Below are 233,517 nucleotides of genomic sequence, written 5' to 3'. Positions count from 1 at the left end.
CTCTTCAATCTTCATGGCAAGCCCATGAGATAAGTACTCTCTCCATTTTATAGTCAGATAAAAAAGGGGCTGAGTAGAAATAAAATCTAGTTTTAATTGACCCCAAAAGATTTCTGTTCCGACCAGGGCTGTGAAGTTTGCTTTGAGTAGGGGAAAAAAGGATCAGTGTTTCACAATTGATCTTATGACTGATTGAGAGAACTCTTTTTGCCATCTTCCCAAATCTATAACTGGGAAGAGAGTTCAAGTTATGGAATAGTGGTGGAAATCAAACAATTTCTCTTGCATCTGACATGTGCTGTGTCCAAACTAGCCTTATGAACACAAGGTATCTATATTGTCTCCAGGCTCTTTTTTCTTTCCAGTAACATCTCCTACACTATTTTGTTTTCCTTTTAGCCAGACCCTAAAGCCCATGCTTTTTTGTCCTAATTAAGCATCTGAAGATTCACCTCTTCCATTCTGGTTCTCCTCAGATCTCTATCCTGTCTATTCTCTCCCCTCAGTGATGCGCTGTGTGAGCTTGGGCAAGTTAAGAAGCCTCTCTGGATCCTTTTTCATCTTAACAAGGGGGCTAAGAATGCCTACTCTACAGGACTGTTGGAAAGAGTCGATGGAATAAAGGCTATAAAGCACTTAGCACTATGCTCAGAGCTTATTAATAACAACACCTGATTCCTTCTTACTTCTTCAAAATTACTCTGTGACCCCACCTTTAACTCCCCGACGTGGACTGCCTCACATTTCCAAGCGCCCGCGTGATGTCTTCTCCAGTTGGTCGTCTCACAGACATTTCAAAACTGCTGTCAGAACTGAATTCTAGATTCTTCCCACTAATGTTCCATAAAGAAAATCGTGCCAAGTCTGCCGCTATTCCCCAGCCAGGCAATGCCTCCCCATTGCCCATTCAATGCGCCAACTCAGAAACCGGGGAGTCACCTTTGAGGTCCCTCCCTGCCTTTGGTGTTCCCCCACAACTTTTCCAGCAGCAAGTCCTGTGGCTTCTTCATCCCCATGTTGATTCTTCCCACTTTTGTTCCTCGCTCCTGCTATCATCCCCACCTGTCAACAGCTCTCGTCCTAACTGATCTCACCTCAGCTCCTGCTCAATGAATGTGAATTCTTGACACCTCACCAATGCGACTGTCATTCTCCTCCTTCAAACCCTCCAAATCTTTCCATTCTACTTAAAATAAAATCTAGACTTCTTTTCATGGCTCCTGAGGCTCTCGTTCCTGGTGAGATTTTTATTTGGCTCTTCCTGGTGACCTTGTGCCAGTGCTGAATCTTCTCCAAGCCTCCCCCACATAATGGGCCTTTCCACATGATGCTTCTCTGTGACTCCTTCTCAATCTTGAGCTCTTGGCATCCATCCAAACTCACACCATCTCGCCCACAGCTGACTCCTGCTTGTGTTTCAAGCCTGAACTCAAATTTCACCTCCATAGTCATGCCTCCTCTATTTACCTGATGTAGGGAGATCTTAACTGTTATTCTTCATCAAAGCACCCTGCTTCCTTTAAACTCCTTATCACAATATGGTACTCATTTAAAATTTTATTTACTTATTTATTTTTGATTTAAGGTCCCCAAGAGTAGGGGCTGGGTTGGGTTAGCTCGACTATGCAGGGAGCACAGTATTCTCGCACAAAGTATTTGCTCAATAAATATTTACTAACGTGTGGCAGGACAGTTTTGCTTTTGCGTCCCTCCCTTCCCACCTCCCTTCTGAGGCCTCAGCGTTAAGGCACTTGACCAAACAAGGAAAACAGCAACTGGACTCATGGGAGAGCAAAGAGACAGGGACTCATTTAGCCTAAGCATGCTTGGAGTTGCTAAGAAATCCCACTCTCAGTGCTGGGGAAGCTTTGATTGCTTTGTAGGAGCCAGGCCCTGAGGCCAGATGGGAATGCAATGTTCCTTTCACTTTTCTTCCATCCTGCAGGGATTTCAAGTCCCCTTTCAAGGGAAGGCAGAGGAAAGTGAATGACTTCTCAGCTTGGCTAGGAGAAGAGAGGAGGGGTGGGGCTCAGGGATAGGGTTGGATCTGAGAACATTCTCAAGTTAAGGATTTGTGTCCTTGTTACAAATGCTGGTTCACAGGAGACACAGCCAACCCCTTTAGGAGAGCCCCCCAGCCCCCAAACTTCCACAGGAAGAGCCCACAGGAGGGCAACGATCTCAAACCATCTTATCAAGAGCTGCATAAACTTCAGAGCAGCCCTTTCCCTACCTGGGTTTTGGGGGAAGGTGGGCGTCACGCCACTCTTGGAGACTGAAGTTTCTTTCTTGTGGAGCAGGATGATGTCACTATCTGGTCTCCTGGGCTGTCCCTGGGGCTCTGAAAAGCCTATTTCAGAAGAAGCACACATTTATAGCCAGGGAATAGGAACTATAAAAATATTCCCTTTAGTCAAAAAGTGTTTAGGTGAGGATGAAAAAACTGTCATTAGGGTCTTATTTTCTTTAATAAATTGCTGTTTACAGTACGTCCCTTGGCCACCCTGTGCAGCTGGCGTGTTTTTCCACTGGTTGCTATTTTAAAGTTGCTCTAAGCTGTTTTCCAGAGTCTCGAATTCTAACAAACAATTCCATCCAGTCCCACGGCTCTTGTTAATATTTCAAGCTAAGCACGTTTAAAGGCCTTGGGGTCTGAGCTGTCTGGAGAGGCAAAGGCAGCATTTAGGGGAGTAACGGGGCTGAACTCAGCTGTAGCACAAGTGAGGTGGACATGCCTGGAGAAAGACTGGCCAGGCTATGTGTGCAGAGTTGTATTGTTTCCACTTAGGGCTAGTACTTGTAGCTATAACTGTTGAAACGTCAGGGAATTTGAGGAGGGGTGCAAGGAGCAGGTATTAGGGGAGATGGATAAATGCCCTCTGTTAAGCTGAGACAGCACTGAATACAGGTGAAGAGTCAGAACTCTGATAGTTTGGGGTTAAAATTCCATTTCTGTTGCGTCCTGGGTGTATAACAATGGCCAGATGCTGCCGTCTCTCTGAACTTTGGTCTTCTCGTCTACCTCGCAGAATTGTTGAGAAACCAGAGCATATGTATAAAACATGCAGTGCCAGATCTCTTCACAGTAGGTGACTGCATTTGTTTCCTGGGGCTGCCATAACAAATGACCACAAACTGGGTGGCTTAAAACAGCAGAAATTTATCTTCTCACAGTTCTAGAGGCAAGAAGTCTGCAATCGCGATATCAGCAGGGCCACATTTCCTCTGAAACCTGTAGGGGAAACTCCTTCCTTGCCTTTTCCTAGCCTCTGGTGGCTTGCAGCAATCCGGGTGTTCCTTGACGTGTAGTTGCATCACACCAATCTCTGCCTCAGCCTCACAAGGCCTTCCTCTTCTTTTTTTGTTCAATATTTTTATTGAAAAATCTTCACACAATACAGTCCATCCACAGTATACAATCGGTGGCTCACAATATAATCACACAGTTGTGTATGCATCACCATGATCATTTTTGAATATTTGCATCACTCCAGAAAAATATAAAAAGAAAAAAGAAAAAAACTCATACATCCCATACCCCCCACCCTTCCCTCTCATTGACCACAAGTATTTCGATCTACCCAATTTTTAAAAAACCTTTATCTCCCCCTTATTATTTATTTATTTTTCCTTGTTTTTTTACTCATCAGTCCATACCCAGATAAGAGGAGCATCAGGCACAAGGTTTTCACAATCAGATGGTCACATCGTAAAAGCTGTGTAGTTATACAACTGTCTTCAAGAATCCAGGCTACTGGAATACAGCTCAACAGTTTCACGTACTTCTCTCTAGCCACTCCAATACACCATAAACTAAAAAGGGATAGCCAAACAATGCATGAGAATAACCTCCAGGATAACCTCTTGACTCTATTTGAAATCTCTCAGCCACCAAAACTTTGTCTCATATCTCTCTTCCCCTTTTTGGTCAGGAAGGCTCTCTCAATCCCACGATGCTAGGTCCTGGCTCATCTGCTTAAGTCCTATTCCATGTTGCCAGTGAGATTTACACTCCTGGGAGTCATGTCCCACAGAGGGGGCAGGGCAGTGGGTTCACCTGCCTAGTTTGGCTTAGAGAGAGAAGCCAAATCTGAGCAGCAAAAGAGGTTCTTGGAGGGTGACTCTTAGGCATAATTATAAGTAATTGTAGTCTATTGTTTTAGTTTGCTAGCAGCCAGAATGCAATATACCAGAAACAGAATGGCTTTTTAAAAGGGGAATTTAGTAAGTTGTAAGTTTAAAGTTCTAAGGCCGAGAAAATGTCCCAATTGAAACAAATCTATAGAAATGTCCAATCTAAGGCATCCAATGAAAGATACGTTGGTTCAAGAAGGCTGATGAAGGTTAGGTTTCTCTCTCAAGTGGAAAGGTACATGATGAACACAGGGTTTTTCTCTCATTTAGAAAGGCATGTGGCAAGCATGGGGTCATCTGCTAGCTTTTTCTCCTGGCTTTCTGTTTCATGAAGCTGTCTATGAGGCGTTTTCCTTCTTCATCTCCAAAGGTCACTGGCTGATGGACTCTCTGATTCTCATGGCTTTGTCATTATCTGCTGTCTCAGAATCTCCTTTCTCCAAAATGTCTCCTCTTCTATAGAATTCCAATAAACTAACCAGGGCCCTTCTGGAATGGGTAGAGACATGTCTCCACCTAATCCAGCCAAACAACCACTCTTGATTGAGTCATATCTCTAGGGAGATGATCTAATTAAAGTTGCAAACATACAGTGCTGAATAGGTATTAGAAGAAATGGCTGCCTTTACAAAATGGGATTAGGATTAAAACATGGCTTTTCTAGGGTACATACATTCTTTCAAACTGGCACATCTATCCTTTGCAGGAATAAGTTTCATAGGGGTGAACCCCAAGATTGAGGGCTTAGCCTATTGAATTGGTTGTCCCCACTGCTCACAAGGCCTTCTTCCCTGTGTATCTGTGGGTCCTCTCCTCTTACAGGAACACCAGTCATTGGGTTTAGAGCCTACCCTAATCCAGTATGACCTCATCATCACTTAATTACAACAGCAAAGACTTATTTCCAAATAAGGTCACTTTTTAAGGTTTCAGGTGGACATGCAATTGGGGGCAGAGAAGGGGACACTACTCAACCCATTACAGTGATCAATCAAAGGGGCCTTCCTTCACCGTCATATAGACATTTGAAGCATCATACATGTCTCAGGCTTACCACTGCCCTGACCACCCCAACCCCACAGACTTGGTTCTATGTAGACATGGACATGGACATGGACCTGTCTCATTCTCTTCTGGTTTTCTAGACCAGCACTGTTCTATGGAGGTGCTCAAAAGCCACATGTAGGCAGTGGCTACCATAATGAATTGCTCAATTCTAGTGCCTAACAAAATGGATAATACCTAGTAGGCATTTAATAAATGTGTATTACATGATGTAGTCCAGGCAAAAAGAATTTATAGTAAAGAGAACTGGTGTTTTTAGATTCAATTATTCTTATTCCAGGCACTATGCTAGGATTTTTCACCTAACTGACAATCTTGTAAGGAAGCCACTATTATTCATTTTATGGAAGATGAGACCCAGGCTTAGAGAAGTGAAATGACTTGTCTTAGAATTTTCAACTTCTACATGGTAGCCCCAAATTGGGTCTTCTATATTAGAACACAGTTAAGGATCTGGGGCTTCATGGCTTCTTGTAGGATATCAACGTGAAAACTGGTAGGAAAGTCAGGGCTGTGGGATTAAAATAAAGGAATCTCAAGCTTAGAAAAGAACTCAGATATCAAGTTCAACTTAATACTTAAGTCCCTGATACAGTGTCCCTGGTAAATCTCTTCTTTGAATACTTCCCATGATGGAGAAATCACTACCCAACAAGACAGTCAATTCTATTGCTAGAAGCTCTGCCTTGCCCAGAAAGCATTCTTCCTTCTCTTCCATATTTTCTCCCATCTTATTATGACTAGATTTTTTTTCTGCAACTTATAGGAAAAGCGCACAGCCCCTAATTTAATTGGTGAAGGTCCCCTGTTGTCTCTGCCCCCAACTTGCCCTGTTTACACCATTGCTTTCAGTTCTTTGCTCTCTCTGACATAGTTACAAGACCTCTGCCTGTGTCACTCTGGTTATACTTTAGGCTTGTGTTAGTTACTTCTCTGAGCTCATTTGAAACATGTGATCTTGTCTTGAGCCACATCCCTTTCCTCTTGTAGGACCAAATGTTCTTTTGGCTCCATCCCACTCTGCCTTTTATGGGGCCTCTCAGACATGGTACCAAGGCCTTTTTGCCCTTGGCTCCAAACCCTCGGACACCTCACTCACCTCCATACTTCCCACAGCAGCATGTGGTAGCAGAACCTGCACAAGGGAGATTATACAAACTTGAGTTGAACCTAGACTCTGTCATTTATTTGATTTGGGGAAACTTCTTAAACTCTTTGTGCCTCACATTCCAGTACATTGAAGGTCATTGTGACAACTGGCCAGCGTTGTTGGAAAGATGACAAGGATGCCTTGAAAACAATCAATATAGTGGCTGATACAAAAGACATATTTAATAAGTGGACGTATTAATAATTTAGTTATCACTATCATCATCACAGTTACAATAAAGTGCTAGTTCTTACCTGACTTGACCACAAAGCCCATTCCTCTCCACTCACCCAGCTGTCCCCACCTGGTGATCCTCTCTGTTCCATCCTCTAAGCACCAACTGCAGTGAACAGGACCTTTTCTTTAAGGAAGGCAAACATTGAGTTGATCTGTTTTTCCTAGGTGTACCAAGGATGCAAATTTATTGTTCATTTTGCCTGGCCCTGATGCCAAGTTAGCCCAAGAGTACAAATAAATTAGTATCCACTTCCCTTCCATGGAAAGCAAGGGCAGCCCACAGTGGAAAATCCTTCACAATTCCCCTCTGTTGGGCCTCTCAAGGTCAGAGTTGGTGGAAACAGTTCGCCACCAAGAGTTTAGGTGACAATAAGGTCTTTGTTCTTCTGAGTTCAGAGGCTTGCTGACTCTGCCTGTGTTTGGAGCAAGGTGGCTGCAGGTTGAACCATGGAAGAGTTTGTCTTTCTGGGTATTAACTCATTTTCCAGCTTTAAATCCATTCCCATTTTTCTGGTGGAACTTGAGTAATGAAACTAAGGTCATGTTGTGTTTCTCCATGAACTGATTCAAATTAAATGGAGACTATTCCTTTTGGTTTAAATGGCATAAAAAGCGATTGGCTTTTGGTCACTTTTCCAGTAAGTGCCCTTTGAGACTGAATATATGAGGGGGTAAACTGAAGGAATTATCCTTAATGGGCAACCATGGAAATTGTGTCATGGTCACTGTTTTTCCCATAAAGAACAGGAAAAGGGGCGGGTGCAAGGGTAGTTCAGTGGTAGAATTCTTGCCTGCCATGCAGGAGACCCGGGTTCAATTCCTGGCCCATGCACTGCTGCCCCACCCACCATAAAAATTCAACAAATGGTACTGCAATAATGGGATACTCATAAGGAAAAAAAAAAAGAAATGTGACCCCACCATACACAAGAAAAAGAATAAGAAAAGGAACAAAACAGTTGGACGAATTGTATGTCCAAGGCCTTCCATACACTGTTTTTGAACCTGAGATTAACAAATAGAATAAGGAAGAGAAACAGTAGCTGGGAGTGGAGAGATGGAAAAAAGTTTAGTATTGGACACTTATGCCCTAAATTTCCAGGGACACTCAGCTGAATTTTCTAGTTGATGATTAGAAATAGGGTTGAATATTTGAATGGGGAAAAGAGAACTGTACTAGGGAATCAATAATATATTGATAGTTGGGCACACAGTTGATGTGGTATGAAGCCAAGATATCTGTATGGAGAAAAGAAGAGGCTCAGAGATAAATCATGGGGGACCCAGTTATTTAAAGGATGGGAAGAGAGAGAAAGAAAAGAGAAGCAGAAATGGTTTTCTGGAACGCTGGAGAGGCACTGAATGTCCCTTCATTGATTCAAGAAGGATTTTTGGAACCTATGGTAAAGATTTTCAGGGAGAAGGAGAAGCCACAACTGACAAATGAGTCGAAGTCCAACAGGGAAACGATTGAAGGAAACATTGGCCTTGGAGTTTAGAAAATGACTTAAAGCAATTTCTGTAATGCAGTGGAAGAGGAAGGCAGATTGCAGTGAGGAAAATAGCAAGTAGACATTAAAGAGTTGACGTTGAAAGTTATAAAGCTATTATATAGGAGAACACCTTTTTGATCTTGGAGTGGAAAAGATCTTTTGAAAAAGGCGTCACAAAGAGAGATCGATTTGGTCATATGAATGAAAATGTTTGTCATGACCCAAGTTGCTACAAACAAAGATAAAACAAGTAGAAAAAGCTGGGAGAAAATATTAGCAACGTGAGTAACATAACACGTATTATTTAGAATATACAAATAACTATAATCAGCACAATATTTAAAAATAAAGAAAAATAGGCAAAGGCTGTAAGCAGGCAATACACAAAAGAGAATGTAAAAATAAATATATATTTAAAAAACCCAAACAAACACAGAAAAATCCCAACGAACTATGGTAAGTTGCTCACTAACAATCAGGGAAATGCTTGTTAGAACCGTGTCTCTATAATTTATTATGCATCTTGTGGTGGGGGGAGGGGCGCACAGGGTGGGTGGGGCTTGCTAATACCAAGTACCAGCAAAGATGTAGGAAAATACTTTTCACCCAGGCTGGAGGGAATGTAAATCGGAGCAGCCAACTTTCAAGTCAGTTTGACAATAAAACTAAACATGCTTATGTTTATGCTCTACTACTTCTATCTGGGCACCTATCATAAAGAACTGCTGGCACCTGTACACATAAGGAAAGGCATGTGTAAGGACACTTATTGCAGCACTGCTTGAAATATAAAAAAGTTGGAAACATGTAAGCATCCATCAGTGGTTCAGTATGCTTTGGTATATTCATATTATAGAAAACTCTAAAGCCATCACAAAGAAGTAGGACAATCCTGATGTCCTAAAAGGGATATATCTGTCACACATATTAAAGAGTAAATACATGAAGAATAACACGTACAGTGTAATATCATCTGTGTAAAGCACACACACAAATACTCTATACTTCCTGTAGATGTCTGTCTGTCTGTGGGGGGCAGGTAGGTGGGGTATGAGTGGGAAATACACCATCCCCTAAGCATGTCCAGCTCCAGACCCTCAATCTTGCATGTACCTCACCCTCCGTGCCCAGGACTGTGCTTGACAATGTGCTACCCACACACACATGCACCAGAGGCCGGAAGGGCTGTGTGGGGTAGTGGGCAGGGCCATGGCCCTTGGAGCCAGACTCCCTGGCTCTGACTCCTGGCTTTATCGCTCCTCAGCTTGTGAGCTCATGAGTCCTTTCCCATCTCCTGTCTCACGAGAAGAGGGTGTATGAGCAGTGCGCTCAGTTGCCTAGAGCTGCTGTAACAAAGATCCACAAACTGGATGACTTAGAACAACAGAAATTGATCCTCTGACAGTTCTGAAGGCCAGAAGTCTAAATTCAAGGTGACTTCAGGGCCACGCTCTCTCTGAAGTCAGCAGGCAAGAATCTGTTCCTTGCTCTCTCCTAGCTTCTGGCTGTTTGCCTGCAATCCTTGACTCACAGAACTTCAACCTCTACCTCAGTTATCACACAGCATTTCCCGTGTGTCCGTCTGTCTGTCTATATCCAATTCTCGCCTTCCTATAAAAATGCCTATAAAGTTGCATTGGGTTAGGGCCAACCTAATCCAGTTCGGCCTCATCCAAACCAAAAAACCTTCAAAGACCCTATTTCCAAATAATGACACATTCACAGGACTTGCACATGTCTTTTTATTGGGGGAGGGCAGAAGAGGGACACAATTCAACCAATAACAAGTACCTACCTCCTTGGATTGTTACACAAAATAAATGAGCAAATACACATAAAGTGCTTAGAACAGCATCTATTCCATAGCAAAGTGCTAAGAATGTTTATTAAATACATGGCAGTGTTGAATGACAGTAATCCTGGCTTGAAAAATGTGTCTGTCTATTTGGGGCTAATTGTCCAGTTAGTGAGATCTCCTAGAACCTCTGCTGGGAACTCCACCTTCCGATTCTCCTTCAATATTATAGGGGTATAGGAAGTAGCCTAATAGCCAGAGGGATGCTGCTTTTTGTATCACATGAAAGCCTTGAGTGACTCTGTAACAGCTGTAGGTTTGCAACTGTTAGCCTCCCCACAATCCAAGTTAACACACATTATTTTAATGGATCCCTAACATCTCATTGTGCCCTACCTTGCTAAACCTTCCCCGGTTGTTGAACTTTCAACAAATTTCCAATTTGTTAAGATGCGTATCTCCATGTTTATATGCTTTTCTATATTGGGATTATTTTCTTAGGACACACAATCCTAAGTGGATTTACCGAGAGGCAGCACTGTCTGCTGTTCAAACACATTAACTGGAGCTTGGATCACCTGGGATCAAACCTTGGCTCTGCTGTGGTTTTTGGGTCAAAGGTAGTTTTCAGCCTCTCCCCACCTTAGTTTCCCCATCTATAAAATAAGAGACATTGCTAGCACTTAAGATACAAGTGTTTACATAAATTAATATTTCTAAGGCACTTAGAGTAAGCCCTGGCCTGCACCAAGAGTGAATAAAAAATATTATTGGGCAAAAGGGAATGAATATTTTAGGATTCTTGACACACATTGCTGATCATACTAGACAAGGAAGAGGAGAAGGTCTTAGCTAGTCTCTTTCCCTAGAGGATGAAATAGTAATTGGGTTGGGTCAGCTTTAAGGACACAGGTTGGGGCCTGGACTAGCAGGCAGGATCACTGATTCTTACCAGGGCTCCAGTGGGAGTGGCCTCTTGGCCTCTTCCTGCGAGCTCTCCTTCCATCTCTGTTCCTCTGTAATAGACACATGGCTAGATGACAGGAAGTTCCTGAGATGTGAGCCTGAGCTAAGAAGGATATAGCAGCTGGGAAATCTTGGGTGAGGCTCTGTGTTCCAACCCTGTTTTCCAAAGTGTTCCACAGAGGAGTTTGGGGCACAAGGTCTGCTCTAGGGCAGTGGGTCTTTGTGTCCCACCCACCAGTGTCCCTTGAGTGTGAAGGAGGAGGGTTGGGAGGGGGCTGGGGCACGTACTAATGCTTTCACCAGCAATAATACCATCTAATAACACCCCAAATGTCATCATCATACATAATTCTTTCTAAAATGGGATGTGCTAATTCAGATTTCCCCACAAAGAAAAAAAAGTAAGAGGCAGAAATGGATTTTCTGTTTATCTCAGAGGTGTGGAGAAGTCCCTCACAGCAGGAAGCAAGATGGCAGGCCTAATGAAGAACTACACTGGTGTCAGGAAACCCCGAGCTTTTTTTCAGAGGTGGAAAGCTTTCAGGGCTTTAGAATATGAATTGACTTTCCTTACCTTTCAGGAAACCACCAGCAGAGCCTTTTGAATGTCTGGTAAACAGTGAAGGAGGCAATGTTTTATTAGTGTCTAGAATCCATCTCAGCAGCTTTCTTCAGTGTCTGCTTTTCTCAGATCAGCAGAGGTGCCGTCCAATTTGCCTTGGAAGCTGTTTAGTTTGCTAAAGGATTCCTTCAAGTAGAAACCAGACAGGAAGCACTCTCAGAGCCTGGCTGTTTGGCTGTGGAGACGGCCAGTCCAGGAGACAGGCGGATGGAGCTGAAAGACCCACATTCACTGTCCCCACTTCCTTAGATGATTTATTTCTGCCTGAGGAGTCTAGGCCATCCTCCAAAATATATACCAGATAGCTGGGATTGTTGGTGAGAAACCCAGTAGTTCCTTTTGCATTTGCCTTATTGGAACTAAAGGGGCAAACATAATCTCTATCCTGGGGCTATCGACTGTGGTTTAGAAGGAGTCAGCAAAAGAATTATTCCTAACAACCAAAAATTGATAGAGAATTACTCAAAGAGGATTAGCATATTGGATTTCTAAGCCATCATTGAAATTCTGCTGTAGAAGTACACTGATTGATATAGAAAATTCCCACAGAATATTTATAAAGGGGGAAAAATGCAGTTTGCAAAACAGAACATGTAGAGTGGAGAGTGTTGGGTATAGGGATATAGGTCTGTGAGTACCTGTATGGATTAGCTTGGATCAAAATGGCAATAATGGTTACTTTTGGACGCAGAGAGAATTTTTTCTCTTTGATTTTCTAAGCTTTCTGCATAAAACAGATGTCAATGTCCTCAATGTAAACGTTTTATCAAAGCATAACATCCATACTAAAGCGTGCCCAAATTGCAAGAACGCAGCTTACTGCTTCTTCATAAAATAAATATGGCGCAGCCCCTAGTACCTATATAGAACAAGAAGAAAGTTTTCAACACCCCAGAAGCTCCCCTGTGGCCTGGCCCAGCCACTGGGGTGGCCTTACAACATGTGACCTCGCTTAGGAGGGACCTCATTTCCCAGAATCCCCTTGCCTGCACCTTGCTGGTTATGGCGAGCCACCCACTCCCGGTAAGAGGTGGCCATCATCCAAGTGGGAGGAGCCAGAGATGGATGAGGGTGACAGCTCGTGACCCATTTTTGAACGTTATATAGGTGGGAATTACACAGTGTATACTCTTATATGCCTGGCTTCTTTCATTCAAATTATGTGTGTGTGCTTCATCTATGCTGCTACAAGTAGTTTTAGTTTGTTCATTTTCATTACTCTTACATGTTTCATTACTGCTGTTTTCCATTGTATAAAGACATCACACTTTATTTATCCATTTGGCCATTGACAGATAGTTGTGCTTATTTCTAGCCTTTGACTATCATAAATAGTGCCACTATAAAAATAGTTAGCGCAAGACTTTTTAAAAAACTGTTTTCATTCTGACATACTTTCAAACTTATAGGACAGTTACAAAAATATTATGAACCCCATATAGAGAATTCCAGCATACCCTTAGCAGCACCCCCACCCTCACCCAGTACTCAGATCCACCAATTTTAACATTTGCTGTATCATTCCTTCTCTCTCTCTCCCTGTCTTTTTCTGAATACTTGATAGTTGTATACATCATGCTCCTGGAACATTTAATTCTTACATGTACAAATCCTAAGAACAAGTGACCACCTTAACTGCAATTATCGAGTTTAAGAACTTTAACATTGATAGAAAGCTTACAGTATATACGCTAATTTTTTCATATATCCCAATAATGTCCCTTTGAGCCTTTTCTCCTCCCTTGTTAGATCCTGTCCAGGATTATGCATTACATTCAGCTGTCGTCTCCTTTGTGGCTCTTTTGTTTTTTATTTTTGGGAACACAGATGCAACATAAACTTTCCCATCTCAACCACTCCCGGGCATACCATAAAGTGGGATTAATCACATTGACAACATTGCAATACCCTCACTACCTTCCGTTACTAACATTTTCCTGTCAACCCTACACTCATTTTGTATTAATTCCTCTGATCCCTGTATCCATACGTTTATGTAACCTTGTCACAAATTACGTGTTTATACATTTTGTGCCCCAAATCACTGATTTCGCATTACCTTTTATGCATTTACCTTTTAGATTCTTTAGGAAGTAAAATACAATAGTGCATACATTTATATTTACCCATGTCTATACTCACTGGAGATCTTTATTTCTTCATGCAATTTGGGAATTGAATCATGTCCCCAACAAAAGGCATGTTTAGGTCCCAGCCCCTGGTCCTCTGGGTGTAAGCCCATTTGTAAATAGGAACTTTGAAGATGTTATTAGATAAGGTATACCCAAACCAAATAAGGTTGGGTCTTAATCCAATATGGCCCAAGTCCTTAGAAGCAAAAGAAATTAGAAACATGGGCGCAGTCAGAAGCTGGAATTCAATGGAACCCAGAAGGGAAAAGAGAAAATGCTGTCATATGCATTGCCATGTGATGGAAAAGCCAAGGACCAAAGTTTTTGGTCCAGCGGCCGGCCCCAGAGCCCCAGCATCTTCAAGGAGAAAGCAGGACCTTGCTGATGCCTTGATTCTGGAATTTCTAATCTCAAAACCATGAGCCAACACACTCCCATTGTTTAAGCCAAACCACAATATGGCTTTTTTTTCCCCAGCGGTTAGGAAACTGAAACATGCATCTCTGATCTTTGTCTACTGTCCTGTTCCTTCAACCTGCCAAACTTGCTGTAGTATCTCTGATAGGGCCACGCTACTGTGACAAAGTCCCTCAGCTTTTTTTTAGCTGGATGTGTCTTAATTTCTTCTCATTTTGAAAGACAGTTTTGCCAGATATAGAATTCTTGGTTGGAATTTTTTGCCTTCAGCACCTTAAATATGTCATCCTATGGCCTTCTTGCCTCCACAGCTACTGATAAAAAATCATCATTTAATCTTTTTGAGGCTCCTTTGTATATGATATGTTGCTTCTCTCTTGTAGCTCTCAAAATTCTCTCTTTATCTTTGGCATTCAGCATTTTGATTACAATATGCTAAGGTGGGGGTCTATTTGAGTTAATAAAAATGTCTAGGTTTTAGTGAAAAATTGCAAAATATCCAAATTAACATGAAGCAATGGCCCAGGCAAAGGAGAAGATTAAAGTATCAGAAACCATCAATGAGGAGAAAGGAGAAAGGAGAAAGCAGAAAAAAAAAAGAATGAAATCTGCTAGGGGACATCTAAGAACAGGTTTCTCACTTGAATAAAATATGGCTTCTGTTAGCAAGATGTTCTAGTTTGCTAGCTGCAGGAATGCAATATACCAGAAACGGAATGGCTTTTAAAAAGGGAAAATTAATAAGTTGCAAGTTTACTGTTCTAAGGCCAAGATAATGTCCCAATTACAACAAGTCTATAGAAATGTCCAATCAAAGGTATCCAGAGAAAGATACCTTGGTTCAAGAAGGTCGATGAAGTTCAGGGTCTCTCTCTCATCTGAGAAGGCACATGGTGAACACAGTCAAGATTTCTCTCTCAGCTGGAAGGGCACATGGCGAGCAAGGCATCATCTGCTAGCTTTCTATCCTGGCTTCCTTGCCAAACTCATGATGCTCCCTGGGAGGCATTTTCCTTCTTCATCTCCAAAGGTCACTTGTGGGCTCTTGTGGCTATGTCATTCTTCTCTGGCTCTCTCTGAATCACTCCCATTCTCCAAAATGTTTCCTCTTTTATAGGACTCCAGAAACTTCTCAAGACCCACTCAAATGGGTGGAGACATGTCGTCATCTAATCCAGCTTAACAATCACTCTTGATTAAATCACATCTCCAGGGAGATGATCTGATTACAGTTTCAAACATACAGTATTGAATAGGGATTATTCTGCCTTTATGAAATGGGATTTTGATTAAAACATGGCTTTTCTAGGGTCCATACATCCTTTCAAACCAGCACACAAGGAAAAGGGCAGGGGGATGGTTTTGGATAGACAATGAATAGAATCTGCCACAAACTCTTTACTCAACCAAATCTTATTTTCAGATCTCCATCTCTTTAAGGAGGGACTTCTCTGTGTCAGAATTTTATTTTAAACTCTTAGGGCGCATATATCACTGGGTACGCTCTCTTTGGAGAACTAGTCACCATAATTTGGATAATTTGTTGTTATGCCTATATCTCTTGCTAGACTGCACATCTTATAAAGGACTGGTCTCTGACTCATGGCAAAGGATGTAGTATGTGGCACATGTGACTCCAAAACTTCATTTTCCTCTCCCCACTCTGCTTTTTTCATTTTTCCCTCTCATTCATAAGCACAATTTTCACTTAATTGTATTTATAAATCTGTCCCAGTGATGTTCAATTGATTTGTTGGGCATAACTGTTTAATGAAGCAAGATGTTGAGTGTTTAAGCAAATGAAATGTTCTACTATGAATGAGAAGTCTCATGACAGGGGAATTAAATTTCTCCTTTATTTTATATAACCAACAAGGCTTGATTAAATATTTATGAGATACTCTAGCAGACAGGGCCTGAGTGTAGTAACATAATGGTGGCTCATATTCATAATTCAGGATTTCTGCTCCTTATTGCTTTCTCTAAAATAATAATGCCATTTCTCCAAGGCTTGTCAAGTCAGGGAGAATAGATAGGAAGAAGAGAGAAGAAGATACTGTGCCAGACCTGCCTTGCTGGGCCGTGAATGGAGAAGACCAGTAGTTGGTTTTTACTGGAATATGGCCCATGTTTGCGTACCACTTTCAAATTTGTCCATTTGTTAAATATCAAGTGAGCCCTGCTATGTGCCAGAAGGTAGTCTAGGTGTAAAGATATAACAGTAAACCTCACAGACAAAATCCCTGCCCTCATGGAGCTTAAGTTCTAGTTGAATGTTTTCTGATACCTGCTATTTTGGGATCATATATTCTCAACTAATGCTCACACTTGGCTATGAGATATAATTTATTATCCCTTTGGGGTCATATATAGTTTTTTTCTGCCTAGCATGTTTTCCTCCTCCAGGCTGCAACACCTCTTTGCTGTGAGAAACAAATTCTTTGTGGTTTGGGTGGAAATGGACAGCTCCCATTCCGTTGTTTCAGAGGTGGGCAAGTGAACCAGATATGACCAATCTCCAAGCCAGGCCAGAGTCCCCTCTGAGACATAACTGCCAGAATTATCAGAAAGGCTTGATTTCCCTCTGCTGAGATAGTGATGGACACTGGCAGCTAAGGATTCACGTGTTATCTCATTCCCACAGAGAGAATGAAATGGTCTTTCTGAAACTTTTTGAGGTTATGGATTCAATTGTGCTAAACTCAAATATTTTCCAGGACTGACCTGCCTACATATTCTCTCCTGTTTTCTTCTTTTTCTACTTCCTTCTCTTAATTTCTTGGTTTTCAGCAAACATTTCTTGAATACTGTTTTAGTTTCCTATTGCTGCATAGCATATTATCACACTCTGAGTGACTTAAAACAACACATATTTATTATCTCACAGCTTCTGTAGATTAAGAGTCAGGGCCTACGTACATTGTCTGTGAAGGGTCTCATAATACTTCAATGAATGTATCAGCTGGTCTTTGTTCTCATCTGGAGGCCTTGACTGGGGAAGAATCTGCTTCTGAGCTCATTGAGTGTGTTGGAAGAATCCATTGCTCAGTGGTTGTTTTTCTTAGGAACACATTTACCTGCTGGCCATTGGCTGGCATCCCTCTCAGCTCTAGAGACTGCCTATGGTTCTGAGCCCTTCCATAACATGGGAACCTGCTTCTTCAAAACCAGTAAGGGGACTCTTGACTTCAGTCTGCTAAGATGAAGTCTCATATAATGTGATCTGATCCAAGGAGTGATACCATCGCCATAGCTGTATTCTACTGTTTAGAAGGTCACAGTTCTGCCTGTAACCAAGGGGGTGGGATTATACAAGAGTGTGACTAGTCATTGTGTTGTAACCTTAGGGTGTGTCCTGCCACAAGAACCTACTTTATGTATCAGGCATAAACACTGGGGAATAGCAAAGTCCAAGGGGCATGGTCCCTGCCCTCTTGGAGCTTACATTTTTACAAACTCAGTGCTCATTAGTTAAGTGAACCAATACATGCTCCCGATCCCCAATTTATCTATTTGGTTTTGTTTGTATTTCCTTCTTTTCCTCCTCCTCCTCTTCCTCATTCTCCTTCTTCTTTTTAACCTAACTTAGCTTGAGTTGGATTTCTGTCCTTGGAAGCAGAAAGAATCCTCACTAGCACAGCCCCATTCTGCATATGGAATAAATGTGGAGGAATAAATGTCAAGGTCCAGGATTGTCCAGGGCACTTCCCCTGGGCCCTAATCATGGCATGGAGCTAGACTTTGGAGTGAGGTTTTGGAGTGACTTGTCTTCCTTCTTGACTCCACTGTTTATAAACTATCTGATCTCAGACAGACACTTTACCTCTTTGAGTCTCAGTTTCCTTATCTTTGAAATAAAAATAGTACCTGTCCATATAAATCTCTTTCATAAGGCTCATATGTGACAATGTTCACAGAACACTTGCAGACACAGGGGTTGCTGCTCTCGGCACCTTGAGACCAGCCTCAATATCATGGCCCTGCAGGACGTTTCCAGGACAGCTTGTGGTTTATATGGACCTTCCAACAAGTGAACTTCTTGAGTGGGGACTATGCCCTTTCCTTGCCATCTCTGTTCCTCTAGTGCTGCATGTACAGAATGTGCTGGATGCCTGTTGGCCATTTCTGGATCCTGGCTGGATAACGGCTCATCAACAGTATCCATATCCTAGAGCCTCGAACCTGTGAATACGTTACCTTATAGGGCACAAGGGACTTTTTCAGTTGTGATTTTGCTAAGGATCTTGAGATGGGGAGATTGTCCTGGAATTATCTGGGTTGGCCCAATGTCATCAATCACAGGGGTCCTTATAAAGAGTAGAGTCAGTGTTAAAAAGAAAGTGGTGTGACAACAGCAGAAGAGGTTGGAGTGATAGCAATGCTAGAAAGGGGCCATAAACTAAGGGATGCCCGCAGCCTCCAAAAGCTGATAAGAAATGGGTTCATCCCTACAGTCACCAGAAGGAGCACAGCCCTCCCACACCTTGATTTTAGTCCATTACACCTGTTTTCAATCTTCCTACCTCCAGAACTGTAAGGTCAAAAATTCAGGTTGTTTCAAGCCACTAAAGTTGTGTTACTCTGTTACAGCATTCATCAGAAGTTAATGTAGTGTTAGCTTGGGAGCTCAGTGGAACTGTGTTCTACATACGCAGTGATGTGCAGGAATCAACTCCTACCATTTGCAAGGGTCAATTAAACATCTGGGAATTTCATGCTAATAATAAACTCTTAGCATGAAATTGAGCACTGGGATTATTTAGACCATAGAAATCAGCAGCTACAAATTAGGGCTTTTTCTTTTATTATTTTCCCCTTGGAGAGCTAGTTTGCCACCACAACACTGTGGGTGGGGGTTTGGGGGGACAGAGCAAGGAGGGGGATAACTGGGATGAGGTGGAGATGTATGTAATGGGCATCGCACAGGATACCCAGGACTCAGGAGGTGGGGCCATGCCCTCCTCATCTCTAAAACAAACCCTTCCCTATGCTTTCCACATTGTGAATTCTCAAGGTATTTATTATAAAAATATATAATATTATCATATAACTGGGGCAGTCCTCTAATCTTGGCCTCATGCATACTTTTGCCCAACAAACTGTCCAGGGGTAGTGCTCGATAGAGCAGAAATCTTTGGATTTGGTGTCAATCAAATTAGACCTGGATTTGAGCCTCTGCTTTGTCACAAAATTAGTTATATGACCCTGAAGAACTAATCTGACCTTTGTGAAATCCAATTGCTTTATCTGTAAAATGGAGATAACACCCACCTCACATGATGAAGGTGAAGGTCAAACATGAAAAAGGATGTGAACGCAGTTTGCAAACTGTAATATGCCAAATAAACAGACAGCACCATGTAGAAAACTGGGTGACTTTTCTACACCAGGTAAAACTGGTTTTCAACTTGATGTGTGCTGTGTGTATGTGCATTTTGGGAGAGACATGAGAAATAACTGTGGAATTTATGAAATATATTTGCCATGAGCGAACCCACCCTAGAGGTTCTTTTCTTAAAATTTTTATTGTAAAAACTTAGCATACAAGAAAAAAAAACGTAACATACAAACATTCCATACATGGTGTGCTGGTTTGAAATGATGTATGGACCCTAGAAAAGCCATGTTTTAATCCTATTTTGTAAAGGCAGCCATTTCTTCTAATCCCTATTCAGTATTATAAGTTTGGAACTGTAGTTAGATCTCCCTGGAGATGTGATTTAATCAAGAGCGGTTGTTAAACTGGATTAGGTGACAACATGTCTGCACCCATTTGAGTGGGTCTTGATACGTTTCTGGAGTCTTATAAAAGAGAAAACATTTTGGAGAATGAAGGAAGTTCAGAGAGAGCAGAGAATCCTGCAGCACCACAAAGCAGAGAGTCCACTAGCCAGCAACCTTTGGAGATGAAGAAGGAAACAGGAAGCTTCATGAAACCGGAAGCCAGGAGAGAAAGCTAGCAGATGACGCTGTGTTCACCATGTGGCCCTCCAGCTGAGAAAGAAGCCCTGACTGTGTTCACCATGTGCCTTCTCACATGAGGGAGAAACCCTGAACTTCATTGGCCTTCTTGAACCAAGGTATCTTTCCCTGGATGCCTTAGATTGGACATTTCTATAGACTTGCTTTAATTGGGACATTTTCTGGGCCTTAGAATTGTAAACTAGCAACTTATTAAATTCCCCCTTTTTTTTTTTTTAAAGGAAAGACAGAGAGAAGGAAGGAAGGATAGAAGGAAGGAAGGAAGGGAAACATTTTTAAACATTTTCTTGTTTTATTGTATTCTGTTTCTCCGTTTTTGTTACATGGGCTGGGGCCGGGAATCGAACCGAGGTCCTCCGGCATAGCAGGCAAGCACTTTGCCCGCTGAGCCACCGCGGCCCGCCCTAAATTCCCCCTTTTTAAATGCCATTCTGTTTCCGGTATATTGCTTTCCAGCAGCTAGCAAACTAGAACACATGGTATACAATCGGAGGCTCACAATATCATCACATAATTGTGTATTCCTCACTATGATCATTTTTAGAACATTTGCATCACTCCTGAAAAAGAAATAAAAAAGAAAAAGCTCATACATACCATACCCTTTACTCCTCCCTCTCATTGACCGCTAGTATTTCAACCAACTCAATTTATTTTAAATTTTGTCCCCTCTATTATGCTTTTTTAATTTATTTTTTAATGCATATTTTTTACTCATCTGCCCATACCCTAGATAAAAGGAGCATCAGACACAAGGTTTTCACAATCACACTGTCACACTGTCAAAGCTAATCCACCCTAGAGTTTCTGAATATGAAATTAAAAAGTGGGGCCCTGGACAGGTTGCTCTAAACAACAAAATCAGCTAAACAACCTTTAGGTAACTTGAATTTGCACTCGTTTTGGATAGAGGAAAGAATATTTGTAGTGAGTTTAGGTGGGAGCTTGCAAACCTCATGGCCACCGCCTGCTCCCGGACTTCATGTGACCTGCAGGCTCCTTCCAGCTCTGCAGGATAGAGAGCTTCACCTCCAGAGCTCAGCATGGTGCCCGGCTGCATGAGAGGTGCTTGGTAAAGGTTTGCTGGATGGCTGAATGGGTGTTGAGTGGCGGTTCAGAAGGGGACTTAGCAGTGTGTCCTTGATCGACCACTAGGTGGCAGGAGGCTCATGCCAAGTCCCAGCTCGGGATGCAGGAGCCTTGAAAGGGGGTGTCGTGGGTGGGGGGGGAGAGGAAGCCATTTGGCCCAGGTCTCCTTCACAAAAGGCCTCACAGACTTCTGATCTTATCTTCATTTGATAAGATCATCACAGAGACTCACAGATAGGCTAAAAAAATATCATGCAACTGCAGAACTGTATTTTTTTTTTTTTTTTGTAAATGTAACACTTCTTAATTTCTTTAAATATACGGACAGGTTCAAAACAGAACTGGCAAGTTTCCCCACTGCCCACTGCCACCTGACCTGGAGAGCCCAGTAAGGTACCGGGCCTGCTGATTTTGACATGATTTGGGAGTTGAGCCTCAGGGTTCAAACAGCTCCTAACCAGGGTTTCTCAGAATGCAGCAGAGTCACCTGGAGCTGGTGCATATAAAAATGCAGACTTCTGAGAAATCACAAGACTTCCTTACTTAGAATCCCTATAAGTGATTTGGTCTGCAATTGCATTTTATAAAAAAACTGAAGTAAAATTCATACAACATAAAATTAACCCCTTTAAAGTGAATAATTAGTCCTTAGGGAAACACAAATCTAAAGCACAATGAGATATCACTTCCCTTCATGAGGATGGCTACATGAATAATAACATGGAAAAACAGAAAAATCACAATTGTTGGTGATGATGTGAAGAAACTAGAATCCTCATGCATTGCTGGTGGGAATGTACAATGGTTCAGCCAAATGGAAAACAGCTTACCAGTTCCTCAAAAACATTGCACACAGGATTTTCATGGGATCCAGCGATTTCACGCTTAGGTATATACCCCAAAGAACTGCATTGCTCTTATCAAGCTCTGCATGATTTTCACGTACCATCGAAATTTGAGAATCACTCTCTTAGGTTTTCTAAGGAGGAAGGTTGATATGATAAGGGAATGAGGAGAGCTTGCTATTTCTGGGGCACTAATGGGTTCCCTCTGAGATCCAGCCACCTTTAGCTTCACAAACACAGAATTCATATTATTTTTTCTGGATTACCAAAAGTAATGTACGATGATGCATGGTCACTGTACAAATCCAAGGATTCTAAAAATAAACAACATAGGGAAATGAAATCCTCTGTCATGTCATAGTTCGGGGAGAGCTGCTTTCAGCAGCTGGTGTTCAACTGCCTCTGATCAACCCCCTTCCCTCACTCACATATTAAAAATAGTGGTTGATTTCCCAAAAAGATTTCATAAAAGCAAATAGGATCACCTAGTTTGACCAAGTAATTTAACTAACAAATATCTCCTGCGTCTTTATGGCCAAGTCTTCTGGCCACCACCACCACCTGCCTCCCCCCAACCCGGGAAAATACTTCTCAGTGTCGACCTGCACCACGAGGTCAAATGCTTTCCTCCTAAGCTTGGAGGTTAAGGTTCCTTTACTTCCTTAGGGCTTTCAAGAAGGTGCAGCAGAAATCTGTAACGCAGGCCATGGGGCCCAAGACAGCAGCATATGTTATCAGGAAACACTCCAGAGTCCAAGTTCAAGGAACCTGAAACATTTTTTTTGTACCCTACAGGGAGATTTAAAGTTTGTGAAATATATAGTTGTCACTGTGATCTTGTGAGATTTCTTTCTCAAGAAATGGTCTGGCTACGCTATGTCTGAGCCCTTGCAGTGAGCCCAGTGCTGAGCTGAGAGCTTTATGCTCATTACCCCATTTCATTCTCATGGCCATCTGACTAGCTGGGGATTACTGTTATCCTCATTTCACACATTAGGCAAGGAGTGGGGGTGGCACTTGAGTTTGTTGCGAGACTGGCTCAGAGACCCACTGCTAAGAAATGAGTGGTGGGCCAGGAGCTATGAAATCGAGGCAGCCTGGCCTGGAACCACACACCCTTTCCTACTGCAGCACCTGGGACATTCAATTGTCAACTAGTCAGTTAGCACATCTTACCCCCATGGAGCTCCCTTAGAACTCAGCCCAGTGTGGGCAAATAATCAGATGTTCATAAAAGGGGGCTGGGGGAAGGTTTAGCAGGAGGGGTGTGTTCTCTAGGATAAAGGTAAGTGTAGTAGTCAGGGTTCCCTAGGGAAACAGAACCAACAGGAGCTATCCGTAAATATGAGATTATATAAGAGTGTCTCGTGCAACTGTGGGATGCACAAGTTCAAATTCCACTGGGCAGGCTGTGAGCTGACAGCTTCGATGAAGGTCTTCAAGGAACCCCCCAGGAGAGGCTGACCGGCTGAAGCAGAGAGAGAGAGATTCTCTCTTCTGACTTCTCTTCTAACGCCTTGGACTGATTAGATTAAATGTCACTAATTGAGGAAGGCATGGCCCTTAGCCAACTGCAGATGTAATCAGCCATGGATGTAATCAATGTGCTGATGATTTAATAAACCAGCCTTCTGGCTTATTAACCAGCCATGAAATGTACTTACTGTAACGGTTAGGCCAGTGCCTGCTTGACCAGACAACCGGGCACCATCACCTGACCAAGTTAACACATGAACCCAACCATAACAGTAAGTATAGGAATTGCTGGGCTAACAAGTTTCTTTCTTTCTTTTAAGGACAAACTTTCTCAGAACCTTTATTCCCCTGGATTACTGTCCCATGACCTTCCGGTCAGGGTTTTATCACTCAGTTCCCATGGATCCTTTAAACAATTCTCAGGGAGCACATCTGGGGAAACCCAATATAGGATCCTCTAGTCTATTTTTTTCCTTACATTTATTTATCTATTATTATATTTTAAAATTTAGATATAATTTGCATATCATCAAATTCTCCATTTTGAAGTGTACATTTTAGTGGTTTTTAGTATTTTCACAAGGATGTGCAACCATTACCAGGATTGGGCTCCAGAACATTTTCATTATTTCCTAAAGAAACCCCACTGGGAAGCTGAACCACCCCAGGTATAACTCTATTGAGTTTATTCAAGGCCCTGTCCATATACCCTCTTTTTATCAGATCAGATTCTTTGGTTGCATGCAACAGAAATCAGCCCTGGCTAACTTATCCCTTTGGATTCACCTATTCTGGATATTTCATATAAAAGGAATCAGACACTATGCAGCCTTTTCTGTCTTAACATGAGAGATTTTCAAGGTTCATCAGTCCAACTGGTTTTAAATATCAGGATGCACCAGTATTCCTTGGAGATCTTATTAAAATGCAGTGTTCCTGGCTCTTCCCTTAAAATTTCTGATTCAGTTGGTCTGGGTTGGGAATCAAGAAGCTACAGTTTGCCAAGTTCTCTAAGTCATCTGATGCAGGCAGCCTGGGACCACACTTTGATAGCCACCACCCCAATCCCCACACACATACAAAGGTCCAGCACTCTTCTTTTGCATATGAGTGGCTTGAGGTTCAGGAGCAGAGAGTGATTTCATGGAGGTAACACAGCATTCAAAGCTGAAATATAGGGCTTGTCCCAGGTTTGTCACTTGAGGCTCAGGCTTCTTTGTCTCATTCACTGGACCTATGTTATCCTTGTTACTCTTTAAAATAACTGTCTGTGGAATTCTTTGGTATCTTTCTAGAATTCATATACCACCATTACCCTTTCCCACACACAAAAAATTCTGAAATGGCTGAAAGGCACTGTGTATATAGACTTCTGTAAAAGATACCCAGAAGGTCTTGATCCCACTGGGGTAGTGGAGCTTTGCAGCCTAACAGCGAATCCTCAGGTCTTCTGAGCCAGGGGTTAAGTGTTAGTATTGCCCATGCAATATTGGGATATACTTATACTAAAAAAAAAGTGTTCATTGTTTGTCTGAAATTCAAATTTATCTGAGCAGCTTGTATTTAACTGGCAACTCACCAGCAAGATGCCGCTTAATTTTTTATAGGGCAGCATGGCTTCATGGTTGATAGTGGTTAAGTATACGGACTCTGGAGGCAGAGGTTTTACCCGGAACTAGGGTTAGTTACATACATTTTAGCCTCAGATTTTCCACCTGTAAAATGAGAGCACAGCCTCATATGGAGAGAGAATTAAATGAAGCAATCCATGCAGAGTGCTTAGCAGGAGCCCTGCTTTGTGGTGAGATGGTGGTGATAATGACTGGGATTCTTAAGAGTCTTCTTAAGATTGGAGATTCAGCCCAAATCACCTTAGATTTGGGTGATCCTGTCCCAATTTTGAGATTGCAGGTGGTTGGCAGCTGGAAATGGACTCTATGAGTAGCCAGCAGATGGTTTCTCTTTCCATTCCGGTTTCCTGGGGTGGTGGAAACAAAACTTCTATCTTGATTCATTGTTGAAGCTGAGTTTAGCCAGCATTTAAATAGAAATGCCTGGCTGGAGAAAATATTGCCACCACCCAGAAGCAAGATCTGTTTCAAAACTGTTTTGAGCAAAATAGATTTCTTACAGATAAAACCAGGCTATGAAATTATATGCACTGGCTTGTCTTCTCAGTCAAGAACTTTGTAAGAAAGTCAGACTGTCCTGGCCCTCTGCCTTCCTCTGTTTTCAGCTGCTCGACAGATGAAAGCTTCTACCAGCCTTGTCTGCCCAGGTTTCCCCAAGGCTTGGTGTTGATATCACTGGGGCCCATACATTAAAGAACATTGGGTCATACGGAGAGAATGCTATTCCCTTTCCAATTTTCTTTAAATCAGATTATTGCATCACGGAGACATTTTTAATTTGATATTGGTAAGTCTTTTCAAATCTTTCTAAAACTTGCTAATCTCTTTTTTATTAACAAGAAACTGGCCTTAAGCTCAGAGACTTTAATAGACAACAGTTTTAAATTAGACTCTAATGACATGTTTTATTATATTACTTTTTTTTCAGTGTCCCTTTGGTAATTTTTTATTTTGATATAGTTTCTGACAGAAAATTTGCAAAAGTAGCTTAATGAACTCCTTATTACCCTATACCCAGATTCACCTACTAGTCACATTTTGCCCCGTTTGCTTTATCATTCTCATTTTCCCTCTCTATTTTTTCATTGTTTCAATCCATTTGAGGGTAAGTTGGAGACATCATCCTCTTTTCACCTCACTTCTTCAGTGCATATTTCCTAAGAGCAAAGACATTCTCTTACTTCATTGTAATAAGTGATCCAAACCAGGCAATGTAAAATTGATGCAATACTATCTAATCCACTGTCCATTCAAATTCCATCAATTGTCCTAATAATGCTTTTTATAGATCCTCCCCACCTGTTCATGCTCAGTGTGGGATCCAATCCAGGACCACACACATGCTTTCCTTTGTCACGTCTCTTATCTCCTTGAGCTCCTTTAATTTGTAATACTTTCTCAGCCTTTTTTGCCCCTCTTGATCTTGCCATTTTTGCAGAGTGCAGTCTATATAAATATATATATATATATATTTAGTAGAACATCCTTCAATTTGGGTTTGTCTGAGATTTTCTCATGAATAAACTGAAGTACACACATTTTGGCAGGAATATCACAGAAGAGCTACCGTGTCCTCCCGGGGCGCCATGCTGTGGTGTGCCATATTGTCAGTGTGCCCATGTTGGTGACATTGCCTTTGATTGTTTGGCTAAGGTATAAGGTACTGGCTGTCAGGTTTGTCAGCTGTAAAGTTATCATTTTTCACTTTGTAATGTATAAGTAATTTGTGGGGACGTATTTTGAGACTAAGCTACTTCTCATCAAACTTTCACCAACTAGTTGATTTTCTAACTCCTTTATTTATCTTATATTTATTAATTGGAATTCTACCAAAAGGAAGAGATATATTTATTTATTGTCTATTGATGGACATATGGATTTTTATTTTATTCAATGAACTATCCTCCATTTCTACTATTATTTATTTTGATGATCAAATTGTCCCAGATTTGTGCAGTGGGAGTCCTTAACCTGGCTCCATTGTACAAATGTTTATGAGTGCTTTCTATTTATGGCAGATGGTATTGATTTGTACATTTATAGTAGTAACAGAAATTGCAAAAAAAAGTTACTAAAATCAGCAAATGTGAGTTGATTTAAAGAAAAACATTAATGATTCAGATACAGGTCAGGCATGACAGAAATCACAAAGAGGCTGCTATGCAAATAACTGACATTTGGGAAGTCCTGCCCTTGTACTGTGGGTATGCTGGCTCTATTTTTCATACTTCAAATATTTGACCATTTCGTCCTAATTAAAAACTTTCAGTGTTATACAAATACCTAGATATTAGCATGTACATGTCTCTCATCTCTGATGTGCATAAAAAATCCTCTGCCAGAGTACATGTCCCTACCCTCCTTGGGGAAATCAAGGTGGCATATATATGGATATCACCAGGAAGTTAAACATCCCAGATATAACTCTACCAAGTTATTCAAGGCCCCGTTCAAATACCCTCTTTTTATCACATAGGGTTATTCGGTTGCACGCAAGGGAAATCAAGCTTGGCTAACTTAAGCTATAAGTACAACTTGCAGAATCCACGACAAATCTGAAAACTAGGTTTGGCAAAATACAGAAATGTGGCAGCTTTGGGAATTTGCGTAGCAGGGACTCACAAACGGTCTGTTTAGGGCATGCCCTCAGGATGAATGGGCTCTAAGTATTTTTCCTGTCCTTAAGCTTCAAATTACTAGGAGAGCATCCATTTGGTCTCCCCTGGGTGATACACCCCAATTTGTCTTGAGGATGGCTAGGTGTTCTCAATCACAGGTGCCGTAACACCATGGGATGGGAAATCATGCCCCCAAGGAACATCAGGTGCAAGTGATAAACAGTTCATGATCACACATGCTTATAATGTATCAGGCCCTCATTTCAAGCATTTTATACCTATTGACTCATTTAACCTGAGCCCAAGGAGGCTGGTAATGCTATCATTCCCCTTTTATAGAGGAGACACTGCAGGCTCCGAGGTTATATAACTTGTCCTCGGTCACGCACCTGGTAACTGCAAGACCCAGGATGCAAACCTGGATATCTGACTCCAGACGCCAGCTCTTAACTATCGAGCTCTAAACTAGGGGAAACACATTCTTGACAGGCAAAGCCAAGAGTGTCTACTCCACCTTCAAATATCACCAGTCTCACTTTTGCACCCCAGAACACCATGAAATTTTCTTTTAGGTCTTTTCCCAGCAATGGATATTCTGGGGTCACTCCATTTTAGAGACAGCGGGTGCTTTGCCTTCGGAGTCCAGTCTGGGTTTATCTCCTAGTCCTCCACAACAAGTAAAGCACTGCTGTGTGCTCACGGCCAAAGCTTAGTAAATTTATATAGAACTGAATGGAGTCTTCTTAATAGAGTTACCTTGGGGGTGGGGGCAGGGAAGACATAGAAAGAGAGCGCGAGCGAGCAAGAGAGAGATATCCTGGGCACAGGAGCGTTGGTGCACTGTCGTCCTGCCGCATCAGGTAATTAACCTCCAAGAATCATAGGGACACCCAGCCTTCTGACCCAAACAATGCAGGGATGAGACCATCTCAACACGAGCAGTCCAGCTGAGCATCAACCTGGGCTGAGCAAATTAGTATTTATGCTTAGTTCTGCAAAGGCTGTAGAGGCCGAACATATCGTATTTGCATGTATTGGTTTGATTCTCATCAGGGCTGCTGGGCCCTCATGGAATAGAGTTCCCCAGAATCAGGAAAATAGCAACAATTCCTTCTCACTCCTTAAGCAGGCTCTCGAAACCTGAGAAGTCATTTTAATTATGAGGCTAGGTTAGCTTTTGAATAATTTTTTCCAACTTAAGTGATTTTAGTGCGCTGAATTGGGCATCAGAGAGAGCTGAGCTTGCTTTCTTTGCCCAAATTCTGGACACTCGTTTGCTAATCGTGTTTTGGGCATTTTATTCAATGTCTCTGAGCTTCAATTTTGCAGTCCATAGAACGGGGACGGTGTCACTTTATAGGGTTCTTATGAGTATTCAGTGAGTTAAGGTATGTAAAACGCTGTCTTCATTTGGGTTCCACCCCTAAAGCAGGGCTGAGAGATTTGAGTACTGGTGATTTGTTTGGCAGGTAAACTCCCGAAACAACTGTGGGGGGAGTGAGATAAGGAAGGGAGACAAGCCCAAAAGGATGTGTTAACGAGCCAGTTCTCGTGTGGGAAACTTGGGCTCCCTCTGCGGTGAAAGGCTGTGTGGACCCTGCCTGCAAATCTTCGCACTTCATGGGGATTCTGGGGCATGTAGCCACCGGCTCCCATCCTCTGTGGGTTAAAGTTGCCTCAAGGGGTGTTATTCCTTACACACACAACCTACAGTAACTGTGGACTGCCCCTGTGTCCTGGTGTCCAATGGTGCCGGAGGAAAGATGGAGGGACGGAGGAAGGGTGGAGGTGGGAAGCTGTCAGCAGACCAGGAACCACCCACAGTACAGTGAATTCTGACGCGTGGCGACAAGGTGTGGTGCAGCACTGTCCAAGGCCGCTACAACAGCCTCCAACCCTGCCCGGCGTGCAATGCACTCTCACCGTACTTCAGCTGAAGGGGACCCAGATGCAACCGCTCAACATCCATTTCTACTAGATGCGCTTCCGGTAGGGTTGTCCATCAGATTACCCAGCTTCCTTCACGGCCAATCACAGGGGTGGCACATGACCCAGGATAGCCAATCAGAATCACTATCCTTCTGCCTCAATGATTGGCTTAAGGATGGACATATGACACAAGCTGGGCTAATCAGAACTTTCTTGAGTCCTTGACTCATACTGAAAACAGGGGCGAGGAAGTTTTTTCTCGTTGCCAGGGCCAGGAGTGTGCTTGGCCAGCCTAATGCGAGGATAAGTCGGTCTCCTGCTGCCATCATCCACACCTGCTGGGAGGAAGTCTTTCTGTCAGAGGGAGTCCGGGGTGTTAGTCGGGACTCTCCTCTACTTTCTGACCGAGGGAACATGGACAGGTCACTTAATATCTCAGAAATTTCGTGCCTTCCTCTGTACATGGAGACTCTGCCCACTTTTCAAGGCATTGTGGAGAGTCAGTGAGGGTGTGTTTATTTCGCAAAGAGCAGGCCCTCAGTAAATGTTTTGTTTTCATGGTTTGCTTTCACACTATGGATACCTACCTGAGCTGGGACAGGTTTTTGAAAATGATTTCAGTCTTCACGAGTGTGTTTTGTGAGGATACCAGGAGAGTCTTTTGTCCTGTGATAGCTTTGACTCCCAGCTTGGAGAGGTGGTGATCCATTGTCCCAGCTTCCCAAGAGAAGCCTGTACCACTCCTCGTCTCAGTACTCCTGAAACGGAGAGGTGTTCTTTCTCTCCACTCATGCCAGTTTAGTGGCTGCCTTATCGCATGGCCAAATAGATGATAGATGGACCTTGGGGAATTGTCAGAGAATGATAATTCTAATATGACTCACCCTCATTTTGCCTCCTGAATTGGCTTAAATAGAATGAAGTTCATTTGGGGAAGATTTCCCCTGGCCTTCTCTTACTTGAGACAATCTTACGTAATCCCTTGATTAATGCCTTTTAGTAGAAAACCCAGACTCCTTGAAGTGGTATCCATGGAGTTCTATAACCCTGTTAATCTCCCATCTTGTCTGCTGAAACATCCAATAGCTGTGGATCATTCCATGAGGCTCCCCTGTGCTTCATTGACGTGTCCGGAGATAGACTCTTCTCACCACCTGTTCCCAATGGACATCCCTAATCAAGTGCAGCCCTCACTACCACTCAGCTCACATAATCTCTCAATCCCGAGGCAAGCTCTAAAACAAATTGCCCTTTGCACAAGAGATAAAACTTATCACATCATTAAACTGTGAGCTCCTGCATTGCAAGGCTATTTCTTTCTTATTTTTGCTGCTAAGGCACTAAATATATTGTGCCAGGAATATGCTAGGCATTTGATCAATGTTTGTCGAAGGGGTGGGAGACTTTATCTTGAAGGCTTTTACCATCTGGCTTCCCAACTGAAACATGTGGGTCATGGTTTCAGTTGGATTATACACACGGTTTCATGTGGTCTTCATGGTAATCCTAGAATAGAGGCGATATTGTCCCCCATTTCAACAGGGGGAAGCTGAGGGTCAGATGACAAGCATCTTGCTCGCTTGATCCCTGGTCTGTAGGAATCCAAGGTCTATGCTCTCACTCACTGCATGTCCTGGATGTACATGCATGTGGTGTGATGTTTCTGTGGTTCCTGAGTCACTTCTTTGTTTGGGTGCCAATCTGAATAATTCATGAAACATATTTCCCAAAATCTTTGCTTGGCTGGTTATAGGAGCTCTGCTCATTCTGCTCAGTGGCAGAGAATACAAAATCACTTAACTTTTCCCCCACAAATAAATCTGGAAGCAAAATATTGAGATCTCTATGTTCTCTGTTAAAAAAGGAAAGACGCTATTGAGTATTTCCCAAGCATCCCATTAGTCTCGGCATTGGTAGATTGGGATAAGGAGAGGAAGCTGATGTTTATTGAGTGTCCGCTCTGTGCCAGGCACGATGCTGTGTGCTTTATGTGCATAGTTCTCATAGTTCTCATCAGCAACATCCATTCCTCTTTCAAGACTTCATTGAAGCATCACAGCCCCAAGTACACTCTCCTCACCATCCTCTTCCATTACATCTCCCTCCCCACTTTGTGCCCCTCTCTGCCCTCCAGCATTGCATCTTTGAAGCTGCATTGTATATATTTATGTCCATATCTGCTCTTCTTCTAGACTGGTCTGTCCAAAATGGTAGCTATTGAGCACTTGAAATACAGCTTGTTCAAATGAAGATGTGCTGTAACTGTAAAATACACAGCAGATTCCAAAGCCTTAGGATAAGAAATAGAATGTAAAATATCTCATTATAAGTTTTACGTTCATTACATGTTGAAGCGGTAACATTCTGCATATATAGGATTAAATAAATGCATTATTAAAATTGATTTTACCCATTTCCTTTTACTTTTTAGATGTGGCTACTAGAAAATATAACTTTGTATATGACCCACAATCCTTTTCTATGGGACAGCACAATTCTGGACTGACTTGAATTTCTTGAGGACAGGGTCTGTGTCTTATTTTCTTTCTATTTCTAGGACCCAGAACAGAGTCCTGCAGTCAGTAAAAGAACAGGGAAAATTTGTCCAACAAATGAGTGGTCTCGGATAACACAGAACCCCAGATTTTTCTGGGCCCAGGGAAGAAGAGACCTGAAATTTGGCAGGAAACTCCCAATGCAACCACACCTCCACAGTGCAATGGTAAAGCATTTTGGTTGTCCCACCCTGAGCAGAAACTACACTCTCCAAGTGCAGAGACCAATGGGGAAGAAAAACAGAACAAAAACAGGGAAAAAAAAGGGGTGTGTGGACTGATGGGATAGCTGGAACCTGGGGATGGGGGATGGTTAGTGAGACTGGAATATAGTTAGCGGGAAGCCTCAGAAGCCTCTCCCTTGACTGTGGAATAAAGAGTAAGTTCTCTAGAAGAGTTACAGTAGGGATTGCGAGCACCTGCTCCATCGCTCCACACTGCTCCACAGCCAGGGGCCCTTGTGACTCTCTCTGTAGGGCATTCTCTAGCCACAGCAATGTGCTTTGTCCCCACAAGGGGCAGGGCATTTGTCAGAGAATCAACACCCTGGTCAGGCAGGAGCAGCCCTCAAGCTCTGAAGCGTGGGAATTCAGTAAATATGACAGCGCCCTCACCCTCTGTGGGGGACAGATAGGGGCATGCCTGCTGTCTCCCCCAGTGCTAAGCTGCTCATCAACACACCCTGAACTGGCTTCTTCCCTTCCCTGTTTTGCTGCCCCACAATAGGCATCTTTGCTTCCTGGAATCACCTTCCCAGTACCCCCTTGCATGCAAATTCTTGTCTCAAGGTCTGCTTCCAGGAGACTCAAACTAGGAGGGTATTTGAGATCTGACTCCCAACCGTCTTTAGCCTCATCTCCTGCCCCTTCTCCCATCGAACCCTGCATTTACCATTAGGAATCACCTCTACCCCAGGCTTCCATGTGACCACATCTTGACAGATTCTTGTCCCTTTCCCTAGAGATCCAAGATTATCAGCTTGGCATTCATAGACCTCCAGACCTGATGTCCACTTCCCACCAGGCCTGTCTCCCACCCCAGCATATCCCTTCATAGTTGAACTAAACGGTTCAGCTCTCCATTCCTCAAACAAACCCTTCGAAATTTCTCACCTCCTTGTTGGCTTTTGACATGACATTTACCTCCATGACTGCTCTAACCTTGCCCACAATACAAAAGAGAATTTTGTTTCCAGCTCCCAGGCCCCCTTCCCACACTCAGTGTTGCAATGAAGATTTGAATTCATTTAGACTGTGTTTAAAACGTGACAGTGAACTGAGCCCAACTCTGTGAAGCCATGTGAAGGGATTTATATGCAGTACATGGGCACCAAATGAGATTATCTACAGGAAGTACAGTGCCTCTATAAAGTGAAACACTTTACTGACAATGTGACTAATTTTCCTGCTTTATCAATTTAGGCTTATGCATGTAGCATTCTACTAACATGTGGCCAACTTTTTTTTTTTTGCTTTTACTGAGAAAAATGGCAAGCCTCCTCAGCCTTGAATTCCTCTTTCATGAAACCCTCGCCCTTGAAGATTTATTTTTGTGTCTCTCTTTGGTCACCCGAGGATTTTAGATCATGAAAATGAAAACTGTAGAGACGAATGAGTTTTAAAATCAGCACTTCATCAAAAGAAACTTGGATGGAGAACCAATCACAGAAAAAAAATGCTTGATATGCATATTATTTGCTACAAAGCAAAACAAATTTACAAGCATATCCTTGAGATCAGGGGAAAAAGAATCCCTGAAATTTCTAAGGAGCAAGGGATGGTAATTTGAAATGCATTGTATTTTACCCTTATTTAAGGTGAGAGGCAGCAAGATAGGGTTAAGAGAATGGATTCTAACCAGAGTGATTTGATCAGTGAGAGGAAAAGTATTTGCAGAGTCCCCTTTGGGGAATGGTGAGAACGAGGAGAAATTCAACTTTCCCAAGTTGAATTGTTATTCTCACAAGCAGTGTGGACAACCAAAGCTATAGGCTGAGCCCCAAATCTTGGGGTTTGTTCATATGAAACTTAACCCCACAAAGGACAGATCAAGCCTACTTAAAATTAGGCCTAAGAGTCACCCCCAAGAGAACCTCTTGTTGCTCAGATGTGGCCTCTCTCTCCAGCCAACACAGCAAGCAGACTCACCACCCTCCCCTTGTCTACGTGGGACATGACTCCCAGGGGTGTGGACCTTCCTGGCAATGTGGGACAGAAATCCTAGAATGAGCTGAGACTCAGCATCAAGGGATTGAGAAAAACCCTAGAATGAGCTGAGACCCAGAATCAAGGGATTGAGAAAACCTTCTGGACCAAAAGGGGGAAGAGTGAAATGAGACAAAGTGTCAATGGCTGAGAGATTCCAAACAGAGTCAAGAGGTTATCCTGGAGGTTATTCTTATGCATTAAGTAGATATCACCTTGTTATTCAAGATGTAATAGAAAGGCTGGAGGGAACTGTCTGAAAATGTAGAGTTGTGTTCCAGTAGCCATGTTTCTTGATGATGATTGTATAATGATATAGACTTCACAATGTGACTGTGTGATTGTGAAAACCTTGTGTCTGACGCTCCTTTTATCTACTTTGTCAACAGACGAGTAGAATATATGGAATAAAAATAAATAATAGGAGGAACAAATGTTAATAGGGGTAAGTTTAGTTTGAAATGTTAGAGACCAATGAAGGGGGGGTAAGGGTATGGTATGTATACTTTTTTTTTCTTCTGCTTTCGTTTTATTTTTCTGTTGTCTTTTTCTTTTTCTGAATTGATGCAAATGTTCTCAGAAATGGTCATGATGATGAATATGCAACTATGTGATGATATTGTGAATTACTGATTATATATGTAGAACGGAATGATCATATATTAAGAATGTTTGTGTTTCTTTCTTGTAATTTTTTTTTAATTAATAAAAAATAAAAAATAACAGAATGTATTCTAAAGGTGATGTTCAGGTTTGAAATCTTGGCTCCATCACTTACTCGCTGTGTGGTCTTAGGCAAGTGACAAGACCTCCTTGTCTTCAGCTTTGTCGCCTGTAAAAAGACCCTACCTCCCAGGGCCATTGGAAGAGGCAGAGAGCTACTACATACATAAAGCGCTTATGACAGCATCTGACACATAGTAAGTGCCTTATCAATGTTTGCTACTATTATTATTACTATTTATTACATGATGTCTTTAATAGTCCTTTTATGTAGCAGCTTTCCTTTGAGGAAATGTGAATGTCTTTTTAAGGGCTTGTCTCATCTCCATTCCCATCTTTTTTCTCCATTTGATCTTTAGTTTCTCACCTGGTGAGTCTGCTATCACATGCTTTTTCTTTTTTCTTTCTCAGTTACCCAATCCTTGCATTTTAATAGTGGAGTCGCTCATTCAACCATTATTTATGTGGGGTAACCAATACCAGGCAAGGTTATGCTATGCTGAATACTTTATTTATATTTTTTATGTAAACATAATTTGCTTTGTAGGCACAATATAACAAAAGCTCTAAAGCCACAAATACATTAGACAATGTTTCAGTTCACTCCAATCAAGCTTAAATTACAGAGAAGCCTTCACAGTTCCTTTAAGGCAAACAGAGACGTTCTTTACACTTCCTTCAGAAAAACAATCACAGGATGGGAAAGAAGGTGCTTAAAGTGAGGGCACATTAAATGGTTAATATATCCCCACCCCCATTCTTCATGGTATAAATTGATCTTATTGGTTAAATTCTAGTTTTCTCTTCTCATTCTGCATTTTGAGGAGAGGAGAGGTTTTTTTTGTTGTTTTTGTTTTTTTAACCAAATGGCATACTTTGGATTACTGTACTAATTTTGCTAATTAAAAAGAAGACAGACTTGGGAAGGAATGACTTTTCCTGCTTCTGCTCTAGAGATAACAAAGGCCATGTGGAGTGTGAACGTAGCCGAGTCCCTCTTCCCTAGTAGGGGAGGGCCCTGATACCACCAGGGGTATTTGTGCCAACAGCCCTAGAAAATGGCCTTTCTGCCCAGCAGGAATGATGCTTGGGTTGGGTTCTTCTTAGGGGTCTTCTCCTCGATTCCATCTCCAGCACCATTATGGGAGAAGCACGACCAACCAATAATACAGCATATAACAAAAGTGTTGGGGATAAAGCCTTGACATTCTCTCTCTAAACGGCACAGAACTGGAGTATTGGTAGGTCCTGGGGTAGGAAGAGAACAACGACGTAGGTGTCCTCTTTTGAAATACTCTCACCCCACTGAGCATTGGGGGGCAGCACCTTTCTTGTTTTCATATTTTACATGTACATTCACATTGAGGAGAAACTTCCTTCAGACAAATATTTGGCATAAATAAGTCATCACCACAAGCTTAGGATAGGGAAAAGCACACGGTTAATTGGGCGACGTGTTACAAAAGGACTTGGGAAATAAAACAGGTAATTCCTGAAATGTATTGTTGTCGATTACTGGGGGGAAGAGTTGAGTCTAGCCTAAGACTCCTAGGTAGAGAGATCAGGCAATGCAGGAACCCTCTGATGTCTTCCAGAATGCAAAGTGAGTTGTGGGGTAACACCAGGTCTTCTTGCGTCTCCAGCCTGGCTTGTGAGTGATGGAGTTAAACCTGTTGGCCAAAATGACCGGGAGAAGGGACAGAGGAGGCCATTTTTGGAGACACTGAGGGTCTACCATTCAAGCCCAGTCAAGTGGGGGAGGATGGGGGTGATGAAAGGAGGAGAAATCCTTTCTCAAGGATTTAGGAACGGGAAAATTGAACAAAGGTATGCAATCGGGTCTGCAATCAGCCTCTGATTTCCCAAAGCAGGGGCCCTGCAGGGGGCCTGCACCATGGTTTTATGCATCAGAGGGAGAGAACCACATATTTGGTATCGGATGCTGAGCATCAACTTTTGTATCGTATCACTAGAGTTTGCTGTATGTTGGAACATGCTTTGGTGAGAAAAAAGACATCTGTTGATTTATCCAACTGTGGTATACAAGGGAGCACTCTCTGGGGGATCCATGCTAGTCGTGGCTGCTTACTGCCAGGATTTGAAAAGAGCAAAACGGGTCATGCCAGTGGCAAGTGTGCAAAGAGTCAAGTCTCAGTAATGACTTCTGAATTAGTTCAGTACATGGTGAGTTTTCTTAAAATTAATATAAAATGAATTTTGCTCACAAGAGGTGGTTTCAGCAGAGAAATCTCTGTGGTTGGTCCTCAAACTCATGCTGTTGGCCCATCTTCTAGCCTGAAAAATCCACACCTGTCTCCCTGTGTTTAACAATAAAAACCAGTGAAAAAAGCAAATATCAGAGGGTTCGAGGAGAGCAGCTCAAAGCTTTTGACAGTGGAATAACTAAATGAATGTAAGGAAGTTGCCTCTTCTATGGGGAGAGGGCAACTGCTGTTTTGGGAGAGGTTCTAAATTTAAAGGTCCATGATGTCTCCTGGCCTACTCTCTTACTGCTAGTCCAACTAGCATGTGCTCTTGCCAGAAGCACGAGTGGCTAACAGCAGAAAATATCACCAGCCTGAGGAATTCAGGACCTGAACAGTGTATGTGACTATACCTTTCAATACAAACTTGTCTTTGCCCATGGCTGGTCTCTTAGGAATTGGGCCTGTGGGCTTGTTTTAATTTGCAAGGCTGATCTAGAACTGTTGAGAAGGACCCAAAGATGGATGGTTTTGATATAGGGGAGAAAGGAGAGTGTAGCTCACAGATGGGAGAGGGACATAATACTGCATGTAATGGGATTGGCACTTGAATCCAAAAAACAATAGTGATCAACGGCTTTTTAGCTCAGCTGACTGCAGACAAACACGACACACACTGGACTACAGCATTTGTTCACTGGGACACAGAAGAGTTTTCTCAGCCTGATCCGCGTCTTCCAAACCATCCTTCGTGTTCTGGTGCTGGGTCCTGGGTTACTGGATAAAGGGCATCCGCTCCTTATTCTCGCTGTCACCTTCATGGTCCTCCTCCTCTTCTCCTGCCTCGCTGGTCTCTGTGCTGTCGTTGGCCATCTGGAATTCAACAGGAGATTTTATAGAGGACGGTCCCCCTTCTCTGAGCATTTGATTGATGCCGCCCCGATGGAACCCCAGGGGAAGGATTACTTTGAGGGTTATGAGCTGGAGATGCTTGCTTCTCCTGGAAGGCAGTGTGGTGTTAGCTGTCTTATGTTTGGGTCCCCAAGAAACTAACTCTGAGATAAGGATTTGAATGCAAATATTTGGAATTTAGGCGATGATCCCAAGAGGAACTGGGAGAGCTGTGAGGCGATGAGACCGGGAAGGCAAGGGATGATGTATTCATCAGCAGGGCCCTGCTGTGGGCGACTGAGGCTTGGTCCTGCTTGGGGATCTCCGAGAGACTGTGAGGAACATGCCTGAGTTGTCCCGCGTGAGGGGTGAGGGAGCTGGAGTGTATATATATCCACTTTTTTCTGCTAGTGGCTAAGGAATGGTCTGGGGGTGACTGGGTATGTCCCATACTTCTCTGGCCAGTTCCATGCATAACGCCAGCATGGGCCTGTGTCCAGTGGAGCGCTCAGGCAGAGGGGCAGGTGCTAGCAGGAGGAATCATGAGTGCTGAGGGGCTCTCGGTGGGGCATTGGCAGTGTCTGCTGAATAGACTAGCCAGGGTTTATATCCTGTCTCTGTCAGTAACAGTAAAAACAATATAAGTAAATGTGCATTTATTAACTTTATTATTTGTATTCCCCACTGGAAGGCCGCTTCTGTGAAGATAGGGACTTTGTCTGGCTATTTTTTTTTTAATCACCAGGCATAATTACTTTACCTCTTGAGCCTCCGTTTCCTAGACTTTAAAATGGGGATAATTCCACCCACCTTTACAAAGTTGGGGAGAGAACTGAGTGAAACAAAATGAAATGATGAACATGAAGCAACAGGCAAGTGCTGAGCACATGCTAGATACTCAAAACATTCAGTCCTGTCCATTAACTTCTCCTTCATGAACTGTGCCTCTGATTTCTTTTCTGTTCCTGGGTCCTGAGTTTGGTAACTTACCTTGAACTCCAGACCTTTCAAACCTGAGTCCCCGCCTGGGGGAATTCTACCTTAGGCTGGCCTGACTGGGGCCAGACATTCCCTCTCAGCCACTGTGCGAGGACTGCCTTCTCCCTGGACTGCTGCCCAAACCCCCTGCCCAGTTAATGCCCACTTTCTCTCCACCTTCCTGCCCAGTTAAAGTCCACTTCCCCATGAACAATCTTCCTGTTATGTGTTTCACGGCCCGCAGACCTCTTCTTTGCAGTATTGATCAACAGGTGCCACATCCCATCTCTATGTGTGGATCGCTGATGAATTCCACCTGCTCTTGCTGAGGGCAGGTAACACAGGGGCATACCAGGTCTCCTGTTTCCTTCCGGTTTTATCCTCTGACCTAGCAGAGTGCCCCGTCATTGTGCCATGTGTACTTTTAGAATACAGGAAAAAATAACCACAGGAGCTTTTCCTTATTATGCATGTGCTATTCATCCACCAATGTGATGTTCTACACATGTTTACCCTCTTTCATCCTCAAAACAACTCTAAGAAGTAGCAATTATTGTTAGCCCTCTTAGAGCAGCAGAGAGGGAGACTCAGAGGTAGTCATCTTAGTTTGATAGGGCCGCTGTAACAAACACCACAGATGGATTGCTGAAGCAAGAGGAATTTCTTTGTCTCGGTTTTGGAGATTGAGGTTCAACATCAAGGTGTGGGAGGGGCCGGGATTCCTCTGAAGTCTGAAGCATCCTGGTGGTGGCTTGCTGACAATCCATAACTCAGTCTTCTGCCTGCGTCACACAGCCCTCTGTCTCCTACTCCCTCCTATTCCTGACTCTGCCCAATTTTTTTCTGCCTATGTACAGTATAACTCCAATCATTGGATTAAAGCCCACTGTGATTCAGTTTGAACTCACCTTCACTAATAACATCTTCCAAGGTCCTATCTACAGATGGGCTCACATGCATAGGATTGGGGATTAGATCTGGAATTTATCTTTGTGGTGGGACATGATTCAGTCCATAACAGTGACAAAACCAAAGTAGCTGTCAGGGCAGCAGAGGTTAGTGGCCAGGACACAGGGTCCGTTAGAATACTGGCCTTCAGAAAAGTCCACCATCTTTCTTGGGCACTGAAGATGACCAGGACCAAGGCAGGGCTGATACTGTTGGGTCTGGAGGAAGCAGCTGTCGCCTTTGCTCTGACCCCTGGCTCTGCTCTGGTACAGCCTGACTGAGAGGAGACTTGATGCCAGAGAGACTCAGTTCTTAGTACCTCCTGGGAAATCTGCCCCAGAGCTGTCAGCAGCAATTCCCTCACCCTGCTAATACACTGCCCACATGTCTCAGCCCAGAATCATTTTAAGATGGTCAGATGCAGGGCAGCCCAGGCATCTGAGTCAGCCTGAACTTGGAGTGTTGTCATACCAACAGGAGAAATGCCTCTGCTGGTCTCTCCTACCTGCCCCTCCATCAACCCCTGCCAAGTGCGTGTAATGCATTCAGCTGTGCCTCCAAAATGATATGTTGACGTTCTAATTCCCATTACCTCAGCATATGACTTAATCTAGAAATAGGCCCTTACAGATGGAATTAAACAAGTTGAAATGAGGTCATACTGCAGTAGTGCGGCTCCCTGAATCAACAGGGTTGGGGTCCTTATAAGAAGAGGAAATTGGGGCACAGAGAGATGAGGGGAGTATGCCATGTGACGACTGGGGCAGAGGATGCCATGGATTGCCAGCAAGCTACTACCAGAAGCCCATGGAATAGATCGTCTCCCACAGACTGTGAGAGAGCGCGGTCCTGATTTGGACATCTCGCCTCCTGAACTGTTAAGAGAATAAATTCTGTTGTGTAAGCCGCCCAGTCGGTCATGCTTAGTCCCACACTCCTGTGGAAGTCTGACCCTTGTGTTAAGGTGCCAGCCTCAGGTCTTTCTTTACTGGACCCATCCTGGATTTCATGGGTCTTAAGTTAAGCCTGACTCCATGCTTCTCTCCTCCAAATCTAATCTTCTGGACTGATGGCCAGGGACAACCTCCCCATACACAGGAGCTTCAAATATCACAGGATCTGAATTAGCTCACTGTCCTCAGTCTCTTTGTTTCTTTAGGTCTCGAGGTAAAAGCCTTCAGGAATAAGGGTGGCGATCCATGCCAAGGCCATTCTCTGGGCCTACTCTACACCCACTCTAATGAGGATCCCCACTGATCTTCCTGTTGGCCTGAGGACCCACTAGAACTTCACGTGCATTGGAGACTGGCGGCACCTAATGAGTGGAAGCTGGAGCCAGAGTCTTGTTTCTAAGCAGTAAGATGCCCAGCATGGCTCCAAGCAGCTGTCTGCCTTTCCTGTCCCCTCACTGATCTTCCAACATCTGCTGGCACCTTCCCAACACTTAGTAGGCATTTAAAAACTGTATCCATTATTACCATCATTCTCTTAAACACTGTAAAATTCCCTATCCTTAAATTTTCCCTCATCGAATAAAATGGCTGTCATATCTAAACAATAGCATGGTTGCAAAAGCCAAGGAAATATTAAAATGGCAAGGAATTTTAGCTTTCTCATTTTAAAACGATTGATGCAGCTCCAAGACTAAAAAAAAAAAAATTTAGGCAAACAATGAAACCCAAATTGCTTCCTACGGATTTTCTTTGTTAAACTCTTAAATGGTGTTTAGTATGTACCAGGTGGTGCTTTATGAGCATCTTTCTTACTGACTTGGAGAACAACTTAACAGAGTGGGGGCCCAATATGGAGTGGTAGAGTCACTTGCCAGGTGCCAACAGGGGCAGAGAACTGGGCTCTGAGTCCACGCAGCTGGTGACCATCTGTGTGTGCTGCACCACACACCCCACTCGGGGGCCCTTGCAAGGCACGTGTGCATTTGACTTGCTTTACTCCTGCCGGTATCCCTTTGTTATATGGGGGTCTTAGGTTTTTGGTTTTTAATCCTGATGAAAGAAAATAAAATCAATAGACTCATCAGGGAGCATCTCGGAGGCAAGTGGCATCATTCTGCTTGGCATGTGACTGTGAATTTATTAGAACTAATCAAGAAATCCTCCCCATTGGGACGTCAAGAGACAGCAGTGGTAACAGACAGAAGTCTATTGTTTCTTGTTTCTGTCTTTTGCTGTCTGTGCCCTGAGATTGCTCTTGAAATGTTCTCACTGTTTCCCTGCCCCTCGGAGCGCGCAGCTGGGATGAGCCTCACCTGCGTTCTCAGCTGCCGGCCGCCGCCTTCCCCGCAGGTCCACCAGCCCGCAGGCTGCCTGAATTTCCCTCTGCCCCACCTGCGCCTGCACCTATAGCCCCTCTATAAATCTCTCACGTTGAGCTGCACGGATTCCTCTACGCGCCACTCACCAGTGGAGTTGGGGTCTTTTCTACATCCAGAATCAACTTGCCAATGTTGCCTCGGTCGTGGATTCGCTGCATGGCCTCCTTCACCTGAGAGAGAGAAGAGACCCGGGGGCGCCGGTGAGATGGAGCCCAGAGAAAGGGGCCTGGAAAAGCCACGCCACCAGCTGCCCACCAGGGGGCGATGTGGCGCAAGCTTAGTGGCTAAGCAGGCGATGGTGCTGACGTTGGGGTGCAAATAAATTCCGATGGTGCCACCTCAACACACGGATCGTATGCAAGCGACTTGGTCTTTTGGGTCTGAAAAATGAGATTGTAAAGAGCTCCTAAAATAAGGCAGGTGAAAATTTTTAAAATAAAAAAATGAAGGATCCTCTGGTGCCCTGAGAGTTACGTGTACAGGGTGGCAGGACACATCAGCCAGAGTGAAATTTGACCAATATAATTTTTGGGGGAGGGCACTTTGTGCCCTGCTTACGTAAATATTATATAATTCGATCCGTATTTTGGCTAAGTTGACCCATGACCCACGGCTGAACTACATTCTGAGACATTTCCAAGAGTCCTGATTTTTAGGTAGAAATTTTATCTCAGGAACCTCCAGCCTCTTTTCAAATGGTGGGGCCTGTCAGGCCAGTGGATGTCTCCTGGGAACTTCTGAAAAAGCAAGGTATGACTTGCTTTTTTATACTTTAAGCATCTCATCTGCTGCTGTATGGAGAACGAATTGTAGGAGGCGCTGTGAGGATTAAATGAGAGAAGGAAAGGGCTACATGGACCCCAGTGCTTGGTGAAATCTCTCTAGGGACCCACGGCTCTTATTGAAATCTACATACACATGAAACATCACTCAATAAAATAATTGCAATAGATCTAGTCTTTTCTTCCTGAAGCCTTAGAATTTTGAATTATTTTGCTCATTCATTCAGTCCAAAAAGATTCATTCATTGTCGCTTATAGACCAGATGCCATGGTTTAAGAGAAAATTTTAAAAAGGCACATCTGCCTTTGAGAATTCAATCTGGGGCTGATGGATCAGAGTTTGCTTATTTAAAAATCAAAGCCTTCTAGTCATTTGGATAAAAACTTGACAGGGCCATTAAAATGTTTGTATTCTGAGTGCTTTCCTGGGACTTTATCCTAAGGACAAATTATGGGGGGAAATTCACTGAACAAAAGATACTCAATCATAGCACTGTTTTTAATGACACAAAAATGAAGCAACTTATATATCCCAGAACAAGGGAGTGGTTAAGTAAACAAAGGTTCTTATGTTTATCTACTGAATAGAAATGTAGAAATATATAGAATCATAAAGAATATACAGCAGGCTTAGACACGTTTGTAATACTGTTAAGTGAAAAAGCTGAGACACACTTTTTAATTTTTATTCATATCTCCCTAAAAATGGATATCCTAAAACATTTAGAAAGGAATTTGATTAAGAACATTAGGTAGGGGAAAGGGGTGCTTTTTAACTCTCCTTTCCAAACATTTGATAACATGTTATTAAATCAGAATTTATTATAAATTAGGTGCATCTTTAAAAGCAATCTTTGGCTAACCTGGCATTGGTCAGAATCAACCTGTTTTACTGACTGATAGTGTCATATGATTGTTGAATTTCCTGGCCCTCGTATGCAATCTACAATAACAGATTCCTTCCATTTCTCTGGTGAACACTGTTTTTCAAATTGCTTTCACTTTCGGTCATGACAGCAGCTACTGCTTACTGAGAATCTTTATATGCCGTGACAGCTTCTAAATTGGATCCCAGTGATGCCTGCCTCCTGGTACCCATGCCTGGTGCAATCCCCATCCCTTGAGCGTGGCATGGGCCTACTGACTTGCTTTTAATGAACAGAATATAGCAGAGGAGAAAGGATATCATCTTGGAGGTGAGGTTACAAAAGATCATGACTTCTGACTTGCAGCCTCTCTCTGCTCTGATATTTCTGGCTTACTCACTCCGAGGAACAAAGCGGCTTGTGGCAAGCTTCCCTACAGAGGGGCTCATGACCAGGAACTGTGGGCAGTCTTCTGCCAACAGCCAAAGAGGAACTGAGGCCCTTAGTGCAAAAGCCTGTGAGGAACTGGGGACACAACCACTAAGAGAGCTTGGGAAGGGGCCCTTCCCCAGGTGGGCCTGCAGGTGAGACCACAGCCCTAGCCTGACTGCGGCCTTGTGAGTGAACCTAAGCCAAAGGACCCAGCAAAGCTGCGCCTGGATCCCTGACTTACAGGAACCACAAGATAATAAATGTACTTTTAAGCTGCTAAATTTTGGGGTAATTTGTTTTGCAGCAATAGAGAACGAATACATACAAATTCTTACAAATTCTCACAACTACCTTGAAAGATACAAATCATACCCATTTTACCGAAAAGTACCCTGATGCTCAAGCATTAAATGGCTGTTAGTGACAAAATTGTGGTTCAAATGCAGAGCTGTCAGATTTCAGAGCTGATGTGCTCTCCCAGTGCTGCCCAGACTGCTGCTTCATTTGTTTTCCAAAGGCAGAGAAAGGTGGTAGATAACGTCTCCTGTAACAGCAGCCCTGGCTTCCCAGAATTCAGTTGTTTATTATCCTGGCAAGCCATTAAGCACCTGGAGACTCCCTGGAGAGTAGGAACAACTCTTAAGCTGCTTCTCCGATTAGACTTCCCAGAGAAACTGAAAAGCTTTCTCACCAGTTAAAGCTTATTGTGATGCCAGAAAAAAAAGCCCCCTGCAGGGCTGGCTCTAATCTGCATACTTTCTTGGACATTTCTCTCTGAAATGAGCTGACTCCTTGAAGTTCTTTCATGGAGGATTGGATTAGAAGTGTTTGTAGGAGACCGTTTAAGCTGTCTGCTTGAATTTATATCTTCGTCTTAGGCTGTCCTTGTGATGACAACTTGGAAGGAAAGAAACTACTGTTTTCTGATCACCTCTTCATAAAGTACTGTGCAAGGCATTTCACTTATGTGCTTTCATTTAATCAGCATGTCAAGCCATTGAGGTAGGTATTGGTATGTCAGCACAGATGGAAAACTGAAGGAGTCTGTTCCTGTCACCATCTGAAGGTGGTGGGAACTGCATGGGGCAGCTTCCGTCCCCTTTTCTGGACTTTGGACAAAATCCGGAGGGCTCTGCTCTCTCCACCCAAACTGGCCTCATATCACACCATGACCAGGCCTAGCTCCCAAGTCAGCAATCTGTAACCTGAAGTAGCGGAGAGGGTGAGTCTCCTGCTTAAACCTTCTGCTTCAACCTGCCTTCAGGATGAATGTGTAGACCTGCAGTGCCCAATACTGCAGCCACTGGCCACAGATGGCAATTGAGTACTTGAAATGTGCCCAGTCCAGACTACGATGTGCTATAAGTGTAAAATATGTGCCAGATTTCAGACTTAGATACAATAAAAAGAAGATGAAACATCTCATCTCATCTCAGAAGTTGTTCTATGCTCCCCACTTTTACTCCACCCCTGATCAAGTCTGAGCCAAGTGGGCTCCTGGGTGCCTTGGCTGACCAGTAACATAACCCTCACCCCAGGCTTGTAACTTACTTATCAGCCTCTCTTCTAGATTGCAAGTCTCCAGACAAGTGCTGTCCAATATAATGCAAACTATCAGTGTAATTAAAAATTTTCTAAAGGCCGTAATAAAAGATATAAAAAGAAACTTGCGAAATCAATTTTTCACAATATATCTTATTTAGCCAAGTATATAAAAATGTTATCAGTTCAATAGATTTATAATAATAATGTATTTATGAGATAGTTTACATTTTTTTTTACTAAGTCTTTGAACTCTGGTGTGTATTTTATACTTGCCGCATATCTCAATTGAGATTAGCTGCGCTTCAAGTCCTTGCTAGCTGTGCATGACTCGTGGCTACCCTTTTGGAGAGGGCAGCTCTAGATGGGCAGGACAGTGATCTCAAAGGCCCCAGTGCAAAGTAAGGTCTGGCACATGACAATCATCTGGATGAATGAATGAATGAATGAATGAACCAATGAACAAGTGGCTACGTGGAAAGAGTGGGGTGCCATGTAGATGGGATGTGCCCAGATGTTTCTGTTCCTTCTTTCTCACAGCCCAGTATGCCTGGCTGGGCAGCTGTCTCTTGGTGGTCTGCTCAGTGCTGCTTGGGAGGCCCAGGGGAGTCTGTCCATAATCAAGGCCAGGGTGTCCCACACCCAGTCTGAGATGCCACTGCCAGCTGCATGACTCGCCAGATCTGGTCTTGGCAGCTGGATTTTCCAGGGATGGGTGTTCTGGATGACTCAGGCCATCTCCCCAGGAGCCAGCATCTCATTCAGACAGTGGGAGGAAATCTGAGGCATGATATTCAAACACCTCAGGACGCCAAGATCCTCAGCAGAGAGGCTATTTGGGCATTTTCTATGATTTCTTGTCCCTGGAAGACTGCCTCGATATCATACCAAGTGACGGTGGCAGGAGTCAGCAAGAGTGTATATCACTGGGCTTGACATTGGGGGAGCCAAGTCCTAGCTTAGGTATAGTCATTCAGCAAGTTGCTTAATCTCCCTGTGCCTCTGCTTCCTTCTAGTTAGATGATGATACTATACTTTTCATTCATTCATCAGTCAGCAGTGCCGAAGCCCTGTGCCAGGAGGTGGGTACAAAGAGGTGGTCAAAACAGATATGCTCATTCTGTTCGGTGGGAATCACAGTTTAGCTTATTAAACAGGCTAATTATAACAAAAAATAATTCCACAATTTAAACATCGTGCTATGAAGACAGTGTACAATGTTCTATGATGAAAAATAAATGGGGGGGGGGCAATATGTTTAAAGAGGATCACTAGGAAAGTAGTGTGGTAGATAGAATAACGGTCCCCCAAAGATGTTCCTGACCCAATCCCCAGAACCTGTGACTGAATTACTGTGCAAGGCCAAAGAGACTTTGCAGATGTGATTATGTTACGAATTTTGAGATGGGGAGATCATCCTGTACTATCTGGGTGGGCTCAGTGTAATCACAGGGTCTTTATAAGAGGGAGGCAGGAGGGTCAGAGTCAGGGGAGATGCAACAATGAAAGTGGCAATTGGAGTGATAGCATAGCTGCAGAGGAGCCCTGAGCTAAAGAATATAGAAGCTGGAAGAGGCAAGGACACAGATTTCTCCATAGGGCTTCCACAAGGAATGTAGCTTGCTGATACTTTTATTTTAGGATTTCTGACCTCCAGAACTGTAATATAATAAATTTATATTGTTGTAAGCCCCGGAATTTTTGGTAATTTGTTGCAGCGGCAATAGAGAACTAACACAGGGGGTTTAAGAAGAGGATGGATAAGTGAGAATTGAAGGGCGAGATGGACCCAGACATGTAAAGAGCTGGGCAGTGGTCCCACAGAAAGGAAGGGTGTGTCTGTTGGCTTCAGGGAGGGTCAGAGTGGTGGCAATGCAGAGGGCAGCAGAGAGAAAAGCGGGGGCCAGGTCAGGTGGGGCCTGGCAAGGTCTCTGTTATGGGCCTGCTCTGAATGGCAGATTGAGGGTTGAAATAACGTACAAAAGCCTTTCACTGGGTGCTGTACAAAGGGCATGTTGAACTGACTCTAGCACTTACTCTACCCAGTGCTTTGGGATCCCAGAGAGGATACAGCCTCCACCCCCAAGGAGCTTCCAGTCTACTGAGGGGCTGAAAATATAAACAGCTTACTGCACAGCAGCAGAGTAAGCACAGTGATGGTGAGAAGTACCAGGGGCTGTGGGAGGAGAGACAGGGAGCCCATCCTGACCTGCAGGACATGAAAGGTCCTATAGGTTGAACTGGGTTCCCCCCTGTGCTGGTTTGAAAGGATGTATGTCCCCAAGAAAAGTCATGTTTTAATCAAAATCCCATTTCGTAAAGGCAGAATAATCCCTATTCAATACTGTATGTTTGAAACTGTAATCAGATCATCTCCCTGGAGATTGTGATTTAATTAAGAGTGGTTGTTAAACTGGATTAGGTGATGACACGTCTCCACTCATTTGGGTGGGTCTTGATAAGTTTCTGGAGTCCTATAAAAGAGGAAACATTTTGGAGAATGAAGGAGATTCAGAGAGAGCAAAGAATGCTGCAGGAACATGAAGCAGAGAGTCCACAGTCAGCGACCTTTGGAGATGAAGAAGGAAAACGCCTCCCAGGGAGCTTCATGAAACCGGAAGCCAGGAGAGAAAGCTAGCAGATGACACTGTGTTCGCCATGTGCCCTTCCAGCTGAGAAAGAAGCCCTGACTGTGTTCACCATGTGCCTTCTCACTTGAGAGAGAAACCCTGAATGTCATCAACCTTCTTGAACCAAGGTATCTTTCCCTGGATACCTTTGATTGGACATTTCTATAGACTTGTTTTAATTGGACATTTTCTCAGCCTTAGAACTGTAAACTAGCAATTTATTAAATCCCCCTTTTTAAAAGCCATTCTGTTTCTGGTAGAATGCATTCCAGCAGCTAGCAAACTAGAACACCCCCAAACGCATGTTTAAGTCCTAACCCCTGGGCCTGGGAATGTGGCTTTATTTGGTGATGGGGTCTTTGAAGATGTGATTAGTTAAGATGAGGACAAGCTGGATTTAGGATGGGCTCTAATCCAACATGACTGTTGTCCTTATAAGAAGAGCAAATTTAGACACAGACACAGGGGAGGATGCTGTGGACATCAGAGGCAGACACTGAAGTGCTATAGCTACAAGCCAAGGAACATTAAAGGAGGAAGCTATAAGGGGCACGGAAGGATCCTGCCCTATAGGTTTAGGGAGAGCATGGCCCTGTTGACCCCTTGATTCCAGGCTTCGAGCCTCCAGGACGGTGAGACAATAACTTTCTGTTGTTTTAAGCCACCTGGTTTGTGGTCCTTCGTTACAGAAGCCAAAGGAAACTGAGACAGAAGCCTTCCCAGGAATGGCCACCACTGAGTTCAGCCTTGAAGGAGGCAAAGTTGAAGGATGAATCCATAAGCAGGAGGGTAGGATGTTCTGGGCAGAGGGAATGACTTGCCAACAGCAAGAGGGAACCAGGTACATTCAAAAGACATTTAGATGGAACACAGTGGACAAGATGGGGGTTCAGAGGGCTTCCAGCTACATGCCAAGGCCTCTGGGGTCTGTGTCTTGCAGGTAACAGGGGAGCAGGACAGGCCCTAATCAGGAAGCATGGCATGATGAGAAGTAAGCACCCTTCTCAGAAGGTACTTTGCAGTCTGAACAATGTAATAGGCTAGATTGTGATTTGCTCACACAAATAATAACCATTATTGTTAATCAGGGTAGCTAATGTTGATAACAGCACTTATGCTATAGCTGGCATACCATGAAATAGGTAAAATTATTTGAGCCCATTTCACAGATGGGGAGACTGAGGCTCAGAGACCTTGAGTACTTGTCTAGAATCTCACCAGCTAGAAGGTGGCACAGCCAGCCTCTGTGCATGTAACCACTAGGCTGTCTATCTTGCCTGCCGGCCCAAGTCCCACAATCCTCCCCCACACCCCACCTTGCCCCATTGGCACTTCTTTAGAAGAAGAAAGAGGGCAGCAAAGCATGACTGAGTTGGGAAAGGCTAAATGTTTTTCTTTTGCAACCGCCTCCTTTTGCAGAAAGATACATTGAAAGCCCACCCGCACAGGTCACCTTCCAAGGTCGTTGCAAAATTGGTTAAGAAACCAGGTCTCCTGTCTCCCAGGCTGTCACCCTTCTTGACTCATCAGTCTGCCTCCCTCTGGTACCTTAGCTACTTCCCAAACCACGGATGATCTTGAAGCTTCTTCCAAGAGTTCCAGGTAACACTGAGCCACATTAATGGGGAAACCCAGGAAGGTCCAAGAAAAATCTCTTGCTTTGGGGTTGAAGCTCTCTACCTAAATTTCTCAGCTGCCATTTTCTTCCACTAGTCTATGGCAGTGCGTGCGTGTGTGTGTGTGTGTGTGTGTGTGTGTGTGTGTGTGTGTGTGTGTCTTCTCCCATGCTCTCTCCCTCTCCCTGCCTCCACTGGATTCCACAGATATCAGCCAGGGCCCAGATCCATATCTCAACAGTGTGGCATAGACTCCGCAAAGTATTGGCCACTTCTGAAACCTTGGGAGGCCTCCCAAGGATAACAGAGTCAAGAGTCAGAAGAAAGAGCTCGCTGGACTGGGGTTCACTCCCAGCTCTGTTGTCTGACTTTGAGTCACTTCACTTTCTGGGCCGCAGGACCATCTTCTTTAAAATCTCTCCTTTTATAAAAAGAGACTTCTAGAATGACAGTGTTGGAAGGCATTCCTACTACTCCTTCCCTCCTTTTCTTCTTACCCCCTCCCTCCATTCCCCAAAGGGCCCAGGCATGGAAAGGGCTGACTCCAATGCCTCATACCATTATCATTTATTATACAGCTGCAATAGAGATATTTTGCTAAAACTATGTATATGCGTTCCTGGGAAACCTCATGCTCTGCAAAATTGTGCCCTAAAAGTAATGGGCTCATGGACCAACAGATTTGGATCAGATTGCTCAAAGTCTATGTAACTCTGTAGCCAGAGAGCATGGAGGAAAACACTAACAATCCTAAAGTACAGGACGGTTAAATATCAATGGCACCGCACAAAGCATTGCTGTCAGTCTGATCTGTACAGCCTGTAACCCTGAGGTCCAGGCTTCCTGCTTCAAGCAGGAAGGACGTTCATTTCAAAGAGTCTGTTTTATCAAAATAAATAAAGATCTGGACCAGCTGAAGGCTTTCTTATCAATCCATTGTTTTAATAGAGAGGAAAAATGTCATTTCATTTTATTCCATGGAATGCAGCTTGGCCATAGCGTAACTTTACTGAAAACCATGTAAACTTGAAGCCAATAAACCAGCCATCTATCTGCACCAAGCAAAGTCCTTTGTAGACTTTCAGGTTTGTCCATGAGGTCTTCACATATTGCTAAACCTTTCTCTTCAATTGTGCAGGAGCTTTCCCTGATTGCTTCAAACTATTACTGTGCTGGGAGAAATCACCCAGGAGCAAAAAGGACTTTCCTGTAACTCCTCCGTCCTCCCTCAGTTTGGCAATTGCACAGGATTCCTGCTGAGGACAGGAAGCTGCACTTGGAAGCCGTGAAGCACCCAGCAAGTTTGGTGCCCTTCATTTGTTGAAGTGGGTAGCCTCGGTTCAAATCCAGACTCCTCCATTCACTAACCCTGGGAAGTTTATCCAACCTTTATGTGACTCTCTTTCGAGGGGGAGGTAAGGCTTGTACCCCCCTCATAGGATTACCCTGACAATGAGAGGGGTACTGGCGCAGTTATTGGCATGGAGTAGACGGTCACTAAGTGGTCCTTTTCTGTCTCCTCAAGACCAGACACCTTTTTTTTCTCCACCAGGAGCTTCTTTAGGGGAAAACCTGAAGGCCTAGTGCCCTCTATGGGATTTCTGAAAGATGCTCATGTCTTCCACCATATCCTAATAGTCCATTTAATCCTCACAACTGATCCGGTGAGGGGGCTGTTTCCCTCATTCTACAGGCAGGTAGCCAAGGCTCATAGAATTGACGAATACTGCCCAAGGCCATGTAATAAGAGGTGGAATCAGACTTGGCTTGGACTCCAAAGTCTACTCTGAGACCTGGGCACCTCTAAGACAGCCCTACCCCTGCCCTTCTCTGGCTGCAGCCACCTACCTAGGAGCTGAGAATTCTGTCGGGCCAAAGGACATACACCCTTAATCTGAAATCCACACCACCGCGGCCCTGCCCTCAACCATGCTCTAGGTTGATGGGCTTCCAGAATTCTCTACTCAAAGGGCCTGGGATGGGAAGAAAAAGGCGCTGACCATGGACTGGAAGATTCCATTTGTGCTCTTGCCCAGGACCCTGCAAAGGTGTGTCTGGTCCTGGGACATAGTGATGATGAGGAGTGACTGGCAGGATCCGATGACCAAATGTGGAGGCCAGGCCAATAATGAAGATATTATGAGAATAGGGAAGTCAGAATGGGGCACCTAGAGAGAGATCTGAATACAATACAATGATAAAATGATGAAAATAATCATAACCCGTTTCTGTATAACGTTTGTACCAATATCTTCTTTGAGCCTCATTTGGAACAAGAAATCTAAGGCTCCAGGGCGTTAAGTGTTTTTTCTAAGGTCATAGAGCTGATAAGTATGAGAATTGGGAGTAGGATCAGAAGATGTGAGTCCAAGCCTAGTGCTTTCCCTACCCTCAGACCTTGTTTCTCTCCAAGATGAAGAGACTGAGTTCAAATCTGGGTATTATGTCTGAGGTTCCGGCTGGATATCCTGGGGGGAGTGGCAAGGAAACCTGTGCCTGAGGATTAGGAGAGAAGATGAGATTTAACTGACCAATCTGGGATCATCCTAAATCACATGAAAAAATGTGGTGTCATTTGTGGTATCAGTGAGCCCCTGAGTAGTTAGGTTTACAGTGAGAAGAGGGAAACCTTAAAGAACATTGGTTTCTTCTCCCATCTCCATCCCCTAAATGGAGCCTGGAGACTGGAACAGGCCTAGGAATTTGAGAGCCAGGAGTACGGCAAGGGGTGGACAGAATCTAGATTGCAGAGGACCAAGGAGATTCCCCTCGTGTGCACATCCTAGATCTCATGCCTCCTACTTTATTTGCTTCTCTCTTATAGACTCACAACCTACAAAGCTTGTTCCCCAAGCTCATCCTCTTTGGGAATTGCCCTAACTATTTCCTTCAAGACTAAAGACAGACCACAGCAGAGGCTGTAGCATCTAATTGAGGCTCTCAGAATGATTTATTTAAAAATATTTCAATCTATGAGCTAAATTCATTAATGCAGAGTTCCCAATTTGTTGGCACAAGAACTGATCATGCTCTCAAAGAAGTCCATTGGCATTCAAGGTTTGGAGCATGACCTATGGGGGAAATTTAATTGGCTTACAGCATGCAAACAGAGGAGCAGTAGTTATGAGCTATGGCCATACTTATTCCTGTCTGCACTGGCTCTAGATGAGGTGGGACTTCTGGAAGCTTCAGTCAAAGCTGAGGAGGACTCATGGGCTGCAACCTTGGATTATTGCTTATTCTTGTGGGATTGCTCCCATTAGCCATTCTTTGGCCTTTTCTGTTGCCCTGTGGACTGTAACTACTGAGCTGCCTTGCTCTATGGCTTCCAGTGGGATCTGGCCAATAAGAGATCCTGGCAGGAAATCAGAGGGTAGGAAAAGGGAGAGTCGTGGGCTTTTCTCTTCCATCCCTGCCTTGACCAAGGTCTCTGGCAGTAGTTATGCCCCTTCACAACTGTGGCTCCTGCCAGGTGCCAGCTTTCCCTGAGCTCTGGTAATGCTTTTATCTCGCCTAGCAGGTAACTCTTCCCCACTGTTCCTAGTTTCTGGGTGCCTTAACATCTTTGTTAGTTCCCTTAATAATGAAGAACCTCAGTAAATACTCTCTTCATTTCCTTCAAAACCCAGCTGGGTGTGCTGCCTGTTTCCTGCCAGGACACTGACAGATACATTTGGCCATGCTGTTTGTTTTTTTAATTTAACAACTGTATTGAGCATGTACTAAATGTTAAGTCCTATGACTTACAATGGTAAACATAACAAGATCCCCTGCCCTCAGGGAGCTTTCCGTCTTGTGGAGACACAGACTCAATAAAGATTTGATGCAAATAAACATGAGACTGTAACTTGATAATTGCTGAGATGGTATTATGATAATGTGGATGGGAGATCTAACTTGTCTGGGAAGATCAGAGAGGGCTTGCCTGAGGAAATGACAAGTGAGCTGGGATTTACCTAGGACAAGAAAGGAGACAGGCCATTCCCAACAGAGGGCATGGAAAGTGGGAGGAGAGACTGAAGAAAGGCCAATGGGTAGGGAGACAAAAGAATAAGTGAGAAAGGGGCAAGATGCTAGTAAGGTAGGTCAGGCCTTCGGTACTATATTCAAAAGAGTTTCCAAGAATGCAGATGACTGCACCAGATCAAACAAATGTAGAATACCCGTCCATTTCCAATTATCTTTCATTTGAATGGTCAGTTCCTTCACACTCAGGTAATGAGAGTTAACAATGCTCAATCTTTGTTTGGGGTCTCATTTAATGCTTTATATATATAAAATACTGAATTTCCTTTTAAATGGTATGAAAGGCACCAAGTCATTAGGGTACAAATGATACCACTCAATAACCAGAGCACTTTGCTTGTGCTATAAAGAGTAATAAGCACAGCCATCTAAAAAAGGAAGAAATTAAGATAGATTATTCCACGGATCACTGTGCCTATTAGATGATAAATTAAAAGCTTTGAAAAAAGAAGAAATGAGTAATGTCATAATTAAGAAGCAGATTTACCTAAGTCGTCTATGGAATATTACTCATATTAATAATGTCCATCTTTGAGAAAGATTGACGACTGCTTAAAATTCAAAGTGGGTGTTTAAAAGTAACACACTTGTTACAAGCAGGCTTGGATTTGAGATTTCTGTAGTCTACCAAGTAATTGCAGGAGTCTAAACTGAGAACACAAAGATTTTGATCGAAATGGAAGAATGACTGGAAAAGAACAATGTCAGGGACGATGAATTGACCCGGTGGGAAGGCAGGGAACAGAAGCAAACACTTGACTCCATTTTGGACCAGTCACCATATGGTGTCTTAGAAAGAATGCAGGGCATGGACCAAGATGAGGCAGGAGAGGCAGCCAAGGTGTAAAATTTAAGGAGGCGCTCGTTCTCAGTGCAGCACTTGCATGATCCTGAGAGCGTCTCTTTCTACTATGCACCCTAGCCACCTCTCTTGTCTCATCCTACTCCTGGCCCTGCAAGAATGGCTTTTCTTAGAGAAAATGAATAGTAAGGTAGCTAGTATGAGACTAGTGTCTGCTTGGCCACAGGACAGCCAATGGTGATACTCCAAGAGGATTTTCTTTAAGGAGCTGTGCTAGCCAGTATAATGACATACCCTCCCCCCCCCCCCCCCACTCCCTGGAATGTCTACATCCTAATCCCCAGAATTAAGTTAAGAGTCTTGAGATGAGGAAATTATCCTAGATTATCCAGTTGGGTGCTGTAATCACAGAAGTCCTTATAAGTGAAAGTAGGACACAGGAGAGTCTGGTGGTCAGAGTCAGAGAGAAATTTGAAAATGCTATGCTGCTGGCTTTGCATACAGGGAAAAGGATGACAACCCAAAGAGTGCAGTCATCCTCTGGACAGTGGAAAAGGCAAGAAAATGGATTTTCCCCTGGAACTACCAGAAGAAACACAGTACTGCCAACTTCTTGATTTTAGCTCTGTAAGACTTATTTTAGACTTCTGAGCCCCCAGAAGTATAAAATAACAAATTTGTGCCACTTACTTTGTGGTAACTGTTACAGCAGTGGAGGAAACTAATATAGGGACCACTGGTGGGAACACTGTTTTAGAAGGGGTAAGGAACATTCTGAGAGTCAGAAAGAAAGGAAAGCAAAAAAGCAAGACAGCAATAACCTGAACGGAGTAACCGCACCTTTGAGCTGGGCACTTGTATAACACCTTGGATGGCCCTAAATCTCTTGATTAAATATGCATCAGGGTCATAAAGGGTTCAAAGGAATGAAATATTGAACCAAAAACTAGAGCATTCTGCAGAAATTTGCATAATCCATAATCAAGCCAAAATAGATCTTCTTTTCAACTGTATTTTGAACTAAGGCAAAAGAAAAAATAAATCCAGTGAATTGCTTCCAGTGTTTGTTTTGTTTCATTTGACAATGTTCTACAGTGTTGGTTTTGGATGTTTGAACAGAACTGAAGTGGGCACCCAGTGGACGTCCGTTCTGACATGTGAGTGAGGCCTACTACTTGCAAAGGAAAGCGAATACAAAGGTACGTAAGATGATTCCTGTCCTGGAGATACTCAGTATCACAGAAAGAAAGGTGTGCAGAAAATGTACAATCTGTAAGAGAGTTGTCTGAAGAGAGGTAGAGCACAGAAGAGGAAGCAATTTGTTTGGGTTGGAAGAAGAGTAAACAGCAGAGAAAATTACTGAGAGAAAGTAAATTTTGAGACTTGAAGGTTGAGTAGAAGTTTGTCACACAGCCAAATGGAAGGACACATAACTAATCTAAGGAAACACTGTTTCACTACAGAATGAGCCTTTGACTCATAATAATTAGAACATCCTTGTGAATTGCTTAAGATCCTCAAGTCTGCTAAAGATGGGCTAAGTAATGACTGAGTGTCTGCATGCATTGGGAACAAAGAAGGACCCTGAAATTCCACATGACTGTGGCAGAACTTATAAAATATATTTCTAATTGGCTCCTGCTTTAAATCTTTTAGTGAAATCCTTAAACCAAGGAGAGATACTCTATATTTCTGCTTGGAGGACTCTAGTTTCTTATTATGGTGGAACTACCTCGCTTCCAGATAAAACTAATTTTATTTATTTATAGATTTATACCTATACCATTCCATGATGGCTGAAGTTTTTCATCTGGAATTGTCAAATGTGAGAATTTGCAGAAAAGGATTAGAACTATGAGGAGTCCAAAGGTCCTTTGAAACTCTGAAAGTTCTCAAGTGGGTAGCCATCTTTTCAAAGATATAAGTATTATGCCGGCTGACATTTTGGAAAGTGTAGTTTAGAAGATAGAGATGACCTTTCCTTAGACTTAGTGTTCACAAGGGTTTGGGGCATTTTTTTTGCAAAGGGAATTGAGAGACATTGACTAGTCCTCTAGAGAAGCATTATTTGGCCAGTAGAGGCAGAGTTCAAGACAGGGATAAGTTGTCTGGGAACTATGGAATGGCCCAAAGAATGGTATGAAAAGAATCAACCCTGCGAGGTAAGCAGGAGTTTATCAAGCTGACAGTTGGGTACACAATTTATTCTCCCTTTTCTTCTTGAGTCCCTGTTGCTCTTGGAGGAAAGTTGAGAAGAATCTGAGGTTTTGTGAGGTTAAGTGGCTTGCTCAAAGTTAAATGGTGAAATGTGGAGAAGTCAGATTTCAAACCCAGCCCTGTATAACTCTAGACCCCAATTGCCAGGTGTGAGATGGTGGGATGGAAGCAGGGGACACTGAAAGAGTGGGGGAGATGAAGGAAGGCTATGGGAAATTGTGGGTGCTGTCTTGTAGGACCAGTAATGCATTCTCTTCTCGGTCCTTTTATAAGCACCTGTGCCACTGACTCTTACCCATTTTCTCTTGGGGGATTTCTCAACCTCAGGATTAAAGACATTTTGGATTAGAGAATTCTGTGTGATGGAGGCTATCCTATGTATTTTTGGGATGCTTAACAGCATCTGGGACCCTACCCACTAGATGCCAGTAGCATTCCTTAGTTGTGATGATCAAAAATGTGTCCAGACATTGCCAAATGTTACATGGGGGGCAAAACTTCTCCCATTTGAGAACCAATGTGTTATAGGAACATACTCCCCATCTCCAGCCCTCCTGTTGGCCTGTGGACCCCCCAAGTGCAGACACTTGCCTCAACTCATTACTCCACATAACATTTAGAACGGAGGCTTGCTCTCAGGAGGTCTGGTTCTGCTAGATCCTCGACTAGGAAGACTGTCTGGTACATGGCAGATGCTCAATAACAGAACAGGATATGGTCTCTGTCCTCAAAACACTCACTGGTTAGATTACCTTTTATCAAAACATGGATTGAAGGTTGTCTGAATCAAAATCAACAGTGTTGCTTTTAAACAGCATGATGTGCTGACCTCAGCTTTAGAACTACTTGGTGAGACTCCATGGAGGCACTCCATTTTGGGTGGTTCTGGGACTCTTAAGTTTCCCTTCAGTGTAAATCCTGTTTCATTTAACAAATATTGCCTTCCCACCTTAACACACTGTGCTTGACTGACTTGTGGTAAAGAACAAGAAAGACAAGGTCCTTGCCCTCTGCTTGGCTGATTCAGATGCTCCCTAAAAGGCTAGAGAGCTGTTTTTCTGCTTTTTAATATCTGGAGGGGCCCCAGTTCAACACTTCAACACTTCAACACTCAGACATGGACTTAAATATTATTGCATGTTGGAAAAGAGCAGAGAGCCACAGCCATGACCCCTTCCATTATTCCAGGGTAACTGACAAGGAATCAGATCTCAGGAATTTGATTCTGCATGAGCATCAAATACTTGACCTCTGCTTAGTGCATTAGGGAATCTTCAGGATATGGTTTTACTGTAATTAAACAACTCACTCTCTCTATATGACCTCTCAGAGAATGCAGCAGCAGAGTTTCATCTGCTCATGGTATGCAGGGATGATCTCTGTGGTGGCAGGGTCATATGGTGTGTTCATAAGCAGAATCAGCAGGTTATTCAAGCAACACACACCCATGGCATAATGAATCAGATCCTATTGAGATGGAGCAAAAACATCAGAAGCTGAGTTACATGCCAGAGATGCAGTCAACAGACCTGTTTCATTGTGAGGCAGGACACTGCAGGACCTCATGGGAAACAATGGCTAGTAGAGATACATGTACTCTCTCCAGGCCACCAGAAATGGAACTTGATTTTTAATTGTAGAAGGCATGTCCCTTGCTGCAGCCTATCAATTGGGAGGTCTCTGCTCTAATCTCCTTGTGCCGACTGTCTCCACGCTTCATCATTGCCCAGCTTCAGCCCTCATTATTTCTCTCCAGAACTACTTTTCTTGTCTCATATTTGGTCTCTGAGGCTCCAGTTTTTCCAGGCTGCAATGTGCCCTCCTTCTGCTGTCGCAGTCATGATACACTTACACTTATGTCTCTTGTATCCCGGATGCTTCAGACTGTGCTGGGTGCTCACTGGTGATGATGATGATGATGGTGATAATGATGATGACGATGCTAATGATGCCACAATATTCCCATCTTATGCATGTAGAAAAGGGGATTGAAGAAGTGTGTGACCTAAAGGTCACACAAACAGAGGTAGATGAACTGGGATTTAGATCTAGACAGTTTATAAAGTATTTACAGATGAAGTGATATTATGCCTAAGATTTACCTTCAAGTACTCCAGGAAAAAACTGGCCAAATGTTAATCATGATCAAAGCTGGATGGTGGAGCTTTGTTAAGGAAGTTGTGTGTGTGTATGGCAGTATGCTATTATCTCTATTTTTGTGTATTTTTAGAATTTTCTATAACTGAATGTAAAATGTGAACTTTGAGCTGTCTTCTGAAAACAACAACTATAACAATAATTCCAGTGCCCAAATGCTCAGCCATTATACCTTCTTGCCAGGAACCCAGTATGTGTTTGATGATGATGTTGCAAATGTTGGGTACCTGGGATGTTTGGTATTGGAGAAGTTCACAGTGTTTTCTCATCTCCCTAGATGGAATGATGCCTCTCTTAACCAAATAACTCATCTTTGTGGGGATAATAGTTTCCAGGCATGAAACACCTATGATGTACCGGGCAGTGTGCAGACAAGAGATAAACACACACTGCTCCTGCCTTCCGAAGCCCAAAGGCTACCACAGGTAGAAGACCATGGAGATAGCTGATTCCAATAGATTGTGGGAAGGGCTGTATTCTAGATATGAAAGAAGAGGTCTGCGAGCCCAGGGGAGGAAATGGCTCCATTCAGAGTCGCTTTGCATTGGGCTTATAAGGTTTGGAAGGCCTTTTCCAGGGAAGAGGAAATGTATGCTCTTGAGGCAAAGTCAGACAATCAGAAAGGGGGTGGGTGACTCCTTCAGGACCTGAGAGACAGGGAGGGTAGCATCCAGTGCCCAGGAGGAAGGCTGGAGGCCATGCTATTGCTGATGGTGGTGGGAATTGTCTGCTGACCTCTGGCAGCTGGACTTTATTCAGTGGGTGATGAAGAGCTGGGAGTGTTCTTCACTTGGACATAATCCAAGGCATGTCTCAGGAAGATAAAGCTGAGAGTGGTGCTGGCTGGTGTAGCACTGGACGGGGGGAAACTGGGAGGCCGCTGAGAAGCAGGGATAAGGGATGCAGGCGATGTGGCACCAAGGAGATTAGAGGGGGGGATATTGAGGTACACTGTTAAATCCCTCCTGGTCTTTAAGATCACTTTAGGCTGTTGGGAAGCCAAATAATTCCCCCCAAAGACTAGAAAGATTCTCTAAAATGACTTATGTTTTGAAAGATTCTCCACCAAGGAGAGATGAGATCTGAGGTAATTTAATTTATCTCCATCCATTTTAATTAGCACTGGAAACAGATGGCCTTGCTAGCCGGAAACCTTCCTTATGTTCCCTCTATCAGTGTCTGTGTGACTCTAAAGTCTAATTTTTAATTATCTTTGCCTATTTTCTGAGGCATGGAAGGGAAACAGAGGGCTAACCTTTTCTTTCTTGCATCTTTCCTGCTTGCCTGTCAGCTGAGTTTTTTCCTCCAAGCTCTAAGGAATATCTGTTAGCCTTGAAGTGTTGTTACCATGCCAACAAGACAAAAACCAGGTTCAATATAGGGGAAGAAATCAAGAGGACCAGGGAGGTACTATCTTTCAGTGACTTTCCATCCCTGCTCTGAGGCCCACTGCCTCAACCATCTGAGCAACGTGTGAGGGAGGGGAGGGGAGGCCAGGTGTCAGCCACTTGCTCCAAACTGCGGTTCACTGGGTGGCAGAAGTGGACTGACCTGTGAGGCACAGCTTCTGGAGAAGAGTCAGGCCCTCTGGAGTCACTGAGTAGGGGTGGGAGATCTGGGATGGTCCCAGGTAGGAGCTTGGAGGAGGGGAGTTGTGACAGTTCAACTACACTAATAAGAACCTGCAGTCCCAGCCACACTAAGCCATATATGAAACATTTGCCAAGTCTTTAAAGATCTTTAAAAATCCTTACAATGTCTTTAAAATTCTCTGACGTAGTGATCTCTGAGGATATATCCCAAGGAAATTGAAAATATCCATGAACAAGGGAATTGTCGAGTAAGCTCTGAAATGCCCCCTCATTAGAATATTATGTAACCATAGGATGTAAAATGCTTATACATGTCTATAAGAGGAAAAGAAGTGGTCTGCATTTTTTTTTTTACACACTGGGTGATTATTTCTAGAAAACTGTCTAACCCTAAGACAAAATAAAACCAAAACAAAAGGAAGTCCCTATATGCACAAAAAGAAAATAATAGAAGAAAAATTTACCAAATTATTCTCATCCATTATCGTTGATTAATGGGACTAAAAGTGTTTTCTTTCTTTGAAGGGGTATATACTTTACATGTCTCCATTAAGCATGCGTTACTTTTCTTATAGGAAAAAGAAAACGATAATTCAAAAAATACAGTTTACGATCTGAAATCAGCCACAATGCCAAGTGAGTGAGTTGATGGTCTTTCCAACTACAGATACCACAGGCGACTTACAAGACCTTTTTTTGCACGGGGCGGGGGTGCTCTTTTATGTGCCAGCCTAGTTCTAAGCACTGTGAGAGCTACAAAGCCAAATGATATGGAGTCTTTACCCTCAGGATTTGACGGGTTAGGTATGTAAGTTTCTGGATGGTTTCAAACTTGAACACTCTGAATGGACTTTTTATTTTATTTTATTTTTAAATGCCAAAAAAACACCAAACAAATGCAAACATTCTCATTTTGATCATTCCGCTCTACATATATAATCAGTAATTCACAATATCATCACACAGTGGCATATTCATCATCATGATCATTTCTTGGAACATTTGCATCTATTCAGAAAAAGGAATAAAACAAAAACAGAAAAAAATTTATACACACCATACCCCTTACCCCTCCCTTTCATTGATCACTAGCATTTCCAATTAAATTTATTTTAACATTTTCTGAAAGGACTTTGACTCAATATGGATAAACTGCATAAACCACACAGAACACAGGCCTGTCTATAATCAGCCTGATCACTCCTAATTACTTGGAATTCCAGACAGTGTCCCGACAGTGTTTAATGGATGAAGAAAGCTCGAGAGAGTATTGAGTTTCCTCTGCACGAGTACAGGTGGGTCTATGAAAAACTGCCCCCGTGAAAAGCCTGTCTCTTTGGATTGTTTTCTTTCCCCACTGTTCATCAGTCTGCAGAGTCTCGGCATGAAGAAGCAGCAGGTACACTTGCCTTTTGTCCATCCACAACTGTTTAAGATACTGAAGCAGATCTAGAATAGTAATGCTGATGAGAAGAGCTAATGATATTTGCGCATTGACTACCGGGGGCAATATGAGCACATATAACATGCCATCAATCCATCAATAACTGCCACAACCAGCTATCTGGTTTACAGGCATCATCTGGTACAAGGCAGGTGCATTATTTCTAGTTTACATATGAGGAAACCAAGGATCATAGAACTTTAGTAACTTGCTCCAGGTTACACAGCTAAAAAAATGGAAAAGCTAGGACTCGAGGATGGGTGCCCAGGATACATAAAGTCTATTCCATCCTATCCCCCTGGACCCCCTGCTCCCACCAGTGTTTGGCCATTTAATGCTTCTGACCAGCCTGAGAAGGGTGGGGCATCTTGCAATTTTGAAAGATGATGAGGCTGATGCTAAGAGAGGTTTGACAGCTAGGATTTGAATCAAGCTAGTGTCTGTGTGATTCTTAAGCCTGTTTCAGCCCTTCTCCTCCAACACGGTGGCCCTGTCACCCTAGTATGGCAAAGAGTGTCAAATTTTACTCCTGCCACTTAACCCTGGACCCAGTACAAAGCTGCACAGCAGCTGCTCAAAAATATCAATTGAAAGGATGCGTAAAGAACATTACATACTAAGAACCTCTAAACAAGACAGTGAAAGTGTTCAAGGTACATTCCTCCTGCCCCCAAATAAAATAGCCAACTAGCCAAAAAGAAAAAATATGTATAACAAAAGAATAAAGGAAAAAAAAAAAAGAGAAAGAAAGAAATGGAGACATTTCTCTGAATGACTAATGGAATGTTTGTTCTTTATGTACATCTTATCACTGCAGAGGTAAAAATGAATATTTCATCCTCTAGGTGATTGGTTTTGCTGTTCTAGAAACAAAGTGTTGGCTCCCACAGGCTGCTTTGCTGGGGAGACATTTTTGAATGTCACCTGGGAGGCAATGACCAGGAAAAAGTATTCCCTTAGAGCAACGTGCCTCACGCTAGGCACCAGTGACATTTGGGGCAGTTAATTCTTTGTGCTGGGAGCTCTCATGTGTATTTTCGTATGTTTAGTAGCATCCCTGACCTCTACCCACTAAATTCTAGTAATACTCCTTCAGTTGTGACAACCAAAATGCCTCTAGGCGGCCCTGTGGAGAGCAAACTTACTCCTGGTTAGGACTCCTTCCTTAAAGGCAGATATTAGAAACAGGAAGCTGGAGGGAGAGCCAGGTCTGCACCAGCCCTCAGCTAAGCAGCTGGCAACAAAGTGCCTTTGATACACCAAGCTTCTCTTTAAACAATGCTCATTTGCCCTGGTTCTGCAGCCACGGGAGGTAAATTGCGATGGATAATGGTGCCCTAATAGTTGCCAGTTGCTCTGTGAGATCCTGTTGCTCGGTGCTCCTAGACTTATTATTGCTTAGGAATGGTAAGATGGCTCTGAATCCTAACTACTGCACAATGCTGCATATGCATGCAGGTAACGGGGGTGGGGTGGGGGGCGCCCTCAACTTGATCATCCCAGTTATCTGGGAATGGGGGTGGGGTGGGGTCTCTAACTGACAAAGGGAGAGGGCTGTGAGTACTTGACTCTTGTTTTCCCAAAAGCATAGCTTCCCTTCAAAGATTTCCCATAACTGCCATCACCATTACCACTCCATCCTCCCCTTCACTATTTGGTCCAAGCTGGGAGCTGTAATTTCTTATTTAATTATTAAACAAGTTGAGAACGGGTTGTAAACATGTAAACTGAAGGCTCAGAGATAGCCTATTCCAATAATTTACTAATCTCCCGACTAAGGCCAGGCCATTATCTCCTAGTCTCACGATAACCCTGCAGTGGTAGAGAATACAGAATGCAAATGAGGAAAACAGCAGTGAGAGATTGAGTCACTTGCCCATCCTGGCCTCCTTTTAGTTTTTTCATCTGAAAGAGGGTAAAGGATCTTTCCAACTCCAAGGTACAGGTTTTTAAAAGTCCCTGGTTTGTATATAATTCATGGATTGCTTTTAGGATCCAATAAGAACTTGCTCTGTGGAGTTCTACCAACTTTATCCTCCCTGCCTCCAGAACTGAGAGCCAGAGACCTCTCTAGAAGTGACTACATTTGGGGAGGCTCAGACAGTCAATGAGTGGTACAGCTACCTGCCATAGTGTCAGACATCAGGTTAGCCAGAGATTCACTTCTGACCATGTGCACATGCTCCAAGACACTCCTCACTTCTGAGAGTTTGCCTCTGAGACAGAGTGCCTGGAAGAAGGATCCAAAAGTGGGAATTTTGGACGAATCAATATTGATCCAACCACCCAATAAACATCTACAGGAATGAATAACACCTTCCCCTGCCCTTAGGAGCTCATTGTCCAGGGGGATCAGCACACTTTTAGTGCTGAGCCTTGAGGGCTACTGAGGGGAGATGATCTAAATGCCACTGAAATTCCAAGAAGCCAGTCCCTAACTGTGCCTGGGGAATGTGAGCTTTAGTTACAATCCCCAAGAACTATACTAGTCCTTCTCAGGATGGGAATGCTAGGGACCTCTCCAGTATTCCAGTAGAATGAACATATCTTCCAGGGTGGCTCAGCTCAATAAGTCTCGGGAGTAGCTTTGTGAGTGGCAGTCCTGGAGCCATCTCCCTATTAAACCTCATCCCCCGTGAGGTCAAGTGGCTCCCTGTGCTGCCCTTCTGCCCTGCTCCTTGCTTCAGAAGATGGAGGCAGAACTTGGTGTGCTGGGCCCTGAGGCAGAGCTAGTCTAGTGGTAACCTGGTGGGCTCTGGAGTACCCAATCCCAGCCCTATCACCTCCTGTCTGGGTGGCCTCCAACAGGTCACTCAATATCTTAGATAAGACTCTGCTGGAGTAGGGAAGGCCCTTGCTCCAACATGAGTGGTGTCCTTATAAGAAGGAAATAAGAGATAGGGAGAAGAGAGCACCATGCAAAGACAGAGGTGGAGTGATACTGCCACAAGCCAGGGAGTGCCTGAGCCTATCAGAATCTGGAAAAGTCAAGGAAGGATTCCTTCCCTAGAGCATTCAGAGATAGCATGACCCTACCAACACCTGAATTTGGGACTTCTAGCATCTAGAAATGTAGAGAATAAATTTATGTAGCTTGAAGCCATCCAGTCTGTGATGTTTTGTTACAGCATCCATGGGGAACTAATACGGGGGTAAAGCCACAAGCACAAAGCTAGGCACACATACAATAGCTCAGCAAATAATAAGGCCTCTTCTCCTTTTTTACCTTTTTGGAGCAGGATGCTTAATGTCACGGCCAGGGTGAAAGTGAGCTTTAACAGCAGGGAGATAACTGGGTCTTTCTGGGGGCTGAAAACACACCTTCCAAAAGACCTAGTGATTCATCGGTTTTCACTCCTTTTTTCCTCTTGCATGCTAATACTACATGGCTGGGTTTGGAGCAGAAGGTGTGTATCATGAGAGAAATGAGGAAAGATGGGCAAAGTTTCACATGCCAGAAAAAGCATTTTAGGCCTTGCGTGGTACAAGATAAGGAGCTACACTCCTTCAGCTAGGAAACTGTGCATCCGAAGGGTCCATGGGGATGATGCTTTGAGTCAGGTGATATTTACCCCAGAGCTGGAGTGGAGAGCTCATTCTGACTTAGACTTGGGTTCAAACTCAACTCCACCACTTACTAGCTGTGTGGCCTGGGGCATGCCATGCAACCTTTCAGCCCCAAAGTTACTTATCTGTAAATTGGTGATAATAATAATCAGGAATGACCAGCTTTGGGGACTTGCAGAGTCCAAGCCCTAATAAAAGTGGTGACTAAATTCAATGGGATGCTGGAGCCAGCTCCTACAGACTTGGGAGAGCTGACTTGTGTGCATCTCTTCCCCATTTTGAGTTCACTAATGTCATGTTGGCAGATTGAAATCAGCCATGGTTTTTTACACCATGGGAACTGGCAACAGCTACAAATCAGTACATAACATCACACCACTGCTTGAATCTAAATCTGTTTGGGTGAAGCAAGATGAATGGGGGCATGAGATCCCAAAACTAGAGAGTGGCTGTTAATGTATCCAAGCTGCCATTAGGACGCTCACCCCAGAGGGCCCTGGAAGCACACCCCGTAACAGGCTGCATCCCATCTCTTTTGGATTCCAACTGTGCATGACTTTTGCTTCAATCAGGTACCTCTTTGTACTATATGTGACTAATATATTTAAAAGAAAACTCTGATCTACTTCCAGAGATGGAAAAATCAGTATTACTTTCCATAAGACGCTAAACATAAATGAGGAAAACATAAGACAATTTTATCACATTCTAGTTTGACACTGTGGCCAGCTGGAAGACTTTGAGCCTGAGGCCTCCTTCCTGTTTTTTAAAAAGGGAGAAGAACCATCTGGGAAACCATGGGTACTCTCTCAACCATTGGAGACTCCCAAGAAAATAATAGGCCAAGCCCTTGATTTTGAGGCTTGCCCTTATGAAATTTCTGTAGTGGAGAAGGTAATGCTACCTATAACGAGGCCTAAGAGCTGCTTCCAGGAAACCTCTTTTGTTACTCAGATATGGCCTCTATTTCTCTAAGTTCAATTCTGAAAAAAATAACTACCTTCCCTCCTACGTGGGACATGACATTCAGGGGTGAACATCTTCCTGACACTGTAGGGCGTGACTCCTGAGCATGAGTCTGGTCCTAGCACCTTGGGATTGACAATGCCTTCCTGACCAAAAGGAGGAAAAGAAGTGTAATAAACTAAGACATCAGTGGAGATGAAATAGAGTCAGGAGGCTATTCTGGAGGCCATTCTTATGCAAGCTTCAGGTATACTGTGCTAATTGCCATGGTGTACTAAACCCCAAACTACATCACTCATGTTAACTCTTAAGAATACCCAGGGCTTGACTATGTGGGACATGACTCCCAGGGGTGTGAACCTTTGGGGCAGAAATCCTAGAATGAGGTGGGACTCAGCATCAAGGGATTGAGAAAAACTTCTAGACCAAAAGAGAGAAGAGAGAAATGAGACAAAATAAAGTGTTAGTGGCTGAGAGATTCCAAACAGAGTCGAAAGGTTTATCCTGGAGGTTGTTCTTATGCATTATATAGATATCACCTTTTTAGTTAAGGTATAATGGAGAGGCCGGAGGGAAGTACCTGAAAATGTAGAGCTGTGTTCCAGTAGCCATGTTTTTAAAAGATGATTGTATAATGATATGGTTTTCGCAATGTGACTGTGTGATTGTGAAAACCTTGTGTCTGATACTTCCTTTATCTACCTTATAGACAGATGAGTAAAACATATGGATTAAAAATAAATAAATAACAGAGGGAACAAATGTTTAAATAAATTTAGTAGATCGAAATGGTGGTGATTGGTGAGGGAGGAGGGGTAGGAGGTATGGTATGTACGAATTTTTTTCTTTTTATTTCTTTTTCTGGATTGATGCAAATGTTCTAAGAAGTGATCATGGTGATGAATATACAACTATGTGATTGTATTGTGAGTTAGTGATTATATACCAAGAACGGAATGATCATAGGAAAGAATGTTCATGTTTATATGTTATGTTTAAAAAAAAAAAGGATACCTAGAGCTTGAACTGAGACTCTATAAAAAGTTTCATGCACTAAGCTTGCTTTCCTGGAATCTATTATCTCCAGAGGGTTCCCAGGCCTGATACATCCTGAAACCCAGAGGGACCAGCCTCTCCAAGATTATCAACTAATTACATCACCTTATCCTTTAATGTTGACACTCCTTCTCAACATGAAAAATTCAGATCGGGCACTGCCTAAAGATCCCTACAGATTGAGAGAAGGATCAAAGGGGAAGGAGGCGTTATAACTTAGAAAACAGGATTTAACAAATGAGTATGACTTCTGAATCACTATACTGATATTTCTTCTAGCATCGGTGTTTTGGAGCAGCTAGAAAGAAAAATTTGAAACAGTGGAATGATAACCCAAAAGAAGCTCTGAAATCTGGTCTGTAATTACTTATTGAAGTGTACTTTGAAAATCATTGGTTTTTCTTTCTTTCCTTTGTATATATGCTATATTTCACAATAAAAAATAAACACATTTAAAAAAAGAGGAGAAGAGCAAGTGTCCAAGACACTCACTAAACAGTGAGGTTAGAATAGCACCTCACTGAAACTTTCCTCTTTATAACCAGCAGGATTGAGAGAGGATGGAAAGGAAATATGTTCTCAACTAAATGATTTGATGGGATGCTATTCCATGCCCCCTCCCCAAGTCATTTCATGTGGGAGTAGAGCTCCTTAGGAAACAAACAATAGATGATGGTGGAAGATTTGCAGATAGTGAGAAAAATCACTATTATGATTATCTAATTAAGCATAGATGTATCATTGAGCTAAACACAAAATTCACATTAACCTTTAAGCTAAAATAAAGTAGTGTTTTAGACCTGCCTTGTACTGCTTCATGAGAATAAACTGCTAAATTTGCAGGAATTTAGCAAGCCAGTTGACAGCACATTGGTAGCTTGAAATCAACCATTACGGGAATCTTGACACCATGGAAATCAGCAAATGCCACTAATCAGAGCTCTCATTACCACCTGAGACTAGTTGTTAAAATATTCAGTAGCAAATGCCACTAATCAGAGCTCTCATTACCACCTGAGACTAGTTGTTAAAATATTCAGTAGCACACACTGATTAAAGTTTGCAGTGTCATTTTGAGCTTGCTTAAGCCTCTTTGTGCCCTAGCCTCAGATTTCTGGGGGAATCCATTCCCTTCCCCCTGCTTTAGAAATTTGTGTGGAAATACTTGGGATGCATCCAATGCCTTCCTTTAGTCGGATGATCTCATTTCCATTATTGTATCTTAAAGGAGAGTGATATAAACCAATGCTGAGAAATTTGCTCTAATTGATTATTGTATAAAAAGTGCATTGGCAATTCTTCTTTTCAACCCACAGTCTTTAATGAGCTATTTTGGTTCCAGTCCTGTTAAATGCTGAAATTTATAACCTTGGGAACTCATCAATTTCCAAGGGTGTAATGACTATTAGGAAGCAACAGGATCTAAGATGATACACTGAGTGTAAGAATGTTTCACTCTCTTTATCCCGTCAAGTCCCTAGTGTCTGCATTACTCCAAGCCTTTCTGTGATCAAATCCTTTAACCAAAGGATTACTTACCCGGGAAGCAAGAGAGGAGCCATGTCCAAGTTACCTGATGTAGTGAAATATTGGGGCTTTGGAGTTATGTTACTGGGTAGCTATATCTAGTACATAAGTGGTTGGTGGCATGATGGTGACCACTGAATCATAGGCTCTCATTGAAAAGGGACAGGGACCTGATTCAGAGCATTTGCTGTTTTCCATGGTGCAAGTGCTCTCATCATGGCTGATTTCAAGCTATCAACGTGAATGTCACTGAATGCCTAGCTGTAAGAGAGGCACAAAGTTTACAGCACACTACTGAGGGTTCCAACATTTCAGAAAATGGTAAGTGTTCAGTTCTAGAGAGAAGGGCAGACAGGTGCTTTCTCAGAGTTAGTTTGGAGAGGTGCTGACAAATTCCAGCCAGTACTGTAAGGGTTACTCTTCTGTGCCTTGTGGGTGGAGCCCACAGGAACCAAAATGCTCTCAGGGCATGAAGCCAAGAGAAGCAGTAGGAAGCCTCAACCTGAGCAGTCTTGGTAGATGAAAGTGGGAAAGGTCTAAAGCCTTGTTCTAGAAGTGGGGAAAGGATACAGGGACACACTTTCTCTCTCTTCTGCATACCACTGTTCCTCCTTTACCTTTCCTATTTCTTTTTTTCGTAGCACCTATCATCTCCTAACATCGAATAAAAATACTCTGCTTATTCATTGTTTATTGCTTATGATTGGCCCCCTAACCGACTTACCTCACATGGTAAAATATAAGCCGTAGATCACAAAGATTTTTTTTTTTTTTTAGCTTTGTTTATGAGTGTATCCCAAGTGTCTTAAAATAGAGCCTGGTAGACAACTGGAATCCAATAAATATGTGTTGAATAGGATCCAGTAGATGAGGGAGAGAAAAATAATACAGGGGCTTAGAGTTTTCAACTTGCACTGTGTGGTAGGATTACCAGGAGCCAATAATTTCCAATAATCTCTGATTCATTAGGTCCAAAGAAAGGTTCAGAAATTGGCTCTGGGTAGTACATACTTGAAGGAAATTTACTCTCAACAGTCAGAGGGTATAATCAATAGTGACCAGCGTGCATAGTAGGAAGGGTTCTGTCCTTTACTCTCTTAGAGTGACCCTTGGGTGGTATCAGGAAGCCAAGTGGATCTGCCAGAGGGTGCCAGATTCTGGCAGACATGAGCCAAGCTGTGGCCTGTCCCTGGTGGGCTCATACCCACTTTCATTATTAGATACCTGCATCAAATGGACTTGGTGATGCAATAACTGCCCATCCTACCTTCTCAGAGCAATGCTGTTACCTTTTTATTTTCAGAATTGCACACTTTTCCAACTCCTAAGCTTTCAATGATTTAGTACCTTCTCTCAAAACAGAACAGTTCTATCTCAAGTATTAGGGCAAGTATGCTTAGGGAATTTCCAGCTCTCTTCAAACCCCTGGTTAAACAGCCTCTTTGAAGCCTCACCCCATTGGGGCAGCTCAGTTAGTTTAAAGCTCAGCTTGTCTCCTCCCTTTGTGTAACACTAGGGATCCAAGTCCTACTGGCAAGGAAAGTCCTTCTGGTGTCAGAACTTGGCTGTCTTTCTTTGCTTGTGGTTTTTACCTGAAGGTGGGAGCAGGTGCAATGCGGCAGAAAGAGTTGCCTGCATGGTGACTTAAGAAAATCCATGCTCCTCTAACTAAACTCAGTAGTCCAGGGTAACTCATGGAGCCACTCTGAGCCTCAGTTTCTTCAGCTCTACAGTGGGGATACCTATTGCCCCAGAGGGTATTAGTGAGAAGTAAATATGGTGACTGAAGTACAGTGTTTCCTAAGCTTTAGTCTCTGTATATTAAGAAAACCAATAATGGTTGACTTTAGGCTCTGGGTTAAGAAGCTCCCATTGTCCCCTTCAGGTCTTTCCCTAATTGATCCAGGGAATTTATAGGGAAAGTCTTTGGTGCTATGATCCCTGTACAAATTTATGATGCCTACCCCTTTCTTCCTACCTCCTTTCTCTTCTTCCAGGCATGTGCCACCAGCTCTTGGAAGAGATGGAGGCAGGATGCTCTGGAGAATGGAAGGAATATTTATTAGGCATTTACTATGTTTTGGACAATGCTGGGTACTTTATATTCACTATCACATCAGAATTCCCAATAGCTCTCCAAACAATTATTATTTCTCCCATTTGGTGGATGAAAAAACTGAGGCTTAGAAGGGTTAGATGTCTTGTCCAATGCCACAGGGCTAATATATGCCAGTGATGGGCTTCAAATTCTGAGTAGCTTAATTTTATAGCTGGTATTGTTGTTACTGAGCAATTCTGTCTCCAGCAATGACTATAACCACAACGCAATCACTTTGAATTTTTTTCTACCTCTCCTTCTGATCGCTCTGTCTCTCTGAGATTTGGACAAGGATAGGATTTTTTCATAAACATCATTGAATGGAGAGTGGAGGAAGTGCTAGGTACAAGGTTCTTGCAGACTGAAAGATGTTAAAAAAAAAATTCCTGGTGCCCTGTGGAGGCTGCTCGCCTTAATTTCCCAAAGAGTTGTAATTCTGAAGAATGTCAATTTTGTTACCTGAATTGTCAATTTAGTTCATTATCCATAATAAGCAGTAATGGCATTTCCTAATTGCACTCCATAAAAATCTCAGTGATCACTTTAGAATTATATCAGATTAGATGAAGAGACCTCTTATATGACCAAAATGAATTTCACTCTTCAAATGAATCTTTATTATTTTTTTAAGAGATGCCATACATTCTGTGAATCGTTTTACTGGTTTCAGTTAAGAGTTGGAGCCAAGTGATATAAACTATGTTTGGGGGGTGAGGGGAAGGCAGAAGTAAGAGAGAGAAGAGCTCTGAGACAGTCTGAAGAAATGCTCTGTGAAGCCATCGAGATTTGCTATGCCTTTGCTTCTCCACTCAAAGTTTAAAACTTGGTCAGAGTTCCTTTTAGAGGTAAAATAAGAGGCAGATCCATTAAGTGCCAAGAAATTGTTCCTTGGACTTTGAATTGGTTTACTAGATCCAATATCATCTTCCTTATCCTTATACCCCCATTCCCTGATACATGACCTGGCATGAACTGGCCCCTGTGCTTCTCAGTGAAATTCTAAAATAGCACACAATTAAGTCTTTCTCCATTTTAAGAGTTGATCAATAAATCCATCCTGTCCCCCCCGACCTCTCTGCTGAATTCCTGGTTTCCCATGGTGGTCATTGTCAAGTGCTTTACAGTTTCCATATACCACTGTATTAGTTTGCTATTTCTGTTGTAACAAATTACCATGCATTTATTGACTTAAAACAACACAAATCTACTCTCTTATAGTTCTGGAGATCAGAAGTCTTGCCACTCTAAAATCAAGGTGTCAGCAGAGCTGCATTCCTTCTAGAAGCTCTAGGGGAAGATCTGTTTTCTTGCCTCTTCCAGTGTCTAGAGGCTGTCTGCATTCTTTAGCTTGTGGCATTTTCTTCTACCTTCAGAGCCAATAGCACAGCATCTTCAAATCTCTCTCCGATTCTAATTATCCTGCTCCTCTTATAAAGGACTTCTGTGATTACATTTGACCCACCTGGATGATCCAGAATAATCCTGACATTTTAAGATCCTTAATTTAATCTTGTCTGCAAAATCCTTTTTGCCATGTAAAGTAACAGTTACGGATTTTGCGGGATTAGGAAATGAACATCTTTGGGGCCATTATTCTACCTACTATGCCACTATTTACCTGGCTTTGCAGACAAAAACCCTAGTAGTTATTCCTGATTCCCTTCTAAACTTCAAACTTTAAAGTCTGGCTGGGTCAATATCCAAAATATATCCCATAGTGGACTCATTTTCACCACTCTTTGGACCACTGTACTCCAGGCCACCATCATCTCTTCCCGAGATGACTTCCATGGCCCTCTAATTAACTCCCTACTTCTACTATTGTTCCCCTCATCCTGGAACAGTTTATTCTCCATGAAGAAATCAAAGGGACCTGAGAAAACAAGATAATCAGAACCTGTCCATCCACTGCTCAAAAGCCCTCCAATGGCTTCCTTCCCATCATGTTGGGAAATCCCCCCGGTTCCGTACTGTATCTCTCCTCCCCTAGACTCTGCACTGTCTAACTGCTTCTCTACTTCATTTACTCCCCCCCCCCACCATACTTACCCCCCTACTCTGGCCACATTGGCCCTCTTGCTCTTTGTCCACACATACACTACCACTTCAGGACTTTTGCACTTGGTATTCTCTCTTCCTTCAGCTTTCCGTAGGACCTTCTTCCTTACTTTCTTTGACTCCTTTCTAGAAATCACCTTTTTAGAGAGGCTTTCCTTGACTCCTTTATCCAAAATAGCTGCCCTCCCCAAACCATATCATTTCACCCCATTAGCCTGTTTTAAATTTTCTTCTTAGAATTTTTCACTAATTGTAATTGATTTTTTCTCATTATTTTACACCAATAAAAATTTAAGCTCTGTGAGGGTAGTGTCTGCTGAATCTCCCACATCCTGAATAGCAAATGATACATGTAGGTGTTTAATAGATCTCTGAATGAATGAAAGAATGAATTTCTAGTTTAATCAATCCTCATAGCAGCCATGAAAGGGAAACATAGTTTTTGGAATCAGGCAGATAGGAGTGTAATTGGGCTCTGTCACATTTAAGTAAGGGATCTGGGGCAAGTTACTTAACCATTCTGAGCTATCGTTTATCTATTTGAAAATGGGAACAAAAACCTATTTTTGTTTTGCTTTAAATTTCTAGTGAGATAGAATTATGAAACTGCAAGGTGTAATCCTTTGTGTAAAAATATCCTATTGCATTAATTTCTTTTCTTTCTTGGCCATTGCAATTATTAAGAACTTAGGGGCTTGAGGTACAGACATGAACCATTATCCATATATGGTTCTCCTCTCTTTCCTGGACACTTAGGAAGATGACACTTCCCAGTCCCCTTGCAGTTAGGGGTTGGGGACACATTGGGCAGTTTTAGCCAGTGAGATATGTATAGAAGAATATCTCCAAGTTCTTAGACTCCTCCAACGCTGCTCCTCTGCTGGTACAGAGGACTAACACCCTGAGTCCTGACATCCCTTCTCCTGTGTGCTATCTCAGCACTGCTGGAAAAGAAGGATCCCCTTTGTTTTATCCCTTTGGATTTCTGTGAATCCATGGAGGCAAACAAGAATGCGGGTTTGTGGGCAGAGCAGAAGGAATGAAAAGTCTGAGGGTGCTGTCATGAGAATAAAGAATGACCAGCAATAGCTCAGGGGTTGTTCCATTGGTAGGAGGCTTTGCATTCTTTTCAGCACATTCTGTTTCTCCTGCAGGTTCCCAATGGTGAATGACTGTCCTACTCTTCACCCAAATTTGAACTGTTGTATAGCTAAGATTTGACAGTCTGATGGCAGAGACATAGCTATATGTTTGCAAAGAAGTTCGTTTCCCAAACTGTGTTCCATGGAACCCTAGGGCCTTGGGAAATTTTATTAAATGCCCTACAAAGAAAATAGTTTTCACAGTCAAATAAGTAGGAAAATGCTATATAATCTATCAACAAGAAGGTGTGCAGGAAAGAAGCCTGTTTAACTTTGTTCAAACTAATGTTTCTTAAACTTAACTGTATTTTAAGCTTATCTGATATATTCCTGCTTTTCTCTCCTTATCTTATAACAAAAGATAAAGAATCCAAAACTTAGTCTGCACTAAATGCCCAGGATGGTTGAAAGAGTGGAAATCCAAGACAAAATGACTTGATGACTCCCTTAGTGGGAACGAAGGAAAACCAAAAGCGTCACAGTAAAGGTACAATTTTTCACAATAGATCAGAAGTTTTCTCATCAAAACATAGCCAGTTAAAAACCACACAACTGCTTAGAGATAGAATCGGGGGTCTCTATCCTAATATTTGGAACTTAAACATATTTCACTACTAATCCTACCATGTGCCAGCATTCAGCATTCACTAGGACTGATATATTTATTTTGACTATATGATTTTCATACCCCCTTAGGAGTTTTTATCAAATATTACTACATATCCAGACTTTATGATTTCTTACTATAATTTCACTGTGAACTATTCTGCATTTATATGAATAAATTATCTTTCTCTAACAAGGTCACAAAGTCTGATATCAATAAAAGTGAATTCTATGTAGGCTGCAGTGGTTTGTTTCCCGGGGGTAAAATGTGTGATCTTGGATAAGCCATTTCTTCTCTATGGGCTTCTATAAAAAAGAAAAGCAAATGAAACAGTGAAAGCTGAGAACCATCCACACTCAACATGTCATTCTGTGTATGCTGATGTCATTTTGTATGAAGCTAAGTTGCCTAATACCCACTGACCTCTTGGCTTCGAAGAATGCTCTTATGAGTCTATAATTTCAATCTAGGAGGCAATCTAATAAAAGATTTAAGCCATTTGCCCCTGGAACAGAGTGGCCTTGATTTCCCAGCGCTACCACTGTTGGGCCATGTGCTTCTGAACAAGTAACGACTTTTTACTTTTCAGCTTTATCTGCAAAAGGAGATAATACCATTATCTATCTCTAAAGTTGTGAGATTTAAATGAGATTGAATTTAGGATGCTTAGTACAATGTCTGATACATTATAAACATTCAATAAATTACATTTATTATCATGTCTTAGGTTATTTCAGGGTCAAGCCAGAGAGAATGCAGTATCAGGAGATGTGCCCACTTTTCTCCACTTTCTCTTTCCAGAAGGACAAACATACTGGGTGGGAGAGAGTAAAAAGCATCCATCTGCATGCTTTCTGGGAGAACTCTGTGATACTGGGGCAGGCCAAGAGGAGATGTACATCTCCTGGAAACAAGAGTTAAGGGTTTTCTTAATAACTAAGTCTTTCAACACCCTGGGATTAAGATGATCCAGGCCCCAGGCTACTCTATATCTTGCAGAGGGTTTCATCACATGTCAGAAAACTCAACCTGATGGGGAAATGTGGCAAGAGGCCTCAGACCCATTGTAGAACACTAGTTCAGGATTGGGGTTTTGTTGTTGAGTATGATTCAGGGAGGGGTCATCTACATGAAGTCTAACTTGACCCCAAGGAACCTGCCCCACTTGCCAGGGTAGGTGGTCATTCAAAGAATAGGTTCAGACTAAGCTCCTGCTAGCTCTGCCTCACTGTGGTGAGGGTCCATAAATGGGGTGAGAAGAAGTTTCTGTGGTGTGGGACACAGCTGAGCAATGTCCCCCAAGAAAAACAATAGTGGCAACAACATGGAAAACCCAATGGCTGCCACTGAGGTTATGTGTGGCCAAGAAAGAGGCTTGGGATTGGTGGTTCATTCCTAGAAGGATAAACAGTATGGGCTAAGGGTGGGAGTCAGTGGTTCATTCCATGAAGGACAAGGATGAGACTAGGGTTGGGTGTTGGCGGTTGATTCCAAGAGTGATAAGGAATATGGTCTGGGGGTTGATGTTTTTGGTTGATTCTGAGAAAGATAAGTAATATAGGATAAAGGTATGGGTTGATGATTCATTTGGGAATACTATGCCTTTTCTGGAAAGGCATGCAGGAAGCATCATGTATTATGTGGGATAGGAGAGAGGCTAGGAAGGCAGGTTTTGTAATCATTTGGGTGGCTTCAAATCCCAGTTCTACCACTTATCAGCGAGGTCTCCTCAGACAATTTATTTAACTACTAAATGTTTCCTCAACTGTAAAATGGGGATAATTACAGCACCAACCTCATATCATCTTAAGAGCATTAAATCAAAGCACTAAGAACAGCGCCCATTATAGTGAAGGGGAGAGCAGCCTTTGTGTCTTTCAGCCGGGGCTCCAGTCTCACAACAGAGTTTCCACTCTGCGGCACTTTCCATTCTGAAAACGTCAATGGCTTGACATATGTTAACTACTTGGGAAAATGGGGCCCTTCTACTTGCAATTTATATTTTAAATGTTCTTTGGAACATATCCATGATTTGTTAGTGCTGAGAATTGCTACTAAAGCTTTATTTATTTAGCATTAAACATGAAAGGAAATTCAACATGTCTTGAAACTCCTTAGGGAATAATACAAATACATGTACTTAAAAACACATGCACACAGAGCGCATATAACTCCTGTCTCTACCAACATTGAAAAATGTGGCTGATCTCCCCCTTACTAATGATCCCTAATGGCAAGGGAGCCTCCAATTGTTCAGGCTGCACTGAGTCAAGGGACTAATTATTGAAGGAGAGGGAGGGAAATTTCTGGAGACAAAGAAGGATGTCACATTCCACCCATCTAGAGAATTCACAGCTCAAATAAAGAGCATTCAAAGCCCCTCAGCACCACGCAGGGTAACAATCACAGAGCATCCTGGCACAACCTAGAAGCTTTAAACGCTCATTTAAAAAAAGCATTGCTTACTTTCATGACTTCTCTATCAATTTCAGGCATTTTGCACAATTGTTTTTATGACTGCTTTTGGTGAGTAATAGGAAACAAGTGCTTTAAGAAGGACTTGCTATCAAATCTTATTTTCTTGATTATAACTATTTATTTAAATAATCACACCATGGTGCAAGAAAACATTGGTTGTAATGCCCAAGAAAAAGGTCTCTGTGATGTCAGTTATGGAACCTTTGGGTACATTTGTCTCACTCATAATGTAGTACTATAAAAAGACTTGATACAATCAAGTATCTTTTAAAATATATGTAATGACAGTAGTAATCAGTTTGTCACACAGATTAATCATTCTTGAATACACAAATTCCAGAGGAGAACTGGATCTTTAAATGTATACAAGTATTTCCATCAAATGAATTTTCACCCTTATATCCAGATAGACCTACACACTTAAAACTACAAGAAACATAAAAGCTATTAGTTATGTATTAACTGAGAAAACACATATAAACCAAAGAATATGGAAAACAGAAAGAGAAGCTGAAAGGATCATGGTTGAAGGGGTGGGGAGATGTAAAAAAGTTGGGGACAAAGCTCATCACACTTATGTGCTATTAGCTCCAATCCATTTAAATGCTGACCTTAAAATAAAGCCTGTAGGTAGAGTTTTGATCTGGTTGGTCATAATTTTCACCTTTCTGAATAAGGTAAGCAGAAAACCAGCTTCATCTGGATCTCCACTTTGCTTTTCATAACTGTTTTGAGTTCAAGTGGACTCCACTTCAAAACAATCTCCTACAGGTCAGTGGAACTGTTCTCTATCCAAGCACACACTCTACCCCACCACCACCCCCCCACCTCCAAATTTGTCCATTAAGAAAGCTTTCAGTCTCACACCTAGGTTACACCTGGAGAACTGGCTTGCCACACACACACTACTTTGCTAGGAGGCGATTCTGGCACAGGAGAGTACAGTATTTCTAGTTTGTCCTCCCAAGTATGTATTAAGTAAACCTGTGTACTGGGGGAGATGCGGCGTGGGCTCTTAGAAGGCACTCAATGGAAATCAAAAGGACTTTCTCTTTTCAGAGTTCCCCTATCTTTATCTGTAGAGGTTATCTGATCATTTCTTTAATTGCATTGCATGCTTCTGAGTCCATGCCCGAGCTATTCTGTTGTTACTCTCCTCTATCAGTTTTGCAGATCTGAGCAAGTCAAATTTCTATTCTAAGAAAAATTTGAAAAAATTGGCTACATTTCCATGTTCTTAATCAACCACATCTTTGAGAATTCTTTTTTTTTTTTCTGTTTTTAAATGATGGATCATTGACGGAAAAGGAGCTAATGAGCAAATGAATATGTACCACTGATCATCAAAGGACCAAATAAAGTATCTCTCTAGTCAAAATATCATGGTCAAGGACTATCAAAGCAATAAGGGAGAAAATTAAAGAGAGATGATGCTTCCAGCTTTTTACGTGGTTTTGAAGACTTCTCAAAGTCACCATTCTGTAACCCAGCAACAGCTCTCCAGGCCCAGGTTCAATTTTATTCTTTCTGTTTTCCGGAACCGCTCCTTTAGTCTCCGCAGCACTTACAGTGCCCAGGAAAAGCAAAATCGATTTTAGGAAGGGAAACTGGGAGAAATGTTTCGGGTTAGTATCATCTCCTGCTGGGTTCATTTTATAAAATGAAGCATGGAAACACTGGAGCAAGGGGAGCAGAAATGGTGCTTTCTCTTGTATGAGCTCTGGGCAGAGAAAAGCAGCATTTATTGGAGTGCTGTGCGTATAGACCTTTAATCCCCTCAATGACCCTTTACATTCAGGGGTATTAGCCCCATTTTATAAATAGGAGGCCGAAGTTCAAGCTACTCTTGTCAAGTTCAAGTGGCAAAGTTGGGCTTACATTCAAATAACCAAGAGGGGTAGAGAGTGGTAGCAAATACTGTTAACCAGGACCAGGACTAGGGGGAGGCAAGGGAGACACTGAGAATGCAACATTTAAAGAGGCACTCACACTTAAGGGGTAACTGAACCTTAAATTTTGTTCCCTAGACACCTCTTTTCCTGTCCTGACTATAACCACTGGTTGGTGGGAAGGGAGGCAAATTGGCTACTAACTTTGAGGACCTCCTATGAGTTGTTCACTCTGCCAGGAGCTTTTTGTAAAGGACCACCCATATCTGCAAATGCCTTGTAAAGGGGTGCCTTAGTTTCCTGGGGCTGCCATAAGAAATTGCCACTAACTAGATGGCTGAAAACAACAGAAATGTACTGTCTCCCAGTCAGGGCCAAGCTCCCTTTAAAATCCATAGGGGAGAATTCCTCCTTGCCTCTTCTTTGATTCTCATGGATTGCTGGCAAGCCTTGGCATTCTTTGGCTTGCAGCTGCAGCACTTAAATCTCAGCATCTACAATCAAGTAGTGCTCTCCCTGTGTCTGTGTCCAAATGTCCCCCTTCTTAAAAAATGATACTGGTCATTTTGGATTAGGGTACATTCTAATTCAGTTTGGCTTCATCTTACCTGATCACATCTTCAAAGACCCTGTTTCCAAATAAGATCACATTTATGGGATGGGGGTTAGGACTTGGGAAAACACAATTCAATCCCTAACAGGGGATATGATCGCCTTCAATGTGCACTTGTGGGAGAGGCATTTCTTTGCACAGGAATTCCTCTTATGGAGCGAGCCAGACATTTGGGAAGAAATCCTTTAAAACAAAAGGGATAGAAACTGAGGTGCGTCCCTTCCTTTCCAGGGTCTAGGCATTTGCTAATACCAAGGCTTAAGAGAATGGAAGAAATTACTCTTCCAGATAGAGGGAAAAGAATGTGAAGGTATTGGGGGGCAGAGTTAAGAGGAGATGGGCAGTAGGGGAGTGGGGTGGAGGCTGATAGAAGGCTGAAGTTGAGTCCATGCATCTTGACATGCTCCGAACCCACACTCATAAGCACCTGTGTCTTAAGCAAATTTTGCTAAAGTCAAAATGGTTGGCGTGCATGTGTGTGTATGTATGTGTTATGTCTTAAGGAAGCCAGTGAAAACACTGAGCTTGATGCCAGGGGTGGGTCTGGGAGGAACAGTCATCATGCCCACAGCCAAGAGAGAAAAGGAATGAGCGAAGATCAAAGGCTGAGTATCAGATTTTCGCAGGTCATGGGATAAGCTGGCAGCCTGAGTCAGTACAGCTCTTCAAGGGACAAGGGAGAGCCCAGCTGACCCCTGTTTTATGTACAGACAGGCAAACTGAGATTCAGAGAGGTTGAGTCAGCTGCTCAATGTCCCACAGTTAATAGGAGACAGTTGGGATTCATCTATTGGTGTATCGAGTTTCAGAGGTGCATGAAATGAAACCCTTTTCTGTGCCAAGGAAAGGAAAGGTGAGGAGACAGGTCCCAAACCATGAGGGAGACACTGGGGCCAATGGAGAGAGGGCCGGCTTGATAAGTGAGCCCCAGCATGTGGGCCGCCGAGTTCATAATAGATGTCCTGGGACAGTTTTGTCAGCAGCTGAAATTTCGGGGGAGGCAGTTTGTTTTCAGAAGCTTCCGATAGTGTAACAGTCTGGGTGACGATAGCCACCATCAGGGAGAAACTCTGAGCAAAAATGTTAAAGAAGTCCTTGCCCAGCCCTCTCATTTTACTAACTGGGAAACTGAGACTCAGAGGAGGAAACCATGTGACCAGACAGGGGCATGGCCACTGAGAAATGCTGAAAGGATGCTTCAGAAGCTCAAGAGAAGGAAAAGAAACATGACACGTGAGGAAATCTGCTTGATGTTGTTAAAATCCTCCAAGAGACAAGGCTTGTAGGACCTGACTCTGTGTCCCGGAGATTGCTCCTTGTCACGGATGCCCCTGGGATCTCCTCCTACCCCAGTCCCCAAAGCCTGGCAGCCATTGCTGATATACCCACAGCTGTCCCTTCTCCACAATACTGGCCTGTAGGGAGGTCATTTAGGTTCATGGCCTGTTTCTGGGGAAGGTGCTGTGAGTTGAGGGAACTTGCCAAAGTTCATCACTGGAGCAAGAAATTGCTGGTTTTGTGGGGTCCCAGTATAGTGAGTTGGCTCCTAAGATTTAACGTATGTAAAAAGAGACAGAACCCAGAATGGTGGCTGCCAGGGGTTGAGGGTGGGGGGAATGGGGTGTATCTCGGGGAATATCTGCTTCATGCATACAGGGTTTTCTTTTGGGGTGATGTAACATTTGGCAACTAGACAGAGGTGGTGGTTGTACAACATTGTGAGTGTACCAAATGCCACTTAAATTTCACTGTAAAGTGGGGAATTTTATGTTATGCGAATTTCAACTCAATTAAAAAATGAATCAAGATTCTGAATTAATGGCTCAAGTGGACCCTGGAATCTGCATTATAAAACTCACCAGGAATTCTGACTCAGGCGGTTCACAAAGGACACTCTAGGAGATACTGGTACAGTACAAATAATACTGGTTGAGAAGCTGGATGAAGCTAGACTTAAATCCTGGCTTTGCCTCTGTGCCAGTTTGAATATGTGGTAGACCCCAGAAGAGCCATGTCCTTTATTCCTCATTCAATATTGCTAGGTTTGGAGCATTTTGATTGTTTCCATGGAGACGTGACCCACCCAACTGTGGATGGTAGCTTTTGATTAGATGATCTCCTTGGAGCTGTGCCTCCGCCCATTGAAGGTGGAGTTGCTTACTGGAATCCTTTAAAAGAGGAAACATTTTGGAGAGAGTCCCTTTATGTAAAGCCACAAAAAAGCCAGCAGATGCTGCCATCTTCGCCATGTGCCCTTCCAGCTGAGAGAGAAGCATTGAATGTCATCGGCCTTCTTGAACCAAGATATCTTTCCCTGGATGCCTTGATGGGACATTTCTATAGACTTGCTTTAATTCGGACATTTTCTTGGCCTTAGAACTGTAAACTAGCAACTTATTCAATTCCCCTTTTTCAAAGCCATTCCGTTTCTGGTATATTGCACTCTGGCAGCTAGCGAGCTAGAACAGCCTCTTGCTAGCTATGTGGCTATAGGGTAGGGGTTTGGTGCCTCTGCTCAGCTTCTTTGTCCATCAAATGGGAAGTGTTCTGGGGTGTGAAAGTTTAATAATTTCTATAAGGTGCCTAACACAGTGCCTGGCACACAGTAGACGCTTCACACATATCAATTCCCTTCTTCCACTTTGCACTATGTGAAGGATGCTTCCTTGCTTCTCCCCTCCATCAGTCCCATTCTTGCTGTCACATGCAAATCGTCTCTCTCTTTATCAAATACCTAGCTATAACAAGCTGCTAGCAGCTGCCTGTCTTTTCATCATAAATTAATCTTCTACTTAAGGCAAAGGCAGTAAAAGAATGTTCCCTTGCAGCCGTTAATAAGTAGCACATTTCAAACAATAACTTGGTCCCCTTTGTCTATTCTATTGAAACATGTCTAACTCATCTGTCTTGATAATTGCCATTATTCTTTGGTTCTGAGTGGCACAGCTTGAATGTGTCCCTTTTAATCCCAAGGCCTGATAAGAAATACATGTATTTTACGCACACACACACACACACACACACACACACAGAATGATGCTTCATTTACCAAATACACTATTCCACATACTTGAATTTTCCAGAAAGTAAAAACTTGTCTCAATAGACACTAATCTGAAACTCAAAAGGTCTCAAAGAAAGAAGGCAAATTACAACAAAGGGAAGTAAGAACAGAGGAAAAACGATTAGGCTAGGGATAAGATGAGAGGGAGAGAACATATAAAAGTTCCCTGCCCAGGCTTGCAGGAGAGCTCATGCAGGCTCCCAGCAACCAATGCAAAGTGGTAGCATAATTCGTTAAAGGAGTCACATGACCAGACGATCAGAGCGAACCATTTTCTCAGGAGAACAGTGCGAATTTCTCCCATGGGTGCTCATAAAGGGGGGTCTCTGAAATGAATAAAATTCTTCAAAGACCCCATGAGATACACAATACAGCTTCTTCTTGCTCTATCTCTCAATGCAAGATAAAAAATGTCAAATCAATGTTCAGTAAAAGCAATCTCATGAGAAATCAGAGCATCAGGGTCTTGATTTACTTGTTTTGGGGCTCCAGGGTGTTCTAACTAAGAAAGAGTAAGAAGCTCACTTTCCATGGCAAGCCCCATGCCACCCATACGACTAGTCATTAAAGACCCTTCTTATCTCTAAGATCAGAGTTGGCTTCAGGATCCTTCCCAACACAGAGTTCTAGGTAGCCACTGCCAACCCACTGAAGCTGACATGTAAGATTATACTGATTTGCTACTGCTGATCTAGATGAATGGACAGCAGTATAAACTTCTGATGAATTCACTGTATGCATGTATGGTGAATTCACTAAAAACACACACATACACACACACACTATGTATATACACATACACTGTATAAACATTTATATATTGCATGCATACATGTATACATATATACACATAGTGTGTATAGGTTTACACACATACATGCATATGTATTTATACTCAGTCTTAGAATATATAATATATAATAAGTTAATATCTTAAACTGTAACTCTGTGGTGGTTTTCAAGAGCTAATGAGGTATAAGCAGTTATTTTATTCCTGCTATAAATGGTAGCTGGGTTTTGGTGAGTCTTTTTTTGGAGGTCTACTCTGCTTTTTTCTCCCCTATTGCTAGGCTACTGGCTATCACCTCTGGCAGTTGTAGGTGGACCTACCTTTATTAGTTTCCTCCATCTTTACAAATTGCATATCTCTCCCCAGAACAGACTAGAATCAGCAGAAATTTGTGGTGAAAAGAATTGTGTGAAAAGTGAAATTTCCCAGGAACCAAACTAGTCTTGCTTAACCAGGCATATGTTTTTGGCACTACTGTCCAGACCCAATAGCAATCACTTTACTTTTCCTTCCAGGATTTTAACTGTGCCATGACTAAGGCCTGCTTTCTAGATAAATGAGATATACTGAGCCTGTCTTAACAGTAACAGCTAACTCTCGATTTCTGTATTCTCTCTGAACTCTCACTCTGCAAACCCAAGAGCAAAGCAGATTTAGACAGTAAGGGATAGTTTATAATTTCTTTCTATTTCTCTGTCACAATCATTTTTATTCCATATATAAACTCACTTAGCTCATGGTACAAGAGAGCCATAGCTTAGAGAAATGGGATCTGAGAAGGCAGCTCAAACGGACTCATTAGCACCAGCATACTCCCATAACCTATCCATCCTCATCCAGGCTTATTAAGTAGGGGAGGAGCTGTCATATGGTTCCATATATCTCTATTTCTAATTAATTTTTTTTAATTTTTTAAAATTAATTTTAAATAGGCTGCCTGACGATGCCATTGATGAACACTTCACATTCCAGCTCCAGCCTCTATTTCTGTTAATTGTAGAGTATTTTATTTCAACCAATCAGCGTGGCATCTTTCCAATCAAAACAACATCCTGTTGTAGGTACAACACCCATCACTGAGAGGCATAACCTGGTTTGCAAATCAGGAAGCACAAGGACTTTCTGTTTTTCCCTGGACACCCAAACTGCAAGCAACACAACACACACACACACTCACACACACACACAAACTCTAGATAGACTTTTTGTCATTAGGGGCTGGTTGGTTTCAAGTTCCCTCTTCCTCACTGGCACAGCCTTTGTAGTGAATGGGGAGATGGAGGCCTTAGAATTGTTTATTCAGCCAAGGCACTCTTGAATAGGCAAGAAGTTAGATAGGAAGCAATAATGGATGCCTGCTTCCTGAGCCACTTAATTTTGAATAATGGCCATGCTTAGTGAGAGAGAGAACGAGAACTTACTCCAATTAGCAAACATTTTATTGGGAGCCTCTTCTTGGCCAGGCACTGTGCTGTTTATTCAAAGATGAATCTTATTATTCAAAGATGAATAAGGAAAGGTTCCTGCCTCCAGGAAGCTCAGAGCCGGATGTGAGGAGGTGGGGAAAGCCAGGGAAAGTAAGAATTTCTCCAGTACGGTAAGAAATAGGGTAGAGGAAACCCAGCAAGCACAGAGGAGGGGGTGCTTAGCTCTTCTCAAGGAGTGAACAAAGAAGGCTCTCCAGAAGAGGTGTTATTTGGTTTGAGTCTGTAAGAATTTCTGACAGGACAGAATTTTCCTTCTCTTGTTCCCTTCTTTTCTACACCTTCTCATCCATGATGTGTGGGTGTGTGCTCAATGCTTCCAGATAAGAGGGTAGAAAGAAACAGAGACGTCATTAGAATAATGACCCATTGAAGTTGTGTTGTGCCAGTGTGTCAATGTTAGCAAAAGGAAGGTGTGTTTGTCTTGCAGATGCTTTTTCTGAAGAATGAGAATGGCAGTGTGCCTCTTTTTCCCACACAGAGAAGAAAGTGCTCAGCTTCACCAGGATAGAGGGTGGGTGACACCCAGCTGCGCTACTCCAGGATGAAAGTCGGGGAAGAGGTATGACCAAGGGGAAGGTGGGGAGTAAAGGGCAGCTCATACTGAGTAAAGTGCTTATGAACTGAAAGGTTAAGAAACCTTGTTCGCCCTTCACTATCCTGTGGGATGCATGTTCACAATCAGCATGGGAGGGTTGAGGCATTTCCTGCCTGCTTTAAGCCTGTCTTTGCAGGATGGAGCTGGAAGTAGAGAGTTCTGAGGAGGTTTTCCATACTCCCTGTTGCTTAGGTCAACCAAGTGCACCCTGAGAGGCACCTACACTCCCAGCAAGCACGTGGACTTGCCTGACATTGTAGTGTTAGCACAACGAGGCCAGGAGAGCAGGGGTCAAAGGAGGAGACAGGAGACAGGGAGGCAAGTGGACAGTGAATTGTGTAGCTTAGGGAAGATAGCCGGTGACACGAGGGCCGTGGCTATGGGAATGAAGAGGAAGGACTGAATTCAAGAAAATTTTAGAGGAAAGAGTGAACAGAATACACGTCTGCAGAGAGGGAGAGATTTCCACCTTGGCTGGGTGAAAGGAGGACAGCATTATTAATTGGAATATAATGAGAAAAAAATATATCTTAAATGCCCAAATCAGTACTTAGCTTACTGGGCTCACCTGCGTCCCCTTTTCCTGGCCCCTGAGGTACCACAGAATGAACAGTTCACTGGACCAACTGGTGTGGGGTCAGGGAAAGAGCATTCTAGTTTCTCGGGCCAATTAGCAAACTCCCTTTGCCTGTGCTCAGCATCCATACCCACACGCTCTTTGGACCACGAAATTCTTCCAAGTGTGACTTTTTTTTTAAATACCAAAAAACACATAACAAACGCAAACATTCTTATTTTGATCATTCCGTTCTACATATATAATCAGTAATTCACAATATCATCACATAGTTGCATATTCATCATCATGATCATTTCTTGGAACATTTGCATCTATTCAGAAAAAGAAATAAAATGAAAACAGAAAAAAATTTATATATACCATACCCCTTACCCCTCTCTTTCATTGATCACTAGCATTTCAAACTAAATTTATTTTAACATTTGTTCCCCCTATTATTTATTTCTATTCCATATGTTCTACCTGTCTGTTGACAAGGTAGATACAAGGAGCATCAGACACAAGGTTTTCACAATCACACAGTCCCACTGTGAAAGCTATATCATTATACAGTCATCTTCAAGAAACATGGCTACTGGAACACTGCTCTATATTTTCAGGCAGTTCCCTCCAGCCTCTCCATTACATCTTGAATAACAAGGTGATATCTACTTAATGCGTAAGAACAACTTCCAGGATAACCTCTCAACTCTGTTTGGGATCCCTCAGTCATTGACACTTTGTCTCATTTCCCTCTTCCCCCTTTTGGTCAAGAAGGTTTTCTCAATCCCTTGATGCTGAGTCTCAGCTCATTCCAGGATTTCTGTCCCACGTTGCCAGGAAGGTCCACACCCCTGGGTGTCATGTCCCACGTAGACCGGGGAAGGTGGTGAGTTTGGCAAGCATGATTTTTTTGAAAGAAAAGGTTCACACTTCTGTCTCTGCCCTTTATTTCCCTTCCTAGCTGAGTGTCAAATAACTGATTGTTTCCTAGGATGGTAGGAAGGGGCAGCCTGGACCTAGAGGGTCTTGTATGGCGAGAACCTCAGTGAATTGTTCTAACTGGTTTCCATCCCTGGGGCTCTTCCAGTGTGAAGACCGGGCGGAGTCTGGGGATTCAGAATCCTTAAAACCCTTGTGGCTCCCACTCAAAGGATGGGGAACAAGTCATCTAACAATTCCAGCAAACTTCAACAATAATCTCTCCTACATTCCAGAAGATTCACTGGAACCAGACAGGCAAAGTAGCATAGCGCTTAGATTAGACAGATAGAATTGAAATCTCTGCTGTCCATCATACCTGTCTTTTTAAGCCTAAATTTTCTTATCTGTAGCCTTATAAACAGATTATTGGAAGCTATGAACAAATCAAAGCATAAAGAAAATCTGGTTAATTCTCTGAGTGGGATAGAAAAGCACTTTCTTAATTGCAATGAATTGAAGTTGAGCAGGGAGGGATCTTTAGGTCTGAGTTAGGATGGATTTAATGATCTCTGTTAACTTTGCAGTAGGACCTGACTCCCTTTAGCAATTTTTATTATCCAATATTACAGGTGATATATTTAAAGGAAATGCTTTAATAAAAATATCACTGAAATTACTAAGCACAGATATGCCTGTCTACATAATAGCAACATCATGAAGTTCAAGATGTATTAACCCTCCCTTTTTCATATCTTTCTTCTCTTCCAATTTTCTTCCTTCTTGTCTACCTCCCTTCTCTCATATTACTACTTAGGCAAATATAAGCCCAGGTTTCCTCTAACATTTTTTCTGTTTTTCTTACATCATCCTTTAAATCGGTCCTCAGTTAATGAAGTCATGTTTTCAAGGCAACTCTGACAATCTAGGCTATACTTCTGAAGCTCGAGAGTGCACTTGGTTGACCTAAGTGACAGGGAGGATGGAAAACCTCCTCAAATCTTCTCTCCACTTCCAGCTCCATCCTGCAAAAACAGGCTTAAAGCAGCCAGGAAATGCCTTAACCCTCCCATGCTGATTGTGAACACGCATCTCACGGGATATTGAAGGGCGAACAAGGTTTCTTAACCTTTCAGTTCGTAAGTACTGGAGACAAATTACTCAATAATATTCCTTATATAAATCCTTCAGGTCCTGGTGAAATGAATAATAAACTTTAACTCACTGAAGTAATACACAGAGATGATTTCTTATCAAAGTAGTCTCTGTTAGAGCTTCTGCCTGGCATGACTTCCTGTGAAAATCACTAATGTCACCACAAGTACAATCACCCGCATTAGAGAGTGCTCTTTACACAGGATGCCAACAACAGAGTTGGCTACAACAGGGAGAAATGAAAGAGGTCATTTGGAAGATGCGCTTCCCTTGATTAAAAAAAGCAAAATTCAGTATGTCATAAAAAGTATGCTTTTAGGGGTAGGTTAAAAAAAGAAGAAAAATGTGCCATAGATTCTTTTGAAAGTCTCAATCTTTTTTTTGTTAAAGAATAACAACAACAAAAAAATCCTCATGTTTTTTTAGATCCTCAGAGCAACCCTGTGGGGAAAATAGTCATATTCTCATTTTACGGACTAGAAGGAGACAGGAGCATTGTGAACTTCATACTCACATGGCTACTAAATGGCACAAGTAGGGTTTTGAACTCTGACCTTCTGAACTCAAACCCCTCACACACTCTTCTGTATTGTGTTGCACAGACACTAATATAGTGGAGAGTTCTTGGGGAGGCAATATTTCCAAGGACACTTCCTTGCTCAAGAACATACAGTGAACACCAACTGTCAACTACACCAAACTCAGTAACTTACCAGTGGAGCAAATGGCGTCATAGCCCTGCCTTTGGCCACTTACCCTGCCAGACCCTATAGTGCCTGATAGACCAATTATTGCCTGGAGGCTTTCTTTGCTGGCACTGCCCACATACAAGGCTACAAGCACAGGGAATTAATGCCCCTCGTATCTGGAATAGCTCTCAACCAATGACTTTAGGGAGATGGTGTTAAAGTCCCTTGAATCCCTAGTCTCTCAATGGTATTTCTCTGATGTGGCTATTTTATACTGTCTCCCGGAGTTTCCCAGGGAAATTAACCTCCAATTGCCCATAGGGATAGCTGGAGTTAGAGTGCATGTTATATTGATTGCCTTTCCTTCCCTGTCTCTCTTTTCCACCTCCTTTATCAAATTGCATACTTATCTCAAATTTTGCTCTGGCTATAAGATTCTCTATCTGGCACTGTCTGATTTTCCAACCCTACTTGCCATTAGTTCTCCATTCATTCATCCATTCCCAGAGGCTCAGACTCCCAATTTATATAATGATGGAATACCAACAGCACCTTCTCCTATTTCTAAGTCTTTGTTTACACTGTTTTTACCCATAATGTTTTTACCTATCATATTCTTTCAAGACTTTGCTCAAGTCCAGCTTCTCTCTAAGGCCTTGTATGCTGATTCCTACATGGGTGCCTCCCATCTATCCACTAGACTTTTTGCTACATTTCTCCATATTACACATGTACTAATTGTCATACTTTGCCTTGTCTCCTAATTCTTCTTTCACCCATGACATTTGTTTCTCCAAGAAATAGACTTTAAGCTCCCCTGTATCAACATCATGCTCATATCCAGTGGTATGCTGGTAAATTTTTAAAAACTGAGTCTTTAAAAAAAGTATGCATGTATCTATGTATATAAGTGTTTAAAATAAATTTTACGAATATAAAGACCATATAAAACATAACTTACAAATAATAAAATAAACAATGTTCTTCATTATAGTGCACACCTTGTCAACTCATTCCCATAGATTTTTGTTAAACACTTTTACCTGTAGCCAACCTATGATCATAATTCAATCATGATTTGACAAATCAAGTAGCATTCCAATCCACTAACACTTTTTCCAAGAAATTTACTGTTATTGAATCTTATATGTGATAGAAATTGCTAAACTATTTTTCAACTTCATGCCAATTTTATTGAGTAAACTATAGCCTCTTTCAGCTACAGCACTGGGCATGATACACTTTTAAATGTAATCTACATTTTTCATGTTTTCTCAATCATTTTCTTAAGTCTAGACAATCAAACAAGATAAATCAAGCCCTGAGTGTAGTGTTTGCCAATTTCTGTGGTGCAAATTCTCTCACCATTGCTGATTTTGAACCTACCAAAATGATGTCACTGAATGGGGGTTTTGGAAGCGATGCATGGTAGATACCATTCTATAGCACTTTTACCATGGAGATACAAAAAATATAAATAACCTTAAAAGCCTAGAGAACAATCAAGTATAGTAAAATAATTAAGAAGTGATGAGTTTTGAGTATATGACATATTGGTTTTTAATATAATTTATTTAATTGTAAGTTACTATAATTTATTAATGATGACTTTGTTTAATCACTAGATCACAAAGTTCTCGAAAATTTAACAACTGGCTTTTATGAGCTAAGTATACAGACAAGCTTCAGCTCATCACTATGTTTTTTGTAATTTAGAAAGTCTAACATGGTTCTGGGCTGCAGTGAAAGCTCTTCCATTTCTTGCTGTGTGAGAGAGTGGTTTTAGTGTTCCAAAGGGCAGATGACCAAAGGGTTTGTGAAAATAAGGCAGTCTCCAGTCATTTTCTCAGTTAATGTTGATGCTGCATAACAATCTCTCTATGGAGAGGGAGCCCTTAGCATCCTTGTGAGATTCCCAGATTTGGTCTTGAACTTTTCACTTCACCTATCTTATATTGAAAAATTTGCTACATTCCCAGTGTTCTGATATTGTTTCCGATTAGGGTCTCAAACTTACATTTGGATCTGATGATTAATATTATCTTGGTCAATCCTGGCCTATTTCCTTTGTTAAGGCATGTATTTACTTCATGGACCGTGTCTTCTTCCAGCCATTTTAGGGAACCCCCCAGCCCAATCCAGGTGCTAACATGTCCCAGAATTGACTCCCAAGTACTAAGCCCTGAGATAAACCACAATGAAAAAGAGGAGTAGGCGAACAACATGATCCATCAGCAGGGACTAAGAGGGTACAACCGGTGAGGTACGATGAATAACTGTGGAAAAGGAGTATCCCAAAAGCCAAGTGAAGAAAGTATCATTGTAGATGATGAACAAGTCTGACTTAATGGTGTAGACACCAATGATGACTTTGACAAGTGTGGGTTTGGTAGAGTGAGAGGCAAATGTCATTTGGATTAGATTAGAAAATGACTAGACAACTGGGCAAAGACTTTTAAGAATAATCTTTAATTTGCTCAAGGATATGAACAGAAATACAGAAAAAGAACTAAAGGATATCAAGAAAACAATGAATGAACAATATGAGAATCTCAATAGATTAAATTTTGAAAAAGAACCCAAGAGAACTATTGGCACTGAAGACCACAATAGCTGAAAGGAAAAATTTCCTGAAGGGTTTCAACAGCAGATTAGAGCTGGCAGGAGAAAGAATCAGCAAATTCAAAGACAAGACAATTGAAACAAGGCAGGCTAAGAAACAAAAAGAAAAAAGAATAAAAAGTGAAAACAGTCAAAGAGATCTCTGGGACATCATCAAGCATACCAAGTTACACATTATGGAAGTCCCAGAAGGAGAAGAAAGAGAGAAAGGAGCGGAAGGAATTTTCAAAGAAATAATGACAGAAAACTTCCCAAACTTAGCAAAAGACATGAATATGCACATTCAAGAATTTCAGGGAATATCAAACAGGATAAATTGAAGAAAAATACACCCCATCACGTGTTGAACAGGCTGTCAAATGCAAAGGACAAGGAGAGAGTTCTGAAAGCTGCCATAGAAAAGCAACGTGTCATGTACAAGGGAGTCCCAATTAGACTGAGTGCCAGTTTCTCATCAGAAACCATGGAGGCCAGATGGGAGTGGGAAAATACTCAAGGTACTGAAAGAAAACAACAATCAACCAAGAACTGTGTTTGCAGCAATACTTTCTTCCAAAACTGAGGGAGAGATTAAGACATTTCCAGAAAAACAAAAGCCAAAGGAGTTCATCACCACTAGCTCTACCCTAAAAGCAATCCTAAAGGGAGTTCTATAGACTGAAAGGAAGGACCTAGAACAGGACAACTGTTGAAAGCTGCACAAAGAAACAAATACCTACGGTAGCGGTAATCATTTGGGTAATTATAAATGCCTGTACTATTGTATTTTTATTGTACTGTGTTTTTTGTAACTCATGTAACTCCACTTCTTACTTCCTACAGATACTAAAATTTAAATACATAAAAAGTAATGATAAATCTATGTTTTTGAACATATAATGTATAAAGATATAATCTGTAACAGTACAAAAAATAGTGGGGGATGGAGGGTTATAGGAACAATGTATAATATTGAAGTCAAGTTGGTATCAAATCAAATATGATTGTTATATATTTAGGATGTTAAATTTTAACCCCATGGTAATCACAAAGAAAACAGATGAAAATATATCCAGATAGAAATGAGAAGAGGCACAATATAGTATAATTCAAAATTCAAATAAATATGAATCTAGGCATTAACAGAAGAATCAAAAGGCAAAGATTGGCAGAATGGATTGAAAAAGTGTGACTGAACTATATGTTGCTCACAAGAGGCTCACTTTAAATTTAAAGACATATGTAGGCGGAAAGTGAAAGGATGAAAACAATATATACTATGCAAGAAGTAACCAAAAGAGAGGTTGGGTCATTATATACTATTAAAGGAGTCATTTTGACAAGATGTTGCAATTATAAATATATATGCAACTAACAGTAGAGCCCTAAAATACGTGAAACAAAAACTGACAGATTTGATGGAAGAAATAGAGAGTTATACATTAATAGTAGGAGACTTTAAAACACTACTTTCAACAATGTTTAGAACAGAAGATCAATAAGGAAATAGAAGACTTGAAGGATACTCTAAACCAACTAGACCTAAGAGACATACACAGAATACTTCACCATCAACAACAGAATAGATGATTTTTTTCTTTGGAGTACACATGGATCATTCTCCAGGTTAGATAATATCTTAGGTCACAAAACTAGTCTCAATAAATCAAAATATAGTGAAATCATATTTCTATCTCTATCGAGATTCTCATAGTGTTCATGAGATGTGTCTTCTCTGACCAAAATGGAATGGTTAGAAATCAATAACAGAAGGAGAAATGGAAAATTCATAAATATGTGGAAATTGAACAAACATATTCTTAAACAACCAGGGGGTTAAAAAGGAAATCCCAAGGGATTTGGGAATATCTTCAGGTGAATGGAAATGAAAATATAACATACCCAAATATATGTGATGCAGCAAAGGCAGTGCTAAGGGGAAAATTCATATCTCTAAACATTAAAAAGCAAGAAAGATTTCAAATCAGAGACCTCAAACCTGGAAGAACTAGAAAAAAAAATAGACTAAACCCAAAGAGAGCAAAAAGGAGAAAAAACAAAGATTTGAGGAGAGATGAATGAAACAGAGAAAAAAAAATAAAATCAACAAAACAAAAAGTTGGTTCCCTGAAAAGATCAATAAAATTAACAAACATTTAGTTAGACTGATGAAGAAAAAAGGAGAATACAAATGACTAAAATCAGAAATGAAAAGGAATTACTACTGAACTCACAGAAATAAAAAGGACTATGAGAGGATATATGAACAACTGTATGCCAAAAACTTAGATAAACTAGATGAAATATATAAATCTTAGAAACACAGAGAATACCTAAATTCATTCAAGAAGAAATAGAAGATCTCAACAAATGAATAACTAGTAGAGAGACTGAATTAGCAATCAAAATATCTCCCAAAAAGGAAAAAATCAGGAGCAGATGGCTTCACAGGGGAATGTTACCATACATTCCAAGAAAAATTACACCAATCTTGTTTAAAACCTTCCAAAAACATTGAAGAGGAGGTGATACTCCCTAACTCATTCTATGAGGCCAGCATCACCTACATACAAAAGTCAAACAGAAATACCACAAGAAAAGAAAATTATAGACTGTTTTAGTTTATAAAAGCTACCAGAATGCAATATGCCAGGAATGGAATGGCTTTTAAAAAGGGGAATTTATTAAGTTGCAAATTTATAGTTCTAAAGCCATGAAAATGTCCAAACTAAGGCATCCAGGGAAAGATACCTTGATTCAAGAAAGGCTGATGGGTCCAGGACACCTCTGTCACATGGCAATGTCTGCTAGCTTTCTCTCCTGGCTGCTCATTTCATAAAGATCCCCAGGGGTGTTCTCCTTCTGCATCTCCAAAGATCTCTGGCTGTCATGGGCTCTGTTGGCTCTAAAACTTTTTCCAAAATGGTTCCCTCTTAAAGGGATCCAGTAAGCGACCCACCTTGGAAGGTTGGAGACATATCTCCATGGAAACCATCTAATCAATGATAACCACCCACAGATGGGACAGAAAATACGGAACTATTAAACTTTACCATCAGGGAATCCCCTGATACTGTGCCAAACATTAACGACACTCAAACCCTTGATCTTAAGGCTTACTCTTGTGACGCTTATGTAGGCAACAAAGAAGCTTAGCCTACCTATAGGTATGCCTAAGAGTTACTTTTGGAGGACCTCTTTTGTTGCTCAGATGTGGCCTCACTCTCTTTAAGCCCAACTCTGCAAGTGCAATCATTGCCCTCCCCACTACACAGGACATGATATCCCAGGGTGAAAGTTTCCTTGGCACTGTTGGATCAATGGTGGTCCATCCTGACCAAAAGGAGGAAAAGAAGTGTAATAAACTATCGGTGGCTGGGAGAGTTCAAATAGAGTCAAGAGGCTACTTTGGAGGTCACTCTTACACAAACTTCAGTTAGACATTGCTATCTATAATAACTTGCCAACCCCCAACCAGGACCATTCCAGCCAATCATAGAGAACACCTAGGGCAATATATAAGCTTCTATGAAGGTTTCATGCACTAGGATAACTTTCCAGAAACCTACAACTTCCAGATGGGTTCCTGGACCAGATAGGTCCTGAAACCTAGAGGGGCCAGCCTCTCCAGAACATGAGATAGCTCCATCTGCCTACCCCATATTACTGATAGTCCCTTCCAGCATGAAAAAGTTAAAATGGCCATAGCCCAAGTGCCCCTAAAGAGAGGGCTAGAAAGATCAAAGGCAATGGTGGAGTTTTACAGAGAATATAGGTTTTAACAAATGAATATGATTGCTGAATCATTAAATTGATATTTCTTTTAGTCTCCAGTATCTTAGAGCAGCTAGAAGTAAAAACCTAAAATTGTGGAACTGTAACCCATACCAAACTCTGAAATCTGTTCTACAACCGATTGTTGTGCTGTGCTTTGAAATTCATTGCTTTTTTGTATATATGTTATTGTGGTAGTTAGATTCAGTTGTCAACTTGACCAGGTGAAGGCACCTAGTTCTGTTGCTGTGGACATAAGCCAATGGTACACGAACCTCATTTGTTGCTGATTACATCTGCAGTCAGCTAGGAGATGTGCCTGCTGCAATGAATGATGTTTGACTTAATTGGCTGGTGCTTAAATGAGAGAGCTCAACATAGCAGAGCCCAAGCAGCTCAGCATACCTCATCTCAGCACTCACAGCTCAACCCAGGCCTTTGGAGATGCAGAAAGAAGTCAACCCAGGGAAAGCTGTTGGAATCCAGAGGCCTAGAGAGAAGGCCAGCAGAGACCATCCTGTGCCTTCCCATGTAAGAAAGAACCTCAGTTGAAAGTTAGCTGCCTTTCCTCTGAGCTTTCACCCTGGGATGTCATGTCCCATGTAGTGAGGAGGGCAATGATTGCACTTGCAGAGTTGGGCTTAGAGAGAGTGAGGCCACAACTGAGCAACAAAAGAGGTCCTCCAAAAGTAACTCTTAGGCATACCTATAGGTAGGCTAAGCTTCTTTGCTGCCTACATAAGCGCCACAAGAGTAAGCCTTAAGTTCAAGGGCTTGAATGTTGTTAATGTTTGGCACAGTATCAGGGGATTCCCTCATGGTAAAGTTTAATAGTTCCATATTTTCTCTCCCATCTGTGGGAGAGAGCTAACAAAATAAATCCCCTTTTATTAAAAGCCAATCCATCTCTGGTGTGTTGCATTCTGGCAGTTAGCAAACCAGAATGGTTATTTTTCCCAAAAAAAGATTGTGATGATAAAAAATATATGTATTTATTCCTTCTAGCCTCCTATATTCTGGAGTAGTTAGAAGGAAAAATTTGAGAGGATGGTATGGTAGCCCATGACAAACTTTGAGCGCTGTCCTGTAACTACTTGTTAAAGAGTGCTTTGAAAACTATTGCTTTTTTCTTTCTTTGTTTTGTATATAGGTTATATTATATAATAAAGAAAGTTTAAAAAGTTACCACTCACAGTTGGGTGGGTCACATCTCCATGGAAACAATAAAAAAGATCCCCCCCAGCAATATTGAATGAGGATTAAAGGATAGGCTTTTCTGGGTTCCACCATAGATTCAAACTGGCACATTCCACCCTTTGGACCCCCCAAAGATATGTTCTTTCCAAATAAAAAATACATTTATTCTATAACAATATCAGAAAGCCTTAAACCATTTCAGTAACAAAACAAGTACAATACAAAGTCAGAAACAGTACAAAATCTTATCACAGTCAGCTACAGGTATGGTCTGTCCTAAGGCAAAATTCTCCTCTGGTTGTGGACCTGTCAAACTCAGAACAAGTTATCTGCTGCAATATACAAAGGAGGAACAGTCACAGGATAGATACTCCCATTTCCATAGGGAGAAATTAGAAGGAAAACAGGGGTCAAAACCTCCATTAGATTTCAAAGCCTGAGAGTCATTTATCTTCTCAGTGCATAAGTTCCACCCTTTCTAAGGGTGGACTCCTCAGTGCTCCTGCTTTCTCCAAACACTGGTGTGGAGTTTACAAACTTGGAGGACATTGGGGAGGCCATCTTTTTCTCAGCTCTACCCTCTCCAAATGTTGGGGCTGCACCCAGGCTCTCTGCCATCTCTGGGACACAAAATCAACCCCCTCAGAATAACGTGGTAGTAGAAAGGCCCTCTCCAATTCCCAAGGAATGTGTTCCATTCTCTCCAAGTCCTGGGGCACTGAAACTCCTGCCCTCTGCCTTTGGGGTAAACTGAACCTCTTCAAATGTATGAGTGGGTCCACACTCCTGGCTAGAGGTTTCTTGACTTCAGACATTCACTTCCATAGTTCTGCCATTGAAGTTATTTTTCCTTCACTTTGTCCCCTTTCTGTCTCTTTTAGTCCAGATTGGCAGTGGTTATGTTTATACAGAACCAACTCTTGTTGGTTTTCTATGTAGTAGGCAGAGATCACAACCATCAGACAATAGGACTTTCTACAAATCCTTCCTGGATAACTCCATCTCCAGTCCTGACTTTTTCTGAAATGGCTGCCTGGTTCCATGTTTGGTTAAATCCTCATGTACAGCACTATTCTCTGGAGTCTTCCTTTCTGGAAGCCCAGAATTTTCCAGACTACCAATTTACAAAAAGTACCCTACAATTCAGCTCTCAGCTTATCTCTTTCCTGTTGCATCTCACTGTAAGCTGCAGGGGGAAACCAGGCTACACTTTTCACATTTAATTTGGAAATCTCTTGAGCTAAATATCTAAGTCCATGGCTTTTAAAATCTGCCTTACATTCAAAACCAGTAGTTAATTTTCCTAAATTTTCTATCACTTTAAAACAAGGATTGCTTTCCAGTTTGCAATAACACATGCATCATTTCTGTCTAAGGCCTTATCAGAGGTATCTTTATAGTTCACATTTCTACCAACAGTCTCTTCAAAGCATTCTAGGTCTTCTTTATCAAGCATGCCACAATTCTTCCATAATCTTCCCCGTATCCACTTATAAAGCTGTTCCAACATGTTTGGTATTTACAAACCACAGCAGCACCCCATTTCTCTGGTTCCAAAATCTGTTAGTGTGTAAAAGCTATCAGAATGTAATATACCAGAAACAGAAAGGCTTTTTAAAAAGGGAATTTATTAAATTGCAAGTTTACAGTTCTAAGGCTATGAAAATGTCCAAACTAAGGCATCCAGGTAAGGATATCTTGATTCAAGAAAAGCTAATGGGTTCAGAACACCTCTGTCAGCTGGAAAGGCACATGGCAATGTGTGCTAGCTTTCTCTCCTGGCTTCTCATTTCATAAAGATGCCCCAGGGGAGTTTTCCTTCTGCATCTCCAAAGATCTCTAGCTGTGTGGGCTCTGTTGACTCTAAAGCTTTTTCCAAAATGGATCACTCTTAGAGGGATCCAGTAAGTGACCCGACCTTGAATGGGTGGAGAAACAACTCCATGGAAACCATCTAATCAAAAGTTACCACCCACATGGAAACAATGAAAAAGATCCCATCCAGCAATAGTGAATGAGGATTAAAGGATATAGCTTTTTTGGTGTACATAATAGCTTCGAACTGACACATAGACCAACATCTCCTATGAATATAGATGCAAACATCCTCAACAAAATACTAGCATACCAAATCCAACAGCACATTAAAAGTATTATATACCATGATCAAGAGGAATTTATCCCTGGTATGGAAGGGTGGATCAACCTAAGAAAATCAATTTATGTAATATACCACATTAACAGAAAGAAGGAAAAAAAACCCACAATCATCTCAATTGATGCAGCAAAAGTATGTCTAAAATCCAGAACCCCTTCTTGATAAAAACACTTAGAAAACTAGGAATAGATGGAAACTTCCTCAATGTGACAATGGCATAAGCAAAAAATCCCACAGCTAACATAATACTTAATGGTGAAAGACTGAAAGAAAGCTTTCCCTCCAAGATCTAGAACAAGACAAGGACACATGCCCACCATCACATTTTCAGTATAATGGTATTCAACATTATACTGAAAGTGCTATCCAGAGCAATTAGGGAAGAAAAATATAATAAAATGCATCCACAATGGAAAGGAAGAATTAAAACTTTCCCTGTTTACATGTAACATGATCCTATATGCAGAAAATCCTGAAAAATCCACAACAAAGCTCCTAAAACTAATACAAATGAATTCAGCAAAGTGACTGGGTACAAGATCAATACCCAAAAATCAGTTGTGGTTTTATAAACTAGTAATGAACAACTGGAAGAAGAAATCAAGAAAAGAATTCCACTTACAATAGCAACTGAAAGCATCAAATATCTGGAAATAAACTAGCCTAAGGACATTTTCCTTATTTTCTCTATAAAGAAAACTACAAAAACATTGCTAAAAGAAATCAAAGACGATCTATATAAACGGGAAGACATTCCATGATCATGTATTAGAATACTGAGCATTGTTAAGATGTCAGTTTTATCCAAACTGATTTGCAGATTCAGCATAACCCCAATAAAAATTCCAACCTTCTTTGCAGAAATAGAAACACCAATCATCAAATTGATATGGAAAGGTAAGGGGCCCTGAATAGCCAAAGCCATCTTGAAAAATAAGAATGAGGTTGGAGGACTCACACTTCCCTATCTTAAAACTTATTACAAAGCCACATCTCAAAACAGCATGGTGGTGGCACAAGGACAGACATATAGACAAACGGAATCAAACTGAGAGCTCAGAAATCAATCCTCACATTTATGGCTAGCTGATTTTTGATAAAGGGGCAAAACTACTCAATTGGGAAAGAACGGTATCTTCAACAAATGTTGCTGGGGAAAACTGAGTGAAGGTGGACTCCTACCTCACACCATATATTAACATCAACTCAAACTGGATCAAAGACTTAAATATAAGAGCCCAAACTATAGAACTCCTGGAAGAAAATAAAGGGAAGCATCTTCAGTACTTTGTGTTAGGCAATGGTTTCTTATACTTTACCCCCAAAGCACATCAACAAAGGAAAAATAGATAAATGGGATTTCATCAAAATTAAGAACTTCTGGGCCTCAAAGGATTATACCAAGAAAGTAAAATGACAACCTACACTATGGGAGAAAATTTTTGGAACCAACATATATAATAATTTTTTAATATCAGGATAAATAAATAAATCCTTCAACTCAACCACAAAAGAACAAAGAAACCAATTTAAAAATGGGCAAAATACTTGAATAGGCACCTCTCCAAAGAACATATACAAATGGCCAGAAAGCACATTAAGAGATGGTCACCATCATTAGCTATCAGGGAAATGCAAATCAAAACCACAATGAGACATCATTTCACACCCATTAGAATGGATGCTATTAAGAAAAGAACAACAGAAAATAATAAGGTTGGGGAAAATGCAGAGAAATAGGAACACTCATTAATTGCTAGTGGCAATGTAAAATGGTGCAACTGCTGTGGAAGACAATTTGGTGGTTCCTCAGAAAGCTAAATATAAAACTACCATATTATCTGCAATCCCACTACTAGGGAATAACCAAAAGAATTGAAGACACAGACTTGAACAGATATTTGTACATTGATGTGCATAGCAGTAGTATTCACAATTGCCAAAAGATGGAAGCAACCTAACTGTCCATTAACCTGATGAATGGATAAACAAAACGTGGTGTATACACACAAAAGAATATTATTTAGCTGTAAAACGGAATGAAATTCTGATACATGTGACAACTTAGATAAACCTTGAAGACATCACAGTGAATGAAATGAGCCAGACACAAAAGAACAATGATCTCATTGATATGAAATAATTAGAATAAGCAAACTCACAGAGTCAGGATCTAAAATGTATACCAAGGGATGGGGTGGGGTAGAGAATAGGGAGTTAAGGCTTGAAATATAGAGCTTCTATTTGGAGATGGAAAAGTTGTAGTCATGGATGATAATGATGGCAACACAACATTGTGAACATAATTAGCATCACTGAATTATATATTTTAATGTGGTTAAAAGAGGAAATTTTATGTTATATACATATGTTGCTAGAATAAAAAAATTATAAAAACCCATGCAATTGCACAATACAGTGAAATGCTAAGTTAAATAAATCATAGACAAATAATGGTACATTTATAAAAATGTTCTTTCATCAGTTATAACAAATGCACCACACCAACGCAAGGCGTTAATAATAGGGTGGTATGCGGGAATTCTGTATTTTATACATGATTGTTCTATAAAACCACAACTTCTCCAATAAAAAGAGAGAGAGGGAGAATGGAAGTTGTTCCTCGAAAAATCAAATATAGAATTACCATACGGCCCAGCAATTCCACTCCTAGGGATAGACTCAAAAGAATTGAAAACAGGGACTCAGACATACTTGTATGCCAATGTTATAGCAGCATTATTCACAACAGACAAAAGGTAGGAACAACCCAAGTGTCCATCTACTGATATACGGATAAACAAAATGTGCCCTATCCATACAACTGAGTATTTTCCAGCTGTAAAATGAAGTTCTGATCCATGCTACCAAATGGATGAACCTTGAAAACATTATGCTGTGAAATAAGCCAGTCACAAAAGTATAAATATCGTATAAATGCACTTACATAAAATATCTAGAATAGGCAAATCCAGAGATAGAAAGTAGATTAGAGGTTACCAGGGGTTGGGGGAGGATACAATGGGGAAGTTACTGCTTAATGTATATAGTTTCTAAATGGGTTGATGAAAAATATTGGAAGTAGTTAATAGCAATGGTTATCCAGCACTGCAAATGTAGTTAATGCTGCTGAATCACACACATAAAAGGGGTTAAAGTAGGAATTTTTATATTACATATAAACACATACATACATATTGCCATTAAAATAAAATTATATGATTAAAAGGGGTTGTAGAGACCTATGTGTTCCATTGATTAAAACTACAAATATAAATAAGTTCTTGCATGAGAAAAAAAATTTGAAAATAAAATAAAACTACAAAAAAGAGTATGGGAAGTAAAGAATCGGAGACAAAAACACATACAACTCTTCCAAAGAGTTTTCCAAATAAAGGGGATCAGAGAAACAGGACAATAGCTGGTAGAGGAGAATTATGGTCAAGGCATATTGTTAAGTAGGAGAAACAACAGCATGTTTTTGTTGCTAGTAGGAATGATCCAGTCAAAATTTAATGCTATGTTTTTTTAAATTGTGTGTTTTTTTTTAAAAAAAAAACATAAAACTAGAAAGACTCATATAATAAACCCCTTACACTCATCACTTAGCTTCATGTTAACAGTTATTAACATTTTGTCATTTTTGTTTTGATGTTATTTTTAACGTTATTTTATTTACTGAGCACATACTATGTGCAACTCTCCATCCTGGGTGCTTTGCATATATTGACTTCCTACTATCTTGCTGGAATCTTACAGGAGTTAATCATCCCCACTTTATTGTTGAAGAAACCGATGCTGAGAATGGTGTAATGTTGCAGAGAAATTAGAATGGATTAAATGTGGCAGCCCTACCTCTTAACATTGTTGGGTCCAGGCCAAGAGCACATATGGAGATTCCAGATGTCTAAATATTTTGAAGTCATAAATCATAAATCAAACTAAATCACCCTGAAATGAAATATTTATATCCTCTACCTTGACAAATATACCAGTCCAGGAGGACCAAGTTTGCATTAGAATTTTCAGGTTCCCCAGAGCTCCATGACGGAGGCAGTAGACAGGGCAGAGCTGTTCTTCAGTGCCTGGAGGACCCCTTTCTTCCTACACCAGCTCCGCCCATCACTACGTGGCACCTGCTCATACCAGTATGGATCCCCAGGCTGCACATCCAAGGTCCTTCCACAACCCCCCAAGCAGCCACCCTCCAGCCTTGCTGGCATGTCTGACCCTCAGAAGAATGGACTGAGGAAGAAATTTGTGCAGACCTTGAAAGTGGAGTCAGGACCATTTGGTCAGGGGGATCTGAAGTCCTGGAACCCTTGAGTGAGGTCTAGATGAAGAACAGAAGACAGGAACTGGCTGGGCATATCTCCACTTGGCCTTGCAAGCTCCTTGCTCGTGGGAAAGGGGTGAGTCTGGAGAAGGGTCACAGTAAGACCCTCTAAATCTCAGGGCCTAGGGCAGGGCCCTCTTTTGCTCAAATTTTAGGGAAGTATTGAATCCTCAGCAATGGTCAGGGCACTAAGCCAGAGTATGAAAGGGGAAGGGTCTGGTCTCTTAGGCTGATAGTGGAGACAACGACTAGGTAATTAAAGCTGGTGATCACCTCTCTCTTTGTTTCTTCCTTAGCGTAATCAAGACCTTCTGATTAGCATTTGGATTCTCCTATTTTCTACCCTACAGGGGTACTAGGGTAACCAAAGATCTTGCAGGTCTGGTCCCTTTGAGGTAATGTTTTGCATTGTAAATTAGTAAACTGCAGTTCTGATTTGGGCACTGTCATTATTAGGTGGTGTGGACTGGTTTAGACACTGAGTATTTATCTCAAACCAGTTCTGGGACCATGTCTTGTAGGATGATAGTAGTTATTTACACGTAGTGATAATAAGCAAAGCTTTGGATTCAGAACCTAACTTTGCCATCTTAACTTCTTGAAGATTTTGCTTGATTATTTATAAAATGGGGAGAGTAACTGCATCTTGTAGTAAGGATTCAATGTGAAAACACTTGTAAAGCTCTTAGCACAGTGCCTGATATGTAATATGTGCTCAAGAAATGTAAGCTAGTAATAATAATAATAGTAGCAATAATAATGCACTAACAACTTTGGAAATGGTAACCTAACAGTGTTAACAAGGTATCTTTAATACAGGACTTCTCAGAGCCTTTAAGATGCCACAGTGCCTAGTATATTCTTAAGATGGGATATTGCATGCTTCATTTCCAAAAGCACTGGGATTCATGTTTGTGCAACAAACCTTAAAAAGCTCATTTCCAGCATCATACGGAAATCTCCGAAATCTACCTTTGAGAGAAAACAGAAACTTCCTCTCTCAGGTTTTCCCTTTCCGTTTCCTTGGTGCAGAAATGCTATCCATGCATACACATTAGATACTGGGGCCCTCACCAGAACCCCCAGAGAATCCAATGGGGTTTTAGGGATCTTTTTTTTTCTTTATGGGAAGAATTCACATGTTTGCAAAGACACTTCCACTCTAACTGAATCTCATCTTATTGACCAGTCTCATTTTCCAAAAGAGATCAGAAAAAGAATCTCCTAAGACAGACCTCTCCTAGCAATTTGGCTGCTGATAATTCTTGGCAAGAAGTTTCAAATTATATTCTTACAAGAGATGAAGTGTTTCCATCGGAGCTGCTATCAGGAGGGGGCAAGGAAAGGGTGAACTGGAAGGACTGAGTTGATAGGTAGAGGCCGTATGCAGGCACAGAAAGATTCAGAGACTCAGTGATGTGGGTTCAAATCCCAGCTCTGATAAGGAGTGGCTGTGAGACCTCAGTGGGGTTACTGTACCTCCCTGAGCCTTTATCTCCTTACTCACCAAAGTCGAATTAGTTGTAGGAGGCTTGCATGAGAAAAGACAGGTAAAGCGCCCAGCATTAGTAGCTCAAGAAGTTTTTACCATCCTTATCATAGAGAAGTGAAAAAAGAAGTGCAGAAGGAGGTAATGCTTGGAAGAAATGTACAATTTATATAGACAATCATACAATTAAATAAAAAGTTTTGAAAACAACTGTCTCATCTTTCACATCGGACTGTGTGATCCTGGGCGAGTTGCTTTACTCTTCTGTACCTTATTTTCCTTCTTCGTGGAAGGGGAATAATACCACCACCTACTTCCTATGATTACAACAAGGATTGAATGAAATTTGGTGCATAGGAAGAGTGTCCAGTACACAGTGAGTGATGAGTGGGTGTAGGTCATTGTCACTGTTCTCGCTTTTTTTCTTATCACCATCCACTGCCCACGCCCTCCTGCTCCTCCCTTTCTTCTCTCTCAACTCTGCTCTCCTTTTCTTGTTTAAGCCTTTGAAAGATCGTGGCTGTCAGATGATGACTGATGACCGCCTACCCTTCTTAGGTTCAGGCAGTGTTCTTGGCTTTTTTTCTGAATTCCAACAGCTCCTATTATCTGGGGCTTTCACTCGGCAATTAATCATGGAGAGCCTTATGACGGCTCTTCTATTGTTGCATGGAGCTGTTATTGCAATCTTTCATTGCTACTTCATGCTTTTATAAGCGCTCTCTCCAAATGGGCACTAAAACCATTGACGGTGAGAAACACAGCTACAGGCTTTCCCTTTTGATAGACCTAAACTGCTCAGCTCAGGGGCTGACACAGCACTTCACATGCACTCAGCCTTCCTCCCTGAGGAAGAGAGGAGGAGAACTGATATTTACGAGGTTTTAGGCACTGAGCTGGTGAATTAAGTGCTGGGAATATAAGGCTGAACATGATGTCTGCCCCACTCTGTAGGAAGTTTATTGTCTGGCAGGGAATATGGACAATAAAAATCCAATTTCATCGCAGTGTTGGAAGTACAGGGTACTGGGGAGCACATGGTATAGAAATGAGCAAGGAGATGGGTACCTGAGAAACAACAGCCAAACAGACCTAAAGAATTATGCAGCCATGGAACTAAGGCAGGTCTGAAGCCTGGGGCTACTGAAAAAGACTCTATCTGGACATTGATCTTTTTTTACCTATATAGTCTCACAGTAAACATTCAACATTCCTGAATGTCCTGTGGTTGCCCCCAGCTGTACTGTACCATCTAGTGATGCCATATTGATGACTTGAAATTGGGCATGGTAGAACTATTATACAATGAAAACTGGCAAATGCCACATTTCAGGACTTTCTTTTCCAGGGCCAGCTGTTAAAACATTGGCCAGCATATCCATTCATGTGCTTCTGTCTGGGATGGTTTTCCGTGCTGCCTCCTACAAGGCGTAACCATCTTTATAGGTCTCTATATCTTATTCCATTGTAGAAAGTTTATATTTGTCGCACCAGGCACCTGTTGCACACCACTTCAAATCTCTTAATGGCATAAACAGAGAATGTTGAAGCCCGCCAACAAGAAAAAGACCAAAGAAAGTCAACCTTGGAATGATAAAGGACAACAGAGGGCACTAAAAATGTTGGCCAAGTGGAAACCAGGAAAAGCATAATAAAAAAAGGTGTCTGAAGGGAAAAATGATTTCAGCAACAGCACAGATAATCCCATATTCGCTCCTGCAGCTTCCGCCAGGGAAGACATGACGAAACCTCCCTGTCAAATTTTTAAACTCAAAAAATAAGATTAGAAACTTGGCAAAAAGAAAAAGACAGGAAGAATAACTTCAGGTATCTTGTCTTAGTTGTTGGCTTTTCTATCTTGATTTTGTTTCAAATTCTTTCCTTCTTTAAAGATAATGAAGTCATGCTCACTAACTTAATGTTATCTTTATTTTTGTAGGCATGGAAAATTATTTTTCAACAGTTGGAGCACCTAAAACATTTAATGGTCTTTATAAATTGTCAACAAGAGATAAGGGACACTTTGTAAGACTCTTTCACAACCATGTAGAACAGAGTGGAATCCCTTCTATCTGCCATTAGCATTTCTTATGAAACTATCTCCTTATTGAGCTTGATTCTCAAATTGTCAGTGGGCATTTCTACTTCACCAGCAGTTGGGGTTCTTCTTAAGTTGCACCTAGCTTTTCTGTGTCTGCCAGGCCTAGCTTTTGGCTTGGAAAACAGCAGGTATTCAATAAATGCAGGTTGGTTGAGGAATAAATGAAAAACTACTAAGTACAAATGTGTGGACATTGAAAAAAATATTTTCTTAAAGTCAAGGAAGGAATCCAAATGCAACCAAAACAATACTTAAAGGACATTTCTTTACCCAAAATTCTTATATTTGTTAGAAATAAAAGAAGGATTGATTTAAGTCTCTTCCTAGGGAATTTAGGAAGGAAATGAAGCAATAAGCCAAATGGAATGTTAAAACTAAGAATTGCTCTAAATAAGGGAGGCTATAAGTAAGCCAAAACTGAGAGTAGATAAACCACATTGATAAACCATGAATGCTTTTAATGAGAAAGGAGAGTAAATCAATAACAGGGATAAAAAAAGAGTGAAAGAAAACAATATAAACAGATGCATCTTTCTTTCAATGGGAAGATAGTTACTCTATGTGCCAACATTCTTGAAAATCAAATGGTATAGCATGATTGTTTCTAAGAAGACATTTTAAGCTGACTGCTGAAGAATCAGAATTGCAAAGACTAGATATGGTAGCTGTACCTGATTTCTCTGTGAGATGTTTGGGTCTGCATTTTTACTCATTTTTGTATACTCCAGCCCAGTCCAATGTTTTTCTTAGAATAGGTCTTTCATAAATAGTGGTACTTTTATTATTTTTACATCTATTGAAAGTGCTACGCACATTCATTTTCACTCTCATAGAAACTCAGGCTGAGAGAGACTTTACTACATAGTTACAAAATTATTTCATGAGGGAAATGCGTTTTTGAGCCTTGAACCCCAAAAGGAAAATAATAACAAAAAGCAAATCAAAGGTTGATCTTATCTGACCGAAACAAATATGTTTTCTGTGTACTTACATCTGTTGCAATTCATATAGCATTTATAGGTAGGACACTCTAGTTCACTGAGGCAAGTTTCTTGCCAGCCTCTCTTTTATTAATAGGTGGATCTGAGACTAGACCCAGGAGATGCATATTAGGAACAAAGGTGCATCATTCTTAAGGAAATTTTTTAAAACTGGGAATGTCACACATTACAAGCATTATCTCCTACAAAGTTACAAGCATAACCTTTTTATCCCTTTGCTATATTCATTTCTCATTTCTTCTTTGCCAGCACTTTTGGTAAGGGCTGCCCTTATCTTCCATAGTCTGTTAAGGGTCTTGCACTTTTCCATTAAATGTAATATTGTTTGGCATCTTGGGTTTAAAATCCATTTTAAGGCATTTATCAGACTAAGGAAGAAAATTTTCCATGCCTCAGTTATTAGCGATTGAATAAAAAAAACAGATGTTGAATTTCATCAAATGCCTTGGCATCTATTGAGATAATTATACAATGTTTTTTATGGTAATGGGATGAATTACATTAATAACCCAATTCTCTAACATCCCCTGAGAGTCACAGGTGAGGTTAATTACTCAGAAATGACTATCAACATGGATTTCTTATTTCCTCCATGATCCCCTACTACTTTCTAACTGAACAGAACACAAGAAAAAGGAAAGTGAATAAAATGAACTGATTGGCCACTAAGGTTTATGGTTATGCATGTTTTCTTGCTTTTTTTTTAGTGGGCAGGCACCAGGAATCGAACCCAGGTCTTGGGCATGGCCGGCGAGAACTCTGCCTCCTGAGCCACCATGGCCCACCCTTTCTTGCTCTTTAGTAGAGAATTTTAGTCAATTATACATACACACAAGGGATTTGGAGCCTTTTAATAAAGACTGTTGAAAGGCCTCAAAAAGTTGGTGATTTTTATTTGAAAATACAGTTAACAAAATACCCACCGGCTGGAGTTGGGAAACTTGTGAATGGCTTTGACCTAAAAAACATGGCGGAATGCAGTTTTCACAAATGCCTAAGACACGAACGGAATGAAATGATAAGGACAAGGACGTGAGAGACAACGGATTTCAAGGCAGTCCTTCCCGCTCTGACCAGCCAGGGCATTGGTCACGTTCTAGTGTGGTCAGGTACAGGGACAGCCAGTGTGGCTCGGGCACACAGCTGCCCTGAGTGCAAGTAGCTGCTCGAACATTGTGCTGAGGATGCTCTGATGCCAAGACAGATGCAGGGCGAAAAGACCGAGTTGATAGTGACATCTGCCATGGGCTTGGGCGGGAATGCTGATGACCTGCGAGCCGTGGTTTAGCTAAAGATAAGCACCCTGGACTCGTTGATGATAAGAGATTAAGCAAAACAATTCTGGCACCTGAATTTGATAGAACTCAGATAACAACGCTTTCAAATGAGTCTATGACTAGGAAGCAACACAGAGGAACAAAGTCAGATACAGCATCAAACACTGACTAAAAGGTAAGCCACAGGACATACATTCTTCCCTCACTCTCTTGGCTCTACATTCAAGAAGGCTCTGACCCTTCTGTGATCACTATGCTGTGTACTCTCCCACTCCAGTTCTCACCTCACACTTCAAACTTGACGCTTCCACAGCCTTGAACTTGGAAATAAATGTACGTCTTCCTCTAGCCCTACTGACAATGCTGGTCCAAAGCAAACACTTCTTCCATTTCCTGACCCCACGTCCCCTTTTAAACTAGCATCATAACATACTCCTAACTCCACGAGCCCAAACAAACTTATGGAGTTAGCATGCAGGGAACTTATAACTGTGGAAGGAAAAAGGATGCATAAGAATAAAGCTGAGAATGGACTACATTAAAACAATGACAGTGGCTGTACTTCAGGTAGCGCAATTATGAGTCATCTTTTTTCTTTCTTCTATTTTTCAAGTGATCTCTATTGTAGTTATAAGATATTACAGTATTTATTTTTTAAATTGCTATGAAACATTTATGCTGGGGAAAATAAGCAAAACAAGTACATAAGCAAAGAATATACACAAAAACACATCCAAACTCATAAATACACATGTGATCTTCAGAACTAAACAGCTGGCCTTGAATTCCTGTACCTTGTGTGAAGTACTTTGCTTACTCCCTCTTTTTCAAAACTTTGTTTAATGGTTGTACAAAGGCACCTGTCCTGTCTACCTCTGTGGGTTTGCTGCAGGGCTCAATCCCCAGAAAGGCAAATAAACGCTCTGCAAATAGAAGGTATATGATAGGACATAACCTCCTCAAAGTGTCACGTCTACACTTCCCAGCATGGCCTTACATACAGTAGCTTGGATAGGGAAGGGGCTCATTTGTAGTATATCCAAGCATCAATAAATAAGAATGCAACAAAATTATAACTCAGCTAGTTCATAATGTATAGCCAGCCACTGGGTGAGATGAAGAGGGAGTGGTGGAGCACAAATACTGACCTTAAAGTCAAAGGACTTTGTGTTACAACTTAGCAGGTTGTATGCCTTGGAGGAAGGCATCAGTTCTCCTCACTTTAGGCTTCTCATCTGAAATGTGTGCACAACTGCACCAACCTCAGAGTGTTGCGGTGAGGATCATTTGGCTGTCCAATCCCAAGGAGGAGAACAAGGCTTGATCAACACATCCTCATTCTCACCCAACGGATGTTTGTCGAGCAAACTAACCAAATGATAATGCGTGTGAATATGCTCAGGAAACTATAAAAAATGATTCACGCTTTGGGAAAGAAGTGGAAATGAGGAAACAGTACATTACATACCCAATCCACATCATTTATATAATCATGCAGTTTATAGTTTACATGTTGCTTTCAAATAGATGAGCAGGCAGAGTTCTTTAAAACAGACCTTAAAACTAGCAGGTTATGGATGGTGGTGCTGGCAACACAACACTGGGAATGCAATTAGCAGCATTGAGCTATATATCTAAATATGATTAAAAGGGGAAATTTTAATTGTATATATGGTAACAGAATAAAAAATTGAAAATACTCCATGGAACTACACTACACAGTGAACCCTAAGTTAAACTATAGTTTTAATTTATAGAACAATTATAAAAATGTGCTATCATCAATCATACCAAATGTTCCATACCAATGCCAGGTGTTGGTGGTGGGGTGGTACCTGGGAAGCTTGTATTTTATGTTTGATTGCTCTGTAAACCATAACTTCTCTAACAAAGAAAAAAAAATACAAAAAAAAAAATCTGGCAGGAAGAGAAAAGATTATCATCCCCATTTTACAGATGCAGAAAACCAAGGCTTGAGATGCACATCACCGGTCCATAATCATAAAAGTTAGGAACCAATGAACCAAGGTATTGAAAACCTTTTTTTTCCCCCCAGTGAACCTAGATGTACTCAAGAAGGGTGACATGGCAAACCTTACAAACAGCTCAGATCAAGTTATTCCCATTCCTGGAGGAATTTCAACTGGTGGCTGTGAGCACAACTTCAGGAGAGAGCCAGCTAAGAGTGCAGTCTTGGCTTCTCACCTTTTCCTGGCTATGTGAACTTGCCAAGGTCACTTAATCTCTCTCCGAGCCTCAGCTTTCTCATCTGTAAAATGGGAAAGTATTGGTGCCTTCCATTATTGTTGTAAATCTAGATGTAAATCTAGATGATGCATGTAAAGTGCTCAGCCCAAGGCCTGGCTCGCAGTAAATATCAAACTTCAGCCACTATTGTTGCTTTGCCATTTGTCCAGGGCTCCCCAGGCAGCTGCTCACTTACAGCTTATTAAATGATTAACCAGAGCATGGCACTTTCCTGGCAGCATCACCCTAAATGAGCTAACTGTTTAGTAGTCTGAGACTAGATGGTTATTAGAGCGGAGGAATCCAAACACCAGCATGTGTTTATCGTTTGTGCTGTTAAGAGCTTCTGTTTCATAAAACAGCTCCCACAGATGCCCTCATAAATGAAAAAAAGCATAAGGAAAAGGCAGTAGAAGTTTGTTCTCATTGCAGCAGTGGCAAACATGAGGGCTGGAAATCAAGAGGAAACCAACCCTTGGAGGTTTAATGCAAGACAGAAGGGAGACAGAGTCCCCCCATCCATCTGGTCCCATCTGAGAGTAACAGAGGCTGAATTGTACCAGGTATGTGCCACGTTGTGCCCTGAGAGATTTCCATGCACTGCCTCACAAAATTTTCACCACCATCACCCCCTTAAAGGAAGCACTATTATCATATCCACTTCACAAATAAAGAAAAGGAAGCTTAGAAAAGAAGTGAAGTCACTTTTCCAAGGACCCATAGCTATAACTGGAGGAAGAAGGACTTGAGTCTTAGGCTAAATTTTGTCTCTTCAACCCTGTACAATTCTTAGGCTAAATTTTGTCTCTTCAACCCTGTACAATTCACAAAATATTCTCCCACTTTGAGACTTTATTTGATTCTTACTTGGGAACTAGGGTCAGCTGTTCCCATTTTATAGATGAAGATAATGAAGCTCAGAAAAATGAAGTGCTGGAGGCTGAACAGGCAGGAAGGGGTAGGATTAAGAAAAGCCATTCTTGAGTTTTATGTCCAGATGCTCATCCCACCAGAACTGAGTTACTCCTGCACATGATAACAAGCCCTTATATTACAAAGCGGTTTATGGTTTATGAGGAATTTGACATATGAACTCAATCAATTGTGTAAAAATCACAAAACCCTTTGAGACAACAGGGAATGTGGTAATGCCCCATTTCCAGAAGGTGGGAGTGGAGGCTATAACCACAGCAGGTTTACCTGCCAGCATATGACCTTCATCCATCCATTCTCAGATTTAAATGCATATTCTAATGCTCAAGTTAACCGTGGTGTGCAACACAGTTCTCCTCCTTATCTCACCTAGTGAATAACTTAAAATCTGTGATCCGCACATCAGTACAAATACCTAGTAAAACACTTGGGAAGTCTTTCTCGTGCTACCTTGTAAATAAGACATATAAAGTGATTCTTCCATCAACTTGAGGGGCAAACAAGCTGTGTCAGTTTGAAAGGATTATATGCCCTAGCAAAGCCGTGTTTTGATTCTGATCCATCTCCTAGAAGCTGATCCAGGATTTCTTTTAATCCCTATCTAGCACTGTAGGATGAAAATTTGACTAGATTATCTGCTTGGAGATGTGATGCAGCCAATTGTGGGTGTTAATCTTTGATTAGAGGGAGATGGGACTCCACCCATTCCATGTGGGTCTTGATTAGTTTACTGGAATCCTTTAAAAGAGGAAACATTTTTGGAAAGAAGCTTGAGAGTCATGAGAATCATCAGAGTCCACACAGCCAGAGACCTCTGAAGATGAAGAAGGAAAACGTCCCTAGGGGAGCTTCATGAGAAAAGAAGCCTGGAGAGAAAGCTAGCAGAGGTCACCGTGTTCACCATGTGCCTTTCCAGTTGAGAGAGAAGCCGTGAACATCATCAGCCTTTTTGAACCAAGGTGTCTCCCCCTGGATGCCTTAGATCGGACACTTCTATAGCCTTGCTTTAATTTGGACATTTTCACAGTCTTAGAATTGTAAACTAGCAACTTAATAAATCCCTCCTTTTAAAAGCTGTTCTGTTTCTGGTATATTGTATTCCAGAAGCTAGCAAACTAGAACACAAGCAAGCAGATGTTTCTAACTTTTGGAAGCAGCAGAATCCTTGCCCAAATCATTTTTTAAAACAACCAAGAACAGCCTGCATTGCCTCCTTCCTTGGCTCACAAGGAAATCCAGTTTTGTGATATATTTTCAGTTGAACGACAGGCGTGAGGGCAAGAGTGATCATTTTCTTCACAACAAAAATGTATTTAGAGCTGAGCTCCCAGACTTCTAACAAGGAACATTGAGCTGAGAATATACCTACTCTTATAACACACTGTTCCCTGGTGTGGAGGAAACTGTCTAGTTAGAACCTAAGAGGCAGAGCCTGCACCAAGCTGATGGAAACGCATGCCCTGAGGCCCTGTAGATCTTGCAGGGCCTATGCAGTGTTCTCCTTGGCACCTTGCTAAAACTCCCTGCTCCCAAAGATCTCAACTCCGGGAATATGTTTGCAACACAGTGTAATGATAATGACGAAAACTGAGCACTTCCTCTCTATTAAGTAATAGTTTAAGCACACCTGCATCATTAGGAAGGTATCATCAGCTCCATTTCTCGCCAGTATTTTCCATAAACAAGTCAATGTCAGAGATAAGCCCATGGAACCCCAAAGCAGGGGTTCTTGACTTGGGTTAGGCTATTAGCAAGAGGAGAAATGTTGAGGATGTCTTTGAGAGAAGACCATCTCTGAGTCTTAAAAGATGTAGGAGGACAAGGAAGAGCATAATTTGTGGAGATCACAGAGACTCAGGTTTTGAAGAAAGGCCAGTAGCCTAGCGAGGCTGGAGCGAAAGGTGGGACAAGTGGGAGTTCAGTTTCTACCTCCTCCCTCCCCTCCCCCTTCTCTCAAGATCAGCTTCCCCAGCAATCCACGCTCAGCTCGACAGACCTTTTCCTCTGTCCTTGAACATGCCTACTTGCTGCCTGCCTCTTGGGTTCCTGGGCTTTTGCCCAGGCTGCCCAGATCAAACCTAGACCACCCAACACTGCTTATAGAAGTGTCTGGCTGTTCACTTCCCAGACACTTCCATGTCTCCTGGAGGGCAGATGTAAGTCTTCTCACTTGCAAGTGTGTTTTCAAAGCCTAGCTTGGTGCTCGATACACAGTAGCCAGGTACTCCACCTGGTATTTGTTGAATGGAGGATGTATTAGTTTCAAGTCTCTGTTGTAACAAATTAACACAAGTTTAGTAGCTTAAAACATACAAAGACAACAAAATAATGACTTTCTTACAGTTCTGGATGGTCACAGTCTAAAATGGATCTTACTGCCCAAGATCAAGGTGTCTGCTGGGCTGGGTTCCTTCTGGAGGCTCCAGGGCAGAACACGTTCCTTGACTTCTCCAACTTTTCCAGGCTGTTCTCATTTCTTGGCTCATAGTCGCTGGTCACATTGCCTTTACACCCTCTGCTGCCACTGTCACATCTTCTCTGATTTTGATAGTCCTGCCTTCCTCTTATCAAGACCCTTGTGATTACATTGGGTTCATTCAGATAATCCAGGAAAATTCCCCCTCTCAAGATCCTTAGCTAATTGTATATGCAAAGGTCCTTTGGCTACGTAAGGTCACATTCACAGGTTTCAGGAATTCGGATGTGGGCATCTTGGGAACTGTTACTTAGCTGACCACAGAAGATTAAACTGGCCCAGAGCTGTACCTCGATTTGTTTGGTATATTGGATAGCTCAGAGCAGGGCTGGGGGCAGGCGCCCAGCAGGATGATGCTGATGTATTTGAGCTACGGAAACATACCTGTTTGGACATGCCGGGAGAATGTGGGGGTGAATGGAGAAAGGCGGATATGGCAGGAAAGAAAAAAAATGAAGGTTAATAACATAAAGCAAATATAGAAGTCGCTTCTGAGGCTTCAGTTTCCTCATCTGAAAAATGGAAGAGAGGACCAGGCTGAACAGTTTTCCAAGGCCCTGCAGCCAGGATATTAGTGATGGCAGAGGCCAGGGATCAGAACTCCCCAGATTATCCTCCTCCCATCTCACAAGCCCCCTTCATCCACACTTAAACATCCTTTCTCTCTCTCTCTCTCTCTCTGCATATATATATATATATACACACACACACACATATATACGTATCAGCTTTATTGAGATATAATTCATATAACATAATTCACTCACTTAAAGAGTACAATTTAATGGTTTTTAATGTATTCACAGAGTTGTGCAATCATCAGCAACATCAATTTTAGATCAATTTTCATCACTTCAAAAAGAAATCCTGTACCCGTTAGTGGTCATGTCACATTTCCCTCCAACCTCCCCCCTTACCAGCCCCAACACTAGACAACCACTTTCCAAACAGCCTCTCTCTTGACCCTGCACCTTCTGGCTATTTTCCAGACATCTATTCCATTCAGTGCCAACTGGGAGGCTTATGCTGGCTGTCAGCCTGTCCTACCCACACATTCCTGACCTGGCCCTCTGCATTCAGGCTTCTGCCCTCATAATTCTATTGAAGCTGCTTTCCTGAAAGGTCAACAATGACCCCCAGGTCAAATTCAAAGGCTTTTCCTTCGTATTCACTGACTTGCCAGCAGCAGCCAACACTAAAAACCTGTCAGATGTTCCAGGTAGTCCTTTTGCATTTTCCTGCCTGTGGACACCTCATCCTCTGCCTACTGCGTCAGCCCTCTTCTCTCTGTAGTACAGAGGTTAACTGGATGTAGGACAGAGGTTAAGTGTGATCTGAGGCAACTCACTTCATTTCTGAGATAAAAATGCAGGGGACACGTAATGAGGGATTAGAACACTTTGGCAAAGAACTTCCCTATAGGCAAGACAAAAAGAGAAATCAAAGGAAGGGCATAATTCATATAATTTAATAAGAGATAATCATGTCAGGTTGCTGGGGGGTAGCAACTTTTTTCCTACTTTTAAACATCATTTGGTAGCTCCAATAAAACTTTTTGCAATAATGGGAATGTTTGTCTGTATCTGTTGTGTCCAACATGGTAGCCCCTAGTCACATGTGGCAAGTTAGCACTTGAAATATGGTTAGTGTAAATGAGAAGTAAAATTTACAATTTTACCAAAGTTTAATGAAATTCAATTTAAATATCCACATGTGGCTAGTAGCTTTTGTATTAGACAGTGAAGTCACAGATCTTTGTGCAAATAATGACAAAGTGTTACAGATAATGCCTTTAATCGATTTTTTCAATTGCCAACATCTCCATGTAGCTCTCCGTGTAACATTACACGGTAGATGAGTGAAGACATTTTTCATCAGAGGCCCCAGCTATCTACATTCCAGGTATGTATCTTTCCACCAATCACGCTTGAGGTCAGGGTAGGCCATAGGGAATTGAGAGGACTGAACAGCTAGCTTCATGCTCTTTAGGCCACATTATCTAACAGCGATCACCCCAGCCAGAATTTCAGCTTAGGCTCCTTTGCCTGGCAATGAAAGTCTCCACGATTTGATTCCATTGAACAAACCCATCTTATTTCCACGTTTCAGCATGCAAACTTTGCTTTGGTTAGCTCAGACTTCTTTCTCTACCCCACCTACTGCACACCTGCGTCTGTGATTTAGTTCACGATACCCCTTCTGCTTGTAAAGTCTTTTTTTACCCCCAATATTGTCCAAGTAATTTCTAGCTTGCTAGTCCTACCCAAGCACCACCTCAATCTAGAAACTGTCTCTGGACATCAATTTTTACTTTTCTCATCTCTCCATTTCCCAAATTTGTTGCAATTAAAATACAAATCCTATACATATACATACATTAACACCAAGTTATTCTCCAATTGTGTCTTAGTTTTGTCTCAGCAACTAAATCTTAAACTCGGGGACAGTGAACATTTTGTTTCCCTCTTCAGTAGACTTTATACCCTAAAATAGTGCTAGCATAGAGCATGTTCAAGCATGTCACTGCTGCTTAATAGACAAATGTATGTATTTTTCATTCTTCCTACTCTTAACTGATCGGAAAGGTTAACTTTTTGCACCTTAATGTACAGTTGAACTTTTGGTATTTGGCAGCAAACTGATGCTGCAGTGTAGCTGTCGTGCCTTGAGTATTAAATTTATAATAAAGTCAAAGACAGATGACTGAAAAGAAACCCTAACCGTTTCTGAAATTATTAAATCTTCTAGTTTGAGTACTCAGAGAGCCCAAGAAAATTTCTTTTTAAAACCTATGGGCTTTATAGCCCACAGATGAACTTATAGTGTTGGCCTGAAAAGCAATTTTGTGTGATCATTTACCAGAGGGGAAGGGAAGAATCATCACAGTCCTCCTTCAGGGGCCCACGAGCAATAAGCATGCTATATTCTCTTCAAGCCCAGAAGAGCTGTGTGGGCTTGACAAATAGCTGAGTTTGGCCCAACTGCAGCTCTAAACAGATGTCTGTAAATATTGCAGAAAAGAACTCTCAGAAAGGTGGTGGGTGTTACTGATGAGTAGTTGCGGAAGCTTTTGTTGGCAAACATGCAGCAACCGCCTGTCTCCGCTCGGCGGAGGCCTAGCCTGCCATGGGGATCTATAATTTCTTTGTTTTGCTGGTAACTATCATCCAAATACGGCCTCTTTTAAAGCAGTGGTTCTCCACCAGGGGTAATTTTATTCCCACCCCCGAGGGGACATTTGGCAATGTCTGGAGAGATTTTGGGCTGTCACACTGAGAAGGGAGCTGCTACTGGCCTGTGATGGGTAGAAGCCGGGGTGGTTGTAAACATCCTACAATGCACAGGGCGGCCATCCCCAATAAATAATTTTTCATCTCAAAATGTCAACAGCGTTCAGACTGAGAAACCCATCTTAAAGTAATAATATCTGCATTTACTATAGTTTGTTCACTCATTCCTTCGTTCTTTCATTCATTCAACACATATTTATTGTTAAACAGAAAATATCCAGGTAGTCATTTTTCTGTGTGTTTATGGACTCATTGATTCATTTAGGTAAAACATAATTATCCAGCATTGACTGCCAGGTACCAGAGCCTCGAACAACATGGTCAAGTCTTTCCTCACATAGGGTTAGGAGTCTGATGGAAGGGAGACAAGGCTCTATACAAATTAACAAATAAATGAACAAGGTAATTCCAACTAGTGATAAGTACAATGGAGAATATGGCCAGGGTCAAGGGAGAGGATGACCTTGGCAGGGATGCTGCTTTCGAGGGAAGATTAGGGAAGGCTTCGGTGTATAGGTCACATTGAAGTTGAGACATGAACGATGAGAAGGAATAAGCTTGGCAAATATCCAAAGGAGATGTGTTAAAAGAGAGGAAGCAACAGGTTCAAAAGCTTGAAACAAGAAAGGCTTGGGTGGGTTCAGGGTTCAGAAACAAGCAAGTTGCAAAAGCTTGGAAGGAAGAGGCAAGGCAGCCAAAGCAAGGTCAGACTGGGCAGGACCCTCCAGGCCACAGTAAAAAATTTAGACTATAATCCAAGTGGAGTACAAAGCCATGGGAGGGTTTTAAGCAAGGTGGAATGTGATCTAGTTTAGGTATTGATAAGACCACTCAGCTGAGCAGAGACTGCATGGGAGAGGAGCAATCAGGAAATGAGGGACCAGTCAGGAGGCGAACTATAAGACGAAATGCAGCTTATACTATGGTAGTCCTTATCGTCCTGATTGGGATAATGGAGGATGGGAATTGGAAGATACTTTTCTCCACTCTGATTCAGTATGCACTACTCTTCAAATCCTACCCCCTCCCCTTCTGCTGGGCCCCCAGATCCGTAAGACGACAGGAGCTGTTTGTGCAGCGCTCCCTTGGTAATGAGACAATCCCCACATCTGCACTGAGCCATCTGACCCCAGCGCTGCTGTTCCACAGGGAAAATGGAACAGAGGCTTCCTCCTGTTCAGCCTCTTGTTTATACTATCTCAGTAAGTGATTAAAGGCTCAGCTGTTATTTCCACTTTGGTTTGTTGTGTTAACTGACCACCTTGACACTCAGCAGCTCAGCTCTCTCCAGGTCAGCTCAGCTCTTCTTGACAGCAGCACCTCCTGACTCGGACCCTTCAGTGGCTCCCCTTGGTACTTAGAGTTAAATTCAAATTCCCACCTGGCCTGCTAATCTGTTCAGGTTTAGCTTGCACCACACTTCCATTCCTTGCCTGGCAATGATCCAGGGAACTGGCCACATACCCCTTCACTGAATTCACTGAGGTCTTTCCTTCCTCACCCCTTTGCCTTTGAAGGTCCCTCTGCCCAGAATGCTCTTATTCCACTTTTTTTTTTTACTCTTTCATGTCCCAGCTCAAATGATACTTCCTCAAAGAACCCATCCTTCTCTAAAGTTACTCTGTGGCAGGTATTCTCAATGGGAACAACATCACTGCCAGAAGGGTGAAAACTGGCTTTAGGGAATAAATGTCCTATTCTTTTTATGTATAAAACATAAACTGTACATAACAGAGACATCTGTGGTTTTAAATTTCAAGGGGAATGATTAGTGGAAAAATTCTAAAAAGGCTCTTTGGTGGGGAGAAATAATAAAATCAAGGTTGAAAAACACTGCTCTGTGGAAACTAAGTCTCCTCCCCACAACACATACCCTAATTGATCTCCTCCTAAGCACTTAACCCAGTTGGCAAATACCCTGCTTGTTTTGTTCACTTGGATTTTCTCTGCTTCTTCTCTTCGCCCTGCCCCACACCCCTCCAGACACACACACATCTACCCTGAAGGTAAGCTCCATGAGGGCCAAGGATATTGGCCCTTCGCTACTCACTGCATCCTCAGCATTTGAACAATGCTGGGCATATAGTAATTATTCAATATTTGGTGATTGAATTATCATTGCCATGGTGGAAAGTCCTATTGCTTAAAAGACTCATTGGGTCAATTGGGACCCTCTTGAATTTTGTAGGTCCCTTTGGGCACTGAATTCCATTATAAGTTCCCTTTTCTGCCCCATGGACAAGTTATCCTCTTAGCCTTGGCCTTGACTACTGCCAGTTTTCTCTCTTTCCTGACCACTGAAAATCTAGGAACAAGGCAGTCCAGCCTTTCTCTTTTCTACTGAGATGTTGTGGTGTGTGTACCATATGGACATCTAACTTATTAAATTAAAAACATTTTCAAGAAAATTATAACAGGCCAACCATCTCGGAAATTACACAACAGAAGGTATGCATAATTATCTGATTTAACTTAGTAATAAATTGAATCACAGCAAGCATCTGCAATGGAAAAAAAGATGGGAGGAAAGCAAACCAAAATGTTAGCATTATGCTAACCAAAATGTTAATCTCTGGGATGTTGGACTTATTGTTTACTCTCTCCTTTTGGTTAATTTATGAATTTCATTTAATGAACATCCGTTACTGTCACAATAAGAAACAAAATATTTTGGTGATGTCAGAGAGTCATATATAGATACACTCCTGGTCCATGGATCCCAGACCAATCTTTTTTGACACAGTAATTCCCCCCAAAAATTCTGGGATTTCTATGCTTAGAGAAGCTATTGGATTTTGGCCAACTTAAGTCTGTTTCAGCCTCATTTCCAGGAGGACAACTACTTTCTGTTCCAGAGAACTTAGTGTTTGTTAGATTTTCCAAGGTGTCTATGACCCCCAAAAGCACAAAAAAGTACTTGCATTCTAAGACATCTCACTCATGAAAAAATACAAAAACCACACATCCCCGCATATTTAAAAATATTTTGGGGGTTTCATGGCACCCCAGGTTACAAAAATATGACTTAGAAGGATTTCTTAATGAAATGCTTCCTGAAACCAAAGGCAGGTCTCTTCATTTTCTCCTTATGGGTAGCTCTCATGGCTTTACTTCCCAAATACCAAACCTTATTTGCTCTTGATTTCCCAGGCCATGTCTCCTCCTAGCAAGACCCGTTTGAAGCAATACAAAAAGTTCATGCTTTGGTATCCTTAGAGGTATATTAAGGGTTTTTAATCTCTTTGTAGCCAAGGAATGGTTCCCAATACTAGAACTTTTTGCAGATCACTTAAAGGAAAGACTCAATGCAATGCTGAACCAAGCAATTCAGTCATAATTACAACACCCTTCATGACAGCTAACAATGTCTTGCAGGGCCCAGTGTCTTTAGGGTGAGCACATGAATCATTCCAACTCTGGGCCACTGTCTGGCCTGACCAGAATCTCCTACGTAGGCAAAAGGCAACAATACCCGTGACCATACAATAACATACACATGACCATACCGCAACATACATGCAGTCTTTTAACCCAGGTGAAACTTACAGTGATACAAATTTGTTGGCCCACCTGGGAAGAATTCCTGACACACCTGGCATGCCAAGGCAACATGGTATAAGAACCATTAGATAACATAAAGTCTCCCATACATCTGAAGCACTATCCTCATTGAAAATAAACTTAGAAGAAAATCAGTTAGTAAAATAACTGTATCTGGCTGCCCAAACATTCCTGGACTGAAACGATGAAGCTATTTTCTAGGGAAAAACACATTCTTACCTCCTCTAGGGCCCATAAAGAGTCAACCACAGGCTTAATCTTCTTCTGGTTGTAGAGCCCTATGAGTTTGTCCACCACTCTTCGAATGAGGCTCGCACGGCCCTGTTTGAAGAGCAGGTTTAAAAGGGAAAACCCTGCGATGACTTTGTTCTCTTCATACAGCTTGATGGGATTCACTTTCTCCACCTGCCACCACTAGAAGGAGAAATGGCATTGGGTTACAAGGACTCAACGACAGCCACCGTCACAGTACGGCCAATGTTGGCAGAGACTACAGGGGGAGGAAGAGGCTGCAGTTGGGTAGATTCCAGCTGGGCCAAAAAGTTACCTCCTGTGGTGGATTTTTTTTAAGCATTTTTAAGCACTGCTATGGGTACATGGTAAATGGTGGATAGTGATGCTCGTGATAAGTCCAGGTTCTGTGTGGGAGAGAGAGACCTCTACAAAAACAATTACTAGGTCATTTGTAATTGTAATATTAGGGTATATGTTAGCATCATTGGCTCTGGAGCTAAATTCCATGGAGCTGAATCTTGGTACCACTTGCTTGCTTTTATTCTTTGTGCCACAATATTCTCAACTGAACAGAGAGGCATGATATTGCCTCCGAGGCTTCCTGTGAGAATTAGGTGTAAAGCTTTGGGCCAGGCTTAGTAAATGGTGGGCTAGTGATGGGCTTGTAGATGGAAGTGGGCTGGCAGAGAACTTTACAAATTATAATGAGGACATGGTAGAGGTAACAAACTCTGATTGCAGGAATAACAAGACCAAAGTGGGAGAGATGGGTAGGAATCCATCAGATGAAGTATAGGGAAGTATAATATAGAAAGAAGGAAAAGTATGGTGTAATGAAGCCAAAGTGTTGAGGCTAAGTCAGTGGTTCCCAACTGGGGACATCTGGCATTGTCTGGGGGCATTTTTGGTTTTGATGACTGAGGAAGAGTTGGTACTATTGGCAGCTAGGGGGGCCGAAGCCTGGGACACTGTTCAACACACTATATAGTCGCCCACAGACATGAATTATCCAGCCTCAAATGTCAATAGTACTGAGGTTGAGAAACCTTGGATTAACTATTTGTATGAGCTATGTGCAACTGGTAAATGTGGCTGCCTCCTTTCCAACGTCTCATCTTGCAGACATAAAAATAAGTAACCCATTAATAGTCTACAAAAATGATTATCCAACTGCTTTGCTCTGATTTCCTTTCTTTTTCTTTGGTGTTTCTTATAGTTTAATAAAAACTTCCAGTTTCTGGAAGTTCTAAGAGGTGAAATGCTTAATATCAGTTTTAATAAAGAAGACAAAAAGCAATGCAATGAGTACTTAAGCATATTTATAATATTTATGCTACCAGCATCTTTATTTTTAACGTGTCTTTATCTAAAAAGGATTGGGGAAGCTCACAAAAGTGAAAGATTTTGATTTTTTTTTTAATGTAGAAAAATCATGTTGTTGGGAAATAAAAGTAAGGATGACAGGTTTAAAACAAGGATTAGGTTCATACGTGGAATTTTTTTTTCCCAAAGTACGTTCCACAAGGGCTGGGGTAGTTTGAGGAGAGTGATGGACTGCTTGCAGTGAAAACAAAAGTGGAGAATGATTAATAACTTGATTAGCAGTGTATCTGCGATGCCTCAACAAATGTCTACAGAATGAATTTTTGCTGAATCCATAATAGTTGTGGTTAAGAGAGTTCTGGAGCAAAATGCCTGCTTTTGAATCCCAGCTCGTCTACTGACCAGCTGTGTGACTTTAGGCAAGTTACTTAACCACCCTGTGCATCAATTTCCTCACAGTACCTCACGTGATCATCATGAGGAGCAAATGTGTTAATATATATAAAGTGTTCAGACTAGTGTCTGGCACACAGTAGGTCCTCTGCAAACACTAACTGCTTTCATCATATCCTTAAGGTGGAAAGCAATTTGATTTAGTGAATAGGAACTCTCAATTTGGAGTCAGGCTGCTTTCTAAATGTCAGCTTCACTTGTTATTGTCATCATCATTATGGTTTGAAAGCAAATGGCATGTTTGACAAAGAGGGAAGCTCCGGCTCTGGGTGGGTGGTGGGGGGTAGTTTTAAGGTGGAAGACAATTAAGATAGCAGAGCTAGAAAGTGCTACATGATTCCAAGTAGGCCTTTTATTTCTAAGCTCTCTTGAATGTATAGAAGAAAATCCCTTTCCAGAGCCTTCTAGAACAAAGTCACCATCCCATAGCTTGGCATCAAAGATGGCTTCTCTTCAATTTGCTTCTAACTGACCAGCTAACATTGGACCAGACCTCTGAAAGGGAAAAGCCTTCATTCTTGAACTGCAGGTGCAAAGCTTCGGGGGGAATTGGTACCCCGGTTTCAGATAGGGGAGTCTCAGCCTCCACCATGCCTGTTTTCATGAATGCCTTCACTGAACACAGACACGCTGCAATTATTTCATTAACACTGGTGTGTTGTGATTGCGCATTTAGGAAAGAAAGGGAAAACATTTCTTACAATCGTGTGTAATTTGGGACCAATTTGGTTACCCAGAGCAGCCTGTCAGATCATGTTAATTACAACCACCAGAACAAAACAGCTGTGAGTGGTACCAAGCTCATCTTAAAGGGACACACTCAAGTAGACCCCATACTTGCTGCTCCTGTAGATTCCTCAGATGATACGATCCTGGACCCTGGTTTTAAAGGTCAGATGCAGAGGAAGGCCCTTTAATGCTAATCTCACAAGAACAGGGGGTATTATCCATTCCAGAATCAAGGAATGTTTGAGGGTGAAGCTTTTGGCAGCCAGTTTTGGCACTCTGGGAGCTGCTCTTAGAAGACTGACCACCACAGCTTTCCCTGGCAACCCTATGCAAAATGTTTCCACCCATCTTGCTGTTTTCTATCCCATCATTTTGTTTTTATTCCCTTCAGAGGTTTCACAACCATTAATCATGCTATTAAGCTTTACTTATTTTGGGTTTGTCTCTCTCATTGGAATGTAAGTGCCACAAGGACCAAAAATACACCTGTTTCATTTACTGGGATATGCCAGTGCTTGGACCAGTGATACAAATAGTAGGCATGCAGAAAATGCTTGTAAAGTGAGTAAGTCAATCACTGCTGCACTAGCTGGATAGAAGGCTGGGAAGAGAGGAGACAAAAGTAGGAACTTAGGAGAAGCAGGGAGTCCCTGTTTTGGTAAGGTAAAAATCAAAGCTCAAACCCAAATTAGTTGAGTTCCATTGTGTAGCTCTAGATGAGAATCGGAGTAGGTTCTGTGGGTTGAGTGCCCAGATGTGCAGCATCTCAATCTCAAAGTATGCATCATATTCAGAGTATGGTCCTTTAGAACAGTAGTTCACAAACTTGCCCATGTCTAAAATCACCCAAGGAGCTTACTAAAATTGTAGGATCCCCTGCCACCCTGTCCAGAGGCAATTCAATAGATGAGGGATACAGGGATATTTCAGGTATCCTAGAGACCTGGCAAGAGAGTGGTCAAAGGGGAAAGTGGCCTCTCCATGGGGCAAATAAAATGCACCAGTGCCAAGTTCAATTTTAGACAATAATTCAAAGCCCCAACACCCAATCAGTCTCCGTAAGATAAAAATGCAGATTTCTCAAGTTTCACTGATACTCCCACCTCTCTGCTTCATTTAAAGAAAATCAACCCAATGCTGAGTTTTGCCCACTTTTAATGAGCACAGCAGGAATTTAGGTTTTATTGCAAATGAATGAAGCTCAGGAAAAACAAAGAGGATTAGGTTAATGGCCTTAGAAGGAAGAGCTCATAACATGCAAATCAATGTATCACAATAGTACTTTAAATGTGCACAGATACTTACTGATTTTGCAAAGCTAAAGAAGCTCTTGGTCTCCCCAGTCACCATGTTGGATGAACCTGAAAATGGAGAATTCCCTCATCAAGCAAATGCTAATGAAAAACAACATCTCTTGTTATGCATGGGAGAATGGCACTGACTGGTCCCAACAAGGCAAGAACTTGAAAACAAATTTAATTCAGCTTTAGAAAAATGAGGGGAATGGAAATGTGTGGGTGGTATCAAATTGGTTATTCTAGCCAGGTGTCACTGGATCAAAGAGGAAGTAGCATTTCTTCCTGTTAACTGTTTCATTATTTTGTGAAATTAGACATGTAGCACAAGGATCCTTTGTAATTTAGGGCAGTATTTTAATAACATGATCTGTTGCTGAAACATTTTTTTGGTTCTGTTTTTTGGACACTGAGAAAAAAACTCCTATATAAACCTACTTTTCTGTATCTGAATATGATTCCTGGACAAATGAGAGGCATTGGGCAGTAACTGGGTTGAATCTGGACACTTAGGTGTGGGAGGAGTTGGACCCGTTTAGATCAATAGAAAAATGGGGTACAATGAGCTCCAGAAGAAGGCAGGTTCAGAAGTCAAGGAAATGGTGTGGCCAAGGTGTCAGCTCCAAAGACAAATGGTGCAAGAAACTGAGACTTGTCCATTGGAATAAGAAGGCAGATCGGGAGCAGAGTTGGGGAAGATCCCCTAATATGTTCACACAAAGACAAAAGATTCCATTTTGGAAGTTCTTGAGGCGACAAAAAGGCTCTTACCAGAGTTGGGAAAGTTTAGATTCCACAGTGATGCCTTTTCAACAACTTTTTGCTTTGTTCCCAAAGATTTGGGGGTAAATCCTTCTCAAAGAACTGCTATTTAATGAAAAAGTCTGTATTTTAAACTTAATTAGCTGGTTCAATAAACCACTGCTCTGCTTCCTGCAGTGACTACCACCAGATGCCACAATACCGGGCTTCCATTACTTAGTAATCAAATAATCAATGTAATTAATTAGATATTTATATTAGCACAGAAGTGAGAGGGGAATCAGTGGACCAGACATGTGTTCCATTCACTCAGGGCTCGCGTCTTGACTGGGACACAAAGGAGTAGCTTAGAGGAAGGAGAGTCTGTACTTAGTATCTTCATCTGCAACAGGTGAAGAACCTCCCTTAAACCCCACATTGGAGCCATTCTTCTCCATCCTACTGAAAATCGTTCTTTCCCTCATTTTCTAAACTTCCTCTGAGGCCATCAACATTTTCTACCTGTATCACCTTCTCTGGTTCAAACTCCTTAATGGTTCTATGTAGCTATTTTGGTGATTTCATTGGCTTGGCCATGCCATGAAATCAGAAATAGTAGGGCAGTTGAGACATGTCATTTCTATAATAGAAAGCAACCAGCAGCAATATTATAGAAAATAATATAAAAATCAAACATCCCCAATCCCACTACCCCAACACATTGTAACTTTTAGAGCCTTTGTCTGCAAGCACACACACAGTGATCCCTATCATTGGCCACGTCCCTGACTTTGCTTAGCACTCACCATATAAAATGTAGGTTCCCAGTGGTTTGAGGAGGCTGAGACCTTTCCCAGTGTTATCTCCACAGAGGCAATCCAAAACGATGTCCACACCTTCAGCACAGATTCTAAGTGGTGAGAAGACAAAGCAAAATACTATTAAAAAAAAGGGGGCAAAGTGGTCAATGCTTTTCCCTTTCTTTGTCATATTGTTTGACTCCAAATCAAGAAGAATCAGAGCTCTGGGAGTGGCGAAAGCCTGGGAGGTGGATTTGCGCTCCTGGGTCTAGCTGTTAGAGTTTTACAAAGCAAGAAGTAGCTCAGAATTGGGCATGCGGGATATCTCGGGAACATTGATTGGCTGCCCTACATACGGACCTGTTGCTCTATCCTCTGGTTCTGCAGAAATAGGCACAATAATCCAGCCTTCAACTCAAGTAACCCTCAGAGTGGGTTGAACCACCAGCCCAGAAGCCATTAGAGCAAAGGTGTGATAGCTCTGACCTTTCTAGAACACGTCTCACATTCATAATTATGGGCCCAGCACAGTGCTGAGCCCATGGTAAGTCTCATCCCATTTATGCCTCTTGCCAACCCTCTGACTCAGGGGCCACTGTTATTTTCACCTGAATAAGGAAACTGAGGCTGAAGTGACTTACCCTAGGGGCTCAATGCAGAAACCAGGAGGACCCCAGTTTAATCTATCACATCCAGAACCCGGGTAAAATTCCCCAGAAGTGGAGTAGGATTTTATAGGGTGAGCTGTGGTCATCCCTGAAGTGACCACCATTGCCACTTCTAGGCCACAAAGGTGCCCAGCAGGGGCTGAGCAAAACTGGGGGCTGCTCCACGGTCGTCTCACTGGAAAGAGACCCTGCAGCTCTGTGCATATTCAGGCAACCTGTTCTTCCTCACACCTCTCTCAGTATTTCTATAGCTGAACCAGATAGGACAAGGTGTGCACCTGTACAGGGGTCAAATAAGACACAGTTTTTCTCTCTCCTGACTTCATTCATCATTTTGAAAGCTCAGAAGTGGGGGAGGGGGTGATGGGAAGGCAGGGGAGACAGATTCTAGAGAGGAGAAGCCGGGTACAGCAGATGACATTCACCAAGCCCAGAGGGTAAGGATGCTTTTACCATTTCTGTCAAACTTTTCAAGCAGACATTGTTCCTGCTGAGGTTAGAAATGTACCTTCAAAACTGTATGTATTCAAAGCATTCATGTGGGAATTCTGTATTTCATATAAGATTGTTTGGTAAACCTACAACTTCTCTAACAACAACAACAAAAAAACCCCACAAAACTTAAAAATCCCCCATTCCTATTAGGGGTCAAGATTGAATTGGACTCAGTTGGATCTATTTTAAATGCTCCAGGCACCCCCCCCACACACACACACACACACATGCACACAGCCTTGGCAGCGACCATTCCTTGTCACACACACATGTACAAACACCTTAGCAGCTCCTTTTAATGGAACAGAGCTGGAACTAAAGACCTCCCTTCGCTCACCAGAGACACAAGGATCAATCTCCTTTCCTGATACCCCTGATTTTTGGAAGCGTCTGCCCTGCCTACATATATATCATCGTGATTACAGGAGAGTGGAGGGGGTGGAGCAGGGAGCCAAATGCAATGGTTCTTAGATCTGCCTTCTGCTGCTGTTAACCCCTGCAGATTTAAAAAACGTACACAAATAATCCTAGCTCAAGAATTCTACGGCCCATATTCAGCAGCAAGGTATTTTGGAATTGCTGACCCAAGACTTTTGTGCCTGTCTTTCCTTGGTTCCCAACTCTTGCCCCATTCTTGAGAACACCACACACCTCATTGCTTCCCACGCACATGGGTCAGTGATGAATTTCTCAGAAGCAGTGTTTGGTTCCAGTAGGGCCACTGCTGGGAGATACCTTTTGACCTTGCTAAGACATACATTCCTTTTTCTTGTGACTTTCATCTCTAGTTGGATCCTTGGCACTCCACTTAGCTCTTCTGTTTCTGAATTCCTTTTCTCTGAGAACTCTTCTGGGCCACAGTCTCAACCAACACTTCTGTTGGTAATGGAGGGATGAGATTACTTCAGAGTGCTGGGCACCGTGCGTGGTGCACAGTGGGCTTCTCGAGACAGCTGAGTGCTGTGCTCAGTGCACAGTTGGACTCCCAAACAGAGGGCCGAGTGCAGTACCCAGCACAGACTAGGGTACTCACAGAGGGCCAAGCACAATGCCTGGCACAGATGGGGCTTATCAATAAATGTTTACTATTAAGGCTCCCACATGTACTTAGCAACACCACCTCTTGGAATCCTTTCTTGATCTCTTCCTCTGTTTTCCCCTAGGAGATTAGACTCTCATTAATTTCCCCTCATATTTTGATTAGCACCTATGAGGTACCAGGCATTCTGGAAGGGGCTGAAGATGCAAAAGAGCAGGAGGTAGGCATGATCCCTGCCTTTTCTGAGCTAGCACTATCCTACCACACCTCAGGCTGGCATCTGTAGACTCAAATCATTTAGACAAATAGGAGATCCCCCTGTAGTGCTATTTTGATTCTTTTCTCTACGGACTTTACATTCCTTTGGCACAGGGACTGCGTCTCATCTCTATTCCCCCAATTTCCAGAGGCAGCTCATAGCACTCACTCAGCAGATGCTTGAAGAGTGTGAGATTTTAACTTATTCCAAGTCCAGTTCCCCCTTTCCCTGGCCCGTTGGATAAACTCCTTGAAGGTCTTACTCTCACATTATATTTATCTTGTTCAAAGAAAGTCATTACTGCTTCCAATACTCATTATCTAATATCAACAAAAAGGAAAAGAAATCTTGGCGCCATCTTTTGGTATTTTGCATAGGAGCTCAGTGACCATGTCCTGTTCTCCTTCAAAATATCTGTGAGCTCTGTCTTTTCCTCAGCACTTCTATTACTTGTTTTTTGTTTTGTTTTTTTCCTTTCTGATTCTGACTGTTCCTTCTCTCATCCAATCTTTACACTGTGGTCAGACCCATTTTTTGTGAACTCTTATTTCATTATATCTCTCAATTGCTTCAAATCTGCAAAAAACTTCATGCTTCTCATAATCCAATTTTGACTCCATTTAAGGGCTTTCAAAGAGCCTGGTCAATCTAGCTCAGTGGTTCTTGACCAAGAGCAATTTTGCCTGCCCCTCCTGGGGACATTGGGCAATATCTGGAGACACTTTTGGTTGTGATAACCGGGGTCTGGATGGAGCTGCTAATGGTATTTAGTGAATAAAAGCTGCTAAATATCCTGCATTGCGCTGGATAGGCCCTCACAACAGAATTATTATCTGATCTAAATTGTGTTGAGGTTGAAAAATCTCAATCCAGCCTTTCCTGCTATGCCTTGTCTCACACAGCCCCACATCCTTTAAAACAGGCAGCCTGCTTTCCTCACTGCTTTATGGACAAGCCACTGCCCTGGAGCAGTAAGAGGGAGCAAGGACTGCAGGGTGATCGTCCTAGAATCAGGAGTATCTGGGTTTGAGTCCTGTCATTGCATAGTTGCGTGATGCTGGGCAGCTACATAACCAGGTGGAGCCTTGGCTCCCTCATCTGTAAAATAAGGACAGTACCCAATTCATAAGATTTGTAAAGCCTAAAAGAGCCTCCGTGTAAACACAGCTTACCTGTGCTCCCCCAGCACTCCGCATATCTCTATCAGGTCACTAACCTCACTGTCTTACAATAGCCTATTGAGCTGTCAGTCTCTTCCACTGGACTGGATGCTCTGGGTCACAGTGACGGGATGGTATTTGTCTTGCTCATCACTGTTTGTGCCTTAGGTGCTCAGTTCACTATAGGCATCAATAACATTTGTGGAATGAATGACTAAAAGCATGAAATCAATATTAAAAAAATAGTGTGTACCCATTTCCCACTAAATGAAGTTTTAAAAAATGTGTTTGATTTTTTTTTAGAGGCAGGTTTTATTTTTTTTTACAGCTTTCCTGAGATACAATTGAAATACAATAAACTGCACATAGTTACAGGCGACAATTTGATGCGTTTTGACAAAGGTATGTACCTGCGAAACCACCACCACAATCCAGGTATCAGTGAGCAGACCAATCACACATCAGGGTTTCCTCCAGTCCCTTCGTAAACCAAGAGGCATTTTATAGAGTAGAAAGTACACAGCATCACAAACCCTGAGGCCAGATCTGGTCCTAAGTCTCAGCTTCTCAATTTGTAAAATGAGGACAGGCATTTGCACCTGGCAGGATTGTCCAAGGCACACATGAAATTGGGTAGGCAATGGGCTTAGTAGAGTGCCTCCCCCTTGGCAGGACCCAGCAAAGCATGGTTGCTATTAACCTCCTTGTCCCGCCTCTGGTCCCCTTGTCTGGCTCCCTCGCCACTTTCTTCTACATCCTGAAGCCATTCCGATCCTCCCAGCACAACCTCAGAGGTTGTCCATCTTGGCACTCTCATCTTTCTTTCTTCTTTATTTTTAAAGCTCTTAAAGAGAGCTTGAGTTAAGGGTCCTAACTACCTTTTGCTTAGTTTCAGCCATACCATCTTCTCCTCCCAAACAGAGAGAGATAGTTATATAAAGTTTAGATCTGTGTCATAAGTGTTTTTTTCTCTAGCCCCTTTACGTTGCCTAGCTCAAGGCTGTGAGCATGTTCAAACAGGCTTACCAGTTGACTAATTTATAAGAGTTTGCAACTCAAGAAACTTTATTAATTTATTTTACTTTATCACATCCCTAATTGTGTAATAATATCTGTGAATAAAAATTAAAGACAAATCATTCTGAATTCCACTCTCATTGTGCGTTGGCGGTTTGATTTGCTTTCCTCTTTCCTTTCATTTTATGTCCATATGACTGAGAATGTGTACAGAGCTGTGATCACAGTGTAGATGGAATTTGGCATTCTGCTTTTTTCACTCAGTATGCTATTCCAGGCATCTTTTTCATTTTGCAATGCAGCCTTTATAACTATCATTTTTTTTTAGGGGCCGCACAATGCTCTAGTGTGTGGGTATAACATAATCTCCTGAGCCATTTCCCTTCCTTTGATAATGGAGGCTGGTTCCGAATTTTTACAATGACAGACATACTGTAATTCACCCTGTTGACACACGCTGAGCACCTGCGACAGAGCAGAAACTGTGCTTGGCTCTGCGACAGGCAGCTTTGTGCCTGTTGCTTTTCTCTGCTTCCCGATTATGTCCAGAGGGACAATTAGTAGGACAGAGGGAATAAATGTATTTGTGGGTTTATACAATGTCCTACAATTAGTAGGACAGAGGGTATAAACATATTAGATATTGAATCTAATCCCAGGGACTCTACTTAAAAACCCAAAGAACTGTTGGAGGTCACATTTAAGGGAAGGTGGTAGGGAGGTGAGTTTCAGATGCTTTTGCCTGGTGCTTTTCTGACATCAGTAGAAATCACAGATTCGGGGGGCAGAAGCAGCAGGGAAAGAGCAGTGAAGCGATGAGACAATGAACAGCTACCTGGGGAAGAGGGAAAGGCAGGAGCTTCCTGCTTAGGGGCTATCGCTTTTCAGAAGAACCATCACTTCCTGGCCCCCTTCCCTCACCACATCCAGTCACCTCCAGCTGCACTGGCCTCCTTTCAGATGCTTAAACTCGCCAAGCCCTTCCTGACCCTAGGCCGTAGCACGTGCCATTCTCTATAGCTGAAAATGTTCTTCCCTCATCCTTCTTTACATCCTTTAAATCACCGCCAGGATCTCGCTCTTTGATGGAAGATTTGTCTGATATCCTCAACTGCATATGTTCGCTGGCCACTTTCCTTTCTCGGCCAGAACAAATTTACACAAAAGTATAAATCAGTTGATCCTTTAATAGTTTTAAACATGTCTACTCCCACCCTCTCCTTGGGGAAAGTGACTCTTAAGGTGGTTATTGCTGGATTTCCTACATAGCCCAGTACCTTGTCCATCACAGACATTCAGTGCATATTTATTGGGTGGGTGGATGTATGATCAAATGGAAGAATGCTTGTAAGATACTACTTAAGGTGGTAAGAGATTGCTGAAGAGACAATGAATGGTAGCAGGTAATATTCATGTAGTTCATCTCCCAGCCTGCAGCCCGAGTGACTCATGTTAAAAAGAAAGAAGAACTGCCTGAATGTTATGAAAAAATGGAGAAGTCTGGAAAATGTAGATCCTGGAAGTCTTTAAAATGAACCTGCAATCTCTAGAGGTCTGAAAAACAAGGGATGAACTTCTAATACCTAGCTTTAAAGCTCTCCTTCCAAGTCTTGTGGAAATATCGGGATAACCTTAAATTATATTCATATCTCTGCATTCAAAATCTAAAAATAAACCTGAAAATCCAGACCATCAGCAGACTCTCCTTTTTAAGAAACACACAAGTTTCATCAAATATCAGAACCCTAACTTTGGGGTACCTCCAAATTCCCTCGGGAGCTGTAAGTGACACAGACCCAGAGACTAAGCCTCGAGTCCTGAGCAGCAGCAGGGGTGAGACACAGAGGGCGCCGGAAGCTGCGGTGACAGCTGAGATTTCCATCTGATCCTCTGTGTTGATGCCCACGTGGCGTGATCAATAGCCCCAAGGACACGGATGGAATATAGACTGGATTATAATCCAACCTTCCCCCATGGGTGACTACAACAGCCCACAGACTTATCTCTCTGCCTCTAGCCTCCCCATCCATTCTCTATACACTGCCAACAACTATTCAAAACCCAAATCTGGCCATGTCACCACCTCAGTCCGTTGGTAGCTCTCAATCACACCCAGGTTGGAGTCCGCATTCCCAGCTTGTGGTGGAACGAGTCTTCATGTGCACCTGACACCTGTCTGCTCACCCACTTTAATTTCTTGTCCCTCCTTCCTGGGGACCTGAATCTCCTTACAGAAGGTTGCCCACCAAATATCCACCTTGAGCTGTTATATGAATGAATGATAAAAAGATTTCTATGTGTTAAGATAATGCTCTAGCACAACCTTACCCTTAACATTAGCTGTGTAAATTACTCAACTGCTGTTTTATCATCTGTAAAATGGGGATAATAAGAAGGTTGTAAGGGATTAAAGGAGCTAATAAATGTGAAGTTTTCAGCACAGAATATTAAGCCCCCAATACATGATGCTGTTGTTATTATTATTTGCCCTCCTCTAAATGAATGCCACTGTGGTTTATTTGTTTGTTTTTTGGGGTGCGGGGTCTGGGAATTGAACCTGGCTCTCCTCCACAGAAGGTAAGCATTCTATCACTGAACCACCTGTGAACGTGCCAGTGTTTTTTAAGAGAGAGAATATCAGTTGTCAACCTTATGTTCTTTAGAACAGGTACCTTACCTTTTTACTTCTTGCACATAGTCTGCATTTCTGTCAAACAGGTGAGTCACGGAGTCTTTGATTGCTTCATGTTTGAAAGTAGAAGCTGTTCCAAAGACTGTCACGTTGGGGATGGTGGAACACAGCTGAGCCACAGCTTGGCCCTGGAAGTGAAAATCAATAGATAAGTCATACTCAAGAGCTACCATCCAAAAACGGCACTTGTTGGGTGTAGAACAAGTTTTCTCAACCTCCACACTACTGACACTTTTTAGACAGGATAAAGTCTTTGTTGGAGGGACCTGTCCTGAGCACTGTATGATTTTTAGCAACACCCCTAGCCTCTATCCTCTAAATTCCAGTAGTGCTTTTCAGTTGGACAACCCGAAGTGTCTCCAGATATTGCCAAATTTTCCCTGGGCAACAAAATTGTTCCCCGCTAAGAATCACTGATGCAGAGGAAAAGTCAGTAAACACCAGAGTCAGACAGATGCAGGTTCGAACGTCAGCACCAGGATTTAACAGTTGTTTTGAACCACATTTTTGAGCCTCACATTCCTCATCTATAATTGGCAATAATGGTAGCTACTCCTTCAGGGTCTTGGCAGTGTCTTAGTTTGGATGATCCAGAAGCAGATCCTGAGACAAGAAGTCAAGTATAAGTACTTTCAGGGGGAGTGATCTCAAGAAATGTCATGATGGCGAAGTATGTCTGAAAAGAGAAGCAGCCAAAAAAGTCTGTTTTCAAGTCCATTTCCACTGTGGGCAACTGTAGTTCAATCCCTCTGGGGAATGCTGTGAGTAAGAATGGAACCTGCCTCAGAATTACCCCAACTGATTGGTGAGGAAGTTGAGTTATTTATCTACCAAGTTTCCATCTGATATCCTTGGGATGCTGCTTCTGCAGCAGTAACTTTTAGACACGCTGATTTGTCCTTATGGGCCAAGAATGCTCCCACCAAGGAGAAACCCTCAGTGAGCAACCATTATCACATTGAGGTAAGTGCCAAGGAAACAAGCGTGGCTGACAAAACATGGGCTATAAGAGGCTATTAAATGAGGTAACGTGTAACACAGGCCAAGCACCTGGCATAGACAGAACACTGAATAGGTGTTCAATAAATTGCCTTTTCACCTGAGTGGCTGATTATATCCAGAGCTGAGATATTCAGACATATAAAGAAAAGGTTAACACATGAGTTTTAAATATTAACTGGCCCAGGAGAAATCACTTATGTAGCTAAGAATGGGTGACTTTCCATATCCTTTTCAATATGGTAGATATTGTAGTCATTGGACAAAATACTTTTGATCATGTGCACTTAGAAGCCTTTCGGTAAAACCCAAATTGCTAGTAATTAAGATGCATGCAAAAACCAAGTGCTGTCTCTTTCCAGTGCTCCACTGGCCATTTCAGGGAAGGAAATTACTCTACCAAAGTCATCTGCAGTATTAATTTCTGCCTGTCATCTTATTTGCAGGTCTTCATGTTGGTGGACTCAATCAGGTTGGCAGGTCAATTTATAGAAATGTTATCTTCCCACCAGTGGCAGTTAAAGGCAACACTGAGAGAGTCATAAAATGTCAGAGTTGGAAGATCATCTAATTACCCCCTTCCTATATTAATATATTGTTTTATAGATGAAGGGAAGGAAATTCAGAAAGGTTAAGGTCACCCAGTTTTTCAGAGGTAGATCTGGCACTCTGAGTAAGATCTCCTGACTTCCAGCATTGCCATTTTCTGTTATGCCAGGCTGTCTGGCTATTTTGACATTTTAAGCTAAGCAGACTACTTATTACTGACATATTACTGACATGCTCACTTGGAGGGCAACATTTTGGAATATAGTCATGACCCTAATACTCCAGACAGGCTACAAATCTCTGTTCTAAGAATAGCTTTGATATTTGTTTGTTTCGATTTTTCATCCCCAGATTTTAGGGAACAAAGAGAGGACTATCCTTCCTAGAGAGTATAAATATCATCAACCAATGCAGCAATTCTCTAAAATTCACTGGCCTCAGATAGGCCACGGACATAGCTCCACACTGATAAGGCCTGAACTAACCTTGTTAGTGCTGGGATGAAAAATCAGAACTAATTCCCATATCCTTGTACAGCCTCTGGTCCTCTGTTCTTTGATAAACACGACATTTGTTTACTTAATTGTTTTCTCACATTACCATCATACTACAGACGCTGGTGTGGCAGAAATGACTGGCACACTATACCTTAATCTCCAGCTGTAGTACCAAGCCACTGAGTCCAAAACTTGTTATCTAACTACCATTTTGGCATCTGTTTCCATGTGGCTGCACCAAAAATACCACCTCAAACTCAACTGACTCAACGTGCAACTCATTTTGCCATCCCCAAAGGGTGACTCCTCTTAACTGCTGCATTCTCTGCTTCAAAAGAAGGGACTCCACTGTTCATCTACTACCAAAGCCAGGAATCCTGGTGTCAACCTGGATTCCTCTTCCTCCCTTACCCTTACCCTTACATCCAAAGAGTCAGCGATTGTGTTGTTTCTCTCTCCTCAAAATCTCTTTCAACTGTCCCCTTTTTAGTCTGGGTTGCCATACTTCCTCTTCCAGATGATGACAACACCATTCTAACTGGTCTGGCTGTTTCCAATGTCCTTCACACTGTGGACAGAGTGATTTTCTCAAACACAACACTAAACATTCCATTATCTATTCTGTAATTTTCCAGTGCCCATCATAGCTTTCAGAACCATGGTTGTTTATCACCCAAGGTTGGCTCTCCATGATCTGACCAAGTCTAACTCATCAGCATTATTTCCCTTCACTTTCAGTATCTGCTTCCTACCAACACATGGAACTTGACCTACCACTGTATAACATTTGCCTGTGCCAGGAGCTGTGTGAAAATCATTTCATGGCCTTCTCAGAACAAGTCTTTACTCTTATTTTACTCAGGAAGAAGCTGAGCTTTAGAGAAGTTAGGTCCCTGGTTCAAGACTGCCTTGGTAGAGTATATAGAGCTTGATCTGTTTCATTCCTGGCTGTGGCACTCACCAGCTGAGAAACAGTATCTCCATTCACTCATCTTAAATATGTGGATAGTAATACTACCCAGATTATGAAATTGATGAGGAGTTAAATGACACAATATGAAAAAGAGCTTAGAACAGTGAGTGCTTGATAAATATTTGCTACCACTGCTACTATGACTTCTATTACCATTATTTCTTGGTATCATTATTATTATTAACAATGGTAGCATAACCACTGTCTACCATCAGACCCCTTTCCTTTGTGCCCTGATAGATCTGTCATGCGTTCCTCTATGACAGCATCCATTATAGCCTTCTGTGGCTGCTAGCTCACCTCTGTGAGCTTCATGAGGCAAGGACCATGTCTCATCTGCCTCTGAATCCCAGTCAGGGCCCAGGGCAGAACTAGCCTATAACAGATGATGGTAAAACTTGACGAATGGATGCATGAGAAACTAGAGGATTTCAGTGTACCAGGGTCAACCCTCATAAGTCTGCAGCTTGCTATGTCCTTTAGTATTGTAGGGTAAAAATAAAATTTAGGTTTAATTAAAATATCTAGACTCTGAACCAAGTAGAGCTTTACCATTTCCATTTTAAAGAGAAAGGTGCATGTGGTAGTAAACTGAGATTATATAAGCAATGAATTATGGGTGGAAAATCCAAATGCTAAGATTCATCTTGGGCTTAGCACACATATGTTTGCTAACTATTCGCTCTTTAACTCTCTAACAGCTCACTTAGACAATGAGAGGACCTGACAATATCTTCAGTTATTTTTTCAATTATGAAAGTAAATAATGCCCAGCATTCTGTACTTAAGCAGAAAAGTGCCTTCCATTACATTTACAGAAGATCCATATTCTCCCTTATCCAATTCCCAAGGTAAATGTACAATCAGCATTTAATTTATCCTCGTTTCTCCCATGTGCTTAGCAAATGGCATGGACACAAACATTTGCAGAAGACTGAATGAATTTTCAATAGAAAAGATTTTGCAATTTACCTCCAGCCCCAGAACATAAAACGAACATGAAACTCCATTCTCCCAGTGATAGCAGTAAATGGAGATTTGCACATTCTTGTTTTTAATTGATTTTCATTTTCTTCTTCAGAATGTAAGAACCCTGCACCAAGTCTACACTTCTCTCGCCTATTGTTAACAATAACAACAATAAGAGCAGTTGTGGTTCTTTTGGTCTCAACACATGCCAGGTGCTGTGCTAAAAGTTTTTGTTAAATCCTTAAACCACATCTGAGGCATGAGTGTTTTACCTTCATATGTGAAAATGAGGAAAACAGAACTTGCTACTACTTTCTTGACCATTTCCAAAATCACCTTTAAGCTAGAATGGTCTTCTACAAGTTGTTTTCAATTTTAAACAGCTCATAGAAACCACAGAATGGAAATGTGGTCAACGAATGGGGAAAAAATGATCAGAATGAGCTTGTGAATGTACCAAGAGGAAACCTGAAGGAAATTTTTCTTCCAAAGAATTGTCATTTTGATCTCTGATCTTCACTGAAGCATAGAGGCCCTGAGATTGAAAAGGTATGGAATATTATTTAAAAACAAACAAACAAAACCTAGAATATGAGATACTTGAGCTGTACTTAACGCTTTTCTTATGACAATACGAGCTTCCACATTAAGATTTAGACAGAGGGTTAGAAGCATATTTTATAGATCAGTGTTATTTGCTCACCTAACAATAAGTTGCTTCACTCAATTGGAGCAAGAGGAAATTCAAATCCCACTGTGGGGCTGATTCATGTGACCCTTCACCAAAAGCAGCAAAGAATATCCTAAAACCAGTCAGCTTTTTTTGGTTTCTCTTTCTCTTGCTTGTCACTCAATGCTGTTGACCTCTACATTATTTACTACCTGTAACATATATGTGCTCAGAATTTCAACATCCAGAACCTCATAGGGACTTGTGGCTGAAGGATGAGAGAGAAGGAAGGAGAAGAAAAAGTGGAAAGAGTAGGAAAGGCATTTTTCAGTTGCTCAAGGTATAAGTACAGATGATATTTTTTTTAATCCAAAAAGGCAGGAGACATTCTTTGGGAAAATTTGGTAATGTCTTTCATTTTTTTTCCTTCTCTTTTATTTATGACCTATATTAGTGTTTCTCGAGGCACATCATCTGGGAACATGTTATAAATGCAGATTCTCAGACCCTACCCGAGACCTACAGATTCAGAAACCCTGGGAGGTGGGGCCCAGCAGTCTGAGGTTCAATGAGCCCTGTAGGGGGTTCTGATACAGCTCGATTGGCGAACCATTGCTATAGATCATTCTTAATGGGATCACCCCATGAGTTTTAGATTAGCTCCCATGATGCTCAGAATATCTTCATGCAGATGGTTTATTTAAAATCAGGGTGGGGTCTGATTATTAGCATATCATTTATCAAATCCCATAGTAATTCTAACGTGCAGCCTGTGCTGAGACACACAGCTATATAAAGTTTTTTCTAATCCTGTTGGTTATGGTATTGTAACAATCCACTTCCTCTTTACCCAGTTGAGGTTGACATCATAGCCTGTGGCCTTAATTCATAGGCTCCTGTAGATCAGGACATGACTAATATGGTCTTCTGTGAGTCAGTGATGCAAGAAGAGAAAATAAGCCCTTCTCCCCATTAGCACTTGGAAAGGTTCAGCCTTCCTTGCTCCCAGGTCTCAGCTATTGCAATGGTGCACCCAGGCTTTCCCAGCCACCACAGCTCTCCTATCAGTTGACTGCAAAGGGGAATATTTAACCATTTTCCTCTGCCCAGATCACTCTGAGTTCACTGCAAAGGCCCGGGTTGAGAAGCGAGTGGGGCATAGTGTTGAAGAGTGCTGTTTTATTTATTTACCCTCCCCTGCACAGAGCTTACTGTGTGCCAGGCATGGGTCCTAGTGCTCATGTAAGCTTTATGATGACCTCCATGAGGTAGGTACTATTTCATCCTTGTTTTTCTGATGTGAGAATGAAGGCACAGAGCAGTTCAGTGACAGTATGAAGTGACACAAGGAAGCAAGAGAGACAAGATTTGAAACCTCAAAGTCCGGCTTAGCATCCATAATCTTAGCTGTTGCCTTGTGCTATAAGACAGTAGTGGGTCAGGAGGTTCCAAGGAGGCAAGGAAGGGAAACCATCTCTTATTGTCCATTAGTTACTCTTTGTTATGTGCTATGCCAGGCTCTTTACTCACATCTCATTGTACTCTCCCACCATCATATTTTCATTCTTAAGATAAGGAAACTGAGGCTCAGAAAGATCCAGTGACCCTACTCAAGGTTCTCCTGCTAGTAATTGGAAACTGAGGCTTAGCAAGGTTAAGTACTAGCAATTAGAAGCAATGGGATTCAACTCCAAGCCTCTCTGTCCCTATGTTCATTGTCCTTTGTCACTGGCCTACTAAACAATTAAAGACAAACAAGGCAATTAAGAGGTTGCAGAACAATCTCTTGGGTCTGTACCTGTCACTTACTAGCTGGCTGCCTTTGGATAAGTCACTTAACCTTGTTGAGTCTCAGGTTCCTCCTCTTTAAATCAGGGTTAATAAAGCTGACTCGTGAGATCAAGTGGGGATCAAAGGAGGAAACACATAATGTGCTTCACCCCGGGTCTGACCCAGAGCAGGTGCTCAGTAATCTGCTTTCTTCTCTATTTCCTTCCAAATCATCTCTCCCAGAAACTCCTGACAGAATAAGTAGCTTCTGCTTTGCCCCAACACTCTTACCACTATCCACACATCCTTCACGCTGCTGTGAATCTCCCTTCCTCTCTCCTCTCCTCTCTTTCTCCTCCCCTCTCCTTCTACCCCCTCCCCATCTTCTACTCCTGGCAGGTACAGCTCTGAGCCAGGGCATAGAATGACCACCCCTCCCTAGCCTCATGGGCAATAGGTACAACCTGCCCAACAGCACATTTTAACTCTGCTAACCAGACTTTGTGAGGATTACACCTAATCTTCTCTCTCTCATCGGTACCACTCTCCAGCTAATGGAGCCCATAGGTGACCACAGGACAACGCACAGCCCACAGACCCCGGTGTTGCCTGGTAATGGCACCCCAGCAACTGCGTAGCTGGCACCCTGACCAGGAGCCAGTCAAGCCCACCAGCTGGCAAAAGTCCCCTTCACAGGACTCTAAATCATGGTAAGTCAGAGGCATTTCCAGGCTGGCTGCCTTCCATTTAGTGCATCTGGATAAATTTCCTGGATGACTACATTTGCATAGTGGGATGCCGGATTCGCATTTCCTGCCAAATTACAATTTGTACCCACAGTTTGGAGCTGTGATTTTGATAAATGCATCCATTCTGACCACAAAAAAAATCAAACTCTTGTTAGGTAGGATGACCATATAATTTACAGTGCAGACTGGGACATATTTTGAGAGTGAAAGGGAACATAATGATTAACTTTGCCTGTTCAACGGCAAAATTGTCTGGAAGTGTCCTAGACAAATCAGATCGTATGGTCACCTTAATATTAAGTCAAGAAAAGAACTAATAGCGTAGCCAGGAGAAGACAGCAAAGATTTAGGCATCAGTGAGAATGGATTTTGATCCTTGGATTTACTTGAAGGACCTTGAACAAACATCATTATCTATAAAGTTGGCATAATATTACCTACCTCATAGAGTTTTGATGAGTGTTAAATAGAGAGATTTGTACAGAACATCACAGGATCAAGCACAAAGTGGGGACTTAGGAAATATAATCTCACTTCCCATCTGCTACATTGTGTGCTCTCTAAACACAAGGACTTTTAAAACGTACGTACAAGAGCAGCATGCTTATACAGTAGGCGTCCTTACACAGGAGTGGTATGATTGTTTTCCAGACTCATGTTCTGCCCTCATGCCTTGGTATGAGAGGTCCTTATTCATTGATGGCATCTCATTAACCAGGTCTCTCGACAGGAACATTACCTGACCTTGGTTTCATTCAGTTCTAATGTTCTGATGTGATCACCAGTTTCATTTGAAAGCACCTGCCCTGGGCACTGAAATACTCCAATGCTTAGATCTGTTCCTTGCCAGCTTTCAGAGATCAAACATCAAGAGTCTTTCTGCGACTTCAAATCCCTTAGCCAAAGTTCTGAACTGGGTGGGGCATGGCCCCTCACAGCTAGAGGGTGACATGGGATGCCTCTGGATGAGAGCACATTAAATTTTCAGGCCTGTAGGGAACCGAAATATACCTCACTGGGAACGACAGATGGGAATTCCCACCAGGATGGTAAGCCTACTTGTGAGACCCTTTATACCTCACCATCCTCAACCTTCTCTCTTCAAAGGATGGCACACTTCTCATAGTTCTTTGCCTTGGCATTCATATTAACACAAAGTTTTGAAGTTAACTGAATTTCTTTGCAAATGCTGCAAGAACACAATTAATTCACTCTTAATATTTTTTTACCAAGTTGACCTCTTCAGTGACACCACTGGGTCCAAAGCTATGTCTTTATTCTCTTCTTTATCCAGAACCCTAAGCTCAGTGCCAAGCACACGTGTTCAGAAAATGCGGGAATGAATGAATTATATTATCTTTTCTGTTTGTCCTTTCTTCCCATCTCAACAAGGCAACACCCTGATCCTTTCAGAGTCTCCTTTCCATGACACCAAAAATTTTACACATTTATTTATTGTTTCATTCAGCAAAGATGGACTGAACACCTCTTATGTGCCATGCACTGTGCTAGTGCTAGGAATAGGAAGAGGCAGGTCTTGGAGACAGACTGCCTGCAGAAGTATCCTGGATTTACACTTACTAGCCCTCTGGAATTGGGCATGTTACATAAGCGTTTGGAACGTAAGTCTTCTCATCTATAAAATGTGGTAATGGTGCCATCCGCAAGGTGGAGGCTTAGCACTCTGCCAGGCACCAGTTAATGTTGTAGTTGGATTTCAACTCCTCTCCTCTCTCTTCCACAAGACCCTGGACCAGGTAATCACACACGGGGGGGTGGGCAGGCAAGAAGGGAGAACCAAGAGGAAGAGCACTGAAAGTATAGATCTGAAGACTTGTAAGCCCTGAAATGGTTCTCAGGTCATCTACTCCATCCTCCCACCTGGTGCAGGAAGCCTGACTCGGCTTCCTCCCACGGTTTTCCAGAGATAGAGAACTAACTGCCTCCTAAGCCAGCCCAATCTATTTAGGGGTAACTCTAATTGTCCAGAAGGTCTTCTTTATGTTGTGCTACAGCAAGCCTCCCTGTAAATCAGGCTCCCAGGAAGCATCAAACACAGAACAGTAGACTGGTATATCTCACACACACACCCCCATTGTTCTGTTGTTATTTGCAATGTTGTCCTTGCATCCAGGAACTTCTCTCTTCTAGCCTAAGCATGTTCCAATTCTTCCAACTCTCCTCTTTGAAAAATGGACCTATGTCCAGTGGACAATGGCCAGTGTGGTGATAAACTTCCTACAATGTGGCATGGTGGGACCATCCTTCTCCATTTGAGAATCAGCCATTGTCAATATTTCTGTGTTTATAGCTCACTTTTATATAATGAAATTTTGGGTAGCAGATTTGAACGGATCAAAAAGCTCAAAACAGTACAACCTCCAGATGGCTCCCTGGTCCCATATTATTGACAGGCCTTCCAATATGAAAAAGCTAGAATGGCTATAGCCCAAATATCCCTAAAGAGCGGGATAGCAAGATCAAAGGTGATGGTGGAGTTATACAGAGAAGGTAGAGTTTAACAAACAAATCTGATTGCTGAATCATTAAACTGATATTTCTTTTAGTCTCTCAGTAGCTAGAAGTAAAAACCTAAAATTGTGGAATTCAACCCATACCAAACTCTGAAATTTGTTCTACAACTCATTGTTGTGATTTGTTCTGAAATTTATTACATCTTTGTATATATGTTATTTTTCACAAAAAAGAAAAAAAAAGTTTATTATGATGATAAAAAAAAGTATTTATTCCTTCTAGCCTCCTATATTTGGAGCTGCTAAAAGGAAAAATCTGAGATGATGGTATGGTATCCATGACAAACTCTGGGATCTGTCCTGTAACTATTTATTGAAGAGTGCTTTGAAAACTATTGTTTTTTTTTTCTTTGCTTTGTATATATATCATATTATACAATAAAAAAAGTTAAAAAAAAAAAGCTCGAAATAACACTAAACAAGCAGGGAAGATTATGCTGTCACTCACAACTACAGCATAACAATATCTCACAGCCTCTGCAAAGGCACCTACAATTGTCTCACTGTTTCCATGGTTTTGCTACTTGATTTTGGAAATGCTTAGTAGTCTAACGAGGCTCTTTTTATATACGTTCATAAGACAAAATTCTTGCATGGTCCAGTAAACAGTCTCTTTCTTGGGCCACCACTTCAATTTAGGATTCTCTTCTTAACAGTAAGTTGTATCACATCCTATGCTGCATCTCAGGTCTGAAGTGTGACAGACTAGCAGGATATGTGTCCTCAGTTGTGGTAAAAGTGAAATGTGCTCATTGGGCAAATATGGTGACTTACCTTGCCAATGCTTTGAGGTACGCTGCTGTACAGTACTAGGGCAACGCAGCTCAAGGGGCACAGATTTATATGTTAGAAGCACGGAAGGAGGCAGAGAGACAGGTGGGTAATTAGTTTGGCTTTCGCCTCCCTGGCCCTCTCCTGTACACCCACTACTTTGCCAATAAATATTTATAGGTTGCAATCAACAATAGAATTAAAGGTAAATCACTTGCAGTTTCAGAATTTCCTGTCTGCTTCCTAATTTCCAAAAGAAACTCTTTGCATGATGGAAAGCAGTTTTCCCAAGAGCAGCACAAACTCTGAACATATTAGTAAGCTCTCCTGATATACTTCACTTCAGGGAATGAAATACCATATTTCACAGTTGAAGGAGCTTTCTGATCTCTACTAATCTCTTTTAAGAAAGTATTATTACGAAAGCAACACATGTTCACGCTGATTTTAAAAAAGCAAATTTGGAAAATTCAGACACTAATAAAAATGCCAACTATACTGCCATATCTCAAAGATAACCATTCTTCATATTTTGGCTTCTTTGTCCCAGTAATTTTCCAATATGTATGTACCAATATTTGGTTTCTCACAGATTTGGAATCATGCTGAATGTACCATTATGTCCTGATTTTTAAAAAAATCTTTCTAAGCTTCTATTGTGAGCATTTATGTGGGTGATGAAAAGTTCTTTATTATTTTGAATAGCAGCAGAATATTCTCATTGTACAGATAGACTATAATTCCTTTGGACCAACCCCCATCTTATAGAAAATTCCAAAGTTACAGTATTATAAGCCATATTTCAGTACACACTTTTGTACATATATCTTTGTAATTTCAAAAGGCAAAATCCAAATCCATTTTTTACCTACTACTGTAAAATTAGTTAAACTAAATCTCTGATTCATTTCTTTAGGCATTACTGCCAGTAGTTAGCATGTGGCCTGTATTTTGTCTGGTAACTCTACCAATATGAAATTATGAAGCCAAATGGTTTAGTAAAGTTCTAAATAGAGATCTGGGGAGGCAAAGCAGAAATTTCAGACTCAGTGGTCCACAGAGAGATAACACCGAGCCTGCCAAGAGTCATTTCTGTTTTGAATAATACATTTTGCTATTGGGAAATCAAACACAGACACTGACTTAATGGATTACAAGTTATTTTAAGTAACAAAACTGTGTCTACATGTATCTCATATTTTGATGTTAAGTTATGCATTTATTAATCCCACACAATAAATGTATCCTCCTCTGTGTAATTAAGAACCTCATTATCATTAAACAGATGGTGCTTGCCTGGAACAGGTGAAGTTCATCAATTTAATTTGCTCAAACAACTACCAGGCACCCATTTCAAATCAGACCCTGTGTGATGTACTGGAAGCGCAGAAAGGTCTAAGACCCACTCTAATCTCAAGAAGACCTGTCTAGCATGAAAGACCCAAAGATAATTGTAGCACAGAATCTGGTATATAGAGGCAGTTAACACACCCCTATTGAGTGAATGCATGTGGGTAGTCTGATGAGGGTAGTGTTAGAAAGATGACACAGAAGACGTAGAGGTGGGGGAGCATGAACAGCTTCTAAGAGGAGGTAACATTTAAAAGATGAATAGGAATTTGCCCAGACCAAGAAACAAGAGGAACAAGCAAAGGTGAAGGGAGGATGAACAGGTAAGACATGGGGGTCTGGAGTGATAGCTGGTGGCAGGGATGAAGACAAGGGGTACTTGAGTTAATCCTTGCCCAATCATGAATTGATCCTGGAAGTAAGGTAAGGAGTGGGGTGGTGAGGTAGGGAAGGGAAGAAAGTCCTCAAAATGGTTTACTCCAGTGAACAAATGGAACTTTATTTCTACTGAGGGCCTTTTGAGAGGTTATATAAAACACACCTCATAATTCTCCTACCCAAGTGGAAGAAGTTGGGAATCTTATTCCCTAAGTCCCATCTCTCACTTGTGGAAGGATGATCTTGGAGGTCTTAACTCCTGGCAACTCCCACCTGCTCCAATCATGGGCCAAGTTGCAAACCACAAAACGATCTCAAAGAGACCTACAGGAATATGCTGGATGAACTAGGACTGTCTGAAGTTGGTCTCAGGAGTGGGAGTACGGGAAGGATATCTATGGAATCTGCTACAAAGCCTAATGAGTAATAGGCTAGATCCCAGCAAATAAACTCTGTGATTAGACAAGGAGAATAATCCTATTTCAATGACTTAATACCATCAGCAATTCCAGCCTAGGGTGTTTGCATTTGCTATTTCCTAATACCTGCAATACATGTTTTCCCTGCTGTTCACCCAATTTGCGTCCTTGTCTCTACTTGAATGTCACCCACTCAGTGAGGTCTTTGACTATTCAATCTATAGTTTGTCTCTCTCTCTTTGTTCTATATGAAAACATCTTGATCTTTTCCCTCTTTCTCTCAGTCTCTTCCTTTCTTCAGCGTATCCCTATTCCTATCTCTATCTCTATCTCTCATGCATCCATCTAATCTATCATCTTTCTAATTATCTATCAATCAACTGTATTTTCATTGGTTTCCTAAGACTCCCATAGGAAATTACCATAGACTGGCTGGCTGAAAACATAGAAATGTATTCTCTCACAGTTGTGAAAGCCAGAACCCTGAAAATCAGGTAATGGCAACACTGGTTCCTTCTGGAGACTCTGAGGGTGAATTTGCTCCATGTCTCTTTCCTAGCTTCTGGTGGCTGTTGGCATTCCTTGGTTTGTAGATTCATCACTCCAATCTTTGCCTCCATCTTCACATCACCTTCTCTGTGTTTTCTCCTCTTCTGTCTCTTACAAAGAAAACTGTCATTGGATTTAGGGCCCACTGTAAATCTAGGATGATCTTATCTCAAGATCCTTAATTTAACTGCATCTGCAAAGACCTTTTATCCAAAAATGGTCACTTCTTTTTATTTGTTATTTGGCAATGTATCTGTCTCTCTTACATGGTCCTGAGGACATCTGTATTTTTTTGCCATCACATTCCAGATACCTAGCATGCTGCCTGACTCACATAGTGAGTGCTCAGTCAGGATGAATGAATGAATGCCCAGGGTCTGTCACCTGCCCCATGCACTTTTTGGCAGAGGAAGGATTGTCTCCTCCATCGTTCCCCTTGATGGACTCTGGCCTTTAGAGCCCTGTTGTCTCTCCATGACTGTGAGTTGTGTGTCTGGGGAAGAACCCTGTGCAGCAAGGAAGAAGGCTGGCCCCTAATTGGCCCTGTGAAGGGGAGTCCAGGGCTTGGTATTGAACATGTAGGCATTTTTTCATCATGGTAATGGGCTTTGGAGAACAGGGCTCCTTTTAGTTGCTGCTCTTGAGGCTTAAAATATTTGCCATTCTTAATGCATTCCAGACGGGATGTATCTCCTAATCACCTCAATTCCAAGCTTTCAGCCTCACTAGCACAAGTATTCCCTGGAAGGTTTAAAGCCTCTGTGGGAGAACTCAAGGGTCCCTGGGAATGTTGCGTTGCCAGATAAAACCTGTCTTTGCTAGATCTGGCAAGCCTACTGTGCTGGTCTGAATTTGTGGTGGACCCCAGAAAAGCCATGCCCTTTGATCCTCATTCAATATTGCTTGGTGGGAGCATTTTGATTGGTTCCATGAATATGTGACCCACCCAATTGTGGGTGGTAACTTTTGATTAGATGATTTCCATGGAGGTGTGTCTCCACCCTCTGAAGGTGGAGTTGCTTGCTGGAATCCTTTAAAAGAGGAAACATTTTGGAGAGAGTCCCTTTTGGTAGAGCCATGAGAAAGCCAGCAGACGCCGCCATGTTCGTCATGCGCCCTTCCAGCTGTGAGAGAAACGTTGAACGTCGTTGGCCTTCTTGAACCAAGGTATCTTTCCCTGGATGCCTTAAATTGGACATTTCTATAGACTTGTTTTAATTGGGACATTTTCTCGGCCTGTAAACTAGCAACTTATTAAAGTTCCCTTTTTAAAAGCCATTCCGTTTCTGGTATTTTGCATTCTGGCAGTTAGCAGACTAGAATACCTACTGAAATTGACTCCTTTTATTTGGGCCCCAGGAGATGAAGAGAGTCACATTCCTGCTTTTGTAATTCTAGCTTGGAACATACTCACTACCTCACCCAACACCACAAACTTCGCTCCTTCCACTCCCAATGGCCACCTGGCTTCTCAGAGGCCACCCGAGCCCCTTACATCATCAGAAAAGATAGTCTGTTGCAAGGTTGCTTTCATGCTCCTAAAACAGGTGAATGGGCAGAAGCAATGAGCAGATGAATAGACCTCATTCCTCTGTTCCTGACCTCTATTAGTGGTTTAAAACACGGATTTTTGCAAAAGACTAATCTGAGTTGAATTCTACCACCATCTTTTGCCAACCATGTGACTTTAGATGAGCCTGCCTTCACTTTAGGAAGCCTCAATTTTTTAAATCTCAAAATGGGTTGATAATAATAGTACATACCTCATTTTTGTACACATAAATAAAATAATAATGAATGCAAAGGACTTTGCAGCATGCTTGTGAAAAAATAAGCATGGGAAAAATATGTTTTCATGCATAATTATATATATGTATATTTATCATAGTAAAATTTGAAAGATTGCTAGTTGGTATTATCTTGGAATTCAGTCATCCATTAACTTATCCATTCATAAAGTTAAGAATACAATTCAATTAGTGGAGCTTATGGTATGGAAAGTGGAAGAGTTTTCTCTCCTAGTTTTTTCCTGCCTCTTTCTTAGCTATGGCTACCTCACCCCTTAGACTTAGCTATACCCAAGGTACTGCAGCTCCCTCAAGATACCATGATCTCTGGGCTTCTGTGCCATGCTTCCTGGCCAAAAACCATTTATCCATAAGAACTATGCTCATGTATCATAATATGTCCTCTGCCCCTATAAAGAATTAATCATTCCCCTGAATTCCTTTGATTTCTTCCACTTGCTTCTATTCTTGTAGCCTCTGTACTCTATTTCACATATTTAGTTGCTTATAGTTCTCTTCCAGAGAATTAGGAATCCTCTCAGACTACACTGAGGATTGTGCCTTATCCATGTTTGTCTCCATAGTGCATAGTCAGGGCCACACACAGAGTGAGTTGTATTTCAACTGACCCTCAGGTTCACTCAGCCCCAGAACAAGGTTACAAAGGTTTCCCCTTGGAAAACAGCAACCAGCCTGGTCCTGAAGGCCACAGCAGCCTCCTTTGATAGATACAGGCTTAGATGCCTCATTCCTCTAGGAAAAAGGGAAGTTCAGACTTGTCCTTGCATTAGTTAAGGCTTCTATTTTGCCAGCACATTCAAACCCCACGCTGAGCTTGGGATGATTGTCTACAGAGGAAGGAGCTTCCAGATTCTTGCAAACACCCAGAAAGTCTCCTGCATTCTTCTCCTTTTCAGAATGATAAGGCCACAGCTCTAAAATGCAGGGTGTCCAAGAGATAGGCCAACAGCTTGGTGGAACTCACTGTCAGCTCTCTGACAGGGCATTCTTGTTCACCTGACACAGCCTGAATGAGGCCTAGACATTTATGAGAGAGGACGAGAGGTAGCAGTCATCTCTCCATGGCCCAAAGACCATTGTGGGCTGGTGGGATGATCTGTGCAACTACAGTGGTCCACAAGGAGAGAAGATAAATGGATGCTCCTGCTTGCCTGATGTTAGAGCTATATATAAACATTTCTTAATGCTTATGAAAGGCTTGTTGTTATGGCATATATGGGCCTTGGATTTAATGATTAACTTTTAAATTCATGTCACTTCTTAAAAGTTTGAGACTGGAGTTATTATAACCACAATCTGACCTGAAGACAGAAGGGGCAAGATAAAAAGTGCAAAATACAAGCATGCTTATGTAATTTAAATATTTGCCTCCAATCCATGCTAGAAAGTCTAAAACATAAAGCTCCAATACTACAATTGAAAATAGCTACGTGTTCCTGAGTATTATGAGCCAGCACTGCGCTAACTACTTGATAGACATTGAATGAGTTTTCTCACTTTGCAGACAAGAAAACTGAGACTTCAAGAGGTTGAAAAATCTGAGACTTAAAGAGGTTCTCACAGTCATACAATGAGCAAGTACAAGGGCGAGGATGTGAACCCAGCTGCGGATTCTCACCATTGCACCTGGCTTCCTCATGAGTAATCATTCATACCAAATGGTTATGTACTTTATTAGAATGACCTGTCTTCTTATTTTCTCCTGGCATGCAGACCTGAATACATGACCCAGGTTGAGGGGCATGGACATAAATGCCAGATAGATTTTTATGGCCACCAAATAAAAATTGAAACTGAAGCGGATAAACAGCAAACCTTGTGTTCAAATACTACCCATGAGTTATGTTTCTTGCTGTTTAACACTAAGGTATATTTTATCAACACTCACAACTACTGGCTTCACGCTACAGCAAGGAAGTCATTCATTCTAAGCTGGGCCAGCAGCCAGCCAAGGATGGAATCAAAAAGCTCAAAAGGGGAGGAGTTCATAGGTTTGGTATTGAGAGATTTTGAAATGACCATTCAAGTTGACACAGAAGGGTGGCATTTTATGAGGCCGTCCCTGTCCCCCACAATAAGCTTTTTATTAGCAAATATTAAATCACGTAGAAGATAATTATTCTGTTACCTCTTTTTTTTTTTTTTTTTTTTGACACAGGGCAGGTTTGGACATCACCGGCACCATTTATTGAGTGCTCTCTCAGTGGTTCCATATGTTATCTCATTAAACTTCACATCGACCCCTGTGAGAGAGGTGTTAATATGCCAGTTTTACCCAGGAGGGAGCTAAGACTTGAGAGGTTAAGTGACTTGATTAAAATCATCCAGTATGGTGCTTAAGCTGGGATTCAAATCCAGGTCAGTCTGATGCTGAAGAACCTGTATACCATAATCAATAGAAACTCACCTATACTAATGCAGAGGACTGAAATGAATAATAATACATTCCTGAAATCTATGTGGTGGTTTACAGTTTACAGAGTACTATCACCCAGTAACAGCAATAGCTAATTCTTCTGAGTGTCAGACTCCATTCTCAGTATTCTAGATCAGTGGTGCTCAAACCCTAACCTGCATCAGAGTCTCACAGACGGCTTGCTAAAACACACATTGCTTGGCCACACCCTAGTTTCTTAATCCATAGGTCTGGGGTAGGACCCAAGAATGTGTTGGGAGCACACTTTGAGAACGCCTACTCTATATGAATGAACTCATGTAACACTCACATCAACACTGTGATAATGCCCATTTCCAATCCTCATTATTAAGACGAGGAAACAAGTTCCAGAGAGGTTAAGCCACTTGCCCAAATAAGGAGAAATCTACCTTTAATCTTTTTATTTGTGACTGTTTTCTTTAAGCTATGCACAATACAAATTCACTTCCCTCTCCCTTACACTGCCAGCAAATCCCAGCACCAAGTGCCAAATCCCAGAGCCCAGTTAACCTGTCTCGGCCTTGTGAAGTTATTCTGATGATATGGCTGGCATATCTGCTGGGTGTGTTTCTACCTAGGGGAGGCTGGATGGTTTAAGAGGAACCCAGTGATGATCAGCTCCCTTGCCTACACACGTCTTCAACTCAAGGGCATTTAAGAGCTTCTTCAGAGCTCTCAGCAAAGTTGAGTGGTTTGGAAGATTCTCAGGGAGCAGAAGCTAAGCTTCCTGAACTAAATGAGCTTGAGGCTGTGGAGCAAGATCTAAGTTAGTGTAGTGCTGAGGAGTTCTACCAGTGAGCCGCAGAGGCAGTGCTTGCAGGGCTACAGGGGTGACACCTACTACTCATGAATGGCTTTTATGATAATTATTGTAGGCCAGGTTTCCTGGAAAAGGGCTCTGAGATGGATATCGGCATGTATGGGGAGTTTTCTCAGAAACAGGACATGGAAAGGAGTAAGGGAAGAGGATTAATGAAAGCCTTACAAAAAAGGAAGGAAAAAAGGTAGGGAGAGAAGAAAAGGAGGGAGGATAAACAGGAGGGAGGGAAGAAAGTAGGAAGGAAGAAAGGGTGGGTGGGAGGGGGAAGGAAGGGAGGAAGGAAAGAGAAAAAAATAGAAGGAGACAAATGAAGGAAGAAATGAATGGAGGGAAAGGAGAAAAAGGGAAAGAGACAAGACAGAAAATGAAGAAAGGAAGGGAAAATGAGGAAAAGAAAGAGGAAAGAGAGAGGGACAAAGGCAGACAGATAAAGGGAAAGAACAAGTGACAGAAATATAGATAGAAACAAAGCTAGATGAAGGGGATAGAAAAGAACCACACAGAGAGGGAGGGAGCAAGGCAGAGGGGGGGGGAAGAAAGACAAGAGAAGGAATGAGTAAGTTTAAGTTTAGTGGGCATGGGGTGGGGGTTGGCAGGGGGTGCGGAGAGTTGGGGGGTCCCCAGCTTAGTTAAACAAGGAAAGTTTGTTTTAGGGAAACGAGGACTCCAAATTTCTTCTCCACCTCCTGTCATATAGTGAGTGTCATGGTCAGGTTCATGTGTCAACCTGACCAAGTGGTTGGGCAAGTGCTGGCCTGTCTCTTGCAATGAGGACATTACATAGAATTAAATCATGACCATGTCAGCTGTATCCACAGTTGATTCCATTTGTAATCAGCCAAGGGGAATGTCTTCTGCAATGAGTGATGCTTAATCTAATCACGGGAAACCTTTTAAGGAGGATTCAGAAGAGACAGGCTCTCTTCCTGCTTTGGGTGGTGAGCCTCTCCTATGGAGTTCATCCAGACCCTCCATCATAATTGTCAGCTTCACAGCCTGCCTGCGGATTTTGGACTCTGCGTTCCCACGGTCACGTAAGACACTTTTATAAATTTTATATTCGTGAGTGTTCTCTATTGATTCTGTTTCTCTAGAGAACCCTAATACAGTGAGGAACCCCAGCATAATTGGAGTGGGGTGAAGGTCTGCAAAAGGGATGCTGAGGAGATTGTTATGGGGTCCTCTGCAGGTTGGACACAGAGTGACGAGGGGCCAGTCTCATGGGTGTTATTGAAAAGAGAGACCACGCGCCTCAAATAGGATGAGGCTGCTTCTTGCTGAGAGTCTTGCTTTTTCCAAGCAAAACTGATTTTTCTCCTTAATATGGATAATAATATTCATAAAAGCCACTGTGGCCCTTAGAGCATGTTGCTGAAGAAGTGGATGGGTCCTGGAGGTCTATAAACTCAGCAAAGACAAGTCAGTGCATTTGCAGTTCTTGGCGTGCATCCATGGGGCCAAAACTATGAAGCTCAATTTTCCTTAAAACCTAATTATGTCTTACATGTTTGAGAAAAGTTATGTTTGGAAAGGGGCTTGTGTGACAATCTCACTAATACATGAGAGCAGTGAGCAGGCAGCTGTCAGGAAAGATACACAAAGGGAGCTAAGATTGGCTTCATCTGCCTTTCGCTCCAGGCTCTCATAGCAGCCAGCAGCTCCCTTCCCTGTTGCTGCTCTGTTGTTTCTGGCTAGAAATGCCAGAGTATCATTGGGTAAGAATCCCAATAAAATATTGATAGTAATAATGTGGTATTAATAATAGTAGCTAACTTTCAAGTTTTCAATGTGCCAGAGAGCATGCTAGGCCCATTACATAATCCTCTTTTAAAGCACCATATAAAAACTCTGAGACAGGTGTTATGCCTGTTTTTAAGACAAGGCCCAAAGAAATGAATGACTTGCCGAGATCTCTCACCCTGATATATCGGAAGCTAGGATGGAGTCGGCTCTGACCCCAAAATCTGGACCCTCAAGTCCCATACTTGTTCCATAACTTAAATGCTGCCCTTTCCTTTGTCTTTTCTTCCCTCCCTTCTTTCTTTCTACAAGAATTTATCAAGCAACACCAGTGTGCCAGGCACCGGACTGGGTGCTCAGGATATAGGGATGAAGAGATCATACCATCCCCACCTCCATGGACACGGCAGCCTAGGGCTTAGTTTTGGCCCAGTAGTTAATTTCAAGGGCAGCCTTAGCACTGAATATGCCTGATTCCTTGAGAAATCACCCACGTCAATGAAACATCCTCTTCTCCTCCTGAGGATCCCTCAACTATTGGACAACTTCAGGTTATTCTGGATTTCTGGGGAAGAAGGCTCACCAATTAAACCCATGGGATGAAATCCATTCCATCTCAGCAGAAGAAGTACCTACCTGTCTGTACAGCACAGTATTTAAAAACACAAGCCCTGTATTCAGAGACCTGACTTCACATTCCAGCTTCGCCTCTTAATAGCTGTGTGATTTGGGGCAAGTTACTTGACCTCTCTGTGTCTCACTTTCCTCTGTTAAAATGGAGGATAGATAGTATCTACCTCATAGTGGATGTACGGAAATTATTGGGATCAATATATTTTAGCTTTCATCCTCTTGCAAACTGATACATCTATTCAACTAATAGTAAATAAATGAATACCATCTCAGAGGCCAAATTCAACCTTTATAATATTTATGATAAAAGATAGTGGGGCGGGCCACGGTGGCTCAGCAGACAGAGTTCTCACCTGCCATGCCGGAGACCTGCCCATGCAAATAAATAAATAAATAAATAAATAAATAAGCTATGTGAAGAAGAAAATAAAAATGGAAAACATTAAAAAACAAACAAACAAACAAAAGATAGTGGGTTTTATGTGTGTGTGTGTGTGTGTGTGTGTGTGTGTTCCGGTAAACATTTACTGTAAAGAGGTTAAAAGCAACTAGAATAAAGATCAAGTGAGGCTTTTACCAACACAGACTTGAAAAAAGTGTTTTTAGATTTTTTTTTTAACTAAGTCACATTACTGAGTTGTAAAGAATTCAATCATTGCCTGTCGGCACCAGACATCTCCAGGTGCAGGGATCTGGGGACTTTGCACGATGAAATGTCCCGGAAGCACCTGTGACCTTTAGGAAGCCAAGGGTCTATTTCCCCAGGTCAGCAGTTGGAGCACGAGGGTCTTAAGCATCCCAGTAAGACTCTAGACCATACTCCTTCCTGTTGATGCAAACATGCAGTCAATCCTCATCGCTCAGTTACTCATGAGGACACGACTGGTTTGTGCTCTTTACATTTTCAGAGGCTCTGTTTCCTATCATTGCAGGCCCCTGGAGACTGGAAGGCCTTGCAATACGGAAGTCTCCCCAGTCCTGGACACAAGGTGGGGCAAGCAGAAGAAATGAGGAAAAGTGCAGATATTTCTGAGACCACTGGTGTGGTGCTGGGAATACAGCACTGGATTGGGAGTTCTTAGCCCTGGATTTCGGGGCTCAGATTTGATCACTGCTACTAATTTAACACTGTGGTCTTGGAAACAACACTGAGCATCTTAACCCGGGAAATGATAAGAGCTACACTGCATTGGGTGTGCCAAGTTCTGCTCCAGGTTTACAAGGACCGTGTAAAGCTGGGACTTTAGAGAAGTAAATTGAGAATTTGTTAGGAAGATGGGGCTGGAAAGCCCATGCTCTTCCCTCTCTCCATTACACACTGTCCAGCAGGGAGGGTTGATATGAACGACAAGTGAATAACATGTCCACAGAGCTTAGTACATAACTAGTATTTGAAAAATGTTGGTCTCTGGCTTAGTTTCCTTCTAGTTCTGAAATCTGACATATATACTTGTTAGTTAGGAGCCTGAAAGAGAAGGAATCAGCATGGCTGGGCCCTGGGATGATGGAGGACATGATGGGTGTGACAGCCAAAGGGGCCACAAAATGGGGGCCTCATTCAAGTGACACTACACACCAGACACAGAAGAAAAATCTGGGAAGAATATTCAACATGTTGGATGGCACGAGCAAAATTCCAAAAAAGTTATTAGATTGAAATCTGTAAGATCACTAGGAATGATTTTTTTTCCTGGGGTCAACTCCACAGTGGTGGCATTATTGCTCAAGACATGCCTTTTCCAGAACATGGATAGAATAGCTTTCAACAAGCTTTTCGACCTATAAATATTTACTGAATAGTTATCACAAGGCACTGACTGGATATAAAAAAGAACGAGATCAGATTGCTCTGCCGGAGGGTCTTATAGATTGGGGGGAAGGAAGAAAAAACCAACAACTGGATAGTAATAGTAGTAGCAGTAGTAGTAATAGTAGTAGTAGTAATTATAATAACAGCTAACAATTATTTTATGCCTGTCTTACGTTAAGTGCCCCCTAAGCATTAGCTTTGAGACTATTATTATTATACCCATAATGTGAATGAGGAAACTGAGAAGCTAAGTAGCTTGCACAAGAAGGTGGATTTTGGACACAGATAGCTTAATTCCTGGGTCTCTGCATTAGCCATAACCCTTAAGAGTGCAGACGGAGAGGGAGAGAACTGCCTGGAAATAAAAGATACACAGGTATGAAGTAAAGGGAATGCAAGCTGCCATAACAAATAATCCCTGGAATCTGAGTAGCTTAAGATGGTAGACGTTTTGTATTTTTTCCCTTGCTCACATAAAGTCCATATGTCAGTGGTGAAAGGATGGGGCAAAGGGTGGGGGAAGAAAGGGCAGTTAGCCAAGGGTTCAGGCTAATGGAGGCGCTATCATGTTTAACATGTGACCTTTGCAGTCAACTTCAACATCTGTTGGGAAACTGGAAAGACAGAGATCATGGAGTATCTCAAGAGAGTCTTCTATGGGGCAGACCTGGAAGTATCACATGATCTCTGCCCACATCCCATTGGCCTGAACATAGGCACATGGCCCCATCTAGATGTGGGCCAGGGGGTGTTTGGCTTTGAAGTGTAGTCTCTGGCTAGGCAGCCACTTACTACAACCAATTCTCTCCTCAAAAGGGAAGCACAGGTCTTGGTAGGCAGCTAGCCACCATGGTCACACACTTTACAGAAGTTGTAAGTCCTTCTGTAATACTGAAGTAAAGAGGAACAGGGAGACTTGGCCAGAGGAGTATGAATAGAGAGGCAAGGGCTCGATCATGCAGGCTCTCTGTGCCAAGAAGCTGTGGAGAGTGAACGTCAAGCTGAAAATAATGAGGATCCACTAAGGATTATAAACGGGAATGTCAAGAGCAGACTGGTGTGTTGGGAAAACCACCCCGGCTGCAAGTAAAGAACAGGTTTAAGGGAGGGGAAATTGTGGCAAGAAGTCAGGTAATTGTCAGCCACGTCATCTGGGTGAGAGAGGATGGGGCCAGAAGTCAAGTACCATAGACATGATATCAAATACCATGCAATGGATTGGGTTAAACAATGGGAATTTATCAGCTAACAGTTCTGAGTTTAGGAAAATTCCACAGTCCAGGCGTCATCAAGGCGATGCTTTCTCCCCAAAGGCTGTGGCACTTGGGGCTGGCTGCCGGGGATCTTTGATCCTTGGCTTTTCTGTCACATGACAATGCACATGGTGGCCTCTCTGGCCGCTCAGACCGTTACTTCCAGCTTCTGGCTGCTTTCTGTGGCTTTGTCCCTCTCAGAGACCTTCCCCATACGGCCTTCCATAACAGGATTAAGACGCATCCTGATTCAGCTGGGCCACCCCTTAACTGAAGCAACCGCATCAAAAGGCCCTTTTTACAGTGTTTCACACCACAGGAATGGACTAAGTCTAAGAACATGCTTTTCTGGGGTCTACAGCTCCACACTGCCATAGACAATTTGGGCCAGAGAGAGGAAAGTGAACATGAGAAGTGTCCTTTGTCGGGAATTCTTTACGGGAAGGCTGACCCACTGCCTCCACCTTTCATGAAGGCCCTCCACCTCCACTCTTTCCCATCTTATCTGCGTATCACCCTCAGACTGGAGCGCAAATGCCACTTCCTTAAGGAAGCCTTCCCTGATTCCATCCTTACCTCTAGCACAAGTCAGGTTTCCATTCTCAGCACTTACAGCAACTTGTACTTTATAGTACTTGGCAAAGTTCTTCATGATTATTTGATTTATACATACATACTGTCACTGATTTATAGGGCTTCTCCTTTTGTGACCAATGATGTTTTCTTTTAATGAAATACATTCCTATAGGTGATTCTGCAGATGGTCTTTTTCTTGACTTTTTTGCTGAAACTGTATGAATATTATCCGAATCCTTCAGCACGCAGGATTCTTGCAGTTCCATGTTAAATGATATATGGTCAATCAGTCATTCAGGAAGAAAACATGGGTCCATATATCTAAGGTGGGAGAGCCTCACGATGCCCTCTTTGCAGATTCTGGCCCCATAGCCTCCTCCTGTAGTCTCTCCTTTTAAGTGAATTGAATGACAGTGGAAAATACCCTACACATAATGAGTAGCACTCAGTAATTGAGTGGTAGCCATTTCACTCTGTCTGAAAGGAAAATTCTGCTTTCCTTTCCAAGATCGGTGGTCCATCTCAGGCTGCTGGGCTTGGAGCAGCTGCTCTCAGCCTGCTCTCTCTTCCTCCAAATGTCTTAGTTGGATGCCTGTGGAGAGAGCCTTCTCCATGCCCTGTGGAGACTCAGAAGGCTATATCCAACTCTACCTGTGATTTGCAATTTGAGCCAGAATAGAGAAAGAACCAACTGTCTTCAGGTTATCTCAAAAATGCCCTCTTGGTAGGGGAAACTAAGGAGGTCCCATGGAGAAACATGCTCACATGTAAGAGAGAGAATTCTAAAATGCACTTCCCTTAGGAAAATCCTGTGGTTGAAGCAATCTTCTTTCTCTCTCTTTCTCTCTTCCTTCTTCCCTCCCTCTTTCCCTCTCTCTTTCTCCCTCTCTCTTCTTCCTTTCCTCCCTCCTACCACCTCATCTCTCAATTCTTTATTTTGGAATAATTTTAGATTTTCAGAAAAATTTGAAAGGTGAGACAGAGACTTCATGTATGCATTTCACCTAGATTCCTTTAGTGTTAGCACCTTATCTTACCATAGTACAATTCTCAAAACTAAGGAATTAACATTGGTACCATTCTATTAACTAAATGCATGCTTTATTCTTATTTCATCAGTTTTTCATTAATGTTCTTTTGCTGCCCCAGGATACCAGAGAGTACTTAGTTGTCACATCGCCTCAGTCTCCTCTGGTCTGTTACAGTTTCTCAGTCTTTTGTATTTTTCATGACCCTGACAATTTTGAGGAATACTGGTCAGGTATTTGTCCCTTAGTTAGAGTTCGTATGATGTTTTTATCATGATTAAACTGGGTTTATGGGCTTTGGAAGACTGCCACAGAGGTGAAGTCCCTTTCTCACACATCATATCAGGAGTATAGTAACTATATGGAAGTAGTTTCTTTTTCATCAAATATTTGGCCAGAAGTAATTAAAAGTGATTAACTCAACACCTATTACATGTCTAACACTATGAAGATAAAGGAATCTCTCTCACACACATCTGTTTAGCTATCTGTGGATGTTTCTATGTTCTATGTATATCTCTGCCATCTATGCATGTATGTGTCTATCTGTTCTTACTATTCATAAGCCTTTTACTATCTCACTTAATCTTCACAGGAGGTAGACATTAGTGTTTCCATTTGACAGAAGTGAAGTTTACTTTCCCCAGATCACCCAGCTATTAAACAGTAGAACTGAAAGCTGAATTCAGGCCTGCCCATCTTTCGACCCCATTGCCCTGCTTTCAGCAGATAAAGGATAAAGAGCCCTGCCCATGAATTGTTGCTCAGAGGATGAACCCATGACCACATGATGATACCACACCACCTTCAGAATTCTACTACAGCTTCTGTCAAAGGACCAAGTGTGCCAGACAAGGGAGGACAGGATGGCTTCTCAAGGGGACTTTTGAATTATGAGAGAAGACCATTTCAGAAAGAAGAAACAGTATGTGAGCAGGCACAGAGGTCCAAAGAGCTCGGGATGTACTGAGAACGGTGAGAAGTTAAATGTGGCTAGAGTGGAGGATGCATGGAGAAGATGTTGATCTTGCCTTATCTTTCCAGGGATAGATTTTGAAGAGGTCTGTAAGAAAGGCAGGACTCATCTGCTCAATGGTAACAGCTGGGTGGTGGAGCAGCAAGTGCATGGAACACAAGGTCAAGAAGCCTGGGCAGATTCTGTTGCTTACATTCACAACCATTCCAACTTCTCTAAGCATCAGTTTCCACTTGGGTGAAATGGGAATGATGCTCAGTATTTACATAATTCTCTGCTCAAGTGAGATGATAAAGGGAAAAGACTCTGCAAACTGGAAAACTCCAAATGCCAGACATATATGCAAATAACAGCCTAGCAACAGTAATGTCACTCTCCAAAAATTGAACACATTCCCAAGTCTAGCTGCTCAAAGTCTTAGTGGCTTCCTCAACAAGGCTTGGTAAACAGCACTGGCAGTGAAACCCTTGTCCTGAGGTCCCCGACATGAGTCTCACTCTCGCCGCTTATTTGTTACTTTTCTTCCTTAAGGGACTGTGAGGAGATTTTCCACCTGGTTCTAAAAATTTGATTAGGCTCCTTACCCATTTAGACCATCCGGCTGCACAATTGTTGGAGGAAGCAACATCTTTAAAGATGTGAGAGAGCAGTGCAGTCACTCGGGCAATGAAAGAATATCCTGCTTTGAATTGATTTTTTTTTTTCTATGCTATTTTGAAGTTTCCTTAAAAATAATACCTAAGGCTGGCTGGCTGCAAATCCCCCATCTTTTGACGATAATCAGACAGAAGTCTTGGTGCCATTAGAACTACACACTGTACATAAACCCCATTAAGAAATCTTAATCTTAATTAGCTTTAATCTTTTGCATCTCATCAACATCAAGTTAGGAAATGTGTAATGGGGCCATGTTGTTTTCACTCTTTAGAATGTCTACACATAACACTGGATTGAACAAATATTGTTAAATGAATGAATAAATGAAGGAATGAATAATGGGGCCTCTCACAACATTCTGGTTTGTCAGGTAGAAAGAGATAAGTTTTGTAATCAGATAGATTAGTATCCAAATCCTAGTTCTACCATTTGCTGCCCATGTTTTCTTCAGGCTTCTGTGGACTTTTCATGGTAAAAGACGAGAGAGGGAGGCAGGTCAAGGAAAACAACTGCATTAGTTTTCTATTGCTATTGTAAAAAATTACCACAAATTTAGTCACTTAATACAACCCAGATTTATTATCTTTCAGTTCTTGAGGTCAGAAATCCAAAATGGGTTTCACTGGGCTAAAATCAAGGCACTGGTAGAGCTGGGTTTCTTCTGGAGACTCTACGGAAGAATGTTTCCTCTCCTTTCCCAGCTTCTAGAAATCTCCTACATTCCTTGGGTCATGGCCCCTTCCTCCAGCTTTAAAGCCAGCAGTGTAGCATCGTCATCTCTCTCTCTCTCTCTCATTCTTATGCCTCCCTCTTCCATCTTAAAGGAACCTTGTGACTACATTGGATCCACCTGGATAATCCAGAATAATCTCACCATTTCAAGGTCCTTAATGTAACCATACAAGACACCTTTTGACATGTGAGGAGCATACTTACAGGTGCCAGGGATGAGGATGTGGACATCTTTGAGGGCCATCATTCTGCTGACCACAGCAGCTGTGTAATCAGGGGCTGTACTGATCACATTTGTCCAACAGTGATAGGAACCACCTCTGTTCTCCCCCAGGGTGTTACAGATAGCACAGATAAACATTTCCATTAGGGACTGCATCACTCTGAGAGTGGTAGCCAGTGGTCTTCTTGGGGGAACTTCTTGAGGTAATGTGGTTCTGCCTTGGGGGGACCCACTAAGCTTGCCTCTGTGGGGTAGTGTCATAGTCTAGGTTTACTTTAGGCCTCCTCAGCTTTTATAAGACAATATCACCCCTTTCCCAGCTTGGTTAAGCATTCACATATGTGGATATGTGCCTGGACACAAACCTTCTCTGTAAGGATAATCTTGAACTCAGTTCTGCACAACACTTATCACTTCCTTGCTGGGAGAAACAAGATTCAGGGAGATGGCTCACCTGAGAGATGGGCAGTCTGACCACTTCTTTAAACCACGTCCCTAGATTAAGCCAGACATTATCTTTTTAGCACCAGGATATTTGCTTTCACTATATTTTGCTTTACTTTGATGCTATTAGACTATATTAGGGGCACCATAAGAAGTTTCATGGAAATAGTTGTATTTATTCTAAGAGTTTCTAATGATGTTGATTACATTTCAGCATACATTTCTTATGAGAAACAGTAGAAAAACATTTCTCTGGTCTCAAAAACTAGCTCTAGTTATGTGTTTTCCCAAAACTAGATTGTTTCCAACAAATGAACACTAACCCGTATGGCTGATCATTTTCCGCTAGTTGCATGCAGTACTAGCAAGTTAAGGGTCAAAACTGTTATCCACCTCTAGCAAAGCTTTAGGACCTCATAGCATGCATTATGTACATCAGCTTATTTTCCTCCCTCCGATGTCCTTTTGTCCCAGTTCTTCACCTGTTTCACATTTCACCTCTTCTTGTTGTAGTATATGCATTTCTAAGTCTAAACTAAACCCTTGATACATCCCTCTTTGTTCCAGGTACAAACTCAAGTGGGAAAAGAAAACATGAAACAAATCATCATCAGTGCTGATGTTCAAATATGACCTCTGGGCAGAACTGAGTCCAGTACTATTGCAAAGACTGGCACTGTGCTGATGATATGAAAATAAATCTCTAATGCTCTGTATGCTAAGCACGTGAATGTCAGCGTTCTAAACGGCTTATTACTGATAGCAGATTCACTGTAACTGAAATCCATTTTTCCCCAAGGGAGGTTTAGCTTTTATTATATCTTTATTCATGGTCAAAGACATCAGCAAATTTGCTAAAGTGATTGAAGATATTTCTCTTAAGGCATGCCTGAAGTTTCCTGCTCTTGCCTTCGTGTCTTTGTATGTGAGCTTGTCTTCTCAGGAAGGAAAAACAGAAATGTTCTCTACACTATAAAGAGTTTACAAAACCTAAGATAAAAAAAAAGTCAATGTTAGCAAAACTTCCAGCAATATGTCTTTGAGATAGACACAATCATAAGAGTTCATCTTTCAGGTCTTCAAAACCATGGAATCACTGATTCTGAGAACTTCTCAAATCCCGCTAGACAGTGTGTCAGGACTTTCTCTTATTAAGTCTAATTCCAAGGGTCCAGGACATGGTCTACATTCAATAAATACTTGTTAAATTAATGAATAATCTTTCGCACTCTTTGAAAGCCCTATAGACCATGACTGGCACATAGTTTTTCCATGAGTCAGGCATGCAATACATACTGAAGTATTGGCACTGAGACAAAACCACGCTGTGGATGCAGTTCCTGCCATCTCTGAACAGCAGAACAGCAATTTTTATTTACTCATTTTCAGCACCACCACCCAGCAAAGCCACTCCTGAGGGATGACATTCACTGGTGCAACCACTCTCATGGGTATACTTAGGTTTAAGTGTAATTTCCAACATGCTAGTACAATCTCTGTCCACCTCTCTTCCACTCAAGAAAATAGATCAGCACACAAAGGAACAAGGGTGTCCTAAATATAAATACAGTCTTGAACCCACTGCAATTTATTGAAAAAGTAAATCATCCACTACTTTGGCTTATTAGTAGTGCATGACTTGTGAAGCATCTCACAATAAGTGACACAACAGTCCTTCGTGATACCAAGACTGAGAATGCTCTTCCACAGAAACCATTTTTGAGACCCACTGAGTCCTCACATACCATCCTAAAGACCTTCCCAAACTCCAGAGCAACCATCTCTGAGGCACACCCTGTCCCAATGCAGTCCTCTCTGTGAGATACACCAGAAACATGAGAGATCATCCCTACTCATGGATGCAGCTCACATAAGAATGTCATTGTCAATTGGGTGTCACTCCTCTACCACCATCATGACTGCAGGAAGAGAAGCCACGTACAGCCAACTTACCACTCCTCCACCAGCTGAGTGCACAAGCACAGACATCCCTTCCCGGAGGTTGGCAACTTCAAAGAGCATCATGTAGGCTGTGACGAAGTTCATGGGGAATGCAGCAGCCTCAGAGAAGCTCATGTCATCTGGGATCTTGTAGACAAACTCCACAGGTGTGCAGACCACTTCTGCCCAGGCGTTGTAATTGACAAATGCCATAACACGGTCCCCAATCTGGGCATGAGGAAACACAGGATTAGTGGAGGCTGGCTCATGACCAAGGTTCATAGAGGGATTACATGACTGGTTGTTTTCCATGCTACAAAACACCGTTTCTCATAACTCAGATACCAATTACCTTTATCCAAATTCTCTTGTGTTTCACACTCTTTCCTCCTGTATTTTCATGAATAAGTGACATTTGTTATACATCTGCAGTAAAGATACATATATAAACTGCTACTTAAGTTTCATATGTCAAGTGGTTTCATGAACTGTTGTCAGCTCTATTTCCTGTCCTTCCATCTTCACCACCACTCCCTTCTCCCAAGAACCTCATTTAATACTCACAACTTCCCTATGTGGAAGCTTTTATTATTTGCCCCCATTTCAAAGACTAGAAACTGAAGCTCAGAGTAGTTCAGTAACTTGCCCAAGTCCACACAGTCATAAACGGTGAAGCCATTTCTTGAACCAAAGTCTATCCAACTCGTTATACAATCCTTCCTCATTGTGAGAATCCCATTACATTAGGGTTGCCTTTCTACATGTTTGGCTCCCCCCCCCCCCCCCGCCCCGAATGGTGAGTTCTCAGGGAACAGAGGCTGGGTCTTATGGGTTTATGGATTCCCCATGCATAACCCACTGTTTGGGACATAGTAAGTGATGGGCTGATGGATGGCTATGAGTAACTGAACCTGTACCAACCTCTCCATGGGCGGAGCTGGGAGAAGAGTAGGGGAGAAGTTCACTCATTAACTGTGAAGGAACTTCCAAGAGTCTCACAGGACCCCATTAGTCCTGTGAGATATTAGTGTCAGGCCTTGGTTAGAACTCCAGGAAATTCTTTTGGGGATAGGGACTGCAAAGGAGATATTATTATAAATAATGAGTGTGATGTTTACCAAGAATTCAATATATTCCTGAATCTAGGCTACCTTTATTTACACTATCTTATACCGTTCCCATAAGAACTCCAGGAGATTTCCCGTTACATTTGAATAAGTTATTGATAGTGTATAGGAAAGTAAATTATTTTCATGTATTCCTTTGATGACTGGTAAGCCAACTACATTTTCTTTCTGCTCCTAATCATTTCTCAGTTTATGCTCTTGAGTTTTCTAGGTGGTACGCCTATACCTCCTAATAACAAAAATAAATATAAATATTAGAAGGAAAAAAAAACAAAAAAATTATTATGCCCTCTTTACAGATGAGAAAATAGGGGCTAAGAGAGGTGAAGCAACTTTGCAGTAAAGAGCAGACCCTAAGGATTCCATTCCAGATCTGCCTGTCTCCAGAGCCCTCCCTTCTAGAATTCTAGCCAGACCCCTTTTCTTCTTAGCACTGGTAAGACCAGATGTTGCTAAGGTGAAGTCTACCCTGACCAATCAGCCATGCTGATTTGAAGGTCCTTCTTTTTCTTCAGGAGAAGGTCCCATAACAATGGGATACACCACACAAAACTGCTGCTATTACACACGAGCATCAATGAGCTTTCGTCTCCTCAGGAGGGGGCCAGTCTTCAGCTTGAATACGTGATCTTGCTGATTTTAGGAGGATTCTAAGGTGGTGCTGACCCACCCAGCTGGTGGCAGCATCCGTCAAGGCCATGGTGAGTTTTCTTATAGTTAACATTTTGGCACAGAGAGAACCAAATATTCTGGGAGTTACCATGCCTATTGTCTTCGGGCTCCAGGTCAAATTACAGTCTGCCCAGGTGGCCGTGTAGCCTGTTGAAACAGTGAAGTCAATAGCTGAGATGCCCTAATTTGGACTGCAACGCTGATTCTGCCCCTCTTAGCTGTGTGACCTCAGGCAAATTGCTCAATCTTCAGGGAGTGCATCTATAAAGCAGGGCTTGTTCTCATTCATCACAGAGCTCACCAGGATTAAGGGATATATGTGCATGTGGCTCGTATGTCATATTCTCTAAGAGACCAGCTGTCTCAAGAAGCACTCCTTCCCTTCCAAGTCACTCTATCACATCATACTATTTTCTTCAAAGCACATGGTGTATCTGATCTGAAGTTATCCTAGTCATTCACGTGTTAATGTCTTTATTGTCTGCTCCTTCCCAGCTACCCAATTAGAATGTAAGCTCCATGAAGGCAGGGTTTTTTGACCATATACTTCATTACTGTATCCCCAGTACCTAGAACAGTGCAGGTTCTCATTTCATATTGGTTGACTGAATGAATAAAGAAACCCAGACTATCATGCCAGAGGTGGGGAGAGGGGGATTGCTATTAAAAGTTGCATTTTATTTCTGATTTCCTAAGTAGAAATTCTATTTCCAAATATCTATGTGGTTCTTAATCTTTTTTTGAGTGATTTCTATGCCCTTAACAATCTGATAAAAAACTATGGATTTTTTTTTATTCAACCGCAATAAAACCCTCAGGTAGATACACCTCTACCTGTCTCCAATGTCAAGGCATTTGTGGCTCCTCTAAAGCCTATCTACAAAAATCTCCCTGGGGCCTACAGAAGCTGATTTTTACCCCTTTTCAGGAGGATAAATACTCAATATGGATCACATCATACAACCATGGAATGTTAGTGCTGGAAGGTCATCTTACTCATCCAACCTCTCTGTTTAAGAGATGAGAAAACTGAGCCACAGAAATGGGCAAAGACTAGCCAAAAGCTTTGCAGCTGCTAGGGTGAGGTCAAAAGTAAAATCTACCCTCTTTTGCTTTCTGCCACCTCATAGGAATTTGCTGCGGGCCTAGTTTTTCATGATATTTGTGTGGGGAGTTAGCATTTGGGTTCACAGCAGAAGGTCCATGTAAATCTAAGTTGGGGAGACAGAACAACACTAACCAGGCTTGAGTGAAACAGGAGAAAGCCACCGGCTGTAAGGAACAACAGCTAATATTTAATAGGCACATACTATATGGTAGCCATTGTCCAGAGTGTTTCACATGCAAATACCTGATGAAATGGATTCTGTAATAGCCCATATTGCAGATGAACAACAGAGGTTTTACAGACATGTAAACTGAGGCAAAGAAATTAAATCACATGCCCAAAGCCATTTAGCTAGAGAGTAGCAGAGCCAGGATTCTGAACCAAGGTAGTCTGATTCCAGACACAAATAGTTAATTCATCATAGCAGAGTTAAGTGCTATGAAGAAGCCATAAAAACTATATAAGCCATACAACAGGGAAACCTACCAAGTCTGGGAATATTAGTTTAACTCTTTAGTCCTCTGCTTGCTTCCTCAGCTCTGAAATGGGGACAGTATCAGTAAAGGGTTTTTATAATAACTGAATGACAGAATATGCATGCATCACACTTGGCAGTGCATAGAAATAGAGAAAGAACTATACACATTAGCTCTTAAAACTAACAGATTGGTTTCTGACCTTACGAAGCTCACAATTTCATGAGTAGAGCCAAATACAGAGCCACTTTATTTCAAAAAGCAAAAAGAATAGCTGTGTAATGTGAAAGAAAGGGGAGGATACCCCACTGGAGGCAGCTGTCCCAATCTCTGGAAGGGCTGAAGACTGAGTGTGGATGTTAGGAATGCATTCTTAGAGGCAGCAATTTGGACAAGAAGATAAAGTCTAACACTAACATCCTTTTTTTTTCACAGAATCGTGAAAGATACAGACTCAATATCACAGTGTAGCTGGTGGCCTCAAGTGTCAACAGACTAATGAAAAAGTATTTCAGCCACCTTGACAGTGATGGTCACAGCACGGCTGACTGCTCCTGGGTCTCTCATTCAACTTGGCTCCATCGTTTCAATTTCATTGTCCAAATGACAAAGGTATCTAAGGCATTGGATCAGCCTGTCCCTCAGAATCTGGAGGCGTCTACCTCACCCCACTTTTCTTTTCTTTTTTTTTCTTGAGTAAATGCATTATCTTCATTTTTTGCAGAAGAGGAAACAAAGGCTCAGAGACATACAATAACTTGGTCATGGCCACGGAGACAGTACATTTTAGACCTGGAATTGAAACCTCAGTCTCTCCAGACCATGCTCTAGATCATGTTCACGCATCCACCCACCCAATCCATTCCTTCAGTAATTAATTGATTAGTTCTTTCATTGAACAAATGTGAAGCACTAATGTATACCAATAAACAAAATCGCCTGGCCTCTGCCCTCGTGGCTTACAGGGGGGTTTTTGCCTCAGACAAATGGGTGACTCCTTGGATCCTGAGCTGGTTAGATGCTAATGACAAAAACCAAAAGGCTGGGAGACAGGGTCTGGCCTGTCATTGACCCAAAGTTTCCAGTGAATGAGAGCCTCTCCACATAAACTGGGTTTTGTGCTTTGCTTTATTTTTACATTTCCCTGCTGGGTTTCTTCTTGTTCAAGGCTGGAAATTGAAGTCACCCCCTTTTTAATATCCAATACACCTCATTATTTGATTCTGCCAAGGGAAAAGAAATTAGTACTGGACAAATGAGCACAAATTATTCCTTTACTAGGCATCTCTGGCGATGACTTTCCAGGCCTCTCTTGAAATCGATCAAACCAAGAAAATTATTCAGCATGCTGCCACGTGGAATTTCACGACCAAAATGACTGAAAATCTTAAATCAAAATTATAATTATAGAAGGACTATTAGTACTGGTTTTCTCCCAAACCACAACCAGACTGAAAACCTGTAAGTGGCTTGTTTGACTTTCATGGGCAGCTAAAGGCAATGGGGAGAAGGGAGCTTGAAGTATGGGTTTGATAATAAGCAAGCCAGTACTAACCAACAGAATATAAATCATATTTAAGGGAAAATTACAACATCAAGCATACTAGGTTCTCCCTCTAAACCACATCCACTATCATGCCTGTCTACTCTTATTCTAAAATATTGGGTTATTTATTCAATGCTCAGGATTAATAGAGTGAGCAGTATAATCTTTTCCTTCAGTACCATGTCGGGGAGTAAGAAGCAGGCAATGTTTCTTATATACAGCACTTTCAGGGAGAGATGGTTATATTGTTGGTTATATTGCTGGTTATATTGCTTACCTGGGGATAGAAAATGTAAAGTCGCATGAAAGAAAAGGAAAAGCTTATTTTCTTCTTTCTCAACATCTTTCTGCTTTACTATCTGCGAGCCACTGGCAAAAAGATTGATAAGTGGGATGAGGTTTCCAGACGCCCATCACAATGAATTGGAAGACTGCTGATACTTTCAGAGTACACGGAGGCCCACCTGCACTGAGGCTGAGGCAAAGGCTCAAATTCAATTCCAAGGGCATTTTGTCATTGCATTTTTTTTTCACCAAAACTAATGGCCGTTGCATTTTGCAGGATTCTTCTTTAGTTCTCCTTTCCTGCATTTACTAGCAGCGTCTGGGGCTTGAGGGCAGGGGTAAAGAACATGGGATTATAGGAAGAGGAACATGGCTCTGATGATTTGAATCCAGGTCCTACTACTATTTACCACCTTTCTAATCTCACCGAGAATTATTAAATCCTTCTGAACCTCATCTGAATAATGGTCATACAGTTTTTACCTTGCAGAGCTATGGCAAGGCTGAAAAAAAAAAGAAAAAGAACTTGCTCAATGGTTCTGATTCTGGTAGGTTCTCAAAGGTTAGCTTAGCTCCCTTCATTCCTCCCTGGGGAAGCACTTACTTATGAGCTGGAACACTTATCTGATTTACATCTGTTTACACAGTTTACATCAGTGGCTCCCAACTACCATAATTTTGTGCGATTGATATGCTCACAGCTTTCTGTGTTTATAGACCATATTCTATCTGATTTGCATTATAATGATAGGAAGAGCCATACATCTTTTCACTGATTCAATTTTTTTTAATTATGGGTAATTTTAAACATGTACTAAAGTAGTCAGAATGATATATACCCCCCCCCCCCACGTACTCATTGCCCTATCCCAAAAGCCATCAATCCATGGCCAACTGTGCCCATCTTCAGGTACCTCTACCCTTTGGCTTTAAGATATTTTGCCTTGGCGGGCCGCGGTGGCTCAGCGGGCAAAGTGCTTGCCTGCTATGCCGGAGGACCTCGGTTCGATTCCCGGCCCCAGCCCATGTAACAAAAACGGAGAAACAGAATACAATAAAACAAGAAAATGTTCAAAAAATGTTTCCCTTTCTTCCTTCCTTCCTTCCTTCTATCCTTCCTTCCTTCTCTCTGTCTTTCCTTTAAAAAAAAAAAAAAAAAAAAAGATATTTTGCCTTCAAAAATGCCACTTCCCCAATGCCTTAAATAATAATTTATAAACAGTCCCTTTGTATCAGCTAAGTAAATATTTCGACGAACCAAATTAAGAAACACAGAAGGTATTTCTCCCCTGACTTTTCTGTCTTGTAATTGAGCTTTGAGTTTAAAGTGATGGGAGCAAGTGGGAGCTGTGGGTGGGGGCAGGAGGCATGCACACTGAGTCCATCGAAGGCCAGATGCTCTAATCTGCTAGCTTCATAATGTGAACAAAGGGGATGGCAAGTTTTGACCTGCCCACTTGACCAGACGGTTGTGAGGAGTGACCAAGGTGGTTCTGAGAACAAGTCCTATCGTTGCAAACATTGTCAATAAATTCAAATACATGTCATAGATTATTTCCAACACTTTTTGCTGAATCTGATATTATCTCAATAGACTCCAGATAAATGATGCTCTTTAAGGGGGAAGCCTAAACTTACCTCGTATCCTTTCACGCTGTCCCCCAGAGCTTCAACAATCCCAGAACACTCGAATCCCGGCACCAGTGGAGTCTTGGGAGGGTTGTCAATATTTCCTTGTCGCACCATCAAGTCAATGAAGTTTAAACCACTGTGAACAGCAAAGGTGGAAAAAAGCAGAATTCAAAATGAGATCCAAAAGAAAGCACTGGCCTGGCTTTTCTTTTACTGCCTTCCTTTCTCTCCTTCCCTCTTTCCTTTCCCTCTTGCCTGCCCACCCTCCCTCCCTTCCTTCTGACAAAGTGTGCCTAATAACAACCACACTTGGCTAGATGTCACCATTAAAGCAAAACTCAATTATCTCTATGCAGAGAAGCAATTTTTTTTCTCAGAGCCCAAGATTTTATTACCACAGAAAAAGTAGTAGGAGAATGTCAGCAAGGTGTTTGTGCCAGTTCCCCATCCCCAGTGGGCTAGGGTACAGGAGAGGAACTCAGGGCCACTGCCTGGCACTTTTTAAGCAAGCAGCAAGCACTATAGCCAGCTGCAAACAAGCCAGGCCCCCACTCTATCCTCTGAGTTGTGGACAGGTGCGGGGTGGCTGCAGTCAGCCGCCATCATGGTTGCCAACATGACCCGCTGCAGAACCACTCCATAGACAGCCGCCTGGATATGGACGCTCTATCCTGAAGGACTTCGGCTGGGGAACACCGTGGTGGGTGGAGCTACCACACCTGAATGCGGAGCTTCTGCTCCTACGACCTGTTTGGCTTCCAACTTGCTGACTGCCAAGCGTGAGGCTCCCTGCAGGAGACTGAAAGTCTCTTACCTGGGAAACCTGACCAGCCCAAGAGGAAAGACCAGTAATCTTACCTGGTCTTACCTGGTCTCCCAATGACCCACACAGAGCACCCTGGAGTCAGCTCAAATAATAAGCCCTACCCACAAAACTGATGTTTCCAAATAGCTCTTTTGTCTCATAGTGAGCAGACAACCAAAGAATACCAGAATCCTAGGAAAGCTTCTAATGTGGAAGACTGAGGCTGTAAACCAGGAAAAAGCCAATTTGGAGGAAACAGACTATGTAGGGAAAATAATAACAAATAGTGGCTTCTTTGGCAGTTAAAATAGTAGTTGCAGAGTTTATAAATCTTGATTCAAAAGATAGCCCTTCACCTGGGTGACACCTAAGACTCAGAGTAGGAGTTCTACAGTTCTGAAGGTCAGCAATGCCACACCCAAAGACAGTTAAAGAAATTGCAGAGGAGATCAGGCTTCAGTTAGAGATGAGAGCAAAGCTAATCAGGTTGGGATTAAGGTAATTCAGAGTAAAGGGATAAGGAAGACACTGTCTGTATTTTAGAATTTCACCTACTCTAAGAGACCAAAGGAAGAAAGGACTATTTTGGCCAGAGCCTAAATTTTCTGTGGCATACAATCTAACTCAACTTGTCTGGATAGATCATTTAAACAACCCAAACTCAGGGAGCCCAGAATGGGAATGAGGGCTTGTAATTCTGTATAGCTTAATGAAATGCCCAGATACATCCCAGAGTATGTTCAGCAGATAATCAAGAATGTATTGGGAGTTCTCTTTCCCGTCTTGCAAGATGGTGGATGAGGAGGATGAGAAGAAGCCTGAAGGCAAGCAAGCTGATGCCAATGGCAAGGTTAACAAAGGGAGCCTCAAGACCAAAAGCCCAAGAAGGGGAGCCTCACTACAGTCAAAACCTGGTCCTCAGCAGAGAAATTGGCAGATATTCCTGATCTGCAACGTGTTCCAGAAAGGCCACGTACAAGAGGAAGTATTCAGCAGCTAAATGCAGGACTGAAAATGAAAAGAAGGAAAAGGTTCTTCCTGCTGTCATAAAACTTGGTGGTGGTGACGTAAATGGAAGTATCAGAGTGTTAAGCTTCACAAAATGCCTAGATATTATCCTACTGAAGATGTGCCTCAGAGGCTGTTGAGCCATGGCAAAAAAAATCCTTCAGTCAGCTTGTGAGAAAGCTGCAATCTAGCATCGCTCCTGGAACCATGCCAATCATCCTCGCTGGCCACCACAGGGGCAAGAGAGTGGTTTTCCTAAAGCAGCTGGTTTGCTACTTGGGACTGGACACCTGGTTCTCAATCAAGTTCCTCTGTGTAGGACACACAAGAAGTTTGGCATTGCCACCCCCACCAAAATTGACATAAGTGGTGTGAAAATCCCAAAACATCTAACTGATGCTCACTTCAAGAAGAAGCAGCTGCATAAGCTCAGGCACCAGGAAGGTGAGATCTTGGACACAGAGAAACAGAGATATGAGCTTACAGGGCAGTGTAAGGTTGCTCAGAAAAGTGTGACCCTACAACTTATGCCAAAAATTAAAGATGTTCCTCAACTCCATGGCCACCTGCGTTCAATGTTCTCTCTCAAAAATGGAGTTTGTTCTCACCAATTGGTGTTCTAAACTTGCAAAGAACCTAATTAAATAATGGATAATTTTTTTTTAATGTATTGGCAAAGTCTCTTAAGGGGTGGGAGAGAAAATATGGAGTGAGGAAACCCCAGATACTGTTTCAAAGATTAGAGACTCTCAAGTCAATAGGCCAACAACTTTGATCTTGAGGCTTGCCCTTATGAAGTTTATTTATGTAGTAGAGAAGCTTAGCCTACCTGTAGTTATGCCGAAGAGTTACTTCCAGAGAACCTCCTTTGTTGCTCAGATGTGGCCTCTCTCTCTCTTAGCCCAACTCTGCAAGTGAAATCATTACCCTCCCCGCTACGTGGAATATGATATTCAGAGGTGAAAGTCTCCTTGGCATCGTGGGACATGACTCCCAGGGATGAGCCTGCCCCTGGCACCATGGGATCAACAATGTCATCCTGACCAAAAGGGAGAAAAGAAGTGTAACAAATAAGGTATCAGTGGCTGATTGAGTTCAAATAGAGTCGAGAGGCTACTCTGGAGGCTACTCTTATGCAAGCTTCAGCTAGACATTCCCACCTATCATAGTTTGCCAAACCTCAACCAAAACCATTCCTGCCAATCTTAAAGAACATCTAGGGTTTTATCTGAGATTCTACAAAAATTCCATGCACTATGATTACTTTCCAGAAACCTAACACCTCCAGATGGGTTCCTAGGCCAGATAAGCTCTGAAACCCAGAGGGGCCAGCCTCTCTAGAATATCAACTAGCTCCATCCCCCTATCCCATATTATTGAAAGTTCCTTCCAACATGAGAAAAAAATAAGAATGGGCATAGCCCAAATAACCCTAAAGACTGGAAGAAAGATCAAAGGAGATGGTGGAATTATATGGAGAAGGTAAAGTTTAACAAATGAGTATGACTGCTGAATCATTATCTTGATATTTCTTTAAATCTACAGTGTCTTGGGGAAGTTAGAAGTAAAAACCTAAAATTGTGGAAATGTAACCCATACCAAACTCTGAAATCTGTTCTACAACAAATTGTTGCAGTGTGTTTTGAAATTTATTGCTTCTTTGTATATGTCATTATTCACAATTTAAAAAAAAATAGCCATTTTATTCCCTCTCAGTGCCAGTTGACTCCTTCTTCAAAAACACATACTGACAGCTTCGGTCACTAGATATTCGAGCACTGAATGGGGGTAAAAAATATACTAGAAAGAGGGTGTGATCAGAGGACACACGGAAATCAACCAGATACAATGGCCATCAGCCAATCAATGAGAAAGAGAGAAAGACAAAGAAAATCTAAATTGAAAGGTCTCAAAGCAACCAGCCATCACACCTCGATCATCACACACACTTCAACCAGCACTGCCCCATAAACAGCACTATGCTGGTTTGAAAGGATGTATGTACCCTAGAAAAGCCACGTTTTAATCAAAAATCCCATTTCAAAAGCTAGAATAATCCCTATTCAATACTATATGCTTAAAACTGTAATCAGATCATCTCCCTGGAGATGTGATTTAATCAAGAGTGGTTGTTAAACTGGATTAGGTGACGACATGTCTCTACCCATTTGGGTGGGTCTTGATAAGTTTCTGGAGACTTATAAAAGAGGAAACATTTTGGAGAATGAAAGAGATTTGGAGAGAGCAGAGAATGCTCTAGCACCACGAACCAGAGAGTCCACGAGCCAGCGACCTTTGGAGATGAAGAAGGAAAATGCCTCCCAGAGAGCTTCATGAATCCAGAAGCCAGGAGAGAAAGCTAGCAGATGATGTCGTGTTCACCATGTGCTCTTCCAGCTGAGAGAAAAGCCCTGACTGTGTTCACCATGTGCCTTCTCACTTGAGAGAGAGACCCTGAACTTCACTGGCCTTCTTGAACCAAGGTATCTTTTCCTGGATGCCTTTGATTGGCCATTTCTATAGGCTTGTTTTAATTGGAACATTTTCTTGGCCTTAGAACTGTAAACTAGCAACTTATTAAATTCCCCCTTTAAAAATCATTCTGTTTCTGGTAAATTGCATTCTGGCAAACTAGAACAAGCACTTATCATAGGGAATGTGAACCATCAAGGGATAATATTATATCCAGCTGGCAAAGGGTGACTTGAAGAAGAGAGGTAAAGGGAATGGCGCAAGATATGGGATTACTGGAGTCTTTGTTTTAAAATCAGTGTTTCCTCTCAGTGAGAGAAATTATTAGATGTTTTCTCTTAATATATTGTTTTCAAAACAAAGTTATCAAAAATATACCAAAGTCATCACCTTGGAAAACCATATACTTGGTTCCAATGATGCTAACAATGCTCCAAACCATTCCATTTTTTCTAGAATTACTTGCAAAAATTGCATTTACTACCCATTTACTAATCACATGAGGAAACACATCCCATTGAATATTCATTTTTTTCTATGAAGTGTGGTTCTAACATGCTTTCTATTTTCAATAAACCACCATCTAAGAAAGACCCAGGTTATATAAGCCAAACTCCATGGTCTGGCCTGAGGCCCATTAGTGTTAGGCCACAGCTTCTTTTCCAAGCAAGATGACTTGAACATGTCTTAGGCACACCTTGACCATTTTTTTCCATTGGCCTCTTTGGAACCTAAGAAGCATCTAATGACACCTGCATCCCTTGGTCTCTATGCATCAGTCTCATCTACTGAGAGTGGATAAGGTTGAGGAGGTCCATTTACTCAGAGGCTGGGTTCAAATTTCATCACATTCTCAAGGTTTGTCTTGATTTGTGAATCGGGTGGTTTTCACATATTTCCCCAGTAGGTTTATCTTTCAAGGGTTCCCTCCGTGAAGGCAGCTGCACGCCTCACATTTCTTTGCCTCTGGGGTCCTGACATGGCATTAGCATGCAACATAGTAGGTATTCACATCAACATACTAGGTCTCAAGGTATATCTGCTGAATGAAGGCGTTTTCATAAATATTTAAAAATATGTTCTGCCAGTTTGGGTACTAATTCCTAAAAAAACACAAGGAATATTCAGACGAATGGCGTATTTCTGAAATAAATGTGTAGACTCCAGAAGGTCCTATTTTGATAGTTAATAGTTACTTGGTTCATTTAGTAACCAAAATGTTCTCCAATAGCATTGCTAGTTTCTTAAGCACTTGGGGAGGCCTGGGAACAATTCTACCACTTCTACTTGTGCAACATTGAATAAGTTACTTAACCTCTGTAAGCCTCGGTTTCCTCATCTGTAAAATGGGGACCATGATACTCTACCTCACAGAGTTGCTGTTAAAATTAATGAAAGTAAAGCACATAAGTCTGGTGCCAGGGACATAGAAAATAAAGCACATAAGCCTAGTGCCAGGGACATAGTAAGCAATAAATATTAGCCTTTAAAATCATACCTTAACTTCTGTCAGGAACACAGACATTCATGGTACATTATAGGAAAATTCCCATTAAAAGAGGGTTAAAAAATAGTTTGGAAGCTGAAATGGAAACACTTCAGACATCTATAAACATCACTTTTATGAAATAGCCCATTTTCCGGAACAACCAAATAATTAAGGCATCACCATAAAACAATAAAAAGGAATTTCTATGTTACAAATCAAACACTTCATCTCATTTCACACATATTTTAGCTCACTGTGTTTTCCTTTTCACAGAAATCTATGATTTCCCAAGACCCTGATGGAGAAATGCCAGAAGAAATTACCTGACAGTTCTGTAAACATGCCAGGCTCCAGGAGAAGGCTTTTTCCTAGAGGCTATTAGACTGCTCAGCAGGACAACCGTCAATCACCAGCCAGCAAGTGCTGGGCCCAGTGATTGTAAACCGAGAGCCAGGCACTTAAATTCCCTCAAGAAGGGCTACAAGTGACTTTATAATAGCCCGGGGGCATCCTGCTGCCTTAGCGAGGCAGGGGGTGACCGGTCAGGGGCATTGAGGGTGCCACCCATCTTTCAGGAAGGGATGCGAAGCAGGTATATCCAAGGGGGATGGACGCTATGTCCTCTCAACACAAAAGAGGGGAAGCAGCTTTTCATGGAGTACTGTTATGTGTTGTACCAAATCCGTCCACTTACCAACTCCTTATGTGGTTGTAGTTAGCAGTCACTGGTGGATTAATTTGAGGCAGCAACTGTGCTAAGTGCTTCACATAGCTTATCTGATATAAGACTCACAATACTCCCATGAGTTATGAACTATAATATCCCCTTTCCTAAGGAGGAAACTGAGATTCAGCAAAATAAAGTAACTTGCTTAAGGTCACACCTTTAGAAACCAACAAAGCCAGGACCTGAATTTCAGCTAAGTCCAGACCCTGAGTCCTTTCCCATCACAGTTTCCTTTCTCTTTAGGGGAGCATCTCACTCACCGCCTCTGCTGAAGGAGCATGTCCAGGGGGCCATGTTTACAACTCCTTATCTCTTCCCCTTTGTCAACAGCTGATTGCATCTGTAGTGGACCTAATGCTGGAAGAACGGTCATTCATAATCTAAGTAGGAGTCCATTCCTTAGCATGAAAAAGTGAGGTGGTCCAAAAACGAGGTGCTCTGCAAATAAAATCATTACCCTCCCCACTATGTGGGAATTGAGAAACATGGAGAAAGTGAACAGCTTAGCATCAAAAAGGATGTCAAAAGATAGAACTGAGCTGGAGGAACCTAACTGAGCTGAAGTTTGGAGAAAACATAAATCAAAGAACTGGCAGGTAGGGGAATTAAAGGAAAGAGAAAAAATAAAGAGCAGCGGACTGAACACAACAGCCTATAGCAGGGTGAGCCTTGACTCACTTCAATTACTGGAAGTTACCTAGAATCAGAGGTTCCAGTGTCTAGACTTGGAGGGCCCAGCCCCAATATCCTACCAGTCCTCTGAATTCCATGAGTTCTTTTGTTACTTCACACTTCCGTATAATAGAAACTCTTTTCTTGGGTTACCTGCATGGTCCTTGTTCTATAAATTGAAAAGACACAAACTAAAACAAATATCATAATTAATTCCCCTTAAAAATCCATTCACTAGGCTGTATGTGTATAACCTGGTATTTTCCTGGAACTTTGGGTACCTGTGTGACACCTAAGACTCAAGGTTGGAGTTCTACAGCTCTGATAGTCAGCATTGCTACATACAACAACTGTTAAAGAAACCGAAAAAGAGATCAGGCGTCACTTAAAGAATGAAGCCAATCTGGCTGGAGGTCAAGCAAATCAGACTACAGGATAAAGGACAACAGAATCTGTATTTTAGAACTTCAGCTACTAAATGAAACCAAAGGAAGTGAGCTTTATTTTGACCAAAACCTAAATTTTCTATACCATGCACTCTAATTCAACCTGTTTGGATAGTTCATTTAAACAACCCAAACACATGGAGCCCAGATAGAAATGAGAGCTTGTAATTCTGTATAGCTTAATGTAATACTCTGGGATATATCCGAGAGTATGTTGGGCAGATAATTAAAAAGTATAGGCAAAGTCCCTTGAGGGATGGGAGAAAAAATATGGAACTATTAAACTTTCCCACCTGGGAAGCCCATGTTAGTCTCTCAAACACTAGGGACTCTCAAGTTAATAGGCCAAGTCCCTGATCTTGAAGCTTGCTCTTATGAAACATTTCTGTAGTGGAGAGGCTAAGCCTACCTATAATTTGCCTAAGATTTACTTTCAGAGAACCTCTTTCGTTGCTCAGATGTGGTCTCCCCGCCCCCAGCTCAACTCTGCAAATAAAATCATTACCCTCCCCCCTATGTGGGACATGACACCCAGTGGTGAGTCTCCTTGACAACGTGGGACATGATTTCCAAGGTTGAGCCTGGATCTGACATTGTGGGATCAACAATGCCTTTCCAACCAAAAGGGGGAAAGAAATGGTAATAAAAAAAAAGTATCAGTGCCTAAGAGAGTGTACATTGAGTCCAGAAGCTATTCTGGAGGTTACTCTTATGCAAGCTTCAGCTAGATATTGCTAATTGCCACAGTTTGCCAAACTCCAACAAACATCATACCTGATAACCCTAAAGAATACCCAGGGTTCTATTTGAGATCCTACAAAAGTTGTACACACTAAGTTTACTTTTCAGAAACCTACAACCTTCAGATGGTTCCTAGAGCAGATAAATTCTGAAACTCAGAGGTGTCAGTATCTCCAAGAATATGAATCAGTTCCAACCCCCATCCTATATTGTTGACAGTCCTTTTCAATGTGAAAAAGTTAGAATGGGCATAACCCAAATATCCCTAAAGATTGGGAGAAGGATGAAAGGAAAAGGAGGAGTTATAACTGACAAGTTAGGATTTAATGAATGAGTATGACTACTGAATCATTACATTGATATTTATTTTTAGTCTCCAGTGTCTTAGAGCAGCTAGAAGGAAAAACATGCAATTGTGGAACTGTAACCCATACAATACTTTGAAATTTGTTCTAAAACTGCTTGTTAAAATGTACTTTGAAATTTATTGCTTTTTTGTATATATGCTCTACTTCACACACATACACAAATCCATGGGGACAAACATTATTGATTTTTCTTGTCAGACAAAAAAATAACTTACTGTTCAGAGACAGAATTACTTGCTCAAGGCCACACAGTTAGTGAATGGTGGTATCACAGTCTTAAATATCGGTTCAACATTTTTTCTTTGTCCAAGGAAAACAAATAGGGCATATATCATGCTGTACTTCTGCATGATTGTAGTTTCCAGCATGCCCTAATGTAATTTGATTTTCACCTGGAATCTATTTTGGGAGTAGCAATGATAATGCCCTGATGTTCTTTCTCAGGCCCACATGGAGATAATCTTCTCCCTTATCTGATTTTTGTACAGCTCTTGAATATTTGAGATCACTGCAAATAAGAACTAGAAACTGCTTGACAATGTTCTGCTTTGTCATCCTATTTTTCTCAAAAATTGGTATAATTTTGATAAATAAACTAAGGCTCTTTCCCTTTTTTCCTCCCTTACTAAATGATGAGTCTAAGGCTAGATTTAAAATGTTATTGAGATACAGCCTTTTGAGGGAAATTTTTGGAGAAGTTTGATAAAGGCATGCTGCAAAACTCTGACACAGGCTGAGGATTCTGAAGGCATGTGGCAGATACAGGAAAATTTGGAAATTGTCCCTTTAAATAAAAATGCTTTCTTACAGCTGCAAAGCATAGTGCAGTTTACAATGGACTTTCATATAAGTCTGATTAAACCTTGTAACAATTCCAGGAATGCAAGAAGTACAGTTATTACTATTCCCATGAAATAGATGAGAATGCTGAGATTCCAATAAGAAGACTGACTTGCCAAAGGCAGCACAATTAGTCCATGGCGGAGCTGAGACTTAAATCAAGGTCCTCAGACTCCTTGCTTATATTAGCTGTCTAATGACACCAAGAGGTGGAAAGGCAAGTAAATCAATAATTTTAAGATTCAGAAAACTAAGAAGAAATGATGAAAAACTATGCAGGGCACATGGGTTCGAGTCTCAGCACTGCCATCAATTTGTTATATGACCTTGGTGAGTCTCAGAACCCTTCCCCAGCCTTCACATTCTGCCTGCTTGATGGTCCTTTATCCTGTGGACTCTGCTTAAAATATCATCAAAATCACAGCTTAGGTGGAGCGGGAGACATGCTTGGTGACCTTGGCAAAAGACGCTGACTTAGGTAGTTTAGATTCTATGTGGAAGCTGAAGGAAGGTAGCCTTGTCCTTTATAGCTAATTTTTCATTATCTATTAAGTGATGGGCTTCCACTCTGTCAAATCTCATAGGAGACAGATAGCTGTCTTCATTCTGTTTCCTACCAAACTCAATAAGCATCACTTCTGTGGTGATGATGCTACAGGTCAGTCACTGAGGGATGGACCATTTTAATTTCCATTTTGCACAAGAGGAAGGTAAAGCAGAGAGAGGAGAAGGTGTTCAAGGTCATATAGTAACTAACATAGATGGGATATGAGCCCTTTCTATATAATTTTCAAGCTTGAGTTTTTTACCACTTGGCCCTCATTCTGTTATCTCTAAGCAATGGTAAGATCCTGTGTATATTTGCTGCCAGTGCTCATGGTTTGGGATATGTTATTTCTTCTGGATACCTTAATGGCAACAAATGAGGACACAGATGATCTCTCAAAGGTACTAATAAGTTGTAGTTTATTAATTTTCCAATGTGGGATGAAAACTGGCGCAGACAGGAAGTTTAGCAAAGAAGGTAACAGGAAGGGAGTGTTTGTGCATATGGAAGGATTTTATACCTCTTGTCATCCTTGTCCTTTCGCAGCTTGTCAGTGTTCTCAGCACTGCTCCTAGTTATCCAAACAATGTCATACTATCACACAAAGAATGCTGTGATGAGACGCTCCCTCCTCCTGCAAACTACTTCTCTAGTGTGCGATTCACACATGTGAGCACCATTGGAGCCCTACCGTGATTTCACACACAGTAGAAAATCCAAGTCTCACCCCATCATTGACTCAGTTAGGATGGCTGAAGAAAGAAGTTCCAGGAACTCTTTGTTTTACTTACTAACGGGATACTGTTAATATCATCTGGTAGAACATTTACTCCCTTATGGAGACCCATAGAACAAGTTACCTCGTCTCAGCACAAAGATTGGTTGTGCAGCTCTTACAGACTCGGTACAATATGTAAGGTGGCTATGTTTCTTTCCTTTTGTTGGCTGTTAGGAAGCTCTGAGTCAAATTTGTACCCCTGATAACCTACTGTCATCATCATTATGACTTTCATTCTCTAAGATATCCTCACCCTCAACTTCATTTTAACTTTCTGAATACTTTGGAGTTTCCATCTAAAAAAACATCTTAGAGTCTGCAGTGGTTTTGAAACTTTAGTGTGCCTCAGAATTCCCATGAGAGCTTGTTCAAGCCCAAAATTGTGGATTTAGTAGTCTGGAGTGAGGTCCAAGAACTTGGCATTTCTAACAAGCTTAGGCTGATGCTGCTGGTCTGGAGATTCCAGTTAGTTAGAGAAATGCTGCTCTATCACATTTCTTTTTTTCTTTACTTTTCAGCACAGGCAGGCTCCAGGAATTGAACCCAGGTCTGGGACATGGCAGGTGACAACTCTGCCAATGAGCCACTGTGGCACTGCCCTATTGCATTTCTTTCTGAGCTACTTCAAGTCTATTTTTTTGTAATGAAGTAAAGTTAAAATTAATAGATGATGATTAAATAAACAAGAAAATGAAAAGCTCCTCTAGTCTTCTAGGGAAGTTAAAATTTTTGATCCTAATCCAAAGGATTATTTACTCCTGGTAAATGCACTCTTATTAGATTAGAGTCATCATTCTGATTTGTCTGGCTCTTTCTTGAATACTAATCCTTTCTCCCCCCAAAATTAACTCAGTCTCCCCTAGATTTGTATCCTCTAAAAATGCAGTTATCATACCATCAACTTCTTTATACAAGTCCCTGATAAAAAGATGGGATAGGCTGGCATATTCCTGGCTGCTATGAAGACTCTGTAAGACTGTGTAATGTATGGAGGGAATTTAAAACACAGGACCATGGTTTCTTCAAACCATGAGCTCTTATGATTCCATGAAATATCTTCAAAACACTTTGAAAGGTGGTCTTTGAAGGGCTCAGTAAAGACCTAGAGTCCCCATTCTTTGTGGGTGATAGCAATTGAACCCCTGAGAGCAGTTAATTACTGATCAAAGGGAGTACAATATAATCAATTTCTAAAATAATCAATTTCTGGATGTGCATCAGGATCACCTGTGGTTGTTGTTTTGTTTTGTTTTTTAAGGTATTTTCTCTTTTAATGTGAATATTCTGGCCCCATCTCTAAGAGTCTCATTTAGAAGCTCTAGCATGGGCTTGGGCACACATGCTCATGTCCCGTTAGGGTTGAGAAAAACTGCTCTAGAAGCTGAAGTTCAGATGTCCCCATAATGAAGACTGTCGAGGAAGGGATGGACCCTTGCTGAGAAGGGCTCTCATTTAGCGCTTTGTGGTTATTCAAGGGCTGTCTAAGAAGCCAGCAAATACCTAGAAACTCCCATTCTTAGGTTATGGGGATATAAAAAATTGATTTTTAGCTAGTAATTGTAGTAGATAAGATTTACGGGGCACTAAGTGCTTTATATGCATGACATCATTTCAGTTTTACAACCATAACAACACTATGAGATAAGGGATGTTAGCCCCATTTCACAGAGAACAAAACTGTGATACTTTGAGGTTCAACAGCTAAGGTTTGGAAGATAGTGATGTCAATCTAGAGCCTGTGCTCTTGCCTACTGTACTTTGCTTCCCTTTTCTGAGAGAATCACTTCCCTGTTGGGATTTCTCTACTCAACTGGCACATGGAGTACTTACTATATACTGAGCAGTACACTAGGTATTGGACATCTAAAGTTAACAGGGGGTTCAAAACTCCTGTGGGGAAACATATTCATAAAGCAGATTACAATGTAGTGTGCAGAGTGTTTTATAGGAGAGTAGGTAAAGCGCTCAGGTAGTCACCAGGGGATGTACCAACACACAAGATAACCATGGAATCAAAACACTGGTCCCAGAGGAATCAAAACACTGGTCCCAGAGTCATTCTAGGTGTCCTCTGAAATTACATAAAGCAAAGTGTAGAAAATAGCTCCACCTAAAGCAGGCAGCTTGACCGTCATGAACCTATTTTCCAAATCAAAAATGGGGATCAAGGGCCACAGTGGCTCAGCAGGCAGAGTTCTTGCCTGCCATGCCAGACACCTGGGTTCATTGCCGGGTGCCTGCCAATGCAAAAAAAAAAAAAAAAGGAGGGGGTCAAAACATACCCACTGTGTTAGTTTCCAGGCTGCTGTGACATACATGGGTTGGGTTAACAATAGGAGTTTATTGGCTCATGGTTTCGGAGCCTAGAAGGCATGATAGCATTCTGGCTGGCTGGCAATCCTTGGGTTCCTTGGCTTCCCTGTCACATGGTGTTGTCCTCTCCTTTCTCTTCTGGGCTCCTGCTGACTTCTGACTTCCAGCTTCTCCCCATGGCTCTCTACAAGGCCTCCAGTTATAGGATTCAGATCCACACTAATTCAGATGACCACACCTTTGCTAAAAACAACATCTTCAAAAGGTCCTATTTACAATGGATTCACATCCAGAGAATGAGGTATTGGTATGGAATAAACGCAGCGGTCCATGTAATACATATTACGTCATGCACAGTAAATGCTCAGTAAGCGTGGGCTGCTATCATCATCATCATCTCCATGCAAAGATGTCATAGGTTAGGTTCTGTATAATAGGTTAGATCCCACTTAGAACTCCACCAAAAGGAAAGAATAAGAGGGAATAAAGTACAAGAGGTTTGCTTAGAGACAGTCACATGGGCAGGAGGCAGGAGAGAGGTCATTGGTCGGTGACGTCTATGTCAGATTTTTCCATCTCTGACATCAGGGCATCACAGATTCTAATCAGTTCTTCATCGTCTTTAGTCTTCTGCTTGATGTCTTCTCCAGTGAATGGATCTGCACCTGCTTCTTCCACAGGCTCTCTGGAAAGTCAAAACCTCTACTTGGGTCTACTTTTGGACCTGGGCGAGTTCTTCATTGGCCATATTGAGTTTCTCTTCTGTGTGGACCTTTGGCGCTTAGTATTTCTGGTCTTCATTTTCGATTCCTAATACGTATCCCCAACATATTTCTTCAGAGATTCTTCATTCTTGCAATAGACTGCGATCACCTCCTTTTACTCAAATCTCTTGAGAAGGTCAGAGAGAGATCTGTCCAAGGACTTCAGGGCTGTGGTAAGTCAATCTTTTTCTATTTGAATCTTCTAGAATTGGGGTTTGGCAAACTCCTGTTTCTGAGCTTCATCCATCACCATTGTAGATGAGATCCCCTGGGAAAATGACTTGGCTTGGGATCTACATTCAGGAGGTCTGCTAGGGCTTATTCTAGGGAACGGCACTTCATGGGGAAAGGAAGCAGAATTGGGAGGAGAAGTTGATCTCAGCTGATCCACAGGGATTTTCAGAGCTAGGCTGGTCCCTCAGAGTAATCCTGAATGGGGGCTGGGTCTTTGTACTCTTGCATCAATTGGTCATCTTTGCCCAAAACTGTACCCAGGGAGGGGGTACAGCTTTGGGCAAAGAGGTTTCTTTAAGGGTTAGGGCTCAGAAGGGACACAGCTGTGAGATATCACCAATCTTAACCCCCAGCAGCTGGGGGGATGAGTACCTGGGTCTTAAAAGGAAACTCTGCATGGTGTATCCCAGCATCTACTTCAGGTGGTGTGTGATCTCCCATTTCAGGATTTTATGCTCTAGTGGTCACAAAGCATGAGTCACTGACAGTGACTATTTATGGGGCTTCTTTGCATGGTGGTCCCCAAGGAGGAAAGGTCTAGAGCTTCTTATAACTAATGTTGGGAATTAATTAGTCTGCTGAACAGCACAGGAAATCTTCAAATCAGGGCTTGAGAGACTGAGAGGAAAGGGAAATGGGGGAATGAAAGAGATCAAATAATCATGATAGGACAGAGACTTAGAAGAAAAGAGAAGGGTAACAGGCAGATGAACTGCCAAAATACATGCAGGGTTGGTACATTGTTGAGAAAAGCCCGTGGGATTTCTTTGTGTCTGTGGGAAGTCAGAGAACACAGAATGCTGGCAGAGATCTGGACATCAGGGAGAACGTGAGCAAGTTCCAAATGGGAAGTTCTCACCTGCCGGCTGGGTAGTGAGCACTGATGGCCCAGCGTACATGGCAGCCTCTGCGAGCTCAGTTGGAGCCAAGCAGACCTGATGTGGGGCCTCATCGAGCCAAAGGACCAATGGAAGCTGTGCCCTTCTTTACTCTGCTCCCCGCTGGCTGGTAATATGTTCACCAAAACATTTAAATATCTAACTCCAAATGCACGAGGGGGCAAACAAGTAGAGGTTTGATCCATTTCCTGATTTTCCCAGGATTGTAGTTTTTGTTTTTGGGTCTTCATCTCAGCTGATAACTTGAAAACATCGAGGACAATAGGTCCTAATCTCGGAAAATCTTGTTTATGAGTCTCTCTCTAGTCCCCTCCCTACCTCTCTCTCTCTTTTGGTGTGTTTAAACACCAGTTTTGTTATCTTAAGACTGCAAAAACAGAATGACACAATATACTATGAAAGAAAAAACACAGTGTTTAAAACAAGGACATCTTTTATGCAAATCTCAAATAGTCTCTCTCATTTGAGAACACTGAGAATTGTCCTGGGTGGCTTTCATTTTAGAGAAGCCCCCTGTGCTCACCCCGTGGTGCAAAGAGTGTGTCATGGACCCCCAGACTCCCCTCTTTGCACCATGGGCCCTGGCTCCTGACACATGTCCCCTCAGTATCCAGCCCCACTGCAGCCATTAGAAATACATGAAGTTCTGAAGTACACCTGATGTTTTTCATAACCTACGACCTTACCTATTATGCTGTGTCAGTCCACTGAGATCCCCTTTACCCATGGCACACACAGTGATGATGACGGTGACATCTAGCTTGAGATAGTTTATAGATCTGTTGTTGCTACAGTGTCTGAGAGAGGAAGTATATTCAGATCCCATGGCCAAATTAGTATTCAAAACACACTGCAATAGTATTTCAAATGGAGCAAAATGGCCACGGATAGAATCTAATATCTAGAGCCAGTTTTCAAAAGGAAAGCACACACAAATGGATCCAAAACAAGCTCTCCTTATACCAAGACCAATCCCTTGATTTTTGGACCTGAAGTTTTTTTTTTTTTTTATCTACTCTTGGCCTCTCCTGGGAGCACAGTAGATGTTTATTCCTAAGAAGGGTCATGAAAACATTAAAATCTCCAAGCTCCATGTTCTATACTGATGGAGGCATCAACTTCCAGCAGCTGCCTGGCAGTGACTGGTCGCATAGAACATTCAGTCTAATTCAATTTAAATTCAACGGATCCCCAATGTTTCTGGGTCTGTGTTAGGCACTTACATTATAATTCCTTTCTCCCAGGAGTTCAGAGATCAACAAAAAAAATGAACATTCCAAAAGAGAGAAGGTGGTAGATGCATCATAGCACAGAGACGGGAGTTATTAACTCACTTTGCAGATGTCAGGGAGGCTCTTCCCAGAAAAGTATCACCGAGGAATGGGTGTGCCCTTTGCTCACATTCTCCCAACCTCTCCAGCCCCCACCCTCCTCCCGTGGCAGGGAGAAGGCAGTACCCCTCCACTGCTGGGCTTCTCACGGCCAGAGCATCAGAGGCACCATAGAAAAATGGTCCATTTCTACCATACAATCGTAGTTATTTTCCTAAGACATTACTACTCATAAAATAATGTTTTGTAAAACAGTTGTTTCAATAGGAAAGTGTTTCGGTGGAGAATAGGGGTGAAGATTAGAACACTGCCCAGTAGGATTCTCTGCAACAATGCCTGTGCTGTCCAATATGGCAGCCACTAGCCACATGTGGGTTCTGAACACTTGACATATGGCTGGCAAGGCTAAGGAACTGAACTTTTAATTTTATAGCATTCTAATTAATTAAAATTTAAATGTCATTATCCTCAGAAAAAGGCAGTACCCCCACCGTCTTCTCTATAGATTGTGGACAACTCTAGGACAGAGGTTTTGTCCTAAAATCCATTTTTCAATATTCCATTCTTAGCACAGGGTGAACACATAAGAGTCTCAAATGCTGATTCCCCTCAACTGAAGGTATAAGTAGGAAAAATATGTAGGAGCGATTTGAGCTTCTTCCTTCTTCTTACAAAGGACATTATCTTAGCCATGCTCGGCTAACTGTGGGGAGGGGAGAATTGAATGGATCAAAGACCTGCTTGGCTGATGCACTTTGGAAAGAGCAAAGATTTAGTCCTGGAAGATAAAAGAACAATTTTGAAAAGTGAGCAAGATAGGCACAAGAGACAAGAGATATCGAGGGCAGGGTTTGGGAGTCTTGGAGAGTTTGAAGAGAAAGGGGAGAGAATTTTTGTTTTTTGTTGTTGTGGTTGTTATTTTGTTTTTGACAGTTTTTAAATATAATTTTTTGTTTATTAGAGATGTTGCAGATTTACAGAAAAACCATGCAAAATCATATGTCTCCCTTATTATTAACTCCTTGCATTAGTATGATAGCTTTGTTACAATCGATTAAAAAAATGATTATAATTGTACTGTTAACTATAGTCCATAGTTTACATTAGGATTCACTGTTTGTATTGTACAATTCTATGTCTCTTAACATTTTTGTTCTAGTAACATGTATACAACCTAAAAATGTAGAGAGTTAGGAGAGAGGAACTGGCGGACGTAGATGGGAAGAGAAAAATTTTGAGTTTTGCTCTGTGGCAGGAATGGATCCAGCTTTGGTGTTTTCTAAAGGACTCTGAACAGTGTGCTAGGGTTTTTCAATTATTTTCAAAGTTAAGCCTCTATTCAAGAGTCAACAGGCCCAGTTGTATTAAAGATACAAAAAGGAAGAGGGAAAGAAGAATGTCAAAAGATGAAAAGGAAGAAGCAGAATCCCCCACCAGTACCGCTGGCTGAGGGTGCTGCGGGGATGGGTGAAAACTGCCTGCTGTTTCTTTCCTGTGAAGTAGGCTTCCTGGAGGCAGGCACCAGCTCCTCGGTGATGAGACCCACAGGGCCTCAAGCATCTGAAGACAGCTGACACTGATACTACTGAAAGGACTGTTTCAGAATGGCAGGACCTTGGTAACTGCTTTATGCATCCTCGGCTCTGGTTGCAAAACATCGAGTCAGAGTTTATGACAATGTCCCCAACTGGAACACCTTCACGGAGTCTGGCTGGGAGGATGAAGAGAATCCAATTACAGAATCATTCAGACCAATCATAGGAGCGGTAGTTTAATAGCTCCCCGTTAGCTGATTAGAGTAGATGCAGCATAGTTAAATGAAGAGCACTTCTTTCTGTCCCTAGACAAATTAAAAAAAAAAAAAAAAAGGAAACTCTGTAACTTGATGGATAGTCTATTTAAAGATGTAAGGGTGTCTGTGTGGGGAGGACAGAGAGAAGGCTATATAGAAGGCAGGTTGAAACCCTACTTGGAGTTCATGCAGGATTGAGGTCTGTCCAGTCCAACGGGGCTGTCATGCTGTGGACTTGTTTGCATGAACAGCAGGTATGCCTTCTGGGGGAAGAAACCCAGCACTTCATCCTAAGTGAAGAGTGAGTTGAAGAAAAGAAGCTTGGATGAAGAAGCCTGTGGAAGGACAAGTGAAGGCTTGCTCCTAATTGTGGTATTTACCACCTTTTAGATGACCCAGGAATTGCGTCCACATCAGAGCCGTGAGAGGCAGGTACAAAAGCAGTGAGGGTATAGGCTCAAGAGAGAGTCAAACCTTAACTCAAATCCTAGCTTTCTCTATCTTATTAGTTGTGTGGTCTTAGCAAATTTCTTCATCTCTTTTATCCTGTTTCTTCATCTGTAAAATGTTTGATATAATTTGTAAAATTACAGAAATCCTTATAAAACACTCGGTATAGCACCTGTGGTACCTAGAAAGTACTAGATAAACACCATCATAATAATGGTAAATAATTAAAGATAAGAATGTCATAATCAATAACTCAAAACAAGCATGAGGAGTGAACACATAAGATGGTATATGCTGCTTTGTAAATTGTACTGGGTGGGAAAGGTGCCACAGCCTGGGTCAAGGAGCCAGACTTCATCTGGAACAGGTAGAAAATGGGAAACATACACTAGGTAACTTCTGTGTGCCCACTTTGGCAGCAGGAACAGGGTGGAAAGGGTCAGGCTCAAAGGGGGAACCAGAACTGTATTTCTGAGCATACCTGCAATACCCCTAGGGAGCCCCTGAAACTACCTGCGAGGTATCAAAGGGTTGGAGCCTGGGGGCTGCTACTACAAAAGGAGGTAAGGAAGGAAACATAGAAATAATGTTGGTTTTTTGTTTTGTTTGTTATTTATTTGGTGCAGGGAGGAGCATGGGCAGGCTCCAGTAATCGAACCCGGATCTCCAGCACGGTAGGTGAGAATTCTGCCACTGAGCTACTACTGCACTGCCCTACTGTTGGTTTTAAAACATTATTTTAACATCCAAGCTGGTAGGGCCTGGAGTCTGCAGGTAAAAGCGTCTCAGGAATGCTGCAAGCGCTCTTGGAATAAGACTCATCAGAAAAAGCACAGTGGACTCTCTAAGGCCTCTGGCCTCCAGCACTCAGTAGAACAGAAGTCAGCAAGGAGAAAATTATAGAGCATCTTGAGAAGGCAGAGACCCATAGTTCTCAGCCCAGGGAAAACAGTTATTAGTTCGAAAAAGTGAATTTCTGGTTTCAAGAAAATAGAAAACTGCCTGCAAACCAAAAAGAAACCAAAAAACCAAAGTTCTTTTGGTATTCTTTCAAGTTCCCACTAAAAAACCTAAGTGCTAGAGAGATTTGAGCTTCTTATGTGAGTAAGCGGAGATCAGGGAGGCTAGTTTGAAGACACCACTAGCTTGGAATGGTCACTATTGGTATTAGAAAGGCCATATTTACTAGTTACATGCCAACTTCTGCAGAAATGTATACCTGATGTTTGGGATAAAGTTGGTAACACTTACCAGCACTCATTGAGTGCCTACTTTTAACCAAGCACCATGCTGTATGTTCACCAGTTAATTGGCACGAAGAGAAATTTCCTGGCATTTCCCAGATTAACAAAGAGATTTAAAAGATGATGGGCCTCAAAGTTGAAAACATTATATACAGTAAATAGTGTGATTCAATAACTTTGTGCTAAGCAATGTAAGGCTTCAGGATGGGGAACGGAACAACCTTCCCCAGTCTCCTCTCTGGTTCTGTACCTTTTTGGGTGAAGACAGGAGTCTGCTCTCTACCTGTAATGACAACCATCTTGGTCAGCTTGGTGTGTTTCTTATCTCTATTTTCCAGCAACTGCTTCCATTCCTTTTGGAATTTCTTGGTCCCCCCCACCCCCATTACCGCAACCTTGTTTTCTTCCCCCTCTCTCACTTCATGCGTTCCTGGTGGGGCTGTCAATCTTGACATCTACTCCTTTAGGTCAGGGTAGGAGGCGCATGAGCCACAAATGTGACCAACCTCAGAACCTCCTTCCCTTGGGCCAAGAAGAGATGCAGTGACAGGTATGTGATTCTCAAAGGACAATCACATACCTTCCTATGAAGGTAGGAAAACTGGGAGTTCCTTTTCCTTTGGACATGCTAAACTTGGACAAGGCGTCCTGGAGCTGAGGGCTGCCACTTTGCCCGACCTCATGAAAGAAGCTCATTGCAGGAAGGTCCATGAAACCACCTCATGAGATAGTGGGGATAGAAAATGGAAGGCGGTAAAAGGGGAAAAGCCAGAAGCCTAGGGACAAATTCTTCAACATGGTTGAAAGGAAGACAAGAGAAGCAAAGGTAGAAGAGACTCCTCCTCCCTTTGATGAGCCCTAAGCTTGGTGCTGTTCCTGGCATACAACAGGTACACAATATAGTTTGGTTCTCTTTCCTCTCTTTTCTCCTTCAGGAATTTTATTGGCTCTCTGTGTTATGGAATGGTGGCATATCCTGTTTGGGCTACTTTTGATGTTCAAATGTTGGATCCTCTTGGGAGAGACACGAGGGATCCAGTCTCCATTCAGAAACCTTGATGAGGGATAGAGGGACTTTTAAAAGCCCTTTTTCTTTGCACTCCCCCACCACCACCACCACCACTTAATATTTCCTGAGTATATATTTTATGACAAGGACTTCATTCATTCATTAACACATTCATTTAAGAAATATCAAATGTGCCAATATCATTGCTAAGGTCTTCAGATGCATCAGTTCTTTTTATCCTCTCAACATGTTTACCGCACAGATACTATTATTATACCCATATGACGGAATAGCAAACTGAGGTTGCAAAGGCTCAATAACTTGCCCAAGGCTTCAAAGGTTGGTAAAAGTATCAGCGCTAGTATTTGAATCTTGGCCTGTTTCATTACAACCATTAACTTTCTTATAACCAAAAAAAGCAAAGTGCCTCCCATCCAGTTTGGGCATACAGTCAGGGCTGCTAAGAAAGGACTCATAATCATTCTTCACACTGAAGATAATTATCCACGTTAGGCCCTGGGGACCAGTCATCTGGTGGGGTCAGCAGTGAGAAGATCCAATCCCTTAGCTTGCCAAGGGCGTGCTGTTTGGGAAAGCCCCGTTCTGCACAGTTCCGGCTCAAGGCTTGGCTAAAGGTTCTGGGGTGATGGAGAGAAAGAGATTGAATAGAATCTCACCGCATGGTCTCATCAAGAAAACATCACACTGAAAGAAGAAACAGCTCCTTTCATTGTAAAGCATCTAATTTGTCTCCTGGGCCTTAAAATAAAAAATTAGCTCATTTGAATACCATGGCTTCTACCGAGTTTCTAAGACAATGCACAGAGGACTCGAACTAATTTGAGATTACACGCCCTCTGCCCTTTCCTATCAAGAGTCTCTTCCTGCTTCTAATTAAACTTTTTCTTCTATGACAAATGCCAAGATGCCACAAAGAATACCTTTTAGAATCACAAGTGCTGGGAACTTGGGGGCAGGTGGGTGCTATTTTTCCAAGCTTGGGTGAGCTCTCTTGTGACAACTGAGTATCAATGACGTGCCCAGGGGTTGTGGGTTTTTTCGTGTTTTTTTTTTCTTTAATCTGTTTAAAGGAGCTTTATCCTAATTCCAGGAGATGGATTGTTCACCCATTCCTAGCCAGCAGTCAGAGAAATCCCTCCTGCTTCCTATGAGTAGGCACGCAGAAGATTGGGGAGACAGTAGCAATAAATCAGCCCAAATTCATTCCCAATCCTGGGGAAAAGATTCAAAACCTAACATCCTACTCTGTACAGCCAAAGTAATTTGGTGGGAGAACCAGAAGATGGCAATTTAAATTCAGGTTCAGACTTTGATAACCTGAATGACTTAAGAAGGAAAATAATCTTCATTGAGCAGCTGCTATATACAAAACACAGTCAGGACTTCTAGACTCTCCAGTAGTCTTCCCAGAAATACAGATAAGGGCAAGCTGAAAGTGCTGGTTGCTTAAGCTCCCTGGACCACAACATGGAAGGGTCAGGTCTGAACTCAGGTCTGTTGTAGTTTCCCACTATTTCCACTTAATCTCTAAGTCCCACTTTCTTCTCCCAGAAAATACAAATGACAATTCCTGTGCTACCTACCTCAAGGAGTTCTGAGTTCATCATCAAGGAGATGAAAAGCTGATGTGGGTAATGAGCTTTGTCACCACACAAATGCTGAAAGTGGAGGTGGGGGAGGGGGGAGTGTGATTATCAGCCATCATTCCCTTTGCCCATCATGAGCCACCTGCCATTGGTTTCTGACTAGTGCTTATATAATTAAATCTGGCTGCTGTTAATGAGAACCTACTATGAGTCTATAAGGTTTTATCCCCATTTTATAATAAAGCAAACAAGACTTGGAGAGCAAAGCAACCTACCCAAACCCATACAGTTAATAAGGGGCAAAGAAAAACTTTGACCCATGTCCACCTGAAACCAAAGCACAGACACTTTCCAAAGGACAGACACCCTTCACCTTACCTTTCCCTAATTCCCCAGCCAGCCAGTCAGCTTTTGTCAGCCCTTCTGGAAAAGGGTTGAGGCATATACCAGTCCACCTCCATTTCTGCTCTTCCTTCAATCATTCACTCTTGATCTCAAGTTATTCTTAATTCCATGATTTTGACCTCCCAAAAGGAGAATATACTGACTACAAAAATGTAATCAGAATTATGACAACATTGTTGGTTTTTAGCTAATTAAAATTGTCTAAATGGCATCATTAAGCTATTTTCAATTTGCTTCACTTTCATTTCACTGAAATTATTTTTACCTGGATGAATCTTTTTCTGTGTAAAACATTACAGCAGATTTCACCAATTATTGCCTCTGGCTTTAGGATTTTTCTTTGGTGCAATTACTTTTTTTATCTAAAGAATGGAAAAATCGTAAAGAAGAGAAGGACATGTAGAGACACAAATTGACACAGAAAAGAGAGAGAGAGAGAGAGGCCATTTTAATTAAGAGTGGGATTAAAATGTTCTCAGGAATCAAGATGGACAAGTACAAAGAATGGGTTCAAAAGATGCTATCAAAGCATGCTTCTCCCTGTGAGATATAAGAATCACTGATCTGGGCTTCTCTGCCTTCTTCAACTGATGGGGAAGCCAGAAATCCATTCCGTTATTAGATAAAGAGCAGCAGTTGCATCACTCCCAGCCCTCACAGGTAGGACAAAGTTAACGGAAACGTGCAAATTTGGGTGAATAAGAAAGAGCCAAAGTTAGCTTCTCCATTTTCTCATCAACAAATGAGGCTAAAATGTGATTCAGCACAGAGTCATCCTTTCCTGTCAAGTCTCTGATATCTCTGTCCAACACATTGTGGTTCAGAACATTTTATTTCAATCTCAGTGCCAAAGCGTCTCCTGGCTTGGGTACTGGAGACCCTCAGAGCAATTTCTCAGTTTCATAAATATCTGTATCACATAGCCTCATGGTCTGCATTTGTTTGCTTGAATAAATACAGGGAAGATCAGGTTGGCCATATTTCATTGTATCAACCGTATTAGTGATGGTTTAATGCTATATCATTTTGGGACACCCTGTACTCAAGTTGACAATTGAGGCAAACAAATCAAGACAAATAGGGTATGGGAAGGAACTACAATGTCTTGAGTGGCTCCAAGGAGTGTTGATTGTGTTTCTGGGCCAAGAATCACAGTAATTCAATCCTACTTGGATTCTAAAAGTTAACCACACTCAGTAATAGAAGGGGAGTGGACATGGTTCAGAAACACAGTGGCCACTTTTTGGGCAAGACGGCATTGAGCAATTCTGAAACGTATCAATTGTATTTCATATCAGTCAAATGCATTCATGGTTTTTTTTTTCTCTGTATTCCTTTCTCAGTGTCTGCCTCTAGATCTCTTGGTCTCTCTCTCTCTTTTTGTGCACTTGTCACTGTTTCTCTGTGACCTGTAACAAGAAGGATTGGAATTTTCACATTATTCTTATACTCAGTAGAGTATGATCATGACATGTCTCTGAATGCCAGCTTCCTCAGCTTTAAAATGGAACTAGTAATACTGAACTCATTGAGTTGCATTAGAATGAAATGAGGCAATAAGTATATAGCAGACAACTCGGTTCCTGGATCCTAACAAGTGCTCAGTAAATGTTAGTTCACTCTATCTCCAATTTACCCCTTTGTGACAAATTAGAATCCCACCAATCTGGTGACTTTCCTCTGCTGTGGTCTGCCCCTGGCCCATTTTCACATCAGCCAATGGAACTATTTGGCTGGAACCATTTTTCATTCAATTGGTCTCTCGCCAGCAGTTTCATGTGGCCTCTCGCTATAAATCAGTCTGGGAAAATAAATGCCCCCAATCCATTAGTGCTTTTCCACCACAAGCCAATTTGAGCCACAAACCAGACAAGGTTTGTTAATGGCCACTTATATACATTCCTGGAGCCCAGTCTGGAGACCCCCAGCCTCAAATCCTACAAGCCTCTGCCCATGAGAACCTCCACTATGACATAACTGATGGCTGTGCGGGCACAGATATAACCCACAGTTAAGGGGACTATATACCCCTGGTTTGCTCCTGATGTCCCAGAGTAATTATTAATTCAAGAGTTCCAGTTCTAATGACAAATGATAAGGTATGTCTGTGGAAATCAAGAGTAATTGTTTAGATATTAATAGCCAGCATTTATTGATCACTTGCTATGTGTCAGCATCTTCATCAAGTCCTTTACACACTGTAGCTCATTTAAATTTCATTATAACCGTGTGAAGGGAAGTGATGTCATTGTCTCCATTTCACAGATCAAGAAACTGAAGTTTAAAGGAGTCAAGCAACACATTCAAGGTCAACCAGTAGAGAGGCTGTTTGTGCCCCACCCAGATCCCTTTTACTGGTCAACGCACCCATGTCCCAATGGCTCACAGTTCTGGTTGCTCACGGTTCAGCGCTATCTGCTTCTCTGGAGAACTATCCTCAGTCAAACAGAAGCTGCCTCTGCTTGAGAAGTCATGCCCCATTCCATGTCCACTGCCCATTGACAGCCAATGACTGACTGACACAGGGACACAAAAAACTGCTTGTCCTTTTAATACACATCGGGGCTGACTTTACAATATACCAGAGCTCCCATTGGGATCCAGCTGATACCACCTTCTGGCTTAGCTTCTTCCCTTGCCCTATCTTTCCTTCCTAACTCCCATTCTCCTGAGAGCACCACCTCAGTAAACCACTTAAAAATGAACCCCTGCCTCAGGCTCTGCTTCCAGGGAACTGGACTTAAGACATCCAGTTAACAAGTAGCAGCATGGGATTCATATCTAGAAAGATCTGAATCTTAACCACAAGGCAGATATGACACGGTATTTCCTATGTGATACACATGTTTAGAATGGGGGTCTCCCAGTTGTCAGGTCCAGGAAATAAATGTCATATAGACAACACAAAAATGATGATAACCACCACAATGTCTACTGTTTATTGTGTGCCAAAATAGTCTAGGCTCTTTATTGCATACAATCCTTTGAACCATACTGTGAGGTTCATCTCATTACTCCTTTTTGAAGATGACACACGGAGAAGTTGGGGGCATGCCCACCAGGCTCAAAGAGGTAGGAAGTGTTGGAGCTTAGGCTCACATACAGGTCTGTCTTTCTCCAAAGGCCATGTTCTTTTTCCACTTGGTCATTTAAACCGCTCACTGTATAAATTGTTCAATGAATAGTTGGTAAAATGGGTTCCCCATCAAAGCTGATGTTCTTATATCAATTTAGACAGAAAGCTCTGATATCCTTTCAGTGGCTCCTCTTGAGCTGCCTTTGACCAATGTGTCTTCACATTGGTCAAATGTGGGAAAGCCACATTACTCTGGGAATAGCCTGAGAACATTTCCTTTAGCCAGACAAAAGAAAAAGCAAAGGAACTACATTCACTGATGAAACGAAGGAAAGCAAGCTTGCAAGTTAAAGCCATTTTTTGTGGCTTTCCATAGAGAGAGGGAGACAAAATAGAATAAAAGGAAACAGCACAGCTTTAAGGAAAGACAGACCAGGATCAAATCCTAACTCTACTATGTGTGCAGTCTTTTTTCAGCAAATTATTCAAGTTCTCCAAGTCTCAATTTGCTTTTTTTTGTAATATGGGAATAATACTTTTCTCATTGGGCCATAAATGTGAGGGGCAAATGAGAGAAAATATGTACTTCCCCTTGCCTATTCTCTTTTCTGTCCATAAAATGTATAGAGTAACCAAGTTGAAGCCTCCATTCCAGGCCTGAATAATACCAATTCACATGGACTATGCTTTATTCCCAAGCAAAAAAAAAAAGCATATCCTGTTTGATGACAAAATGTTTTCATTAAAAATAGAGAGCACATAAAAGGGAGACCTTCATCCAGCAGGCCATCAGCTGATTCATAAAAATACAGAATGAGTCATCCTGTCCCCAGAAGCTAATATTTGCAATCAATAGGCATCTTTGGCTAGCCAATCCCAGCCCAGCAAAGGAGGAAGGGCCCAGTAGGGAATCTTCACAAACCTATTCTAGTTGCCCCTCGGAAACCGATTAACTCTGCTTCCAGCCTGGCAAAATGAAAATCAGTCTGGGTCCTTTGCAATACTGGATTCGAAATGCTCCCCAACGCTTGGTGTGCTTTCTGAACTGAGTTAGGGATTCCACAGTGTCTGTGTGTGTGTGTGTATGTGTGTGTGTATGCAATTCCACTGAAGAACAAACATACTTGTGTGTCTGGCTTTGAAAAATCAATCTTCTGGCCTTCATCTTGACATTTATTATTTCAAAATACTTCAGTTCCCTATCAGTATGTATGCAGTTAGCATTAGGCTAGAGAACACAGACCTATTTGCACTGCAGACAATGCTCTTTTCTTTTAAAAAGTGGCTACAACATTTTCACTCTCTGGGTATAGACTCTGACATAGAGTCCTAGAACCCAATCTTTGATTTGAATGAGGGTCATACATTGTATATCTATACTTATATTTTGAGAGTGAGGGTGATTAAGGAAGGAAAGTTATCAGTACACACAGTTTTTACAAGGCAGACGTCTTCAACCAGTAAACGAAGACAAATAACGATCTAGTAATCCCCCCCTCCAACCATCTTTCTCAATCTATTTATTCAGCAATTACCTATTGGAAACTCACTATAATGTCAGTGAGCTGGACGTTGGGGATTTATCAGTGCTGGGCGTTGGGGATTTATCAGTGAAAAGGGCAGACATATGTTCTGCCCTCTAGGATCAACCACCTCAGTTCAGCAAGAGTTAACAAACAGAGTTTGTTTCGGATTCCCCACTTTGCAAAAGCCTCTTTCCTTATCCTGAAATCTCTGGAGCGAGGGCCAAGAGTCACGTGTAGAGTCAAACATGGCTAGCTTTATATATGAGAAGCTAGCCAGAGATCAGCGCCCACTTCTCCCAGCTGCCCTCCGGTCTAACGGATGAAACCTGCCTCTGCTCTCAAGGTAGGGAAGGGAAAGGGAGGCGCCTCTGCATTTTTCTTGCCTCTGGATTTCCAGTCTAACTGGGAGCTGTTGAGCTGGCTACTGCTTTAGGGAGCAGGATCTGTTGGCAGTTTTAAAATATGGAAGAGATAGGCCCATTCCACTGCGATAAAACCAAGTTCTCCATAAGGTTACATTCCTGTCTGCACAGAGAACTCAGTGTTAGGTCCAGCCATGGGTTCGCGAGGGGAGCCTTCTTCAGAACTTGAGGAAAACAAGCATGTAGTACTGGCACCTAGAGAGGCTTAAACACTCGAGCTGGGCATGGGTCTAGGGAAGTTCTCCCAGGAGAGGTAGAATAGAAGGGTACCTTGGAGAACTCAACTTCTGAGATAGGAGCAGGAGTTTTGAGGATATTGATCAGTTTTCCCCCACTTCAAGAAACAAAATATTAGTAGGGCAGAAGGAGCAAGGTTGAGGGGCAGCCTCTGGCTCTCCTCACTTAGCTTTGATGGTCGGTACCTAAGCTCCTGCTTCTCCAAAGAAGCATCCAAGAAAGGGGAGGGAGGATGCACTTCACCAACCTTGCACCCTCTTCCCAGCCCCAACAGGACAGCAGCATGGGGGGAGGGGGAGATCGAGTATTAAACGCCTCCATGCCCGATTAGCGGCGGCTGGGTGATTTTGGACAAACAGCACTCATTGTGAGCCTCACCTGCAACCGGGGATGTTGATGGTAATCTAACTTACTTGGTTCTGGGAAGAATTGGAATAAGATCGCACCTGCAAAGCTCTAAAAACGGTGGCTGGCACACTGGATGCCTACGGTCATCATTATTTTTTAACTGTGTTCTCATCGAACCCCGTGCTGGCCTGTCCCACCGGACAGAGAGCTCGCATAGCGCAGCCTTTCAGAGCCGGAGCGCCGGGACCACATCGCCATCCCCTCTAAGCGCTCACCTCTCCTCCGGTCACCCCTACGTCCAGCTTGGGGAAGGGAAGCATCCTCCCGAAGCATCGGCCAGAAGCGGGTTTCGGGAGACTCTGAGACCCTGATGAGAGCGAGTCGCGGAGCTGGAGGCAGCGCCGCAGACCCTTGCGCTCCAAGAGCGCAGCCACCCGCGGCGGCTCTGCCCCAGAAGCTTCCGCTTCTCGACTCCCCCATCCCCTCCCCGGGAACGCCGAGCGCGCAAAGAAAAAGAAAGGGAGAAAAGCGCGGATACTGGACCAGGCTTTGACGCGGATCTTGAGCTCGCCGTCCTGAGGCTCCGGCATGGCCTTCCTGGTGACCCGCAGCTTGTTGAGTCCCCCGAAGCCAGCCAGCACCACCGTGCGCATCTCTTGGGCGTCCCCGAGGCGGTGCGAGCCGCCGCCGCCCTCAGCCGGCTCCTTGCTTGCCTCCTTCTCGATCATTTGCTCGGTCTCCTCCGCCTTCTCCACGCCTTCCTTGGCCATGGCCCGCGGGGACTTGAGGCGCACGGGCTGCGGCGGCTGTGCTGCGGGCTGTCGGGGCTCCTCTCCCGCGGGTTCCTCCTGTTGAATGTGGGATGCTCTGCTGTGCAATGGCTGCAGCCTCTGCAAGCCGCGCCGCGGTCCACAGCCTCCGCCGTAATCCTCCCAAGAGCCGCGCCTCCTTCGGCCCCACCCATTTCCCCACCTCAGTCCCTGCCCCAGCGAAGCCCCTACTCTACTTCCTGGCCGGCATCAAATCAGACTCTTGATCGCAGCCCAAGAATCCGGATTTGCCCAAGATTCGTGGATAAAACACACAGAGGGCCTCCTTGTCCTCCTCTCCTTTGAGCGCAGTACCTGGTTATATACGGCTCAGTCTCAGGCGCCTTGAAATGGACAGAGACGGATGTCCTGGCCTGGAAGATGACTTCCCGAGACAAGGTTGCCTCCACTCTCACCGACACGCGGGGGCGGGCAGGCTAGCAAGGGAATGGGCTCTTTGCCAAACCGCCGGTCCTAGCTGGAAAGTGGAATAGGTTCGGGAATCGGAAAACTAGAGATGCCACTGGCCCAGAGGAGGGCTGGGACAAGTCCAGTCTTCCACCCCGTACCTCCACGCTGTGTGCTCTTTACCCGGCATTGCCAGCGGCGTCCGAACGATGGCTAATCCTCGCCGGCCTCACCATTTCGGACCACTAAAGACGATCCAGAAAAGAATCCTGATAATATCTGTTTTATTCATCTAACTGTGAACTTTCATGTGAGCAGGGGCCATTTCTGCTTTATCCAGCAAAGTTTCCCCAGGGTTTAGCAGTAATAAGAACACGAAAGTGTATGTTCAGAAAGCATTTATTGAATGAATTAAGTCAGTGAATGCAGAGGCGATTAGGGAATCCAGGGGAGGGAGCTGTTAACTTGCCCAGGATGGTGGAGAAGGCCTTATAGAGAGGAGACATTTGAGGCAGACCTTGGATGTTAAGTATATTCATCAGGCAGAAACGGTCGCAGGCAAGTTCAAGCAGGTAGAAAGGTTGCAGGTGACAGGGCTTTTGAGACAACTTTTGCTTTTTTAATGTGGCTGAGCATCTACTATGTTTTGCATAATTAAAGATGAGGTGGGAAGGCTTTCTTCTCCTCCTCCTCCTTCTTCTTGGCTTGCACTATGGTCTCTAACTGATCTGCATTCTTCCAGTTACACTGCATTTAAAATTGATCCATTCAGAATTTGCTCTCACATCTTCAGCTGTACAGCATATGTCAACAGTGGCCACTGCTGGTGAAACATAGTATTACAACTCAGCTCTATAACTTGTATGTGGCCTGGGAAAGGGTGTGTGTGTGTGAAAGTGAAAGAAATGCAAAAGGCCAAAATACCTCTCAAGGTATTGGTGATCAGAAGAGAGTATCACACAATAGAGATGAAATTTTTAAGTAAGAAAATATGGGAAACAATCTTAGTAGGATTTTAGGAGGAGTTTTCTAGATAACTTGGAATTGTTCAGTAATTTTCCAGGGAAATATATTTTCTAGGGCAGACAGAGTATCTTCAAAGATTTCCATTAGTAATACTTCTTCTATTTATGTTCTTTGATACAATTAGTATCATTTACAATACATACATTATATTAGTTAACCTTCAAAATAATCCTGTGCATAGATACTAACGATATCTATTTTACAAGGGAGGAAACAACAGAGATTAACTTTCCCAAGGTCACCTATTTAGTAGGTGCCAGAGTCAGGATTTGAAGCAGGAGCTGTTTGACTCTAGAATGTGGGTCTTAGCCACTATGCTATAGTGTGTATGGTTTTGCATGCTTTCATATCATCCACTCTTTAAAATGCCATAGAACAGATCAAGAGGAAGGAGACAAATTTAGAATTTCAGTAGTGGATAGATGTAGTCTATGCTGGTCAGTGAAAGATCTTAGCAAAATCTAGGGGCTTATATTAAAGAACATGCCATAATTTCTTATAGTTCATGTTGATCCCAGTTAAAAGATAATGAAACCGACTTCCGGAGAAGATGGCGGCTTAGTAAGACGCGCGGGTCTTAGTTCCTCCTCCAGAAAAGCAACTAAAGAAACAGAAACAATACGAAACAGCTCCCGGAGTCACGACAGAGACCAAAAAGACAGCGTACCCCATTCTGGAATGGCTGAATGGGCAGGGAGAATCCGCTGCGGTGAGATACCCAAGGGGCGCGCGTTTTCCCAGCCGGGGCGGCTGGTGACTGGGGTCCCCTCCACGCACGTGGCTCCCCGGTCTGACTGGGAACGTTGGATAGCGGGGCCCTCCCGTCACGCTTGGCGTCTCAGGCCAGCTGGGCAATTAGGACCGGCACTCCCCCAAGCTGCGGCGGCCAGCAACCCCCGCCTCCACGCGCGGTTTCCCGGGCCAACTGCCGTGCAGACAGACGAGTGCCACAAGCGCCACCTACTGGGCAGGAAAAGAAAAACAGAGCCCAGAGATTTCACAGAAAAAGCTTTCAACCAGCTGGGTCCCACACCCAGGGAAATCTGATCAAATGCCCAGACACCAGCAGAAAATAATGGATGACGCTCGGAAAATTGAAGATATGGCCCAGTCAAAGGAACAAACCAATAGTTCAAATGAGATACAGGAGCTGAGACAACTAATGCTGAATATACGAACAGAAATGGAAAAACTCTTCAAAAACCAAATCAATAAATTGAGGGAGGACATGAAGAAGACATGGGCTGAACAAAAAGAAGAAATAGAAAATCTGAAAAAACAAATCACAGAACTTATGGGAGTGAAGGACAAAGAAGAAAAAATGGAAAAGACAATGGATACCTACAATGGTAGATCTAAAGAGACAGAAGCTACAATTAGTGAACTGGAGGATGGAACATCTGAATTCCAAAAAGAAACAGAAACTATAGGGAAAAGAATGGAAAAACTTGAGCAGGGGATCAGGGAACTGAATGACAATATGAAGCGCACAAATATACGTGTTGTGGGTGTCCCAGAAGGAGAAGAGAAGGGAAAAGGAGGAGAAAAACTAATGGAAGAAATTATCACTGAAAATTTCCCAACTCTTATGAAAGACCTAAATTTGCAGATCCAAGAAGTGCAGCGCACCCCAAAGAGAATAGACCCAAATAGGCGTTCTCCAAGACACTTACTAGTTAGAATGTCAGAGGTCAAAGAGAAAGAGAGGATCTTGAAAGCAGCAAGAGAAAAACAATCTGTCACATACAAGGGAGACCCAATAAGACTATGTGTAGATTTCTCAGCAGAAACCATGGAAGCTAGAAGACAGTGGTATGATATATTTAAATTACTAAAAGAGAAAAACTGCCAACCAAGACTCCTATATCCAGCAAAATTGTCCTTCAAAAATGAAGGAGAAATTAAAACATTTATAGACAAAAAGTCACTGAGAGAATTTGTGACCAAGAGACCAGCTCTGCAAGAAATACTAAAGGGAGCACTAGAGTCAGATACGAAAAGACAGAAGAGAGAGGTATGGAGTAAAGTGTAGAAAGAAGGAAAATCAGATATGATATATATAATACAAAAGCCAAAATGGTAGAGGAAAATATTATCCAAACAGTAATAATACTAAAAGTTAATGGAATGAATTTCCCACTCAAAAGACATAGAATGGCAGAATAGATTACAACCCAGCAATACCACTGCTAGGTATCTACTCAAGGGACTTAAGGGCAAAGACACAGACGGACATTTGCACACCAGTGTTTATAGCAGCATTATCTACAATTGCAAAGAGATGGAAACAGCCAAAACGTTCATCAACAGACGAGTGGCTAAACAAACTGTGGCGTATACCTACGATGGAATATTATGCAGCTTTAAGACAGACTAAACTTATGAAGCATGTAATAACATGGATGGACCTAGAGAACATTATGCTGAGTGAGTCTAGCCCAAAACTAAAGGACAAATACTGTAAGGTCCCACTGATGTGAACCGACATTCAAGAATCAGCTTGGAATATATCATTGGTAACAGAGACCAGCAGGAGTTAGAAACAGGGTAAGATAATGGGTAATTGGAGCTGAAGGGATACAGACTGTGCAACAGGACTAGAAACAAAAACTCAAAAATGGACAGCACAATAATACCTAAGTGTAATGTAACTAGGTTGGAACACTGAATGAAGCTGCACCTGAAATATGGTTTTTTTTTGTTTGTTTGTGTGTTTGTATCTTTTGTTTTTGTTTTTTTCTTTTTCCTTTATATATATATATTATTAGTATTATTATTTTAATTCTCTTCTCTATATTAATATTCTATATCTTTTTCTGCTGTTTTGCTAGTTCTTTTCCTAAATCGATGCAAATGTACTAAGAAATGATGATCATACATCTATGTGATGATACTAAGAATTACTGAGTGCATTTGTAGAATGGAATGATTTCTAAATGTTGTGTTAATTTCTTTTCTTTTTTTTGATTAATAAAAAAATTAAAAAAAAAAGATAATGAAACCTGGTTGCCATGAGCTCAGCATTATTCTTCAAAGAAGTACTGAATAGATGAGCAGGTGGTAGATTAAACTTCTTATCAGTATCTCTCAAGACCAATCTTAAGAGATAAAAAGGGAAAAAAAAGTGAACTGGTATTTATTCATCACCTTTTCAGTGCCAACCATGTGCTATTGCTAATTCTTGGAGATACAGTGGTGAATAAGACATAATTCCCCATCCTAATGGATGGCATTGTAGCTGAGGACAAAAAGGTTGGTTTCTCCCCAGAGCAAACTTTGAGTCAAGGATTTGAGTGCAAATGGTTTATTTGAGAGGTGATCCCTGGAAGTACTAGCAGGATTCTGTGAAAATGAGAAAGAGAAGCTAATAAAAAAAGTATAACCTGCCTAGCAGTTTATTGCAGGTGAGGAACTCTGGGAAATTCTAGGAAACAATGTAGACACATCTCAGAGTATCCCTATTAAGAGGTAAGCTAGGCGAAGTATCCACCAAGTACTGTCAGTAACTTGGTCGAAGGGGGGAATTGAGCCTGTACCACCTCTACCCTGCCCTGTGCATGGGCTTCTTGGTCATTGAAAGCTGTTCTGACAGAGTTACAGGTGTTTGCTGTTGAAAGCTATTGGGTCATTGTACCAGAAATGGTGAGTTCCAAGAGAGTATGGGTGGCGTATTGATAGGGAGTGCATTAACAGTCTATACTACAGATATTAAGCAACAACAACAACAAAATCATGTGGTATCAGCAGTATAAGTGCTACACAGGAGAAATACAAGATGGAGTCAGGAAGCATCACTGAAAATGCCCAGAAGGTACCAGTTTCAGTTATAAATAACAGAAAATCCAAAATAAAAAATGCCTTAAGGAAGAAGAAGCTTCCACAAGGGTGGTGTGGAAGCTCCACAAAACCATCAAGGTTCAATGTTCTTTCTAACTCTGTGCTTCCACCACCCTAGAATTGGTTCTTGTTCTTATGGTGCAAGATGCAGTCATCACATCCATGTTCCGGGTAGCAGGATGAGAGGAGTAGGGAGAAGAGCCCACACTCTTCTTTTGGCCTTCAGGGTCCACCACAATACATCTACCTCCCTCTCGTTGCCCAGGGTTTAGTCACATGGCCACACCCTGCAATGGAAGCTGGGAAACGTCGTTTTTTCTTGACTAAGTGCCTATGTTCCAGATAAAAGTCAGGGCTCTGTTATTGGTGTGGAAGAAAAGAGAGGATATTGGGAGTTGCAGGATCATTTGCCACAATACCACTGTAAGACTTTAAACAAATGAATGATATGATGTGCTGAGAATGGAGGGGAGTCCTTATGCCTCCCCATAGCACAACAGTCCTTGAGATTTAATGCCACCCTCTCAACTCCTCCTGTAAAAGAGTTCAACCTACCTCCCCCATAGGAATTCAACTGCAATTTTACAGTGGAAATCAACAGGAAAACCCAGTTTCCTTTCCATAACCAAAAGGTGCTTGTCATAAGACACAGAAAAAAATCATTTAGCTTTTTATTAACCTGGTGGTGTATGAATAGAATCAGAAACACTTCCCCTGCTCTTACTCAAGTATCCATGGACAGATGATCTTACCGATTGTTTAGTATCATTTGGTAAACACGGCCAGGTGAGAAGGAGAATAGACCACATAAGACTGAGTAAGGAATTTAAATCAGGATAGTTTATGTTTTTGAAACTGCCTTCATGCCAAAAGATAACTTCCGAGTGATTTCCTTAAGCCCCTTCCCCTAAATATGATTTAGGGTTTCCCCCTGGTGTGAGGCTGCTGTATGATTTTTTGTATGAGTCATAGCTACAATGATGCTGTCTGCTTCTTCCAAACGCTGCAGAGGGCTGGCTGTGTTTTCCTCAAAGAAGTTTGACATAGATCATTGTGAGTAATGGTAATGGGATGGGGATGTAAAATTCAGGTTCAAAAGCAAACAAGACAATTACTTCTCAGATGTAGTTCGAGAGAAAGCAGAAAGGGGAAGAATTTTCCTTCCACTGCCACCATTTTTTTCCCCCTACAAACTGAGGCATCAAGTTATAAATCAGAAAGAAATAAATCTCCAGCTCACCTAGTCTCTTATTTCTCTTATGTTTCTGGCTTGAGCCAAAAGATGATTTCACTGAGAGGGTGTTTTTTTTTTTTAACTTTTATTTTATTTATTATTATTTTATTGGCCAATTCCCAGCTGGCTGGAGCTTCCTCAGAATAATGATTGTGAGAAACTACAATATCTCGTACAAAATGCAATTTCTCAATATGAGAAGGGCATGTTTTACCTTTTCTGTTATGAGATTAGGCAGCTCAAACCCTAGGAGATATGGAAAAGCTCTACAACGTCAAGGATTCTTCCCAATTCCTTTTATTATGACCTTCTTCTTCACAGAACTTAGCAAATGCTTTACATAAAGTAAGTGGACAAGAAATATTGTCCCTATGTTCAGTTCCTACTTTCTTACTATGTCCTAAGCAAAGTAGAAGGACAACAGACCTTTTTTCCAGAACTTCATCTGATTCCAACTTTTCCACTTTTAGTTAATAATTTTAAGGCTCCAAGAGGTTAGGAGAGCCAAGATATTAAAGAGAGAATGGTAATGTCTTAATTTCAGGTATGATGAAAAAACTGCATGAGATATCACGCCAAACTCTCCGAAGTAAATTTCTCCTGCATAGCAGCTAATTAATGAGTAATAATTCCCTTTCTGCTTCCCTTATGAAAAAGCCTTTGCCTGTGACCTGCAGGAGGTCTTTGTATGAGAGGGAGCTAGACATGCAAACAGCATGGCACAGTGTTCCAGGGAGACAGGGCCACGCAGATAGGGGCCGAGTATCGATGGGGTCAGACTAGCTGTGTTCCAATCCTGGCTATGTAAACATGGCCAAGATATTTCATCTTTCTGTTGCTACATTTTTCAATCTGTTAAAATCTGGATACTGATTACACCAACTTCACTAATTTGTGAGGAAATTAAAAAGATATAATCCAGGGTGGGCCACAGTGGCTAAGAAGGCAGAGAACCAGGTTCGATTCCCGGCACCTGCCAATGCAAAAAAAAAAAGATATAATCCAATAATCTTCTATGCTTAGGGGAAAAAAACACTCATTTGTTAGCACTTTGCAACTGCTTTTGTCATAATCACAGCACTCAATATTTCCACAACAAGGCTTACTTTGAAAAGTTGAGAGTTTGAGTCCAACCTTTTCCAAAGTGTGTTCTATGAAACAGTAGGTTCATGTGCTATCGATGGATGCTAGGACAAAAAGGAATTCTGTGGTCAAGTTAGCTTGCCCACCTCAGGTCCAGTGCAGGAAAATAGCTTTCTTTAATTCCAGGCTTTTAAGAACATTTTTCTAACTTGACTTTTGAATCTCTAAACATGGAAACAGAACACACTTCACCCAAACTCATTTGACTTCCGGCCCTTTTTCCTTGAACTCCACAAACCTAGCATTTTGCAGGATATTTTGGGGGGGAAAAGTTGTTCTAGACAAATCAATGGATAACTATTTCTGAGTGTCTGCTCGGGGCCAGGTCCTGTAGAGGAAAGAAAAGGAGAAAACAGCATGACTCTGCCCTCTGTGAGCTAAGAGGTTTCATTAAAAGAAGCCACAGACAGTTTTGAAAAGGCGTGTCATGGTTAGGGACAGGTGTCAACTTGGCCAAGTTGTGGTACCTGTTCATCTGATTGGGCAAGCGCTGGCCTGTCTGTTGCATTGAGGACATTTCATAGGATTAGGTCATGATCACATCAGCTACATCCACAGCTGATTCCATTTGTAATCAGCCAAGGGGGAGTGTCTTCTGCAATTAGTGATGCTAAATGTAATCATGGGAAGCCTTTTAAGGAGGACTCAGAGGAGACAGGTCCCATTCCTGCTTTGGCTGGTGAGCCTCTCCTGTGGAGTTCATCCAGGCCATCCATTGGAGTCATCGGCTTCGCAGCCTGCCCTGTGGATTTTGGATTCTGCGTTCCTACGGTCACGTGAGACACTTTCATAAATTTTATATTTGCAAGTGTTCCCTGTTGATTCTGTTTCTCTAGAGAACCCTAACTAATACAAGGCGTAAACACTAAAGTGGAGCAAAAGCAGATTATGAAACAAATGAAGTGAGTCTGGAGTAGGCCACAATAGGGAGTAGTAGAGACTGACAAAGAGGAGTGCAGAAGACCAGTCTGCAGGAGGTAGCATCAACTCAACTCTGACCCATTATTACCATGTGAAAATGTGACACCAGGGTTGCCAGCTCTTCCAATTATTCAAGATAAGTCAGCAATTGGATTTTTACGTGATTTTTAAAATCCTGAAAAACATTACATATGATAAACAAAACTTATCTGTGAGCCAAATTTGACCTCCACAGCTACAGTTGGCAACCCTTGTTCTAAGCCAGTGCTTCTCAGCTGGAGGTGATTTGGGGGACATTTGGCAATGTCTGGACACATCAGCAGATGTTACAAAGGTGGGTGGTGGTGCCACTGGCAGACGGTGGGTAGAGGCTAGGGATGCTGTTAAACATCCTCCAATGCACAGGACAGCCCCCCACCCCCACCCCTCCTCCAAACAAAGAATCCTCCAGCCCAAAATGTCAGTAGTGCACAGGTTGAGAACCCTTGCTATGAGCCATGGGCATTTAGATCCTGGGAGTGACGGGGCCTGTGGTTTTGACTTGCTGACTGTGTGACTTTGGAAATGTTCTTGTTCTAGTTGGTAAAAGGAGAAACTTGGACTAATTAATGCTCAAGAGACTCTCCAGCCTAGGGGCTGAGGTCACATCAGTCATTTATTGGTAGTGGCCTGGCACAGGGCTGTTTCTGCAGAAATGACATTGATCTGGAATGATAGCCACTGATGTGACAGCACATATCAGGGGGGTGTTTCCAACCTGAAATACTGGTTATCCTTTTTATGAACAGTTTTGGTTGTTCGGAAGCCTGCTTCATGCCAGGTTCACCCCAGATACTTGAATAAATGTGAAGCTGATTTTAGAAAGCTACTAAATCATCCTGGGCGGTTTTGTTTTAGAGATCATTCATATTTTGTTGAGGGAAAAATCAAAGGACACACTTTAATTTAATCTATCACTGCCTTTCCAAATATAGACAGTCTCTCAGATATTGATTTTGAGTTTTGGCATTGGATGTGCCTGTTTATTTAGTTGGGCATCAGGAGCAAAATTGTTTTCTCATCTTAAGGATTTAATCCAATCGTGCCTGCAGTGGAATGAGACAGGCTGCAGGATGAGGTAGGGAAAATTAAGGGCTTGGAGGGAAGGGGTTAGTTCAACCAACATAGGTAGTTATGGAGAGGGAATGAGGCAGAAAGTAAAAGAAGGTAATGAAGAGTGGGGTCTCCTGTCCATACACCAGCACATTGCTGCGAATGTGACCCCGACCCCATTTCTTGGCAGTGTAAATCATTCCACCCTCAGGCTGCCCTTGCATGATATCATTCCTCCTTTCTACAACATGCTGCAGTGTTTCTCAAATTGGGATAAATTACTAGGGAGAAAGAGACTTCTGCAATACTAGGAGATAGTGGCAGGGATGTTATTTAGGGACTCCAGGGCATTGACCCTATTTTTCCCCTAGAGGCAGAGGGGAAATTTGGTAGTATCGAGTTTTGTCCAGGAATCAGGGAGCCAGGTGTTGGTTACATTTGCTTTAGCGAGAACACATAGACTTCTAGGGTAAGTTCTTCTGGAAAGATGAGTCAAGCCTGAGGATACAAGAGCAGCCACAAAGCAAAACCTCATGCTACACGGACAATGTCATCAGCACCCATGACTGCATTAGGAGCTGCATTGGCTCCTTCTCCATGTGGCAATCACTCTTCCAATAGGTTCCTGTACCCTTAGATGATGAATTTGGGAAATCAATGTAACTGTATGGTAGGAGTAGGACTAAATGTCGTAATCTCTGCCATTCTCTGATACACTTGAAATGCAACATGTTTGCATTCACTGTAAAGGTGAAGGCAAAATGCTGACTGGTGTGCAGCTGTTTTAGTATAGATTCTCCCTGAAGCAGACCCTCAGGTTAGGATTTGAGTCCAAGCAGTTTATTTGGGAAAGGATCCAAGGAGGTGGTGGCAGCGGAGCGGGAAAGTTGGGGAATAAAAGGAAGCAGGGAAAGTGCGCATTTTTAAGCAAATGGGTATCTTGGGCTCATCCTCACTGAAAAACTGTGTAGAACATGCATTTAACTTACCCTAAGTGGGCACTGATGAAGCTGGGGTATTCATGTGCCAGTAATATCCTTTTTATTATTTGTTGAAGGTAGCTTTCAGAAGCATTTACTTTTCAGAACTTCTGATTTGCCCTGCTTTCAGGTCAAGTGGGTTCCCATAACCAGATCTGTCAGGGAGAGTGGCAGGAGTTTACAGTAAGCAGCCTTAGGAGTTAGAGGGAAGTGCTAAGGGGTATGGATAGGCACTGATGGCACCAGCTAGAGCATATTGATTTAAATTGTTATTATCATCATTTCACTCATATGAATGCAAGCCAAGTATAATATGCTTAGACTTATAGCTCTTATAAACAATTCTAACAGGCAAGACACTCTTACATATTAATTTCTAAAAAGCAGTAAAGAGAAGATACAATTCAAAATAACAACAGTAATTTGATATGATGAATAGTGTTGTTTGGGCAAACAAAATCAAGATTTGCAATGAAAATATGCTGCTGACAACCAAGAGCCAGGTTATTCTGAATCCATGATGCCTATGAAAACTGGATTCCCCCCTACTTTTCTATATTCCAGCAGCAGTAAAACATCAATCCTACAGCTATGAGGTTATTTGGCTCTCACTAGATATAAGTCCATCATTTTGTATTAAGTCTTTTTATCAGTCAAAGTTCTTACTTGCAACTGGCTGATTTAACATTTAAAGAAGAGGAATGTATTGAAAGGATATTGGGTAGCTCATAGAATTACTGGGAAGACTGCAGATTCAGGCTTTGCAAAGCTTCTGGAACTATGGACTTTGGGAAGCAGCCAGGAAGCCAAAATCATACCGCAGAACCTGTCTGATGAGGAAATGGCTCTTGCCATTTCTGCTGGGCACAGAACCCTTTTGCTTTGCCACCACCAACAACTGGATATGCTTCCTGCTATGGTGCACTGCTGTCACTAAAATCTCGACATTGCTGGCACTACTCCCGTCACCCCTCCTCAGAATCAGTTCTCTGCTACCCTTCCAAGCCCATGCTGGGTATGGATCTGATTAGTGAAGCTTGGACCATGAGCCTTCCTTCTCCCTGGGAGGGAGGCTGGCAAAGAAAATATCTTGTTCATAAGTGGGTGGCAGGGCAATCTCCAGAGTTAAGAAGGGAGATAAGATGCTGGACAGCCAAAAATAGGGTACTACATTCTTCCCCTTTTCTTTTCTCATTAGCGCATCACAATTTAAGAAGCAAAGGAAAAGCTTGGTGGGCAGACCAACTGTCCATTGAAAGTATTCCAAAAAGCTATCGCAGGTTCTCCTCTCTGAAAAGAAGTGGGGTGAGCAGTACCATCCGCTGACTCTGACCTAAGCAATTGGTCTCCCTAGGAGACCAGCCACATTGGGATTTCTTCCTCTGCTCTTTTGGACCATTTGTGCTGCTGTGTGTGTGTGTTTGAAAGAAAAGGGGGAAAGTAGAATGGGCTGGCTTCACCCAAGCTCCATGAACCAACAAGAAAAGGGTTGATAAATAAATAAATAAATAAATAAATAAATAAATAAATAAATAAATAAATGAGACTGCAGTTGAATTGGAGAGACTGGGATGGAGAGAGTGGGCTTTTAATAGACCCCCAAGTAGAATTGTACCCCCTACATGAGATCCAGGCCTTGGTTTGGTGGGAAATTACTGGCAAATCAAGTGAAAAGGGGACCTTCAAGGCAAACCCAAGTAAAGACAAAAATTCAGATGAGTGAAGGAAACCAACTTGCAAAATAACCTTATTAGGATAATCAAATGCCCCAAACACCACAGAAAATCACAAAGCATGTGAAGATCTAGGCAGAAATGGCCCAGTTAAATGACCAAATCAAAACACTGAGGGGACACAGGATATGAAACAACTACTCAAGGATATTTATAAAGAAATAAAGGACATCAAGAGAACACTAGAAGGGCATAAAGAATAATTTGAAAGATTAGATAGAAAAATAGCAGATCTGACAGAGATGAAAGATACTGTAGACCAAATTAGAAATATACTAGAGACACAAGATAGCAGATATGAAGAGGTAGAAGGAAGAATAAGTGAACAAGAAGACAGAACAATTGAACTAGAGCACACAAAGGAACAAACAGCAAGAAAGATAGAAAAAATGGAATTGGATCTCAGGGAAAGGATGGGCAACAAAAGTGTACAACTATAAGAATCATTAGTGTCTCAGAAGGAGAAGAGAAGAGCAATGGCTGAGAAAGTTAAAGAGAGAATTGAAGAAAATTTCCCAACCTTAAAAAGGGCATAAATATGAAAATCAAAGAGGACCAATGAACCCCAAATAGAATAAATTCAAATAGATCTACTCCAAGATTTATAGTAATCACACTGTCAAATGTTGAAGAAAAGCAGAAAATCCTGAAAGCAGCATGAGAAAAGCAATATACTACATATAAGGGAAACCACATACGACTGAGTTCGGACTACTCAACAGGTACCATGGAGACGAGAAGGCAGTGGTATGATATATTTAAGATCCTGAATAAAAAAGACTTCTAGCCAAGAATTCTTTATCCAGCCAAGTTGTCCTTCAAGAGTGAGGAAGAGATTAAAATCTTCAAAGATAAACAAAGACTGAGAGAACTGGTAAAAAAGAGACCTGTTCTATAAGGAATACTAAAGGGAGTTCTGTTGGCTGAAAAAAAAAGGAATGCTGTATTCATTTTATAGAGCTAACATCACTTTAATACCAAAAACTGGATAAAGGCTGCAGACCAATCTCCGTACAGAACATAGATGCAAAATTCTCAACAAAATGCTGGCAAATCGAATCCAAAGACATATTAAAAGAATTATACATCATGACCAAGTATGACTTATACCAGGAATGCAAGGGTGGTTTAACATAAGAAAATCAATCAATATAATACAGCTCATTAACAAATTGAAAGGGAAAATCACATGATCATATTAATTGATGCTGAAAAATCATTCAACAGAATTCAGCACCCGTTTGTGATAAAACCACTTCAAAAGGTAGAAATCTAAGGAAACCTCCTAAATATCATAAAGGGCATGTATGAAAAACCCATAGCCATCATCATACTCAACAGTGAGAGATTGAACGCATTCCCCCTAAGATCAGGAATAAGACAAGGATACACATTGTCACCTCTATTACTCAACATTATACTAGAAGTCCTAGCTTTAAAGTGACCATGCCAAAGAAAGAAAGAAAAGGCACCTAAATAAGAAAGGAAGAAGCAAAACGTCATTATTTGCAGATGCTATGATCCTATACTTGGAAAACCCAAGAAATCTATGACAAAGCTGCCTAAGCTAATAAATTCAGTAAAACATTTTGATCAAAGTCAACCTAAATAGGCAGAATGACTTTCCAAGCTCATAGAAAGGAAAGTTGAATGTCGTTTGTCAATTCTATCCAAATTAATCTACAAATTCAGCGCAATACCAATCAAAATTCCAACAACCTACTTTGTAGACATGAAAAAGCCACTTATCAAATTTATTTGGAAGAGAAAGAGACCTTGAAAAGCTAAAAATATCCTTAAAAAGAAAAGCGAAGTGGGAGGATTAACACTTTGTGACTTTAAAGTCACAGTGGTTGAAACAGCATGGTATTGGCACAAAGATAGATGCATTGGTCAATGGAATCAAATCAAGAATATGGAGATAGACCACCAAATCTATGGTCAATTGATCTTTGATAAGGCTCCCAAATCCCCTGAACTGGGACAGAATAGTCTTTTCAATAAATGTGCATGGGAGAACTGGTTATCAATAGACAAAAGAATGAAAGAGGACCCTACGTTACACCCTATACAAAAATTAATTCAAAATGGATTAAAGATCTACATGCAAGACCCAGTACCATAAAACTCCTAAAAGAAAGTATAGGGAAACAGCTTCACGATCTAGTAATAGGAGGTAGCTTCTTAAACTTTACACCCAAAACACAAGCAATGAAGGAAAAAAATGAAAAATGGAAACTCCTTAACATCAAATGCTTCTGTGCCTCAAGGGACTTTGACAAAAAAGGTGATGAGGCAGCCAAGTCCATGGGAGAAAACATTAGGAAACCACATGTCGGATAAAGGTTTGCTCTGTGTACATAAAGATATTACACAATTTAGCAGCAAAAGAACAAACAACTCAATTATAAAATGGGTCAAGGATTTGAACAGACATTTTTCCAAAGAGCAAATACAGATGGCTTAAAAGCATTTGAAAAGAATATATAAGGGAAATGCAAATCAAGACTTTTATGAGATAAACTTTACACCTATAAGAATGGCTGCTATTAAACAAACAGAAAACTATAGATGTTGGAGAAATTGGAACACTTATTCACTGCTGGTGAGAATATATAATACTACAACTTCTGTAGAAGGTAGCTCCTCAGAAAACTAAATATCAAGTTGCCCTATGATCCAGCAAAACTAATACTTGGTATATACCCAGAAGAGATGAAAGCACAGACACAAGCAGGCATTTGTACACCAGTGTTCATAACAGTACTTTTCAAAATTGCCAAAAGATGGAAAAATTCCCAGTGCCCATCAATAGAGGCATGGATAAACGAAATATGGTATATATGACCAATGGAATTTTATGCAGCAATAAGATGAAATGAGGTCCCAAAGCATATGAAAACATGGATGAACCTTAAAGGTATAATCCTGAGTGAAATAAGTCAGATAACAAAAGAATAGATATTGTATGATTTTGCCATTATGACTCTGGTAAAGTTAATCTCAGAGGTTTACACTGTAGAATATAGGTGACCTAGAAGTACACAGAAGATGGAGATGGGGGAAGATTGAACTTAAATGTAAGGGAATGTATAGATTGAACTTCAATGTAAGGGAACAGATAGAAGTGATGGTAGCTAATTAGTGGGGTTATAGGCAACATTGCTATATTGAGGGTGACTATGATTAAAATGGGGTGTATAGTGGAATGGGTCCAACTGATTAAATCTATAATTATAAACAAGTTCTTGCATGAGAGATTTCAAAGGTTTGTTATTGGACAAAGGGTCAATAATAGAGGGGTATAGAGGGAAAACTAATATCGCCTGGTGTGGTCTATAATTAACAGGAAGACAGCAACAATACCACAGCAATACCTGGGGTAAATAATTAGGGGGAAGGGCAAGCGATTTGGAGAGCTTTTTTAAATTTTTGCATGGGTAGGCACCAGGAATCAAACCTGGGTCTCCAGCATGGCAGGTGAGAACTCTGCCACTGAGCCACCATGGCCCTAGAGAGATTTTTGTTTGATAGTTGGTGAGGCTGTGTTTATTGCTTGTCTCTTTGGACCAATGAAAACTACCTAAAATTGAGAGTGTTGCTGATTGTACAGCCATGTGAGGACAATGTAAGACAGGGTTTGTTTATGTGGACATTCTCTGTGATTCCCAGTGGATGGAGGGGGCCGAAGGGTACAATGACAGAGAAGGCTAAAGGTGAAATATATATATATAATGGAATATATTCTATAATATATAATGGAATATTGTGCAACTACAAGAAGAAATGACATTGTGAGACACACAATGAACTGAAAGAACCACCTTGAGGACGATGTGATGTACAAAATAAGCCAGAAACAAAAGAACAATTATGCTATAGTCTCTTTAAGAAAATTGGAGCCTAGATTGTAAGATCTTATTGCAGCCATACATAGTCCAAAATTGTAAGGGTATTTCTAGATTCTGAGATACTGCACTATATATGTATAAGCTGGTATTTCCCTGGAACTTCAAAATACCAAAGTTGCTATGTGACACCTAAAATTCAGACCTGGAGTTCTGAATCTTTGAAAGTCTGCATTGCTACATACAATAACAGCTAAATTAGCTGGAAAAGAGATCAGGCTTCAGTTAGAGATAAAAACAAAACCAGTGAGCCTTTGATCTTGGGGTTTACCCCTGTGAAACTTATTCCTGCAAAGGAGAAGCTAAGCCTACTGATAATTATGCCTGAGTCACTCCTAAAACGTCTTTTGTTGCTCAGATGTGGCCTCTTTCTCTAAGCCAACTCAGCTAGTGAACTCACTGCCCTCCCTCCTACATGGGACATGACTTGCCAGGGTCCCTGGCAATATGGGACAGAACTCCTAGGATGAGCCAGGACCCAGCATCATGGGATTGAAAAAGCGTTATTGAGCAAAAACGGGAAGAGAGAAATGAGACAAAATAAAGTTTCAGTGGCTGAAACATTTCAAACAGAGTAAAAAAGTTATCCTGGAGGTTATTCTTATGCATTATAGATATCCCTTTTTAGTTTATGGTGTATTGCAGTGGCTGGAGGGGAATACCTGATACTGTTGAGCTGTGTTCCATTAGCCTTGATTCTTGAAGACAATTTTATAACAATATAGCTTTTACAATGTGATATGTGATTGTGGAAACCGTCTTTGATGCTCCTTTTGACAGATGAGTAAAAAAATAAGAATAAAAATAAATAAATAATGGGGGTGGGAATAAAGGGTAAAAATTGGGTAGATTGAAATACTGGTGGTCAAGAAGAGAGATGAGTAAGGGGTATGGAATGTATGAGTTTTTTCTTTTTTATGTCTTTTTCTGAAGTGATGCAAATGTTCTAAAAATGATCATAGTAATAAATACACAACTATGTGATGATATTGTGAGCCACTGATTGTATACCATGTGTGGACTGTGTGTGTGTGAAGATTTGTCAACAAAAGTATTAATAAAAATATTTTTAAAAAGAAAAATGAAGCTAATCTGGTTGGGACTAAGGTAAATCAGAATACAAGGCAAAAAATTATAGGTATGTACTCTGGAGCTTCACCTACTGTGTGAGACCAAAAGAAGAGAGCTTTATTTTGTCCAAAACCTAAATTTTCTGTAATACAAATCCAATCCATCTGTCTGAATAACTCATTTAGACGACCCAAACACATGGAGCCCAAAATGGAAATGTTTTGTAAATCTGCATAACATCCCAGACTATGGTGGATTGATAATTAAACAGCATTAATAGAGTCCCTTGGGGGACTGGGAAAAAATATGGAAATATTAAATTTTCTCATCTGGGAAACCTCTGTTACTTAGTCAAACATTACAGACTCCCAAGAAAATAGGCCAAGCCCTTGATTTTGAGGCTTGCCCTTACAAAACCTATTTCTGTAGCAGAGAAGCTGAGGCTACCTGTAATTATGCCTAAGTGTTGCTTCCAAGAAACCTCCATGGTTGCTCAGATGTGGCCTCTCTCTCTCTCTCTCTAAGCCCAACTCTGCAAGGAAAATTATTAACCTCCCCCCTACGTGGGGACATGACATTCGGGGGGTGAAAGTCTTACTGACAATGGGTGACATGACTCTCAGGGTTGAGCCTGGCTCTGCAACCAAGGGATAGACAATGTTTTCTGGACTAAAAGGGGGTAAAAGAAATATAACAAAATAAGGTGTTGGTGACTAAGAGAGTTCAAATAGAGTTGAGAAGCTATTCTGGAGGTTACTCTTGTACAACTTCAGCTAGATATTACTAATTGCCGTGGTTTGCCATACCCCAACAAACATCATTCTCGTTAAACTTAGAGAACATATAGGGCGCTAACTGTGACTCTACAAAAGTTTCATGTACTAGGTTTACTTTCCTGAAACCTAAAACATCCAAAGGGCTCCTAGGCCAGATAAGTCCTAAAACCAAGAGTGCCCAGCCTCTCCAAGAATATCAGCTAATTCCGTCCCCCATCCTAGATTGTTGACACCCCTTTTCAACATGAAAAAGTTAGAATTGGCTAGCCCCAAACCCCCTATAGATTGGGAGTAGGATAAAAGAGAAGGAGGAGTCATAACAGAGAAGATAGGATTTAACAAATAAGTATGACTGCTGAATCATTGTAATATTACTTTTAGTTTCCAGTGTTTTGGAGCAGCTAGAAGGAAAAACCTGAAAATGTGGAATGGTAGCCCATGCCAAACTTCGAAATTTGTTCTGTAATTACTGGTTAAAATGTACTTTGAAAATTATTGCCTTTTAAAAATTGTATATATGTTATATTTCACAATAAAAAATGTTTTTAAAAAAAGACTATTGCAGTGGTCAAGTTAAAAAAAAATGTTTAAAGTTCTGAATATAAGGACATGAGAAGTTCTCATAGTATTGTCTTATCACTGCATGCTTATTCCTACATTTCATCTTAGAAGCACAGGTTATGTCTCATTCATTTCTTTAGTGATAGGGTAGGCAGTGAATTCATTCTTAAAGGGGGAAAAGAAGGTGACAAAGGAAGGAATGAAACAGTTTATATTGTCTCCTGCTCCCGAACATGAATAGATTAGGGCATTGAGGGAACAGGAGCCAGAAGGGAAGGATAGTTTTTAGGAAAAACAGCAGAAGAGAGTTCTACTTGCTAGGGAAAAAGGGAGGACAGAGAAAAGGTATTTTGAAGTCTAAGGAAACTTGGCTATGGTTTGAAGACAGAACACATGAACATAAGTCCAAGAAAGTCTAAAGTATTTAAAAAAAATTACATTCTGTAGAAAAAAATTTAGAGGAACATTCAAGGGCAACCTGGCATTCCACAGTCTTTGCCCTGGAAATAAGTCTCAAAGGCAATTTATTAACCAAGACTCCTCGAGTAGTTGCTCTCACTTACCTCAGTCAGGACACTAGAGCTTCTTTGGGGGAAATGAGGATTTTATTAGGATTTAAAAAATATATAGGAAAAAATATATATATAGGGTCCCCCCCAAAAAAGTAAAAGTATATATATATACTTTTATAATAGTATATATATATACTATTATATATATAGGATCCCAGATAAATTCGTCAAGTTTTCTCTAATTATGTGAAAACAAAAATTATTCCCATAAGAAAAAAGTATAGGAAACAGATGAGTTGCATGATATATTTGAGGTTTTTCCATATATATTTTTAGGCATCTGGGTATTACCTTGGGAATGCACGGAAAGGTCTAAGCTCAGAAATGAAAGCCATTTTCATATAAGCAAAGCAAGAAGACCATCCCCATTCGTGGAAAAGGCCCAAGGAGACAATCTGGACAGGGCAGCAATTTATTTAATTAAATAAACTTATTGATTTAATTATTCAAATAATTTAGCAAATAAAATTTATTTATTTATTTATGTATTTATTTATTTATTTATTTATTTATTTATTTTTTACATGGGCAAGCACCGGGAATCAAACCCGGGTCCTCTGGCATGGCAGGCAAGCATTCTTGCCTGCTGAGCCACCATGGCCCGCCCCAAATTTATTTATTTTAATGACTCATTTAATAACTTACTGACTAAATTTTTTTTCAATTTTAAGTAAAAATTTTTCAGTTTTTTTCAGTAAATTTGAAAAGTGCATGAAAGTATGTTTGTGAATGTTTGAATCCGATGTGGTTGATGGAAGAAGAGAAAGGATCCTCACAGAGGGGTTATAGAGGTACAAAGTAGCACAAACATTTGAGAGGGAATTTGGGGATATGAAACAAGAGTATTAAAAAGATACAGACTTACAAAATACCGATTCCTTTTCTATAAAGATATTCTAAGGAAATAATTATAGATATGTGCTTGTATATCAGTTCCAAGAAGTTTCAATGCAGCATTAATTATAATAATTAATTTCAATTCTGAAAATCTAAATCTCTAGCAATAGGAATCAGGAGAGGAGAATAGTTTTGATATCCATACAACTGAAAACCATGGGGTCTTTGAAAATATTGCCAATGTTTGAAGCAGGTTTCAAAAGGACCCAACAGTGTAATCTTTATCTTTGTTATTCCCACACATAGACATACACATATGGACTTGAGATGAAGAAGATTGGAAAGATAAAGACCTTAATCTTCATTATCTCTGCTTGATGTTTTGGTGGATGTTCTGAAAATTTGTTTCTTTCTGCATTTCTGTATTTTCTAATTTTTCTGCAATGAATATATGTTGCTTGTATAATTTAAAATTTTTAAATGACTATGTTTTAAGAAGGAAAGTATTCCAGAATTGTTTTTCTCCTCCAACTCTGAAGGAGAAGGAATTTTTAATAAATGAATAGTTACATGGTGTATGATGATTATATATACATCAACTCATTAATGGACACAATAGCCTGTAAGTTAGAAAAGTATTTTTTCTTAATATTACTCTGATTTACAGGAAATTGAGATGTTGAAGAATTGTACATCACTGGAAAGTAGAAAAGCTGGGTTCAACCCAAGGTCTGCTGGTCCCCACACTATTATTTTCATAGCTCCAGCAATCATTTGGATCTCAATGAATCATCGCAAGGACTCTTACTCCTGCTTTTCTTTACCCCACAGTTCTGTCCCCACAATGACTTTGAGAGACCAAGTCTCCTTTAGAATAATAGTAATTAAAATAGAACAAGAGTTTAGTCTATCTGATTTTAAATACCCAACAAGTATTTACTTTTGAGATGAGCTGATTTCCCCCTCATCCCTCTTCCTGGAATAGAAAATTCCAAATCTAGAATAAGAGAGGGGAGTTAGAAATAGGGCACAGAATAGAGAGAGAGGCAGACCCTTCTGTCACTCACAAAGGGGAAGACTAGACAATGTAGAGCCTAACTGCCTTGTAAATGCTTCACTTCACAAGCAAGGTCCAAGGTGAACATGCATCCCCATTCCCAGTGAATCCATCTAAAGGGGAATGAATGAATGAAAAGTGAGACCACCTAGAGTGGGGCGAGCTAAAGGATTGAAATATCAATGACAATGGAGGGAGGGAATGGAGAGCATTTCCCAGGAGAGAGAGTACTTTTTTTAATCTTCTAATTGCAAAATAGGTGGTGCTAAGGCATGACCCCAAATTCCTAGATGGAAAGTTCCATTTGCATTCAGTTGCTGGAAGAGTTGTTACCAAATTGAAAGAAGAGAAGAGCTGTTGGGTCTGGATTTGGTGTGGGTAGGAAGGCACAACTCAAACATGAAACAAAGGGCAGTTTGGCACCTGTATCTTGAACCTGAATGTGTGTGGCTAAAAGACTTTAGGCTGTTTAACAATGGATTGCACCACTCCTCTCTTCTCATCCTTGCTGGGTTTTTCTATTTTAAATGCAATTTCATTGAGATATTCATATAATCCATCCAAAGTATACAATCAATGGCTCACAGTATCATCATATAGTTGTGCATTTATCACCAAAATAAATTTTAGAACATTTTCATTATGCCAAAAAAGGGAATAAAAATGAAAAAGAAAACCCAAAACATCTCATACCCCTTATACCCCCTTTTATTATTATTTTTTGTCCAATTTTGATGCATTTTATTTCTTTCTCTTGCCTAATTGCTCTAGCTAGAACTTCCAGCACAATGTTGAATAACAATGGTGACAGTGGGCATTCTTATTTTGTTCCTGATCTCAGAGGGAAAGCTTTCATTTTTCCACATTGAGTATGATGTTAGCTGTGGGTTTCTCCTATAATACCTTTGTCATGTTGAGGAAGTTTCCTTGTATTCCTATCCTTTGAGGTTTTTCATCAAGAAAGGATGCTGAATTTTGTCAAATGTCTTTTCTGCATCAAACAAGATATCATGTGGTTTTCCCCCCTTTATTTATTGATGTGATGCATTATATTAATTGATTTTCTTGTGTTGAATCACCCATGCATACTTGGAATAAAACCCACTTGATCATGGTGTATAATTCTTTTAAAGTGCTGCTACTTGCAAATTCAATTTGCAAGTACTTTGTTGGGAATTTTTGCATCTATATTCCTTAAAGAGATTTGGTCTGTAAATTTCATTTATCATAGTATCTTTGTCTGGCTTTGGTATCAAGGTGATGTTGGCTTCATGAAATAAGTAGGTTGCTTTCCCTCCTCTTTAATTTTTTTTTTTGTTTGAAGAGTTTAAGCAAGATTGGTACTAATTCTTTCATTCTTGAAGCCATCTGATCCTGGCCATTTTTTGTGGGGGAGTGCTTCTGATTTTCTTCATTAGTGTATTCTGGAGGTTATTTCATCTTTTTCTGCAGGGTATTTTCTCTTTTTTGCCTAGGGTTTTCTTGTTGGTTGGCTTTGTTCTTTCTGTTCTTTGTCATTCAGTTCACTTTATTCTAAACCTCTAGTACAGCTTCTATTTAACTGATAAGGATTTTTCAGCCCTTGTTTTTTTGGTTCTTACCCTGCCCATATGGAAGTTTTTTTTGCGAGTACCCTTTTGTGTGTGTGTATAGTTGTTTCACTACCAGGAAAATGTTCTGTCTTCCCTCTTTCTCCTTGGGGAATATGATCAGCTGTTTGTTTACTTTTGTTTTGTTTGTCTCTGTATGTTTTTAAACACTCCTTTCTTACCTCTAACAACTTTTACCTGGATGTCTGGCTCTAGGAGGAGGGTCTCCCCAGATAGGATAAACTCCAACCAGATTTTCTCAGACAAGAAAGGCCTAGGACTCACTCATGAAGAGGGTGTTATCAATATCAGGGTTCCCTGGGGACCACCAGTAGGATGCCAGTGTTTCCTTGGAAACCTCTTAATTCTGTGCTTTTCCTGTCCTGTCCAACAGATGGTACTTGTCAGCCCACTGCTCTCCACTAGGGTAGAGTGGTACTGTACCTTTAATTCTCAGCAGACCCTGTCCCTGCCAGGGGCATGGTTGTGACAGAGGCTGAGAGAGAAAATGGGCTTAAGCTGTTTCTTTTCCCAGCTTCTGGAGTTTGAGTTCTCTAAATAATGGTCACCTGTGCTGGGCCTTGCCTTTTCCCCTTTTTTTTTGAGGAGGGAGGCGCTGCTCTTCGGCTCCCTTTTCCTGCAGGCTGGAGAAATGACAGGTCTCTCCAGCAGCTCGCATCACCTCCCCACCTCCCGCCACCAGAAACTTGTCTGAAACAGGCTGGGTTCCACTTTTTGCAGGTCAAAACTGCTACTGATATCCCAGCCCCAGGGATCTAAATTCTCTGAATGAGAACTGCCACTTGCACTGGACCCTCCCCATCATTTTCTTTAGGGAACTATTTCCTTCACCTGATTCCTCTATTTGTCTCTCGGTCACTCCTTAATTCCACCCTTGCCTGGGGCAGTGCTGAGAATTGAGAATGCCTGCTGCTTTCTTTAACAAATTGCTAAAAGGTATAAAAAGAAGAAGAGGGAAGAGAAGAAGAGGAGGAGGAGGAGGAAGAGAAGGAAGAGAGGGAGGGGAGGGGGAAGGAAAAAGAGGAAAGGAGAGAAATGAGAATAGAAGAGAGAAGAGAAGGAAAAAATCCTTTTCAGAACCAGTTCCTACTCCCTGGATTCACTAATCAAGAACCAGAATAAGCACCAGGCTCTATATGCCCCTTTTTGTGGGTACAACCCTTTTCCAGTATTCTGAACTTTGAGAAGTCCAAAAGCCTCCATTTTCTCTCATCAGCTTACCCTCCTCGCTACTAAGGAGAGACCTCCCAGTTTCTTTCGTGTTTGCTTTGTGGTCTTCTCTGTCCTCGGAGCTTGTATTCAGCACTGGAAATTTGTTACTCAATCTGCACCTGGAGCCTGGTTGATCTTTCCTTCCCTTGCTCCTAGTAAAAAGGGTTTCTGTTTCCCACTGGGAAGAGACTCTAAGGAGCCCACAGTGCCAATGGAGGAGGGGCACCAGCCTCCGCAGTGTGGAAGAATTAACTTACAGTTCTGTACTGTGATCTCAGCCTTTCCAGCCATTCCAGGCTGGTGTACAATATGCATCTTGTCACAGTGCCCCAAACAGTTATTTCATACAGTTTCTGGCTATTTACTAGCTGTTCTAGAGGAAGAACTAAATCCCACACCTCAATACACTGCCATCTTGCCCTGCCTCCAAGTCATCCTTGTTGGTTTAATTTAATTTTTTTGGACTTCGTGGCACAGTAACATGCTTCAAAAGTCAAAACAATACAAAAAGATATGCTCAGAGAAGGGATACTCCCTTCTGTATCCCTTCCACTCTGCTGCTCCTACCCTCCCCTTGTAGGTAGCTGTAGTGGGTTGAAATGTGCTCCCCACAAATTCATGTCAACCTTCAACATCAGCAGGTGTGCTTATTTGGAAATAGAGTTTTTGCAGATGTAATTAGTTAAGGATCTCAAGATTAAATTATCCTGGATTTAGGGTGGGCCCTAAATTTTAATGACTAGTGTCTTGATAAGAGAAGGGAGAGGAAGATTTGGACCCAGGGAGACATAGAAAGAAGAAGGTCATGTGAAGATGGAGGCAGAGTCTGCAGTTATGCTGCCATAAACCAGGGAATACCAGGGGCCACTGGAGGCTGGAAGAGGTAAGAAAGGATTTTTCCTGTAGCCTCCAGAGGAAGAATGGCCCTGCTGACACATTGATTTCTGGCTTTCAGATCTGTGAGAGAATGTACTTCTGTTGTTTTAAGCCATCTAGTTTGTACTACTTTATTACAGTGGCCTTAGGAAACTAATATAGTAACCAAACTTCATTATTTTCTAGTTTATCCTTTAAGGACAAATCGATATATATATGCTTCTGTTTTTCTCATTCTTTTCTTACACAATAGACAGGGTTCTATATATACCTTTTTGCGTCTTACTTATTTCACTTTACAATAGCTCCAGGGAATCACTCTGTATCAGTTCTTGGAGATCTTCCTCATTTCTTTTTACAGTTGCCAAGTACTCCATTGTGTGTATCCCCCAAAATTTATTTTTACTTTGTTTTTAAATATCGACAACTAATTCAAATTTTAAAATATAATAAAACACATTGTGGGCTGTAAGTTTACAATTACTAGCCTAAGCATTTACATAGAATTGAAAATGTCTCCAAGGGAAAGAGATGGCTATGGGGTTGGGATGGTGGAAAGAAAGAAGCCAGCCCATGGTGGGTGTTGAGAACCTTTCTCAGTCTTAGGAAAGGACTGTGGGTCCTGCGTGGGAATAGGACCCACAGTCCACTCCTTCACAGCATACCAAGGAGTTGCCGGTCATCCGAGGAGAGTAGCTGTGGGGAGGGATGGACAGGGGGGCTGACCCCCTGGTACCAGGGCCTTCAACCTCAGCAAAGCCACTAACACTCAACCATGCCTGGACACAATAGAGAAATCCTGCACCAAGGAGACTCTCAGTGAAGGCTGGGAGCCTCCTGGATGAATGTTCTGCTCTTTGAAAGTCTTCAGGGACCTTCTCAATTTAGGGAGGGGTACTCCCGCAATTGCATTTTCTGCTGTCCGGTGAGATGGAGGGTCAGCAGAGATTTTTCATTTATGTATATACATATTTCTTTATAGCTAAAGTAAAGAAGGCTGCTAGTAGGTTAAATTTTTTTTTTTCATTAGAGATGTTGTAGATTTACAGGAAAATCGGGCATGAGATACAGAGTTCCCCTATACCACCCTATTATTTACACCTTGCATTTGTGTGGTACATTTGTTACAAATGGTGAAAGAATGTTTTCAGAATTGCACTATTAACTATAGACCATGGTTTACATTAGAGTTCACTATTTTTGTTATACTATGCAATACTGTTTTCTTGACATTTTTATTCCGAATTTCACTCAGAGAAACAAATGTGACATTTCTTGTACCCTGTGTAGGAGAGTTAAATTCATATTCCTTTTATATATATATAATTTGATTCTTACAGAACTCCTGCCAAGAACATATTGTTCCTACTTTAAAAATTTCCAATCTAAGATCCAGAGAGACTACTTCTTTTGCCCAAAATCCCACAGCAAATAAGTGTCAAAACTGTTATTTGTATCCTCGTGCCTAACTCCAAAATCTCTAGGCCATCTTCTCCCTGATGTGGCATTTCTCAAAATAACTGAACCCACAATAAGTTCATGGTCACAGAAGTCACAATCCTTAAGAGAGTTAAATAAATGGAGCTATAAAAATACACTCTGGGGCGGGCCACAGTGGCTCAGCAGGCAAAGTTCTTGCCTGCTATGCTGGAGACCTGGGTTCAATTCATGGTGCTGGCCCATGCAAAACAAATACACTCTGGTGTCTTGTATTGCTTCTGTTTAGGGTCCAGGAAGCATAGAGCATTCCAATGTACTGTATGTACAAATAAAGCCTTAAATATTCAGAAATGTTTTTAAACAAGCAGATGAGGCAGAAATGGCTTTTTGGCATATTTATGAATTGGACAATTCAATCTCACCCTCTGATTGGGAAAGGGAGAAAATTCCTTCAAATAGGATAAGCAATGAGAACTTTGAGAAGACTTCTAAATGGTTTTTGCTTTTCCACTGCTGTCTTAGTAAAAGCTGTTTAGTTGAAAGTAAAAGAAAATGTATGCCAAGGAACTTAAGAAAGAGTGAGGTGGTGTTTGGAAGGAAGCCAAGGGCAGACCAGGCAGCTAACAAGAAAGAGATCTGGGACCAAGACAGCCATTTTCTCAGTCACTCTGGGGCTGGTGTTTCACCTCTGCTTCTCTGCAAGCTTGCTTTTTCCTCCCCCTTTTCTTTGCTTCTCTGGCCTACAGTATACCGGTCATACCTTCCTTCAGCACCTTTCATGGATAAACAATGAAATAAGTCAACCAACAGAAGCATGTTTCATGATTGGGAACAAATGAGTTTAGTAGAAAACGAAGAGTCTTAAACAGAGCTTTTCCTGAGTTCTAGAAACGACTTGTCATTGGGTACAGAGTCTACTCTACAGATGGCAGGAGTGTGCTGTAGGCAGTGTGGGCTGAGGAAGGCCTTTGGATCAGAGAAGGGAAATAGGCAAAATGCTCAAGGCCACATCCTGGGATTTGCACCTAGGTCCAGCTGATTTAAAACCACCACACTGAGACTGTAAAACAGGAATTACTTTTCTTTTCCTGGCCTCCTCATGGATTGATGGAACTTTCAAGTAAAAAGCATAGATATTTGAATAGATTCCCCAAAGAAATACAAATGGCCAATAACTACATGAAAAAATGTTTGGGAAACATCATTAGTCAGTAATCATCAGGGAAATGTGAATTAAAACCACAATGAGATACATTTCACTCCCAGTAAAACAGCTACTATTAAAAAAAAAAAAAAAAAGGAGAATAACAAGCATTGGTGAGGATGTGGAGAAATTGGAACCCCTGTATATTGTTGGAGGATTATAAAATGGTGAAGCCACTGTGGAAGACAGTTTGGCATTTCCTCAAAAAAATTAAACACGCAATTACAATATGACCCGGCAATTCTGCCCCTGGGTATACTCAAAAGAATTGAGAACAGAGACTCTAAAACATACTTGTACACTGAAGTTCATGGTGGCATTATTCACAATAGCCAAAAGGTGAAAATAACACAAGTATCCATTGACAGAGGAATAAAAATAAATAAAATGTGGTATACACATACAATGGATTATTCAGTCATAAAAAGGAAGGAAGTTGTGATACATCTACAACATGGATGAACCTTCAAAGCATTATGTTCAGTGAAATAAGCCAAACAAAGAAGGACAATTATTGTAGGATTCCACTTATGTGAATTTTCTAGAATTAACAAATTTGTAAAGACAGAAAGTAGATTAAAGGGGTTGGAAGGAGGGTGGAAGGGAGGAGTTTTGTTTGTTAGATATAGAGTTTCTGTTTAGGTTCATGTAAAAGTATCAGAACTAGATGGTGGTGATGGTAGCACAACATTGTGAATGCAATTAGTGCCACTGAATCTACATTTAACAACAGTTAAAATGAGCAATGTATATATGCATGTATGTGTATATGTATATATATGCTTGTATGTGTGTGTGTGTATATATATATCCGGATACACACAAAAGAGTATAGATACTAAAGGTAATGCTTTGGGAACTGAAGAGCACCCTCCAGATACTAATATTATCACTAGCACCAAGTGCCAGAGGGTACTTGTCACAGCTGATCCAGGATTAGGGTGAGGCAAGTGAGGCTGTGTCGTACAAGGATAGGGTTGGATCGTGTTTATGGCTTTTTGCATTTATTTTGATTTTTTTTTTTTTACAAATTGCATTAAAATATTATTTATTTTGATTACTGAGATTTTTTTTTTCCACCCCCTTCACTGGGTTCAATTCACCCTAGTCTTGGCCCTGAGGTAGTTTATCTTACAGCAGTGTTTCTCAGAATGTGGGTCACATACAAATAATGGCACGCAAGATAATTTTAGATGGCGTATTGACCTGAGGCCAATTTTTTTCACTGCGTGAGGAAATTATTTTTCCTTTCTCCTTTCTTTTCCAAACCTTCTTGTCAAGAAGAAAGTATCAGTTGGTTGCTAGCAAATATTCGACACCTCTCTAACACTTGCTAATCTTCTCTAACAGAGCTTAGACCAGGGGTAATGGATATTGGTGATGGTAGCACAATATTGCAAATGTGATTATTATCACCAAATTGTACACTCAAGAGTGGGTAAAATGGGAAATCCTGAATTGTACATACATTATAAAAAGTTAAAAGAAAAAGAATTTTTTGTCATGCTGGAAATCACAGAACTGATGCCTGCTAGAGCCTAGTGTCAGGATTAAAATCCAGGCATGGTGGCTGCAGATCCCAGCTCTTATCATAGGGGCCATGTGGCATGATAGTGAAAGGATTTGCTTACATAGCCAGATAGGGGTCAAGGGGAGTTCAAATCCATGCTTCTTCTTCTATATAATTATGCTTCTCAAGAAACTTATTGTGTCATTATTTTGGAACCTACATTTCTGTTGAATTAAAGTACCACCAAAGTGCTGTGGGACCAAAAGAGACAAAGAGAAGGAAGAGGAAAAAGGAGAAAGATCACAGCTTGGAGTAAAAAGAAAAGGATTTATGGAAAAGGTAGCATTAAAGAATGGCCAGGATTTTGATGAGATGGGTATATAGAGTAGACATTATAGATGGAAGGAATAGAGTGAGCAAATGTCAGTAGGACAATATAGGGAGATACTTGAAAAGTAGTCTAGTTTTCTGGCACTTCTTGGCCATGCCAAGCACAGCGCTCTCTGAGTTTCTGGTGTATGTTCATCTGGGCTCATTCTTGAAGAGTCCATAGAGATTTTCCTTCAGATATTGGACTCTGGATTCCTTCCTCCATAGCCACCTACCACATGTATCCTCTGCCTCTTTGTTCTCAAGTTTGCATAAGCAAAGGACTTCCTGGTAGAGCTAAGAGTGGCAGAAGTTGTATGGAGAGACAAACCTTCCCAGCAGAAGACCACTTTCCATCCAATGCTTCTGCCTTTCCTGGGTAAGTGGTGTATGGAAATGGACTTCTGAGGCCAGTTACTGACATTCCACCTGCTTCTGAAAAGGACAAATCCCAACTTGAAGACTGCTGGGTGACCAGACAACTGTCATTACATTTGTTGTAAAGAAACAAGATCTTTTGGCAAAAAGCCCTGTTCTTTGCTTTGTTTTGTTTTTTTCCTGAGGAAAGAAATATCATGACTTTGACATTTATATTTTTTGATGAAAGGGCAAAGTTGGTATTTTTCCAGCCTCTTTGGGAAGTGGGCCTCTCAAGAAGAGACAGCAGGTGAAGAACTGACATTCGTACAGTTTTCAAAGGGCCTTAGCACTTATGATCTTTAATATAACTATTAGGAGAGATAGATGTTGGTAACTAGCATCATGCAAGTCATGAGCCATTTACAGTTGAGTAAATGAAGCTGGAATTGGCTGGTAAGAGGCAGAAATGCGATTTGATCAAATGCAAAATTTCTATTGGTAGACCCAATACATTGTTTCATGTTGCCTCTTGGATGATGGCAGCCACTTACTAAGGGTTTAGGAAGACACTCACTAAAAATGTAGATGAGCAGACTCTTCAACCTATAGTATTGGGAAAACAGAATATTCACATACAGAAAAATGAAGTTAGACCTTGCTTTATGTGATAAACAAAAACAAACTGAAAATGGATCAAGGACCTAAGTATAAGAGCTTAAACTATAAAACTCTTAGAACATAACATAAAGGCAAATCTTCATAAGCTTGGATGCAGCAAAGAATTTATTTTTTTGCATGGGCAGGCACCGAACTTGGGTAGCAAAGGATTCTTAAATATGTCATCAAAAGCAGAGTAACAGGGCGGGCCACGGTGGCTCAGCAGGCAAGAATGCCTGCCTGCCATGCCAGAGGACCCGGGTTCGATTCCTGGTGCCTGCTCATGTAAAAAAAAAAAAAAAAAAAGAATAGATAAATTTGATTACATCAAAATGAAAAACTTTTGTGCAGCAAAGAAAATTATCAAGAAAAAGGCAGAGTGGAAGAAAACCGTTTCAAACCACATAACAGATAAGGGTTTGATATCCTGAATATATAAGGAACTCCCATAACTCAAAAAAAGATGAACCACCCAATTAAAAAGTGAGTAAAGGACTCGAATATACATTATTCCAAAGAAGATATCAAGTGGCCAATAAATACATGAAAAGATGCTTATGAACGCAAATGAGATACCACTTCACACTCAGAAGGATGGCTATTATTTTAAAAAGTGGAAAATAACTAATGTTGGAGAGGATGGGGAGAAATTGGAACACTAGTGCATTGTCAGTTGTTATGTAAAATGGTGCAGACACTGTGGAAAGCAATATGGCAGTTCCAAATACAGCTTTACCATTTGATGCAGCAATCCCACTTCTAGACCTATACCCAAAGAGAGGGAAAACAAGGCTGTGAATGGATACTAATACACCAATGTTTAAAGCAGTATTATTCCCAATAGCAGAAAGCTGGAAATAACCCAAGTGCACATCCACAGATGAATGGATGAACAAAAATGGAATATTATTTTCCCCAATAAATATGGAATATTATTTGGAATGAAATATTATTCTGCCATAGTAAAAAATGAAGTTATGAGCTATGCTGCAATATGGAAGAACCTTGAAAACATTATGCTCGGTGAAATAAACAATACACATAAAGACAAAAATGATATCACATAAGAGGTGATTAGAAATAAAAAAAAGTCCCAGGGATAGAAGGCAGGTTAGAGGTTGGCAGGGGCAAGTGTTTGTAAGAATTTTCTTTTTAATGCAGATCACTAAGACCAACACAAACCTTCTGAATTTAAGGACCATTGAGCAAATTGAGCATGTCTTGAAGGCATCAAGCTGTGCCAAGAGTTCTCTTGCCATTTGATATCCGTAGTCCCCTCTAGTTAAAAAGCCTTGAAACTACGATCGCTGGTTGAATATCATTCAACACTGATACCCCAGAGTCAGATCAGAGCAACATCTGCTTGGAGCAGAACAACTTTTTATTCTGGGTTCCTTTTCCTTGTGGCAGCTTGAGCGTGATGGTATATATGAGAGACATAGAGCAGATATTGATTCAAACACCTACCATCATCTAAAAAGTTAATTTAGTTGTTGGGCTTTTGTGAAATAGCCTCCACACTGCCACCAGAAGG

The 233,517-nt window shown here is 41.7% G+C and overlaps 1 protein-coding gene and 1 pseudogene across 9 annotated transcripts; one reads left to right on the top strand and one right to left on the bottom strand.

Annotated features, from left to right (window-relative positions):
• Window positions 1–35,567: 35,567 nt before the first annotated feature.
• On the bottom strand, window positions 35,568–201,636 carry VAT1L (vesicle amine transport 1 like). Of its 9 annotated transcripts, none has more exons than XR_013163995.1 (10): window positions 178,992–179,399; window positions 172,237–172,366; window positions 165,397–165,612; window positions 135,115–135,257; window positions 127,806–127,909; window positions 126,269–126,324; window positions 122,444–122,638; window positions 42,503–42,586; window positions 37,289–38,140; window positions 35,568–36,733 (listed from the first exon to the last, which is right to left on the bottom strand). XR_013163995.1 is itself a non-coding variant. In XM_077133658.1 (10 exons), the coding sequence occupies exons 2-10, from the start codon at window positions 179,069–179,071 to the stop codon at window positions 38,042–38,044; spliced, it is 1,107 nt and encodes a 368-aa protein (XP_076989773.1). In that variant the 5' UTR covers window positions 179,072–179,082; window positions 180,259–180,320; the 3' UTR covers window positions 35,568–38,041. The 9 variants fall into 9 exon arrangements, 8 of the variants coding, with proteins under 8 accessions (XP_076989773.1, XP_076989772.1, XP_076989771.1 ...); XM_077133658.1 differs by adding an exon at window positions 180,259–180,320 and having other exon boundaries at window positions 35,568–38,140; window positions 178,992–179,082; XM_077133657.1 differs by adding an exon at window positions 179,429–179,481 and having other exon boundaries at window positions 35,568–38,140; window positions 178,992–179,088.
• Window positions 174,138–174,666, top strand: LOC143660378 (large ribosomal subunit protein eL6 pseudogene; annotated as a pseudogene).
• Window positions 201,637–233,517: the final 31,881 nt, after the last annotated feature.

This window comes from Tamandua tetradactyla, chromosome 16 (genome assembly GCF_023851605.1).
Source record: "Tamandua tetradactyla isolate mTamTet1 chromosome 16, mTamTet1.pri, whole genome shotgun sequence".
NCBI classification, from domain to species: Eukaryota; Metazoa; Chordata; class Mammalia; order Pilosa; family Myrmecophagidae; genus Tamandua; species Tamandua tetradactyla.
Note: the sequence above shows the minus strand (reverse complement) of the source record. Positions and strands in the feature narration are given on the sequence as shown.

What these genes read in the sequence shown, in the direction of transcription:
- VAT1L (XM_077133662.1), bottom strand. Translation starts at nt 201,550, where the DNA reads ATGGCCAAGGAAGGCGTGGAGAAGGCGGAGGAGACCGAGCAAATGATC. An exon ending in TATGTGCAAGAAGTAAAAAG is followed by an intron (nt 127,910 to 135,114) that starts GTAAGGTACCTG and finishes CTCACCACTTAG; the next exon opens with AATCTGTGCTGAAGGTGTGG. An exon ending in GGGAACCTACATTTTATATG is followed by an intron (nt 126,325 to 127,805) that starts GTGAGTGCTAAG and finishes CTCCATTTTCAG; the next exon opens with GTTCATCCAACATGGTGACT.